The 277,515-nt window shown below is 43.8% G+C and overlaps 4 protein-coding genes across 18 annotated transcripts; 3 read left to right on the top strand and 1 right to left on the bottom strand.

Annotated features, from left to right (window-relative positions):
• Window positions 1-30,322: 30,322 nt before the first annotated feature.
• LOC128777060 (uncharacterized) lies at window positions 30,323-32,518 on the top strand (the record flags this gene model as incomplete). Its single annotated transcript, XM_053902377.1, is given in 2 exon segments — window positions 30,323-31,830; window positions 31,832-32,518. Coding segments are annotated over 2 exon segments (2,139 nt in total), but the record flags the coding sequence as incomplete, so codon positions are not given.
• Window positions 32,519-63,904: 31,386 nt separating this feature from the next.
• On the top strand, window positions 63,905-220,019 carry GNAL (G protein subunit alpha L). 5 transcript variants are annotated; one of them, XM_053902373.1, is made up of 13 exons: window positions 64,637-64,729; window positions 108,734-108,977; window positions 109,240-109,312; window positions 110,008-110,062; window positions 110,166-110,285; window positions 172,389-172,486; window positions 202,950-203,004; window positions 204,208-204,281; window positions 204,833-204,891; window positions 205,400-205,520; window positions 207,435-207,565; window positions 212,003-212,070; window positions 216,013-220,019. In XM_053902373.1, exons 2-13 carry the CDS (start codon window positions 108,836-108,838, stop codon window positions 216,157-216,159), a joined length of 1,143 nt encoding a protein of 380 aa, XP_053758348.1. In that variant the 5' UTR covers window positions 64,637-64,729; window positions 108,734-108,835; the 3' UTR covers window positions 216,160-220,019. The 5 variants fall into 5 exon arrangements, with proteins under 5 accessions (XP_019289401.2, XP_053758348.1, XP_019289403.1 ...); XM_019433858.2 differs by lacking the exon at window positions 64,637-64,729 and adding an exon at window positions 107,986-108,100; XM_019433857.2 differs by lacking the exon at window positions 64,637-64,729 and adding an exon at window positions 108,003-108,131.
• On the top strand, window positions 194,569-197,313 carry CHMP1B (charged multivesicular body protein 1B). The gene has a single exon (XM_019433868.2). The coding sequence runs from the start codon at window positions 194,691-194,693 to the stop codon at window positions 195,288-195,290; it is 600 nt and encodes a 199-aa protein (XP_019289413.1). The 5' UTR covers window positions 194,569-194,690; the 3' UTR covers window positions 195,291-197,313.
• On the bottom strand, window positions 218,516-273,919 carry MPPE1 (metallophosphoesterase 1). Of its 11 annotated transcripts, none has more exons than XM_019433862.2 (13): window positions 273,155-273,919; window positions 253,938-254,022; window positions 240,264-240,346; window positions 234,167-234,280; window positions 230,016-230,398; window positions 226,630-226,738; window positions 223,922-224,025; window positions 223,218-223,292; window positions 221,263-221,371; window positions 221,055-221,123; window positions 220,847-220,969; window positions 220,010-220,150; window positions 218,516-218,997 (listed from the first exon to the last, which is right to left on the bottom strand). In XM_019433862.2, the coding sequence occupies exons 5-13, from the start codon at window positions 230,282-230,284 to the stop codon at window positions 218,815-218,817; spliced, it is 1,182 nt and encodes a 393-aa protein (XP_019289407.1). In that variant the 5' UTR covers window positions 230,285-230,398; window positions 234,167-234,280; window positions 240,264-240,346; window positions 253,938-254,022; window positions 273,155-273,919; the 3' UTR covers window positions 218,516-218,814. The 11 variants fall into 11 exon arrangements, with proteins under 11 accessions (XP_019289407.1, XP_019289406.1, XP_053758350.1 ...); XM_019433861.2 differs by having other exon boundaries at window positions 273,166-273,919; XM_053902375.1 differs by lacking the exon at window positions 253,938-254,022.
• Between the last annotated feature and the right edge of the window lie 3,596 nt (window positions 273,920-277,515).

Raw genomic sequence — 277,515 nt, 5'->3', positions numbered from 1 at the left:
ACTACAACCTTGTGAGCAATTTCAAGCTAAGCCACTCCCAAATCCCTGACCCCTCCCCGCAAATCAGTGTCAGACAATAAATACACCCCTGAGCATTGTTTAAAGCCACTGAGCATTGGGGTAATTTTTCATGCAGCGACAGATAGTACGTCTCATAGGAATCATTTTACAAGAGAACAGCTTTACTGAAATGCAAGGGAGACGTAGAATAAAGTCGGGAATCAGTAACAGAGACGGGGCACGTGGGTTGCAGACTTGTTTTACACAAATAAGATCAAACTGCACTTTTCTATTCTGTAGCCTAGGGTGCACCTGAAGCTTCTGTGATTTTTCAGAGGAGAAGGACATGCTACGTCAGTTGTATGTTTTTGAAGAAAGCAATTTTTGAAGGAACGGCCACTGAAAATTATATTCTGGGTGGTTTGCAAACGGAAACACTTGCTCCAGTGAAAGAAGAAAAGAAGCGTGGAGTGGGATGCCCTACCAGAAAACAAAATGGAAATAGGACTTCCACTCATCACCTTAAACATACCATAATTAATAAAATGAATCCATTAATAGTTTCATTTTATCAATAATACAAACTTTGTAAAAATCTATCTATGTGACCATGGCACTGATAGCTTCATCTCCCTGTGCTTCTTTCCAGATTTTTACTCAAATGCATGTAATTTTCAGTGGTTAAAATCAAATACAATGTGTATTCTTTGCTCACTTAATATCCCATCCCATAGGGTTTTTTTGTGTTGATCCACAGACTATATTTATTGTTATCATGAATGTATATTTTCAAGTATTTTAAAGGCCCTTTTACAAGACACTTGTCTTGTAAAATGTATAAATTTCTCACGTCACACTGACGTGTGCAAAGAAAATGTGGGGTTTTTTTAATCTTCTGAAACTACTTGAATATTCTCAACACGCTACACCTCCGTGAGAACAGGGACAACTTTCAACCTGACAATTTATGTCGCCACGGTCCCTGCCCAATGATATGAGCTCTTGTGGGTGACTTTTGGGGGTGTGTAAGAGTGACCATGTTCTCCCACTCCCTTGCTCTTATCCAAGAGGGAGTCAGCACTTGGAGGGGTCCTGGTGCCCTCATGGCATCGGAGGCCTGCCCATGCCTTCACCTCGGACTCCACCTTGGACTGGAAGTGCTGGCTGGGGTGCACATTGGCGGGGGGGGGGTCACTTAGCAGGGTGGGCTGGTCTGACCCCTAGCATCCAGCTGGGAAAATGAGCCTTTCCTTCAGCGTGGGCATTCCTCTCAAAGGGCCTGTCCACTGGCTCATGCTGATACACCTCTGTTCAGCCCTTGCTGGCACTAGGGGCCCCTTGGGGTCCCCTGTCACAATTACAGTACAACCCCCACCCCATCCCTTCTCCAGGCAACTCACCCGGCCACCTTCATCTACAGGGCCCCTTCGCCACCCCCACTTTGGCAGCCGTCACGCCTCTGTGGATGTGGGTGCATGTCTGGGCCCCAGCCCCCTAGGCCACACAGGAGCTGACGGGGTGCAGGCATGCCGACTGGTGCTTTTCCTATTCATACACCGTTCCATCCACCCTAATAAATGTCCCCCGACCCTCCACCTACAGTTTGGAACTGAAAACAAGGCCAAGTTCCCTCCACTTTTGCTTTTTATAGCCAACCTACCCAAGACACCTTCCTCTCTGCTCTTGCTTCCCCCTCCTTCTGTCCCCGTCTCAACAGGAGAAGGTGTGGAGCAAACCAGAAAAGCATCTAGGACAGAACCCAAAGGAAAGACGAAGGTGGCAGGACCCCAAACACCAGAAATAAACAGCCAAAGAGAGAGGAGAGAAACCGGTAGCATCCAGTGTAACCATTAGTCAAACGAGGAGAGAGAGGCTTGCGGAGGGAGAGCGGAACCATCTAGCCTTGGGAAGACAAGAAATGCCAAGTATCCACTGGCCTTAGCAACATGGAGGTCAGTGCGGACCGTTTCAGGGAGTGGAATGGAGGGAGAAAACCACACTGAACAGGGGGTGAGTGGGGAAAAGGCCCTCAGGGAGACAGTGAATGTAGACACTGCTCTCAAGACATTTGGCTGTGAACGCGAGGAGACGGAAGATACAGAATGGGGATGTGTCCTCCAGGGAGAGGCTTATTATTTTTTTGGATGGGGCAGACATGAATAAGTTCAATACTAGTGGGAGGGGGCCAGCCATGAGAGGGAGGCTGGCAGTGTAGGGGCATTCTTTACCAATAGCTTCTGTCTTCCTCTGTGAAGCAGGAGGGAGGCAGATTCGTCTGTGAAGAGTATGGTAACAGGCGACAGGATCAAAGGACTGGGGCAGGGAAGCTTTGAAAGAGCTCTCTTGCTCAATGGAAGGGAACGCTGTGTAGGGATGCACACAGGAATTGGGAAGGAGTGCTGGATGCCCAGGTGACCTCAGCCAACGTTGAGTCTATAGGGTCAGTGACCAGGAAGGAAGCATGTGTGCCCGCGCACGTGTGTGTATGTGTTCAGTCACAGAGGTGGCCATCCATCCATCACGTCAGATCACGTCACCCAACCAGCCATGCCAGGCCATGCACGTGCTTTACTGCAGTAGATCCAGTAAATGTGCTACTTGGATTATAAATTCCTGGAAGGCAGGGATGGTGCTGCCTCCAATAGACACAAAGCTGGAAGGATCCTTAGAAATCATCTAGTCAAACGACTCTATTTTTCACAAGGAAAAACCCAGCTTAGAGAAGGAGCCAGGAATCCAAGGCTGACCTCCCCACTGCTAAGCCCAGCACCCTTTCCTCAGCACCAGCCACCCCCGTTTCCCTCAGGGCACACTGCCCCTGCTTTGGCTTCTAGGTAAGTGTGGCTTTTCAAAGGACACCTTCGCTGAGTGCCTGGGTCTGGTAAAATTGTAAAGCAGAAATACCATTTGATTTCTAAAGCAACACGGCCTCCCCCAGTCATGCTAAGCGACTTACTAAAATAAAACCTACAGCTTTGGAGAGGCGGCCCAAGGGACATTAACCTATGTCTTCGCATTCCCAAGAGGCTAAGTTTCTAGATTCATGAGAAGCCATTTCTTCTTCCATTAATGTGACACAGAGCGGGTTAAACCAACCCTCTCTGCGGTTCTGAGTGAAGCCAGCAGAGGGCGCTCTACACCGCTGTGTATTACCTTGCCAGCACCTGTTTTCCTCCAGGATGAAATCATTCCCGTGGCATGGGTCACGCTTTATACAGATGGATCGCACTTCTCGGCTCACCTCTTATTAATTCAACAGTAGAAAGGTGATGGAGAGGAAAAGAGGAGCTGGGTCTGGACAACGGGAAAATTATGAGGGTGCTGCTCTTTATCTACTAAAAGCTGATAGAAAAGAGAATTTGCTGATGTCACAGTAAAAGGGAAATTTTGTTAGCAAGTTCAGTGTCTGGTCTTTACAGCTGAGCAACTCTTCTGAAAATCCGAGGAGTTCCGTACATCCAGAAAGTACTCAGTGGGAAACCCTGGGAATACAAACACATAGGAGGCGTCATCCCACTCTTCAAGGAACTGAGGACGTCAAGGGGAAAGAAGACATGGGGTCCAGAGTGCTCCTGAGGGCAGTTCAAGGCGATTCTGCCTCATCTACTCTGCAGAGCTAGAGTGGAAGTTTCCCTGCCAGGAATCAGAGGTGAGACCAGCCCCGTTGTGAGGAGTCGGAAGTCAAGAGGGAGCCTGCAGCAGTGATCGTGTTTATGAATAACTATTATCCTTCTATCTACTCCCTAATCGTAACTCCGAGGCACAAAGTTTATATCCCTCATAAATGAATTCACTGGAAGTCCCACAGCACTAAACCACAGCTTCCAGATCAACACTACTCCCTCCCACAAGGGCTTCAGGCCCACTAGTGGGGCATCTCAACCAGACACAGCTCAAAACGAGGCCATTCACCAATAGAGTGGTTTGCGACAGATTTTATTCCAGACTTTTAAATCCCTTGAATCTCTGTTTTCCTCCAGGATGAAATCCCAGGAGGGGATTCCTTCCTAGGAGGGCCAGTGTCCCTTAAATAGCTTCTCATAGAAAGCTGTCTGTGAATGGCAAGACTTCATTCATTTTTGCAGCTGAGTGGTTTTCCAGTGTATATATACCACTTCTTTGAATTTAAGAAACAAAGTAAATGAACGCAAGGGGGTGGGGGAAGGGGAAAGAGGCACACCAAGAAACAGACTCTTAATTGTAAAGAACAAACTGATGGTTACCAGGTGGGGGGTGGGGGGGTGGGAATGCGTGAAATAGGTGATGGTGTTTAAGGATGGCACTTGTTGTGATGAGCCCAAGGAGATGTATGGAATGATGAATCACTATGTTGTAGACCTGAAACTGACATTACACTGTATGTTAACCAACTGGAATTTAAATAGAAATTTGGAGGAAAAATTGTCTGTGGTTTGTCCAGGTATAGAGCACATTTAGCAAACTCAAGCCTCCAGATGTGGCCCAGAGAATGTTACCATCTTTTCTACAACAAAGGAGCACAGACAAGAGATAGGGCCAGTTTCCCCCTCTGATATGCATGCATTTGGGGCCTTCCTGTGCCAATGAAATCGAGCTCTGCCTCCCACCCCTCCCCACCCCCATCCCAATGTACAACTACAAAAAACAAGAAAATGTACTTTGTTCTAAAGGGTATGGGGGCGCCTGGGTGGCTCAGTTAAGCATCTGCCTTCGGCTCAGGTCATGATCTCACCTTTCATGGGTTCAAGCCATGCTGTTCAAGCTGTGCTGACAGCTCAGAGCCTGGAGCCTGTTTCGGATTCTGTATCTTCCTTTCTCTCTGCCCCTCCTCCACTCACAATCTCTATTTCTTTCTGTCTCTGTATGAGTGTCTCTCTCTCTCAAAGATAAACATTTTTTTTTATTAAAAATAAATAAAAAATAAAGGGTATGGGCTTTGTCGCTTCAGCTATGAGGTCATGGGCATTCGCAGAAAGCGATTTCTTTTTTTTAAGCCAAATTTGAGATCTCTCACCAGGGGGCAGAGAAAAGTAGTTTGTGAAAACGTTTTGAACGGAAAAGCTAAGAAGGTGGGAACAGTGTCTCAGCTGCTCATTAGTATACTTGAGCCCAGGACGACCTTCGGTGATAAGGCAGGAACATTGTGCCTCAAATATCTGCACACGCTCTTGAGAAAGTGACCACCGTCTGTGCTGCTGGTTGAGGTGGCCAACTTCTCAGGGAACATTTAGGAGCTGGCTAACTCCTCTGGGTCATCTTTGTATCATGGAACCTAGTAAATACCTCCAAATGTCCCCCCACCCCTCCAGCATTTCTTGCCACCATGTAGTGGGTGAACTTATCTCAGACGTTTCATCGGAGGCCACCAGTCAGGAACTCCATCAGATCCTGCCCACCACCTTATCCGAACCAAAGTGCGGCCATTTCTTGTACACCCTCAGCCTCTCCTTGCGAGCTCTCTTCCCAGCAGCCTGCGGACATTCTCCTGTCTCTCCCGCCGTGCGCCTCCCCAGTGGCCCCTGCCGCCAGTGCGACATCCCCATCTCTCCTGTCTCAGCCTCCCTCTGATTCATGCCCACTCACCGTTTGCTTTTCCTCAGCCCCCACTACTTCTCCCGCCCTCCCCAGTCGGCCTGCCCTCCACTAAAGCTCTCCTTTAGGTCAGCAATGACTTTGCCTCTTGATAAACTTGCTGCCTGGAGGGTCTCGATCTTCTGGACCTCTCAGAAGCCTTGGGCACCGTTAACCATTTTGTTCCTTCTTGAAACACTCTTCCCCCGGCTTCCTGAGTGACCACTCTCTTTGTTTCCCTTCTGAATCTCCGGCCAGTGTTTCTGAGTTTCCTCTTGAGAGCTCTTCCTTCTCCTCCAAAGCTTTAAACATCGGAGTTCACCGAGATGCTGTCCTAGACTCCCTTCTCTCTAGGGGCTCTCCTTCGAAGGTTGAACCACTCCCGTGGCTTCACAGAGATTCATAATGTCCCGATCCCTAACTCCAGGCCAAATCTCTGCTCCATTTCCAGTCCTCCCCATGAGCTACCTAATTTGCCTCTCCACGGGAGGATTGCACATCGCCCCAGCCTCTGCAAATCCAGAACGCACACATGGCTGGGTCTCTTCCTTGCACACAAACAGCTCCTCCCTCTCCGCCCTGCTCACCTCCATGAAATGGCAACTCGGTGCCGAAGCCCTTCGCGCTAAAACCTGGAACTCATCCTTGACCCTTCCCTGTACCTCCCCACTTGCACCCAACAGGTCAGGTCGTTGAGCTCTGCCAGTCCTGTCTTCTAAATATCCCCAACCCGTCGACTTTTCTCCATTTCCGCCCCCTCTGTCCTACCCAAAGCACCTGTAACTTTCACTGTAGGACACTCCCAGAAACCTCCTAGGGGTTTTCCCCTGTGCACATGCTGCCACACGGCAGATGGTAGTGAGAACCCAGCTTCCGTTTCAATCACCGAAGACGTGATCCTTAGCATGGTGCCGGGAGCAACCTGGCCCCAGCCTCCACGTGCTCTCACGCCCATCTAACCCTCCCCTTGGATGCCGGGCCCCAGGCTCACGGCTGAACTTCCTGTCATCTTGGACACCAAATTCCTCGCAGCCAGGAGTCTTCTGCCATGGCACCTGCCCTGCCCAAGACACTCTTCTCTCCTGCCCTGCCCCTCCCCTCCTCCCTCCTTCATGCTTTCCTCCTCTGCCCAGCCCAGCCTGGCCAATTCCGCTCACACTTTAGTGTCTCGCCTTTAACATTACTCCCACAGGGACATTTTCCTGATTGCCACTAGCCCCAGAAGACATTATAACCTTCTATATATTTACAGCATTTCTCCACAGCACCAGACGGGTAATTAAAAAGTTACTTAATAATTGCGAAGTGGGTATGTGCTCTCTTAAACTACAGACTCCAGGAAAGCAGAAACCTGTGCCTGGCTTTGCTCACTCCTGTCTCCCCAGGACCCAGTGCAGCGCTGGTATTAGAAGACACTCAATAAATATTTGTGGAAATGAATGAATGAACCCTCAACTCACACTATCATGTGGATGAGAGTCACAGCAGAGCCTCTTAGGCACCTCTTCAGAGCCTCGAGACCTCATGAGTCCTGGAGCCTGCTCTTCATGGGCTCTGAGGAGGATGGGCATGCATCCCAGTTTGTCCAGAGCAATCCCAGTGTATGCCTGTTGTTCTGACATAATTATTGTGTCCCCTTTCACTCTCAAAGGGGTTCCTGGTCTGACCTTTAAAGCCACGATCAGCAGTACACCAACCATCTCGATGTAGGCACAACCTGACAGTGCTGCCCACATGCCTCTTGTCCCCAACCCTGGAGAGGTCACTGTTCTATACCACCACGCGTCCACACCAACACATGAGTGGCTGGCGCCCAGAGTGTAAGGGAGCTGTCCCCCCAGTAGGAGACCCAAACCAATGCGTGGATTCTCCCCCTTTCTCATTGCCAACGGAACATCCTAGGGCTTGGCCGGCGTAGCCCCTCAAAAGCATGGTCCTGTGGACTGGGACATCAGTCATGATCAAGAACAAGTTCCCGGCTATGGACTCCCTTGCCTCATTCCTCTTTATCCTCGGCCCCTCTTCCTTCTGCGTCCAGCTTTGATCTCTAGAGAACCCAGGCTATTTCCACAGTGCCCCAAAGGGAAGAATTAAATTCAAACAGCAGGGAGAGAGCCAAGTATGAGAAGATGCATTTGGGCTGAGTAAAAGACCTGCCTAACACCAAGCTTAAGCCTGTCTTTCTTCAGAGGTAATGAGTTCTCTGTCATCAGACGTGTTCTCAGACAGAACACCAGAAGGGAATTTCAGCACCAGGTAGGGCTGGGCAAACGTCTAGCTGCCTTCCTCCCCGAGAGCCCCGTGGTTCTACATCGAGTAAAAAATTATCTCCCACGTTTATGTGGTTCGAGACAGTGTGGATAAACAGCTCTTTGGTTTGCAAACCTTCTCCACAGAGCTGGATGTTTTCCACAAATATTCGTGCTTACCGCGGGCCCACGTAAAAGTATAATGGCCGAAAGATCCAGACTTTAAAATAATGAAAAACACACATAATTTCCCAAACACTCCCAACTGGCATAAACATGCACAATCCATCTAAAAAACAGGATCCTGACCACCCCATTGGCTGATAGGGTGGTAACAATTCAACTTTTTTTTTTTTTTTCAATGTAACAATCCTAAAGTCGCCAATTCATTTCATTTTTAAGTTCGTTTGTCTCAGGCCCCGGACCGTCAAACGATAAAGTTCAAGTCAACCTCACCTACGACTAGTGAGGCGTTTGGGATCGCTTTCAAACGTGAGGTTAATTTCCTTTCCCGGTGAAGGTTCGCCCTGAAGCACGGTGTGGATGCCAGGACAGTTGCCACGTGGCCTCAGCGCCTTGAACTTGGGGGAAGGGAAAGGAAACGAGTCCTGAGAGTGCGCTGGCGGCCACGAAGCCAACCCTCCCACCCTCCCCCACCCCCCTCCCCCACGCCCCCAGCCCCCCACCCCAGCCTCAGCCAGGGAGAAGTGGTTGGCTGCATCTGTCAGGAAAGGACCACTGCATTGGGGGGGGGCGCGGTGGCAGCGCTGTTGTTTACACAAACGGCACTCGTGGCCGGACTCTGACCGCAACCAGAGGGAGAGGCCCGCACGGTCCTGCCAAGGGGACCAAGAAGTTAGGCCAGGGCGTCAGGATCCGGGGCCAGCGGCGTGTGCTAGACAGGGAATGGGAGGGAGAAACCTACTTGAACAAGACGCCGTGACTTGACCTGGGGGCGGGGAGCACCCAGCACCCTGGATAGAAAGCTCACCAGGACTGTTTCAGAGCCCCCAGCTGTGACCTGAGAGCACGCTCACTAGCTGGGCCCCCGGGGAAGATTCGCCAGGAACGGAAGGAAGAGGAATGAGTAGGTGGGAACCAGCAGAGGCAGCTCCCCAGCTGTGGGAGCAGCTGAGGAAGGCGCGCTGGCACTTTTTCCAACCCCAGGCACTTTGGGCATGTGCCCGCATCTTATTTTCTATCCATGTTCACAAGGAATACGACTTAAAGCCATCCAGAAACACACACACACACACACCCTTAGGAAGCATACGATTCGTGCTTTTGAAGGGTATCGGCTGAAGCATTCGTTCAAACAATTTCGGGAATCAGCTTTTCCTTTCCCTCCACAGAGTCTGTGTTGAAATTGTGCACCACGATGTGGCCCGGAATTAAACTTTTACTTTTGTCTTTTCTTTTCTTTTTTTTTTTTTTTTTTTTTTTTTTTTCAGAATTAAACTTTCTTTGCAGAATTAAACTTTTGCCCATCGGTTGCCCTCCTCACCTCCATCACCAGGTTGCTTTTCAAGGTCAGTTCTCACGAATGAACGATGCGGCACGTTGAGAGCATTCACTTGAGCAACCAGCAGGGAACAGCTGGGCAGGACCCAGCCGGGCACCTCTGCTCGCCAGCTACGGGGTTCTTCTCTTGCCTACACCTCCGGACCCAACTTCTCAGTGACATATCTATGCCTCTCGCCTTTGCACCCGTTCTCTGTCCTGGAAAGAACGATGCTTCCCACAGCATAGGATTAAGCTACCAATATCAGTGAATATTCAAAGAACCAAGGGGAAGAGACCTGATGAGGGGATGTGCTGGCCTCAAAGGACGCAGGTCAGAATGTAGAGCTGGGAGGGGGCCCAGGTCCTCCCTCACCTAATTCCCATATTCAGAGGTATGAGAACTGAGGGCGTCAGTCAGGCTAGGAGGCTCACTCCCTTGCAGAATACATGAAAATACTTCCTCAAGAATGCACAGCTGGCTAGCGGTAGCAATGGAACTAGAAGCCAAGTCAAAGCTTGCCCCGTGTCACATGCTCCCAATCTGTATGTGTACGAGCAACTTCACAGCACCACCGGGAAACTTGTTACCCAGATGCCTTCTTCTCCACCAACCGGTGTCCACCAAACGAGAGCCAACCACATTCGATAACCTATGAACGAATGCATGCTCACCGGGCACTGCCTGTGTGCCAGGCACTTTGGAGAAGGAATCAAAGCAAGGGCAAGCTGTTCCAGTGCTCAAGAGCTTACAATCTAGTTGGAGAAGCAAGACATTTGTCCCATAGGGTTTACTGAGTGATTACGTGCCAGGCACTGATGCAGGCACCGCTGGAGAGAACTAAACCAGACCTCTCTCTGCTTGCCACCCCACAACGGGGGAGACGGGGCAAAGGCGGACAAATAAGACAGGTCAAGGCGGAGATGATGAAGGCTGATGCGGTGGAGAGCATCTGCACCACTCTCAAAAGACTGGGGTGCTGAACACCATCTCTCCTCTGAGGTGTGATGCGTGAGTTGATGGAGCTCATTACCACAAGGGGAATGGCCTGAGGGGAGAGCTTTCCCAGGGACAAGGACGCACAGGTTGGCATGGCCCACATATAGGCCAAAGGCCAAAGGAGAAGGTAACCCAGGAGAAGAAGAGTCTGAGTTGACCTCAAAGAATCAGGCACAAACCAGACCATGCAGAGCCCTTAAGTCCAGGCAGGGAATTTGGATTTTGTGTAGGGGAAAGGGCATCATCTGACCCTACAGTCACAAAGTCAACCGAATAGAAACCAGCATATGTACCGTGACAAATGCACCTGCCACGTTCAGGGGAGGGACTGCGTGGAGGTGACAGACTGGCTGGCGACGGGGCACTGATTCCAGCCACAGGGAGCAAAGCCAAAGGCGTCGGAAGTAAAGCGCACGCCTGTCTGACTTTTGCAACGTACAACACACATTTATTACCGGTTTGGCAGGGAAGGGCAGCTTTTTATGATCCCCTGTCAACTCTACATACAGGACTTACATATACAGGTCGAATAATTATTTTCACTTTTTGTTAGAGGTGGTAGCACCCAGAAGAGGTTGCATTTGGGAAGAAGAGGTAAGCGGCCTTCTAAAATGTGAGGAGAGCGTGTGCAAAGGCACACTCAGCAGAGGGGCCGTGTGCGGGGCGGGGGGCGGAGGTGGTAGTGAACCGGAGAAGCGGGTGCACTGCCCAAAGTCCACAGCCAGGTTCCCACTGAAATATCCACCTGGGCGTAAGGGGTGAGGTACGTGTGTTCGGATATCATCGTGGCCGTCGCAGAGGCGACTGGGCCACCTGAGGCAGGATGGAGTCAGGGCCTCGAGGAGGCAGAGCTGTGATTCAGGATGGAGTCAAGGAGGTCTGAGCTCAGGCAGCTCACAGGTAGTCAGTTCATCGCACCCTCAACCACCGGAATATCCCACTGCTCGCTTCGCGCTGGTCCCCCAAATAACTAGTACACTTTGCACAGCCACTTGGGACTCTTTTTAAAGCACCACCTGGCACTTATTGTCCCCTTTGCTGTTCACAACAACCCTGTGGGGTAGAGAGAGCCTGTCCTTACTCATGGTTTGCAGGCAGAGAAGGAGGCCAGAGCAGCAGCCCCCCCCCCGCCCCCCCGCCCCGGGAAGAGCCAGGCCCTGGGCCTGTTTGACAGCTAAAGCACATTTGGACTGTCCTCAACAAAGACGACGACTGGCAGAATCTCAGTGGGTGAGACTGACACTAAACTCTACTTTTAAACAAGGGGAGGAGAAAGCCTCTACAATACGCTGGTGTTGCCACAGGGTTTCAGACAACAGGACATGGGTAGCGTGGACACTGGACCACCTTTGACCCCCTTCCCCGGCTTCCTCGCCGACAACCACTCTGACTTCCTTATTCTTTCAAACCCCGAAAATCAAGAGCAAATGTGACAAGCATTAGCAGAAGGCGGCTTCGTACATCTGCAACGCCCTCTCTGAGACGACAACCTCACAAGACAGACCTGGAACCACATCCCGTCCCCTGCCATCCCTTCAAACCTACCACAGGTTGGAAACCTAAGCCTCCTAACGCTCGTCTGTGGAGACTCCCAGACAAGTCCCTACTTCGCGAGTGCTCATGCTGTCTGCCCCTGTGGTCCCCACACCCCCAGGGTCACCCCACCTTCCCCCCACACCCCGCCAACCCAAGTCATGAACCTTAATGTTTTCCCCAAGCTGCCCTGAAAGAACCAACTTACACAAAAGCCTTGGTGAGCCATATGGATTCCATAAACTATTCCTCTGTAAACATGGGAGTACGATCTTGATAGGAAACCCAAGGCCTTTGTTCTAAGCCCCTTCTCATTCCCTCAGCACCCAGTCTGGTAGGCTCCAAAGTCTTCCCTTTCCAGCCCTAATGCAGAGCCCCCCAGCCTTCCCATTCCCTCAGCCCAGGGCCACACGTGAAAACCCCACCATCCATGCAAGACGCACCGGGGTCCCCTCCACACAAGGCAGTCGTGGTCTTACGTTACAAATAAAGCTTCTAACTTTTATTATCCTATTTTTGCCTCTGTTTATATGCAGAAATACAGGGTTCGCTTTATTTCTTGCCCAAAAAACAAGTCGGCACGTGGAGGTCCATGGCTACAGAAGAACACACAAAGGCTAACAGTCAGATCATCACTTGGCAAGTCGTATTTAACTGTCACTTCTCCTAACTGGGAGGAATTAAGGCCTTCCAACTGCAAACCCAAGGGGTCTGCTGAAGGGAACAGGCCTTCGGGGTTCAGGAAATTTTTCTATTGTTTCTCCTGACCAAAGGGCAAGTTGAGATTTCGAGAAGTCAGACAGGAAAGAAAAGTGAGTGGGCTTGAAGGGCCTTTGGAGAAAACACTTGGAGAGAAGACCCAGAAGAGGCGTGACAGGGATTTAAGAAAGAGCAAGACAGAGAAAGGGGTGTTAAAAGTGAGGGAGTCCCTTCATTTCTCCTCAGAACCTAAGTAAGAGCCAGATTGTTCATCTGGCTCAGTAAATGTTTGTTCTGCAGAAGCAAGAACACGCCAGATCTGCCCTGAAGGTGGGCAGCGGGTGCAGAGTGGAGGCAAGGAGGGTGAGGCCTTGCGCTTCCCTAAGAGGAACTGTCCCTGAGCAAACAGGACCGGGCTACATGTGGGGTGGCGTTCGCCTGGGATGGGCACCGGTACCCATTAATTCACCCACACAAGCACTGAGCTAGGATTCAATAGCAGTCACTAAATGTCCATCCGGGGCTAAGCCAAATCTTGACCTATAAAATTATTTCAAGGTTCTTCCTGAACCGCGAAATTAAACCGTTACACCCTGAATAAGTGAGAAGTGAATTCCCAAGCCATATTATCAATCTCTTCTCTTCTAAAAAGTTTTAAATAAGCTTGGAGTGCTCCCACCACAGCACATACACCCCTCCCCGCTATGAAAACATCTCAAAATCTTCCTAAGAACACGAAAAAAGGAACTTCTTGCCTCCGTTCATCTGAGTTTCCATTTTCCCTTCGGGTTTTCTTTCTTTTATATCCTTCTCTGCCCCAGTCTCCACCAACCAGGTTTTCTCTCTGACAAATGTGAATAAAGGAAAACTGACCAAAAAGAGAGGCTAAGAGGACCCTCACGTCTCCAGTGGCAGGGAGCAAGGAGGTCGTGTGTGGCGCCCCCTGGCGGCTCCCTGGATCCTTTCTGAACCAAGAGCGCGGAGCCTTGCAAGGCCACAGTGAAAGGGCAACTTTACTCCTCCCCTCCAACTCAGCACTTTTGGTCTTTTTTTTTTTTCCCCCCACCCTCAGCCCATCTGTAAATGCTGGTAATTTTCTAAAGGACTTTAATAATATGAATACACTTGGAAAATCAACGAAGAAAAGTCAAGTTTATAAAGTTTAGGTTTCCTGCCCTGAAATACCTAATTATTGCTTCTTGCTTGGATTGTTCACCATGAAAGCTTAGCTTTCAACATCTCTAATGACTTATCCTTAGTTTACCCCTCCCTTCCTCCGTCAAAGACCCTAGCAGCAAGAGTCACAAGTTCAAATCACTGCGGGGCCAGGCAAGAGACGGAAAGGGGTCCAGCCATTACCCGTGGCAGCCATCACCCAGCAAAGAGGTCCATTTTTCGCCTGTGCACATACATGCCCCAGGCTTCCTGGTCTTCTGGATTTTTCAAGGGAAGCCAGAAACACAAATGTTTGTGTGGAATGCCCCAACATTTAAATGTCTTTAGCCAATTCACACTTTCTTAACATACTCTGTGAATCAACCAACTCATCTCTGTTGCTCGGGTGGACAGGTGGGGTGCCAGCTTACGAATTGCTACTGAGGCCCCTCACGTTGCCTGTGGTTTAGGTTGTTGGGCACCCACACACTTCCCCACCTCAAGGGGGATGATTTTCCTACGGTAGGAACTGTGGGAGTCCATTCCCACAGAATCATGCAATTGAAATAGGGATCTATTCTGTCTCTCTTTTGAGACATTGAAAGATTGTCCTGAAATTGACTACTGATCTTATTTTCATTCAGACTAATGTTTTCGTTAATGTCTTCCTTAGAAAGTTAAGAATCCCACCCCCTTTGTTCTTTAGAAGGATGGGGAGCAAGGTGGTAGCAAAGGGGTAGATAAGTTTTAGTTCTAAATTACAGCTCCCAAAATACAGGTGTTTTAGGACCACAAAATTCCTCTAATACCATTGTAAGATGAAGGACGAAAGGTTGTCCTTTTCAGTTCAGTTCAAGGAATATTGATTCTGCTCTTACTACCACGGGCGTTATGTGCCCCTGGACTGCCCCAATCTCAGGGAAGCTCACAGAGTCACAGATGACTTCTGACCCATCCAGCCACCACGCGACCTCATGTCATACTGGTGCCGTGGGATCCTTTAGAGCTCCTAACCAAGATGACCTGTTAATCTTTTGCTTCTAGAAAACACCTTATTTATTTATTTATTTATTTATTTATTTTTAACGTTTATTTATTTTTGAGACAGAGAGGGACAGAGCATGAATGGGGGAGGGTCAGAGAGAGAGGGAGACACAGAATCTGAAACAGGCTCCAGGCTCCGAGCTGTCAGCACAGAGCCCGACACGGGGCTCGAACCCACGGACTGAACTCACGGACCGCGAGAGCATGACCTGAGCCAAAGTTGGCCACCTACCCGATGAGCCACCCAGGCGCCCTGAAAACAACGTTTTTAAATAGTACCTCCAAATGGAGAAATTGACTGAGGTTTCTGGAATTCACATGTCTCTTATAGAAGTGGTGTCCTCATCTCAGCCAGACCCCAGCCATGAGTGACTCCTTGGCCTGTCACACATCTGCTTTAGATCTGGTGGGGTGCCTAGACCCAAGATGAGAAGCTTTTGAGAGCCCCCAGTCATCCCTGTGGGCTCCCTCCCCTGCATGTGCTACTCTGCGCCTTGCTCAGAATCATGATGTGCTAACTTATTTAGGCAGCAAAAATAGGGTGTTATATCTTGACTGAACAGAGATGTGGGCTTTATAAAGTGGACAAAACATTTAAACCACTTAAGATAAGTTCATTCACTCACACAAACACTTGGGGGCATACCATTTATATATTAGTTTAAATTCTTAAATATATGACCTTTATCCACGTAACTATTTGATTTTATGAAAGCATTCTCCCATGCATAATCTCATTTGATCCCCACAAAACCCTCTCAGGTAGAGGAGACTGATGGGCCCACCGCCATCTTACCAGTCGGGACAGAGAGGTGAAATGCCTAAGCAGCAGTTACCCAGATGTGAAAACAGAGGCCTAAATGTGACCCCCAGGCTTCTGACTCGAGAACTCAGGCTTTCCCCGCTTCACTGGGCAGTCTTTGGACACAAAATGGCACCAAGCTTGTTCTTAAACGTTTACGAGAAAATGCACTGACCCCGCTTGCAAAGAATGTCTGTCCCACGGTTTGTTGCTTCTCAACAAACACTTTGGGAGCTGAGAGAACAAAACACCTGAAGCAACACATGAGGGACACAGGATGTTAAGCCTGTCCTGGAACCTTGGGCACCTCTGCCTTCCTCCTCAAATATCAAAACAACTATAACCTACGGTGCAAGAGCATCTCCCATTCCTGGGGGGTTTGAGAAGAGGCATCAGATTCATTAATTCTATAACTAGGGATGTAACCACTTTGCCCAACCCCCATTTGGGGACCCGCCCCCTTCCCATTTAATAGTCCTTGTGCCTTTGGAGTGGCTGAGCCCCCTGCTCAGTGGATGCGTGCCCCCCCGGGCCCCACTCTACCCTACCCCCATGTTACGGTTATTATAAATGGCCTTAATCCTTCCTATTAATAGAATTGTTACTAGAAATGTTGTCTTGGTAAATTAGGGGAGCATGATTACAAAAATCATGCCTCAAGCTTGGCTGTGCAAAGAAAAAACGTCTTTCATCTCACCAAAGGAAGGAAGGAACGGAGGCAAGATCGGGAGTCAGTCCTTCGTGGAAAGGACAGATTTTATATGAGGACACTTTTGGTTGTGCACGAAAGGGGGATTGGTGGCCAAGCAAGCTTGGGAACCTGTGGGGCATCATATCTGCCAGTATGTTCTATCAGTAACAGACAAGTACTCTGGATGCACAAAGATTTCTCTCCGAACTATCACCAATAAAGGAGGCCCTAGGCTGAGAGATGAGCTTCTCTGCCCAATAGCATTCATGCAACCATTAGCTCTGCAGCACAGTGGCCCTTCACCCTCCGCTGAGCCTGCCACCAACAAAGAGTATCAAGTCGCCATCCCAAAGAGGGTAAGATCAGGTCAAAATGCATCTGCTACCTAGGATTTCAGGGATGCAAAATTAAATCACAGATCAGTAGAGCTGAGAGGGAGGTTGAGGACCGGCTATTCCAACTCCCTTACTCTACAGGAAACCTGGTCGAGAAGTGTCATGTCTGAGTGAATTGCGCCAGTCACGACTCTAATGCCATACACTTAATCGTGAAATTGGGGCGCGGCCTGTCACAGGGTAAAGAATTAAATTTAAAATACTATATTCCTCTTTTTCCCTGCTGCCTTCCTTTTGTAGATTGTTTTAATTAACTATGTGCCATTCTGCACATGGCTCACCTCCCCGAAATCTTTGGAGGCCTCATCGTCGCTACCTCCTGGTGGAACCTCAAGGCCTAAGGTCTGGTCATCAGCTATATAGGCCCAGAAACTCAATTTTAAGGTTAGCAAGGGCTAACTTCATGTCTTATCTGTGCATTATGGACTTCTGTACTTCTAAGTCCCTGAGGTTAAGCTTAAGGTCCCGGTATGTCTTACTGTCACCCCACGGTCTCAAGGGTCCTGGATCTCAGTCCAGATATTTTTCCACTACCACAGGGTCACCTTCAGAAGGAGCTTATATGATCCAGAAATAAACTCCCCAAAGTTAAAACTAGACAGAATCTAATATAACCCCCTCGTCTTCATGAGGCAGGAGAGTGCCAGAGAAATTAAGTTCTTGGTCCAAAGTCACACAGCTGGTTCACCACAGAACTCAGTCTGGGACAGGTCTCCTGACTCAGACCACAGTGCTTTCTCACGAATCCCATTCCCCCTCTCCACCAGACTGTGTTAGCTACACACTACTTGCCCATCGGCTTATAATGTTGGACTGTAAAGCAAATTTCTATAACCAAAATGCTACTTTTTCATTGTCCTTTTTGACAGAAATGGCAAAGCAACGCTGTTAGCCGATTTGACATGATCGAGATGAGCTGGTACATTGAAGGGACATTCAAAATAAATCAAAACTGTGGAATGTTACTTCCATATTAATTTCTTATTATTACAAAATATGAACATTTTATGGGATAAGGATATTTTCCCCACCACATTTTAAAAGATTAATTCATTCAACCGATACTTATTAGTGTACCAGGCACGACTCGAGGTTCCAAAGATACAAGAGCGATCAAAACAGTTTTGAAAATCATTTTTTTCATTCAACCGCATGCTCTTATAGTCCAGTAGGAATCACATTTTTTTTTGTTTTCCTAAATTCAAGGTTTTATTGAGGTTTGATTTGCTTGCAAGCACTGTGAAAAGTACAAAATTCATAGCCTTTGCCCTTTAAAACTTAAAAGTACTGGAGGGAAGATAGACAAAGCACACAGTCACAGAAATAGTTATCAATGAGTGATATGTGACTGGGCCACCAAAGTTAATGGTCTCAAAATGAATCCTTAAAATAATTCAGAGGAGAGGACATCAGAGAGCAAATTTTAGAAGCAACAGGCTTGTCAAGGGAAGACAGAGAGGAGTTCAATATGGGAAAGGGACCGCCAGAAGACATGATCTAGAAGAGCTAGCTCGTTCAGAGAGGGATGGGAAGATGTCACCCCTCTCCCCAGCCCAGCGGGCCAGAGTGGGAAGAAACGCCCGGACCCCTTGCAAGCCTGACTGAGACGCTGCAGATTTAGTCTGTAAAAATCAAGGCTGCCAACACTTGTAAGCACTCGGCTAACACGGGAGTGGAGCCTTCCTCCTGGCAGAATGCATAGGTTGTAACGTAAACAGGAGACCCAAGAGTCTGGGTGCCCCCTCATCAGACACATACCGTGCACGCTGCGTGCCGAGTGCTGGCTGAGAAATCCCGTGTGACGGCCACCGCCTCTAGGGACACAGACTGAGCAAATACACGGCACACCTGGTGAGGGGTGAGAGCAAATTAACAGGACACCGAGACAGAGCCTCTCAGGGAGACGCTGCCAGCTCGGTCACAAAGCCTCTAAGGGAGTGGTGGTTTTGCGGGGACCCAGACGAAGGGTGAGGAGCCCCAGACAGAGGTAAGGAAGGTTTCCGGGACAAGGCAGCAGACTTGGAGGTCTGAGGCAGGAGCAGCGGGGTGGCTCCATCAGTGGTGGACAGCCCCAGACCACCGGGGGGCCACGTCAGACCTGGCCTACAGGCCCCATGGGCCTAAGAGGACGTTAGGGAGATTTGATAGGAAATGCCAGGACTGCTTCTTGGGTTTTTTGGTTTGCTTTTTGATGTTTAATTTTTTTTTAAGTTTTGAAACCATTTTGTAGAGAGTAGATTGGAGTCAGGAAAAAAAACAAAACAAAACAAGAAAGAAAGGCAGTAGATATATCCCCATAGAGAAGTGCGTAGAGCCCAGGGATGGCTGGGAGAATCAGGGAACGGTGGGTTTGAATCACCCCCGTGGCTCTGGCTCCCTTTCGGCCAGCCTCATGGGGAATAGAGGCCAATGCTAGAGTCCAACACACCCAACAGGTGCTGTTGTCCAAGCCGAGAATCTCTCTAGAAACGGCTCGTCTGCCTCTTCACTCCACTGGCCAGCGGCGCTGGGGGTGCAGAGAGCCGGCCTGATGGTGAGAGGTGAGAGAAGAGGGGAAACTTGTCTTCTGAGGCCTTCACCCCACCCGAGCCCTGCCGGCTGCGTGGCCAGGAGGAACTGCCTCCCAAGCCTGTGACAGTGGCAGGAGCGCTCTGCTCCCGGTTCCCCGCCGCCCCCCCTCCCCCCAGCACCCGCCCCCAGCCCTGCTCTTTCTCAGGTCCTTGCAACACCAAACTGTGAGTCAAAGACTGTAAAGCGCAAAGAAGGAAGAGTCAACACTCTGCCCTCCGCCTCTGCCCAGCCCAGCTCCCCGCAGGCTGCTTCTGGCCTTGGAACCGCCTCTCCTAACTGCCTTGGGGTTCCAACGGCTGCCCCGCCCATCAACCGCTTGCAGGCAACTGCCACTGACTCCACCGCCTCCGGATCCTCGGGGCCCCACCCCGGACCAGCCCCGCCCTGGACTAGCTCACTTCCTGAGACACTATCAACCCTGCCCCGCGCTGGTGATTGTCTCCATCCGAGCCTGGAGCCTTTTTTTTTTTTTTTTTTTTTTTTTAATATATGAAATTTACTGTCAAATTGGTTTCCGTACAACACCCAGTGCTCATCCCAACAGGTGTCCTCCTCAGTACCCATCACCCACCCTCCCCTCCCTCCCACCCCCCATCAACCCTCAGTTTGTTCTCAGTTCTTAAGAGTCTCTTATGCTTTGGCTCTCGCCCTCTCTAACCTCTTTTTTTTTCCTTCCCCTCCCCCAAGGGTTTCTGTTAAGTTTCTCAGGATCCACGTAAGAGTGAAAACATATGGTATCTTTCTCTGTATGGCTTATTCACTTAGCATCACACTCTCCAGTTCCATCCACGTTGCTACAAAGGGCCATATTTCATTCTTTCTTATTGCCATGTAGTACTCCATTGTGTATATAAACCACAATTTCTTTATCCATTCATCAGTTGATGGACATTTAGGCTCTTTCCATAATTTGGCCATTGTTGAGAGTGCTGCTATAAACATTGGGGTACAAGTGCCCCTATGCATCAGTACTCCTGTATCCCTTGGGTAAATTCCTAGCAGTGCTACTGCTGGGTCATAGGGTAGGTCTATTTTTAATTTTTTGAGGAACCTCCACAATGTTTTCCAGAGTGGCTGCGCCAGTTTGCATTCCCACCAACAGTGCCAGAGGGTTCCTGTTTCTCCACATCCTCATCAGCATCTATAGTCTCCTGATTTGTTCATTTTGGCCACTCAGACCGGTGTGAGATGATATCTGAGTGTGGTTTTGATTTGTATTTCCCTGATGAGGAACGACGTTGAGCATCTTTTCATGTGCCTGTTGGCCATTCGGATGTCTTCCTTAGAGAAGTGTCTATTCATGTTTTCTGCCTATTTCTTCACTGGATTATTTGTTTTTCGGGTGTGGAGTTTGGTGAATTCTTTATAGATTTTGGATCCTAGCCCTTTGTCTGTTATGTCCTCTGCAAATATCTTTTCCCATTCCGTTGGTTGCCTTTGAGTTTTGTTGATTGTTTCCTTTGCTGTGCAAAAGCTTTTTATCTTCATGAGGTCCCAATAGTTCATTTTTGCTTTTAATTCCCTTGCCTTTGGGGATGTGTCAAGTAAGAAATTGCTACGGCTGAGGTCAGGTCTTTTCCTGTTTTCTCCTCTAGGGTTTTGATGGTTTCCTGTCTCACATTCAGGTCCTTTATCCATTTTGAGTTTATATTTGTGAATGGTGTGAGACAGTGGTCTAGTTTCAATCTTCTGCATGTGGCTGTCCAGTTCTCCCAGCACCATTTGTTAAAGAGACTGTCTTTTTTCCATTGGATGTTCTTTCCTGCTTTGTCAAAGATAAGTTGGCCATACTTTTGTGGGTCTAGTTCTGGGGTTTCTATTCTATTCCATTGGCCTATGTGTCTTTGTGCCAATACCATGCTGTCTTGATGATGACAGCTTTGTAGTAGAGGCTAAAGTCTGGGATTGTGATGCCTCCTGCTTTGGTCTTCTTCTTCAATATTACTTTGGCTATTCGGGGCCTTTTGTGGTTCCATATGAATTTTAGGATTGCTTGTTCTAGCTTCGAGAAGAATGCTGGTGCAATTTTGATTGGGATTGCATTGAATGTGTAGATTGCTTTGGGTAGTGTTGACATTTTAACAATATTTATTCTTCCAACCCATGAGCATGGAATGTTTTTCCATTTCTTTATATCTTCTTCAATTTCCTTCATAAGCTTTCTATCGTTGTCAGCATACAGATCTTTTACATCTTTGGTTAGGTTTATTCCTAGGTATTTTATGCTTCTTGGTGCAATTGTGAATGGGATCAGTTTCTTTATTTGTCTTTCTGTTGCTTCCTTATTGGCGTATAAGAATGCAACTGATTTCTGTACATTGATTTTGTATCCTGCGACTTCCCTGAATTCATGTATCAGTTCTAGCAGACTTTTGGTGGAGTCTGTCGGATTTTCCATGTATACTATCATGTCATCTGCAAAAAGGGAAAGCTTAACTTCATCTTTGCCAATTTGGATGCCTTTGATTTCCTTTTGTTGTCTGATTGCTGATGCAAGAACTTCCACCACGATGTTAAACAACAGCGATGAGAGTGGACATCCCTGTTGTGTTCCTGATCTCAGGGAGAAAGCTCTCAGTTTTTCCCCATTGAGGATGATGTTAGCTGTGGGCTTTTCATAAATGGCTTTTATGATGTTGAAGTATGTCCTTCTATCCCGACTTTCTCCACGGTTTTTATTAAGAAAGGATGCTGAATTTTGTCAAATGTTTTTTTCTGCATCGATTGACAGGATCATATGGTTCTTATCTTTTCTTTTATTAATGTGATGTATCATGTTGATTGATTTGCGAATGTTGAACCAGCCCTGCATCCCAGGAATGAATCCCACTTGATCACGGTGAATAATTCTTTTTATATGCTGTTGAATTCGATTTGCTAGTATCTTATTGAGAATTTTTGCATCCATATTCATCAGGGATATTGGCCTGGAGTTCTCTTTTTTTACTGGGTCTCTGTCTGGTTTAGGAATCAAAATAATGCTGGCTTCATAGAATGAGTCTGGAAGTTTTCCTTCCTTTTCTGTTTTTTGGAATAGCTTGAGAAGTATAGGTATTATCTCAGCTTTCAATGTCTGGTAGAACTCCCCGGGGAAGCCATCTGGTCCTGGACTCTTATTTGTTGGGAGATTTTTGATATCTGATTCAATTTCTTCACTGGTTATGGGTCTGTTCAAGCTTTCTATTTTCTCCTGATGGAGTTTTGGAAGTGTGTGGGTGTTGAGGAATTTGTCCATTTCTTCCAGGTTGTCCAGTTTGTTGGCATATAGTTTTTCATAGTATTCCCTGATAATTGCTTGTATTTCTGAGGGATTGGTTGTAATAATTCCATTTTCATTCATGATTTTATCTATTTGGGACATCTCCCCTTTCTTTTTGAGAAGCCTGGCTAGAGGGTTATCAATTTTGTTTACTTTTTCAAAAAACCAACTCTTGGTTTCATTGATCTCCTCTACAGTGTTTTTAGATTCTATATTGTTTATTTCTGCTCTCATCTTTATTATTTCTCTTCTTCTGCTGGGTTTGGGGTGTCTTTGCTGTTCTGCTTCTGTTTCCTTTAGGTGTGCTGTTAGATTTCGTATTTGGGATTTTTCTTGTTTCTTGAGATAGGCCTGGATTGCAATGTATTTTCCTCTCAGGACTGGCTTCGCTGCATCCCAAAGCATTTGGATTGTTGTATTTTCATTTTCGTTTGTTTCCATATATTTTTTAATTTCTTCTCTAATTGCCTGGTTGACCCATTCATTCTTTAGTAGGGTGTTCTTTAACCTCCATGCTTTTGGAGGTTGTCCCGACTTTTTCCTGTGGTTGATTTCAAGCTGCATAGCATTGTGGTCCGAATGTATGCATGGTATGATCTCAATTCTTGTATACTTATGAAGGGCTGTTTTGTGACCCAGTATGTGATCTATCTTGGAGAATGTTCCATGTGCACTCAAGAAGAAAGTATAGTCTGTTGCTTTGGGATGCAGAGTTCTAAATATATCTGTCAAGTCCATCTGGTCCAATGTATCATTCAGGGCCCTTGTTTCTTTATTGACCGTGTGTCTAGATGATCTATCCATTTCTGTAAGTGGGGTGTTAAAGTCCCCTGCAATTACCACATTCTTATCAATAAGGTTGCTTATGTTTGTGATTGTTTTATATATTTGGGGGCTCTCGTATTCGGTGCATAGACATTTATAATTGTTAGCTCTTCCTGATGGATAGACCCTGTAATTATTATATAATGCCCTTCTTCATCTCTTGTTACAGCCTTTCACTTAAAGTCTAGTTTGTCTGATAGAAGTATGGCTACTCCAGCTCTCTTTTGACTTCCAGTAGCATGCTGGATAGTTCTCCATCCCCTCACTTTCAATCTGAAGGTGTCCTCAGGTCTAAAATGAGTCCCTTGTAGACAGCAAATACATGGGTCTTGTTTTTTTATCCATTCTGATACCCTATGTCTTTTGGTTGGAGCATTTAGTCCATTTACATTCAGTGTTATTATAGAAAGATATGGGTTTAGAGTCATTGTGATGTCTGTAGGTTTCATGCTTGTAGTGATATCTCTGGTACTTTGTCTCACAAGATCCCCTTTAGGATCTCTTGTAGGGTTGGTTTAGTGGTGATGAATTCCTTCAGTTTTTGTTTGTTGGGGAAGACCTTTATCTCTCCTTCTATTCTAAATGACAGACTTGCTGGACAAAGGATTCTCGGCTGCATAGTTTTTTCATTTATCACATTGAAGATCTCCTGCCATTCCTTTCTGGCCTGCCAAGTTTCAGTAGAGAGATCCGTCACTAGTCTTATCGGTCTCCCTTTATATGTTAGAGCACGTTTGTCCCTAGCTGCTTTCAGAATTTTCTCTTTATCCTTGTATTTTGCCAGTTTCACTATGATATGTCGTGCAGAAGATTGATTCAAGTTCTGTCTGAAGGGAGTTCTCTGTGCCTCTTGGATTTCAGTGACTTTTTCCTTCCCCATATCAGGGAAGTTCTCAGCTATGATTTCTTCAAGTACACCTTCAGCACCTTTCCCTCTCTCTTCCTCCTCTGGAAAACCAATTATGCGTATATTATTTCTCTTTAGTGCATCACTTAGTTCTCTCTGTAATTTTCCCCTCATACTCCTGGATTTTTTTTTTATCTCTCTTTTTCTCAGCTTCCTCTTTTTCCATTGTTTTATCTTCTAGTTCACCTATTCTCTCCTCTGCCTCTTCAATCCGAGCTGTGGTCATCTCCATTTTATTTTGCAGTTCATTTACAGCATTTTTTAGTTCCTCCTGCTGTTCATTAGTCCCTTGATCTCTGTAGCAATAGGTTCTCTGCTGTCCTCTATACTGTTTTCAAGCCCAGTGATTAATTTTATGACTGTTATTCTAAATTCACTTTCTGTTACATTGTTTAAATCATTTTTTGATTAGTTTGTTAGCTGTTGTTATTTCCTGGACGTTTTTCTGAGGGGAATTCTTCCGTTTCGTCATTTTGGATAGTCCCTGGAGTGGTGCGGGACTGCGGGGCACTTCCCCTGTGCTGTCTTGAACATCCTGCGTTGGTGGGCGGGGCTGCAGTCAGACCTGATATCTGCTCCCAGCCCACTGCTGGGGCCACAGTCAGACTGGTGTGTGCCTTCTCTTCCCCTCTCCTAGGGGCGGGATTCACTGTGGGGTGGCGTGGCCGTCTGGGCTACTTGCACACTGCCAGGCTTGTGGTGCTGGGGATCTGGCGTATTAGCTGGGGTGGATTGGCAAGGTGCACGGGGGCGGGAGGGGCAGGCTCAGCTCGCTTTTCCTTTGGAGATCCGCTTCAGGAGGGGCCCTGCGGCACCGGGAGGGAGTCAGACCCGCCAGAGGGATGGATCCGCAGAAGCACAGCGTTGGGTGTTTGTGCGGTGCAAGCAAGTTCCCTGGCAGGAACTGGTTCCCTTTGGGATTTTGGCTGGGGGATGGGCGAGGGAGATGGCACTGGCGAGCGCCTTTGTTCCCCATCAAGCTGCGCTCTGTCGTCCACGGCTCAACAATTCTCCCTCACGTTGTCCTCCAGCCCTCCTGTTCTCCAAGCAGAGCTGTTAGCTTATAACCTTCCAGATGTCAAGTCCCGCTTGCTGTCGGAACACACTCCGTCTGGCCCCTCCGCTTTTGCCAGCCAGACTCAGGGGCTCTGCTTGGCCGCCGGGCCGCCCCTCCACCCCGGCTCCCTCCCGCCAGTCCGTGGAGCACGCCATGCCCCACCGCCCTTCCTACCCTCTCCCGTGAGCCTCTCGTCTGCACTTGGCTCTGGAGACTCCATTCTGCTAGTCTTCTGGCAGTTTTCTGGGTTATTTAGGCAGGTGTGGGCCAGACTCTAAGTGATCAGCAGGACGTGGTGAGCCCAGCGTCCTCCTACGCTGCCATCTTCCTCGTGAATCTCCAGCCTCGAGCCTTTTGAAGTCACGCTTAAATACTTTTGTCAAAGACTCAGGATCACACAAAAGCTATTTCTTGAAGAAGGAATCCAGTGCTGCAGGGTGTTGTTCTGGCTAGGCCGGCCACCCAGACGATTTGTCTGAAGTCTAGTCCTGGGCCTGCCATTCCCTCGGCCCCAATGCCAAGGTGGTGACATCTGGACTCAGTGTCCAGAAATCTATCATTTCAAATTTTGCACAGTCAGAAATGGGGCTTCTAGGTAGCTGTGCTCTGCCACGGTGCCACCAACTTTCCCCAGGCTGGGCTCACCTCCTGGCCATCTCTGTGTCACTGACCCTCCACCTTCACCCGGGTACTACATTCTCTTTCCCACACAGCCAGATTTCTTGAAAATTTTGCTCGGTTTATTCTCCCCTTTCCTTGCACCCCTCCTGACCTCTCTTGAATCCACTGCATCCTGGCCTTAACCACGTGGCCAACACCAGCTTCTGTCAAAGACACCAGTGAGCTGCTCATTGTCAAAAGTTATGGATACATTTTGTCCTCATCCTGGGACATCCCTTGGGCCACTTATTCTGTCAAGCACTCTGTTTTAAAACTCTTGTTTGACCTCCTTGTATTGCCTAACTCAAGAATACACAGTTGGGCTACAAAGATGAATTTAAGATTTAGGCCCCTTTAAGGAGTTCTGAGTCTGGTGGGAAACACAGACTGTTTTGTGGTAACACAGAAGGGGAGCAGCAGACCCAACTTAGAAAGGTCTGGGAGGCTTTTCTAAAGGATGAGGAGGAAGTTCTCAAATAGAGAAAATGGGAGAGACAAGAAGGAGGGATTTCCTTGCACAGAAGTGGTCTGTCTTCTAGACCCCAAAGCCAAAATCACAGCTGGGCCTCCAACAGGTCCTGGAAACAACCTCTGAGAAGCCTTCGGCCTTCTCCGGTCTTACCTGGGGTCCTTTCTGAACGTCTGTTATGTTCTTCTCTTTCTGCAGACTGGCTTCCTCTGACTACAGGTCCCTTGGCTGCCTTGAATCAGCACATTAGATATCAAAACAGAGAATGGCCATCTTTCTTGATACTAATTCTTGACTTTGTCATTGACTCATCCAAAGTTAAGGCTCCACGCAACCCGTTTAGGCGCGGAAAAGGGAAGGAATCACACGGTAGGGATGTGCTGGCCAGAGCCCCCCGCCCCGCACCAGTGGAGGGGGGACCATGGCCCACAAGCTAGGGTGACCAGAAACTAAGTCCACCTATGAGAGGTCAATGGTAGACCAGAGCTACCACCAAGTAGGTTTTGAATTGATCTTGTTGCTAATGCAGTAAACTGTCTCTTAAGGAATAGAATTAAGCTCCTTTGCCTGTCACCTGCTCTCACTCTTGAGTCTTCTTGGCCAGCAGTCACTCCTGGGAACCACTATGTTAAGAGTGAGCTGAATCTCTGTTCGGTTCCAGGGGCCTGGTTCTTCTTGATCTCCTCCTGGGAGTCTGACTTGATTCCTGGGACTGCAGAGTCACTCAGGCAGCAGTGCTGTGGTGCACGGGGACAGGGAACCTTCCCAATATCTTTGCAAACCTGCTTCCCTACAGCGGAGTTGCTGTAGGCTAAGGGTGCGGCTGCTATCAACAGCGATTCTAATTCAGACCAGAGCCATCCTGGCTTCCACAGAGAGCCTGGCCATGAGTTTTCCTTTACCATGCCCCACGCCGAATGGGTACTCTGCTCTTGACAGCTGCCAGAATTCTGCCAAAGCATGCCCTACCCTGCAGACCCGCCATGATGCAGACTGCCCAGTCTCGTCCCGGAGTCCCCTGGGCCAACTTTTGTGGCAGGATGCATTTCCTCTATATTCCTAGGGAGTGGGTTTCTGCCTTGCTCCTTCTCCCTTCTGGGCTCGTGTGGTCCCTTCCTAAAATCAAAACCCACCTGTGCCACTGCAACTCCCCCAGCACACACACACAGGTGCTTCGGGTAAACCTGTAATCTTCAAGCATGCTACATGTCCACATGTTGTAATTGGTATCAATCTCCATCCGACACGTTCAAGTGGGCACTTATGGGGCATGTGGAAGTGTGGGGGGTGGGGGTAAAGGAGGAAAAATGAGATAGGGACCTTGCACAGAGGTAGGGACCTTGCACAGACCAGTGACGTTAATGGGCCAAGAACCAAAGAGGATGAATAAATCAGTCTCATCTTCTGGGTGCTACCCTGAGGAGGTGCTCTTCTGCTCTGACTATATCCTCAGGACACAAGCCTGTCCCCAGCTTCTGCTTCTGTAAGCTTCTTCAGAAGATGGCCTTTGGGCTACTAGAATGGCTTCATTAGACATGCTGATTGCTGGAAGTACCTGGGAATTTGTGGCCCTCTGAGCAGCTCGTGGCCAGTGGCTAATCACTGAGGTGCAGGAAAGCCCCCCAGGCCTCAAGGCAGGAATAAGACGGTGATGTGACATAGGCTCCAGGGCTTCCCTTGGGATCAGGCCAAAGATGAGCCATCACCTAAAATCCCACCTGGCCCGGCTCCTTCCTACCTCACTTCCCCTGCTCTCTAACCAGCTTCTCCAGAGAGCACTGCCTTAACAAATCACTTGCATCCAAATCTCTGTCTCAGGGTCTGTCTGCCATTGGGTAACCCCACTAAAAACGATTGCCAAAATGAAAATTGCTATCACATGCATGCAAAAAATAACAGGTATTTTCTTATAACCCAATGAAATTTCTATTGGGAAATTCCTTCATTCGACCCAGATTGAAGGAATTCCTTGGTCAATTACTGGTTTGTTCCCAGTGGTGTACAAGTAAACCAGGATGTCCAGGAAAAAGAAAAAGCAAAGGTCTTGATCTCTAGCATTTACTATTTTCCATGATATAAATACTCCCATTATGACCAATCCCAGCCTCCCAATATGATGTCACTGAGTGCGAGCTGGAAAGAGCCCCACAAAGTGCTCTCACCTGCTCTCACGGAGGACCAGCCTCGTGCCACCTTTCCATCCCCACTTCCTACTCCTGGGGTTTTGTCCATGTTACTGGGAACAAATATCATGCTTTGATTCCAGGTGTGGTGGCTACCTGCCCCTGAGTGCCCTCAGAGACTTCTCACGTGTGGCCACTGAGTCCCTTGGGTCTGCTGACTCTGTCTGAAACTTACAGACAGAGCTGTCTGTGGCCCTGTTTTCAAACTGCAGCACCACCCCGTAACTCTCTCCCTCTGGGTTTTGCTGGCATCCCCGAGTTGCAGCCAGAAAGCAGGACACTTCTCCTAACTCCTCTGTCTCTCCTTCTCCATGCATGGAGAGTCTACTCTGGGGATGGAAAGTGAGGAGTAGGGGCAAGGGCACCCCACTTTCTTTCTGAATGCTCCTCAGTGCTTTCCTCCTTGTCTTCTTCCTTTGAGACACTGTGGTTAAAACAACTCTAGTTCATTCATTCACTGACCTAGACACAGGGGATACAGGAAATTAGAAAAACTGGCTTCTTCCTCCCACAGAGCCTACATTCAGTTCCCATTCCTTACTCCTGGCCATTCAGCGATGCTAGCTAGTGAAAGGGCGGGACTATGCCGGCCGACTCCATCTTGTTCTGTGTCCTTCACCTTGACCACACCTCCTCCCCTTGAGTAACCCCCCCCCCTCACCTGCCTAACAGGACTCGGACCCTTCCCCAGGACCCTTCCCCAGCCAATCGGCTGAGGCCATAGCCATTACCTCACCAACTGCCCCTAGGCCCCAATAAAACCTTTGTCCTTTTGAAACTCGCTCTCTCTCCCTGGTATCTCACCGCTGCGTCGGTGCAGGTAGGGGATTGACCTCGAGCTAGCTCGAATAAAGGCTCTTTGCTTTTGCATCGGACTCGGCTCCCTAGTGGTCTTTGGGGATCACGAATTCTGGGCATAACATTTGGGGGCTCGTCCGGGATCCCCAAGACCCCCGAGGGACCCCCGACCCGGAGAGCCTGACTGGCCATGGTTAGTGTCTGTCTGTTTGTTCTGTCTTTTCTGTGTGAGCTCATTTCTGGAATTCTGGTAGTGCCCGACGCAGTCTAAGTGGACGCACTGGAGGACCACGGGCCGGGAGTTTCGGAAGACGTTCCGATTCTCCCTTCTGGAGGGACGTGGAATCCCCTCAAAAGTCTGAGACGAGGCGGTCGTTCCCGCTGGTCGGCGTGAGGCCGTCGTCTTTGGAGGGACGTGGAATCCCCTCATCGGTTTTGGAGGGACGTGGAATCCCCTCAAATGTCTAAGCTAGCTCTCAGTTTTGCTTCCATGGAGTTGGAAGACTTTCTAGGGGCCCTCTGTTTGTCTGTTTTTGTGTTTCTCTGTTTTGTTCTGTGGAATTACTGGACGGACGTTATGGGACAGACTCAGACTACTCCTCTAAGTATTATGATTGATCACTTTAAGGATGTGAGGGGAAGAGCTAACAACCTCAGTGTGGAAGTCCAAAAGGGTCGGTTGCAGTTTTTTTGTTCTAGCGAGTGGCCAACTTTCAATGTCGGATGGCCACCAGAGGGGACCTTCGACCTCCCTACCATCCACCAAGTCAGGAGTATCATCTCTCAGCCTAAGACGGGCCATCTTGATCAGCTCCCTTACATTATCACTTGGCAGGACCTTGTAGAAGACCCACCCTCTTGGCTTAAGCCCTTCCTAACCCCGCTCCCTCTGGAGCCAAAACCCATTCTTGCTTTGCAGGAGACAGAGAAGAAGAAAAGTCTTACCCACCCTTCAGCACCCTTCTACCCTGCCCTACAGGGGAGGTACTGAAGAAGAATTAATTTTTCCTCCCCCGTATAACCCCTCTAGGATGCCGGAAGAACACCATCCTCCCCCTCCGGGGGATGCAGACGCTGTTCTGAGAGCGGGAGGCAGAAACGCTCCAGGGGGAAGCCCGCCCTTTACCAGACAAAGGGCTCAGAGGGAGCAATCCGCCTCCGCCGCCGACTCCACTATTCTGCCCCTGCGAGCCACCGGACCCCCAGACGCGGAGGGGAATCAGCCCCATCACTATTGGCCTTTCACCACTAGTGACCTCTACAATTGGAAAGCTCAGAATCCTAAGTTTTCCGAGAAACCGGCAGGGCTTATGGATTTATTAGACTCTGTTCTTTCTACCCATCAGCCCACGTGGGACGATTGCCAGCAGGTTTTGCAGGTCCTGTTCACGACTGAAGAAAGAGAAAGAATCCTCAATGGGGCCCGAAAACTAGTTCCGGGTGCAGACGGGAATCCCACCACCAACCAGACTCAGATAGATGCCTCCTTCCCCTTAACTTGGCCTCAGTGGGATTTCAACACGGCAGAAGGTAAGGAGAGGCTCCTGGTCTACCACCAGACTCTAATGGGGGGTCTCCGAATGGCTGCTAGAAAGCCAACCAATTTGGCCAAGGTAGGAAATGTACAACAGGGAAAAGATGAATCTCTGGCTGCCTTTTTAGAACGGATCATGGAGGCATTCCGTACCTATACCCCCATGGATCCAGAGGCTCTGGAAAGCAAGGCAGCTGTTATCATGGCCTTTGTAAACCAATCAGCCATAGACATTAGGAGAAAATTACAGAAAATAGATAGACTAGGAGAAAAAAGTCTGCAGGACTTACTGGTGGTAGCTGAAAAGGTATATAATAACCGGGAGCCTCCTGAGGACAAGCAGGCTCACGCTATGGCGGCTGCCAGCAGTAAGCAGACTCGAGACCTGGCCAGAATACTACTAGCTACCACTGTTGACTTCCCCGAGGAACGAGACCGCCGTCTCTGGCAGCTGGCAGACGACGCAAGAAAAGGTAAAAGAACCACCAAGGGGGGGAAGCAGAGGCTGCAGAAGGATCAGTGTGCATACTGCAAGGAGATAGGGCATTGGGCCCGAGATTGTCCAAAAAGGGCCGGCGGGAAGGGAAGCAAGACTGATCGAGTAAAAGTCCTAGAGCTAGATGAACTAAGTGATTAGGGGAGTCGGGGTTCGGACCCTCTCCCCGAACCCAGGGTAACTCTTAAAGTGGAGGGGACCCCTGTTGACTTCCTTGTTGACACTGGAGCACAACATTCGGTCCCCCACACCCCACAAGGAAAACTAGCCAGCAAGAAGTCCTGGGTACAAGGGGCAACTGGTATGAGCCAGTATTCATGGACTACCCGAAGAACAGTAGATTTGGGAACGGGCCGGGTATCCCACTCCTTTATGGTAATACCAGAATGCCCCTACCCGCTGTTAGGACGGGACTTACTGACCAAGATTGGAGCTCAGATAACTTTCAGACAAGGGGGGGCCTCAGGTCACCGATGGCAAGGGCCACCCCATCCAGGTCCTGACCATGAAACTGGAGGATGAATACCTCCTCCACCAGGAGGCGCTCCCGAGAGAGGATAATATAGACAGATGGCTACAAGAATTCCCCTCGGTTTGGGCAGAGACAAGGGGGATGGGACTAGCCGCTCATAGGACCCCAGTCCTGGTAGAGCTCAAGCCAGGAGAGAGTCCGGTAAGGATCAAACAATACCCCATGTCTCAGGAGGCCCGGAAGGGGATCCAGCCACACATCTGGAGACTACGAAGCCTAGGGGTACTAGTTCCTTGCCAGTCTGCCTGGAACACCCCCTTACTGCCGGTCAAAAAGCCTCACACAAATGACTACCGACCGGTACAAGACCTCCGGGAAGTAAATAAGAGGGTCGCGGACATACACCCAACTGTTCCCAACCCATATACTCTCTTGAGCTCCTTGGCACCCTCCAGGGTCTGGTATACTGTACTAGATTTAAAGGACGCCTTCTTCAGTCTGCCGCTGGCACCCCAGAGCCAACCCTTGTTCGCCTTTGAGTGGCATGATCCGGAGGAGGGCTACAGTGGGCAACTCACCTGGACACGGCTACCTCAGGGATTCAAAAATTCACCCACCATCTTCGACGAGGCACTACATGAGGACCTGGGTGAGTACAGAAGGGAGAACCCTGGCCTCACCCTTCTACAGTACATAGATGACATCCTGATTGCTGCCCACACGGCCAAAGACTGTGAGCGAGGGACCCAGAACCTGCTGGCTACCCTGGGGGCCTTAGGGTACCGGGCATCCTCAAAGAAGGCTCAGATATGCAGGGAGAGGGTAAGTTACCTGGGATATATCCTGGAGGGCAGACAGCGGCGGTTATCAGATGCCAGAAAAGAAACTGTCCCAAAGATCCCTACTCCCACCTCCCGAAGAGAAGTGAGGGAATTCCTAGGATCAGCCGGCTACTGCCGCCTCTGGGTTCCAGGTTTTGCTGAGATCACCAGGCCCCTATATGAAGCTACCAAAGAGGGGAAAACATTTAAATGGGCTGAAAAAGAAGAAACTGCATTTAATCAGTTAAAAAAGGCCCTCCTAAGTGCCCCAGCCCTGGGCCTACCAGACATTACGAAGCCCTTCCACCTCTTTGTAGACGAACATAAGGGAATAGCAAAAGGGGTTCTAACTCAAGCCTTAGGCCCCTGGAACCGTCCAGTGGCTTACCTAAGAAACTAGACCCAGTGGCTGCCGGCTGGCCGCCATGCCTAAGAATTATTGCAGCGACAGCACTCCTAGTCAAGGATGCAGACAAACTGACCCTAGGACAGGAGATCTGGATCACGACCCCACATGCCATTGAAGGGGTCCTGAAACAGCCTCCTGATAGATGGATGAGCAACACACGTGTGACTAATTACCAGAGCCTCCTACTCAACCCTCCACAAGTGCGGTTCCACCCCAGTGCAGCCCTCAATCCTGCAACCCTGCTGCCCGACCCTGACCTAGGTGCTCCACTACATGACTGTGCGGGAATCCTGGAACAAATACATGGATTCCAGACGGACCTGACCGACCGGCCCCTCCCCGATGCCGAGGCCACTTGGTTCACTGATGGCAGCAGCTTTGTGCAGGACGGACACAGGTATGCGGGTGCATCAGTGGTCACCAAAACGGACACCGTATGGGCGGAGGCTCTACCCTCCGGAACATCAGCCCAGCGAGCAGAGCTCATAGCCCTCACCAAGGCGCTGATGCTGGGAGCTAGAAAACGGCTTAACAACTAACGGATTTGGGAGACCCAGTTTTACTAGACCAGCCCAAATACTCCCAGGAGGAGTTACAGTGGATCAAGAAACTCCCCATGGCCCAGGAGATAAAGGGATGGTGGTATACACCTAACAAGGAGCTCATGCTGCCAGACCGGCTCAGAGTCTCAATATTAGAGCACATGCATCGGTCTACTCACATGGGGGCCCGAAAATTAAAAGACTTAATCCGACATGCCAGAATCAAGATTCACCAACAGGACACCAAAATAGAGCAAGTTGTATCTGCCTGCAAGACCTGCCAACTCACCAACGCGAGAGCCACATCAAATAAAAAAGGAACCAGGCTCAGAGGCACCAGACCGGGAGCCCAATGGGAAGTCGACTTCACTGAAGTCAAACCAGGAAAGTATGGTTTTAAATATCTTTTAGTATTTACAGACACCTTCTCTGGCTGGGTGGAGGCATACCCAACCAAGCATGAAACGGCTCAGACGGTGGCTAAGAAGCTACTAGAAGACATCTTTCCCAGGTATGGTTTTCCTGCCATGGTAGGATCAGACAATGGACCAGCTTTTATCTCGCAGGTAACACAGGCAGTAGCCAAGGCGGTGGGGGCAAACTGGAAATTACATTGTGCTTATAGGCCCCAGAGCTCAGGACAGGTAGAAAGAATGAATAGAACCCTAAAAGAGACCCTTACCAAATTAACCATGGAGACTGGCGGGGACTGGGTGACTCTCCTACCGTACGCCCTTTACCGGGTTAGAAACACTCCTTACACTCTGGGTTTTACTCCCTACAAGATCATGTTTGGCAGGCCACCCCCTGTTATTCCCAGCCTTCAAGCTGAACTTATCTCTGAGTTTAAAGATCAAGAACTTTTTCTTTCCTTGAGCGGGCTCCAGAGGGTACATGAGGACATTTGGCCACGCCTCTGTGCCATCTACGAGGCTGGCCCAATCCCAACACCTCATCAGTACAGGCCGGGAGACTGGGTCTACGTCAAGAGGCACCACCGAGAGACTCTCGAGCCGCGCTGGAAGGGACCCTACATCGTGGTGTTGACAACCCCCACCTCTCCCAAGGTAGACGGCATCGCGACCTGGGTCCATCACACCCACGCTCAGCCAGCGGACCCCTCCTCGATCCAGAAGGACGTTGTCACGCGATGGGCCATCAGTCGGGACCAACACAACCCGCTCAAGCTCAAGCTACAGCGCATTCGACCTACCTAATATTGGTAACTCTGTTAACTCTGCTTGTCATTGCTCATGCTGCCGGGAGTCCCCACGCCCCCCAAAACATCGCTTGGCAGATCATAGACACCAGCTCGGGGACAATACTTAATCAGACGTCCCAGAGCCACCCCAGGGACACTTGGTTCCCAGAACTTTGCGTAAACCTCCAAACTCTGTTCCCCTTGTCACCATAAATGCAGCCGGTCCCATGATTGGGTCCCTAAGCTACATGACAAGGGGGGAATGAAAGGGCGGGCTTATGCCGGCCGACTCCATCTTGTTCTGTGTCCTTCACCTTGACCACACCTCCTCCCCTTGAGTAACCCCCCCCCCCTCACCTGCCTAACAGGACTCGGACCCTTCCCCAGGACCCTTCCCCAGCCAATCGGCTGAGGCCATAGCCATTACCTCACCAACTGCCCCTAGGCCCCAATAAAACCTTTGTCCTTTTGAAACTCGCTCTCTCTCCCTGGTATCTCACCGCTGCGTCGGTGCAGGTAGGGGATTGAGCTCGAGCTAGCTCGAATAAAGGCTCTTTGCTTTTGCATCAGACTCGGCTCCCTAGTGGTCTTTGGGGATCACGAATTCTGGGCATAACAGCTAGTAGCTGCCTGGGAACGCTATCTAGGCAGAGGAAAGGGCAGTTGCAAAGGCCCTGAGGCAGACATGAACTTAGTGTTTGAGGACCAGAAAGCCAGACACAGTGGAACTGCGCATGTTATAGGAAAGTAGTAGAAGACGCAGAGAGGTAGGCAGAAACCAGATCATGCAGGGCACATAAGTCGGGGCAAGGAGGTGGGAGCTTTACTCTCAATGCAAAGGGAAACCACTGAAGGCTTAATAGAGTGACATCACTGGATTTATGTCTTTAAAAGATTGCTGCCACCACATTGTAGTGGAAGCCAGGAAATCATTTTGATTAGGCTCCTGCAGAAAACCAACTGAAAGAAGGCAGTTGTTTGACCCAGGGTGCAGGCGGTGGAGACAGAAGTACTTGAGGTACACGTGAAGGTAGAAGTGACAGGGCTTGATCACAGACCGGTGTGGAGTATGAGGTAGAGGGACAGAGGAGGCCTCCTTAGTCTCTGTCTTGAGCAATGGTTGGTCTGTGGTCTCCTTATCTGACTTGGGGAGGACAGAAAAAGGAATCCGTTAAGGGGGCAGGAGTTTCATTTTGCACAAGTTAAAATAAGTTGACTAGTAGACATGCAAACACAGTTGCTGAGTAGTTAATTAAGTGTTAGAACCTGGAAGTCGGGAAGAAGGGTGAGCTAGCGCTAGAAATCTGGGGTCACGAATGTGGAGGAAGGATTCAAACCGTGGGCTGGATTTTAACCATGATCTGGGAAGAGAGAAAGGGCTGAGCCTGAGGACTCACACCGTTTAGAGATTAGGTAAAAGAAGTAGGGATGGCAAAGGAGAGTGAGACAGAGCAGCTAGAGAAGAAAATTGGGAGAGAGTAGACACAAAAGATGAGAGAAGACAGACTCTAAGAACTGTATCGAATGTAGCTGAACTCGATGTTGACACGGGAAATGCCTGATGACTGTGTTGCATACACACGACTCCTGAAACAGAATGCTACGGGCACCAGTGACAGTCACAACAAAGTTTATTGCAATGAGAGGCAAGGCCGACCGATCAGGACCAACACTCTTGATAAGAGTGCGGCCCAGAACAGCCGGAGTACAGAGTTTTTATGGCCGATCACATCGTTTTATCATCACCTGGGAACAGAACAAACAGTTCCCAGATGAGTTAGAAACAGTTGCCGGATGAGGTGATTATTTTAAGTTGCAACCAGTGGATCTCCTTGACCTTGCCTCTGATGCTCTTTTCTTTGAGCTTTTGTTTCCTTCATTGGCGAAGCCTGATTTACCAGAGTATGAAGCGTGATTTACAAGAGTAAAGCAAGGCTGTTACCTTTTGACCTTCAGTGTCAGAACAAAGCCATTATTTTTTAAGCTACCAGTTAGCCCTACACTACAATTTAACCCTAACAACTGTAGCAGCAAGCGGGTCCCTGCTGACATTGGTCAGAGCTGTTTTCAGTGGACAGTGGGCACAGGTGCCAGAAAGCATGTGGTCAGAGAAGGAATTGGACCTGAATTCCTACTGAGGATGATTGAGTAGAAAGCAAGACATGCGGTGCAGGAAAGAGAGGCGATAATTATGGGAAAGATGCTAGAGGGCGTGAGAAGGGAGCCGACACAGAAGGACCTTGATAGAAGCAGACACCCCTCCCGAGGAAGAGAGGAAGCACAGGTATCGATGAAAATGGGTTTACACCTTTGTCCGGGAGAAGATGAGGCTTCTGTTCATTGTTCTCTAGTTTCTTGGTGAAAGGAAGCAAGATCTCAGAATTCATCGTTCTCACACAAAGAAGGACCTATGAAGGACCATCTTTAACAGTAGAAAAGTCCTTCTCCCTTCCCTGTTTCCTCATCACCACTGGCACCTCACTCAAGACCTCCCCAGGGTAGTCGGCAGTAAATGTTCACTAACACACTGCACCTGTGCTAATCCACAGACTATATAGCTGTAGGTGGGCCTAAGGTCACTGTTTCATAAATCTGAATATCATTTACGCATAGGTTATTGTACTATTTCTGGGTGAACCAAACTGGCCCTATAGCCATGACTGTGAGGACAAAAGCTATCCTTGACTGAGTTCTTCACTTCACAAGTTAAAAGGAGCAAGCTGGGTCTGACTGATATTATTGCCAGATGAGAAAGTCTTTTTTAAAAATGGAGTCACAGGAAGGCATTCGTCAAAGCATTACATGTGTGTGTGTTGTGGTCCAAGGTGCACAGAGAATTTGATACGTGCTCATTTTTATCTATATTTTGAAACTGACCAAGTGTGCTTAACATCTGCTGCCTCCCTAAACTCCACTAGGCTGAAATAAAAAAAGAACAAGACAGTGGGAGCAAAGAAAACAAAACTTTGGAAGCCAGATCAGAGGGATCAGCTCAAAGAAAACTGTACCATAAAACAGCAGTGGGAAATCAAGGAAAGCACCTGGTTGACGTCATTAGACACCCAAATACTCAGGAATATAACAGACATGAACATAAATCTAGAAATGAGGGTAATCTTAGTGCTAAAAAGTTTTTAAAAAGCAGTAAAACCCTTGGAAGGCCTGGGTGACTCAGTTGGTTAAGTGTCCCCACTTTGGCCCAGGTCATGATCTCACAGCTTGTGGGTCCAAGCCCCGCATCAGGCTTTGTGCTGATAGCTCAGAGACTGGAGCCTGCTTCGGATTCTGTGTCTCCCTCTCTCTTCTGCCCCTCCCCTGCTTGCGCTTGCTCTCTCTCTCTCTCTCTCTCTCCCTCTCTCTCTCAAAAATAAACATTAAAAAAATTAAAAACAAAAAATCAGTGAGACCCCAAATCCTCTCCCCTACTCTACACAGTTAAACAACTGCCCCTCACCCCTCCTGGCAGAGGCCTCGAACCTTGTTCTTTGCAGAGGGTAAATCAGGACATCTGACCTGGGCACAGCTGAAAGATGGATTATGGAACTGAAAATAGGAAATTAACTGAAAGTTTACACACTGAATGATAAGATTTCCCACTCAACCATCACAATGCCAGGAGCCAAGCTCAAGCTTAGACCCTCTGGGAAAAACATGGGAGAAACTTCTGGAGAATCTAATCATTCAGGAGAAAAGGCCTGAAGATACTTAATTGGAAACTCCCCCCACCAACCCCCATAAAACGTTCCAGCCACATCACCCTACAGGGAAGACAGCACAGTTGTATAGTAATGCCCATGTGCACAGAGATTCCAATACACTTTTAAGTTCAAAGGATGACCACATAATTTGGAGGAAAATGTACAGAATGAAAGACACTAAGGCAAATATATGAAGAGAAACATGGAAAAAAAAATTCAAGACTAAGAAAACTTTGAGCGCATCTGGGTGGCTCAGTTAGTTAAGCATCTGACTCTTGATTTCAGCTCAGGTCATGACCTCATGGTTCATGACATCGAGCCTCACGACCAGCTGCACATCGACAGCATGGAGTCTGCTTGGGATTCTCTCTCTCCTCTCTCTGCCTCTCTCTCTCCCTCTCAAAAAATAAATAAATAAACTTCAAAAAAAAAAGCATGTGGAGAAATTGGGACTTCCATATATTACTGGTAAGAGTATAAAATGGAGGCAGCCACGGAAAAAAACCAGTTTGGCAGTCCCTCAAAAAATTAAACATAGAGTCACCACATGACCAGCAATTCCCGGGAGAAATGAAAATGTGTGTCCACACAAAATGTGTACAGAAATATTCATAACACTGTTATTCACAATAGCCAAAAAGTGAAAATAATCCAAGTGTCCATCAACTGATGGATAAATAAAATATGGTGCACAATAGGTGGAATGAAGTAATGATACATGGATGAACCTTGAAAACAGTATGCTAAATAAAAGAAACCCACACAAAAGGCCACATATTATATGATTCTATTCATATGAAATGTCCAGAATAGGAAAATCCATCGAGCTAGGAAGGAGATGAGGAGTGGTTGCCAGAAGCTGGGAGGAGAGAGGAGCAGGGAGTGACCTCTAATAAATACACATTTCTTTGGGGGATGATGAAAATGTTCTGGAATTAGGAAGAGGGGATGGTTTTACAATTTTGTGAATATACTAGAAAAAAACACTGAATTATACAATTTAAAAGGCTAAATTTTAGGACATGTGAGTTATATCTCTACGTATCTGTGTATTTTTTTAAAGCAATGAATAGGGAGTTAAAACTCCCACAAAAAGTAAAGCAAAAAGACAAATAGATGGAAAATAAAAGAGGAATGGGGTGCCTGGATGGTTTAGTCATAAGCGTTGGACTCTTGATTTTGGATCAGGTCATGATCTATCTCACAATTTGTGAGATGGAGCCCAGTGTTGGGCTCTGAGCTGACAGTGCAGAGACTGGTTGGTATTCTCTCTCTCGCATTCTCTTTGTTCCTCCCCTGCACTCTCTCTCTCTCTCTCTCTCTCTCTCTCTCTCTTAAAAATAAACATTCAAATTTAAAAAAATAAACTGCATGCCTTAAACATTCTAAGAAAAAATATTTCAAATACGGAATTCTATATCCAGCCAAACTAGCAATTAAGCATGGTGAAGAAGCCATTTTTAGATACACAACTGCTCAGCAAGTTTACATCCAACGTACCTTTCTAAAAACGCTATTACCAGATGTTTTCTACAAAATAGAGGAAGTAAAGCAAGAAAGAGAAATTCATAGCATCCAGAGAATAGGGAATCCTACATAAAAGACACATGATATCACACAATTTAGCAATCGTGCTCCTTGGTATTTTTACCCAAAGGACATGAAAACATGTCCACACAAAGACCTGCACACAGATGTTTATAGCAGCTTTATTTATAATGGCCAAAATTTGGAAGCGAGTAGGTGAATGGATAAATAAACTTGTGTATCCAGACAATAGGATATTATCCCGTGCTAAAAAGAAATGAGCTATCAAGTCATGAAAAAACATGAAGGAAACTTAAATGCGTATTTCTAAGCAAAGAAGCCAATCTGAAAAGACAACACACTGTATGATTCCATCTATATGAAATTTTGGTAAAGGCAAAACCACAGTCAGTAAAAGGATAGTACTTGCCAGCAACTGAGGGAAAGAAGAAATGAATAGGCAAAGCACAGAGAACTTTTAGGACATAGAAAGTATTCTGTATGGCACTTAGTGGTGGATACATGGTTGTTATATATCTGTTAAAGTCCACATAAAGTACAGCACCAAAAGTGAACCACCATGTAAACTATAACATATAGCTGATAATAATGTGTCAAAGTAGCTTCACCAGTTGTAACAAATGCATCACTCTAGTTAAGATGTCAGTAATGGGAGAGGCTACCCATGCATGGGAACAGGGGATCTATAGGAAATCTCTGTAATTTCTGCTCAGTTTTGTTTTGAATCCACAACTGCTCTAAAAAATAGTCTTTTTATAAAGTTAATTCATTTCAACCAGTAACACTGCTTCTAACGATATTTCCTAAGGAAAAAAATCAGAATGATTAAGAAAAATAATATCCATCGGGCCACCTGGATGGCTCAGTTGGTTGACTGTCTGACTCTTGATTTCAGCTCAGGTCATGATCCCGGGGTTGTGGGATTGAGCCCTGCATCCACACTGAGCATGGAGCCTGCTTATTAAGATTCTCTCTCTCCCTTTGTCCCTCTCCCCTACTCACAAGTGTGCTCTCTCTCTCTCTCTAAAATAAAATTTTTTTAAAGAAAAAAGAAAATGAATGTATGTCTAAATGATGAAATGCTATGTAATAATCTTTGTTTTTAAACATTATGTAATAAAATAGGGGTGGGGAGGGGAGGGAGGCCAAAAGAAGTGAAATAATACCTGGGCTGAGGAATTTTCTAGCAAAGGGAAAGCCCCAGCAGTACCCAGGCTGAGAGAGAGAGAGAGCAACCAGTCCAGATAGAAACAAACAGTGGAATTGATAACACTAATATGTTTGAATGTGTTTGGAGGTGATTCCTACAATGGAGGGGAGAGGAGAGCAGAAGGTAGAGTGGAATTAGTGATGAAGATGTAGAAAACCAGAGTAGACAGAGGATTATGCACTCTAGAGGAAATATAACACCATACAGAAATGGAAAAGTGATACTAGTATAGTCAAGTGGCTCAACTATAAAGAGAATTTACCTAGTCATAATGATGTAAATGCTAAATACTGACCTAAATTTTAATAAAATGCTATGGGATTTTTGAGAGGGAATGAAGAATGGTGAAAATATATTTGCACCCCCATGTTTGTTGCAGAATTATTTACAATAGCCAAGACATGGAAGCAGTCTAAGTGTCCATGAATGGATGAATGGATAAAGAAAATATATATACAGTGAGATATTATTCCACCATAAGAAAAGGAAATCCTACCATTTGCAACAGTATGGGTGGACCTTGAGGGCAAAATGCCAAATGAAATAGGTCAGATAAAGACAAATACTGTATGATATTACTTATATGTGGAATCTAAAAAACAACAACAAAACAAAACAAAACAAACAGGAAATGCAACTCATAGATACAGGGAACAGATTGGTGGTTGCCAGAGGTGGGTATTGGTAGGGGTGGGGGGCGAAATGGGTGAAGGGAGGCAAAGGTACAACAGGCCTGGGGATGTAACATACAGCATGGTGACTGTAGTTAGTAATACTGTATTGCATATTTGAAAGTTGCTAAGAGAGCAAATCTCAAAAGTTCTCATTACGAGGAAAATAATTGTAACTGTGTATGGTGACAGATTTTAACCAGACTTACTGTGGTGATCCTTTTGGAATATACATACAAATTGCAAATCATTATCTTGTACACATAATGAATGTTATGTGTCAATTACACATCAAGTCTTTTTTAGAAGAGTCAATGTGAGGGGTGGAGGGAGCAGGCAGGGGGTGTTAACAAGAGCTGAAGTCCCAACTTCCCTTCTGGGAAGCCCACAGACTGTGCCTGAAATTGAACAATCGAGGAGTAGCAGTGGAAATTACATATGTAAATTACAGGAATAAGATAAATACTAAAAAAAAAAAAGCTAAGAAAGTTGAAATTGGCTGCCTCCTGAGAACCAGAAATGGGTGGGAAGATTGGCAAAGGAAAGCCGTTTTTCATAAATTAGAGAACAATTTCCCTCTAAAGTATGTGTATATGATTTTGATAAAAATAAAACTAAACAAAAAGGAGTTTCTGGGAGATGATGTGTCACACACAGATGGCACTGTAGTGGATAAGCACAAATGCTTCCTGAGTGCTCACTATGTGCCAGGCGTTGCTCTAGAGGCGGGAAGCAATCACACACTCACACACACTCTTCCAGAACACATATACATACACGTATTATCCAGTATGTTCACACCGTGGATGATGAGCCAGTGGTTAATCCTGTCTGTTGCATTGTTCAATGATTATCTTCATCAGACCCAGCATATTCATGGCTGAATGTTTACAGTCAGTGGTTACATTTGAAGACGGGTAATCAGTGAATACCTCATTTTATGAATGCAGTGCTTAAGTAGTATCTTCATGCACAATTCAACCAGATAATCTCGGAACAGGCAAATGAAATTGCAGGACAACATCTCATTTGAGATTGTATTGTTCTAATGTTTTACCAATCATTAAAGGACAGTATGGTAATTATGTTCTCCCTTTATTTCCTGATTTCTTTCTTCTTGGAGCTCTAGAGTTTGGTCATTAGTTTCAGTTTTCTAATTGTTGTTTTCTCAGCTGTGTCTAAATATGAAGAATATCAAGAATATAGGTCCATTTCCATGAATGTCCTTTGATGTGAGTGACTTCACTTCTTTATGCTTCACTTTATCCATCCATTACCCAACTGCAGAAGACTGTTGAACCATTTGGGATACTATTTTAAAACAAACAGCTATTTTGTGTAGGAAATACTATTGGCTTTATTATTAGAAATTAAGTTGGCTACATGTGGGTGTTTTAAAGGGGCATCAAAACTGCTTGTAAGATACAAGCTATTCCACTTAGCAAGATACACTTGAGCTCCATTCATGTCACTACAAATGGCAATATTTCATTCTTTTTGATGGCTGAGTAATATTCCATTGTGTATATATGTGTGTGTGTATATATAAATGCATCTTCTTTATCCATTCATCAGTTGATGGAAATTTGGGCTCTTTCCATACTTTGGCTATTGTTGATAATGCTGCTACAAATATTGGGGTGCTCATATGTGGAATTTAAGAAAACAGATGAGAACAGAGGAATTTGGGAATATGGTGGCGTAGGAGGACGCTGGGCTCACTGCGTCCTGCTGATCACTTAGATTCCACCCACATTGGCCTAAATACCTAGAAAACCGCCAGAAAACTAGCAGAACAGATTCTCCAGAGCCAAGCATAGAAAAGAGACCCACGGAAGAGGGTGGGAAGGATGGAGAGGCGGTGCATGCTACAAGGACTGGCGGGAGGGAGCCGGGGCGGTGGAGGGTCAGCCCGCCCGGCAAGACAGAGCCCCCAAGTCTGACTTGCAAAAGTGGAGGGGCCGGACAGAGTGAATTCTGACAGCCAGCAGGACTTAACATCTGGAATGTTATAAGTCAACAGCTCTGCTGAGAGAGAGGGAGGGCGACAGGACAACAGGAGGGAGAGTTGTTGAGCCCAGGAGGACAGAGATCAGCTCGGAGAGGAACAAAGGGGCTAGGAAGCACCATCTCCCTCGTCCATCCCCTAGCCAAAATGCCAAAGGGAACCAGTTTCCGGCATCGAACTTGGATTGCACAGCACAAACACCCAATACTGTGCTTCTATGGATCGTCCCTCCAACGGGTCTGCCTCCCTCCGGGTGCCACAGGGCCCCTCCCGAAGCTGACCACTGAAGGCAAAGCAAGCTGAGTCTGCCCCTCCCGCCCCTGTGCACCTTGTGGATCCACCCCGGCTCATACGCCAGATCCCATAAAGCCGCACCACAAGCCTGGCAGTATGCAAGTAGCCCAGACAGGGGCCACACCACTCCACAGTGAGTCCAGCCCCTGGGATGGGGGAAGATAAGGTACACACCAGTCTAACTGTGGCCCCAGCGGTGGGCTGGGGGCAGACATCAGGTCTGACTGTGGCCCCGCCCAACAATGCAAGTGACTCCAGACAGCACAGGGGAAGTGCCCTGCAGTTCCACACCACTCCAGGGACTATCCAAAATGATGAAACATAAGAATTCTCCTCAAAAGAAATGCCACCAAGTAGTGACAGTTAATGAATTGATCAAAAACGATTTAAGCAATACAACGGAACAAGAATTTAGAATAATAGTCATAAAATTAATCGCTGGGCTTGAAAAAAGCATAGAGGACAGCAGAGAATCTATTGCTACAGAGATCAGGGGACTAAGAAACAGTCAGAAGGAGCTAAAAAAATGTTATAAATGAGCTGCAAAATAAAATGGAGGCGACCACAGCTCGGATTGAATAGGCAGAGGAGAGAATAGGTGAATTAGAAGATAAAATTATGGAAAAAGAGGAAGCTGAGAAAAAAAGAGATAAAAAAATCCAGGAGTATGAGGGGAAAATTAGAGAACTAAGTGATGTGATAAAAGGATTCCAGAGGAGGAAGAGAGAGGGAAAGGTGCTGAAGGTGTACTTGAAGAAATCATAGCTGAGAACTTCCCTGATCTGGGGAAGGAAAAAGGCATTGAAATCCAAGAGGCACAGAGAACTCCCTTCAGACGGAACTTGAATCGATCTTCTGCATGACATATAGTGAAACTGGCAAAATACAAGGATAAAGAGAAAATTCTGAAAGCAGCTAGGGATAAACGTGCTCTAACATATAAAGGGAGACCGATAAGACTAGTGATGGATCTATCGTTTGAAACTTGGCAGGCCAGAAAGGAACGGCAGGAAATCCTCAATGTGATGAACAGAAAAAAATATGCAGCCGAGAATCCTTTATCCAACAAATCTGTCATTTGGATAAGGAGAGATAAAGGTCTTCCCAAACAAACAAAAACTGAAGGATTTGGTCACTACTAAACCAGCCCTACAAGAGATCCTGAGGGGGATCCTGAGAGACAAAGTACCAGAGATATTACTTCAAGCATGAAACCTACAGACATCACAATGACTCTAAACCCGTATCTTTCTATAATAACACTGAATGTAAATGGACTAAATGCTCCAACCAAAAGACATAGGGTATCAGAATGGATAAAAATACAAGACCCATCTATTTTCTGTCTACAAGACTCATTTTAGACCTGAGGACACCTTCAGATTGAAAGTGAGGGGATGGAGAACTATCCAGCATGCTACTGGAAGTCAAAAGAGAGCTGGAGTAGCCATACTTCCATCAGACAAACTAGACTTTAAGTGAAAGGCTGTAACAAGAGATGAAGAAGGGCATTATATAATAATTACAGGGTCTATCCATCAGGAAGAGCTAACAATTATAAATGTCTATGCACCGAATACTAGAGCCCCCAAATATATAAAACAATCACAAACATAAGCAACCTTATTGATAAGAATGTGGTAATTGCAGGAGACTTTAATACTGCACTTACAACAATGGATAGATCATCTAGACACACGGTCAATAAAGAAACAAGGGCCCTGAATGATACATTGGACCAGATGGACTTGACAGATATATTTAGAACTCTGCATCCCAAAGCAACAGACTATACTTTCTTCTTGAGTGCACATGGAACATTCTCCAAGATAGATCACATACTGGGTCACAAAACAGCCCTTCATAAGTATACAAGAATTGAGATCATACCATGCATACACTTGGACCACAATGCTATGCAGCTTGAAATCAACCACAGGAAAAAGTCGGGACAACCTCCAAAAGCATGGAGGTTAAAGAACACCCTACTAAAGAATGAATGGGTCAACCAGGCAATTAGAGAAGAAATTAAAAAATATATGGAAACAAACGAAAATGAAAATACAACAATCCAAACGCTTTGGGATGCAGCAAAGGCAGTCCTGAGAGGAAAATACATTGCAATCCAGGCCTATCTCAAGAAACAAGAAAAATCCCAAATACGAAATCTAACAGCACACCTAAAGGAAACAGAAGCAGAACAGCAAAGACACCTCAAACCCAGCAGAAGATGAGAAATAGTAAAGATGAGAGCAGAAATAAACAATATAGAATCTAAAAACACTGCAGAGCAGATCAATGAAACCAAGAGTTAGTTTTTTGAAAAAGTAAACAAAATTGATAAACCTCTAGCCAGGCTTCTCAAAAAGCAGGGGGGATGTCCCAAATAGATAAAATCATGAATGAAAATGGAATTATTACAACCAATCCCTCAGAAATACAAGCAATTATCAGGGAATACTATGAAAAACTATATGCCAACAAACTGGACAACCTGGAAGAAATGGACAAATTCCTCAACACCCACACACTTCCAAAACTCCATCAGGAGAAAATAGAAAGCTTGAACAGACCCATAACCAGTGAAGAAATTGAATCAGGTATCAAAAATCTCCCAACAAATAAGAGTCCAGGACAAGATGGCTTCCCAGGGGAGTTCTACCAGACATTGAAAGCTGAGATAATACCTATCCTTCTCAAGCTATTCCAAAAAACAGAAAAGGAAGGAAAACTTCCAGACTCATTCTATGAAGCCAGTATTACTTTGATTCCTAAACCAGACAGAGACCCAGTAAAAAAAGAGAACTCCAGGCCAATATCCCTGATGAATATGGATGCAACAATTCTCAATAAGATACTAGCAAATCGAATTCAACAGCATATAAAAAGAATTATTCACCATGATCAAGTGGGATTCATTCCTGGGATGCAGGGCTGGTTCAACATTTGCAAACCAATCAACGTGATACATCACATTAATAAAAGAAAAGATAAGAACCATATGATCCTGTCAATCGATGCAGAAAAAGCATTTGACAAAGCATCCTTTTTTAATAAAAACCCTCGAGAAAGTCGGGATAGAAGGAACATACTTCAACATCATAAAAGCCATTTATGAAAAGCCCACAGCTAACATCATCCTCAATGAGGGAACACTGAGAGCTTTCTCCCTGAGATCAGGAACACGACAGGGATGTCCACTCTCACCACTGTTGTTTAACATGTTGGAAGTTCTAGCATCAGCAATTAGAAAACAAAACGAAATCAAAGGCATCCAAATTGGCAAAGATGAAGTTAAGCTTTCCCTTTTTGCAGATGACATGATATTATACATGGAAAATCTGATCGACTCCACCAAAAGTCTGCTAGAACTGATACATGAATTCAGCAAAGTCGCAGAATACAAAATCAATGTACAGAAATCAGTTGCATTCTTATACGCTAATAAGGAAGCAACAGAAAGACAAATAAAGAAACTGATCCCATTCACAATTGCACCAAGAAGCATAAAATACCTAGGAAAACAGACACAGAGACCACATAGACACATAGACCAATGGAATAGAATAGAAACCCCAGAACTAGACCCACAAAAGTATGGCCAACTCATCTTTGACAAAGCAGGAAAGAATATCCAATGGAAAAAAGACAGTCTCTTTAACAAATGGTGCTGGGAGAACTGGACAGCATCATGCAGAAGGATGAAACTAGACCACTTTCTCACACCATTCACAAAAATAAACTCAAAATGGATAAAGGACCTGAATGTGAGACAGGAAACCATCAAAATCCTAGAGGAGAAAACAGAAAAAAACTTCTCTGACCTCAGCCACGGCAATTTCTTACTTGACACATTCCCAAAGGCAAGGGAATTAAAAGCAAAAATGAAATGGGCAGAAAACATGAATAGACACTTCTCTAAAGAAGACATCCGAATGTCCAACAGGCACATGAAAAGATGCTCAACGTCACTCCTCATCAGGGAAATACAAATCAAAACCACACTCAGATACCACCTCATTCCAGTCAGAGTGGCCAAAATGAACAAATCAGGAGACTATAGATGCTGGAGAGGATGTGGAGAAACAGGTACCCTCTTGCACTGTTGGTGGGAATGCAAACTGGTGCAGCCGCTCTGGAAAACAGTGTGGAGGTTCCTCAAATAATTGAAAATAGATCTACCCTATGACCCAGCAGTAGCACTGCTAGGAAATTACCCAAGGGATACAGGAGTGCTGATGCATAGGGGCACTTGTACCCCAATGTTTATAGCAGCACTCTCCACAATAGCCAAATTATGGTAAAAGCCTAAATGTCCATCAACTGATGAATGGATAAAGAAATTGTGGTTCATATACACAATGGAGTACTACATGGCAATGAGAAAGAATGAAATATGGCCTTTTGTAGCAACGTGGATGGAACTGGAGAGTGTTATGCTATGTGAAATAAGTCAGGCAGAGAAAGACAGATACCATATGTTTTCACTCTTACATGGATCCTGAGAAACTTAACAGAAGTCCATGGGGGAGGGGAAGAAAAAAAAAAGAGGTTAGACTGGGAGAGAGCCAAAGCATAAGAGACTCTTAAAAACTGAGAACAAACTGAGGGTTGATGGGGGGTGGGAGGGAGGGGAGGGTGGGTGATGGGTTTTGAGGAGGGCACCTTTTGGGATGAGCACTGGGTGTTGTATGGAAACCAATTTGACAATAAATTTCATATTTAAAAAAATAAAATAAAACAGAAGAACAAAAAAAAGAAAGAAAGAAAACAGATGAATGTAGGGGAATGGAAAAAAGAGGAAGACAAACCATAAGAGACTCTTAATGTTAAAGAACAAACTGATGGCTGCTGGAGGGGAGGTGGTCAGAGGATGAGCAAAATGGTTGATGGGTATTAAGCAGGGCACTTGTTGTGATGAGCACTGGGTGTTGTATGTAAGTAATGAATCACTAAATTCTACTCCTGAAACCAATATTACACTATATGTTAACTAACTAGAATTTAAACAAAAATTTGAAACAAATAAAAAAACCAGCTATTGAACATGTGGATTTATGTGAGCTTAGGGTAGAAGCTCTCCTGATTTCTGTTCTACCTTCATCAGGTTGGGGACAGTCCTCATGACATCAGTTTGACTGTGGCTATGAGCAGCAGACTAATCTCTGTTCAGGGACCAGCAATCAGAACCCCATGTCATTTCAACTCCCCACCAGAGACCCACTCCCAACAGCCCAGGAAGACCCCACCCACTTCCCTGGGCCTCCCAGAGTGACCAGCAAAGAGATGCCCAAATGGCATAGCCGGCCAAATATCCTCTAAATCAGTATCTCCCAGTGGTTTTGTTCCCCCAGTCAGTGAAAAAATATTTCAATTCAAACCTTTGACATGTGCATGCTATCAGTCATACTAATATATCATGATCATTATAAAACACACACACAAAACTGATATTTAAAAAATTGAGATATAAAATACAAATTTGGGGGGCCACCTGGGTGGCTCAGTTGAGCGTCTGACTTCGGCTCAGGTCATGATCTCACGGTTTGTGGGTTCCAGCCCCGCGTCGGGCTTTGCGGTGAACTCTTTGCTCAGAGCCTGGAACCTGCTTCAGATTCAGTGTCTCCTTCTCTCTCTGCCCCTCCCCCACTCGCGCTCTGTCTCACTCAGTCTCTCAAAAATAAAGAAATGTAAAAAAAATTTTTTAATACAAATTTTTAGAGATGTCTTTTTTTTTATGTTTATTTATTTTTGACAGAGAGAGAGGATGAGAGGTGAAGGGGCAGAGAGAAGGAGACACAGAATCGGAAACAGTCTCCAGGCTCTGAGCTGTCAGCACAGAGCCTGACGCGGGGCTCAAACCCACAGACCATGAGATCATGACCTGAGCCCAAGTCAGAAGCTTAACAATCTGAGCCACCCAGGCGCCCCTAGAGATGTCTTTTTATTTTCTCCTGGAATTCCAGCAAACCACTGTGCACACTCCATGGGTATATTAATCCACTACAGGCATACCTGTCTTACTGCACTTCACTTTATTGTGCTTCGCAGATACTGTGTTTTTTACAAATTGAAGGTCTGTGGCAACCTTGTGTCCAGTAAGTCTGTAGCACCATTTTTCTGACAGCATTTGCTGGCTTCATGCCTCTATGTCATATCTTGGTAATTCTCTCAATATTTCAAACTTTTTCATTATTATCGTATTTGTTATGGTGATCTGCGACCAGTGGTGGCCACTTGGTGAAAGGTCAGATGATGGTTAGCATTTTTTAAAGTTTTTAAACTTTATTTATTTTGAGAGAAAAGACAGTGAGAATGGGGGAGGGGCAGAGAGAGAGGGAAAAAGAGTGAATCCCAAGCAGGCTCCCCGCTATCAGCACAGAGCCTGATGTGAGGCATGAACTCACCAACCATGAGATCATGACCTGAGCTAAAACCAAGAGTCGGATGCTCAACCAACTGAGCCACTCCGGCGCCCCAATGGTTAGCATTTTTCAGAAGTAAAGTATTTTTAAATTAAGGTATGTACATAATTCTTTTTTACATAATGCCTGTGCACACTGAATAGACTACATTAGAGTGTAAACATAATCTTAGATGCACTGGGAAACCAAAACATTTATTTAACTCAAATTTTTGCCATATTTGCTCTGTGGTGGTCTGGAAATGAACCTGCAATGTCCCTGAACTCTAATTCTCTCAGTAACCTAGAATCTGGTTAGGAGAAGCAAATACAGTAAAACCTTGCTTTGCGAGCATGATTCGTTCCGGAAACATGCTTATAATCCAAAGCACTTGTGTATCAAAGCAAATTTCTCCGTAAGAAATAGTGGAAACTCAGACGATTTGTTCCACAACCCAAAAATATTCAGATAAAAATGATCACAATACTGTAACAATAGTATAAAATAATAAAGAAAATACAAAATATAAAGAAAAATAAATTAATCTGCAGTTACCTTTGAAAACCTTCGTGGCTGGTACAGGAGACCAGAGAGAGGAGGGTTGTTGTGTAGGACTATTTTCACCATCACTAATGGATGTTGACTACAATACAGTATTAATAAACTCTTGTCATACACTGTATTTAATGTAAGTGGCAAAAAGGCAGCTGAGGAAAGGGTCTATAACTGCAGGCAGCCTGACCTAGAATGAAGCAAAGCATTCCTAAGCTTACTCTTGCATAGAAAAGCAAAGGACTGTCCATAGGTGCATCGAAGTGACAGAAAATACACTCGTACCAGTTGTGGGCACCTTCCAACGTTCTGAAAAATCACTGATTTCTGCCAAACACCCTTGCGTGAGACTGAGCATCTGAGCATGGGAGATGATCACCCACAATCCCAAAGAGAGAGAGAGAGAGAGAGAGAGAGAGAGAGAAGTGTGAGGGAGACAGAGAAAGAGTGATCATGTGACGTTCAGCGGTACATAGTACTTGCATTGCAAGACATCACTCCTTTATCAAGTTAAAATTTATTAGAAATGTTTGCTTGTCTTGCAGAACACTCATAGAACAAGTTACTCGCAATCCAAGGTTTTACTGTGCATACCTCCTGGGTCTTAGGTTCACCTCAGGGCCCTTTTCTGCATCAATAAAGATACAAAATAACCAAATGCCCAGACCAACTTTGGATTGAACTAGATGTTAACTACCTACATGAATTACAAGAAAGATATCAATAGAATGATGAAGCTATACATGCTCACTGAGGGGGGGTGGGGGGAGAGAGATAGAAAAGAGCACAAATAACAAAAAATTACCTGTAATTCAACTATTAAGAGAACATTGCTTACACTTTAGAATGTAATTTTTCAGTGACTTTCTATGCACTGAGTTGTTTCTTTTCACAAGGTGTTGCTGTAGAAGTTCCTTTTTTTCATTTATAATATTTGTGTGTCTTAAAATTTGTCAACATTTTTCATTGTCATAATGTTGCATAATATATTTAATCTGTATCTGTTCATGATTTTTAAACATTCTATTATGGAAATTTCAAACATACACAAAGTAAAGAGAATAGTATAATGAACCCAAATGTATTCATCACCCAACTTCAATAGTTATAAACATTCTGCTATTCCTATATTATCTGTATCTCTACCCACTTCCCAACACTCCACTAGACTTTAGGGGTTTTGTGGAGGGGTGGGAGGTGGGTTGTGTGTTTGTTGTTGTTGTTTTGGAGAGACAACACATGAGCACTTGAGGGTGGAAGGAGGTGTGGAGAGGGGGAGGTTTGGAGTGGGGCAGAGAAGGGAATCTTAAGCACGTTCCATGCCCAGCACAGAGCCTGGAGCCCAACACGGGGCTCAAACCCCCCACCCTGCGATCATGACCTGAGCCAAAATCAAAGAGTTGGACGCTCAACCAATGAGACACTCAGGAGCCTGATTTTTTTTAAGTAAAATTTACATACAATGCACTCTCACATCTTAGTTGTACAATTTTGAAAGATGTATAACCCCACATCCCTATCGTATTGAACCTTCTCATCCCCCTGAAAATTCATTCAACGCTGTCCAACAGAGGCAACCATTGTTATAATTTTTTTCAACTTGAATTAGCTCTTTTCTAGAACTTAAACTAAGCAGAGTATGTGGTCTTTCGTGTTGGCTTTTTTCACTCAGCAAAATGTCAGTGAGGTTCATCCACGTTATAAAATTCATTAGTAGTTTCTTCTTTTTTTTTTTAATGTTTATTTCTTTTGATAGAGATAGAGAGTGAGAGAGAGAGAGAGAGCACAAGTGGGCAAGGGGAAGAGAGGAGAGAGAGAGAGAGGGAGAGAAGCCCAAGCAGACTCTGAGCTGTCATCACAGAGCCCAACATGGGGCTTGATCTTACAAACTGAGAGATCATGACCTGAGCTGAGATCAAGAGTCAGTAACTTAACCAACTGAGCCATCCAGACACCCCTAGTAGTTTGTTTCTTTCTAGTCAAGAGTCATACTCCATTTTATGAATATCCCACAAATTTTTTAGTAACCATCCTGACGATGGGTATTTGTGTCAAGTCTTTCTGTGGACACAATCTTAAATCTCTTTTGGACGAATACCTAGGAGTGGAATTACTGGCTTAAAAGATAAGTAAATCATCAAGTTTATAAAATAAAACTTCAAAACTTTTTCTAAAGTGATTGGACCATTGTAGTTTCCCACTAGAAAAACATTAGTGTTCTGGTTTCTCCACATCTTCACCAACACTTGGTGTTGAGTATCTTTTTAATTTTAGCCATTTCAGTTGATATGGGCTAAATTATCATTTTGTAGTCTACTAAAGATGTTGATCACTTTTTCATTTGGTTATTGGCCAAACACTCTCCTTCATAGAGTGTCTAAGTATTCCACACATTTCTTAGGAATCTTATGTTTGTTAGTTTGTGGGAGCTCATTGTCAATGTAACTATTGCAAATACTTCATTTACTCACTTAATAGCATCTTTTGGTGAGCAGTTTTTAATTTTCTGAAGTCCAATTTTTCTTTTATGGTTTATTTTTCTTTGTCCCACACAAGAAATCTGTCTACCTGCATGTCACAAAGATATCCATTTATGTTTTCTTTTTAAAAAGCTGTAGGTTTTATACGTAAGTTTACATTTAATCCCCATTTCTTTTGTGTATGTGATGTGAAGTAGGGAACAGGGCCCATTTTGTTCTAATGTGGACGTCCACTTGTTCTGTCACTATGTGTTGAAAAAACTTGTTCCCATTAAATTACTTTGGCACCTTTGCTGAAACCCAACAGACCATGTGAATGTGGGTGTATTTCTGCTCTCAGCATTCTATTTCACTGATATATTTGCCTGTCCTTGTGTGCTACACTATCTTGATTACTGTCTTCTTACAGTGAGTTTTGAAGAAAGGTAGTGAAAGTCCTCCAGCTTTGGTCTTCTTTACCAAGATTCTTACGGACAATCTTGGTCATTTGCATCTCCATATCAATTTTATAATCAGCTTATCAACACCTATAAAAATGGCTTCTTGATTATAACTGATATAGCATTGAACCTATAGACCAGTTTGGGGAAAATAACAATACTGAGTCTTTCATGTTGTGCCTCTCCATTTATTTAGGTCTTTAATTCCTCTCAGCAACGTTTTTATAGCTCTCCGTGTAGAAGTTTTTTACATCTTTTATCAAATTTATTCCTATTTTGTAGTTTGGGGTTCAACTATAGATGGAATTTTAAAATTTCATGTTCCAATTGTTGTTGTTGTTGTTGTTGTTGCTGTTGTTGTTGTTAGTATATAGTAATATAATTTATTTTTGTATACTGATCTCATATCCATAGACCTGGATAAACTCACATTTTAGTTCTAGAATGCTTTTAAGATTATTCCTTAGTAATTTCTATGTAAACAATTATGTCACTTGGAAATCCAGAGAATATGTTCAATCAACGTTTCATCATGGGGATAAATCCCACTCGATGGTGACATATTATTTTTCTACATTGCTGGGTAAGATTTTGAAAGCTTTTTTGCATTTATACTGATGAGCAATATTGGCCTAAAATCTCCTGGTCTTATATAAAATCTCCTACATCTGTCAAGTTTTTGTATCAAAGTTGTGTTAGCTTCAAACAAGTCACAGAGTTTTAAATGTTTTTCTTCCTCTTATTGTGAGAGAGTTTATTTAATATTGGTATTATTATCTTCCTTAAATGTTTTGTAGAATTCGCCAGTGATCAGTACTCGGGAGTTTTCTTTGTGGGGACATGTTCAGTAACAACTTCCATTTATTTGCTAGATACACCACTATTCACATTTTGTTTCTTCTTGTATTGATTTTGTTAAACTGCATTTTTCAAAGAATTTGTCTATTCCACCTAAATTGCCAAATGTGTTGATATAAATTTGTCCATAATATTCCTATTTATCATTTTGACATATCTAGTTCCTATACCATTTTTCCTCCTTTTTTACCTGGTATTGATAATTTGTATTTTCTCTACCCTTTGCTAGGAATTTATTACCCTTATTGAACTTGTCTAAGAACTATGGCTCACTCAAAAGTTGGTTGTTTGATTTCAAATATTAGGGGATTTTTAGATACCTTATTGCCCTTCTGACATAATTCCATTGTGGTCAGAAAGCACGCTCTAGAAGACTTTTAGTGTTTTATAATTTGGTGATAGGGTTTTTGGTCTAGTTCTGGTCTATCTTGGTGATCATTTCACTTGAACCCGGGAGAAGCATTTTGCAATTGTTGGATATAGTGTTCTATAAATATCAGTTAGATAAATGTGGCTTGGGATGTCATTAGGACCTTTCAGTTTTTTCTGTTAATGAGACAAGCATGTTCACCTAAGATTGTGGATTTTTTACTTCTCTATGTTTTGTCAGCTATAACTTCATGTATTTTGAAGCTCCATATATATATTTATATTTATGTCTTCCTGATGTACTGGTCCTTTCATCATGATGAAGTAGTGCTCTTTATTTTCAGTGAACCTCCTTGTCTTGAATGCTATGTTGTCTGGTATTAATGTAGCCATTCCAGGTTCCTCATGACTCATATTTCCCTATGTAGTGAGTTAAGCAGTGTCTCTCCAAAATTCGTGTCCCCCTAAAGCCCTAGAACATGGCCTTAATTGGAAATAAAATCCTTGCAGATTATCATTAAGGGAAGGATAGAGATCAAATCATATTAGATTAGGGTTGGCCCTAAACCCAATGAGACCATGTTTATAAGAGACAGAAAAGGACACTCAGAGACACAGGGCAGAAGGCAAGTGAACACAGAGGCAGAGACTGCACAGTTGCTGCCACAGTCAGTAGGCACCAGGAGACACGAGAAGCTGGAGGAGGCCAGGAAGGACTTTCCCCTAGAGCTGCAGAGAGAACGTGGCCCTGCCAACACCTTAATTTTGACTTCTGACCTTCAGGACTGTGAAAGAACGAACATCTGTTGTCCTAAACTTCTCAGCTTGTGGTAATTTGTTCCTGCAGCACTAGGAACCTCACACACCATCTATACATTTTCCCTTCTTTTACTTGTGTCTGTGTTTACAGTGTGTTCCTTATAAACAGCAGAAAGTTGGATCTTCTTTATTCACTCTGACATTCTCTGTCTTTTATCTTTTTTTTTTTTTTTTTTTTTAATTTTTTTTCAACGTTTTTTATTTATTTTTGGGACAGAGAGAGACAGAGCATGAATGGGGGAGGGGCAGAGAGAGAGGGAGACACAGAATCGGAAACAGGCTCCAGGCTCCGAGCCATCAGCCCAGAGCCTGACGCGGGGCTCGAACTCACGGGCCGCGAGATCGTGACCTGGCTGAAGTCGGACGCTCAACCGACTGCGCCACCCAGGCGCCCCTCTCTGTCTTTTAATTAAAAGGTTTAGTCCACTTACATTTACTACAATAGTTGGATTTACATTAGCCATTTTGCTATTTGTTTTCTATTTGGTTCATTTGTTTGTTCCCTTTGTTTCTTCTTTCTTTGGGCTTAATTGAATACTTCTTGGTATTTCAATTTGTTCCCCAATTAGCTTTCTAGGTATCCTAATTTTCACTATTTTTTACTGGTTTCTCTAGTGCCACATTGTGCAAAATGGTAGCCACTAGCCACATGTTACCATTTACATTTATTTTGATAAATTATTGAAGTATAATTGACGTACAGTGTTCTATTTGTTTCAGGTGTACAACACAGTGATTCGACAATTCTATACATTATTCACCACGGCAAGTGTAGTCACCATCTGTCACCATACAATGTTATTACAATATTATTGACTATATATTCCCCATGATGTACCTTTCATCCCCATGACTTATTCATTTCATAACCGGAAGTTTGTACCTCTCAATCCTCTTCACCTAGTTTGCCCATCTCCTCACCCCCTTCCCCTCTGGCAAACACGAGTTCTCTGTATTCAAGAGTCTGTTTTTTTAAGTAATGAAAATTAAAATTGAGTTCTCCAGTGACAATACCCACATTTCAAGTGTGCAGGAAGTAAATATGACTAGTGGCTACCTTAGAGAGCAATGCAGATATAGAACATTCTTATCAGTGCAGAAAATTCTATTAGTAGCTTATCATAATCTACTTATGGTTAATATTATACTACTTTCCATAAAACATTAGAACTTTGTGAGAGTCTAGTCCCTTGCCCACCCCACTCTTTGTAACATTTCCATAGATTTCACCTGAGTGCATTATAAATCTACAATACACTATTAATAGTTTTCCTTAAATAGGCGTGTTTATAAAAGAAATCTTAAAAAGAAAAATACAGATAGTCTTCATATTTACCATTTATGCTGATCTTTATATTTCCTCTGGATCTGAGTTATCATCTAGTGTCACATCCCTTTAGCCTGAAGACTCCCATTTGGCATTTTTCCACAGCACAGGTCAGCTGATGTTTAGCCTCTCTTATTTTCTTTAATCTTATTTTTTTCACTTTTATTCTTGAAGTATAGCTTCAAAAGATATAAAACAGTCAGTTGGTAATATTTCTCTGTATTTCAGCACTTCAGCCATGCTGTTCTGCTGCCTTTCAGCATCCACCGTTTCTGATGAAAAGCCAGCATTTTTCATACGCTGCTTTTTATACATAATGTCTCTGTTTTCTTTGGCTACTTTTATTCTCTCATCTCTCTTCATATCTGAAGGTTCACTGAGGTTTCTTGGATTTGCAAATTAATGTTGTCTCATCGAATATCAGAAGTTTGGGGCCATTACTTCTTCAGATATTGTTTCTATCCCAATTTCTATCTATTTCTAGGACTTTAATTGCTCTTAGTTTAGACCACATAGTATTGATCAACAGTCCTCAGAGGATCTGCTAGTTTTTCTTCAGTTGTCTTTTCCTCTCTGTTCTTCAGATTGGATCATCTCTATGGATAGATTTTTAATTTCATCAATGTGTTCTTGTATCTTCAACCGGCTGGTAAGTCCATCCAGTGATTTTATTTCAGTTGTTGTACTTCTGAGTTTTATTATTTCCATTTGCTTCCCTTCTACAGTTTCGGTTTCTCTGTTTCAATTCTCCATGGGTTGCTTCATGATGTATACATCTTCTTTTAACTCTCTGAACATGTTTTTAATTGCTACTTTAAAACCCTTGTCTGCTGATTGTTACATCTGGTTCATCTAGGCATCAATTTATATTATTGCTTTTTTTCTTAACTATGGGTCACATTTTTCTGTCTGGGTGCTTGTCTAATGCTCTTCATTGGATGCCAGGAATTATAAATGGTATCTTGTAGAGACTTTGTTTTCTGTTGTATCTCTCTACTGAGTGATTTTTGTTTTGTTTTGTTTTGTTTTGTTTTGTTTTGTTCTATAACCCAGTAATTGTGTTGGACTCAAACTCTATCTGTCCTGAAGAAAGAAGACCATGAAATCTTTGCTCTGTCCCTTTGTATATTTTAGGTGTTTTTGTCAGGCCCCCAGGGTCTCCTCCTGCATTATTGTTTAATAGTCAGCCAAAGATTTGAGTGGATTTTATATACAGATTTGTGGGGCTCATATTTCTAAAGTTCCCTCCCTTCTAGGATTTCATTAACTTTCTGGCTGTTTCCCAAATTCTATTCTCCAATATCTCAAGCCCATAAGTAGGCCCAGCTCCACAGGCAAAGTCACACAGGACTTCAGGCCTGGTTTAATATTCTGTTATTGTCTTCAAATTAAATTTGCAACAAGGGGCATAGGATTTTCATTTTGCCCTGGGCCCGATAATTGTGGCTTTCTGCTGCCCACTGATTACAGATTGGGAAATGTCCTCAAGCAAAAAGCCTTAAAATCGCAAATCTTATCCATCATATTTATCTTTCAAGGGTAGATTCATTCTGGTTACTCTCTAGTACATTCAAATGGGAGATATTTTTAATTGATTAGTCCAACTGAGTTGGTTCCTCTGCCATTCTATTGCAACCATGGTTTTGAACAAGGGGCAATTTTGCCTAAGTACATACTTGGCATAACTGGAGACATTTTATTGTTGTTGTCACCATTGAGGAAGAATCCTACTGGCATCTACTGGGTAGAGGCCAAGGATGTTGCTAAACATCCTACAATACACAGGACAGCTCCCCGCCACAACAAATTATGTAGCCACCAAAGTCAACAGTGCCAAGGTTGAGAAATCTTGTATTATAGGAAATTAGTCCTCTTTCATTTTTAATGGATACATTATTACCGCATTCTTGAGGATGTATCATTGTTTAATCAATCCTCTATAACTATACATCATACTATTCAAATATAGCTCCAACTGGGGTGAGAAATGCCACTTTCATCAACTGAACATAATTTCCATACAAAGACCTTAGACATAATGTTTCACTACATCTAATTTTGTTTGCTCTTAGGAAGTCCGGAGGAAAATGGATTCAGACTGAAATAGTCATATTGGCATCAGTTAAGATTAAACATAAAATTACACCCTAAATTAACATGCTATAATTTTACATTTACTTTAGAGTCCCCTCATAATTTCTATTTTCAGATTCACAATCATTCTTTGACATTAGAAATTGCTTACTGATATGACTCAATTATTCATGAATTAAAAATCAGCCTTGCATTAGAAAACATTAAATTTAATTAACAGTGATATATAAGTATTAAATATTCTAATTGATTTTATGCGGAGAACATGTAATCAATTTTGTATAATTGATATGTAATTAAAAGTGTTGAAAGAAATTGAAATGTGGGCACAATGGGCACAACAGTTTTTCCTAAGATTCTTTTAATAAGAGTTCAAGAATTATTTTCAGTTTATAATATTGGGTACCAATAGAAAACATTGTCTTCTAGCTCTTCTTTTAAATAAATTCTTAAATGTGAGTGAATTCTCATTTAGATACAAATTAATTTATGTAATTTAAAAATCTAGGGGCACCTGGGTGGCTCAGTCAGTTGAGCATCTGACTTCAGCTCAGGTCATGATCTCCTTGTCAGTGAGTTCAAGCCCGGCATTCGGCTCTGTGCTGACAGCTCGGACCCTGGAGCCTGTTTCGGATTCTGTGTCTGCCTTCTTCTTTGCCCCTCCCCTGCTCACGCTCTGTCCCTCTCTGTGTCTCAAAAATGAATAAACGTTAAAAAAATTAAAATATATTTTCTATTTTCACCTGCCTTAAATATATAAAATGTTATCCGTCTCTTGTGATACTGGTTGACAAGGTTTAGCTAATAAGTCACAACAGGAAAGGAATTGGTATATATTCCTCAGGTCTCAGTTCAAATATCCCTTCCTCTGAAAGGCCTTCCCTGTATCATACACAAACTTTTTTTCCCTACCAATTTTTTTTTTTTGAAGTATAATTAACATACAGTGTAGGGTCACCTGGGTGGCTCAGTCAGTTAAGTATCCAACTCTTTTTTATATATGTATTAAGTATAATTTATTGTCAAATTTGTTTCCATACAACACCCAGTGCTCATTCCAACAGCTGCCCTCCTCAATGCCCATCACCCATTTTCTCCTCTCCTCAGCCCCCATCAACCCTCAGTTTGTCCTCAGTATTTAAGAGTCTCTTATGGTTTGCCTCCCTCCCTCTCTGTAACTTTTTTTTTCCCTTCCCCTTCCCCATGGCCTTCTGTTAAATTCCTCAGGATCCGCATATGAGTGAAAACATATAGTATCTGTCTTTCTCTGCCTGACTTATTTCACTTAGCATAATACCCTCCAGTTCCATCCACGTAAGCATCCAACTCTTGATCTCAGCTCAGGTCTTGATCTCAGGGCCGTGAGTTCAAGTCTCATGTTGGGTTCTGCATTGGCCGTGGAGCCTACTTTAAAAGTAAAACACTGTCATATTAGTTTCAGGCGTACAATATAATGCTTTAACAATTGTATACATTATCTGTGCTCATCATGGTAAGTTTATTCTTCAATCCCCCTCACCTATTTCACCCATCCCCACCATCAACCTACCTCCTCTCTACTATTCCCCAGTGTGTTCTCTGTATTTAAGAGTCTGGTTTTTTGCTTGTCTCTTTTCTTCTTTGTTCATTTGTTTTCTTAAGTTCCACATATGAGTGAAATCATATGGTATTAGTCTTTCTCTGATTTATTTCACTAGGTCTATCCATGTTGTGAATGGCAAGATCTCCTTATTTTTTATGGCTGAGTAATATTCCAGTGTGTGTGTGTGTGTGTGTGTAGTAGTAGTAGTATTTTTCTTGAAGTTTATTTTTAATTTGAATGTTTATTTTTGAGAATGAGAGCAGAAGAAGGGGAGGGGCAGAGAGAGAAGGAGACAGAGGATCTGAAGTAGGCTCTGTGCTGACAGCAGAGAGCTTGGTGTGGGGCTCAAACCCACAAACCATGAGATCATGACCTGAGCCAAAGTCAGACGCTTAACCAGCTGAGCTACCCAGGCACCCTAAAGTTTCTTTTGAGAGACTGAGAGAGAATGAGTGGGGGAGGGGCAGAGTTAGAGGGGAAGAAAGAATCCCAAACAGACTCCACACTATCAGCACAGAGTCCCATGGCCTGGGGGAGGTGGGGGGGGGGGGGGGCTCGAACTCACAAACCCTGAGATCATGACCTGAGCCAAAATCAACAGTCAGACACTTAACTGACTGATCCACCCAGGAGCCCCATAATCTGAGTTTTTATAAGAGGACCAAAGGAAAAGAGTGGAAAAAAATGTATTTGGCCTTTTGATTCCTAATGCTGAGGAAAAGTGAAGGGGCGCTTTTTTTTTTTAAGTATTTTGTTTGTTTATTTGAGAGAAAGAGAACATCCCAAGCAGACTCTGTGCTGTCAGCACAGAGCCCAATGTGGGGCTCAATCTCATGAACCATGAGATCATGACCTGAGCTGAAATCGAGAGTTGGATGCTTAACTGACTGAGCCACCCTGGTGCCCCATAATTTGAATTTTTAAAAGAGGACCAAAGGAAAAGAAGAGTGGGGGAAAAAAAAAAAAAAGCTGCATTTGGCCTTTTGATTCCTAATGTTGAGAAAAAATAAAAGTTTTTTTTTTTCAAAGTATTTTGGTTTTGTTTATTTTGAAAGAGAGAGAGAACATCCCAAGCAGATTCTAAATGTCAGCACAGAGCCCAACACGGGGCTCAATCCCATGATCCACGAGATCGCAACGTGAGCTAAAATCAAGATACATATATGATATATAGTATGAAAATATATATGTATACATACATAATGGAATACCATATATTATACTGTATTACTATATAATATATATGTATATATCTATTACAACTTCTTTATTCATCTATTGATGGACACTTGGGTTGCTTCCATATCTTGGCCATGGTAAACAATGCTGCTGTAAACATAAGGGTGCATGTATCACTTTGAATCAGGGTTTTCCTTTTCTTGGCCTCCCTTCCCAATTTAAACTGGGCCTTATAACTTCTTAGAGAACCCTGTTCTTTCCCTTGACAGCATTTGCATAATTTGAAATGTATAATAAATGTATTAAGTTGTGTGTGGATGTGATTGAACATATTTCTACCTCACTAGTGTATAAACACAAGGACCCATGTCTTTTGCCTCACCAGATACGAACCAGAATGCCTAGCATATTGTCAATGCTTGCTAAATACTAAATAAGTGGATGGATAACAGGGAGGATGGGTCAGTGAAGGAGTAGTGAGAATGACAGAGATAAATTTTTTTTTTTTGTTTTCTCAAGTTAGATTTTCTATAGCCTCTTTCTTCTACTCAAAGATCTAAAATGCAGCCAATTTTGGGGAAATTGGGGGGTTGTTAGATCCAAAACATTACATGGTATATACATTTGTTATTAATGGGGCCTTGAAATAAATGGGAATCTAGATCTCCCAATTTCCTGCTTTAAAAACTTAATCAAATGTAATATTTACACCGAGTGCCAATTGGTACAGCATACACTTGTTACATGCTGTGTCGCATTTAGCAGACCAATCTGCTGTATTAACGGGATTTATATTAGATATATTTAACCATCAGTTGTAATATTTCATGTCATTTTGCTAGAAATTAAGGACCACATATTATAGCAGAGTTCTTAAAAGCTAACAGAAATCTTCATCCGTTGCAAACGATCTATAAGATGATGGATATTAAAGGGGAAACAATGGAAACTGGGGATTTCTGGGAGGTTGTAGCCATAGGAGGCCTGGAGAAAGGGCACTCCGTCTGGATGTGCCTCTGCTCCTCTCTGCCCTATACTGTGGATCAACAAATAGTATACAGAGTGCAATTTCATAACTCATCTTAGCAAATAAAAATAGCATATGACAATTACATGTTCTCCTTTTCAGTGTTTTCTTAAGTGTAGTTGTTAAAAATGATGTCACGGACCTCCTGATTTGGAGATTTTGTCGACACCAAAGCCATAATAGAATTACGGTAAGGACCAAAAGTGTGTAGACATGTCTGCATGCGTGTAAAATGTAAGTGAGCAGAAAAAGGCGAGGCAAGGTGCGGCAATCTCTGCAGGGAATACATCCGGCAGTTCAAGATCTGAAAGCTAGCATCTCCATCCCTTTCTCCGGCTTCCCGTTCTCTTTTACCACTATCCCAGATTTTAAGTGCTGCAATGGCAGCTCTGGGTGGTGACGGCACCACCACCGCCACTGCGGCACTGTCCGCAGCTGCACGCCGGACTCGGGCAACCGTATTTACGGTATCGAAGTCCCGAGCGCGAGGCGGTGCCTGCCGTCTCGTGGGCCGGGCCAAGGCGGCGATATTTACCGTAATCAGAGTGGACCAGGCGGTAGGATTTACGGTGGAACCAGCACGGCTGCAGTACTTACGGTAACGAGGGTCGGCCCTGGCGGCGGTATTTACGGTAACGGGGGGCCGGCCCCGGTGGCGGCTTTTACGGTAACGGGGGACGGCCCGGAAGGCGGTATTTACGGTAACGGGGGCTGGGCTCGTGGAGGCCCGTCGGCGCGGCGGGCTCGCCGCGTTATCAGGTGATCTCCAGCCCGGGCGGCTGCCACCCCCTGCACCCGGCGGAAAATGCAAAATGGCCCTCCGGGACAGTGAGGGGCCGTGGCCCTCGGCCCGTGCCCGCCGCACCCCCAGCCCGCAGCCTGCGGGCGGTAGCGCCGCGCCGGGTGCGGGTGCAGCCCCCTCCCGCCCCTCCGCGGGGGCCCCGGCCTGAGCCCCGAGCGCCCCGCGCCCTCGCGCCCACATGGGTCTGTGCTACAGTCTGCGGCCGCTGCTCTTTGGGGACCCGGAGGACGTCCCCCACGCCGCCTCGGAAGCGCCTGCGGAGGACGCGCGGCCCGGCCCGGTGCCGGCCCCGACCCCGGCCTCGGCCCCGACCCGGCTAGGGGGAGGCGCGGCCCAGACCCCGCTCCCTCGGGGCGCCGGCGAGAGCCCGGCGTGCACGCGGCCCAAAGCCGCCCCGAAGAAGGAGCGGCGACGGCGGCCGGAGCAGCTACGCGCGGAGGAGCGCGAGGCGGAGCGGGAGGCGAGGAAGGTCAGCAGGAACATCGACCGCATGCTCCGCGAGCAGAAGCGCGACCTGCAGCAGACGCACCGGCTCCTGCTGCTGGGTAGGTGTCGTCGGCGCGCGCCCCGCCCCGGCCGGGCGCGGGGCCCGGGTCCTTCCGCACCCGGTGGGCTACGGTAGCAGACGTGCGCGGGGCGGGTGGTCGGGCTGAAATCGTCGCTAGGTCGACTTTTACACCGACAGTATTTACATCCGTGATTTGGCCGAGAACACACTGCCGGCCTTAGCTGCCTTCCACACCTTGTGATTTGGGCCATTTGCCCATTTATTACTAATTAATGAGCTTCTCTGGGAATTTTCCCCCCTCAATTGATTTACTTCCCCGGCCCGTGATCCACAGGGATGGCTAACGCGAGCATCTCATTTCCTGCAACGGTGTAGTCACGCTGCACTTTGTTTTAGGAACACAAATGGCAGGAGACTGGAAGGCCTTTTAGCGTGACCGCAAACCTTTATTCCAATCTCAGAATTAGGGCAGAGTTGTCGGTGGGTGTGGCTTGTAGAAGTAACTTCAACAGCTGAAGATGTGGCACTTCTATTTCATTGAGTAATTGCAGCCCTAGTGCTCTCGGAACGTTTGCTTCTCTTTCAGAACCAGCAGCAGAATAGCGTGGCAGGCTCCCCGAGAGCTGTGCGTGGTGCTAACTGCCTGCAAGAAAGCGGGCACCAAGTCACCAGCGTTTTAAAGGAACAAACTACTACACGGTTTGCTAGGATTTTCTCAAAGCTTTAGCTGTAGCAAGCATAGCTTCTCCAAGTTAACACCCGGAAAGCATTTTCTATGTACTCTACTGGAGAATAAAAATAAATAAATCCTTTAAAATTTTTAAAAAATCATGAATTCCTGATGCGGCTTGACGCCTTTTAAATGTTAAGGCAAGGGGCGCTTGGGTGGCTCAGTTGGTTAAACCTTGAATCTTGGTTTCAGCTCAAGTCATGATCTCACCCTTTGTGAGTTCAACCCCGCGTTAGAGCAGAGCTTGCTTGGGATTCTCTCTCCCTCCCTCCTTCTCTCTCTCTCTCTCTCTCTCTCTCTCTCTCTCTCTTTCCTCTGCCCCTCCCCTGCTCGTGTTCTCTCTACCTCTCTCTCTCAAAATAAATAAATAAAAATTTTAAAATAATGTATGTTTATTTAGTTTCTGAGAGAGAGAGAGACAGAGTACAAGCAAGGGAGGGGCAAAGAGAGAGGGAGACAGAATCTGAAGCAGGCTCCAGGCTCTGAGCAGTCAGCACAGAGCCCCATGGGGGGCTTGAACTCACGAACTGCTAGATCATGACCTGAGCTGAAGTCAGGTGCTTAACCAACTGAGCCACCCAGGCACCCCTAAATAAATAAACTGCTTTAAAAAATAAGTTGTAAGGCAAAAAATGTAATTAATATGTGGGCTTTTGACCCAAATTTTATGAGATAATAAAGAAAAAAAACTGTTTACTTCTGTGCTCTGTTATGCATAGGAAAAGAACCCATTCCATGACTTAAGATACCTGGTTATAAATGAAGGTGGCCTTTTTAACATTTAGAGAACCAATTAAGTCTTCAATTTGAAAGAGCTCACTTACTGCAAGAATGACTAGTTAAAACAAGTTAAAACAACACAGCCCTAGCTGCTGTATCCTGGTGAGATATCTGAATTCTAAAATAAAATGAAATGGGGGGGGGGGGGGGGCGTGGTTGGTGAGAGAGAAACAGAGAAGAAAAAACTAAACAAGCAAGCAGGTTACCTGAACAGGGAAAAGGACCACATCAGAAGCAGAGTTCTCATCAACAGTGCTAACTTCTACAATATGACAGAGCAGCGTTTCCAGAGTTCCGAAAATATGGAATTGTAATCTTAGAATTTCATATCTCATTAAACTGTTGTTTGTGTATGAGGGTAAAATAGATTTTCAGAAATGCAAGTGCTTAAAGCATGCTCCCACCCACTTATTTGTCTGGAAGGAAATTGATTTGAAATTGCTCAAGCCAAAATTTGTAAATGCATCAGATTAAGATAACTCAAAAAGGAGAGGATTGTGGTCGCAAGAAATAAGAGAAGAATAAAATAAGGTCTAGGGTTGTGGCAATGTAATGTTTTAATGTGAATGTGCAGTTGAACAAATTTTTTAAAAAATAAAAGGATAGGTGAAGCAGAGCTTGTCTGATATATATAAAAATGAATAAGCTTATGATTCTTTGAAGAGAAACTGGGAGATCTATCTAATGAAGGGGTTGATGTGCGCCAAAGAACTAACTTCTAGTAACACATATTGAATGCCTATCCTCTTTAAAGATATTGTCTCATAGCCTAATGTAACTTGTATATCAACCTCATATTGAAAATGGTGTTGAACCAAACTACTCACCCTTTGGGGGAAAAATACATTGTATCTGTCACCCAAAGATGTCAACATTAAAACATATACTGTTGCATCAGGTTGACATGGTTTATCAGATTTTGTATAGATTTGAGTTAAACTGAGAAAGGTTCTTGGTTTTGTTAGGATTTAGAATGGATTTAGCTGGAAAACTTTGAATCAAAAGCATGTCCTCAAATGTTTGTTTTGCTGCTATTGTGTTGAGTAGCCATTTATCTTGCTTGCAGACCCCATTTACTTATTCCGGAATGTGCATCAGAGAACTCACAGGCTCAGGAAGGACACATGCACTTCAGGGCCCTTCCTTACTCCATGCTCCCTGGTCCAAGGCTGTCCCATCTTCCATGTTGATATCTCCTCCAGGAGACATGCCCACAGTCCTCCATGGGAATAAATGTTTAACTCACTCATGTCCATATTGAATTCTATTTGCATCTCTTGTTTGGCACTTTGTTACAGTCCACAGGACTTCATGGGTGCTTTGATGCATGCTGATGCCCCCCTGGGTCCGTGCCAATGACCTGGGCTTTGTTTCTTGCACAGGACTTAGCACCCCACATTGTGCTAAGAGCACTAGAGTCTGGGAGCCAATGTGACCCGTGAGGGCTTAACAATAAGAGGGATGTAATTCCATTGTAACCTTTAGATGGAGCATTCTTTCAGGCATGGGGTGGCTGGATTTTAAGAGGGTGCAGCGACGGTGTGGAGATAAGATGGAGGTTCCAGTTAGCAGGCCACAGATCCAGAAGGGATCCTGGGGTCAGAGCTAGAGCAGTGGAGCAGGAAAGGGGAGGGAATGGTCTCGGAGAAGTGGGCATATGTCAGGTGTGTAGGGTGGACCATGGGGAGGAGTTCTCAGAGAACTCTGTTCTCCAGAGCATGAGCTGTATGTGAGTAGGCTTGAACTGCCATAACAAGTACCAAACAACAGCCATTTATTTTCTCACGGTTCTGGAGGCTGGAAGTCCAAGTCTGAGCAGATTTTGTTTCCTTTAGACCTCTCTTCCTGGCTCGCAGATGGCCACCTTCTTGCTGTGTCCTCACATGGCCTTTCTTCTGTACACCTGTACACAGGGGAGATGGAAAAATCAGATTAGAGACCCACACTATGACCTCATTTAACCTTAAGAACCTCCTTAAATGCCCTGTCTCCAAATATAGGCTCTTTGGGGGTTAGGGCTTCAACTTATGAATGAGAGGTAGGGGGAGGGGCACAATTCAGAAGGAGGTTTCAGAGACAGGCCACGCTCTGACTACAAGGGACAGTCGTGTCCTAGCTTCATCCCACTGTTGCCTTGTGAGAACTCAGGCCCACTGTTGCCAGGTCTTCTGAATTTCCGAAACAAGATGAAAATGCCCATTTTCATCTGACGCCTACTTATTTTTAAGCATTGGCTCAAATTAATAAAACACAACCTATGTGCCTGATGCAGTCCACAGGCCACCAGTTCTTATCTCTGATCTCTATCCCAAGCAACACAGATGTTTCTAGTCTCCAGTGGTAGCGGCCCTGGGTCTACACCGATGAAAACACAGTCGACAAAACTGAAGGTAGGATCAGAATATTTATCCAAACACCTTGAGCAAGGAAAGCTACATTCACCATTGTCCGAGCGGATTTTTCCACCACTGAGCTCATGGGGTTATCATATAGTAGATGCCACTGTCTTTTCTTCCACAGCTTTTGTTGACTCTGATGTGAACCTTGTTCACCACATACCTGTTGGGGCAGAGCCGTCATGTACGACCCAGCTACTCATTTGATACTATTCCTTTTCCAGATTGTTACTCAATTTTCCAATTCTCAGTGGTGGGTAGGATTTACGTTTTTTGCTGTATTCAACTGTTTCCTGTTCTGTTTTTGTATGATTGGTACTTCTGTGCCAGGAATACACCTTTCACCAGGGAAGCGATCCCTTTGGGGCATTTGCTGATTTCCCTCTGCACCCAGCTGTTAGTACAAACCAGAATGACCTCAGTCCAAGTGTTCAGTTGCTCCAAGAGGAGGCGCTTGGTATAGTCACAGAAACGTGGAATATTCTCCACTGTAGGGTTTTGATCACTTGTTTTTTTGTTTGTTTGTTTTCAAATAAATGGCTGGGATTTTTTTTTTCTTTTTTGTAATAATTTTTGTTCATGTTTATTTATTTTTGAGACAGAGACAGAGTGTGAGCAGGGGAGGGGCAGAGAGAGAGGGAGACACAGAATCTGAAGCAGGCTCCAGGCTCTGAGCTGTCAGCGCAGAGCCCGACACGGGGCTCGAACCCACGGACTGTGAGATCATGACCTGAGCTGAAGTCGGATGCTTAACCGACTGAGCCACCCAGGCGCCCCTGGGTTATTCCCCCCCCCCCCTTAATTCATGGTAATGCATACAGTGGCCAAGATAGCCATTGAGTTGTGCAGTAGACTTGAGGTTCGTGGCTGTCTGCAGCACATCCTCGTCAACTCGCTGCCTTCCTTTTGCCCCAGCTTCCCGTAGGAGCGTGACTCTGAAAGTCAGTAGAAGTCCCAGATAACCTGACTACACCTTCACTTTCCTAAAGTCACAGAAGCGTCACACTTCCTTACAGCCTTGGAAGGGGATGTCATGCCCTTATGGTATTTTAGTCACAACTTCTGTATCATTCTACTGTTTAATTCATTAACTACAGTTTTACAGGCTTGACACTGGCATTGTTTACATGAAGCCAGATTTCATTCCCAGAATTCAAGCTGTTCTTTGACCTGTCAAAACACCGGAAGGTCAGAGCACTCAGCCAAAGCTGCTTTCTTTGACTTGGGTCGTAGTCAGCTCTGGCTGCAATAACACCACAGACAAGGTGGCTTACACCACAGAAATTAATTTTCTCACAGTTTGCAGAGGCTGGAAATTCCAGGTTCAACATCCAGCAGAATTTGGTGTCTGTGGAAGTCTCCCTTCGTGGCTTGCAGATGGCTGCCTTCTTGAATGTTCTGTCATGGCAAGAGAGGGCACTGGTCTCCCTTCCTCTTATGAGGACACCAACCCTATTGGATTAGGGTGCCACCCTTATGACCGCCTTTAACTTTACTCCTAAAAACCCTGTCTCCAGACAGTCACGCTCAGAAACACAGCTTCAACATATGACTTTTGAGGGGACACCGCTCAGTCCATAACGACTTGCAAACCCATTCATGTTTATACAGATGATTAGTACTGGCTCTGAAACTGGACTCAAGCTAGATGTCAACTACTGTGATTGTGTCACTGGAATATGTAAGTCTTTTTATGAATACTCTCAAAACTTGGGGATATACTTATGATCCACTAAAAGATGCATGGTGTTTAAGAACATGGCATTGGAGTCAGACAGAAATTTTGTTTGAAATCCCAACGTACCCATTTACCAGCTATGCGACCGTAGGTGAGGGCTGCAGTTTCCGTATCAGTAATAATCCTGATGCCACATGCTTACTGACAGGATTAATTGAAATTAGTTGAAAAAAAAAAAGTATGTAAACTTACTTGGCATAGAGCTTAGCACCTGGTGAAGACTCCATAAATTGGCACAATCTCTGAATTCTATATTTAGCAGAACCACTCCTCCCTGTGATACCCATACTCTAAATTGTAAACTAAATAGTAACATGAGATCACACGGTCTAAAAACACTAATCCCATTCCAGATTCACACAACCTCTGGAGCCCAGGATTCCAACCCAGCAGTCTGGCTTCACTGCACCACACTGGTAAACAGCCAGCTGGAGAAGGTTGCAATGGTCCAGTCAAGAGAGGTGAAGAAGTGAATGCAGGCCGGTGTAGTAACAACAAAGAGGAAGGGCCAGAGGCGATCGAGATATAGGCAAAGTAGAATCCACCAAATCTGGGGACCGAGGAGGTGGTGGAAAGGAGGGGCGGCGGGCGGGGGGGTGGGGCGAGTCTTGGTGAAATCTTAGATTTCTCTCTCGGGCAATATGGCAATGGCACCCCCCACAATAGGGGACTTAGGAGGAAGAGAGAGGCGGAGTGAAAGAACAATGAGTTGCGCTTGGAATGTGTTGAAGGTGAGTCACCCATGAGAAGCCGGTGGGCATTGTCTGGGAAGCAACAGGCCCTGGGGGAGGGGATGCCACCCCAGGAGAATGTTCAGAGTAGGAGAAGAAGGGCCCAGGACAGGGCCCCAGATCAGAAGAGTGTTGCAGAAGGAAAGGTATAAAGAATAACAAAGACATCTGGGAGAAGCCAAGGAGTTTCAGCTGGGAGTTCAAAGATAATTAGGACCAAAAAGGAATCCCCAGCGTTTTCCACTTTATGCAAAGTGGTACAGGAGGCTGGAGACAAGAACGCAGGAACAGTGCAGCTGTCAGAGAGCCCATTCTGGGGAGGACAATACAGCAGTGACCCCAACTTTCAACGTGGGCCTTAAGGAAAGGGTTTGGAAGGATCCAAATGAAATTGCAGGATGTGTACAGGTGATTGCCTCCTGCAGGTGAAGAGAAAGACGTGGGGAAAGGAATGATCAGGTGTTTGTGCTCACAAGCGTTCCTGAGAGAGCCCTGGCTCGCCTAGCACTCCCATGAGTCTGCTGTCTCGCATTCAGGTGTGTGGGCCCTGCCCACCCCCACCCCCCCCACCCACCCCACCCACCCCCCCGCCTCTACCCCAGGTAACTGTTCTCTTGACATTGTCAGACACATTTGCAATCTAGAGTGAAATTCTTCAGTGGCAAGCAGGTTGTTCAGTTCAGTTGAAACCAAAAGATCGAGCAAATTCTCTAGCTAATTCGGTCTATGAAAAGTTTCCAAGTATAAGCATTTTCAAAGGTAAGACCTAACTACGAGGGCCTCAAATCAGCTCATGACTTTCAAAGATAAGCAGGAGCTTGTCAAAACCCCACGACATCAACAAAGCAATTGGAGTAAACAAAGAACCCTGAATGATTGTTCCTTACCCCACAGCACCCAGAATAATTGACTTCATGTCTACATTTATTAATATTCAGTTATTTTTTTGGTTGGTTTCAAGCCAAAACAAACTCTTTAAACTGAAAAAAAGAGAAGAGAATCAGACTGTCAGCTGAAGCAGTGGTTCTAATTCTATTTAGGGACAGTGAAAACTGCCTAGTGTTTTAAAATTTCCTTACTAGGGATGAATAGACAGAGCACAGAGGAATTTTAAAGCAGCTAAACTACTCTGTATGATGCTGTAATGATGGATACAGGTCATTATCCATTTGTCCAATGGATACAACACCAAGGATAAGCCCTAATATAAACTATGGACTTCAGCGGATAAAGACGCATCAGTGTTGGGTCATCAGCTGTAACAAACAAACCACCCTGTTGATCTAGGAATGTCAGTGATAGGGGAAGGCTGCGGGGAAGGCGGGCAGGGGGATATGGGAAGTCTCCATACTCTCCAATTTTGCTGTGAATCTAAAACTACTCTAAAATTAGATCTTTTTTTAAAATTCCCTTAATAGAAAAGGAGAAAAATTCTTATCCCTGAATTAGGATCCCAAGAGGAAGAGCCCAGGACCACAAGCATCAGGCCCTCCTCTTAAAAAGCCCAAAAAGTTGACCAAAGCAGGAGAGATCGTGTCTCATTACCAAAAGCTATGGCTTATGAATAAAAAAGCACCACTTGAATACATTTCCTCCTGCAGTACAAGGGGGTAAATTATTGGCAACCAAGAAGGCTTTTAGAATGCAATCCAGCCCCTCCGCAGTGTGGGGAGTAGCATGCCACGCCCTAGACCTCCAGGCGGCCTCGCATCTGCTCTGTAGGGCTGCCCGATCTCTGTGTCCTAGTCAAGAGCAGTCACAGCATCATTATGCTGCTGCTGTCAAAAGGGGTCATACCCAGTGTCACTGAAGACAGGATGTTGGGGGCGCCTCCCATCAAGCCTTCACTTGCTGTTGTGAGGGCAGTGAAGATGCAAAGCTGTCCCAGGGTAAGTGTGGGCTGCGTGCCCAGCACAGCTGCAGCCGGATGGTGGGTAAGGACATGTGAAAGCAGCCCACTGGGTCACCTTCTCTTTAATCCTAACAGAAGAGACAGACCTAGGGGAGGCCCGCATCCCTATACCTTGTATTAGGGCTCACTCGGTGTATTTTTCTGCAGCAGAAAAGTGAGTTTTCTCTCCCAGGAAGTCAGATACGCCCTAAAAGTCGTCCAGGACGAACTCAGCCAGAGGACATTCGGCGTGAGAGGAAAACAAGGAGTAATTGTATCGATACCCTGAGCCACGAGGGAAAAGGGTGCTTTATCCATTGAATCACTTCTACTGCTCACTTACCACACACATTTCTTTGAGAGCCTACTGTGTGGCAGTTGCTCCTCTGGGTAATATCACGGAGATTCCAAGGGGCAGAGGATACAGTCTCCACCCAGAAGATACTCACAGTGTGGTCAAAGAAAAAGGGCATGAGCCTACAAAAGAAATAGCAATGTAAGCGTGCGCGTGCTATGTGCTGAATGGCAACAGCATGGGTGAATAACACCAGTAGTAGGGGTCACACAGAAATCTAACAGTGTGATAGGCTTCCCCCTTCCTTAGGATGCATTCTTAGCAGGGGAGCACAAGGAAGGCAGGAACTTAATTGCTTGGAGGAATTTTGGCGTTTGCACATAAATGTGTATAATGCTGTTACAGATCCTGAAAGCAGACCACCAGCAGAAGCATCCTGAAACCCGCTGGGAGTTTACACTTGGCAGCCCAGTTTCCGGTTTCCCTATTCATCGTAGAGCCACAGAAAGAACCCAGAGGTGCTCAGGAGGTAGCGGAGACCTGGGGTGCTTACCAAATAGGACGGATGGTTTGAGAACATGAAGAAAGTTTGAAAGGCAGTATAAATGCAGTGTGAAGTGAGAGGGAGATGGCTCCTTTTACCCCCAACCATCAAAGTGCTTCATAAATCAATACTAGAAGCTGCATCTTGAATTACACCATCGTGGGAGACTGACTGTAAAGAGGCATGAAGAAAACAAAAGTTTATCTTTTTTTTTTTTTTTTTTTTTTTTATGAAGAAACATATTCATTGTGAAGTTCAGGGCTGTTATTTGACCCTCAAAAACGATCCACATTTAAGCAGTGGACACTGTTTATTTACTACTGTCATAAGGACACCCTTCTTTTTTAATGTTTTTAATGCTTATTTATTTTTGAGAGAGAGCACGAGCGGGGGAGGGCCAGAGAGAGAGAGGGAGACACAGAATCTGAAACAGGCTCCAAGCTCTGAGCTGTCAGCACAGAGCCCGATACGGGGCTCGAACTGATGAACCAGGAGATCGTGACCTGAGCCAAAGTTGAGAGCTTAACTGACTGAGCCACCCAGATGCCCCAAGGACAACAGTTTTTAAGTTTTGATGAAAGTGGTTTTAAAACGTGCGCAGGTGAGGGGAATAGCTTACCCAGGATCCAGGCACTGGCAATTCTTCCCCCCGCCCCTGCACAGTGGTGGGTAAGGAGTTTTTGATGGTATAATTCTAATTAACTGTTGTTTTATAGTTTGAAAGAAAATAACTGTAAAAATAAATGCCAAGCCATAATGTGAAACCTTTAACTTCATTGCAGAGAAGCAGTTGTGTTTTGCAGGAGCTTTTAGAAACATCTAGAGAGTATAATTTGGCATCTCCATGCATGCTCCAGCTGGGAGGCCAAGACCTAAATTTCCGATTCTTCTTTCCCCACAAGTAGCTTCTCAGTAAGAGGCATCAGGTCGAGTCAGAATCATGAGGCACACATGCACTGAGACCCAGAGTGTATTTCTTTCTCAGGGGAAAGACAATCAGAGGTAGGCCAGCTACCAAGATCTATGTAGACACAAAAGTCGCCATTCTGAATGAGCAGAGCAAGACTCAGAAAGTGGATTAGGGCCCACAGCATGAAGCAGGACAGAATAAGAAGGTGGGTGCTAATCCCTGGGAGTGCTTGGGCCTCACCCTACCTGAGCCCCCAAGGGTTGGTCGGCCTTAGAGACCACGTAGACAAACCATAAGGCCACAGCTCCCTGAGAAGGAAACTTAGAACAAGGCCAAAGCCAGCATATCCCAGAGGAGTGTAGGTTCCAAATCAATCAGCTCTTTGACCTTATTTGTTTGAGTCACTTGTGTGCTCAGAAGGAGGTCAGTGCTATATGATGGGCCACTCCTTCATTATTTCGATCACAGTCAATGGTACCTGCGACCTGCCAGGTCTGCCAAGGGCTGGCATACGAGGTCATCCTCAGAAACTCATGGCTTTGTGCAGGAGACAAGGATATAAAGCACCCGAATGACACAGCATAACCCAGTACCCATGATGCACTGAGGACAGAGGCACGAGGCCGTACAAAGGAGCTTCTGGGCAGAGGTCACCCAAGTCCAACCTCCAAAGAGCTTTCTCACTGAAAAATGAAAATACCCTTGTTGAATATTTCCGTTTATAAAGTTAAGGGATTTGCTTTCTATTTTGAGGGGTTTGTTGGAATAGAGTATATTAAGGTTCCACTTAGAACAAACAAAAAGTAAAAAAATCACACGTTTTCCAGAGGTGCATTAAAACTCTGGGTCCACTGCAAAGTTCAAAGTCCAGTTCAGATACATTGTAATTGACATATGTAACATTCTTGGGACATGAGGGAGTAACCCTCTCTTTTTGGTTATTACAGGTTTTCGTTGTACTAAGAAACCCAGTGTGCTAAAGAAAACCAATCAGATGCCATGAGAGGAAGACAGCCATTTAATACATTTCTTTCCTTCCTGGGCCAGTAATGGACAATTACATAATTCTTTATCTCTGAAATTATTTTAACTGGTACTTCATTGTAGAATTATTTTTTAATGGAACAGCATGCTGAACATCAGCTATTTATATATGCTGCATAGAAATAAAAAGCAGCCAGAGAGGAAGTTGGTCTGATATACTTTGCTGTGCCTAATGGAGAATGTTTCTTTAATATTCAGATCCACTTTCCTCTTCTGGTCTAATGGTATTTTCTTAGAAGAAACCGCTCCCATTTGGGCTTGGACACAATAATGAGCTCATAACAGGGTGCAGGGGGACGGGGTCAATGGTCTCGCACGGGCGCAGACGCAGGAGTTGTGTGGCCCTGTGGATGGAGGGAGAGGAGGGATCTGGTGTCAGTGAGTCACCAAAGTGGACACAGGGAGGCGTGCTTCCCCCGATACTGCCCCATCCCAAGGAAGGCCTTTTATTTCTGCCTCAGCTCTCCCTTGACGTAAATTCCTATAGGTTATCCTATGTGTAAATAGTCCCTGATTTAAATCAAGCATAGCTGAATGTTCACTTAGGAATATAGATGATGGGTTTCAAAATCCTGTTATTCAAACCAAAATGGAAAAAAAAAAAAAAAAGCAAGCCATTCTTCAAAAGAACCTGAACACCATGGATCACTGTGGGTCACACGGTGGGTCACAGCCTGGATCACACAGTGTATTGGGAGTTACTCTTTTTTTTTTTTTTTTGACTATTGTAGGTTTTCGCTGTGCAAAGAAATTCAGTGTTTTGAGGAGAAGCAGTTAGACACCACAGGGGAAGACAGCTTGGAGTTCTGCCAAAACTCTTGGCATAGCCCCTCAGTAGGGGCCCAGGAAGTACTAAAGGCCCAGGCTCTCAGGGCAGAGGGTGGGAGCAGTGAGGACAGGGCTAGGGACAACCAATGACCAATGAGCTGTGAGGACATGTTCCCCCACATGAATATGCACCTGCTCCTGTTAATACACAGGTGCAGAGGGACAGCTCCAGCTGCCTGATCCGCTCACTAGCTCCCTCCCCGGCCCCCAGAACCCACCAAGTGGCCCGCGCTAGGGTCTTTGGGCTCCACTCCTCCATTTTTGCCTCTCTTCCCCTTTCTTGATTATCAGTATTTGCTTTCATTTTCTCCGTACAGCACCTTGCTCTTAAGTGGGGCATTTTAGTCATTCCTGTCGCGTTATTAAATGAAGATTAAGTCCATTACCAAGGATAACATTTTATTACTAGAGAATTGTAATTCAATTGGAGGCCAAGGGATGGTACGAGATCATTTGTAATTTTTTCCGTAGAGTTTCCAGTCCAATTGGAAATGCCTGGTCTCCCTCCCTGGTCCACATTTACCCCTTGGCCCTCCCCAGCCAGCGTGGGCTCTGTTACTCAGTTTCCCCTCCAAAAGGAGTGGAGGACTCAGCCGCACCCGGTCAGGGCTCCAAAGGAGCACAGCTACAGGGTCAACAGACTTTTGCACGGCTGGTATTAACTAGCCGCCTTTTAGAGACTCCATTCCCTGTGTCTTCACTGAATAGTCTGTTTCCTGCATCTCCCCCTGCAACCCACCCCCCAGGCAGGGGTGACAGAAGCGGGGAGGGAAGGACCCCCATCCCAGGTTGCTGGGAGCATCCTCTCTGAAGTTCCTAGCCATGGACACCGTGGAACCCAGACTGAACACCGCTTCTTGCGAGACGCTGCTATACTGCAGTCCTTCACGCTAACCAACAACAATTTTATCACCGCAAACCATCCACAAGCACTGTGTACCCAGAACTCAGCTGCTTCTGTGAACCCACTGTGGAACTTCATGGTGACCACCCAAATGAGCACGAGCAGAGGCTGTTCGTTCAGAGCCTGTGACAGCGGGAGAGTCAGCCACCGTCGCTGCACCTGGCAGGCTCAGAGACAGAGGCAGAGGAGCCAGAAAGCTTTTCAGTGGAAAAAAGGAAAGGCCTCAGGTGGAATTCCCAGCAGAGGCTGCTGGTGAGGGGAGGCTGCAGGTGGGCTAACTAGAAAAAGGGCACCCCATCTGATTGGTTAGGAGTACCTATTTGCCATTCTCCAGGTGGTCCTAAGTTGGAGGTTGGGGACAAAAATTAAGGAAGCTGTCAGTTATTAATCAAGTCCTGGCCACTTGGGACCAATTGTTACAGGGTTATTGTCTGCCTTCTGGAACAAGTTGCTTGAGATAAGGGTTTCACTTCCTGGGCTGGTTAGTGCAGAGAGTGGGTTGGCCTCCTGGGCTGGGTGCTGTGGGTCGGAGTTGGATCTTTACATATGGCAGAACCATTGTCTATATTTTCTGTCTTCTGCATGCACATATCCATAAAGAAAGCAGCTGTGTGAACTAACAGAGAGCCCCTGCCGTGTAGGCCCTGGGAGGTTACTCAGCACCTCTGAGCTTCCTTTCCTTCAGTATAACATGAAGATGAGAGTACTTTCCAGAAGGATCATTGTGAAAATTCAAGACACAGAGTACGCCGAAGGCACTTTCCTGCCCCCTGTTCCTGTCGTCCCTTAATTCATACCATGGCTTAAGGGCAAGGTCTTACGTGTTCCCTTCCCCAGGAATGTCTGCACCTTACAGGGGACAAAGCCCAAGTTTTATCTAAATAAAGGAACAGCCCAGAATCAGGATTTTCTAAGGCCACCCCCAGTGCCAGCAACTAAACAGAATTGCAAAAATAAGTGACACTAGGATTTTAGCTCTTCCCACCCTTTCTATAACCACTTCTCTTTCCGGGGACCTGCCCACTAGGCACCTCTGCTGTGCCTCATCATTGCCGCCACCTAAATGACATCTGATGAGCACAGGGATTGCTGAATGAGCACTGGGTTGCAATTTTAAATAACTTGTTCAGGAAGCTTTCACTGAGAAGATGGATATTTGCACCAAGCCCTGAAGGAGATAAAAGATAGGACCAGGTAACTTTATGGAGAAGAGCATCTCAGGATATGGGGAGGCGAGTACAAAGGCCCTGAGGTTTGCATGAGCCTAGCGTGGTCAAGGAAGAAGCCCAGCTTGTGGCCAACCACGTAGGAACATACAAGACACTAAAAAGATCTTGGATTTTACTCTGGCTATTGTAATAAATCAAATAGCCAGTGGAAGCCTGGAACGGGGTGGTAGCAATGGAGTGATGAGAAGTGGTCAGTTTCTAGACAGATTTTGAAAGCAGATTAACAGTTGCTGATGAATTGGACATGAGTGAGAGAGAAGTCGAGGACTCGAGGATTATGGTTATAGTTGGGGTGGGTCAGGGGGAGGCCAGGATTATCGTTATAGCTGGTGGGGGGGGGGTGGGGAGGGAAAGCAGAGCTACGACTTATTGTCTCTGTGTGTGCTTTAAATTCTCAAAACAGAACATTATAACCAAATATGTGAGGCTGTTATATCTGAATTGTATGATTATGGGATAAAAGTATTCTAACAATTTAAAATAAGACACCCGGGCCACTATTAAGAAGAAACAGCCTCGGGGCGCCTGGGTGGCTCAGTTGGTTAAGCATCTAACTCTTGGTTTCAGCTCAGGTCATGATCTCACAGGTGCAAAGCCCTTGTTTCCAGCACATAAAAAGGAATCCTACAGACTGACATAAAAAGATGCCCAATTAAAACAGGCAAAAGATCTGAAGCAGACATTTCACGAAAAATGATGCATGAAGAATCAGTAAGCTGCCAACATCATTGGTCATCAAGGAAATGCAAATTAAAATCATGGAGATAGCAGTCCACACCCCCAAGAATGGCTTAAAATCCAGCAATACCAGATGTTTATCAGCATGCAGAATAGGGGTCAGCAAACTCTCTCTAAGGGGCAGATGGTAAATATGTTTTGCAACCCATAGGATCTCTGTGGCAGCTACACAGTGCTGCGTTGTACCAAGAAAGGAGCCACAGACCACACAGAAACACATGAGTGTTGTTGTGTGCCAATAAAACTTTATTTATAAATACTTAAATTTGAATTTCATAGAATTGTAAAGTGTTGTGAAGTATTATTATTCCGATTTTTTTTTCCTCAGCCATTTAAACTTTTCTTAGCTCATGGATTATACACAAACAGATGGCAAACGGAAGTTTGCTGAGCCCTTATCTAGAGCCTAAAGTCTCACTCTTTGTTGGTGGTACAAGTAAAGTTGTACAATTACTTCAAAGAATTATTGGATTTCTGTTGTTGTTGTTGTTGTTGTTGGGGTTTTTTTGCGAAGTTAAACGTATACCTATCCTAAGACTCAGTGATACCACTCCTAGGAATTTACCCAAGAAAAATGAAAACATGTGTTTGCACAAAGATTTGTATGTGGGGTGCCTGGGTGGCTCAGTTGGTGAAGTGTGGACTCTTGATCTCAGCTCAGGTCGTGATCCCAGCCTCGTGGCATCGAGCCCCACATCAGGCTCTGCACTGAGCATGGAGCCTGCTTGAGATTCTCTCTCTCTCTCCCTCTGCTCTCTCTCCTGCTTGTGCTCTCTCTCTTTCTCTCTAAAAATAAATAAAATGAAAAACAGTCTTTAAAAACATAAAAATTAAAAATTAAAAAAAGATCTATACAGAATGTTTATATCAACTTTATTCAAGATAGCCAAAAACAGGAAACAACCCAAATTTTATCAACAGGAGAATGAATAAACAAATTATGTATCTTCATGCAATGAAATATTCAACAATAAAAATTACTAATGGAAAACAAACAACATTAATGAATTTTTAAAATATGTACAGAGGGTGGGAATGCAGGCTGGTGCAGCCACTCTGGAAAACAGTATGGAGGGTCCTCCAAAAACTAAAAATAGGACTACCCTATGACCCAGCAATTGCAGTGCTAGGCATTTATCCACGGGATACAGGTGTGCTGTTTCAAAGGAGCACATGCACTCCCATGTTTATAGCAGCACTAGCAACAATAGCCAAAGTATGGAAAGAGCCCAATGTCCATCGATGGATGAATGGATAAAGAAGATGTGGGATATATATACAACGGAGTATTACTTGGCAATCAAAAAGAATGAAATCTGCCATTTGCAACTATGTGGATGGAACTGGAGGGTATTATGCTAAGTGAAATTAGTCAGAGAAAGACACAAATCATATGACTTCACTCATATGAGGACTTTAAGAGACAGAACAGATGAACATAAGGGAAGGGAAACAAAAATAATATAAAACCAGGGAGGGGGACAAAACATAAGAGACTCATAAATATGGAGAACAAACAGAGGGTTGCTGGAGGGGTTGTGGGGGGGGGATGGGCTAAATGGGTAAGGGGCACTAAGGAATCTACTTCTGAAATCATTGTTGCACTATATGCTAACTAATTTAGATGTAAATTAAAAATTAATTAATTAATTAAATTAAAAAAATTTTTAAATATATGTACAGAGGGGCACCTGGGTGGCTCAATCTGTTGAGCATGCCCCACTCTTGACTTCAGCTCAGGTCATGATCTCATGGTTGGTGAATTTGAGCCACCATCAAGGTGAGCTGACATCAAGGAGCCTGTTTGGGATACTTTCTCTCCCCTCTCTCTTTCTGCCTCTACCCTGCTCACACTCTCTCTCTCTCAAAATAAATTAATAAACTTAAAAAAAATTTTTAAATATGTACACAGCCCCACACTAGGTTCTGTGCTTGGGATTCTCTCTTCCTCTCTCTCTACCCTCCCCCAAAATAAATAAACTTAAAACAAATTAATAGGGTGCCTGGGTGGCTCAATCGGTTGAGCGTCCAACTTCGGTTCGGGTCATGATCTCGTGGTTTGTGGGTTCATGTCCCACATTGGGCTCTCTGCTGTTAGCGTGGAGCCCACTTCAGATCCTCTGTCTCCCTCTCTCTCTGCCCCTCCCCTGCTTCTTCACACTCTTTCTCTCTCTCTCTCTCTCAAAGATAATAAATAAACATTTAAAACAAAATAAAATAAAATAGGGGCGCCTGGGTGGCTCAGTCGGTTAAGCATCCAATGTCAGTTCAGGTCATGATCTCATAGTTCATGAGTTCAAGCCCCATGTTGGGCTCTGTGGTGACAGCTCAGAGCCTGGAGATTGCTTTGGATTCTGTCTCCCTCTCTCTCTCTGCCCAACCTCCCCCCCCCCCACTCCTGCTCTGTCTCTCAAAAGTGAATAAATGTTAAAAATAAATAAAAATAAAATATTATGCACATATATAAAAAGGTGTGCTGAAATAAAAGAGTGTCTACTTAGGATTCTATTTATATTTAATTCAACAACAAGTAAAACTAATCTATGATGATAGAAATCACAATAGTAGTTTTGGGGGGCAGATTTCTGGAAACAGTCATGAGGCACCTTTCTGGGGTCATGGAAATATTCTATATGCTGATCAAAGTGGTAATTCTACAGGTGTAAATATGTGTCAAAAGTTATCACACTATACACTTAAGATCTGTGTATTTCACTGTAGGTAAATTTTGCTTTTTTTAAATGAAGTCCTTAAAAGTGGTGCCTGCATGTACTTGGTAAAAAGGTAGTAAATGTTTGCTATTTTAAAAAGGATTTTTTAAAGGATACATTAAAATTCAACAAAGACGGGGGCGCCTGGGTGGCGCAGTCGGTTAAGCGTCCGACTTCAGCCAGGTCACGATCTCACGGTCCGTGAGTTCGAGCCCCGCGTCAGGCTCTGGGCTGATGGCTCAGAGCCTGGAGCCTGTTTCCGATTCTATGTCTCCCTCTCTCTCTGTCCCTCCCCCGTTCATGCTCTGTCTCTCTCTGTCCCAAAAATAAATAAACGTTGAAAAAAAAAATTAAAAAAAAAAAAATTCAACAAAGACGATTCTAACTGTATAATGAGATCATAAATTACGGCTTGCTGCATCATACCTGAATTTAATATGTTTAATGCAGAAAAAAGATCTCCACCTCTGGCTGGAATGAGTTCTAATGATCCCAAAGATTAAACACCAGACTCTGAAGTGGGACTTTGGTATGTGGGAGGGGGCGAGAGTGGTGTAGCTAATCTCTCTGTCGTGTACTCAGGATTGAAAGAGGAGTTTTGTGTTCAAACTAACTGCCTATTTGGGCACTTTCGGAGCTCCTACATGATGCCAGCCATCGTGGCACCATAAACTACTTTGTCATCGGACCCCCTACTGCTTTACTCCTTTTATGCTCTGTTCCCCTCTGTCTTCGCTCTACATCAGGACTCCTAATTGAAGTTACAAACCTGAAACTCAAAGGCAGAAAGCCTGATAAGAAGCCATTCATTGGGCCAACTGTGTGAAGAAATTGCACATTGCTTGTTTTAATCCAGACCCTTTCTATCGTAAGTGACAGAATTCCAACTCAAACATGTAAGTTACAGGGAGAGGAGTAGCGTGGAACCAGGAAGTCCACGTGTCCTGACGGCATTGTCATCCACACTCCGTCACTTCCAGGGCTCCATTCTGCCTGTTCCGGCCACTATTTCAGATATGCTACCAGTGATTCCAACATCACAGTCTTTTTTTTTTTTTTTTTTTTAACGTTTATTTATTTTTGAGAGAGAGAAAGAGTCAGAGCGTGAACAAGGTAGGGACAGGGAGAGAGGGAGACAGCACAGAGGCTGACACGGGGCTCAAACCCACGAACTATGAGATCATGACCTGAGCCGAAGTCGGGCACTTAACCACTCAGCCACCAGGGCTCCCTCCAACATCACAGTCTTAAGAGCCCAGTGGAAAGAGGTGGAACAATTCTGAACTGGACAATTCAACTGAGAGTTTAGAATTGTTTCTAACTGGCATTTGTTCTCCCAAACCGCAGGATTGCTTTTTTTGAAAAGCCTGAAGTATAGTTAACATACAACATATTACACTACTTGCAGCTGTACAGCAGAGTGAGTCGACATTTATATGCATTAGGAAGGGTGCCTGGGTGGCTCAGTCAGTTAAACATGCAACTTAGGCTAAGGTCATTATCTCACAGTTGGTGGGTTCAAGCCCCACATTGGGCTCTGCTTGACAGCTCAGATCCTGGAGCCTGCTTCGGATTCTGTGCCTCATTCTCTCTCTGTCCCTTCCCCACTTGTGCTCTGTCTCTGTCTTTCAACAATAAATAAATGTAAAAAAAAAATTTATATGCATTATGAAATGATCACTACACTAAGTCTAGTTACCATCTGTCACCATACAAGTTACTTTTTAAGATAAATTCATTTAGTATTTTCTAAAATTATTTCTGACCTTAATTTCACCACAAATCTTTGGTAAGAGACCTTGATTTCTTCATATTTTTATTTCCTTATAGCGATGGAATGAACAGAAACAGATATTTGCTACATCACTGTAAGGAAAGAAAAATGTTCCTGGATTCTGTCTTAGACAGTGAGTTTTATGATACCAATCAATATTGCAAGCTGAAAACACGCATTTTGAAGGCAAATTGTTTCCTTGGGAGCCTACTGAGGAAAAGCTGCTTCCTCTCGTGGGAGAAATCACAAATCATCACTTACAGTTCCGAGAGTTTAAACACATTGGTGCGGGTGGACCATTTAGTAGATAATCATTGAGAGATGTCAGAACCTTTGGGGAGGGGGCGCGGGGAGACCTCTAGTATCATAGTTTTGATTTGTTATTTGGTCTTTGTACAATTTAATATTTGGCAGCAAAGAAGATATGTAAGCCGTTTTTCTAAAATCCTGGGAATGACATTCAGAATGTGATGTATTGCATCATCTAACACAGAGAAATGGAACATTTTTTTTTCCTGAGAGGTTAGAAAAAAACAAGGTTTCCCGCCTAAAGCGGGCTTGTTTTAAGGCTCTTAATGACCCAACTATGCTGTTTTCCACCCCCCACCCCTGTTTTGTTTTGCTTTGTTTTGTTTTGTGAAATACCACCAGTAACTTAATTTCAGGTGTACTTTATAGATGACTTTCTCTCCACCCCTCTGTCCCTTTTTTTTAAACCTCTTTACACTTGGTATTCCCGCCACTGGAAAATGCGTCCCCTTTTTTCTTTTTTTTTTAATTTTCCTGCATGAACTCCATCTTATTCTTCACATATGAGCTCAATTATCACTTCCTCTTCAGAGGCTTTACTTGCTTGCCCATTTTATTCTTTCCGGGGATTAACTGTCTCTTTTCTTCATAGAACTTACTGCATTTCTCAAGTATTTTCATTCACGTGTTTGCTTAGTGTTTGACACCAATAAACTCCTAGGACAAGGGACTTCAGCCTTCATGTCTCCTACTCAGTCTCTTGTGTCCTTCATGGTCCCTGCAGGATGTTTTCAATAAATAAATGAACGTCAGATTAAGATCAGAATGGTAATAAGTAAGGAGGGTCCTCGGCACCACGTGTAAATGCTTTCCTCTTGTGCCCCAGCAGGTGGGTGCTATGGGGCATGATGCTATAGACCACGAGTGCACGTTTAGATGACAAACCTGTTTTCTTGGAGGTTATTTGTTTTAGTATTTTTTATTGAGGCATAATTTACCTATAGCATATTAGTTTCAGGCGTACAACATAATGATTCAATATCTGGATAGATTGCAAAATGATCACCATAATAAATTAACATTTGTCACCACACAGAGTTACAAAAAGAAATTTTTTCTTCTTTTTTTTTTTTATTTTTAAAATAATATCCAAGTTAGTTAGCATTTTGTGCAACAGTGATTTCAGGAGCAGATTCCTTAATGCCCCTTACCCATTTAGCCCATCCCCCCCTCCCACAACCCCTCCAGCAACCCTCTGTTTGTTCTCTATATTTGTCTCTTATGTTTTGTCCCCCTCCCTCTTTTTATATTACTTTTGCTTCCTTGCCCTTATGTTCATCTGTTTTGTCTCTTAAAGTCCTCATATGAGTGAAGTCATATGATTTGTGTCTTTCTCTGACTAATTTCACTTAGCATAATACCCTCCAGTTCCATCCACATAGTTGCAAATGGCAAGATTGCATTCTTTTTGATTGCCGAGTAATACTCCATATAGATATATATAGATATATATAGATATATAGATATATAGATATATAGATATATAGATATATAGATATATAGATATAGGTATATATATATGTACCACATCTTCTTTATCCATTCATCCATCGATGGACATTTGGGCTCTTTCCATACTTTGGCTATTGTCAATAGCGCTGCTATAAACATTGGGGTGCCTGTATCCCTTCTAAACAGCACACCTGTATCCCTTGGATAAATACCTAGTAGTAAATTGCTGGGTCGTAGGGCAGTTCTATTTTTAGTTTTTTGAGGAACCTCCATACTGTTTTCCAGAGTGGCTGCACCAGCTTGCATTCCCACCAACAATGCAAAAGAGATCCTCTTTCTCCGCATCCTCGCCAACATCTGTTGTTGCCTGAATTATTAATGTTAGCCATTCTGACAGGTGTGAGGTGGTTTCTCATTGGGATTTTGATTTGTATTTCCATGTTGAGCATTTTTTCATGTGTCGGTTGCCCATCTGGATGTCTTCTTTGGAAAAGTATCTCTTCATGTCTTTTGCCCATTTCCTCTCTGGATTATTTGTTTTTTGGGTGTTGAGTTTGATAAGTTCTTTCTAGATTTTGGATACTAACCCTTTATCTGATATGTCATTTGCAAATATCTTCTCCCATTCTGTCGGTTGCCTTTTAGTTTTGCTGATTGTTTCCTTCGCTGTGCAGAAGCTTTTAATTTTGGTGACGTCCCACCAGTTGATTTTTGCTTTTGTTTCCCTAGCCTCCGGAGATGTGTTGAGTAAAAAGTTGCTGCGGCTGAGGTCAGAGAGGTTTTTGCCTGCTTTCTCCTTGAGGGTTTTGATAGCTTCCTGTCTTACATTTAGGTTTCTTATCCATTTTGAGTTTATTTTTGTGTATGGTGTAAGAAAGTGGTCCAGGTTCATTCTTCTGCATGTCGCTGTCCAGTTTTCCCAGCACCACTTGCTGAAGAGACTGTCTTTATTCCATTGGATATTCTTCCTGCTTTGTCAAAGATTAGCTGGCCATACATTTCTGAGTACATTTCTGGGTTCTCTGTTCTGTTCCACTGATCTATGTGTCTGTTTTTGTGCCAGTTCCATACTGTCTTGATGATTACAGCTTTGCAATACAGCTTGAAGTCCGGGATTGTGATGCCTCCAGCTTCGGTTTTCTTTTTCAGGATTGCTTTGGCTGTTTGGGGTCTTTTCTGGTTCCATTCAAATTTTAGGATTGTTCTAGCTCTGTGAAGAATGCTGGTGTTGTTTTGATAGGGACTGCAGAAATTTTTTTCTTGTGATGAGGACTTTTAAGATCTACTGTCTTAGCAACTTTCAAATATACAATGCAGTATTATTACCTATAGTCACCATGCTGTATATTACATCCCAGGACTTACTTATTTTATAACTGGAAGTTTGCACCTTTTGGCTTCCCTCCCCCATTTCTTATGAACCACACCCCCTTTAATCTGCAGTGTGAACCCACCAGACTAGACCTCCCTGCTTGCTGCCTCCTCAGCTTCCTTTGCCCCTGGAATCCCTTCCCCAAATGGCTAGATATCATCCCCATATTTCAGAAGCCATCTCAAGTGTTCCCTCCTCTTTGAAACATGTCCTCATCCTCTCTGTTGGAAGTCTTTGTTCATTTTATAGGTACTTCCCTTACAATGTCTTTTACTTTATGTTGTAGATATTCATGAGCTTAGCTTAAATCTATTATCAGATTATGTATTCTATGAGAGTCATGGTTCATTTCTGGGTTCATTTCGGGTTCATTTCTGTGGCCTCCATACAACCTGGAAGAATCTGGCACAAAATAAATCAGAAACAACCACTGACAAAACAGAAATGAGAACATGAAAATCCCATTATGCATTTTCATTCCAATCCAGAAAGATTGTTGTGTGTTCCTTTTTTTTTTCATAATTGAAATATAATTCCTGTACCATGAAATTTATTGTTCTTTACATGGTACAAGTCGGTGGGTTTTAGTGCATCCACGAGGTTGTGGCATCATCACCATTGTCTAGTTACAAAACATGGTCATCCCCCCAGAAAAGAAACCCCATCCTTCATTTTCCACCCCCTCCCAGCCCCTAACAACCACTAATCTGTTTTCTGTCTTTATGGAATGGTCTGTTCTGGGCATGTCATATAAATAATTCTACGATACATGGTCTTTGATGTTGAGCTTCTTTTGCTTAGCATGATGTTTTCATCCATGTGTAATGTGTACCGTTACTTCATTTCCTTGTGTGGTGTAATAAGAGTCCACTGCATGGATTTGCCACACTATTTGTCGATTCATTCCATTGAGGGGAAGTTGGGTTATTTCCACTCTTTGGCCATCATGAAGAATGCGGCCATGAACATTCATGCACAAGTGATTGCCTGCAAGGTTGTGTTCATTTCTCGTGGGTATATGTCGAGGAGTGGAATTGCTGAGTCATATGCTAACTCTTTAACTTTTTGACGAACAGTAAAGGAGTTTTCCAGAGCGGCGAGTCATTTTATGTTTCCACCAGCAATACGTACGGGTTCCAGTTTCTCTGCATCCTCACCAACACTTGTTATTGTCTGTCCTTGTGAGTACAGCTATCCTAGTGGGTGTGAAATTGTTTTCACTGTGCTTCTGGTTTTTATTTTGAGCATCTTTTCATGTGCTGGCTGGCCGTTTGTGTATCTTCTTTAGAGAAGTGTCCAAATTCAAATCCTTTGTTCATTTTTAATTGGGTTATTTGTCTTCCTGTCGTTGGGTTGTAGGAGTTCCTTAAATATTCTGGACACTAGAGCCTTCTGTTCCTAACCACATGCAACTCTGAGCCTTGTGTGCTAGCCCATGGGATATCTACTCAATAGTGAATAATGTCAACTTTCACCCCTAGTTTTTATAATTTTAATTGTGTTGCAGGTTAGCAATATCAAGAGTCTTAATTTCAAGTTTCTAAATATGGACCTTTACCGACATTTACAAATTTAGGGGGAATATATGGGATTTTCAAAACAAATTAAGATGTGAATAGACCTTGAATCGGTTTTATCAATGTCATTGTTAAATCAGGAGGCCCTAATAACTGGTCACGAACACGATAATTTAACAGCTAACAGCAATAGGGTAAGCAGAAGTACTGGGACCTTCAAGGAGAGAGAAAACAGCAATATTAGGAAAAGAGAAGGGGAAGAAGGAGTGGATAAAGGAAGTGCTGTGTGTTTTTGAAACCGGTGTTTTCTGAGCTTTGATTAATTGATATCTGAGAAATAGCAAGCAGGGGGAAAAAGAGAAATTAAACTGTGCGCTGTCCTGCTGAGAAGGAAAAAGAGGCGGTGCCTGGCGGTGGTTCGCTGGCGCTTGAAAGTGAGAGATGCTTAAGTTATGTGCTCACAATTGGGTTATTCCTGACCCAGCCGCCAGATGGTGCTGTCGAACAGGAAAGCTGGACTCGTGGCCGAGGGCCCAGAATGGCGGGTAGAGGGTAGAGAGGAGGGGCTTCTTGCAATCTGTCAGCAGGGCTCCAGGGACCTTCAGAGTCCAATACTGGTTACTTGGGGCGGCTGCCACCCAAGTTCTTGTTGTTAGTGGAAAACTGTCATGTATTAAGCTCCTAGATATGAAATGGTGAGTACTGGACGATTTCCTCCATTACCTTGTTTGAAAGGGAAGTTCAAGTGGTCCGTCTGATGCATGCTATACCAGGTGGCCCCCACAGAGTGCCCATGGATGAGGCCTGGGTGGCGCTTACCTGGACACACAGCAGCATTCTGGAGTTGGAGTTAAGCCAGCAGCAGGTACCATCCCGTCATCTGTATGTTCTTTATTCTCTTCTGGGAATATTTTTTTCTGTGCTAAAGAAATCCAAGCCCAAGACTTACGTGCTCATGTGATTCTGCACATTTCTGGTCAGGTCATGCACCTGTCCACTCTGCAAAACTGCTCGCATGGTCTCTGTCCCAGAGAAAGCACAGCGCCTCCTAACTGCCACCTGATTCCAGTTTTGTCCTACCTGTAATCAGTTCTCCACATATCAGAATCATTTTGAGACTAAACTTTCCCTGTCACTGCCCTCCTTCTGACAGCTCTGTGACTTCCGCCATTCTCAGGATAAAGAACAGAATCTTCACCAGAACCCACAGCTAGTCAGTGTGTGAGTCCCTGACTCCTTGGGACAACACCTGCCACGTCATCAGCACACCATAATTACTTGGGGAGATCAGTGATAAACTCTGCACAAACCGAATCCAAATATCGCAAGTAAGAAGGTAAGGAGCTGACAGAAGTAGTGGTGAAGAAGTGGTTCTTATTTCTCCCTGACTGATGAACTGAGGTGTTTCTGGGCCATGTCGTAAGGAGATTTGCACGGGTGCTGACTTGTAGATCATCAAGACTGCAAGACTTTCCAAGACTTTCATGCTCCAGTCTCACCAGGAAAGATTAAAGCATCAGAGGGGTCTCATGTCCTCAGACAGATGCAGCTGTCTGTCCAGAGGCTCAGTGGTTTCTTGATGGAGTTGGGGGCTTAAGCAAGAGCAGCAACCTTTTCTTTGTGCAAAAGGATCGAAAGTCTGGATCAGGTTGAAACCGTCATCGCTGGAGCTCCGCGGGCCAAAAGCATGGTGAGGTGGTCATTAGACTCACCTGTCTACTTTTGCATATGTTTGAAAATTTCCACAATAAAACTTTTCTTATTTTTATTTTTTTAATGTTTATTTATTTATTTTGAGAGAGAGAGGGAGAGAGAGAGAGGGAGAATCCCAAGAAGGCTCCACACCCAGTGCTAGCTTGACGCGGGACTCAATCTCACGGCTTGTGAGATCATGACCTGAGCTAGAGCAGACAGGAGAGTCTAATGAGACCTGAGCTGAAACCAAGAGTCAGACACTTAACCAACTGAGACACCCAGGTGCCCCCTCCACAATATAACCTTTTTTTTTTTTTTTTTTAATGTCTCTTGCATGCAAGCATTTCAGTGTCATATGAAAGAAACCACACTGGAGAATGTAGAATTTTGATCACTTATTTTAGTTTCCCTAAGATCCTATAAAATTAATGAAAGGTAACTTACTTTAAAAACATTTTATTTGGTTAAGCAGAAATGCAAAGTACTATTTCAGAACTATATTCAATGAAGGTTGAAATATTTCTTATTCTCTATTTGGTGGGGGGAAGGAATTCTATGCCAGGAAAATTCATATGCAGTAATAAACTTTTTTCCTTTATGGATTATAAACTTTAAAATGATGACAATAGTGTTCATGGAAAATCTGTGTCCATAAATATATTGCTTCAGATTTTTAATATCGTAGGATCATACTTTAGGATGTAGTAAACAGAAACGATTGTGAGACATGAATAAAATTGAAATGGCTGAGTTTCAGGAGTTTTCTGTCCACATCGGTGCTGACAAGAACAACACAGAAAAAAACTAGACATGGCTGGGTAAGAATCCTTATGGGCATCGTGGAGACTGTGGGGATGTCATGGGCTAGCCTGGGATCCTAACCACCTCATGGCATTGGCTTTGGGTTCCAAGAGGAACACCGCTTGTCCCTAAGTGGAGGTTGCCCTGTAGTCTTTCTCTCCTTCAGTCAGTAAACATCGTCGATCTGACAAGTCCTGTGGGAAACAGCCTTTGGAGGGGCTTATTCTAGTAGAGACACTAGGCATTCGCAGAACCACAGCGACGAGGGAGGGAGTTAAAAACCCAGTGGGATTTCCATGAGATGTGTCACTGCAGGACCAGGGTCGCCTTCGGACAGGAGACACTGGCAGGAGTCTAGGGTTGCAAAAGGATTTGCATAGATGTGCAGGGATGCTGTTGAAAACCTTTCCAGACAGAGGGAGAGGCCGAACTAATACAGGGAGGGGAAAACACTGGGCCAGTGTGAGGGTTGATGGACACTGAAGGTATTAGCAAGTGGTGCTCGGAAAGGAGCTGGATTAACCGAAGAGGTGACTACAAGGGACTGATGATTTCAGTAATTTCACTTGTCCATTGGTCTCTTTTGCTTAAAAGAATACAAATTAATTGTAAAAAGTTCAGAGAATGCGGAAGGACAGAACCAAAAGTGAAAACCTTCCCTTCCCCTGTCCCAATTTTTCCGGGCGCCCCTCGGGCCCTCTGCATTGTCGCAGACAAGAATCTGGGGCATACATAACTTTAGACAAGCGGGGAAGTGCACCCTACGTTGTCCTGCAGCCCACTGGGGACCTGACCTAACATGTCAGGGCGCCTCTACAACTACTTGGTTTTCTTTCCACCAGCAGGGTAGTTTTCATCAAAGATCCTTGTGTGTGGTTTTCTTTCTTTTTAATGTGGAGGCGTTGGTTTGATTTTTAAGTAATTTGAAAATTAAGTCATGGTAAAAGGCAATCTCATGAATGAGGATTTTAAAAAGCGCCATGCCCCCTTTACAATACCTTTGTACAGCATCCGTCCTAAAAGATTTGCACCGGGATTCTGCACAAGGCCCTGGGGGACGGGCACATGTCTGAGAGTAGATTTTGCCATGTTGTTTGGAAGCTGCTGGAAATCACAGCCTCCTTCGGCACATGAGAAGCATCCTTTCTCATTTTCCCACATCAGCACCAGGGTGGACATTTCTCAGATTAGGAAGAAGACAGACCTAACAACAGAATGCTGCGTGATGGTGGGCTGGCTCCTGGAAGGGGGACGGACAGGATGGCTATAAAGGACATCAATCTTTCTACTGGCAGACTTTGAGTATAGACTTTAGATTAGTTACTAGGACCATGGAAGTGTTTGTAGTTCTATGAGAGAATCTCGTTCTTAGAAAATACACACTGACAAAGACATAATGTCTGCAATTTACTGTCAGATAGTTCCAGAAAAAGTGTGTGCATATGAAGTATGAAAACACAGATTGTACAATAAAGCAAATCCAGCAACATGCTAACAATGGAGGATCCGGGTGAAGGGTCTGCAGCAAAATGTTATGCTATTCTTACAACTTTCTGTAAGTTCAAAATTAAAAATTGAAAAACATACTAATCTTTGACAAAGCAGGAAAGAATATCCAATGGAAAAAGGACAGTCTCTTTAACAAATGGTGCTGGGAGAACTGGACAGCAACATGCAGAAGAATGAAACTAGACCACTTTCTTACACCATTCACAAAAATAAACTCAAAATGGATGAAGGACCTGAATGTGAGACAAGAAACCATCAAAACCCTAGAGGAGAAAGCAGGAAAAAAACCTCTCTGACCTCAGCCACGGCAATTTCTTACTTGACACATCCCCAAAGGCAAGGGAGTTAAAAGCAAAAATGAACTATTGGGACATCATGAAGATAAAAAGCTTCTGTGCAGCAAAGGAAACAATCAACAAAACTAAAAGGCAACTGACAAAATAGGAAACGATATTTGCAAATGACATATTGGACAAAGGGCTGGTATCCAAAATCTATAAAGAACTCACCAAACTCCACACCCAAAAAACAAATAATCCAGTGAAGAAATGGACAGAAAACATGAATAGACACCTCTCTAAAGAATACATCCAGATGGCCAACAGGCACATGAGAAAATGCTCAACGTCACTCCTCATCAGGGAAATACAAATCAAAACCACACTCAGATATCACCTCACGCCAGTCAGAGTGGCCAAAATGAACAAATCAGGAGACTATAGATGCTGGAGAGGATGTGGAGAAACGGGAACCCTCTTGCACTGTTGGTGGGAATGCAAACTGGTGCAGCCGCTCTGGAAAACAGCATGGAGATTCCTCAAAAAATTAAAAATAGACCTACCCTATGACCCAGCAATAGCACTGCTAGGAATTTACCCAAGGGATACAGGAGTGCTGATGCATAGGGGCACTTGTACCCCAATGTTTATAGCAGCACTTTCAACAATAGCCAAATTATGGAAAGAGCCTAAATGTCCATCAACTGATGAACGGATAAGGAAATTGTGGTTTATATACACAATGGAATACTACGTGGCAATGAGAAAGAATGAAATATGGCCTATTTTAGCAAAAGGATGGAACTGAAGCGTATTATGCTAAGTGAAATAAGTCATACAGAGAAAGACAGACACCATATGTTTTCACTCTTATGTAGATCCTGAGAAACTTAACAGAAGACCATGGGGGAGGGGAAGGAAGAAAAAAAAAGTTAGAGAGGGAGGGAGCCAAACTGTAAGAGACTTTTAAAAACCGAGAATAAACTGAAGGTTGATGGGGGGTGGGGGTGTGATGGGTATTGAGGAGGGCACCTGTTGGGATGAGCACTGGGTGTTGTATGGAAACCAATTTGACAATAAATTTCATATTTTAAAAAAATTTGAAAAACATGTAGCTAAATATTGACGTGGTGACTATGAAATCAGTTTATTGTACATATCTTAAAGATCTTTGTAGAAGAAAAATAGCTTGCTTCTTTGTAATAATGACCCACAAATGCTTTTACACTGGGTATATTGTCTTCTAGCCAGTTCTAAGGATCTTGAGCACTTTTTCATTTCCCTCTCCCCAAGCCCCCACGTTCTTGCAAGTTTCTCCGAATGTTTCTCCCTTCCGCTCTTCCTTGTAATGTGCGCTGTCTTCACCACCCTGGCTGGGCCTCCAGTTCTCTGTTGATTGAGCCACCCCCTTGTCCCTTCATTCATCTTTTCCAGCTTCGGAACGATTCTTCCTTCTGAAAGCAAAGGCCATGTCAGATCACAGCCTGCTAAGAACCTGACAGTATGCCTGGGCTCCACTCAAACACAGTTGTACCGATTTTCCACTGGACAGGGACACCTAACCAAAATAGCCATGGAGACTGAAACCCAGATGGCTCTGCTTCCCAAACCACAGGCCTGGCACACAGACTCATCAGCTCAGAGGAAGGGCTGTGTTTGGGTCAGGATCCTGGCAGAAAACAAATATCCCATTCAAACCAAGTTATTTCAGGGAGCTTGATGAAAACATTATTTATAAAAGTGTGCACAGGGTTAGGAAAACCCAAAAGGGATGGTGTCGTATCCCAGAGATGGCCAACAGCAGGGAGCCATTGCCAGCCCAGGTCTAAGGGGCAGGAGGCCACATCAGTTATTGGAGCCAAGGAAAGGGCCTCTGGCCAGGAGCTGCGGCTTTCAGGGGAGGAGAAAGCCACAGCTGGACAACAGCCTGGCAGGGAGAGGACTAGGGCACACACTGTGACCCTACCCCCCACCCCCGCCTTTCCATCCCCTCTGCACCCATGGGAGCCGGGAACCCGGAGCCCACATGAGGCGGTGTGCAGAAACCAGGAAAATACCCAGCATAGGATCCTTTCTGATTCACATAAGGTAGTGGACTTGGGGGCTAACAGGCCTGCTGGTATCTCAGCACTTAAGGGATAAAGGGCTGACTTACATTCCTTATTTGAATTTTCAAAACTTCCCACAGACCCAGCTAGCCAACATTATCTCTTCCAGCTACCAGGCTGCAAACTTTGAGATCGGCACTCCCCAACCTGAACACAGCCTGTACCCCCACAAACTTTGCTAGTGATAGTCTTTCTATGTCCTCCAGGGCCCTTCTCCTGACAGGCTTTGGGCCGTGTCTGAGCACATCCCAGACCAAGATGCCCCTGGCTCTTGGCCTTTGTGGCTTCACTGACTGTAACATGTATTGTCACATCTGCTCCTGGCGGGGAGCAGGGCGGGGGTGGGGAGTGTCAAGGGCGCGAGCACTGCATTCCAGTCTTCCAGAGGAGCAGGAGGGTGTCTGGAAGGTCTGACCTCCCATGGGCAGAGCCCAGGTGGACAATGCCTCCAGCCTCCCTCCTCCTAGCCTCTAAGCGCTTTCCCCTTGGACCAGGGACCCAGTAGGGAATTCGAGACCACTCCTTCCAGGCCGCATGGGAAAATTGTATGGTGTGAACCTCACATGAAAGAGCTGTGGACCCGTTTGATGGCCGCAGGACAGCAAGTGATTTTTGAGGTCTCAACAACTGCACCTCTAAAGGAGCACTAATGACCACAGCGGCTGAGGATGGTCACATGTGCTTAGCTGTCCCACATTAACACCATGTTCTTACCATACTCCATGCACTAGATGTACTACTAAACGACATATTGTGGGTGTGTAGGTTGTTGACTGAACAAGGCCATGCAGCCTGGAGAGGGCTCTAGACAAACCTAAATGCCCTAGGGGCATTTGATTTTTTAATGCATTTTTGAGCCTTTTGTGGAGCACAGAATCCCTGTGGTACTGTTTTCATGATTTCACTTTTTATTTAGAAGTAATTTCAAACTCAGAAAAGTTTCCAGTATAAGAAGAGTACAGAGAACTCTCGGATACCTGTCACCCAGATCCAGCGCCTGCTAACATTGGCCACACATGCCTCATCACTTGCATTCTTTGTACGAATCTTTGGTATAGATCAAGATTCATGATTCTTTTTTTCCTTAATCATTTCAGACTGAGTTGTCAGCATCGTGGCCCTTTACCCTTGAAAGACTTGAGCGTTCACTTCCTAAGAACAGGGGTATTTTCTTACATAACCACGGTGCAGTTAGCAACTTTGGGGAATTTAACATTGACACCATCAATATATTTTATTTGCAGCCCGTATTCTAGTTGTTATCAGTTGAGCCGACTATGTCCCGTATAGCCTTTCCCCTCCAGCACAGGATCCAGTCTAGTTTCCATCTCTCTTTAGTTACCCTTGACTTGGAACATTGCCACAGTGTTGCATTGCCTTTTATGACATTGCCATTTTTGAAGAATACATACCCACCCCCCACCTTCCTTTTGGTAAAATTTAGGTTTGGGGGCTCCTGGGTGGTTCAGTCGGTTGGACGTCCGACTTCGGCTCAGGTCAGGATCTCGCAGTTTGTGGGTTCAAGCCCCACGACGGGCTCTGTGCTGACAGCTCAGAGCTTAGAGCCTGCTTCGGATTCTGTGTCTCCCTCTCTCTCTGCCCCTCCCCAGCTTTCACTCTGTCTCTCTCTCTCTCTCTCTCTCTCGCAAAAATAAATTAAAAACATTAAAAAAAAATTAGGTTTGCCTGATGTCTCCTCCTGACTTAAGCTCAGGTTATGCCTCCCTGGCCAGAATACTTACCTAGATGACATGTGTCCTTCTCAGGATCTGCATCCGGAAGTGGATAATGTCCAGCCCCTCCTCCTGTGATGGTGTTCAGTTTAATTACCCAAATAGTTGTCTGTTTTCTCCACTGAGTAGCTTTTTTTTTTTTTATTTTGCAACTGATAAGCAGTCTGTGGGGAGATCATGCAGAAATTCTGTTCCTCAAGAAAATGTTACCTGGCGAACACCTGGCTGACTCAGTCGGTGGAGCGTGTGACTCCTGATCTCAGGCTTGTGAGTTTGAGCCCTATGTTGGGTGTACAGATTACTTTAAGTAATCAATAGTCAGCTATGCTGACAGCTCAGAGCCTGGAGCCTGCTTCAGATTCTGTGTCTCCCTCTCTCTCTGCTCCTCCCCTGCTCATACTCTTCTCTCTTTCTCAAAAATAAATAAACATTAACATATTTTTTATTTTTTTAAATTTTTTTTAACATTTATTTGTTTTTGAGAGGGGAAAGGGGCACAGAGAGAGGGGAATAGAGTATCTGAAGCAAGCTCCAGGCTCTGAGCTGTCAGCACAGAGCCCGATGCAGGGCTCGAATTCATGAACAGCAAGATCATGACCTGAGCCGAAGTTGGACGCTCGACCGACTGAGCCACCCAGGCACCCCTCAATCTAGGGGAACATTAAAAAAAACTTTTTTAATGATGGAGTGCATGGGTGGCTCAGTCAGTTAAGCGCCCAACTTCAGCTCAGGTCATGATCTTGTGGTTCATGGGTTCAAGCCCCGTATGGGGCTCTGTGCTGACAGCTCAGAGCCTGGAGCTGCTTCAGATTTTCTCTCCCTCTCTCTCTCTCTGCCCCTCCCCCATTCACGCTCTGTCTCTCTTTCCCTCTCTCTCAAAAATAAATAAACATTTAAAAAAAATTTTTTTAATGTTCCCCTTGATTGAGCCTCTGTCACTGGATCTTGCCTGACCCAGAGTTCACTGTGCTGGTTACAAGTTACAAGTTACAAGCTGACTCTCCCATTCCAGGACTCCGTTCACATTCTCTGGCTGCTAACCAGCAAGAGCCCTCCTTTCTGCCCCATGTATTTATTTATCTATGTGTTATCGGCAAGGACACATAATATTCCTGTATTCTTCAGTGCTTTAGAACTCATTTGTGTGAGTAAATATGTGGGTGCTCATGTCATCCAGATTTGACCAGATGAGAGCCCCTTCGATCTGGCTCTTGTGTTCTGATGACATGACCCCGATGGTTTTTAAGCACTTTCTTACCTTCGGGCATAACAATGTTCCAGGTATAGCTTGTAGCTTCCCTGGCCCCCATGCTGGTACCAGCCATTTCTCTGGAGAGCCCAAGTTCCTTGTGGTCGTAAGACTAAAGACCCAGATCTGGACAGGAGATGCACTCACTGCTGCTGGAGTGTCTTAACTTCTTGGCCTTTTCAGCAGACAACACTAAAAAATATATGCACATACAGTGGACCCTCGAACCACACAGATTTGAACTTCACAAATCCACCAATATGCAGATTTTTTTTGATACGGTACAGTACTGTAAATATATTTCCCTTCCTTATGATTTTCCTAATAACATTTTTTCTCTAGCTTACTTATTATAAGAATACAGTAGATAATATATTTATCATACAAAATATGTGTTTAATTATTTGTTTATGTTCTCAGTAAGGTTTCTGGTCAACAGTAGGCTATGAGCAGCTGAGTTTTTGAGAAGTCAAGTTATACATGGACTTTGAACTATGCAGGGGATCGGCACCCCAACCTTGCATTGTTCAAGGTCAATGATCTGTACATATATATATATATATATATATATATATACATATATACACAGGCATACAACTGAACACACATATGTGCCCATAACTATGAACATATACTTACATATTTGAAAATCATGATTTCCCAGTGGTCATTACAATCTCAACTCATTCTCACAGGCTTTTCTTTGCCTTCCCTCATTCTATATTTTTTTAAGTTTATTTATTTATTTTGAGAGATAGAGAGAGGGAGGCCATGAGCAGGATGGAGGGTCAGAGAGAGAGAGACTCCCAAGCAGGCTCCACGTGGTCAGCAGAGTCTGACATGGGGCTCGATCTCATGAACCAAGAGATCGTGACCTGTGCTGAGATCAAGAGACGGACGCTTAACCGGCTGAGCGACCCAGGCGCCCCTCCTCATTCTGTATTTGTGCATTATTCTTCCCCTCTGAAAATCCTGGCTGTCTATAACCACATCAACACATTTCTGCACTTGCTCAATCCTACAATACATCTAAGATAGTTTGGGGCTTGTCTTCAGTCAGAGACTCTCCTTTGGAATGTCAGTCTTTCATTTATTTACAGTTTAAATCCACTGAGTGGTTCCTACTTAATGACAAATGTAAACAAACCATGTAATGGCAAATATAAATAAATACCAGACTCTATCTTCCTTGTTCTTTGCCAACAGCTCTGCAAGCTTTAGGAAGAGACATTGCAACTTTTCTGAGAAAGCCACAGGTTCCCACCTGTGGTAAAATGAGTTTATGTTCCATTTAATTTCATATACAATTTGACATTCTATTATAAGGAATACTGTTGCTTTAAACTCTGCAACTAAGCCAAATTCTAAAAGAATCCAGTTGCTAAGGCAACTGGGCAAAGAGTTAATTAGTTCATCAGTCATTATATGCAGATTAATCTGCCTAACTGAGTTAGAAAGGAGGTGGACTTGTTTGATTTTTTTTCTTTTTGGAAATAGTGGAAGAAGAATGGTGTGATTTTTTTTTTTTTTTTTTTTTTCAGTCTGTAAGGGCCACAGAGTTCCTTCTGGACAAGGCACAGGCTTTGCGATCAGACAGGTGCCCCACCCCTTTCAGGCCCTGGTGGGACCTTCAGACCAACAGCCCTTTCTGCAAAATGGGGATAATAATGTGCATCTTGGAGGCCGCTGTGAGGATCAGATGCGATGCTAGAAATAAAGCACCTTTCAGTGTCTTTTCAAAATTAAGATGAAGAGTGAGTAACAAAGGTTAGCATGCATTTCCCTGGGAAAGTAAATGATATTCTTTCTTCACTTTTATAATTGACCACACCACACCCCCCCCCCCATGTATCCTTGCTGTAATCTCTATAGAATGCGGAGAACTTGATTGCATTTACTTGATTGCATGTCTGCCCCTCTCTACTAGACTAGTAAACTGCTTGAGATGGGGGGCCGTGTCTAATTAATCCTTATAATCTCAAAGCTATGCGTATATAGACATTTAAAAACATAATGGTGAAAGAATGAATGTCAATGTACCACTGAAGCATCCCTACAGCTTCCATCTGTCCTTCCAGCTCTACATTGCCACCTGCTGGTAAGAATCTATAATTGCAGTAAATGTTTCCAAAGAAATTGAAGTCCCTTAACCAGAATCAGAAAAGTCAAAACAAACATCCTGAAGCCACAAAGGAGAAAGATTTTTCTATTCCACATCGGCATGATAAATATTCTACGTGCAAGTTTTTCTTGTTTTTATTGTGTCAAAATACACATAACATAAAATTTACCCTCTTAACCATTTTTAAGTGTATGATTCCGTGGCATTAACTGCATTCATCCCATTGTTGGGCAGCCACTGCTTCCATCCATCCGCAGAATGTTTTCCTCTTCCCAAACAGAAATGTTCATTGCCCTTTAAGCAATAATTCCCCATTCCCTGCCCTCAGCCCCTGGCAACCACCATTATACTTTCTGTCTCCATGAATTGGACCAACTCTAGGTCCCTGAAGTAAGTGGGATCACACAGTAAATGTCCTTTAGTGACTGTTTTTATTTTTTCACTTGGCATAATGTCTTCAAGGTTCACCCATGTTGCAGCACCCTTCAGAGTGTCCTTCCTTCCTTTTTTTTTTTTTTATTTGAGAAAGATCGCGCACACGAACAGGGGAGAGGGGCAGAGGGAGAGAGAGAAAATCTTAAGCAGGCTCTACACTCAGCACAGAGCCCAATGCAAGGCTCAATACCATGACCCTGGGATCATGACCTGAGCCAAAATCAAGAGTCAGACATTCAAAAGACCGAGCCACCCAGGGGTCCCCAGAATGTCCTTCCTCTTTGAAGCAGAATACTATTTTATCCTATGTGTAGACCACGTTTTGTCTATCCATCCACCACTTGTGCTTTTTTTTTTTTTTTTCTGATTCCAACATGTTGCTTTTATGTCCCCAGCCAGCGGCTAGTACTTTGCTCAGCTGAGTGTAGGTAGACCCTCACCCAATCTTTGTTGACTGTACTATATGCCATTGCTCGTGTGTCTGCCTAGTAGAAAAAATCAGGAGCTCATCGAGGACAACGTGTTGCTTCATGTAGAGGAATTAAGTGGATATGTACTTGTTAAATTAATGTTGAATCATAATAATGACTACATTTATTAAGAGCTTGCTCCTTGCCAGCCACTATGATAAGATGAACCAATTCATAACATTCTTGCCGTAACTCTATGAGGTGAGTGCCATTGTCCTCACCCATTTATGGAGAAAGAAACAGAACCACACAGCAGAAAATGGATTTGAGACCAGCCATTCTTGCTCAGCAACCCATGCTCTTAACCTCTGAGCTATACAAGCCAAGGGAGAGCTTTTATCTTAGGAAAATTGCCATGCCAAGAGTATGTATTTTCCTGGGGCTCATTGGGTTCACCCCACCTCAGAGACACGGTGCACCGTGCGTCCCTCTGCGTCCTGTGCAATACCTATTCCCTCCCCTTTGCTTTTACTTAAGCAGCTCTTCCTCACCTGTAGTGTGCTCCTACTCCCTACCCTGTCCAACCTGGGGCCCCTCCTCCTTGGTGAAGCTTTTGCCAATTCCATGAACCCTCCCACCCCTTTCAGCCCTGGGCTCATGCATGTTGTCACACATTGATCTCTGAATGATGGCAGTGTGCTAGTTTGATTTCCCCAGCTGCTCAAGAAGGTGAGAAAATGGCTTCAGTGGTACATCTCCACAGATGATGGCCTGTAGGAAGAGATAAACATGTGTTCAATGACATGAATCTATATTGCGTAGATACAAAATTGGATTCTCTTAATGACCTTGCCTTATAGCATATTGTTACTGGATTTGCTTAAATTAGGAGGACAATTGTGAGGCAGGCAGGCATCGCTGAAGTCCAACCCTATGAATAGGCGTGCAAAAACCAGGATTCATGTCACCAAGCCTCCTGAAGCTCTGGCATCCCATAAGGGCACCTCACTGACACCAAGAGAACGTTTGTAAGCATTTAAAACGTGCATCACATTGTCTCTTTTTGCTCCCAATCAGGGGAAGAATGTGATGCACTTTACAAAAAACTAAACTGGACGAGAGCTCTTAATCACCGGGCGCATTCTTCTAACCCCAGAGATTGCATGAGATTGAATCTTTAAAAAAAGTGTTGGTGGATATAGTTAGCTGAGGACTAGAAAACTCATGGTATCTAGAACTAAATGCTAAAACTATTTTTGTCATAAAATGTTCCTTAGATTTAAGCATTATTCAAGAAACTGACTCCTAACTATAGAGAACAAACTGATGGTTACTAGAAGGAGGTGGGGGGCGGGGGGGAGATGGGTGAAACAGGTGACTGGGATTAAGGAGTGCACTTGTTGGGTTGAGCACACGGTGTGGTATGGAAGTGTTGCATCACTATGTTGTACACCTGAAACTAGTATAACTCTGTATGTGACCTAAGTGGAATTAAAATAAAAACTCTAAAAAAAATGAAAAAGAAAACATGTAAAATTGATTCACATATGGTAGATTTGTTTGTTTGCAAGCTCTACATCTTACATCTGATGGTTGTTAATTAGTAAAGAAAGAAAGATCTTTAAAACTGTAGACTATCTTTGCAATTTTACATCACTATCAAAATCTATCAATTAAGCAACCTGTGTCTGAAAATCTGCTGTAGTCCCATACTTTGTTAGGCCATCTAAGGTTGAAGATCAGGATAAAATAGCTAGGGATGCTAATCTTTACTGGTGGAAGGCTAATTTTCACTCCGTCCTTCTTGAGCCCCTTATTTGATTTCTGTTTGGGAAATGTGTACTAAATGCAACTTTGATGCATGTGGTTTCTCTTGGGATCAATATACGCTGAGGGTCCACAAGCTGTCCTTCTGATGTCTCTGCCCCATAACCTGACCCTGCTTGGTAGCTTTCACAGATGTTTTGAACTGCAACACTGTAATAGTTTCACGCTGTTTGCAGATTTCCCATTCTGCTTTATGGAGTCTTTGTTGTTGTTTTCTTTAAGGTATTCAGTAGTCTCACTTCTATTTTTATACTGTAATTAAACTCCCGCCTGTCACACTGAGTTGTGTATTCCAATGAGGATATTTCAGTCCTAGGTTTTTGGACACAGGGCAGGGTGAAAGTCAGTTAAGATACCTTTCCTACAGATTCGTTGCTGCTTTAGCTTTTAAAGCTGTCAGCTAAACAGACTGCATCACTACCCTTTATGCATGGCCCTTCCAAATGCTACTTAATATTACTTTGGCTGGAGGAGCAAGGGCGAAAAAAGACAAATTATTTCAATGAATTCTCAAGTATTTGATTGCAGAGTATTATGTACAGAAAGGGTAAACTGAATGTGTCCCTGCTTTTCCATAAAAATGTACAACTTTTTAACCACAGTATTTTTAAGTGTATGGTAATTAGGTCATGCAGTGAGCTCTGTTCTAAGGGAAAATAATCTACACGGGTTATTTGCACCAATGCACTAAGAAAGAAAAGAGATAAAACAACCGCAAGCTGTCTACAGTGGCACGGCTGTGTGCACACCATCCGCTCAGCCGGTGGCCATGCTGGCACCACCCCCTTCCCCCACCCCACCCCCGGCCCTGGGCTTAGCAAAACTGGCTGCAGCTTTTAGTTTCTTGGAACACTGCCCTTGCATGGAATTAGTAACTACGCACCTTTCCTAAACTGTTTTGTTCCTTTTCTTCTAAAACTTTTGATACATCTGTTCTAAAATTCTTACTGCAGTTTTAACCTTCAGGAAGTTGGAAAGCATAAAATGCCACCCCAAGACCAGTTACTACATTTTTCAAATAATCATCTAGGCTTGTCATAAACTGAAACCGTTTCCTTGAATGTTCCAGCCGGTTGTTCATTACACTTCTACCGGCACCTCCTTAAGGGAGAAGCAAATGGTGTCGGTCCTGCTGCCACGATCTTGAGTTCAGCTAACCAGAGAACAGGTGCAGTTTCTTTTTTGTTTTCATCACGTGCCAGCTTAAATCAGAGGGTCGGAGGCAAAACCAAATTTTAAAGTCACTATTCAAAATTCACAAAACTAAGTGTAAAAGAAATTTAAATAATTAAACTTCCAAATGCACTCAGACTTGAGATACCCTGTCTTAAATATCAACAAGAGTGAGGAAAACACCACTTTGTTTGACCTTTGTCCTTCTGCCTCAAACTCGGTGCCTTCTCAGTTCTCCTTGGTGAGCCCAGGGCCTTTCCCAGCCTCGGAGGCAGGCGCAGGCGCTTCCCTGCCCCGCTGCCACCCCCTCCTCTCAGGGCAAGCAGCTGCAGGGCAGCCCTTAGCCTCTGCAGGTGGGCGTGCGTGCTTCTTGGTGAGGGCGATGCTGCTGCATAGCCGTTGCCTGGCAACAGATGCTCGCGCTGCCTGTGCTCCAGGTTACCCTGGGTGCTCCCCAAAAGCTCCTCTCCTGCTGCCGCAACAGAGCCAGCTGGGATTTGGGATTCTGATCCCATGGTTTAAAACACAAATGAGGATTCGCTTCCCAGACCAGACTAGAAAAAGGCCAGATGATTGGATTTAAAAAAAAACAAAAAAAAGTGTCTTGAACTCCTACCGGATAACAGACTAGGTAAAACTGGCTTTGTTGCATCACTGTATACGGACGTTGACTTTCTATTTTCGAATGTTTAGCAGTGGACTGTGGGCACACTGTACCTCGTACAGTGCAGATATCGCAGCCAGGACACAAAGGTTTATATCTCAGATACACCTCTTCCTTGCCCTTCTAAGCTTCTGGAAGTAATCTTGGCAATAGTTCCTTACTGCAAATGTTACACAAATTACTCCATGGGAAGGATTAGCACAGTGCCAGAAATCAGTGGACAACTAGTAGAAGCTATTTTACACGGATTATTATTATTTTTTATTACTATTATTATTATTATATTGATATATTAACTTCTTGGGTGTATTATGGCATATTTTTCATCATACCTGTTCACGTAAGTCTTTCTGAATTCCAAATATAAGAATTTATTGTTAACCCTGTTTAATGATAAACTCAGGCATATTAAAATGTTTAAGAGCTTATTTGAGCAAAACTTGATTCAAATCAGGCAACACCCCATCTACTTGATGGAAAGTAGCTCCGAGGAGCAGTACAAAATAAAGACTTCCATATCCAGCCGGGAGCGGAAACAAGGCAATTACACTAGGTTAAAAAGTGGGTTGGTTATTGCAAGGTTCCTTGCCGTTAGGGGATGACAGGAGTGTATGAGGCAGATTATCTAACTAGTGCTGATCTGGCGGTTTCAGATTGACAGGTTTAAGATTTCATTTCTGGGAAAGCCAAAACTAATTGATTCTCAGTTTGGTGATGCGGGGCTTAGCATAAGCGACTCCATTTTGGACCTGTTGTCTTGTCTTGTAACAGCCCTAATTCTTACATCTGAACAAGTGGAAACTTTTTGCTGTGTTTTTAGGGTCACCGAATTATCAGGCTGCCTTCAAAGTGTGGTTTGGGGGTTCTAACTTAATTCTCCCTTTATAAGTTTCCATGGGATTTGTTTTGAAACTTTTTCTTCCAAGTAACAGTTTCTAAAAATCTTGGCATTACAAAAGTTGGCAAATCCTTATAAACATCCCACTACACTAAGCAATTTTTACTTACCTTTTCTTGCCTCCCGACTTCCCCAGTAGCCACAGTACATGCCAGCTTGCTGTTGCCATGTGTGAACAGTTGTGTTAACTCGAGGTGTGAGGCCTGGCAACAGTGATAAATAGTCCCCTTACACAACACGAGAACTTTCAACCTAGCTCAGAGTATAGTATGGCACTGGAGGTTTGCTTTTGTCGAAAAGAATAATTTCGACATGATACTAACCTGGACAAGTACTCTCTGAACTTAAAACCTGATCACAAAATTCCTTTCATGAGACCCCAGACTTTGAGCAGAGTTATCTCTGGCTTTCATGAATTCATTCATCCATTCCATGAAGGTTCCTGGGGCAGGCAGCTCCTGTAGGCCGGGCCCTGGACTGGATGCAGGTGCTGCATGTGTAAAGGACAGACTCAGACCTGGCCCTTGTAGAGTCACCCATCTAGTGAACTGTGGGGAAAGCTGCAAATAAACCATTACAATGCAAGGAGCTGGTGAGACGATGCAGCACAGGGAAGGGGGCCTAACCTGAATGTGGAGGGAGTGGTGAGGCTGGAAGGATAATTAGGAGGTGGCCGAGTGAAGAAGGTATTCCAGGTATTCCAGAAAGAACCAGCATGTGGACCCAGGGATAAGCTAGGATGTTCAGGAAGTACAAGTAGTTGGAAGGAGAGGCAGGGCAGTGCTGGGAAGGGGAGAGACTTGAGAGAGCTGTGGCCACAGAGTTTACATCAACCCAGCCTTGAAGGATCATGGTCAAGCCCTCATAGGCGACGGGAACATGGCAGATCTGTATTGTCACTGCAGCAACATGGTACCAGCACTGGAGTGAGTGAGCAGGAGCCATTGCTGAAGTCCAGTTTAGATTCGTGATCTAAGACCATGGCAATGGAAGATAGGGTGGAAAAGACAGGACAGATATTTAGGAAACAGACTCTTTGGGACACAATAACTACTCGGGTTTGCAAGAAGGAAAAGGAGTCAGGAACGGCTCCCATGTTCTGGTTTGGAAAATCAGGGGCCCTTATCACAGAGAGAGAGAACAGAGAGGAACAAGTGGGGGGGTGTGGGGGTAGGCTTAGGGGAGGAGCTCAGCCCTTGGCAGGTAGAAGTGAGGATCCCTGTGAGGCATAGAAATGGAGGTGTGCTTGGGGACAGCGTTGGACAAGCGGGTGAGCCGGGATGGAGATGTGATGTGGGCATAGAGCCGTGTGCACAGACTGTTGAGGATACAGTCAGCCCTTCCAGGAATGTGTGCAAGGGGAGAAAGAGTGCTGGGGTCTCAGGCACCTCCACCAGGCAGAGGGTGAACAGGACATCAAAACCACAGGACAAGACAGTCTCAAGGAGGGTCAGTGCCAGCTCCCTGGAGAGGTCAAAGAAAGTAAAGACCTAAGTTCATGAATGAAGTTCAGTGCCTGGGAGGCCATTGAAGACCCTAATGAGAATATTTTCAATATTCTGAAATATACTGAATATCTTCAGTAGGGAGGTGGGCCAAAGCCAGGCTGCCAGGAGCTGAGAGGTGTGAACAGGAAGTAAAGAAAGTCAGGCCAGAGTCAGATGCCCTTCCTAACTCTAGGCTGCCATGTGCAGGAGGGAAAATGGTGATACTAACAAGGAGCCTGAGATGTAAGGAGGTGCTGTTGGTTTTGAATAAGGCAGAGGTGAATACGTTTGTCCACTTGAGGTAACAAGCCAGCAGAAAAGGGGAGGCTGAGGAGAGAGGGGAGAGCCAGAGGAGAAGAGACAAGCGGACAAGTGAAGCCGGCTGTGCCCCTGGGTGCAGGCTGCAGAGGGGAGGGGGCAGCAGAGCAAGGAAAACACCCCACACCCACCCACCCCCGCCGTCGTGTTTGCTCTCTGTAAAGAAGATCAGGCCTTGGTGAGAAAGGGAGAAATGTAGGCTGGGAGGGAAGAAACTGGGGCACAGAAGACAGGTGAACAAGGCCATGTAAAAGAATCTGTGTGTCGGCCTCACCAAGCCCTAACAGCGCTGCACAAGGAAGTGATCTCGGACCTGGACTTCTGCTAGGTCGCCTCTTTTGCCATCTTTCCCTCAAATCCAAAAAGTCGACTGCAAGACTGCGGACGGACCGTCTCTGGGAATTCGCACTCAGCACAGCGAATGAGAGCACAGTCCGGTCTCCTGCCTTCATCAGTTCCACCGCTAAGATGCCAAGTTCAAGGCCATTGAGTCTCCTAGGGAAGTAGTAGAGCTGTTCAGAGAACTGCGAAGGAGAAACGGGGGCTGGAGATAAAGACAAGAGGCTAAGGGAGGCGGCAGCGTGGGTGCGCTGGAATAGTCTAGAAAATGAACGAACAAAGGCGGTGTGACTGGTGAGCCTCTTACAGATCCTCCTCCCTGATAGAATATGCATGATCCTGCGCGAGTCCTCGCCCGCCTTGGAGCAAGGAGGCGTCCGAGACATCGGCGGGGAGCGCACGCCCAGACCCATTTTCCCGGGCTCCGAGTGCGAGAGGGCCACGCGGGCGCGGTGCGGACCCCGCGCGGGTGAGCGTCCCGCGGGGCCGGGCTCCTAGAGGTCAGCTCCCGACCCCTCCAGCTCCGTTAGCGCTAGCGCCCCTGCCAGATCCTCGCCAGCAGGCCCAGCTCCCCTTCCCGGCCGGGCGGAGGCGCGGGGGTCGCTCGGAACCGGGAGGGGGCGCGCGTCCGACGGCGGAGGCAGCGCGGAGCGCGAGCCGGCCGCCTGGTGTCCACGATCGCCCTTCGGGGACCCGGCGACGAGTTCCGTCCCTCCGCGCCGCGGTCGGCCAGCAGCCCGCGGGGCCCGGGCATCTTCACGGTCCCGTTGGGCGCTTCCCCGCCGCGCAGGCGGGAGCGGGGCTGAGCGGGGCTCAGCTCGGCGGGCGGCGCGGGCGCGGAGACGCGGGGCGAGCGGAGGGCGCAGCGCCATCCCGGCTGGCTCCGGCAGAGCTCGGCGCTCTCGGCCCCCGTCTCCTTTCATGCCATGCTGTTTGTCCAGCAGAAAATACTAAGCCTTTACCTTTAAAAAGTATTTATTTGGCTCCGCGAGTCGTCCTCGCATCCTTTTGAGTTAGGAGTTTGCGGTGGGCAGAGGGAGGGGAGACGGAACGCTTGTTCTGATCGAAAAACACCGAGAGACCAGAGCATCTCTTTCAGCAGCGAGGAGGAGAAGCCGTCGCAGGATCTACACACATCTACAACTCTCTATTGCTTTTTGTGCACATTCCTAACTCTGCCCGACGTCCATCCAAGGGGGCAGGCATGGGGTGTTTGGGCAACAGCAAGACCGCAGAAGACCAGGGCGTCGATGAAAAAGAACGACGCGAGGCCAACAAGAAGATCGAGAAGCAGCTGCAGAAGGAGCGTCTGGCTTACAAAGCGACTCACCGCCTGCTGCTACTGGGTAAGGGCGGTGGGCGCTTGGCGGCCCCGGCCCGAGCGGAGCGCACAGCCCAGAGCGCAGCGAGCCAGCGCGGGGGCCGGGCGGGCAGGGCCGGGAGGGGGCCGCGCGCACCGCCGGCGACCGGGGAACCGCTCCTCCAGCCACGAGCTGGCGCGTGCTGGAAAATACCCACGCTGGGTAGGGTAATTGCTGTCTGGGTTGGCGGCAGCGATGGCAACGGTGTTGGGCTACAGATCACAGCAATCTTTTTGTTTGTTTGCAGGCGCTGGTGAGTCGGGGAAAAGCACTATCGTCAAACAAATGAGGATCCTGCATGTCAATGGATTTAATCCTGAGTAAGGAACGATCAGTTTTGCTTTTGCCTTTGCCTCCAAACTGCATGCGAACTTTTTCACTTCTCTCTAGCTTCCCCCAAAGTGCTTTCTTTAAACAGTTAATTTGATCATCGAGCAGACTTTTGAGAGGGAGGAAAAGAGAAGCCTGTTGTTGAATTTGTAATATTTAGCCGAATCCTTTTGGTGGTGTCTAGATCAAAAAATAAAATAACTTGCTTAACAAAATATGACTTATTAGATGTTCTTGAGGTGTTGGTCTGTGATATTAGTTTTGCTCTGAGTACACTTAACCAATATGTCACTAAATATTTTTGTCTATATCCTTTGCTTCTATTTCAATTCCTAACTATCACATATGGTAATTCAAATAAAATGTATTTACAAGTGTAGCTGTATAGCTTTTATATGCAGTATTCATAACCACTTTGCTAGGCTATGTGTAGCCTGCGTAGTTGTATACAACTATATATGGTCTGTAACGCATGCATTCAAGTTTGCTTAGAGTACAGATTAGAAAAAAAGCATGTTTTCCTTTACCAGTTAAAAACTTTGCACCTTTTGTCTTGGGGGTTGACATTGACCCCCAGGAAAACCAGTCTAGCCCCATGCTGCAGCTGGAAGTTTAAAACCCCACATCAACTGATTCAAGTGAGTGCTAAAAGTGAACTAAATTAATAACAATTCTCTTCATGTAGGGAAAAGAAACAGAAAATCCTGGACATCCGGAAAAATGTTAAAGACGCTATTGTGGTAAGGGCTTTTTAAAAAATGTTTGTGTGGTATATTTTAGTTGTCATACACGGAGCCTCAATGTTCTATTTATCCATATGCTTTTTTCTTCATTCCATTTTAGACAATTGTTTCTGCTATGAGTACTATCATACCTCCAGTTCCACTGGCCAACCCAGAAAACCAGTTTCGATCAGACTATATCAAGAGTATAGCTCCTATCACTGACTTTGAATATTCCCAGGTAAGTAAATCCTTCTTGAAATATTTTAAATGGTTCAAGAGAGACCCATTTTCAATGAGATTGCTTGAGAATCAATGCTAATATTATTTTATTCTTGACATTCTTTAAAATCTAGCTCTCTGCCTAGAGAAAGGCTTTCCTTCATGACAAAATATTAACCTTTGTTAAAAATATTAAAGACGATGGGGTTGTAAGAAACGCTTTTATGAATGTATTCGTGAGGTCGGTAATCAGGAAAGTGGCATACCTTTAGGAAAATATTGGTAGTACTTTTTCCTATATGTATTTCTAAATTGATAACTCAGCAGTTTCCCAGATAACCAAAGAATAAAATTTACGTAAGCAGAAAGAAATATTTCTGGTAAGTGATTGCTTCCATGGGAATAGTAGAACAGAATTCAGGTCACTCTTACGATGCGCATCCTGTAGCTCAAATGAGAAGAGAATGCATGCTGTAAATAACACGGATCCCTTCTGAGTGTTTATTCTATGATGGAAAAATGTAGTTTGCTTCACATCTGCAGTATTTACGGGCACTTTCCTAACCAGTGGGATGGCAGTACGGCTCATGTGAAAGGGTGAAATAAATTGCAATTTTCTTTTCTTTGGTGTATATGCATATTTTCAAAATATTGTTATGTGGTAATTGGATTAAGCATGTGTCAAAGGAAAATATATTTGTTAGATTTCTCAGAAACTCATCTTTCTTATAGCTGTGCCAAAAGAACATATTTGTGCCTGCACCTCTGTGTGTGCGCGTGCGTGAGTGTGTGTGTATGTGTGTACGTTCCCAACAGTAACAGAATTTCAAAGTTTTCATCACCCGGTGTAGGGTTCTTGAGACATTTTTCTTTCTCAGAGTCCTCTCTTCAAAGGGAAGGTGATGCAAAAAGCAGTGTGTACAACAAACAGTGTGTAAAATGCTCTGACTGAAGTCTGGGCCAGTGTGCACCTTCTAGCCCCTACCCTGTCTCTTCAACGGGAGCATCCTGTCCTATAGGCTTTGCAGCAAGATGGCAGATAAGGATTACCCTTTTTTAAAGCTTTTGTTTGCATCCTTTCATTTGATTTTTGCTTCTGATAAGCATTCCAGTGTAACCAGTCAGAGCTCTAGAATTTCTAAAAGGGAGGGTTAGAAGGGGCAAACTGGCTAGAAAAGGGGGCTAGGGTGTCTGGCACAGCAGGAACACTTTTTTACTGAACTGTGTCTTTTTTATTTTTTTAATTATTTTTAACGTTTATTTATTTTTGAGAGAGAGACAGAGAGAGACAGAGCATGAGTGGAGAAGGGGCAGAGAGAGAGAAGGAGACACAGAATCCGAAGCAGGCTCCAGGCTCTGAGCTGTCAGCACAGAGCACGATGCGGGGCTTGAACTTATGAACCATGAGATCGTGACCTGAGCCGAAGTGGGACATTTAACCGACTGAGCCACCCAGGTGCTCCCTGAGCTGTGTCTTTAACTGGATGGCTTAGAGGGGGTAAAGGAGATGATGAGGGAGGAGCATAGGGGGTAGGACCAAAGCAGTGATTCAGCCAGCTAGAGCTATAGGGTGTCCGCTAGTACTCTGTGACACTGTATGTATCAAAGAGGTCCCCCAAAACTACAAGGTCCTAGCTCAAATCACAGATGGCGTTCCCATGCAACTTCAGATTTACACATTCATAGACATATACTTGAATTCTCAAGTCTGTCTGGGCATGTTTGCTTGAAAGTAAGTAATCATAAAATATCTCCTATATCATTCTGACTTAGGAAAAAAAGTGATTCTTATCATGTAATGAGGAATTAGAATTAAGGTGTGTTAGTCACATGTTTTTCTTCTTCACATGATAGGCTCACACCTGATAAGGGATTTCATATTCAATGCCAAGTTCAGAAACAGTAACTCCTGAGGGGATTACTAAGGAATCCAAAGCACCTAACCTGTGAAAGTGTTTTTGAGCTCTATCGTGAATATTTTTAATAAAAAGAGAAAACTGAAGGACCCATTTCCTTTGAAAACATGTATTTTCACATAGGTGTGTTAAGGCTACTTAAAAATAAGTATCAGAAACCATAATTCATTACAAATAAAATAAAAGAGAATTAGGACCCAACAGTTCTGGGTTGACTGGGATGAATGCAATTATGCTCTTTCAGAGATAATCCTTTTTTTCTCTTTCAGTAGGTTTTAAACCTGACATTTTTTTGTCTTATGTGCCTATGGCGTGTCAAATGTGATTATGTTTCTAATAGTCTACATTTATATAAAGAAGGAAATTAATACCTAAACATATAACGTTCCTTCTGAAGATTCCATTTTTATTTTAATGTCCACACATTTTTCAGTAACATGTATTCTATCATGCTCTGAAATAGTCATCACTTATATTACTAACTTGAATAGTTCTTGGATTCACATTTTGATGATCCTCACCGAGAAAGATATTAAGATATTGGAGAAAATGAACTTTTATTTAAAGAAACTATATATTATTGTAAAAGCCATAAAAGTAGAGCTAAATCAAGTATCTTAATAGTAAATACAGCACAAATTCATTAAATCTAGGACTTTTTGAGATTGGATCCTTGAGAAAGTCTTTCGGTGTCACAAGTGAGGTCTTAGGCTCATTTTCTTGTAGATAGAAAAGGATTTTATCATAAAAAGTTAATTTCAGAGTTCTTTAATTTAAGAGGGAAAAATCAGAATGTACATTTAAAATTATATGAGATTGCCCATTATCGTGAAAAGTTTAGCCTTATCTTGAGGTGTCTTAAGGATTTTCTCTAAGAATATTACACTTAAGTTTACCTTTTGGCTTTTTGCTGTTCATATTGCCTTCCATTTGGATGGCAGCTGAATTACTTGAAACCTAAGTTTTAATAGAGAATGCCAAGGTGGACAGGGGATAGCATCTCTCCAGCTAACAGTTGTTCTGGAGAGGTGGGGGGGTAAGGGAGAATGTTCAGGGCCAGACCTCCCAGATCTGTACTGATCTGAAGGGCCTTTGGAGAGGAGTTACATGCTCTGGTTGTGATTTATCAGGACCACTCTGGCTGTAGGTGGAGAATGGATAGTAGGAAGCCAAGACTGCAGAGGGGCAACTTCAGGAAGCTATTGAAGCAATTCAGATGGGAGATAAAGGAGCAGCCTGGTGTGGGATGGTATTCACTGATAGGTGCCTAGTTCGTTCTTTTCTCATGCATACATCCAAAACTTGTCTTTCTGTGGACTGGGGTCCGTCCAGGAACCCCTGCACTAGTTAGGACCATGCCTTTGCCTCCAGCTCATCTACGCATGAGGTGATTGAAAACTGTCTCAGCTGATGACTGTGACACATTCCCCCTTCACCTCCCAAAAAACTCTTAGCACAATACCAAACCTAAATCAATTAATTAAATTGAATTAGTAATTTGCGTGGTTCCTTTCTTCTTAAAATGTGGGGATTTTATTAGTTCTTTTAAAATTGTGGCTTGCTAGGTTTTTTTTTTCTAAGGGGAAGCTGATAAATAAGGCTCAAGGAGAAATGTGAAAGCAGTCTGATGTGTTGATCGGTACTCTGTCATTACTAGCTGCTATTTCCTAAGTGACCGTCTTATCAGAATTATAGGTCAGCATAAGCCCGGAGAGCAGGAACTATTCTGTCCTCCCCTCCCAGGTAAAAGTACACCAGGAATTTGGTTGAAGAATAGGCTGGCTCCCTGCAGAGCAGAGGGGTAGGGCCCGGGGAGCTGCCCACCTTGGGTCTTAGATCCACCACTCTCAAAAGACGTGACCCCTGGCAAGTGACCTGCCCCTCAGTGAGAACAGATGTGGGAGCCAGGCTTCCTGGAGCGGCTGTTAGGAGGGTGCACGGAAGGGCTGAGAAGCATCTGGTGCTGAGGCACCCTTAGCTACTCTTGACTGTGCGCTTGTCCTGTGTCCTGTGGGGAATGCGTGCAGAATTCTAGAACTCACATCACCCAGGTTAGTGGGCTAGTGTTTTTCTAACCAACTGAACTCTTTCATCCCACCACCCAAAAAGTCTTTAAAGCCCACAATATGTGTCAGGTAGGAGTAAATTTTCCATCTGGAGCCCCAGCTGCAGTACCCCCCTAGGTCCCCAGCATTTGCCCTCGAACCTCATCAGGGCCCTCTGAGCCCCCCAGCACTGTCAGGAAATGACAGGCCAGTTGTGTTAGCTCCCAGGGAACAGGCTTCTCCCCTGGCTGTCCTCCTGTCCTCTCCCCCAACAACTCACACCACACAGCCTGGGTACACGGAAAACAACTCCTGAGTGCCTGTTAGAATATAACATAATCCTTTGTCCACTCCACTAGGGAGCTGTGGGTGTCACAAGTCCGGGGACTGGCCACCTGGGCCATCACACTGCGTTACGGAAAGGAAGGTTCCCCTCCATACAACGAAACAGTGAACCCTCGCTTTCGCTCAAGATGACATTTCGATCCACGTCCCAGGCACCCACCCTGTTCTTTGCCTTTCAAAGGAGTGAGGTTTACTTTGTGTTGTAAAAGAGAAGGGTAACATGAGGAAGTGTAAGAAGTGGGAACTACCAGTATGTGTTCCACAGTAAACCAGAAACTCTTAGAAATCTGTATATATGGCATCCAAGAGAAAAATCCTCTTGGATAATTTCAGATGCGATTAATAAACAGGGATTACTGCACGGGGGCGCCTTGGGCGCACCCTTCCCAGATCTCAGCCGCCCCTGGTGTGGGGAGCAGCGGGGTGGGGAGCTGACTGCCCTGAACGGGAGCCCAAGAGGAGAATGGCCTCGCGGGGCTCAGGCTGCGTCTGTGCTTTCAAGGGCCAAGGCAGGGCCTAGAAAGAGCATCCTCCTGGGCTAGGAAGTGGACAAGGTGCTCCAGAGACTCCTGTCCAGGATCTCGGAGTCTGTGGACTGGACAGTGTCCTGATCTTGAGGGAAAATACTGGGGCCAGACCACCTGGGCTCCAATTCTGACGTCCCCGTCACTGCAGGACCTTGAGCAAATCACTTTGTTGCCATCTGCCTTTTCTCATCTGTGAAACAGAGGTGATCACAATACCTACTGCGTGAGGTCGTTATGAGGACTGAAGCAGTGATCCGGCATTGATTTGGTGCCAGCCCTCCTCACCGCAGTCCTGCCCTGGTGGCCTCCGACGAACGCTCAGCTGCCTGCACACTGTCAAGTCCTCTCTGGGTGCAGGGGGGGAGACGACTGAACCTTCTCACTATTCCCCCACCAGCCAGCTGTACCCTGCAGCCCTGTTTTGAGCCAGCACCTATAAACCGTGTCCTCTGTCCACGCCAAGTGCTGATGTCCCCAACACCTCACAACATACCTGGGAGGAGGTGTCTCTAATTATCCCCAAAGAGCTGTCAAGCCATCCACTGGCCCTGACTGCTCAGAACCCTGGCCTGAGTGTCTCCTCACAGCACAGACACCCCGGGGGCAGGGGGAGCTCCTCCAGGCACTCTCCCACCTGACCTCTGTCACCCACAGCCCCCCGTGTCTCAGCCGTGTTCCTCCTACTCCATCTTACCTCCAGTCAGATTTTCTTGAAGTGACTTCCGGCTTCCTCCTTTACCACCATCTCTGCCCCTCTTGGTCCTCCCCTTCCGTTCTGTGCCTTGCCTAGCGACAGGTTCTCTGAGGCCACCTGTAACTGCCCTAGATTTGCCAGATGTCTGTCACATTTTTCACCTTCCTCCCTGGGGCTACAGTGTCTGCTTGGTTTTGCCACACGTTCCAGCAAGCTTCTGGCTAATTCTTGTAACCCAGTACTCACCCCAACACACCCTTTCTAATAATAGAGAGATGAGCTGTATCCTGAAGCACCCCCTCCCTCCGCGAGGGAAGTTAATACTGAAATACATCACATTTCAAGAATAGGTTCCTCCTCAGGAAAGTTTTCAGCATTAGACTTTTGCTAAATAAAATATTTTAAATGTCCCAGGATGTGTTTCTCTAGTTTTAAGAAAAAATCCTAGAAAGATTATTTCTTTAAGTAAAGAATAACCATTCTTTCTCTCATTTGCACCCCTGGATTTTTTTTTCCTTTTCTGAAGTTTGCTGGAAGTGGTGAGTGCCTATGTCTCAGAGCAAGGCCGCCATATTGATTTTACAGGGCGTTGTCAAAGTCATATTTTAAAAACCATGGTGTGTGTTGAAAACGGACTGTTGGTGAGGCCTTAGAGACCATCTAGTCTGAGAGCTCCAGTTGAGGAAACGGCAGGAAACGAGGGAAAGAACTTGCCAGGGAAGCAGGGAGTTTCATGATTTCCCACTGCGCGTGGAGTACCCTGGCTGTTGGCAAAGATGGAACATGGCTTCCCTTTCTCTCCAGAGAGAGGCCTTTGTAACAGAGTGGTCTGAAGAGCAGTCTTCAGTGGGATAGCATTGATGACCCCCAAGGCTTTTTCTGCCAAAACTGAGTGTGAAGGTGCTGCTGAGGGGGAAAGGTGGATGTGCAAGAGGTTACCTTAGCTCCTCTTGCTTCTTCAGTGTTTAGGCAACACACTTAAGTGTCTGTGGATACCAGGATGAATAAGGAGCGCTACTTTTCCTCTAGACGCTTTTATCCTCTAGAGGGAATACAGACTTATGAACAAAGTGGATGTTGTGGTACAGCGCTACACTAGAGATGTTTATGGGGAGCTATTGGGAGTGTGTGGGGGGCCCCACCTGACCAGCTTCATGCTGAGCTGAGGCCAGGGGATTTGGGCCTCCTCCTCAAGGTTCTGGAAAACCATTCACTGATTCTAGTCAGGGAGTGACAAAATGTAAGTTGTCTTTGGCAAGACTACTCCCGAATCCATTAAGAGGCCACTCCTGCATGTCTGCCTTTGCAAGGCTCTCTGAGGCTCTGTCTGCCATTGGGCAGAAGGCACTCCCCCATCAGAAACCTGCTTCCAAGCCTCACTTTGCTTGTGTCAAAACGCTAAGGACAAATGGAACCCCCATACTTCATTTTGCACAGCTGGTATAAAATGAAAGGAATTGCTATTATTTTAATAAAGTATTTTGGTTAGATCCATCGACAAGACTAGCGCTTCCATGAGGATGCTTTTTTAAAATTCCATTTTTGGTGCGCCTGGGTGGTTCAGTCGGTTGAGCGTCCGGCTTCGGCTCAGGTCATGATCTCACAGTTTGTGGGTTCGAGCCCCACATCGGGCTCTGTGCTGACCGCTTGGAGCCTGGAGCCTGCTTCGAATTCTGTGTCTCCCTCTCTCTCTGCTCCTCCCCCGCTCATGCTCTGCCTCTCTCTCTCTCTCTCCTTCAAAAATAAGTAAAAACATTAAAAATAAATAAATAAAAATAAAATAAAATTCCATTTTTTTTTCTTTGAGACAGTATCATAAGGGGCATTCCTAACAAGTAACTTTTTATTTTGCAACACTTTTAATCTTACCCCCAAAATGCAAAAGTAGTACAAAGAACTTCCAGGCACTCATCACACAGATTCACCAATAGCTAGTTGGCCATATTTGCTTCCCCCTTCTGTCTACACTAACACACATTTTTTCATGAACCATTTGAGAGTTGGTTGCAGGCACCGTGTTCCTTTACCTCTAAATACTCCAGTGTGTATTGTGATGAACAAGGACAGGCACTTTGATAAGCACAGTATGGTTATCAAAATTAGGAGATTTAACATTGATTTGGTCTTGTTTTGTAACCTACAAATGTTATTCAGTTTTCACCACTTGTCCAGATAATAATATATAGTGAATAATATAGTGAAATTACAGTCGTCGTCTTCGTCGTTGTCACCATCATCATCGTCATCATCATCGTGAGAACTCTGGTCAATAGTCCAATCCAGGATCAAGCACTACATTTCATTTCCATTTTTCCTTTATTCTGCATCAGTTCCTCAGCCTTCCTTTCTGTCCTGACCTTGACCAGACATTAATTTTGAGGAGTGCCCTCACTGTGGCTCATCTGATGTGTCGTGACCAGATGCGATTAACGCTTTGGCAGCAAAAGCCCACAAGTGACCTCGTATCCTTCCTAGTGCATCACGGATGTTAACGCTGAAGCTCTTAGTGAAGGTGGGGTCCGCTGCCCTTTTCCTCTTTGTAATTCTTACGTCTGTTCTAGGAATGTTCTTTTTGAGGCCATATAACTACCCTGTTCTTATCAAAACATTCACACTCTGATTTTAGCAGACTAATAAATTTTATCCACAGTAAATATTTAAGGGGGCAAGCTGTTACCAATTTTTTTTATTCTCTCTACATCCTACAGTGAAAACCAAATAGAACATAGATCGTGATGCTGCTCTTCACATAATTAAAAGGCTATTATTCTGTGCTCTTGATAATAAAAGCATGTGGAGTAACCTCTCGTCTACAACACACCAAGAAATCCAGGCTTGAGCCCACAAGGCAACTCTTCCCTAGAGTGTTTTTCCTTACAGGGGACACATTTTCAAGGGTCACAAGGTAAAGCAACACATTTTTTTAACTCCTTGAGTAAGATGTCATTGAAACCTCCAATCCTTTGAAAGTGTGAGATTTTTGCTGTCAAGTCTCATCTCAAATTTTGATACGTTGGGAATTTGTCACTTGGCTTACCAAAGCAGAAGTTCACTTCGAAGGACACTTGCTCTTTCCAGGAGCCTATGACATTTAAAAATACCTTAGCATTAGAGCATATTGTCCTTATCATTGCTAGTTTTATGTAACTGGGAGAGAAAACATCTTGAACTTTACGGCTGTCTCTCAGGAAATGGTGGAAGGAGCAGACAAGTAGGCTATACTTATGTCACATTAAGACTTGAACGAGTTGACACGTGTGGTTTGTGAGAAAGGTACACTGAGGTTTTAAGAGGCAGAGCAATGACTTTACTCCTGAAAAGATTCCTTCCAGACACTGATTTTTTAATTTTTTTAGCTTTGCTTGAGAACCTCATCCATAATGTGTGGGGTTTTTTCCTCACTTCTTAAAATACTCCTGTACATTTTCTGTTCTGCCTTTCTTAACAGCATTGGATTAAATTAAATCCACTGTATGCATAACATTTTCACTACACAAAGCAGTTGCATTTTTTAAAGTTGTATTTGTATTTTTTTGAATAGGAAGTGTTTGTGTATGGCACAAAGTCCAAAAGATGTAAGAGGGTGAAAAGTCTCTCTCTTACTCCAGCCCCCAGATACCCAGTCTCGCACCCAGAGACAGCCGGTGTAGCATAAAATTGACTTAGGGCCCTCAGAAAGCAGTCCTTTTAACGTCTTTTTATCTCAGAGTGGTAGTCACTTATAAAACACAATTGCAGTTAATCTTTTAAGTGTGGGGAAAATATCTAGCCTGAATTGCCAAGTGAATGTTTTTGAAATAAAGTTTGACATTAACGAATTAGCATTAAATTGTAAGGAAATGGTTTTGGTGCTTAGACGAAATGCCAGAGTACTTCGTTACGAAAATATAGGAAAATTTTATTAGGCATCCATGTTTTATTTATTCTTTTTTTTTTTTTTTTTGCTTTTAGAGTAATAGTTTTCTTTTTTTTCTTTTCTTAATTTTTTTCAAACAATTTATTGTCAAGTTAGCTCAGCTACAGCGTAGTCTTGGCTTCAGGAGTAGATTCCCGTGATTCATCACTCACATACAACACCCAGTGCTCATCCCAACAAGTGCCCTCCTCAGTACCCGTCACCCACCATCCCCACCCCCATCAACCCTCAGTTTGTTCTCTGTATTTAAGAGTCTCTTATGGTTTCCCTCCCTGTCTGTTTATAACTTATTTTTCCTTCCCTTCCTCTATGGTCTTCTGTTAAGTTTCTGTCTTTCTCTGACTGATTTACTTCACTTAGCATAGTTCACTCTCCCAACAACGTGGATGGAACTGGAGGGTGAACATCCATGTTTTAAAGCGTAGAAGCCACAGCCTTCATCCCTCCGAGGGGTACTTTACAGTATACAGTTAACCCAAGTGGAACACCTGGAGGGCATTTGACCTTTGGGTTCTGGGTGGCTAATAACGTGTCAGAGCGTTTGGTAGCTCTCTGGGGCTATTTCTCTGACCATTTCCTGTAGGGCCATGTGCCCTGTCTCACAGGAGTCTCCCGTTCACTCTGTACCCATCCTGTAGTATTCCTTCTTGGCTTTAGGACATTCTGTCCCTTCCACACTTCCCAGTCCTTGAAATTTCTGCATTAGGAAAGACCCCTGGTTTCCTCCCATGTGCCATGCTTACCTCCATCCGCACATCACATGTGGTCCCTCCTTCCCACCAGTTCTTGCTTTACCACCTGCAAAACCTGCCTGCTGTTTCTTAATTCCTCTTCCTGAACGACCACGATTCCCGAAACACAGTTTGGGTGCTATTCGTCTTTATTTAAATACTGATTTGCCAGAGGTTCCTTTTGAGTACCTAGGAAGTTCTCAACTAATGCTGAGTGATATAAGTAACTAAAGAAAGGAGTATTTGCCCCCTTTGAGTTCCTCCGATTAGCAAGGCTTAAACTCACTTAGAAAGTGGATTGTGTGTCATGATTTCAAATCTTTACCCGTCCTTCTTATTTAAAGCTCACACGTCATAGTCGTGCTGTGTTTTGCCAATAAACATGTATTTAGTGGGGGTAGGAACCATCGCCTCCTTGCTTGCCATGGCATTTGCCACAGAGTTCTGCTCCAAGATGTGTACTGTGGTCACCAAGGTAATTGCCGCACACTCAGCACTGTACTTAGGACTGTGAGTTATGCAAAGTTACACAAAGATTGTAGCCGCAGGAAACCTACGACTTAGTGAAGAAACAAGACGTACGTACAGCAAGCTATGGTATGTGCTATAGAATTAATGAGCCACACAGTGTTGTATAATTTAATGCTACCTCCTGCGGGATAGACTAGAAATTCTGTAGCCACTCAGAGAAGATTCCTAAGGACAGTAGGGCTCAGACCACAGGCTTTGTGATCACACCAGTGTGGTGGAGCTACTTCCTGGGAGAGTAGTGTTTTCATTAGCAGAGCAGCAAGAGCTACGGACCGAGTTGGGAAAAACCAGCCTAGCTGAAGTCAAGGTGGGTGTTGAAAGGAGATGGAGAGTTAGGGAGACAGGACAGAGGCTGCCAACCCAGCTGGAACACTTACTATTCATTTTATTAAAAAATCGAGCACACTGTGGATTTGGAACAAGGCTTCTGGGAGACGGAACAGAAGAACGCAGACAGGAAGAGACATTGTCAGTCCACGGAATCACACGTGCACTCACTTGGTCAGGAAGCACACGCCCATCACAAAATCAGGATCCATCTGCCAGTGTAGCTCCTTCGTTGTCCTGATGGACTGTGGGAGCCATGAGCTTGGCTGGAGCCTAAGGTGAGCCCAGGGTCTACCGACTTGGCTTCATGGTGTTTAAAAAAAAGGAAAGAATGTCATCTTTTAGCTTAAGTAGTGAAATCACAGTTGTGGCAGTCAATTTGTTACACATGCACATAATTACTTAGTGTTTAAAGAAGTATTAGTAGTCAAAACTATGTTCAGGCTAATTGTGTTTTTTTTCATTCTATAAAGCATGTAAAATGTAGGAAGAGAAAAGATAAACAGCCACTCATTTCCATTTGAACTTGCTTATCCCACATTGAAGTGAAATGAACCTTACCAAAATCTTGTTTATCCTACGTGTTTATCCACATACACATCTAACTCACACACACACACACACACACACACACACACACACACGCAGGCTGAATCATGCACAAAGTATTACGTAAGTTGTGAACATTGTTTTAAACATATTACACTTATGGGGCGCCTGGGTGGCTCAGTCAGTTAAGAATCTGGCTCTTGATTTCGACTCAGGTTATTATCCCAGGGTCATGGGATCGAGCCCCATGTCAGGCTCCATGCTGAACATGGAGCCTGCTTAAGATTCTCCCTCTCTCTCTCTCTCTCTCTCTCTCTCTCCCTCCCTCTGTTCTTCTCCCCCACTAATGCACACACCCTCTCTCTATATATAAAATAAAATAAAATAAAATATTACACTTAGTGCAATGATAATTCTTCAAAAATATCTGAAAAGAATGAAAACTTTTCACGGCAAAAACTCCTTCTACAGTTCTCTCTGAAAAAGGAAAACAGACATTTTCTCCTTATTTTTTCCCCCTTTTATTATCATCCATCAGATAGGAGAGTGATGTTTGGTTTCAAAAATGAGTTTTACCATCCATGATTCTTGATTGGGTTCTAGAACCATTTACACAATCTCAGTCAAATGAGTATTTGTAAAAAACAAAAATTGCTACTTGAGTTTTCATTTTAATCAAAACTAATGTTAGCAGTTTTATGGAATTATTACCAGGTTTCATTTGTTTTTATCCGTAGCAGCATATTCATTACCCTAAAGAATACCTTTAGCGAGAATACGACTGATTTGAGAAATTATTGGGAGAACCCTAACCCCTCTTTCTCAAGCTTCCTCTCCTTACCCAGTCTCCTCTAAATTTTTACATTATTTAAATGTTCGATTGCTTTGCATTTTAAATGATGACATATCATAACCAAGTACTCGTTTTTAAATTTCTTTAGGTTATTTAAAATAATTCTTAAAACGTTGTATTTTTATTTGTTTTGGTGAAACTATGTAATCACTTACCCAAGAAACTCAAAGGACATCAACTGGCATCTTTGTCTGCTTGAAGGAATTAAGCTGATAAAGATGATCATTGTTAAAAGTTATCTTTAATAAGTAGTACATCATATCATGTGAATTTCTCTCCTTTACTAGAAGATAATTATCTTTCAAATTACCCATTATCAGTTTTCTCTGAATAAGCGTTCAATACAGTTTTTCAAGAATGGTTACCTGGTATGTCAGGAACTGGGGTAAACACTGGAAATGCCAAGGTACATTTTTGTGTGTCCAGAAGGAGTTTAAATAAACAACTAGGACACGTTGAGGTATGTTGTCTATGCAGAGGAGGGTCGGATTGGCCTGTTAGGGAGCAGTTGGTGGCCCTGTCCCAGGGAAGGTGAGACCTGGACCAGACCGCAGAATGAACGAGTTTGGCAGGTAGACCAGGGATGGAGGGGAGTGGTGCCAGAGCACCTTGTACAAATCATGAAACATCCGCGGAGTCCTGCTCACAACAGGAATGGAGAAAGAGAGTCTAGACCTGCAGAAATATCCTGGTGAGATGTTCTTATAGTCATGGCTGTCTTGGAGCTGAGTTCTAGGTAATTCAACTGGAGACTTTTATACTTACTCCAGTGTAAGATTTTATAGTGTAAGGGTTATGGTAGAAATAAATAAAAACAACTGCACAGATAATAGAAAAGAATTACAAGAACTTTAGAAAATGTATGAGCTTCATTGAAAAGATTGCTTTAAATGGTCCAAGCTGATTTCACTGAGGATAAAGTTGAAACTACTTTGTATTTAAGCCAAACTATTTTTCATGAGACCAAGAAATTTGGGAGATTAACTCTTTCCAGGGTGTCTGTTTCCAGTACTTGCTCTGTACTCGGCACTACTCTTGTCCCAATAGATCATGGGTCATATGCAGTTGACTTCTTCACTTCATTTTGACCACACCTCCTTTTCTCTACTCCTTTTTTTTTTTTTTTACTATTTCTTTTTGAGAGAGAGAGACAGAAACAGAGCATGAGTGGGGGAGGTGTAGAGAGAGAGGGAGACACAGAAGGTGAAGCAAGCTCCAGGCTCTGAGCTGTCAGCACAGAGCCTGATGCAGGACTCAAACCCGTGAACCATGAGATCATGACCTGAGCTAAAGTCGGACGCTTAACCGACTGAACCACCCAGGCGCCCCATCCTTCTCTCCACTCTTATTTTGACTTCTTGATTCTTAGCATTTCAGCTGGAAGCGGACTTAAGTGTGTCTAGTCTAGCCTTAAGCGTGAACTTACTTTTATAGATGAGCAAGATGTGACAGCAGAACCTTAAGAGACTTGTCTAGGGTCTTCCAAATGTGTTGACCCAGAGGTCAAGCCAGGACTAGACACAGAGTCTCCTAATTCCTCATTTGCTTTTCATCTTATTGGCTTCATTATGTATGGTCCAGATCTACATTTATATAGAAGACTTGTATTACCTATTAGATTGAATAATAAGAAATTGCCAGTGGGACGACATCAAACTAAGAGGTTTTTACACAGAAAAGGAAACCATCGACAGAACAAAATATTTCGACGAAATGAAAAGGCAACTAACTGAATGGAAGAAGAGATTTGCAACTGATATCACTGATAAGGGGTTAATATCCAAAATATATAAAGAATTCACACAACTCAACACACAAAAAATTTTAATTAAAAAATAGAGGATGGGGTGCCTGGGTGGCTCAGTGGGTTGAGTGTCCAACTTTGGCTCAGGTCATGATCTCACAGTTTGTGGGTGCAAGCCCCATGTCGGGCTCTGTTCGGACAGCTCGGAGCCTGGAGCCTGCTTAAGATTCTGTGTCTCCCTCACTCTCTGCCCCTCCCCTACTTGTTCTCTCTCTCTCTCTCTCTCAAAAATAAATTAAAAAAAAAAAACTTAAAAAAAAATAGAGGATTTGAATAGACATGTCTCCAGAGACATCCAGATGGCCAAAAGACACATGTAAACATGCACAACAGCACTCATCATCAGGGGAATGGAAATCAAAACCACAAGGACATATCACCTCATACTTGTCTGAATGGCTATTACCAAAAAGACAAGAAATACCAGATGTTGTTGAGGATGTGGAGAAAAGGGAGCCCTCATATACTGTTCGTGGTAATGCAGACTGGTACAGCCACTATGGAAGGGGTATGGAGGGTCTTCAAAAAGTTAAAAATAGAACTACCCTATGATCTAGCAGTTCCACTTCTGAGTGTTTATCTGAAGAAAACAAAAACACTAATTTAAAAAGATACATGCACCACTGTGTTTATTGCAGCATTATATACAATAGCCAAGATACGGGAGCAACTTAAGTGTCCGTGAATAGATGAAAGGATAAACTATGGAATATTACTCAGCCATGAAAAGATGAGATCTTGCTCTTTGTGACAACATGGATGGATCTAGAGGGCAGCATTATGCTAATTGAAGTAAGTCAGAGAAAGACAAATATCATATAACTTCACTCACATGTGGAATCTAAAAAACAAAGCAAATAAACAAAACAAAACAGAAACAGACTTATAGATACAAAGAACAAAATAGGAGAAGGGGGTTAAAATGTCCAGTTGTAAAATAAATAGGACAGATTATAGGAAGAGGGATTGCCAGTATGCGGCCATTTTTGACGTACAATATGCAGTTTCCTGTGGTTTAACCTTACGGATTGGGTGTCGCCGACCAGCCTTCAGTCCCTTATATGCCCAGGGCCCCGATGAGGGGCACCATCAGTGGCCAGGTTGCAGCAGGGCAAGGTTCTTTCCTAAGCCTTCCAAGGAGCCTGTGGGCCAAGAGGTGGCAAATCCTCCCGTCCCCCCTCCCCGTCGGTGTCCCTGTTTCCCCCGCCCTGATGCATTTGGTCAGCGCTGCCTCAGTGCTTATTTGGTCCACGTTACACATCCTTGGTGGCTAAGGATGTGACATGTTTGCTTGTTTACAGTCGTAACAGCGAGAACTTCAAGCAGTCAGTTTAAAGGATTTTGTGTGAAGTCACCCTGAAAGAGTCTCAGTACATGTTGGGGGTGGGAGATAAACAGGATGGTGTGCTCTGTGTAATCAGTCTCTGAACTCGTTCCCTTACTCAGCTTGGTATCCTTTCTTCAGGCTCTTTTTTTTTTTTTTCTTGAAAAGAAAGGAAGCAAAATTGCACCAGAAATCTAATTATAATAGCTCTACATATATAGTTCCATTAAAACAGGGGTGCCTGGGTAGCTCAGTCAGTTAAGCCTCCGACTTGGGCTCAGGTCATGCTCTCATGGCTCATAAGTTCGAGCCCCATGTCGGACTCTGTGTTGACGGTTCAGAGCCTGGAGCCTGCTTCAGATTCTGTGGCTCCCTTTCTCTCTGCCCCTCCCCCACTGCATGCGCGCGCGCGCGCGCTCTCTCTCTCTCTCTCTCAAAAAATAAACAAAAACTACAATTGTATGTGAGTCATTTTGGTGACTAGAGGAAACTCCTTAAATGTTATGGAGACTCTTGTCTTATCTCTGTCGTCTACTATATAACCTCGGGTGATTTAAATGACATTTCTGTGCTCAGTTTTCTCATCTTAAAATGGGGATAATAATAATAATAATGCCTACCTTGTGATGGAAATGAAATACACTAATGCATCTCAGTGCTTGCCACTGTGGCTGGCATCCTGCAAGCTTCCAACAGATGTTAGCTGTTATCTAATAGCCTTTCTGGTGGCATTTATTTGACGTTGCCAAGTGCTGAAGCTTTGGAAACTTCGCTTAGGGATTTTGCTGTCAGATACCTGTGCACCAGAAACACGCAGAGTACTGTTGTTCTCGGGGGGAGGTGGGGAGACGCTGCCCCCACTCTCTCCAGAGAGACAGTGCAGTGCTTGGGATCCTTGCTGAATTCCTGAGACCAGCAGGGCCCTCAGGAGCAGGGCGGTGGGAGCTGTCACCGACATGGGACAGCGCCCATGCACCCCCCGCCCCCCCGCCCCCGTCAGATGCGTGCACTGCACCCAGGCTGCACGGCACTTCTGGGAGCCGCCCCAGAGCCAGCGTGGCTCCCAATGAAGGGTCAGGCTGTGCTGTGTGCAGAGGACTGTCTCTCTTCTGTACCTTTCCAAGGCTTGGAGTTGTACGGGAAGAGCTAAAAATACTATATGCTGCAGAAAATGTTTTCATCTGGAGTAAATTATATAGTTTAGATGAAAATATAAGAAAAATCAAATTGGAATCTTAAAATGCATGATACCCAACCAAAAAAATTTTCTGCCCCTCACTTTTCACTTTATTATATATATATATATATATATATACACACATATATACGCGTATATATATACATATATACATATATACGCATATATATGTGTGTATATATGTATATATATATATAAATATATATATATTTTAGTGATGTTGGTAACTTGAGTTGGTAGCAATGAAAATAACGAGTAACGCTCATGCAACTCTGCACGCCAAGTGCTGCCCTAGGTTGTGTGTCCACAGCAGCACTCTGGGGTGGCCGCTGCTCTCCCCACTTCACACATGAGGACACACAAGCACAGAAAAGCAGGTGACGTGCCCAGGGGGCCATGGAGCTGGTGGGCACGTGGTTCAGGTCAGGAACCCAGGGGGGTCTGACTCCAGAGCCTGTCGTGTCACCTTCCTGGGCTCAGGGACCGCTGGTCCACGTCACACGCTGAATCAGCCTGATTTCAGCCGCAGGGTGTGACTTGAGCAGGGTGTCCCTCATTTTGATCTTTGTTTTCAGAGTTGAGGTCGATGAAACTTGGTGACGCATTTGTACGTCTCAGAGAAGACGTAAGCAGTATATGAGCGGGGTCCTATATCTGACTACATGATAGTCTGTCTGGGGGTGGGCAGGGTCCCCCCAGCCGGGGCCATCGTTCACTTCCTCATCTGAGAGGTGACAGCTCTTCCCACAGCACAGGCCTGGCTGCATTCTCTCGGGAGAGCCCAGTGCGTAGGCAGAGACCTCCTCCTGCATCTGCCCTTGACTGGGGCTTCTTTCCGGTTCTTGATCACTGAAGACGAACCTTCTGCCTTAAAGGAACTGCCTGTATCATTTCCCCACTCTGAGGGAGGGGAATAGCCAACTGCTGACACTCACGGTGATGGTGACGGCGGAGAGGGTGGCCAGGCTGGGTTTGCTCCAAGTCCCCATGGCTTAACCATCCTCACATGAAAACATCTTCAAGCCATTGGTTTGGGTATCGCTGAATACTTAGCTTTGCAGCACACACCATTCTGAGGTTGTACGTGGATTATCTCATTACACACACACACACACACACACACACACACACACCTATGAGGTAGCCACCATTACAAACCCCGTGAAGTGGATGAGGGGGTTCAGTGGAATAACTGGCCCCACATCACATAGCTCATGCTTGGAGGGCTGCTACTTGCCTCTAAAGCCTGCACTCTAAGCCTTAACGTCCAAGAGTCTGTCTACGACCGAAACCCTAAGCCTGTATCAGATTGGAAATTAAGAAGGGGCACCTGGGTGGCTCTGTGGGTTGAGTGTCCGACTTCAGCTTAAATCATGATCTCATGGTTCATGAGTTCAAGCCCCACATTGGGCTCACTGCTGTCAGCTTCGGATCCTCTGTCTCCCGCTCCCTCTGCCCCCCTGCCCAAAATAAATAAACCTTAAAAAAAAAAAAAAAAGTACTACAGGGGCGTGGGGGTGGCTCAGTCAGTTGAGTGTCCAACTTCAGTTCAGGTCATGATCTCGTGGTTTGTGGGTTCCAGCCCCGTGTGGGTTTCTATGCTGACAGCTCAGAGCCTGGAGCCTGCTTCGGATTCTGTGTCTCCCTCTCTCTCTACCCCTCCCCTGCTCATGCTCCATCTCTGTCTCTCTCTCTCTCTCTCAAAAATAAATAAACGTTAAAAAAAAAAAGTACTATGAGCAACTGGGAAAAAAAGACAGAAATGAGTAGAACATATGCATAAGAACTCAAAAAACAAATCCTCTGAGACATCCTATGTAGGAACAGATTCCCTTGGGTGTCACTTGTCTGTGTCAGATACAATAATTGATTGATACTCATAATCTATATCCTGAGTCTTTAAGAAGCAAGAAGTGAAACACCAGACTTTCAAGAAGGCAAGGATATATGGACCGCTTCAGAAAGATTTCTATCCAAAAGTCATTGATATGGGGAAAATATGTTTTGCTGAAAAAGTTAAACCCATGAGTATCTAGAAATCTTTGATTTGGATCGATAGGCTGTTTGGAATCTTGTTAACTGTTGGTTTTACCTAAGGTTTAACTGTCATAGTTAACGCCCAGAGAGGAGAGTCTGGATGGAAGTGACGTATAACCTATCCATCCGTTGTCATGGTCTAGTGATGTCTAAAAATCAACAGCTTTGGCTTCTAGAATTGCTCTTTGTTTATTAGAATCTTGTTTTTCAATACAGTTCTGTAGGATTCACATTTTTGCTGCTGTTTCATTAGCTACTTTTCTCGTTCTTAAATTCAGGTACCCATGTTGCTCTTTTGATTTCTCTAGCCACTCTTGTTTTGATTATACAAAATGTTATTTAGATAACAACCTTATTCTAATTAGCTCATTAGGAAAAAAAATTCCATACTCTTGAGAAAAGAAGTTTTTTTTATGTAAAGAGTATGTTAATGAAAAGAGGGTTCACATTTTTTAAAATTCTTTTAGTGTTTATTTATTTTTGAAACAGAGAGAGCGTGAGCGGGGGACGGGCAGATAGAGAGGGAAACACAGAATCCCAAGCAGGCTCCAGGCTCTGAGCTGGCAGCTCAGAGCCCAATGTGGGGCCCGAACTTGTGAACTGTGAGATCATGACCTGAGCTGAAGTCAGACGCTTAACCTACTGAGCCACGTAGACGCCTGGGGTTCAAATCTTATGAGAGCAACACTTTCTGGTGTGTTTAATAATAAGAGAGAACTCCTATGATAAGATTTTAAAACTTAGAAATACTACAATATTCTTTTCATCCTTTGGCTTTGTTGAAAACATTAAAGTAATTTTGTTGAGAATTTACTTTTCATCACTAAGACTTGTTACTGGATCATGGGCTGTAGGTTCCTTCACGGTTTGTCAAATTTCTTCACCTGTTATTCTGATAGTCACTTGTGCCTGCCAGGAGGGCACCCCAAACATGAAACCTCAAAAACAAGTAAATCATAAAAGCATAAAGGATGTATCAAAATAAAAAGTCATTTAGCTGGGGCGCCTGGGTGACTCAGTTAAGCGTCCGACTCGATTTTAGCTCAGGTCCTGACTGTCATCACAGTCATGAGATAGATCCCCAGGTCAGGCTGTATGCTGACAGCCCAGAGGCTGCTTGGGATGTTCTCTCTCTCTCTTTCTGTCTCTCAAAATAAATAAACAAAAAAATACTTTCAAAAAAATCCCTTTTACTTTTCCTCATCATTAGGAATCAGAAGGCCAAATGCATTTTTATTTACTCTTCTTTTCCCTTAATCCTCTTATAAAAACTCAGTTTATGATGTGCTTGTGTAAGTTCAGAGAATTCTGAAGAGTCAGAGATGAGAAGCAAGAATCCTGGGGAGGGGGGTAGGATTTCCCCAAGTTCATGGCATGACTAACAGTGACAGCCCTTTCTTCTGGGATCAATATTCTTCCTAGTCGTATGTCAGATGACACGGAATTGGTGAGAATTTCTCACTTTAAAGTACAATGAACCATACAGCTTAAAATCACACTCAATTCCCCATTATTCCAGCTGACCTACTTCAGGAGCTCGGTTCATCTGGCACCTTCTGTGTCTGTGAAGGCCTGGGCAACAGGTATTCAGACTGCTACTGTTTCATTTCATACTACTGTGTATTCAGAATACAGCAAATGATTTGTCACAAGACCTCTAAGAGAGGCATATAAACGAAGAGATCTATGAATCTAAGCAACGTGTTCATTTGAACGGTGCATTTGGAATGGGAAGGGCATGCTCACGAAAAGCGTCTTCAAATCCGAGTAAGAATGACGAGACGATAGAACAATGTGTTGCTCTGCCTGTAATATAATTAGCGTCTGGAAATTTCCCCCCCGCCCCCCGCATCCCTCTCTTCAGTCTCTTCTTTGCAAGTTGCTGAATCAAAACCCAGTAGGTAAGCTGGACGGGCCCGTTTCCCTGTTGTGAAGGTTGCCAAGGATTTCAGCCTTCCCAGAAGAACAGGTGCTTCTGTGCTCACTGAGGGCTTCAGACACACATGCTCACTTAATGCTCACCACAACCCAGCAGGGGGGACTCTTGGTGTCCCGTCTTCTATAGACCAGGAGACTGCAGTGCAGGAAGGAGGGCCACACCACTAGTCAGTGGTGGGTTCAGGTCCAGAGCCTGTCTGCATATCTTCACACTGCTGCCTCTGGCCCCAGAATCAACACCTCCCTACCAGCTCGTCTGGTACCTGAGATTCCCATTTACTGGCTTGCTTCCCACAGATGCCGGTGTTGCCTCCAAACACGTTATTCAGGAAAGGACTGTCACCGCCACCCATGACGTAGATAACGGGGACTAGTGACTGTTGAGGCAGGGAAAAGAGCAGCTGTTTAGTTACCTGCCTTCGGAATGGAAAAGGTTTTCTTTTGACCCATCCTTGGGACAGATGAACATAGTTCAGTATCAAAGAAGAGTTGAATTCTCTGGAATGTCTGAACCCTGACCCATCTGTGGTTCTATAGACAAGGTTACTTTTGTGTCCACATTAAGTTCCGTTTATTTTCCCAGTAATTTTAATTTAGTTTCAGTTATTTCTTCAAAAATGCTGCTAACTGTAGACCGAGTGAGCATCCCCTAGATCGTTATGCCAATATTCAGAGCCTGGAGTCACATCTGCAGAGGCAGGGTGATGTGACAGAGAAGCTCTGTAGGAGGGGGCTTGGCTTCTCCTCCCCTCAGTGAGTACAAGCAAAACATCACTCAATATCTGGGGGTATTGTCGCATCATCTGTAAAAATGGATGCCAAGCAAGGTGATCCCTGAAAGGCCGGTTCAGCTCTAAGAACCAGTAGAATTATGACAACGATACTATTTAAGCAATGCAATAGGAACACTGGTGAAAATTCATAGAGAAAGTAAAAATCCCTTTTCTCAAGAACCTATTTTTATCAGTTGCCATCATGAATCGGGAGACACACTGACTGTTGACTATGGAAAGAACTAGAAACAGTGTGTAGATGTCGCAGAGGGACCTGTTCTTCCTAGCCCAGTAACCGTGGCATTGGTTGGTGGCACAGAGACAAACACACTTTGGGTTGGAGAATGACGTCTCATGCTGTTGCCAAATGTAGGGCAAAAGATTACAAGCAATCGTTATGATGGAAGCAACTTTCTTGTTTACCAAATCTGTACCTTTAGTAGTTTGCCATTAGTAGTTTGCCATCCTCAGTTTATATTATTAGGTCTCTTCAAGTTTCAAGTATGTGGTATCCTTATTATGACCCATCACTGCCCTTGACAGATAGAGAGTGAGATTTCTTGGTGGACACTGGCTGGAATAAGTCCTCTGATGAAGTGCCACTCTTACACAGAGCGACCTGCTGACAGGAGCTTGTGTGGCAGGGGCTCCACCTCCTGTAACAGCATAAGAGGGGGAAATGACCTGGAATCACAGAGCATTCTTTCAGTTCATTGTGACCTACCTCCAGCTATTCTGTAGCTAATAGTCACTCAGGTTTTTTATAGGAGCAAAAATGCAGGTAGATGAAAAGGGAAGTGTGGGAATGACCGGATCATTCACTCATTCAAGTAGAATTTCCAGAGGTCAAGTCTAGGATGGCCTGGAAACTGGATATCACAGTCCCTGCCCTGAAGGACAGTGCATCGGCCAAACTTTTGCTGAAAGTCAGCCATTTTCACTTGAATACGCCTGCAGTTTTATTCATTTCCCTGCATCCTACTGGAAAAATTTAATTGTGCAGTCAGGAACAGAGATCAAGGGGCAAAGTGTCAACCAGGCGTTCTTTTTCCACTCACTTGAAGGATTCTTCGGCTTACTGCATCTCAACGGCTTTCACGTTGAGAAAGGCCTTCAATAAATATGTCGTTGTGGGAATACATACACCATTAGAACATTGATCGTTGGCTCACTTCGTGCCTTTTTACAGTGTTTGGTTGTGTAGTTTTTTTCTTTCTTAGAGTCTCAGGTGGTTTGTGTTACCTTTTTGGTTGTACTATAAAAAGATCTCTGTGATCAGTTTCTATTCTCAATTTTTCTAACTTCTTTTCATGTGCTGTTACATAAAATTATTCAGTAGGGACTCGAAACCAGTCCCTGAGGTTGAGGGAATTTTCTGTCATCACATTCCTGCTCTCTTATCCAGAAGTTTAGCCTTGTGTACTGTTTTTACATATGTGAATCCTGATACATAGGCCTTCTTTTAGAGCGCATATCTAAAATTTCTTATTATGCCCCTTCTACCTAGGAAAGGATAAGTTTTGTCAAGTTAAAGATGTGCTAACTCTGGATCTTTAAATATTTCAAGGTCTTCAAAAAAATAAATTCTTGTGGTTATGTTGCAGGAAACTCCTTAGCTCCTTTTTTTAAGTTTATTTATTTATTTTGAGAGAGAAAGTGCATGTAAGTGGGGAAGGGATGGGGCGGGGGGGGAGAGGGAGAATCCCAATTAAGCTCCGCACTGTCAGCACCGAGCGCTAGGCGGGGCTCAAACCCACAAATCGTGAGATCATGATTTGAGCCAAAGCCAAGAGTTGGACACTTAACCAACTGAGCCACCCAGGCACCTCAAGGAAGCTTTAGCTCCATAAAATAAAAATATTCTAGCTATATGGAAGATGAATGTCTTGTCTAAACAGTTTTTCAAAATTATTCCAACCAACCCCAGTGAAGTGTGGTACAGTGAACCCAAGATTAAAAAGACTGGAGTCAGTTCTTGGCCAGACACAGTCTCTCAGCCAACTTGCCTTTGAATTTTCCAATCTGTACGATGGGGATAGTCATACCTACTTCATGGAGTTGTGCTGGGAAATGAATTAGATCTCATGCATGAAAAAGCTTGGTAAGTTAAACATACACACGCAAACACACACACACACACACACACACACACTAGTTGTAAATTATTATTATATAGATGTTATTACTGTTGGCTAAGTTCAAATGCCAGCACCAGAAAGGGACTTGAATTACAATAAAAATTAGCAGGAAACACAAAGACGTATACAATCCTGACAACTCCATGCCAAACCCGGAAGACCTAACTAAGCCTCACCAAGGTGTGAATGACTGATAACAGACTACTAACGTGTTACCTCTACCAGGTATCTTTGCATTTTAACCAACTCAGAGCCCGTGGTACTGGAGCGATAGTCTACAAGTTAAATTTTAAATATCAACCGATAGGGGCGCCTGGGTGGCTCAGTCGGTTAAGCATCCTACTTTGGCTCAGGTCATGATCTCACGGTCCATTAGTTCGAGCCCCGCGTCGGGGTCTGTGCTGACAGCTCAGAGCCTGGAGCCTGCTTTGGATTCTGTGTCTCCCTCTCTCTCTGCCCCTCCCCTGCTCATGCTCTGTCTCTATCTCAAAAATAAATAAAACATTAAAAAGAATTTTTTTTAATAAAAAAAAAATAAATATCAACCAGTAAATGACAGAAACTTATGAGTGATCTTTACGGCTGTTTCAAATTAAGACTTTGGGTTGGGAGTGTGGTTTGGCTGTGACTCCTGTCACCCCACTGATCCCCAGGGTTGATTTGACTGATCACACTGGCTAAGGGGTGTCCCTTTCCTTCCTCACTGCTCCATGCACGTCCCTACTTATCACAGAGGACAACCTTCTCCCACAGAGGAGGACCATTCGTTGGTCAAGGATGTACAAGCATCCGTGTTCCTCTGCTAGAACCTCCAAATAAGTTCTCAAAGTAAGACTTCCAGTGTAGGGAAAAGGTCTTTTATTTTGCCTTACTGACATTTACTCTTATATGCATCTTTTCAACATGCCATACCTGTGGTCCTTACAAATAAAACATTCTCTGTCTTATACATTAAAAAATGGACTTAGAAGGGCACCTGGGTGGCTCTGTCAGTTAAGCATCTGACTCTTGATCTCGGCTCATGGTCATGATCTCATGGTTCATGGGTTCGAGCCCCACATCGGGCTCTGTGCTAACAGTGTGAAGCCTGCTTGGGATTCTTTCTCTCCCTCTCTCTCTCCCCCACCCCCAGTCTTTCTGTCTCTCAAAATAAATAAACTTAAAAAATAAAAAATAAATTTAAAAAATTGGACTTAGAGGGGTGCCTGAGTGACTCAGTCAGTTAAGTGTCCAATTTTAGCTCAGGTCATGACCTCACAGCTTGTGAGTTCAAGCCTGGCATCAGGCTCTGTGCTGACAGCTCAGAGCCTGGAGCCTGCTTCGGATTCTGTGTCTCCCTCTGTCTCTGCCCCTTCCCTGCTCACTCTCTCAGAAATAAACACATTAAAAAAATTATTTCAAAAATGTAGAATTCTGAGGTTGCCATGTATCTTATAATCGATATGCACATTTAATGTGATAGCATTCTTCTCCCATACTCCCCCATACCCTCAAAAGTCTATTATTAAAACAGTAGAACCTCAAGAATGGAGAAAATACAGCATTTTGTGAAAAATTAAACATCAGATTGCTTTGAAAAAAGAGAAGAGCAGTCGTAAACATTTCCTTGGCTAATTGCATAATTCTTTAAAAAAACATTTTACATAATGTACAAATTACAGAGTTCTTTGAAGATAAATTTTGTCTTTTGTGAGGATGGTAAAGTACTTTGTGATTTATATATAATTTATATTTTATATATATAAAGTGATTTGTATGTGTTATATTTGTAATTAAAGGGACTGAAAAGCTTTATTTGGTAAGTAACATGGATAGGAAATTATGAATTGGACACAGTAGAATCGTCAAACTCCTGGGTCTTTGTTTATTTTGCCATTTTTATTTATTTATTTATTTATTTTTTATTTATTTTTGGGACAGAGAGAGACAGAGCATGAACGGGGGAGGGGCAGAGAGAGAGGGAGACACAGAATCGGAAACAGGCTCCAGGCTCCGAGCCATCAGCCCGGAGCCTGACGCGGGGCTCGAACCCACGGACCGCGAGATCGTGACCTGGCTGAAGTCGGACGCTTAACCGACTGCGCCACCCAGGCGCCCCTATTTTGCCATTTTTAAGGAAAATCTAAGAAATACTGCTGCCAGAAGGGCAAGGATTACAGTGGATTTCAAAGTTAAATTTGTTTTAATAAATAAATGTTAGCATTAGAAATGTGTAACAGGAAACATGTTTCAACATGTTATTCTTCAGAATAAATAGTGGTACTGTTAATCAGAACAAAAGACTGGAAATAACCAAATGCCCAGTAATAGGACGATGGATACATAATATGAGGAATAGCCATACAATGAAGTATGCAGCAGCTGAAATGAATGAATTACACCCATACCATAGCAGATGGATGGATCTCCGTATCTTAATGTTGAATGAAAAACTACAGTGTTGAAAGGTGATATATAATACAATACCCTTCTGTAAAGTTCAAAAATAAGCAAAATTAAATATCATATTGTTTCAGTATGCATATATTTGTGCTGAACTTTTTTAAAAGAGGAGAGAATGGTCATCACACTATTCAGGGTAGTGGAGAGGAGGCAGAGAAAGGGCATTTGGATGAGCACCTGGGTGAATGTCCATTATTGATCGTGCCTAGTGTGGGGGAAGAGAGGGCGTTCATGGTGTTCACTGTATTATTTAACAAATAGATAATAAGATAAAAGAAGACCAGGTGAGAACTAATGATGACCTTGTGTCATTAGCCAGTGCTATTCACCTGCAGTCCGCATTAAAAAGAAATTCGAGTTTTCTTCATTCATTGACATACATTCTTCTTTGTGTCATACCCCATCTTAAAGGAAGATTTTACATAGATGATATGGAAGGGGCTAGGTGAGCATAGTGCACAAGAAAAAGAGTCATAAATCTCGGGAATTTTATTTGAGATCTGGATTTATTGTCACAGATGGCAGTGCTTTCAGATTCGCTGGCACAGTTACTGAGGGTATTACCTTCATGAAAACAGACTCCAATTATGCAGAAGATGTGGTACAAAAATCGATGCTTGTAAAAGTAATTAACTATCATTGTGTAAATTTCGTATCGCTTTCTATCAGTCATGCTTGCACTTAATCAGACTCCAGTTCCAGAGATGGATGCCTCTTCTATTTCTTTTTTATTATCAATATAATCCAAATTCTTTTAAAGGTAATTTAAACTTTCAACATTCAACACAAAGGGGGGTGGAGAGAAGGCTGCTCCCTGGAGCCAGGCTGCCTAAGTTTGGAGTCCAGCTCTGCCCTTCCCAGGGGAGCACCTCAGTATGCCTCAGTCTTTTCCTTTCAAAAATGGGTCCTACCTCACAGAGTTGTAGTGAGGATTAAATGAGTTAATATACATGAAATATTGGGCTCAGTGTTTACACATTGTAAGTACTCCATATTCGCCATGCAGAAAAAAAAAATTTTAAATCAGACTTTTCATGTTATATGTTTGCAAAGCCAAGATATTCTGCTGAGCTCACAGTGACTGCATCCTTACATGGAACTGTGGCCAGCACGTTTTTAATGAATGCATTCTCTAGACCCGCACTGAACAAATACAGAAAATGGAAATACCATGTGAATGACACGTGACAACCACATATGTAATTTTACATTTTCTAGTAGCCGTACTGTTCCAATGTCAAAAGGAACAAGTGAAATTTAATAATATATTTTACTTCACACAGTACATCCAAAAGACTGCTTCAGTGTGTAATTTTTAGAAATTATGCAGATATTTTAGAATCTTTTTGTGTAATCAGTCTTCAAAATCCAGTGTGTATGTTAATGTACAGCACACCTCAGTTTGAGCAAGCCACAGGTGAGGTGCTCAAAAGCCACCTGTCAGTGGTGGCTATAGGCAGGGTTGATCCAGAGGATGTGGGCAAGGAGACTAATGATTTCTTCTTAACTAGCCTCAGCATTAACGTTACTGACACACACGGGGTCAGGTGGGAAGACCATTTGCGGCTGTTCGTGTGCTTCTCCAAACCCCACTGCACCTTTAGAAGGTGGAGGCTTTCGTGAAGGGAGACCCATCTTGGGTGGTGTTCACTAAGGAGTGGGCACAGCCTGGCCCTGGTAGCCATGCGTCCTCCTTTGCCCTCCAAGTGCTGACAAGAACATCTTACTCTTTTTTTTTTTATTTTATTAATATTTTACTTATATTGAGTGAGGGGGGTAGGGCAGACAGAGAGGGAGACACAGAATCTGAAGCAGGCTCCATCCAGGCTCTGAGCTGTCAGCACAGAGTCCAATGTGGCACTCGAACCCACGAACCGTGAGATCATGACCTGAGCCGAAGTCAGACACTCAACCCACTGAGCCACCCAGGCACCCCTAAACCTCTTACTCTTGTAGAACCTTCTCTGTGACACTTTTCTGTCTTTAGGTCCATGGGTGAGGTGTCCAGCCAAATGGACGTGACCCCTTAATCCAGCTGACTGCTTCTAAATCTCCTATGCCAATACCATGGCCTGACATTGGGACTAAATCCAACCACCTGGCCCTTTTCCACATTGATGGGCGGTGTTGCTGACAGCCTTGTTCTCTGTGTACAGGTGTAACCGTGCCACCTTAGTTACTGAAAGCTGTAGTAAGCCTAATACTGTGCTCTCTCAATGTATTCTTGATGCCTTTGCTTACAAAGAGCCACAGGATTATGTATGGCTAGAGATTGTGGAGTTTTGTTCTTTCCATTTTTCTTTTGTGCATGCACTTATTAGGGGATTTGGTAATTCACTGGTAACATACAGATTAGCATGTTACTTCTGAGACAAGAAATTGGATTCCGGTCTGTGCGTTTAAAATGACTGCGTTATGAATCTGAATGGGATGCACGAGGGAGAAAAATAAATCTTTTTCAGCCTCAGTGGAATGGGGAGAGAAAATAAGTCAGTACCTGATTTCTGAGCCTTAAAGGAACTCATTGTGCGTGTTCTGTTTAATTCTGAGGCAGCTGTGCGGGCCTGGGTGTCCTGTACGTGAGGGAGTCAGAAAAGTGGGAGGAAATAATATGATTCACGGTGTACAGAGAAGTCAGGTTTAGAAAAAGGGAATAAACAAGAGGCATTACTCAGTCACTACTATTTAAAACTGAGAACCAGAAGACAATTAGCACAATAGTGTTTGAGGAGAGAAAGTTCTAGATATTGTAGCATTTTTAGTTCCTCCAAAGTCTGGAATTACTGTGATTCATACTCTTTGTCAAGCCCCACGCTCAGGTCCCGTCTCTTCTCAGCCATTTGAAATTTCTTCCCCTGCTTCAATCCAGAGAAGTCTGCTAGACGGGGTTTTGTGAGATTTGCCCCAGTGGAATTTGGAAATTAAGTCCAGAAAGCTGAAAGGTGAAAAGGTCCGTAGAAGCCGACGCAAAGCTTATGCAGGTGCACCCGGCTTCTGCCCATTCACGTGGTTCCAGCCCCTAGTGATCCTCTAGAGGCGGGGGGTGGGGGGGATTGGGGGGGGGGGGTTGTCCATACAGCAGATGGAAGTAGGAATGCTCCATAGTAAGTAGGAATGCCTCGACCCTCCCAACAAGTACAACAAATGGAAAATATAAAGGTCTAACAGTTAGAAGAAACAGGATGCGGGGCCACTCTGGAATTGTCAGCGCCAGTGCCCAGGAGCACTCCTCCCCGCAGCCCGGGCGCCGTGCGGGCCAGCAAGGACCGACCCGGTGCGGCCATGACCCTTCAAGAACTGTCGTCCAGGGAGCGCCCCATCCAGCCTTTCTAAGGGTTTTGTCTTTTCCCTCCCTAGCCTATAATCGATTCTCTTAGGTAAGAGAAGTCAGTGCCAGGGAATTTAAAAGCGAACTGCATTGTTTTAGTTTTGTGTTTTTGCCACACGTCTTTCCTAAATTGGGTCCAAGCTGGTGTACGTGAGGCCCTAAGGGGTCATTCTGACCAGAGCCCTCGTTTCGTTCCCTGCCTCCAGCGAAATGCCAGAGATTGCCTCGGCTCCGAATGGGTTACAGCGCCAGCTCAGCTCTGTGTCAAGCTGTTATTGAAGGTCTTTAAAGATTTCCACCCACCTTCCTCCCACTCTCCTGGCAAATGAAAGACATTTGAATTCCTCTCCCAAGGGAGGAAATTATGAAAGTGAAAGAAAAATGGCTGTTCCCTGTTCTCAAAAGGAGAGAGAAGAAAAGTGGGTTCTGCCCCTCCTTTATTATTCCTCACCCGTGAAGGATGTGATCAGAAGCAGGGTGAAGAATTCTGGCTCTCAGAAATCAGGAGAAGGGGAAGTTTATCTCATCCTTTTGTGTGCTTATTCCAGCTTGCAATTCAGAGTCTGAAAATGCAGGACATGCTCTAATACAGAGTACGTGCTCGCCCTGAAGGGGGTGTCCATTCTGGAGGGCTTATGGCCCCAGAGGGCAGTTTACTCCAAGACCCCAAATTACTGAAATACAGAGAAAAATGTGTAAAGGGAACAGAAACTCGGTTGATTTTTCCTATCCCACTGAGCACTAGAACTTCCGCTGAAAAGAAATCTATTTTGGGGGTCAGCTCTGAATGTGAAATAGTGTTTGGTAAGGATTCTTGCCATGTGACTAAGGAAGTGTAGTGGATAGATTTTCACAAGTCCATTTAAATCTTTTTGGACTTTTCAGAACATCATTTCTGAATTTCTCTGTTCATTCAACTCACTAACTCACTTTTGTGCATACCAGGCTAACGAAACTATACAACGTATGTTCATTTCACTCCGCCAGTGTTCAAGAAGTTGGGTTAGGGGCTTTGAGGGGTATGGAAAAGATTTTTTATATAAGCTCTGCTCTCATTGAGGAGGGCACTTGTTGGGATGAGCACTGGGTGTTGTATGGAAACCAGTTTGACAAATTATATTTTTTAAAACACTGAATAAATAAATAAATAAATAAATAAGCCCTGTTCTAGAGCTTATGGTCTAATAAGGAAGATAAGACTGATATTCATGGGAAGCTAAAGACCAAGAGATCATGGCATTTAACAAAGTCCTCGTTTAGAATTGTCTCTACTTCCTATGACCAAATAGAAAGGAAAGTAAGAATCTGACGATGGCAAAAGTCTGTTCTGGACAAACTTCAAAACAGCGCATTTACAGGTCTGTGATGTATAGATATTAGAAGTCTCTGCTAATAACACATCACTTGTTTGGCAACCATTCTTGTGCCCGGAGGCAACGATCTGATGTTCAGAAAGATGGTCTGAAGCTGTTCTCAACATTTACAGCATCATCTAATTTTATCATTAGTGACTTTTTGCAACATTGACATAAGACATAAAATCTAGAACACTCCAGACTTTGGCATCATCTGACAGCCATCCCTTAGCTCATAAACTTTCATCCTGATTGGATGATTTCCTGTATTTGAGATCTGTCGGCCTTGGTGAATTTTACTTACCTCATGAGGTTTTCATGTCTATCTAGGGAATATCCACTTAATAGCATCCTGGGCAACCTGCACCAGACTGGCCTGATAATAAAGGCACAGAGTGCGTTTTAGCTCCTGGTCTTATTGACATTGCCAATTTCCCACTTTCTTCTGCAACTTTTTCTTTTCCTTCTGTCCCCATCAAATTAATCCTTGATCACACCTGGAGCCACTCCCATATTCAGGCCTTTGAGATCTTGGAGAGTCCTGAGAACTTCTCAGCCACGCAGTCAGTGCATTCTTCCCAAAGCAGGCCGCACTCCAAAGTCATCTGGGGAGCTTTTAAACCAGGATTCCCAAGCTGCCCTCTGAGATTTTGATTGAGGAATTCTTGGGGGAAGGTTCGAGGAACCTATTTTAAAAGCTCAGCGATGTTCAGTGGATGTGCAGGAACTGTCTAGTCACGTGATGAGTAGTCACTGGTGCGGGTTGCCCTGCTTTCTCTGCAGGGACCATTCACGGTCACAGTAAGAACCGCACTTGCCCACAGCTCTTTTTGTGTTTACAATTCAGAACAAATCTTGACTCACTAAAAGTCATCAACAGCATTTTTGCTAAAGCAGAATGTATATGGTAAAGTAAATGCTCAGGATTGGTTACAAAGAAGGCTTGAAGCCACAGTGGCTCCACCAGCCCTGTGTCAGTTGGGGCACCTGCCCCACCTCTCGCTGGCCTCCAGTGTGGGGACAGGACCTGGGCCTTTTTCCGCCTGTTCTTTCACTCCCCACCCAGCCAGGCCTGCCAGACACAGGGGACGGCTGGCGCGGGGTTTGGTGGGAAGCTCCCAGCTGCAGGCACAGGACTGGGCTAATGCTACGGAGTGCCAAGAAGTCAGCCAAGGCTAGCCCCAGGCAGAACGATGGAGCCCGTGGAAAATGGCCAAACATGGCCCAGAATAGTCCTGTTCTTTCACTGTGTATTTAAGCCTGAGGAAGCTGTGAGTGATTAAAGAATCTTAAAATGGTGGTCGAAATTCTGGCACCAGGAAGGGTCTTTAGGTTTAGAGACTCTGAGTAATAGATTCCCACCATGTTGGCATTGCTTCCAGGTGTTTGTTGACCCCTGTTCAGCGTTTTCTCACAGCCTCATGGCTGGCTTTGGGGACTCGTGTACAGGTAGCACCAGGTGATGGCACCTGCGAAGCATATGGTGAGGAGACTCTGTATAGACAGATTCCCCACAGATCGGATAACACAACCATGCTCTTCTGGATTACAAACATAAACAAACATATCCTTTTTTAAGTGCATTTTTTAGTAAAGTACTCTGTGTATCTCCTTCATCCCACTTACATTTCATCTCCATTTTTATCTTGGCATTAACTAACATACTTTGGAAGCAAGCTTATGCTGACACAGAGTTTCACATGCTATTTATACAAATAATGCTCATCTAACTTTGAGTTGTAAATGGAAAGTTTAGACCCAGGAGCTATAAAAGGCCCAGTTCTTAAACTCCAGTGTGACCCCTCAACAAGTACACAGAGATCAAGATCATACCGTGCATATTTTCAGACCATAATGCTGTGGAACTCAAAATCACGCACAAGAAAAAAATTGGAAAGATAACAAATACTTGAAGACTAAAGAACATCCTACTAAAGAATGAATGGGCTCACCAAGAAGTTAAAGAAGAAATTAAAAGTACATGGAAGCCAATGAAAATGATAGCACCATAGCCCAAAATCTCTGGGACACAACAAAGGAGGTCATAAGAGGGAAGTATATAGCAATCCGGGCCTTCCGAAAGAAGGAAGAAAAGTCACAGATACACAACCCGACCTTACACCTTAAAAAGCTGGAAAAAGAACAGCAAGTAAAACCCCAAACCAGCAGAAGACAAGAAATAATAAAGATTAGAGCAGAAATTAATGCTATTGAAACCAAAAAAACCCAGTAGAACAGATAAATGAAACCAGAAGTTGGTTCTCTGAAAGAATTAACAAAATTGATAAACCACTAGCCAGTTTGATCAAAAAGAAAAAGGAAAGGACCCAAATAAATTAAATTAAGAATGAAAGAGGAGAGATCACAACCAACACAGCAGAAATACAAACAATAATAAGAGAATATTATGAGCAATTATATACCAATAAAATTGGCAATCTGGAAGAAATGGACAAATTCCTAAAAACATGTAAACTATCAAAACTGAAACAGGAAGAAATAGAAAATATGGACAGACCCATAACCAGTAAAGAAATCGAATTAGTAACCAAAAATCTCCCAAAAAACCATAGTCCAGGGCCAGATGGCTTTCCAGGGGAATTCTGCCAAACATTTAAGGAAGAGATAACACCTACTCTCTTGAAGCTCTTCCAAAAAATAGAAATGGAAGGAAAACTTCCAAACTCTTTCTATGAAGCCAGCATTACCTTGATTCCAAAACCAAAAAGGAGAACTATAGACCAATTTCCCTGATGAACATGGATGCAAAAATCCTCAACAAGATATTAGCGAACTGGATCCAACAATACATTAAAAAAATTATTCACCATGACCAAGTGGGATTTACACCTGGGATGCAGGGCTGGTTCAGTATCCACAAAACAATGTAATTCATCACATCAATAGAAGAAAGAACAAGAACCACATGATCCTCTCAATAGGTGCAGAGAAAGCATTTGACAAAATACAGAATCCTTTCTTGATAAAAACCCTCAAGAAAGTAGAGATAGAAGGATCATACCTCTAGATCATGAAAGCCATATAAGAAAGACCCAACGCTAATATCATCCTCAATGGGAAAAAACTGAGAGCTTTCCCCCTAAGGTCAGGAAAAAGACAGGGGTGTCCATTCTCACCACTGTTATTCAACATATTATTGAAGTCTAAGTCTCAGCAATCAGACAACACAAAGAAATAAAAGGCATCCAAATCGGCCAGGAGGAGGTCAAACTTTCACTCTTCGCAAATGACATGATACTCTATGTGGAAAACCCAAAAGATTCCACCAAAAAACTGCTAGAACTGATCCATGAATTCAGCAAAGTGGCAGAATATAAAATCAATGCACAGAAATTGGTTGCATTCCTATATACCAATAATGAAGCAACAGAGAGAGAAATGAAGGAATCAATACCATTTACAGTTGCCAGAAACCATAAAATACCTAGGAACAAATCTAACCAAAGGGTGAAAAATCTATACACCGAAAACTATAGACAGCTTATGAAAGAGATTGAAGACACAAAAAAATAGAAAAACATTCCATGCTCCTGGATAGGAAGAACAAATATTGTTAAAATGTCAATCTTACCCAATCCTACATACTCAATGCAATCCCTGTCAAAATGTCACCAGCATTCTTCACAGAGCTAGAACAAATAATCCTCTAAAATTTGTATGGAACCAGAAAAGACCCTGAATAGCCAAAGCAATCCTGAAAAGAAAACCAAAGCTGGAGGCAATACAATCCTGGACATCAAGCTATACTACAAAGCTATAATCATCAGGACCATATGATACTGGCACAGGAACAGATACTGAGATCAATGGAACAGAATAGAGAACCCAGAAATGAACCCACAAATATATGCCCAACTATTCTTTGACAAAGCAGGGAAGAATATCCAATGGAATAAAGACAGTCTCTTCAGCAAGTGGTGCTGGGAAAACTGGACAGCCACATGCAGAAAAATGAACCTGGACCACTTTCTTACACCATACACAAAAATAAACTCAAAATGGATGAAAGACCTCAATGTAAGACAGGAAGCCATCAAAATCTTTGAGTAGAAAGCAGGCAAAAATCTCTTTGACCTTGGCCGCAGCAACTTCTTACTCAACACGTCTCTGGAGGCAAGGGAAACAAAAGCAAAAATGAACTATTGGGACCTCTCAAAATTGAAAACTTCTGCTCAGTGAAGGAAACAATCAGCGAAACTAAAAGGCAACCGACAGAATGGGAGGAGATATTTGCAAATGATGTATCAGATAAAGGGTTAGGATCCAAAATCTATAAAGAACTTATCAAACTCAACACCCAAAAAACAAATGATCCAGTGAAGAAATGGGCAAAAGACATGAATAGACACTTCTCCAAAGAAGACATCCAGATGGCCAACCAACACATGAAAAAATGCTCCACGTCACTCATCATCAGGAAAATACAAATCAAAACCACAATGAGATACCACCTCACACCTGTCAGAATGGCTCACATTAACAACTCAGGCAACCACAGATGTTGGCAAGGATGTGGAGAAAGAGGATCTCTTTTGCACTGCTCGTGGGAATGCAAACTGGTGCAGCCACTCAGGAAAACAGTATGGAGGTTCCTCAGAAAATTAAAAATAGAACTACCCTATGGCCCAGTAATTGCACTATTAGGTATTTATCCACGGGATATAGGTGTGCTGTTTCGAAGGGGCACATGCACCCCAATGTTTATAGCAGCGCCATCGACAATAGCCAAAGTATGGAAAGAGCCCAAATGTTCATCGATGGATGAATGGATAAAGAAGATGTGGTATATATATATATACAGTGGAGTATTACTCGGCGATCAAAAAGAATGAAATCTTGCCATTTGCAACTATGTGGATGGAACTAGAGGGTATTACGCTAAGCGAAATTAGTGAGTCAGAGAAAGACAAAAATCATATGACTTTACTTGTATGAGGACTTTAAGAGACAAAACAGAGAACATAAGGGAAGGGAAGCAAAAATAATATAAAAAGAGGGAGGGGGACAAAACATAAGAGACTCTTAAATGTGGAGAACAAACAGAGGGTTACTGGAGGGGTGTGGGGGGGGGGGTGGGCTAAATGGGTAAGGGGCATTAAGGAATCTACTCCTGAAATCATTTTTGCACTATATGCTGACTAACTTGGATGTAAATTAAAAAAACAAATTAAGAATTTAAAAATAGTAATAATAATAATAAAATAAAAATAAAATGCCTTTGTTACAAGATGTAGCTTGTGACCCAGTGACCCTACTGTGTTTCACAGTGACAGTCTCAAAGGAAATATTTTTTTTTTTTTTGAACTGAAAAGATGTGAACACTTTATTATTTTTTTTTTTAATATATGAAATTTACTGTCAAATTGGTTTCCATACAACACCCAGTGCTCATCCCAAAAGGTTCCCTCCTCAATACCCATCACCCACCCTGCCCTCCCTCCCACCCTGCCCTCCCTCCCACCCCCCATCAACCCTCAGTTTGTTCTCAGTTTTTAACAGTCTCTTATGCTTTGGCTCTCTCCCACTCTAACCTCTTTTTTTTTTTTTTTTTCCCTTCCCCTCCCCCATGGGTTTCTGTTATGTTTCTCAGGATCCACATAAGAGTGAAACCATATGGTATCTGTCTTTCTCTGTATGGCTTATTTCACTTAGCATCACACTCTCCAGTTCCATCCATGTTGCTACAAAGGGCCATATTTCATTTTTTCTCATTGCCACGTAGTATTCCATTGTGTATATAAACCACAATTTCTTTATCCATTCATCAGTTGATGGACATTTAGGCTCTTTCCATAATTTGGCTATTGTTGAGAGTGCCGCTATAAACATTGGGGTACAGGTGCCCCTATGCATCAGTACTCCTGTATCCCTTGGATAAATTCCTAGCAGTGCTATTGCTGGGTCATAGGGTAGGTCTATTTTTAATTTTCTGAGGAACCTCCACACTGCTTTCCAGAGCGGCTGCACCAATTTGCATTCCCACCAACAGTGCAAGAGGGTTCCTGTTTCTCCACATCCTCTCCAGCATCTATGGTCTCCTGATTTCTTCATTTTGGCCACTCTGACTGGCGTGAGGTGGTATCTGAGTGTGGTTTTGATTTGTATTTCCCTGATAAGGAGCGACGTTGAACATCTTTTCATGTGCCTGTTGGCCATCCGGATGTCTTCTTTAGAGAAGTGTCTATTCATGTTTTCTGCCCATTTCTTCACTGGGTTATTTGTTTTTCGGGTGTGGAGTTTGATGAGCTCTTTATAGATTTTGGATACTAGCCCTTTGTCCGATGTGTCATTTGCAAATATCTTTTCCCATTTCAAAGGAAATATTTTGTTTGAAGTATATCATGAATCTGATTACTCGTAATATATAGCAGTAGTTGAAGAAGGAAAGTCTCACTTGGAATATATAAAAAAATCAAAACAGTATGTCGTACACCTGAAACTAATATAATGTCATATGCCAATTATATGTTAAATTAATAAGGAAGAAGAAAAGGCTCAGGTCATTGGTATTGAAAATGAGAAGAAAATTCTAGAAAGCCAAGCTCAAGGCTTCAGTTTTCTAAACCTCTCCAGTGGCCAACAAATGGTGCTTTTACTTTATTTTGTTTTAGAGAGAGAGAGAGCAGGGGACAGAGGCAGAGGGAGAGAGAGAGAGAGGGAGAGAGATTCCCAAGCAGGCTCCACTCTGGGCGTGGGGCTTCATCCCACCTTGGACCATGACCTGAGCCAAAATCAAGAGCCAGATGCTCAACCAGCTGAGCCACCAGGCGCCCCTGGTGCTTTTATGTTAAAGTAACGAGATGCCAGATGTACTCAAAGTAAAACATGTAAGTGGAAGAATGGTTTTTGATAGTTTAAATGTAAGTCACTCGAACCATTCCTGTGATGAGGAACTGAGCGCTGGGTCTTGGGTAGGTGGGTGGGGGTGCGATTTGTCCCCCTGGGACCTCACAGCACCGTAACTGGAACGGGAGAATTCTCCAGGGCATTTGTTAGTGCATCATGACTCCCCAGCTTCCAACAGTCTGACATCACTGTGCCCCTTGGGGGGTGTTGTTTGGAGAGAGACCTCATTGTTAGTGCAAATGTGCCAAGAGTTTGTAACATTTATTTTAACTCTGCAATTCTTAACGTTACAGTGGCGCTGAGGGGACATGCTGGGGGTGGAAAAGAGTCTGTTAACACGTTCAATTTTTATGTCTGAGGCTCCTTTGGCATTTAACATAAAGTCAAATTCTGTGGTTTGCAGCCTATTGATTTTTCTATCTAAACTATTTCAATGCTTAGTACAAGAGATAAAACGATGACTCAGAATGTATAGAGTAAGATATCCTGATTTGGGAACGATGACGATCTCCAACGGAGCTGTCCCTTCGGTGACTATGAAGAAAAGCTCTGTGTCGTGAAGCTTGTGTGGATTCGTTAGCCGTTGCCGGCATCCTAATGAAGGTTTCCAAGAAAGTGATGCTGACACTCTGTAAGAGATCTCTCGGCCACAGTTATTTTTAAATTCCCCGTCCATTTGTATCTTCGTTGCCAGCTACAGGAGTGGGAACAGCTAGGTGTTTTTTGTGCAGCCAAAACTCCCTTGTTGGGCAACAGAGACACGCAGGCACGAGAGGTGATCAGAGAAGCCATAGGGGACTGTGTTTGCCTTCTAAACAGAAGGTTGATTACCAAGAGATCATGCTTGTTTGTTTGGAATAAATGAGGTGGTGTCTCCTGGGAGTTTTTCTTGGTAAAACATTTCAAAAGCTTTTAAAAATGAAAACAAAACAAAACAAAACCCTATGGTCCACTCCACTGCTATCTAAATAAGATACTGTGTCCATATAGTAACCACCAAAAAAAAAAAAAAAAAAAAATCAACCTACTGTGCATGTGATACATTTAGGTAAAACACTGTTACTGGGGAAAAGGAGGTTGGCTTCTGGGTGCAGACCTAGACTCCTGAGCCCCACCAGCAACACGTAGGTATAGAGCTTTCTGATCCATTGGGTTTAATGATCAGGACACAGAAGACGATGCTACAAAGGCCTCTGGGGTCAAGTAGCTTTCCTGTGTCCATCTCTGCAGTAATCCAGGTGTGCAGGGACCTCTCTCCAGCCTCCACAGCAGCACCACCAGCCTCCCCCTCGAGGTGCGCTGGTATCAACGTCCCACCCAACACGTTAGGCCTGTCTGTTCAAAGGCTCCTGACAATTTCCACCTTCATTGTTCGCATCCTGCGGATTCTCTGAAGTTTAAGCCTGCCTTCTTTGGAGACCTTTCTGATCTGATCTCTCCCTTTCCCGAGTCCCTGCAGTTTTCACTTCCTAGGGCTTCCCCAGGCACTGTAAATTTAGTCATTATATTTTTTTCAGTACTTCACTGCCTTTTATTATTTTCTCATTACTTGGTATATCTGAGCACTGTCTCCCTACTAAGGAGTTAACTTCTTGAGACCTGGGGTGGGGGCTAATACTTGGGATCCGTCTCCCCAGCACCTCGCCTTGTGCTAGGCACATAATCTGCAAAACTTCAGATTATTTCCCACTCACTGTGGTCTCACTAACCCCTAACACGGTACCTAGTACAGAGTTGGAATTCAGTAAATGTTTGTTGAGTGACTGACTGATTGTTGGCACGTAGGGAATACTTGAGCGGTGAAGACAAGTTTTGAGGGAGAAGGTAATCCTTATTTCAAAATGTCTTTGGCAAACTACCGTCTCAGTGACATACTGATAAAGATTCTGTGCGAGAGTCTTCATATTCTCTTTGTGGGAAAGAGGGCACTACAAAATTCCTTGATAAAGTTAGGTATGTTTATGTAGTATGAACTTGTTAACAGCATTGAAATATGTCGCTTTCCAACAAATATTCACGTGGGTTTGAGGAATAGTCTAGATTAAACTACCTTTCTTTAAATTATTTATTTTGAAAGAGAGAGAGCGAGCATGGGGGAGGAGCAGGAGAGAGGGAGAGAGAGAATCCCAAGCAGGCTCTGTGCTGTCAGTGCAGAGCCCAACTCAGGGCTCCATCCCACGAACTATAAGATCATGACCTGAGCCAAAATCAAGAGTCGGATGCTTAACCGACTGAGCCACCCAGGTGCCCCTGCATTGAACTACCATCAAACAATGTATGTAGCCTCACACCATACACAAAAGATAACTCAAAATGAATCAGTGCCCTAAACATAGAGCTAAAACTATAAAGAGACTTAGAAGATTAAATCTTCGTGACCTTGCAGTTGGCAGTGATTTCTTAGCTGTGACACCAAAGGCCGAAGCAACAAAAGAAAACACAAATAAATTGGACGTCATCAAAACTTAAAACGTTTGTGCATCCAAGGGCATTATCAACAAAGTGAAAAAAGAACCCACAGAAAGGGGAGAAATAGTTGCAAATCGATATATCTGATAAAGGTCTAGTATTCAGAACATCTTACAACTGAATAACAAAAAAGATGAGCAAAAAACTTGAATAGACATTTTTCCAAAGAAAATACACAAATGACCAATAAGCATATGACAAGATGCTCAACGCCACTGGCTGTTAGAGAAATGCACATAAGAGCCACAATGAGATACCACTTCACACCTACTAGATGTGCTGTCATTAGAAATAAAAATTACTGGGGCGCCTGGGTGGCTCAGTCGGTTGAGCGTCCGTCTTCGGCTCAGGTCATGGTCTCGCAGTTTGTGGGTTTGAGACCCGCTCCGGGCTCTGTGCTGACAGCTCAGAGCCTGGAGCTTGCTTCGGATTCTGTGTCTCCTTCTCTCTCTCTTCCTCCCCTGCTCACGCTCTGTCTCTGTCTCTGTCTCTCTCTCTCTCTCTCTCTCAAAAATAAAATAAACATTAGAAAATTTTTTTTAATAAAATAAATAAAAATTACCGATAATAACAAGTATTGGTGAGGATGCGGAGAAATTGGAACACTCATATACTGCTGACGGGAAAGAAAGACACTGCAGCCACTCTGGAAAACAGTTTGGCGGTTCTCAGAAGGTTAAAAGAACTACCATGTGACCCAGCAGTTCCAAAATAATTGAGAGCAGGGAATCGAGCAGATATCCATAAACTAACGTTGATAGCAGCGTTATTCACGATAGCCGGAAGGTGGAAGAAACTAATGTCCATCAGCAGATGAACAGATAAACCCAACGTGGTCTGTACGTACGATGGAATATTACTCGGCCACAAAAGAGTGACACGCTGACTCATGCTGCAACGTGGACGAGCTCTGAAAATATTACGTTGAGTGAAAGAAGCCAGGCATGAAGGCCATGTGTCGTAGGGTTCCAGTTCTGTGAAATCTCCAGGACAGGCAAATCCATAGAGACGGAAAGCAGACCAGTGGTTGCCTGGTACTGGGGAGCGGGGAGGAAGAATGGAGATTGATTGCTTCATGGGCACAGGTTTTCTTTTGAACTGATGAAAGTTCTAGAACCTACTTAAACAGAGATGGTGGGTACACAGCCTTGTGAATATACTAAAATACCACTGAATTGCACGCTTTTAAATGGTTGATTTTATGTTACGCAAATTTCAATTCAGTTTTCTTAAAAAATCTTAAGAGGTACATAAGAGGCACCTAATGTCTGTGCCCATCATCGGGAAAAATTTGCTTTCTTGAATTTCTGTTGAGTGAAAAATAGGCTAAAACAACTTAAAATACTGCCGTTTTTCCAAGGACTGTCATGCTAAACTACAGATTTATGGATAGTGACAAAAGGGCAGATACGGTGAAAGACTTTATACCTAAAATAATATAAATTCCATCACGGGAAAAGTTTAACTGAGATCCGTTACAGGCAGCTATTTCCTTGAAACTTGATCATGGTGTATCTTACGGCTCTGTCTGCACATCTGGGTCATCTGGCTGTGTCGGGAGCTGGTAACAGCAGGACCCTGCCTCTGCCGGCCAGGCTTCTGGTCTCCCACACACTTCGGTTGCTTGGCTGAGAAAAGCAGCCCTCTGTTGAAGGTCTGGGTTTCACCTGGGTTCTTTGGATCTCCTCAGACTCCAGTAAGGAGGAGAACAGCCTTCTCGAAGGAGAAGGGATACCCCCCCAGGGTAGGGGTAAAACAGTTCCCATTTCATCAGCTCCAGATGACTGAGGACCAGGAACCGAGGGGCCAGCAACGAGGTTGATCAAAACTGCAGTCTGCTTTTAAAGACACCAGAACATTTCCCTGCAAGGACACTGTTACTGCATTAGAGGAAAACAATCATTCCATTCTGTCCCATTACGTCTGTGCAGACCTGCTGTGTATTCAGAAATGAACATAATTAAGCAGAAAGCCAGCGAGAGGTAACCCCAGCACCCACAATGTGCTGACTAACGTGGTGAGAGTGCATATGTTGTAGGATTTCTTAGTTTTAATACAGGAAAGTACCGTGAAAGAAAATAACATCCTTCCACAGCCCCAGTCCCCAGAGATAAACACTACGAACCCTCGGTGACATCTTTCCAGTATCTTATGGACAAGCATGCCCATTTTTTATTAAATTGGGATCTTAGTTTGCTACTGATTTAAAACCTGCTTTTTAAACTTATTAGAAACATTTCTCATTTAATGAATATACTTTTACAAACCTGATTTTTAATGGCTGCCCTCTACTATATATAGTATTCATCATACGAGCGTCCCATTACTCATTTGGCAGACTCCCTATTGTAGACATTTAATTTTTTGCTATTACGTAGTATATGAAATTTATTATATATGTAAAATACTGCATGTAACTTTTTACAACTCTTGATTTAACTTAGGATAAATTCCTTTTTTAATTTATTTTTATTTTTTTAATATAATTTATTGTCAAATTGGTTTCCATACAACACCCAGTGCTCATCCCAGCAGGTGCCCTCCTCAATGCCCATCACCCACTTTCCCCTCTCCCCCACCCCCCATCAACCCTCGGTTTGTTCTCTGTAGTTAAGAGTCTCTTATGGTTTGCCTCCCTCCCTGTCTGTTTGTAACTTTTTTTCTCCTTCCCCTCCCCCATGGTCTTCTCTTAAGTTTCTCAAGAGCCACATATGAGTGAAAACATATGGTACCTGTCTTTCTCTGACTTCTTTCACTTAGCATAATATCCTCCAGTTCCATCCATGTTGCTGCAAAGGGCATGATTTCATTCTTTCTCATTGCCAAGTAGTATTCCATTGTATATGTAAACCACGTCTTCTTTATCCATTCATCTGCTGATGGACATTTAGGCTCTTTCCATTATTTGGCTATTGTTGAAAGTGCTGCTGTAAACATTGGTGTACATGTTCCCCTATGCATCACCTACCAGTGCTATTGTTGGGTCATAGGGCAGTTCTATTTTTAATTTTTTGAGGAACCTTCACACTGTTTTGGATAAATTCCTAACAGAACTGCTTAAAGGTACAACATCCCTAAGGCTTTTGATTTATATTGTCATATTTACTACTTTGGGGGACTAACCTAATTGTAACAGAAAAAAAAATGTTTTGTTTATGGTATCCAAAGTTCCGTCCCTTGAATTACTTGATTATTTAGTATTCCTTTTTGAGAGCCCTTTGGGGACAGTGTTATCAGAGAAGTAAGCTTTTGGTTGAATTTAGGGGTTTGTTGTTGTTGTTGTTTTGAGGGGGAGGAGGGGCATAGAGAGGGGTGCAGAGGATCCAAAGAGGGCTCTGCACTGACCGCAGAGAGCCCAACGTGGGCTCAAACTCATGAACCATGAGGGCATAACCTGAGCCAAAGTCGGATGCTTAACCAGGTGCCGGGTGCCCCGCTTCCAGTTGAGTTTAGAAATGAATCTGTCAGAATCTGCTATGTATTTTTTGCAAGCAGGGCCACCCACACAGAGAAACACAAAACAGAAAGGTCCCAGTGGTTTCGGACCAACCATGAGTGACATCATGAAGTGGAATTGGAGCGAGGAGTTAGTGAACGAATCGCACAGTGCTGGTGTATTGTAACCTAAATGAGTAAGTTAGATTTTCTAGCACATACTTCCCCATAACAGATAGACAATGAGCAGGTACAGTTTTGGCAACAGACATGTAAAGCACGCTGGTGATACTCCTGCCCTCAGGTTAGTGTTATGTGCCTTGAGACCTACTGCAGGACCTTTGGGGTTGATGACCGGGGGCTTCGTGCCCATCTCATTCCACAGGGAAGTTCAGCTTCATGGCGACAAAACACAGAATTGGATGGATTGGATCCATAATTGGGTGGACCTTCCCCTACGTAGCTAATTCTCTTTATTCTTTGTGCCTTTAAAGTAGTTAGTATTTAAGGGGCGCCTGGGTGGCTCAGTAGGTTAAGCATCCAACTCTTGATTTCAGCTCAGGTCATGATCTCACAGTTTGTGGGTTCGAAACCCATGCCAGGCTCTACACTAACAGCATGAAGCCTGCTTGGGATTTTCTCTCTCCCTCTTTCTCTCTGCCCCTCCCCTACTTTCTCTCTCTTTCTCTCTCTCTCAAAAGTAAATAAATATACTTTAAAGTAGTTAGCGTTTAAGTCTTCCCATCTTCTGTGATCTTTACAATAAAAGGCAAGTACCGATCCAGTTCGTCAAAGATGTATGAATTGTGTTTGTATTTACAACATGCATACATAAAATGGTTTGCTGATATTTGTCACATTCAGAATTCTATCCTTTGAATATAACTTTGATATATTTGTTGTTAAATGCCTTTGTGGATTTTAAAGACATTCTCTCTTAATTAGCAGTGTTTATATCATTCAGAATCGAATGTGGATGTCAGATCATTAGCTAAAAGCACTTAAGTAGCTTAACATATTTTAAATGAATATACCCTTTCCAACAACATCTTTAGAAAATACACCTCAAACTAATGAGCCCTATGCTCCCAAGCCTATTTCCCCAGGCACAGAGGCCATCAGTCCCTCTGAGACTGTGCTTTTGGGAGAGGTACCTCTCTGGCCCAGGAGCAGTCTGAGTGTTTTGCTGTGAGGACCATTGTCTCCTTAGGAGGTGTTAGAGCAATCATTTTTCAATGTCTTGTGGCATCTTTTGGTTGCCCTGCCTTAAACACAAATGTTCTATTATTTCTACGGTGAGGATGTCTCCGTGGTTTTATACAGTAACACAGTGACATAACAGGGTCACTATCCAGCCCATGCAGCTTTCTGCTTGTTATCAAATGACCTACCCTTAGTTAGTACTACTTTTGCTTATGGCTTTTTTTAATCACTGGTTTTAAAACGTTAGTAGCTATGTCTGAAAATGACACAATTTACAAAACATCCCACTGTCTCCTTGCTGCCAGGTGTGTGCGAACCCCTGTCTCTCTGTGCCCCTGAGTCTTTCTCTTTGATTCTCATCCTCTCTCCTGTCTTCCCCTCCATCTGAAGCTATCTTTCTGTCCCTGTTCTGTGTCTGTTTTCCTCTGTCCCCTTCCTTTCCTTTTCTCCCATCTCTCTCTACTCTTCACAGACCATGAAACCAAAGTGCTGTTATTATGATCATGGTCACTTGTTTTATTTTGTAAGTTGAATCTAATATCCCATGTTCTGATTTTTCCCCTGTGGACCAACAGCCTTAAAATTGATGACTATATATATATATATATGTATATATATATGCTTATTTCTATATATTTATTTCAAATGTAAACATACACAAAATGGACAGATGATAGATAGATGGATGGGTGGGTGGATGGATGGATGGATGGTGGATGGATGGGTGGATAAAATGAAAAACAGCAAGTGTCCTACCAACCCCGGCAGTGAGGCCCAGAATTTAAGAATCACGTGAGGGTTGTGTGACCAGTTGTACGGAAGAGTAAATTGAGGGTATAACTTTACGCTTCGGTTGTTTGTTATCCATGAACATTGCTGGTCATAATTAGGAATTTGACGAGTATGGAATAAACGGTTCTTGCTGGAGATTCTGGGGAGATGAGTAAGTGGCAGGGGGCCATTTACTACCATGTAGAAACAGCATTTGGTGAGAAGAGAGTTATAAATCCTGGCGGAAGCCAACAGAAGGAAAGGGGCAACCGCGTCAGGAGAATGTCCCTCAAGACACAGGCCCGGGTAGAACTTGACCATGCCAGATGACACGGCCATGGGTTACAACCCTCAGGGCAAACAACCACCCTGAGGATCAGGGGGTCAGAGCTCGGCCCGGAAAGGGCTGGGCAGCCTCGAACTTGCAGGGCGCATCGTGGTGAAGCTCCCGTGTGGAAGGCTGAGCTCTGTCTGTCCTAGAAAGGAAACGCCTTCACCTGTCGTGCTCAACATGCTGTCAGTTACATGAGTTCTTTATAACTTCCTGAGGACAATAATGTTCTTGGGATCGAGAAAAGTTACTTTTTAAATTATTCATAGGAGAGAACCGGAAGAAACGTGCCTTTAAACGTCAAATGATGAAACCCACCTGTAGACACAAACCAGGTTTCCATCAATTCAAATTTACTGACAAATAACGTGTATGAATGCTTAGCTTTCTTTTTTCCCTAAGCTTTTTTTAAGTTTGCTTATTTTGAGAGAGAGAGAAAGTGGGGCAGGGAGCAGAGAGAGAGAGAGAAAGAAAATCCCAAGCAGACTCTGCACTGGCAGCACAGAGCCCAACGCGGGGCTCAGCCTCACCAACCATGAGATCATGACCTGAGCTGAAACCAGGAGTCGGACACTCAACTGACTGAGCCACCCCGGCGCCCCAGATTTTCAGCTGTCAATTAGCATAAACTTTTGCTATGGAGGTGAACATTGACAGAGCGAGAGGAGGGGACTTCCCATAACAGTTTATTCGTCCACTTGCTTGTGAAACAACCACGTCTCGAGCCCTAGTGTCAGGACTATCCCAAGTGCTTGACATACATCAGGGAAGAAAACATGAAGATCCCTGCCCTTGTGGGGCTTAATAGTCTAGCAGGGAATGCAAGGAATAAGTAGGACATGATAACTGCATTTGTTAAAGAGTATTAGGAGGTGCTAAGGACTGCAGAGACAAGAATGGTTGGGCAGGCTTAGGCAAGGGCTAAGGTCCTGCCCCAGGATGGGAGACCCCAGGGGTGCAGGGAAGAGCAGGAGGCCAGCGTGGCTGGACAGTGAGCAGGAGGAGGCTGATGGCATGATACTAGAGAGATATATGGAGGGAGGGGTGCCGAAGAAACAGGGTCTTACGGTTACTCTGGGGACTGTGAGTGAGTAGTGCCCCGTAGGAGTGACCTGAGCTGACCTTCACTATGAAAGCGTCATCCTGACTGCAGTTTCAAAAGACGCCGTAGGTGGAAGCAGGGAGACCGGTTGGGGGAGTCTCGCCATAACCTAAGTGGCAGGTATTAGTGGTTAGAACCATGCACATGGTGAGATATTCAACCCCAGATACAGTTTGAAAGCAGAGTCACGGTGACAGATCCCAGTGTGGTCGGTGAGGGGAAGAGGAGCATCAAAATGACATCACGCTTGGTTCCAATCAACTGGAAAGACAAAGTTGCCATCCACCCAGACATGAAGGCTGTAGAGGGGGCAGGTTTGGCCAGGGGGTGGGGGGTGGGAGTCAGGAGTTCAACACCGACCGTGTGGAGTTTAAGACGTCCACTAGACACCCAAGGAAAGACATTAGAACTGTTCTTCTCCAACTTTAAGTACCAGGTTCTTCCAAGGACAGTGCTCTGTGGTCAGGGAATAAGGAGACACTGTCATATAAGTGAGCCCAGGCTGTCCTTAGAACAGGCACAGCAATAATCAGTGCAATGCTTAACCATCATATATAGTGTTTATTTTTTCAAAGCTTTTCCAAATATAACTCAGTTACCTGTTTCCCCGAAAGTTGAGGGACATTTTTCTTGTGGTAGGAAGAAAAGTGGATTTAGGATAAAGATTATATGAAAAATGGGGCGCCTGGGTGGCTCAGTCGGTTCAGCGTCCGGCTTCAGCTCGGGTCATGATCTCACAATTCATGAGTTCGAGCCCTGCATTGGGCTCTGTGCTGACAGCTCAGAGCCTGGAGCCTGTTTCAGATTCTGTGTCTCCCTCTCTCTCTGCTCCTTCCCTGCTCGTGCTCTGTCTCTGTCTCTCTCTCTCTCTCTCTCTCTCTCTGTCTCTCTCTCAAAAATAAATAAACATTAAAAAAAATTTTTTTAAAGATTATATGAAAAATATTTCTTCTTCCTGTAATCTGACAGCTGCCTTAATTTATTCCCTCTTACTGTTCCATTTGCCATGAAAATATCATTTTCTTGATATTTGGAGTCAAGGTAGGAAAAAAATTAATAAAGATCCTCCTTGTTATGGACTTCCCCCTAAAACCCTGTTGCTGGCTGCTCATTAGATGGTTTGGCTCTAAGAGATTCACGAGAGCAAGAACCAGAGCCGTTCTGTTTGTTGTATTCCTTATGTCTTGCATAGCCCCTGGAGGTTGCTTTCAATTCTTACTGGAATAACTGCACTGATTCTGAAGGAAGCCATGTGTCTACCGTCTTGTTGTAAGTGGTTTTTCACTTTGACCTCGGTAATTGGCTAAATTCCATCTTGGCTAGCGGCCCTGCTCCCACAACTACATCTTGGTTTTCATTTTACAGTACATTTTTTAATCTTCTCCTGGCTCTCCTCTTCCTCCAGATCTCCAATCTGAGGTCCCACCCTTGCCATCCTTTCTTGCTTTATCGCTCCTTCTCTCCTCTGGCAAGCTCACTCCAGGCTTGCTGTATACAGTGGTGTATTCCCTGTCGCCCCTGAGTTCACATCCCTAGAGCAGAGCTCTGGGGTTCTCTTGATCCAAACCTCCAAAGACTTCCCATCCATCCATAGATTCCAAAAATGGCCGTCAAATGTGTACGTGCCAGGCATGATTCTAGGTGCTGTGGACACAGCAGCAGATAGAGGAGCTTACTTTCACGGAGCTGACATTCTGGTGGCGCAAACGAGAATATTGGGCCTGGCCCAGGAACAGCCAGGCCTGTGTGTCCGGAGAAGACACAAGAAGACGCGAGAAGGCAAGAGGTCCAGGAATGGGGGAGGGGAGTCAGATAATGTGGGGACTTCGGCTTTAACTCTGGGGTGGGAAGCATTGGATTGGATTGGTTTGGCTTTCTTAATAAACTCTTTTATGTGGTAAATATACAAAACGTAATATTTGCCATTTTAACCATTTTTAAGTTGTATGATTTCTGTTGCATTAAGTATGTTCATGTTATTCTGCAGCCATTACCACCATCCGTACCAGAACCTTTTCATCCTCCCAAATTGAAACTCTGTTCCCATTAAGCACAAACTCCTCGTTCCCTGTACCCCACCCCCTGGCAACCGTCATTCCACTTTCTTCTCTACGCATTCCACTACTGTAGGTGCGCCATATAGGTGGAATCGTGGGGTGTGTGTCCTTTCGTGTTTGGCCTATTTCACTGAGGCTAATATCCTCAAGGTTCACCCATGTTGTAGCATATTGCAGAATTTCCTTCCTTCTTAAGACTGAATGATTTCATTGTATGTGTATACCACATTTTGTCCATCTGTGCACCCATCTGTGGAGACTGGGTTGTTAGCATGGGATCGTTTTGAACCCACTTGTAATGTGATCAGACTTACATTCTCAAAAACTCCATGGCTCCGGAGTTGAAGAGACTGGTAAGAAAGGGTGGAAACAAGTCAGGTGGGAATCAGTGGCAATACCTTCCTGTCCCGGGTGACGCCTGCCTTCAGGAATGCAGTGGCACAGGCCCAAGATGTGATCAGAATCTGGGTGTATTCTGAAGGTACAGCCGACAGGATTTCCTTGAGGATCACACGTCGGGTGTGAGAGAAAGGGGTCAAGGATGACTCCGGGGGTTGGGCCTGCGCAACTAAATTGTGGCATTGCCAGCGACTGGGGAAGACTTAAAGTGGGGCAAGTTTTAGGGGGATAATTAGGCATCCCGTTCTGGACTTCCTGAGTTGCGGTCGCCTGTTAGAATTCAGGTGATGTCAAGCAGGCAATGGATGCACAAGTGCAGAGTTCAGAGGAGAGTTCACCTGGAGACATCAGTGTGAAAATTACAAGCATGTTCACGGTACATAAGTCTCAGGATGGAGGAACTCACCGAGGAAGTGAGTTTAGCCAGAGAAGACAACCCAGGAGTATCCGTGAGTCCATCCAATGGTAGGAGGCTGGGAAGAGAGAAGGACGGAGCAAAGAACACCAAGCAAGACTGCCCATAGGGTCAGAGGAAAGTCAGGAGAGAGGGAGATGTCTTGGAAGCCAGGAGTACAGAGACTGTGGTCAGCTGTGTTGGATGCTGCTTATGATAGGCCACGTAAGAGGGGACTGAGAATTGACCACTGAACCCAGCAGCTGGGAGCTCACGAGCTTAATCCTCACCTGCACAAGAAATCCCCCTTTCTTGCCTGCCAGGCCCTTTTCATTCCTTTTTTTTAAAACTTTGTCTTTTGTTCTTGCCCCTCACAACGCTTACCCATTCTGAGCCCTCGATAACATTGGCCGAATCACACCTGTGGATGAATAACATCTATTGTTTGAGTCCACAGTGGAGGGTGTGGAGGGAATAATCACTCCCTCCGCCCCACACAACTCTCCTTCCAAACACTCACTTGGTCACTGTAAGCTCCAAAGGAATAGAACTGGCTCTGCCCTTCCCTGGTGCCTCCTGTTTCCCCGGGGCACGGCCCCAAGTGAGCTCAGGAGATGACTGCCAGCCACTGCAGCAGAACACAGATGTGGGGCCCAGGCGGGAGGAGCCGGGGCCTCAAGTCATCTTCGAGTCTTTTTATTTTGCAATTGTCAGGAGCTCAAGAAGGCCAGGTCTGTCTGCGTTCAAAGTTAAATCTGTTTGATGTTCATTATTTATTTTTTGAGAGCGAGAGACAGACAGAGTGTGAGTGGGGGAGGGGGCAGAGACAGAGGGAGACACAGAATCCGAAGCAGGCTCCAGGCTCCAGGCTCCGAGCTGTCGGCACAGAGCCCGACGCGGGGCTGGAACTCACGAACTCACGAACTCACGAACTCACGAACCGAGAGATCATGACCTGAGCCTGAGTCGGACACCTAACCAGCTGAACCACCCGGGCACCCCTGTCTGTGTTCACATTAAACCTGAAGTACATTCAGAAGCTAGATGAGATTGACCATCTTGTAATATCTACCACACTGTCAGCCTCCGTTAGGACACATAACTGATTGGTCATCAAATGCTGAGATGAATTAAACACGTGCAATTAGAAATTCCAATTAGTAATTCTTGTAAATGGTTCCAGATGTTTCCCTGGGGAAAGAAAGGAGGCCCACTGCTAGGTGTGTGCCCAAGAGAATTAAAAACACGCATCCACACAAACACTCGCACACAGGTGTTCGTGGCAGCATTGTTCACGGTAGCCAAAAAGTGCAAACAACTCAAATGTCCACCAGATGATGAATAGATGAACAAGATGTGATCCATCACACAATGCGATATTGTTTGGCAATAAAAGGGAATGAAGCACTGATCCGTACTGTAATATGAATGAACCTGGAAACATGCTGGGGGAAAGAAGCCGAACACAAAAGACCTTGTGTTCTACGAGTCCACGTATATGAAATGTCCAGAATAGGCAGCTCTGAGGAGAGAGAAAGTAGATCAGTGATTGCCACAGGCTGGGGGGGAGGAACGTGGGGGGTGACTGCTGACAATATAAGACTTCGGGGGGTGGGGAGAGGTCACGTTCCAAAAGCAATTGTCGAGATGGCTGCACAACTCTACGAGTATACTGAAAACCATTGAATTGTACACTTCAAATGGGTGAATCGTGTGGTGTGTGAATTATATCCCAGTAAAACTGGTGCATAAGAAATAAAAAGAAAGAGGAAAAACACGACATTTAAAATCAGAGTCCCCGAAATGGAAGAAATCCGAAAGACGATCTTGCACAAACATGCACGGTGTTTGGGGTTTGGGGACAGTTTTCCTTCCCTTTTATGTTGGTTGTCTGTTGTCAGATTGGCAGCTGCTGCAGAATCGCCAAGGAGCTCCGTGGTTACCTTTGAAATACCTTCTTTTATATCTACATCGAAATTTGAATCACCAGTGCCTCCAATGTAGTGCGAGGTCCCGAAGTTTCTGGTGGCTGTTTGTCACCTCCCAGAGAGCGCTCTCACTGGTCCACCCAGCAGAGCTGCGGGGCCCCACGTTTCCCATGACAAAACCCCGCATGATTGTGTTCTTGCCCACTCAGGACACCGTCAGCTAACTTTAGGGTCCGGGTACACACGTAGCTGCCCCCATGGCAGCTCCTGGCTGCACCCTGTTTCTGTTGCAGGGGAGAGCTGTTGGTCCTTGAGGTCACTGGCAGGCACCCTACCCCTGTGCAAAGGACTCGGAAGCTCAGTTTGCAGCACAAGACCATGAAGGCACATTTCCCAAGTTGTAACACACCTTCTTATGTAAATATCCTGCACCCTTTTCTTTCCTTCCTTCTAGTAATCTTACACAGTATTCAGCCAGCTTCATTCCCTCCCCAGCTGTTAAATGGGTAAATCTGGACAAGCCACATTGGCTGGGGGGGGGGGGGGGGGTGCCTTTCTGGAAGGGTCTGCAAGTCTAGGGTAAATCCAGGATCAGAAGCACTGGGTGGGAAGTTAAGCACTGCTCTTGGTTCTTTGCACAGCCGCACCATCACCTGCCTTGTGCTGGTGACCCGGCTCATCCCTCTCCTTACGTTCTGAAATCCCGAGCCCTCTCTTTCTCACACCAGCGCCTGGTGTAATGCCTTATACCAGCAAGTGTGTGGTAGATGTTTCTAGAACTCCATTCTGGAGCCTACCCGTGACTTCTGTTTCCTCACCGTGTGTTTCCCTCTTGGCCTGTTGGAATCTGACGGCTCTTGCCCCATTCTTACAGAAACACTGCGCTGTGTTCTGTGCTGTCCTGTGTCAAAGGACTCTCCCGGACCCTCACCATTCACCGGCACCTCACGCTGTTGGTCATCACTCTCTTGGCTGTCTTGAGTCAGGATTGGCCCCCCCATGTCACCCCATCCCACGTCTCGTTTTGTATTTCCAGCCACCTTACTTCGTCTCCTTCCTCCCCTCACCCCTCACACGTACACTTCCTGTTCCCCAGATACTGACCTGTCCCAGCCAACCTCTGCCCAGAAGAACTGTTGTATCCTGTGGAGCAGAAAAGGAAACTGAGTCTCAGTCGCTGGGATTTGATCCCAGGCACTCCAGTACAAAAATCCATGCTCAAACCATGAGTATTTTCTGATTCCTTATTAGATACCGTTAGTATGTTTTACACTAAAACTTTCTCAAAGAAATGTGTATCTAATTCTATAATTGTTGCCAGCAAAAATATAGCAAACGCACTTTTAAAGACATTTACTTTAAATCTCACTTTCTTCCCAAAGAGGAGGGGTCCTCCTTTCATGTTGCCTCTCAGCACAAAAAACAAAGAAGTCAGAGTGACTAAGAAGACCAAGAATAATACCTTAAAGCGTTATGTAATTATGTTCCAACGAGAACTTGTGTCAGAAAACTTGATAGAGAATTGTCTGGAAGCAGTGACTAAAGTCGTGATTCTTTGAGTCTTTTATCCCTAATGAAAATACCTAATTATTTTATTTCTGTTCCCACACAAATAAGTTTCTCTGATGAGTCTCTTAGACATTTTCCAAGTGCACAATTTTCTCAGAGAATTAGGATTTTACAGAGAGACTCTTAGGTATAAGAGTGGGAGTGTTGTGAAGGGGAAATCAAAAGCTCAAAAATTAAGTTTGTGGAGAAAGAAATACTTGAGGAATATTATGTTCTCATCACTATGAGGTCGATTTATTTGATTCTCTGCTATGGTTCGTGGATCTGATTAACTAAAACTTTATACTTACCGCAGTTGTTTTGTGAGATTATAATTTGGAAATAAAAGTAAAATCCCTAGACAAATCTTAGTGTATCTTTTTTAAAAACTTTTTTAATGTTTATTTATTTTAGAAAGAGACAGAGTGTGAGCAGGGGGCGGGGAGCAGAGAGAGAAGGAAGCACAGAATTTGAAGCAGGCTCAAGGCTTTGAGCTGTCAGCACAGAGCCCAACGTGGGGCTTGAACTCACAAACCACGAGATCATGACCTGAGCCAAAGTCAGACGCTTAACCAACTGAGCCACCCAAGCGCCCCTTAGCGTATCTTTAAAAAAAAAAAAAAAAAAAAAAAGTGTTTAAGAGCAGCAAAAGCCATGAAACATGGCCACAGCAGGGAGTGAAGTCCCCTAGGCTCAGCACTCTGTACTTGGAACCACAGAGAATTCTGATTCTGCTCCAGGGTATGATTCTGCCTAATGGGTCACACTTTAGGAAGAGAGAGGAGAGACCAGAGCCATGTGGCTGTTTCTATACACAGCTGCACTTTAAAGCACCTAGAACTTACAGGTGAGATTAACAAGGTTGCAGGCTATAAGATCATATACAGAAACCAATTGTATTTCTACATACTAGCAATGAAAAAGAAATCCAAAAATGAAATTTTAAAAACCTGTACATTTAAAATAACATCCAAGTGGGGCACCTGGGTGGCTCAATCAGTTGAGTGTCCAACTTTGTCTCAGGTCATGATCTCGCAGTTCGTGAGTTCAAGCCCCGTGTCAGGCTCTGTGCTGAGCTCAGACCCTGGAGCCTGCTTCGGATTCTGTGTCTCCCTCTCTCTGCCCCTCCCATGCTCATGCTCTGTCTCTCTCTATCTCTCAAAAATGAATAAATGTTAACAAAAATTTTTTAAATAACATCCAAGAAATCTATAGAGGAAAAAATTTAACAAATGATATGAAAGTTCTATACCCAGTAAATTACAAAAGAATTTAAATAAGACATAAATAAACACATCATATTCATGGATTAGAACACTTCTCCCTTAAGTGAACTATATATTCAATGCAATCTCAATCAAAATACCAGCAGGATTTTTATAGAAATCGACAAGCTAATTCTAAAATGTATGTGGCAATTCAAAAGACCTAGAACAGCCAAAATGATGTTGAAAAAGAAAAGCGAAGCTGGAGGAGTTCACACTACTAATTTTAAGACTTACTACATGTTGCAGCAATCGAGACAGTGTATTGTTGGCGAAAGAAGGGACTTACAGTTCAGTGTGATACAGAATTGAGAGTCCAGGAATAGACCCACATGTATATAGTCTATCTCAACAAAGGTACCAAAGTAAGTCAGTGGGGAAGGTTCTTTGCAATAAATATGCTGGGGAAGCTGGATACCCATACGGAAAAAAAATGAAACTTGACCCTTTCCTCACACCATACTCAAAAATTAACTCAAATGAATCATAGACCTAAACGTAAGAACTATGACTCTAAAACTTACAGAAGAAAACTTGGGGGAAATATATATATATTTTTTTATATACAAATTTTTATATATATAATATATATTATATATTTTAATATATTATATAATATAATTATATTATAATTATAATATATTATAATTATATATATATATATAATTATATTATAATTATAATAATATATTATATATATATATATATATTTTTTTACTCTGGGTTAGGAAAAGATTTCTTAGAACACACAAAAAAAGCATAAATGCTAAAAGGATAAAATTGATTCACTGGGCATCAGAAAATTTAAAACTTTGCTCATCAAAAGACACTTTAGAAAATTAAAATGCAAGTTCCACTTTAGGAGGAAATATTTGCAACACCTAGAGCTGACAAAAGACTTAAATCCAGATAATTTTTTAAATCCCTTATTCTTATAAAAGAAATAAAACTCCATACTAAGAAGGCATACAACCCAGTTTTTTTTTTAAGTGGGCAAAATATTTGAACAGACACTCAAAAAGAAGATACGCAAGTTGCTAGCAATCACATGAAAAGATGCTCAAACTCATTGGTCGTCAGGGAAATGCAAACTGAAGCCACAATTAGATACCATTACACACTCACCAGAGTAATTCGAATTAAAAAGACTGACAGAAGCAAGCATGGGAGACCATGTGGCGAAACCAGAACCCCTAGACACTGACCTCTTGACAATGTAAAATGGAATAGCCACTTTGGAAAACAATGCAGCAGGTTGAGAGGGGGGGGATGCTGTTGGGGGTTTTTTTGGTTTTGTTTTGTTTTGTTTTGTTTTGTTTTGTTTTGTTTTGTTTTGTTTTGTTTTTGAAAGACAGCACACATGCAACTGGGGGAAGAGCAGAGGGAGAGAGAGAATCTTAAGCAGGCTCTGTGGCCCAGTGCAGAGCCCCACGCGGATCTCACGACTGTAAGATCATGACCTGAGCCGAAATCAAGAGTCGGACACTTAACCGACTGAGCCACCCGGTGTCCCAGTGCATCAGTTTCTTAAAGTTAAACACCTACCGGGGCACCTGGGTGGCTCAGTCGGTTGGACATCTGACTTCGGTGCAGTTCGTGAGTTTGAACCCTGCGTTGGGCTCTGTGCTGACAGCTCAGAGCCTGGAACCTGCTTCAGATTCTGTGCCTCTCTCTCTCTCTGCCCCTCCCCCACTCACAGTCTGTCTTTCTCTCTCTCTCAAAAATAAATAAACATTGGGGCGCCTGGGTGGCTCAGTCGGTTAAGCGGCCGACTTCAGCTCAGGTCACGATCTCGCGGTCCGTGAGTTCGAGCCCCACGTCAGGCCCTGGGCTGATGGCTCAGAGCCTGGAGCCTGCTTCCGATTCTGTGTCTCCCTCTCTCTCTGCCCCTCCCCCATTCATGCTGTGTCTCTCTCTGTCTCAAAAATAAACGTTAAAAATAAATAAACGTTAACAAAAAATTTTTAAGTTAAACACCTACCATATAATCCAGGAATTCCACTCTGGCTATCAACCCAGTCTGGTACACAGATATTCCTAATGGCACTATTCATAACAGTCAAGAACTGGAAATAACCCAAATGACCATCAACTGGTGAATGAATAAACAAAACAAGGTATATTCATACAATGGCCTAGAATTCAGCAATTTTTAAGAAGGAACAGACTGCTAAAATATACATAACAAAATGGGTGAATCTCGAAAATAATCATGCTGAGTCAAAGAAGCCAGACACAAAAAGACAAGGTGATTGCATCTATATGAAATTTCTAGAAAAGGTAAAGCTGTGGAGACAGAAGTAGATGAAAGGTGTCTGAGACCCGGGGTTGGGGCGGAGCTTGGCACCAGAGAGGGGTGAGGAGATGATGGAGGCGTTCTAAAACTTGATTGCGTTGGTGGTTGCACGACTTTGTAAGTAAATGGGTGAATTTTGTAGTATGTATAGTATACCTCAAAAGCTGTTAAAAATGATTCTAAGAATAGTTAAAGTAGGCTGTCCTAAAGGAGAAAAAAATAGACGAGTGTGGGGTACGTTGTACATTTGCGTTTGCCCTCACTGGGAACAGCCATCCAGCAAAGGAGAAGGAAGCCAGCTGGCCTCAGAGCAGGTTTTGGAATCCAGGGTCGACCACTTCCTAGCCAAGAGAGCTTGAGCAAGTATCAAGTGTCCATAAGCAACTCATTCTGTCCTCAGTAAATGGGAATGGAATCACCTACACGGCAGGGGTGTCTCTGATGAGAGCTTGTATATAAGGCCCTTAGAATACTGCCTAGAACACACAAGGCACTCAGTAAATACTAGGTATGACCTCTTTTTTTTTAATCTTTATTTATTCTTGAGAGAGAAGAGGGGGCAGAGAGAGAGGGAGAGAGCATCCCAAGGAGGCTCCGTGCTGACAGCAGAGAGCCCAACTCAGGGCTCAAACTCATGAACCATGAGATCGTGACTTGAGCAGAAGTCAGAGGCTTAACCGACGGAGCCACCCAGGTGCCCCAGCATGACCCCTTTTCATATGTGGTAACCTGCTGAGATTGCTGCCTGGTGGTGGTCATAGGACATGGATGAGGGGACTGCTAGTGATTTAATGTTTGGCTTTTCTTTTAACATAGTTTCTAAAAGCTGTTTCTCAATAGAATTTTAGACATACTGTATTGAATTAGATTTGAGGACGGACAGAGATTACGAATAACAGAACGATAGTGTCGGCAGGCATGATATCCACCAGATATATCTGAAAAAAAAAAATGACAAAAACCTATTCAGTCTTTCTGTTAGCCAAGGGATAAAATTGAGTGTGTGTATTTTAAATGAATCAGACCTCAACTTGAGCTTTAGAAAATCCCATGTAAATAAAGGACTTCTGACCTTCCCACTGCCTATTCCTAAGGTCCGTTCGATTGTGGTGGTGGACATTATCCACTGTGTTCCCATATAAAGATCCAGCAAACATTTGTTTGTGCTTCAGCTTGTTCCAGAAAGGATTTAGTGCTGCTTACAAAGTTGTAATACAAGGTAATGAAATATGTGAAAACACAGGAGAAGGAAGTTAGGATCAGGAGAGTAAGTTATGCGGAACCGAAAGTGGAGTTAGAATCCAAAGTGTAAGGCTTGGAGACCTTGTATATAAGGCTCTTAGAATACTGCCTAGAACATACAAGGCACTCAGTAAATACTATGTATGACCTCTTTTTTTTAATCTTTATTTATTCTTGAGAGAGAGGAGGGGGCAGAGAGAGGGGGAGAGAGCATCCCAAGGAGTCTCCATGCTGACAGCAGAGAACCCAACTCAGGGCTCGAACTCAAGAACCATGAGATCATGACTTGACACGCATGAAGACTGACCCCAGTACAGAACCTCAGCGCTTTCGTGCGGTCAACTCAGTGACATAAATGAAAACAGCCCAAGAGCCAGAGGGTCCCTGTGATTAAAAATTAATAATAAAAGATAAAAAGCGGCTTTGAGAGATGCAGAAAAAGTATTCCCGATACTAATATTGGAGAGAGATTTTCCGTAGTCGTCTTAGAAGGGATATTAGGTAATGAGCATGAAGAACATCTTAACACTCAACCCAGGGAGGGGTTCCATCCACACCACATGTGAAAGCTCTCCTTCAAGACCTGTGTGTGTATGATTTTTACTTTCTTTTTTTTTTATTTTTTTTTAATGTTTATTCATTTTTGAAAGAGAGAGACAGAGCACAAGCAGGGATGGGGCGGAGAGAGAGCGGGACACAGAATCTGAAGCAGGCTCCCGGCTCTGAGCTGTCAGCACAGAGCCCGACGCGGGGCTTGAACTCACAAACCGCGAGATCATGACCTGAGCCGCCGAAGTTGGATGCTCAACCGACTAAGCCAACCAGGCGCCCCTGGTTTTTAGTTTCTATAACACAACTCAAACCCCTTTGGATTTTTTTATTTTTATTTTTTAAATGTGAAGAGCATTGACACACAATGTGACATTAGTTTCAGCTGTACAACTCAGTGACTTGATAACTTTATAGGTTATGCTATGTCAAATCCCTTTAAATAAGAATAACATAAATGTGTATTTCAGTTGCTAAATATATGAAGATCACAAGGCAATTTTTGTTCAGTAATACAGAAGAAAATTAAGAAATGTCCGTAATTTTCTTTTTTTAAGTTTATTTATTTATTTTTGAAGAGAGAAAGAGAGAAAATCCCAAGCAGGCTCCATGCTGTCAGCATAGACCCCCCACCCCCACCCCCGTGGGGGCTTGATCTCATGACAGTGAGATCATGACCTGAGCCAAAACCAAGAGTCGAACACTCAGCCAACTGAGCCACCCAGGTGCCCCAAGAATTTTCTTTTTATACTCTCAACTTCTACATATTCTCAGTTGTCAAAAGCAAATTACATTTCTCTGTGAATCATCCTTCTTTTTTCAGACACATACACACACATGCACAGTACTGAAATTATTTTTATTTAATACTATTCATCTTAGTTGCTAATGGAGGCATACCAAAATTATTCCTCATATTTATTTCCCAGTTGGTTTAGCAAACACGTGAAAATTCTAGCTTGGCTCTGGACAACTGTTTAAATATAGCTGAAGAAGCTGAATTGGCTGACTGAGTAATGATGTTACAGAATCATTTCTTTATTTGTTGTGATATTTTTCATGGAGATAATGGTACTGTGGCTATGACTTTTAAGAGCCTTTATCTGTTAGAAACAATGTTGAAATAAAATGATTCGATGTAAGAGATGTGCTGCAAAATAGGAAATGTGGGGGAAAAGCCATGAGTTATTAAAAGAGAGAGAGAGAGAATTGGCCATGTGTTGATAAACGTGGAGGCTGAGGAATGAGAGGCCTGGGGAATTCTTCTCTCTCCTTTTGTAAGTTTGAAATTTTCCCTAATAAAAGGCAGAAGCAACAGCAGTAGCAGCTCTGGAATTTTCCATGAGGTTTTTAGAACCCCTTAAAAGTAAACATGGAGTGGGGTGCCTGGGCGGCTCAGTTAGTTAAGTGTCTGCCTTCAGCTCTGGTCACGGTCTTGTGGTTGGTGAGTTCAAGCCCCGAGTCGGGCTCTGTGCTGACAGCTCGGAGCCTGCTGTGTCTCCCTCTCTGTCTGCCCCTCCCCCTGCTCTCACTCTGTCTCTCAAAAATGGACAAACGTTAAAAAAAATAAAAGTAAACATGGAGAATCCAGGCTCTCTGTCGATCTCTAGCTCTGTTCTAGTCCGACATCTTTGGTCACCAATTAGGAAGCTGAAACAGAGAGACTGTTGTTTCTGTGTTCATCTGGTGTTGTCCAGATCATCTGCTTTAAAACCACAGTGCCCGCAATTCCTGTTCTACTACTGCTATGAACACGGACCTCAGAAATCCTGTATCTTGGATCTTGATTCAAGCACTGCTTTGTAATTCTGTCTCAGAGGCTTCAGCTCAGACTGCTGACAGAAAAAAATGATTCTGACACTTGACAAAGACAGTCAGGAACTTTATTCAAGAGACTGTTGCACTTGGGGTTTGCAGGAGGGGGAGAGAGATGGGGCTTAACTCCGAATATCACCATGACACGGGAGTTATCACTGTCTTCCAAGACCAGACCATCTTGACAATATCAAGTAGAGTAGTTTTCATTTGGGTGTGTGTGTGTGTGTGTGTGTGTGTGTGTGTGTCTTCATATGGCTCTTAGAAGGAAGAAAAAAATTTTAAGGATACTGATAAAAACTCCGTCAATGGAGTGACAAGAGCAGTGGTGGGAGACACCAGAAGGAACCACAAATCGAGGGAGATAAAAATTGAGAGGTTCAGCATCTCTCCTTCATATGAAGTTCCCCTTCATTGTCAGCTGTGGATAGTTTGGATTTGTTAATGACAACAGGCAGCCAGACAGATGACACGTGTAAAGATGTGGCAAACCTTTAAAGATTGTTCCTGATTCTAGGCAGTCAGAACCTCATGAAGCTTAAGCTCAGGGCCCCTCAGTCCTACTGCCCCTTCTAGGGTTTTGTACTGAATTGCGTACTCATGATTTTCTTCTTTTTTCAAAGAGGCCCCCACAATACTTGGATCCGCCCTTGTATGGAATTGTGAATCTCCAACAAAAGAACCAGCCCTTTATTTTTTTTTCTCCAAAAAATCAATGCTGATTCTTAGAGAACATGGCAGCCACAGTGAACATAAGGCATCAGAAGCCCCAGACCCATTCGTGCAGATCAGAGATGGAATTGGGTGCTGCCTAGGGCTGCCAGGAAGGGCTGATGACTGATGTGGGAAGGGATATAAATATGCTAATGAACGGGTTTGTGAAATTTTACATAACTTCTTTTATATTTAGCAGCTGATGTGTTGTCATTTGGTTCCATAGCACTGCTAATTTAATTTGGGTAATTTTGGAAATAAGAATTCATAAAGCCACCTCTTACTTCGAGAGAAGGAAAGTTCTTGGCCTCCTTTTCAGGGAGGGTGCTCCTTGCCGTAATGGATGAAATTGAGCTTTGCGCTCACATGGGCTTGAGGAAACCAAAATCACAGTTCAACATTTAACTCACAGTTTTAAAAAATGCCAAAAAGCGGTGAATTAACATCCCCGAAGAGTGAAATTTTAAAGGTTTCCTTCTGGTGTACCTAATGCTTCTGGGCCGAATTTGACCCATCTGTTCAGTCATGCCCATTCCTAATCATGGCTCAGCAGCTAAACAAACTTATCATTGTAATAGGCATGATTTTTCATTGCTGAAGTGGCATTACCACTAGACAGGTGACTGAGTACTAAAAACCTTAAAATTATTCTTAAAATGGCTGTCGTATGTATAGTTGGTGAATGCCAGAAAATTACTTTTGACTTGTAATTTTCATTTGGGGGAACTTCCTGGAACAACAAGAATGTTTGACCTGTTGATGTGAGCGATGATCACAGAGGTGCATGTTTTTGTCACGCTGATCGCAAGCCCTGTGTGGTGTATATGGCGTGTAACATCGACTCCTTCAAAGAAAACGGTTCATGCGGTACCTGCAAAAATTTTTTTGGCAGTTTCTTTTTACTTTTACCTTTTGAAAAGATGATAACACATGTGCTTCCTTCTTTGTAACTTTTTCCGATTTTAGGAATTCTTTGATCACGTGAAGAAGCTTTGGGACGATGAAGGCGTGAAGGCGTGCTTTGAGAGGTCCAACGAATACCAGCTGATAGACTGCGCACAATAGTAAGTCAGCTTCTGATCAAGGCCTGGCCTGTCTGAAGCTCCCCTTGCACCCACAGTTCGCTGCCCTCCCAGGGTCGATGATGTCTCTTCAGTGCAAGGAACAAAGCATTAACATCTTACTACAGAAATCAGCTTTTAAAGTGACACACATTTGGTGGATGGAAAACTAAAAATCCAATAGGAATCGGAAGCAGGTGTATTCATTTTACCCTGATCAGTGTTTTTAGTTCTGTTCATTTTTTTTGCTTTCTATAAAATTACAGGTATTTCCATAAATTAGACTGCACTTATTCACTGTTATATATTCATTTTGGAGCAGGGCCCCCAAATTAAATTTTAAAATAATATCAGGGCACCTAGGTGGCACAGTCCATTGAGCATGTGACTTTGGCTCAGGTCATGATGTCATGGTTCGTGAGTTCGAGCCCCACATCAGGCTCTCTGCTGTCAGTGCAGAGCCCGCTTCGGATCCTCTGCCCCCCTCTCTCTCTGCTCCTCCCCTGCTCACATTCTCTCTCTCAAAAATAAATAAAACATTTTTTAAAAATGTTAATAAATAAATAAAATAATATCGACATCTGCAGTTGTGCCCAAGCTCTCACTTAAAGTACTAAGTGATCATCTTATACAGTTAGAAGTAGACTAGAACCTTGAAAGTAGGTGGTAATTAATATAGTAAGTAAAGACTTGATGAAAAAAATGTAAGAAGAAAAACAAGAAATAAGGAAAGGGGGGTCGCCTGGGTGGCTCAGTCGGGTAAGCGTCCGACTTCGGCTCAGGTCATGATCTCACAGTTTGCGAGTTCAAGCCCCGCATCGGACTCTGTGCTGAAAGCTTGGAGCCTGGAGCCTGCTTTGGCTTCTGTGTCTCCCTCTCTCTGCTCCTCCCCCACTCATGCTTGCGCGCGTGCTCTCTCTCTCTCTCTCTCTCTCAGAAATAAAGAAACTTAAAAAAAAAAAAAAAAGAAGGAAGGAAAATACTGGTGCCTAGGCTGGCTCACTGTTTTTCCCTGAAATGCTCATTTTCCTGTTTCATTTTGCTATTTTAGCCTCATTCTATATCTGTTAGTCAATAACGGGCCTGAGAAGAATGTTAATCAAGAAGCTCTAGATATGTTTGCTATTTTGATAAAAACTGTATTTAAAGTTGTTTTATATAACTCTTGGGGCGGCAAGAAATGAGTGCTTTTACATTTTAAGTCTGTAAACTCTAAAACTTCATACATGTGGAAGAGATTTCATGAGCATACAATCTGGGAATTCACATATTTGTTACCCACTGATGGAGCTACGCCGTGAATACTGATTTCAAGGAGAGGGTAGTTGTGTGGCCGCCCATAGGAGTTCAGGCAGCAGCATCTTGTGACGGACACTGAGAGAAGCCAATAAAAAGGCCCCAAGGAGAGGTGCTGGGTGTGTCCCAGGCAGGGACGGGAAGCCAGTCTGAAGGCAGATGGGTAATGGAAGAGTAGCCGTAAACAGATGAGAGAGGTCAGTGGAGCCAAGTGCCAAGGTCATGCCAAGGAACTTGGATTTTCCTCCAAATGCAGTGAGTGAAAGCCGACTCAATAAGTGACGTTGTCAGGGTCACTCTGACTGCTGTGTGGAGAATTAAAAGAAGGAAACAAGGACCTGAGTGGGATGCCTCGGGTCGTCGAGGCGAGCCCTGGGGCACAAACGGGCAGATCTAGATGGTGGGTCAAAATGCAGGAGGCGGAGGAAAGTGGGGATCAAGGATGACAACAGGATAGGTCATGGTGCCATTTATTGAGATGAAGGAACCTGGGACGTATTATGGGAGGACAGGGGACAGTATCGAGCGCCGGTTTGAAGAAATTAAGTTAGCGATCCCAAAGGCAATACCCGAGGGGAAAGATGAAGCAGGAGCCTGGAGCTCACAATTGAGACTGGCAGGGTGTATAGAGAAGAGGGTCCTGGACATGGAAATTCAATCCTCAGAGGTTGATTTCAGGAAGAGGAAGAGCCTAAAACCACATCTGAGAAGTAGATGGAGAGGGAGTCCTTTAGAGGATGGAAGAGGATCTTGGGGTTGAGATGGGGGAGGATTGATGGCGTTACAATTTACTTAACTTCCTTCTTACGATGACCAAGAACTGGCTCACCCCCCGACCCCAGCCCACAAGCAGGTGGTCCTCAAGCATTTGGTGAGCAGCAGGTACATCTAGGGAGCGGTCTCGGCATGGCACACACCTGTTGCATACACCCTGAGGTGAGCATTAATGACCCTCCACTGTATATACTAAAGAAACCCTTCACTGATTGAAATTTTTCGTGAACTAGAAAAGTATTTAAAATTCCTCTTCTTCAAGTCCTGCCTTAAATCAACACTCCCTTTTCAAATTGGTGTGCCCCTTAGTTTACACTGGTGAATACATCACTGTGGTTTTTCTCATGTCGTGTGGTACATTTAGACTGGTTTAGATTTGGGTGTGGAGTGGGGCAAGCTTCCCAGGGGAGCTCGGACTCACCCTGGGAGGGTTTCAGGAGGCACTCCACTTCCCAAAGGGCCTTTATCTTTCCTTCCAGCTCTTACTCGCTCTTTCTCGAACATATCATCTCAGAGTCATGTAAAGGCCATGGCAGTGTTAGACAGATGGAAAGACTATCTGAAGTCAATGCTAGCAATGGGAATTTCAAGCACAGCTCAAAATAATTTTAAAATTCACATACGTTGGCATTTGAAGTTGATGTGAATATGTGCTTTGTCATCGTTTTCCCGTATTTCTTGAGCAGGGACATCATGAGCAAACACCACAGTGCTACTCAGTGTCAAGTTAGGAATTTCTCTTTCTTAAAAAAAAGAGAAACTGGGGCGCCCGGGTGGCTCAGTTGGTGAAGCGTCCAACTTCAGCTTAGGTCATGATCTTGCGGTCCGTGAGCTCGAGCCCTGCATGGGGCTCTGTGCTGACAGCTCAGAGCCTGGAGCCTGCTTCAGATTCTGTGTCTCCCTCTCTCTCTCTCTCTCTCTCTCTGCCCATCCCCCCTCTTGCGCTCTGCCTCTCTCTCTCTCTCTTTCTCAAAAATAAACATTAAAAAAAATTTTTTTTTAAAGAGAAACAGACAACTTAGTCTCCTACCACTCCAGGAATAAAAATCATGACTTGATTTAAGGTAGAATATGCAAATATAAATTTTTTAAAAGGAAGAAGTAGAGCCTTGACAAGAGGCAGGATTCAGATCTCAGCTCTGCCACGACCATTGTGTGAGACTCTGGGCAAACTTATGGGAACAGACATGGGTCCCATTCTCATTCAGTTCCCATAGGATTAAATAGGTATATACCAAAGTCCTCTAAATGGTGCTTGGCACATGGGTGAGCCCCACATAAGCTCCTGATGTTATGTCACTAGCATGGAAGCTGAAGTCCAGAGAGGTAAACTAAGGCACTTAAGATCACAGTTTCCCAGAAACAGGTGGCACACAGCCACGACCTTCAGACCCGTCCTTTCAGATTACCGAGAGCCATGGCACAAAGTGCTCGTGCGTGAGGTCAAGACTCCAGGCTCGTCAGGAATGAGGCACCAGTGCTTCATTATGCTTTCTTGACTCGGGGCCTGGCAGAATCACAGGAAGCGATTCCCCCTCTAGACCTCACTAATCCTAACTTCTCCAACATTGCTTCCTTTATCTGTTTTAATGCATGTGGGAATCCAGACGGATCAATACCCTTTGTCTCTTAATAGCTGTTGCTTTTCGTCTAAACTCAGGTTTTGAGGTGGGGGTGAGGGATTTAAAATACAAGGAATGTTTCAATAACATTGGTTAGACCCAACATACGGCTACCAAATTTCATGCTGCCAAATTGGATTTTAAGGAACAGAAGCTGGGGCGCCTGGGTGGCTCAGTCGGTTGAGCGTCCAACTTCAGCCCAGGTCATGATCTCACAGTCATGATCTCACAGTCTGTGAGTTCGAGCCCCGCATCGGGCTCTGTGCTGATGGCTCAGAACCTGGAGCCTGCTTCCAATTCTGTGTCTCTCTCTCTCTCTGCCCCTTCCCTGCTCATGCTCTGTCTCTCTCTGTCTCAAAAATAAATAAAAACATTAAGAAAAAAAATTTTTTTTAAAAAAAAGGAACAGAAGCTGCCTTTATCAGCCATGCCCATCCCTCCAATAAAAAAAAAAGACATTTCAGCATCAAAACAATGAAGGGACATGATCTCAGAGGAAATCCCTGGGACGATGATCCTCAGGTCATCTTGTCCAACCCACCCGACTTTTAATTCCTCAAGGAATGTGTCTTATTCGTCCTTAAATGCCCAGCCCTTAGGTGAATATTGTTTCATGAAGTCGCTGCTCAGTAGGGGCTATTTGAAATAAATGAGTTAGCAAAACAGGAGCCTGGTGTTCACTATGGTACTGATAGGAAAAGCTGGCCTGTCCCTTTAAACATACGCACCCTACCCCGGATTCAGGCTCCGTGGCCTCCTTCTTCCCCCTTGCAGATCCCCAGTGTTCTGACGCATTTTCTTTTTCCCTCTCGTTAAAATTGCTCAGAGAAAATATAGAACTTATATCTTGGTGGAAATTGAAGTCACTGTGCTACCTGGCTCAGCAGAATTGTATTTTGAACATTCATGCTTGTTATGAAGGGAATAATTCTCAGCCCGGTTAAAGTAACCTCTTCCGTGGCAAAAACCCTGGGAATATTTTGGGGGAAGAGGTGCTTCTCAGTGCTGCTGAAATTCTGTAAAGGCCGAGCTGCCGGTGAGGAATCTGGGAAGAGTCTGGCGGTTCCTTAAAAGCTTAAACACAGAGGTAGCCGGCAGTTCCACTCCTGGGTATTTACTCAGAATTAAAAACATACGTCCTCACAAAAACTCACACACGGATGTTCATGGCAGCATTACTCACAATAGCTAAAAAGTGCAAACAACCCAAATGTCCCTCAAGTGATGCACAAAACCTGATGCATCACACAACGAAATATCATGTGGAATAAAGAGGAATGAAACGTTGATTCATGAGACAGCATAAATGAACCTTGAAGACATTCTATTAAGTGAAAGAAGTCAGACACAAAAGGGCACATATGATATGATTCGGTTTACATGAAACATCCAGAACAGGCAAATCCACAGAAACAGAAAGTAGGTTAGTGATTGCCAGGGGCCTGGGGAAGGGGAAATTGAGAGGGACTGCTACTGGGTATAGAATTTATTTTGGGGACAATGGGAATATCCTGGAATAGTATTGATAGTTGCACAACCTTGTGACTGTGCTAAAAACCACTGAATTGTATAATCAAAATGGTGAATTTTATGTTATATGAAATATATGTTATGTGGGTTATATTGAATCTAAAAAAAAGAAAGATTGTGGAGGTGGGAGGGATTCAGGGCAGGAAACGCAAAGGGAACTCTCGTCAAGATTGGCCAGGGAACAGTCTCCTCGATGAGCCAGGGGTCCTCTTGTCAACATCAGATGAAAGTCTACACATGTGCTTACAAGGCCTGCTTTTTAGAAGGCCTCTGTCAATCACAAATGCATGCCACACTCCAGTTCTGCAAACACATATGAGCAAATGGGAGCCCCCAAATTATAAAGTGCCTATGGTATAAAAACAAAAAAAAGCTATGATCTATATTATGCTATTTGGCATGCAAAGAGTAGAAACTTGCTCAGGCTTCTTCAAAAAGAGGGGAATTTGTTCTGAGTTTCTCTTGGAAACCACTGTTGAGTCAAAGATGCTGTGGGGACCAGCTCTTCTGTTCCTGCTGTGTGGACATTTCAGCTTGGCTTTGCTCCTAATGGCAGGTCCACTCTGCAACTGCAGGCCAGGTCCCAGAGGAAGCAGAGAGATCAGCTTTGCTAAAAGGGAGACAGCCTGCGTCTGGCCATGATCCCAGCCTGCTCACATGGTGGCCCCACCTGCTGTCCCTGGGCGGTCAGTGGCCACACCCACATCCCTGAGCAGAGGCTGCGGTAAGGCAGGGCAACCAGGCTGCACTGTCTAACACCAGGACAGACCGATTTGGCTAGAGGATTGTGGGAACAGTTATCATAACTGAGCATTAAGTATTGTACTTGGGGTAAAAATGAATGTCTTTGAAGCACCAAGCAAGCCGTACAAATAAGTAGAGATTATATTTTATACAGAATTGCCCAGTTCCCACTGTGAAAATTAAAAGACAATCTCTCCTGCATTATCCCCCAAAATGCATTTCCTCTAAGTCCTAATAATAAGTGATTATGTAGCCATGGAAACAGCTATTTTGGGAGAAAGCAAATCAGAGAAAATTGGATCTTTAGAACAGGTTTATAAAATCAGACTTTGCTTAATGTAGCTTGAAACTCTGTTGCTCAGTGCAGGTCCCAGTGCTTTGTACTGATTGTTTACATGATAAGCACCTCTGGGAGTGCATCCATTTGAATAATGGGTTTTAGAATACTCTCAGAGAGAATATTCCAGAAAAAAAGGAAAGAATTGCAAGAAAGGTACAGTGATTTTCTGCTATGCCCCTGTCTGCCTTTGGCCATCTCTCAAGAGTCTTGGGGACCACATTGACCGCATTGACTACATTTACTCTCTAGGACTGATTTTGTTCTCATGGCTCCCAAGTCCCCAGATTTAAGCTTTCAGGACAATCAGGAAATTATTAGCAAACATGAAGTCTCAGCTGCAAAGCTGTTTTTTTGAGGTCATCTTCAAGTCAACGAAGCTGTAATTTAAAATGTCCATGTTACTACACCCTGTCGAATCCATTGAATATATAATCAACCAACTGGGTGCACCTACACATTGTCCTTAACACTCACGTTGATCTTTATTTCTAGCCAAATGTATTGTCAGATTCATTTTCTTGATCTGCAGAATTGGACGCGTTCCTTTTATGGGCAGTACAGTCCATTTCTTGTGGGTATGAAGCATGGCATCAGTGGCAGGACAAAGTAGATGGACCAAATACCCCAGAGTCAGTCGGTCAGCCCCTGGTTGTTTCCATTTTCTTCCGTGCCCGTTTGGAAACCCTGCCCTGAGAAGGAATTTTTAAGAGGGCTTGCTTAACACCAGGGCTTCTGTGTGAGTAGGAAGCCTGCACTTCTTCTCCTGTGTCTCCTTCTCACACTCACCTGATACACATGCACAACACCGCTCACAGCAGATGTGTGGGGTGTTTTCCCACACCAAGTGATTCCCCACGACACCAGCTGGGTGTCCTACAATTTAACTCAGTGCAGATGCTGTCTACCCCGAGACCGTGTCAGATCCCACAGGTTGCGGGCTCAGTCCCACGAGGCTGCCCCCGACTTCAGACGCCAGTCCCAAGCGATAGGTCTCCAGGTTATCTATAGCTTCTGCTCTACTACTGACGACTCACAGAACTCAAGGTCACTTACTTCCATTTACTGGTTAATTAAAGGAAGTGATAAAGGATATACATGGACAGCCACACGAGGAGATGCACAGGGCGAGGTCTGTGAGGGTCTCGAGCACAGGAGCTTCTGTCGCCATAGAATTGGGACGTGTCACCCTCCCGGTACATGCATGTGTTCACCAACCTCTCCAGACCTTGTACTTTGGGATTTTTATGGAGGCTTCACCATGTAGGCATGAACTGTCCTTAACTCCAGCCCCTCTTCCCTTCCTGGAGGATGGGGTAGGCAGGAGCTGAAGCCAAGCTTCTAGTCATGGCTTGGTCCTTCTGGTGACCAGCCCCATCAGGGAGCCCACCCAGAGTCGCCTCATTGAAACAAAAGACACTCCTATCACACAGGAAGGTACAAGGGATTTAGGAGCGCAGTGTTAAGAACGGGGGCCCATGACCAAATATTAGAATGGAAAATGCTCCCAGTGCTCTTATCACTTAGGAATTTACAAGAGTTTCAAAAGCTCTGTGCCAGGTATCAGGATCAGAGATCCTGACTATCTCATATGTGTAAACAAATGTTTCAAATCTTTCAGGAAAACTACTCCCTTGAGTGGAGGATCCTAGTGGGTTCCCCTGCATCATCTCATTGAATCTTCAGGCTTCTTATAAAGAGAGGATGCTGAGATGGGGCTCCAAGTCCTGTCCCTTCCGGCACGTCATAGTAGTTTCTGGTGTTTCCCATTCAGTAGATATTGTTAGATTCATTTTGAAGCTGTGAAGATCAAGCCTTTGAGCTATATATGGTAAAAAAAAAAAAAAAAAAGTGTTATAATAATGTTTTTGCTGCCTTAGCTGTATGTCCCCAATTATTTCTAGAAATAGGACTTTTGTCAGTGTCCTGTGAGGGGTGCCAGTAGTGAAGAGGGGGTCAGCAGCAATGAGGAACCTCACAACACCCTTAACCTCTCCCGTGCTCCTTTGCGGTGGCTCAGTGAGTGCCAAGAAACACTCCCGGGGCCCACTTTAAAGACTAAGGCCAGGGGTGCCTGGGTGGCTCAGTCGGTTAAGCGTCGGACTTCAGCTCAGGTCACGATCTCGAGGTCCGTGAATTCGAGCCCTGCGTCGGGCTCTGGGCTGACGACTCTGGGCTGAGCCTGCTTCCGATTCTGTGTCTCCCTCTCTCTCTGCCCCTCCCCCGTTCATGCTCTGTTTCTCTCTGTCTCAAAAATAAATAAACGTTAAAAAAAAAATTTTTTTTTTAAATAAAGACTAAGGCCAGCTTCCAAAGCTGTAACAGCAGGACCAAAGGCAACTTGCATCAAATACCAACTCCAAGTGGCATTTTATTAGAATAACTGTATCAAACCAAAGTGGTATTTTATTAGAGTGAAAGTTATTTTAGATGTTCGCATTGATAACATTTACTTATCATAAGATCTATGTGGCCATTTTGATAAAAACGAAATTGAAACTCAGTGCACATAGATGACCGTTGAATCTTTCATGAGGGCTCAGCATCCAGTTTCTTCCTGCTGGGGGCAGGGTGTTTGGAAACGCTCTGGTTTATGCAGATGAGTAATAACAAATAGTAGCAAAAATAAGGGTTTTTTTTTTTTTTTTTGCTCTGTAATCACAAGAAACATTTTAAGTTAAATTATGCAGCATGTGAAAAGGAGAAGAGCAAGAAATTCTCTTCCAAATTGAATTCCTAATAGCCCACTCACACTTCTAAAAAGTGTCTGATAGACACTTAAGTTCTTAGATCTTTAAATTTTTAAATGCACAGATACAGTCTTTAAGACAGAAATCTATTCTGTGCCACATTTTCACCTGTGACAGTTGCCGTGTGATGAGAGCCTGGGCTCCCCTGTGGGCTGGACCTCTCTGCAGCAGAGGTCCCTCGTCTGTGCCTCACGGGGACCTACCTTCATGGTTATACTGCTGGACAGGTGCTGTGCCGTCTACACAACGGCCAGTGCACTGCCACAGCCCCTCTCCCAGCACAGCAGCACATCTGCAAGAAGTTGAAAATGTGTGCAGAATAGCTTGGTGAGGGATGGGGTCACACAGGTGTTCACATGTATCAAAACTCAGCAAATGTGCACTCAAGATTTGTGTTTCTTTCAACCTAAGTTTTACATCAACAGAAAAAAATTGTGAACAAATGCTGATCTGTAGACAAAAATCTGCATGCTGAAGTATTTAGGAGGAAGCGAACTGATGTCTGCAATTTCTTTGAAATGTATCAAAAATAAGAGATAGGTGATTTTTTAAGTATGGTAAAATGGTAATCGCAAAATCTAGATGGTGGGTACTCAAGCATCCACTATGAAATTACTTCAGGTTGTATGTTTGAAACGTTTCATAGTGAAATGTAGGGGGAGGAAAATACATGTGTAAAAATGTGATCAGAAAACATAGAAAAAAATAAATTACATAGCAACACAGATTAACACATCAGTGATACTGCATAAGTATAACATGCCACATACGACATTTGCCTGTAAGAGGTTTTTATTGCAATTCTCTTAAGTATTTGATGAATTCTTTGAAATATTTCCAAGGAACCCAAGGACCTCAGATTGAAAACCACCAAATACAAGAATTAACAAAGTGTACAGCTTCAGAAAGACTTAGAGGTATGTCTTGTATTTCTAACCTTCAAAAGGTAGCTACAAAATAGCTCATAGTTATAGAAATTTACCATGTGGAGCACTATTCTGTGCACATTTCATAAGTTAACAAATTAATCCTCGTACTGATCCAAAGAGGAGGAAACAAAATCACCTAAGTTTACACAGGACTCTATCATGCCAGATTATTACTTGATTTATCCAGTATTTCAAATCTTAAACCTAAAGATGTAATGGGGTGCCTGGGTGGTTCAGTTGATTAAGCGTCTGACTTCGGCTCAGGTCATGATCTCGGCGTCTGTGAGTTCAAGCCCCTCGTTGGGGGCTCTGTGCTGACAGCTTGGAGCCTGGAGCCTGCTCCAGATTCTGTGTCTCCTTCTCTCTCTGCCCGTCCACGACTCACACTATGTCTCTCAAAAGTAAATAAACATTAAAAAAAAAAAAACCCAAACCTAAAGATCTGAGAGATTATTTCTTAAAAGTTCAAGTTCACACGTGTGTGCCAGACGTGGCCAGATGCTAAATTGTAAAAGTGATGAGGCCTGGCTCTAAGCTTATAAATAAGTGGATTTTCACAAGGGCACCCATTTTCTCAGATTCTGAAGCCACTCCATTTACCTTCCATTTCCATCCAATTCCTATCATGAGTATGGTTTGCAAATGAAAGCTGGGATAGTTTTTTTATAGAGGTCCTGGGGGTTTAAGAAAGGGAAAGACAACTCACAGCCGAAGGGGGGACATATTTGTAAATCATGTATCTTATAAGGGACTTGGATCCAGAACATAGAAATAACTCCTACAGTTCAATAATAACTATAGAAATAACTTTAACATTAATACTTTTATCAATTTTAGAAAGAGCAAAGGAGCAGAATAGACATTTCCCCAATAAGATATGTAAATGGCCAATAAACTCATGAGAAGATGCTCGGTAGCATTAGCCATTGAGAAATGCAAAGTAAAACCACCTCACAGCCACTGGGATGGCTATAATAGAAAAGCCAAATAAAAAACAAACGTTGGCAAGCATGTGGAGAAATTGGAACGCTCACATATTGCTGGTAGGAATATAAAATGGTAGGACTGCTTCCAAAAGCAGTCTGGCAGTTCCACAAAAAGTGAATCAGAGTTACCATATGACCCATCAGTTCCCCTCCCAGATATATATTCAAGAGAACTGAAAACACATCCATACTAAAACTTCAAGACAAATACTCATAACAGCATTATTCGTAAGAGCCAGAAAGTGGAAACAACCCAAATACCCATCAACTGATGAATGGGTAAACATTATGAATGGGTCTATCCATATAATGGATGATTAGCTAGCTATAAAAAGGAATGAAGCACTGATCCAAGCTGCAACCTCGGAGAACCTTGAAAACATGATGCTAAGTGAAAGAAGGCAGACACAAAAGGCCACATGCTGTATGATTCCATTTATAGGAAATGCCCAGAATAGACATCTAGAGACAGAAAGTAGATTAGGGTTGCATAGCGTTGAGGGAGGGTGAGGGGACCGATGAAGAGTGACTGCCTAATGGGTACAAGGTTTCCCTTTGGAGTGATGAAAATGTCCTAAAAATAATCATGGAGATGGTTACACAACTCTGAATATGTGAAACACACTGAATTGTGCATTTCAAATGCACTTTATATTCAGATCCTCTGTTGCAACTAGCTTGTTAGATCTTAACTTGGACTCCTGAGTAAAATTCATTTGGAGACTGCTGATAATTTGAATTTCCTAATTTCAGGGCCTTTCTATTTAATTCCAAGGCAAGGGGGAGAGACTCCATCAAAAGTAGTGAACAATTGCTCTATAGAACTTCATATTCCTTTCCCTATACAGTGAATTCCGGCATATCTGTGTGTTTGAATTGAGTGTGGTCACAGTAATTACGCTGTGGATAGTTTTCAGTATAAGACTCCTAACATTTCACATTTTGCATATTCTTACTTTTAAAATCAGTTTAAAAGAGGAAAGAGAGGAAAAAATGAAAAAGCAAAAATACGGATTCAGAATATGATTCTCATGCTGAAAATATGTCTTAATTTCTCTAAAAAATAATCATCATGGAAATTGGCAGGTAATTTTACAAACAGTTACTTCTGTGGCATTTTGAGTTATTCCTCTCCATGCAGGGCCTGATACAGTAACGTCTCATTAAATGTTTGTTGAATGAATAATAAACCTAACCACGTTTTTATTTTTTATTTTTTTTAATATATGAAATTTATTGTCAAATTAGTTTCCATACAACACCCAGTGCTCATCCCAAAAGATGCCCTCTTCAATACCCATCACCTACCCTCCCCTCCCTCCCACCCCCCATCAAACCTCAGTTTGTTCTCAGTTTTTAAGAGTCTCTTATGCTTTGGCTCTCTCTCCCACTCTAACCTCTTTATAACCACGTTTTTAAAGTCTTCCTTGTGGATGGTTCGTGTGCCAGTTCGACTGCTCACATGGAATTATTGCATACGTGCCACTGTGCCTGGAGCCATGCCTGCCTCATAGCAGGTGTTCAGAAAATAGTTAAACGAATGGACTTTTATAACTTTCCTTTCTCTGTGTTCTGTACCATTCATAGCCTGCCATTCTCAGGTATACAGAATTGATTTTCCTGTAAAGCTCGGGTAAAGGCACGCTATCTGTTCATGACAGCATTATTCAACATAGCCAGAAAGTGGAAACAACACAAATGTCTGTCATGTGAATGGAGAAACAAAATGTGGTCTGTACATACGATGAACTATTACTCAGCCCTTAAAAGCATGAAATATTCATAGCTACTACCTCGTGGCCTCCTTTAGGGCAGACGTGTTCACTGTCTCAGAGAAAACTGTATATATCATGGCAGAACGTCGTAGAACTACTTCCCTCCGCCCAGTAAACAACAAGAATGTGTTCACAGTATCAAGAAATTTAGTTAAAGCCTTTAAATCGGATTTAGCCAGTAAGGAAGCTGCCCTTTGACAATTTCACATTAAAGAAAGCCCTCAAAACAGGAAGAAAGGAAAAAGCCTTCTTTGAGATAGTGCATGGTGTCAGTGGTTAGAATTACATATCTTCTTTTACACTGGACCACATCGATCACATAATAATTAGAATGCATGATATCAATGAAAAGCTACCTTTCAAGTCCAAGTTTATTCTATTATTATATTAGATTGAGGAAATCTAAGCACGAAGAGAATTTCCATTTGCTCACTAGCAGTTTTATTCATATAACAACAATTAAGTGGACAGTATGCCGTTGTTTCTTAATCTATTTTATATTATTATGAATCTGGAATTAATATTTTGCATTAATGTGAATGTTCTGCATCATTTCTGGGAAGAAGAAATGAAAGAGTCTTCGTACCAAGCTACCTGAGGCAGGTGGTAACTGCTAAGAAAGAAATTGCTATACTTTGCCAAGATCCATGCAGGGACTAAATATAACTTCTTCTAAAATCTACGAGACTTAATAGGTCATTTGTGAAAAAAATTTTATTATCCTGCATTGAACATGTTAAAAACGTCTCAGATCTCTTTTCAGGTAAGAAACTCAGCATCAGGTAAATGTAGATTGGAAGGGCCAATCCCATTTCTTCCTCTGACAAATGGTGTGGTCTGAACAAATCAGCATATACTTGGTCTCTGAAAATAGAGAGCCCAGGCGGTACCCCTTCTCAGAAGGCTTGCCTCGTCCAGAAGTCCCTACTCCTCCTTTCTCCACCCTTGTTCAACCACACGCTTCCAGTTAGATTCTAAAGGTCAGCTTTCTTGCAAGGACCTGGGGCAGATAGTGGGACCTGCCAGGATGGTACCTTCACAGACACACCATTGTGAGCAGCTGCAGAAAGGAAACCCTAGGATGCTTCCAGTGAGCAGGAACCATGTTGAATGCAATTTGTGTTGGTGTCCTTATTCTATTTCCTGTAAATGACTTGGAGGAATTCACAAAGTTTCACCCTGTAGCATAAGTTGCAATTCAGTTAGCTTTGAAAATTCTCCTTTAACCCCTAAACTACTCATAAAAATACATTTTCCTTTTCCTGCAGTTTGCTAAGATTTACTATTAGGTCTTATTTTCCAGATGTTAATCTTGGCTGGGACTTATTATATTTAGGACATGGTTAATCATGTCCTGAGGCAGTCTGGTAGTTCCTGGAAAAGAAACCACTACATGTTGAACTTATCTTAGTGGAAAAGCTCAGCCAGCACCTTGATGCCCCAGTTGTGCAGAACCTTCCACGAGAAGAAACACCGGGGGAAATAAATACCTCTGCTTTATGGAACATTAATACATGCATCGCGTTTGCTGATTACTTGTCTCCCATCCCTGAGCCATGAACTCACTAAATATTTTTGGGCACGAGCTGGAAGATTCTAGCCCAGCCCCATTGAAGATTATAGAACAAGAATGCATATCCATTATATTTTAGTTGAGGTATCTGGCACTTGATGGCTTAGTTCAAAACCATTTTAAAGTTAACACTTACAAGATATGTATCTATCTTTGGCTTGCTTTAATTAAGCCACCAGTGTTCACTGTCTCGGAGAAAAATGAATCCTGTAATAGTACGTTGTAGTAGTATAGAAGCAACAAGAAATATTCTGCCTCGCCGTAGGGATTTATACAATGTAAACAGAGGGTTAAAAAATAAATTATTTCTAGTAGGACTCCCTGAATTAAGTTATATTTGGTTTCTTTTCTTTATTTTGTTTTTGTTTTTGTTTTAGAGAAAGAGGAGCAGGGAAGCAGCAGAGAGAGAGAATCTCCTGCAGGTTTCACATTCAGCACAGAATCCGACTCAGGGCTCAGTCTCACAACCCTGAGACCATGACCTGAGTGGAAATCAAGAATTGGATGCTTAACCAACTGAGCCACCCAAGCGCCCCTGTATTTGGTTTCTAATATGGTTTTGCTTAACTAAAGATACCAGCTTAAACTGACAGTCTTTATGTTCTGGCTTAAAAGCTGAATTGCAGCTTTTCCTTGACCAAAAGGAATTCCCAGGCTCAGCCTTGCAGGGGCACTAATGGCCAATGACTCCTTCCTTTTTGTATATTGTAGGGGTTAAACCAGAATTGAAAAGACTTCAAATGGTTCTCAGAATATGCGATTCCTTAGAACTAGTACTGTCTATTCTGTGGACATGAATATTTTAAGTCACTTAAGTTTCATTTAACTGTGAGATGATGTGACTTAAAAGCTGTGTCACATGGCAGATCAGATCCAGCACTGATGAGGGATACGGGTGCGTCAACAGCACGTACTGGTTCCCGGAAGCAGCAGTAAAGACCCACCCCCACCAGCTCCCCCTACTCAGTCCAAAATAGCCCTGGGGAAGCTCTCAGCTTCTGATGATCTGTTTACATTATACACACAAGGTGCACCAACAGGAAGACAAGAGAAGGTTTTAGTGTGCAACAAAATTCGCTGTCTTGTGTGCACATTAACGATTTTTTAACTCGCAGGTTGTAAGCTTAATGCTCAAGTTTTTTTTAAAGTGATGTGAGAACAGCCACTTCCTGCAGAGTGGCCGCGCACGCAGCCTGGGCAGGCCAGTGTGGCCCCCCTGCCCATTTGCCCTAGATCTTTAGCTGTGAAATTGCTTTCCATCCCACATTGTGTCTGCAGGACGACCTACCAGTGTCCCATTAGACAGCCAGGCAGTACTAGATATTACCGTGTGTTTCTATGCAGGGAAATAAGTTTTTCTTAAAAAGAAAAAAAAAAGCATAATAAAGATTTCTGGTGAAAGAGGGAACGGTGATTGGAAAGAGGAATATATTGCTTGTTTCACAGACAGAAAATATTTCAGGTCTTTGTTTTCCTTCCGTAGTTTAGTTTCTACTCATATTCTTGTCTCCCTCTGAGGCAGGAACCCCATCGAAGGAGTAGGTTTTCTTTCTACAGAACATTCTGTAAACGGAGGAGTAACACAGAAATAGACACAGACTGCCTTCTCTGTTTTCGCTGAATCTACTCCACATGTCCCCTGTGAGATCTGCAAACGTCCATCACAAATTGCTGGGAAAAGGACAATTTAGATAATACACGTTTTTCTCTTAGTAAGTTGTACAGTGAATCTGTGCAGACTGTTTCAGGATTTTTTTTTTAATGAAATTAAGCAGCCTATACCATTTTGGTCTGATTCTTTCTCTCAAATTAAGGTTTTAAGATTTATTCATATGTTGAGTATGGTGATAGCTATTTATTTTCATTACTATATAGTATTCGATTATAAAAATACACCACAATTTATTTTTCTGTTCTGTTCATGGACGATTGGGTTGTTTCCAGGTTTGGACTATGACGAATAATGATGCTGTGAACATTTTGTTCTGTAACCTGGTATACAGGTACAAGAGTTTCTCTAGGGTGGATAATCAGATAAGGAATTGGTGCTTATAGGGGATGCATATTTTAACTTTATTAGGTAATGCAGTTTTTCCCAAGGAGATTATATCCACTGACATTCCCAGCAGGAGTGTTATGAGAGTCTTCGTTGCTTTATATCTTTGCCAGAACACGCTATTTCGAGACTTTGCCTGAATTATTCTGAGGGATTTTTTTTTTTTTTAATTTAGTGGTTTGGAACAGTCCTTCCTGGTGCCAAGACCTGATGCAGACCTTATTACCCACTGTTACGATCATAATTTCTCCCTTTCCAGTTTTATAAATGAAGAAATGAGGCCCAGCAAGGAGAGCTGATAGCGCTGCCCAGGACAGAAAAAAAGAGCCCCAGGCCCCTTGCTCAGTCAGGACCACACTGCATGCCTCTCCCTCTGCTTTCCCATTGCTTCCTTTGCTGAGAAGATCCAAAATCATCTTAAAATAAGACTGAACTAAAAAGAGTGTAGAGTTATGCTTTAACAAAACCCAAGCAGAAAAATTAATATTTAGAGATTACTTAAAAAAAAAAAAAGTATTGCCATTGATTTTTTTCTAAATCTAGATCTTTCTTTATTGCAAAGAGGACTGGGAAGGAATCTGGAGCCTCCCACCCAGTTCTCTGAACATCTAGGACAAGGTGATCATCGCCCCACTCGACACCAAAAGAAATCCTGGACTATCCTTAGAAAGCCAGGAGTATCTAGATTTAATTTCCAGCCTGTCATCACACGGGTAAGTTATTCAGTATAGAGAGGAAACACGAGCACCCCCATGTCAGTACAGTTGGTAGATCCCAAATTAGACCATCAGGACATAGGGAATTCGGGTACTCCTAAGAGTGTTAACTCCCTGCACCACCATCGGGACTAAAAATCTAGGCGTTACCAGCCTGTATGCACAGCAATGCAGAAGTCCACTCAAATGCAACTTTCCTGTTTCTAACTCTTCCTTGTACTCATTTTAAAACATTGACATCACGTTAACATAGTTTGAGGTACCATGACTTTGCAATTTCCCAAGGTGTGAGGAGTCTCGGAGTTTTTAATTATAGCCGTGTTCCAAAATTAAAAGGTGATAGAAACAATTATATATATAATATATACAGTAATACAGTGTATGTAATGTAGCCCTTAAAATGGTTACCAAGAAGATATATATCCAATGCCATGTTCTTTGTATGCATTCATACATTCAACAGGAATGTATTAAGCATCTGTGTGTCCCAGAGGTTGACTGGTACCAGGTCAAGAAACAAAATGTCACCATGGGAAAATCGGAAAGGGCACACTGCTGCTGAGATAATCACAGATACATACATAGGTACAATTGTGGGAAGTGAAGAGGAACTCTAAAAGAGAATTCAAGGCATAACGTTTCAACCCCCCTGGAAAACTACCTGTGAGAAGTAGGATTTTAACACACACAATAAAATTATTTTCCATATATATTTAGTTCCTTCTTTTATTTTGGAATGTCTTTAGATTTAGCAAATGATTCTTTTCCAATGAACTCAAGCCGTAGGACCCGCTAAAATATCTCAAGTTTAGCCATTGGTATTGGTTCAAAGGAAGAAAGAAACAGAATAGGCCGTATGAACCAAATTAAAACATTTTTCTTCCCCATTTTATGGTAAAAATAATTAACTGGCTTGACTCACAGTTTTCTAGAGATATCTGTACTCTAATCAAAATTTTCTTAGAGTCCCTAAGAAGAAAGTTTCTACTTTGGATCGGGGTGTTATAAGGTACTGTAGAAGCTTTGACTAGTCCCACGATCGTACACTGTTTACAGAGGGTCCAGGACTTCCGATGTTGCGACTCAGGACTTTTCAACTTTACAATGATGTGAAAACAATACACGTTCGGTAGAAACCATACTTGGAATTTGGACCTTCTCCCAGGTTAGCGATGTGCAGTAAAGTGCCTCGCAGTGACACAGCTCCCAGACAGCCACATGATCACAAGGATAATACCCTTGCAGCCATTCTGCAGCCATTGTGTATGTCTCTTTCAGTAGAGCATTCGGTCAATTACATGAGATACTCAACACTTGATTATAAAATAGGTTTTGTGTTAGATGTTTTGGCCCAAATACAGGCTAATGGATGTATTCTGAGCACGTTTAAGGCAGGCTCGACTAAGGTATGATGTTCAATACGTTAGGTGTATTGGGGCACCTGGGTGGCTCGGTCGGTTGAGTGTTCGACTTCGGCTCAGGCCATGATCTCACAGTTCATGGGTTCAAGCCCCATGTCGGGCTTTGTGCTGACAATGCAGAGTCTGCTTCAGATTCTCTCTCTCTCTCTCTCTCTCTCTGCCCCTTCCCCACTCATGCTTGCTCTCTCTCTCTCTCTCTCTCAAATAAATAAATACTCAAAAAATTTAAATAGGGTAGATGTATTAAATGCATTTTCAACTTAGGGTATTTTCAACTTATGATGGGTTTATTGGGATATAGCACATCGTAAATCAAGGAAGGTCTGTATTCTTTCTTTACACCATGAATTGAGTCCAGAAGATTCCCATGTGCAGTCAGAATTGCCATAGGACAAAGGTTCCTTGATAATCTTACATAAACTCAAAATAATCTCCCCTTTCCTAGATACACAAAAAGAAAGCATGCTAGTCTGAAACAGACCCTGAAGGCTTACACCCTCAATGGAATGGAAAGAATGGAAAACTTAGCAATAGAATGTAGATAGATGTAGAGAAGGGAGTCATCAGGATGATTCCTAAGAATCTGGCTCGAGCAAGTAACTGGGTGAACAGAGGTGCCATTTCATAGGTAGGATGAGCAGGTTTTCGGGAGAAGGACTGAGAGTTCAGTCAATTGGAGGAGTTGCCAAACAGTCTGGCACCCCAAATTCTCCAGTGTCAGGAGACAGTTGGGGAGACAGTTGGGGAGAACTCAGGAGTTCTGAGTTGAGCTCAGAAGGAAACTTGCTCTCGAAATGCACGAGTGAGTGTTAGCTATAGATCATACTGAACACAATGGGGATGGCTGGGGTATTGATAGAGGAGAGAAGAGGATGAGGCCTAAGGACTGCTGCTACCCAGCTCAGGGGGAGGAGGGGCACTGGCCAAAGGTGAAGTTGGCCCCTCCTTGTTCCTGCTGTCTGAAAATATGGCTTCTGGAACCATACCCCATGCTCTAGACTGACCGGCCCAGAGAGGAGACTTGCCATCAGTCAGTGACAGTAGCTTCAGGGGGCGTTAATTGCTTTTAGCAACCTTAACTTAGGTCACATCAACCTTAGAGTCCATGCAACTCCTCAGTCTTCTCAAAAGAACAGCTAAGTCACCTTATTCTTTTAAGCCAAAGATGATCAGTCTATTATTCTTATTAACTGCTTGGAGTCCTCCTTATTATACTGGTCTCATTATATCCATGGAATCTTCTTACTTTTTTTTTTTAAGTTTATTTATTTATTTTGAGTGGGAGGAGGGGCAGAGAGCAAGGAAGAGAGAGAATCCCAAACAGGCTCCACAACGTCAGCACAGACCCTGACGTTGGGGTCTAACTCAATAACTGTGAGATCCTGACCTGAGCCGAAACCAAGAGTCGGTCACTTAACGGGCTAGCCACCCAGGCGCTCCCACGGAATCTTATTCCTAACACGTAGCAGATGTGTGGTCACAGGCCAGTTGCCTAGCTCTCTGTACTTCAGTTTCCTAACCGGTACATCGGAGACGTTAGTAGCATCTACCCCAGAGGGTTTGTGAAGGTGACATGTGAAGTGCTTGGAACAATGCTTGGCACATCAGTACTTAATAAATGTTTGTTGTCCTCATCCTCCTCATCTATCAGAGTTTCTCGTGATTATGCTCCAAACCCTCTCACCTGATTAGAATTTGTCATTGGGCAAACTAAAGAATATGTCAAGGAACCATTTGGCTAACTGAAAGGAAACCAAAAGAAAGGGAGGGTGAGTGGGGGTGGGGGTGAGCAGAGAAGGAGACGTAGGTCCTCTACCCCCACTTCAAACAGATTTCCTTTTATTTGTTTTTTTCTATTGTTTCTAGAAGTGTCCCATGTGAAGAAAGAGTTCTGCTTTGGGGAAAAAAAGTAATCTTGGCTAAGCTGCTAACTAGGATAATGTTCTAGCTCCTCTCAACCACAATTCAATTTAGCAAAGTCTTACTGGACTCAGTGCCTATTTTGTGAAGAGAGCTTGCTGGGTTCCTTAGGGGGAAAGGAATAAAACTGTTCTCTACCTCCATGTGGTTCATAATATAGTAGTGCCCTGAACCCACAGACCCAGTTCCAGGAGTTATGCCCTGTGTGCTAAGGCAGAGGTCCAGAGTACAGAGGCAGCACAGAGGAGAGGGATCCTGGAAGGCTTCATGGAGGAGGGGGCTTTTAAGAAATGTCAGGATCTCAATAGGCAGAGGTATGTGGGGTGGAAGCTCAGGCAACAGGGACAATGTACACAGAGGGAGGAGCGTGCCTCATTCTCCACACTGATCAAGTGACACAAATGATCATAGACTTCCATGCTTCAGTCGGGTTTGACTGGCACAGAGGGGAAGGAAAGAAAAAGAAGGTGGGGACCCAGTATGCCTCACAGAGAAGTTCAGCCTTTTTGCCCAGATTTTGGAGCACATGAGTGATCTAATCAGAGCTGTGGTTTAAGAAGATGCATGTGACACGCGCACCCCCTTACTTTGTGGTGCAAGACGGTTTGCAAGTTACCACAGGAAACCGAACGGGATGGTATGACTCTGGATTAAAATTCTCTCTGAACAGAACTAGCTCTCGCTCTTCATTTTCAACCTAGCTCATTAGGGCAGGTTGGGCCTTCTTGTATTTTGTTATTGCTGTATCTGAGGAATCTTTCTAAAACAAAAAAAAAGCTATAGCACACATTGCCGCCATTGCAAAGCCTGAGTTTTTTAAGGGTATAATACCAAGTGACAGTTTTGATGTATGCCAGTGGGTGTCGGTCCCAATACTTCACCATCCTCTGCTTGCATAATTTAAAATGACAATGTAGCCTGTCAAATTTAAATGTGAGTGAAGTTCCTTGGATATTTATAAAACATCAAATAGATAGAATTGTGTCAGCAAAAGATGGATGACAGTTGCTGGCAAAGCACCTATAAGCTGAACTTAAAGCTACCGTATGAATATGGTGGTCCACGGTTCTGAAGGTATTTTCACCCATTGCAGTAAAAGGATATCACAATATTCCCTTCCAAACTGTAGTCAGAAATTGAGAAGCAAGTCGGTGATGCAGGTTTGTTTTGTTTTGTTAATGAATTAATGAACCACGGTTCAGGTTCCCCTGAGGAAGTGGAAGTTACCCGGGCAAATAAAGCGCTGGTCTGCAGACCTGGCTGACGGTTTTTAGCCCCCTGCCCAGACACACCTGAAGCCCTGCCAAGTTGGACCTCGGAGATTTTTTTTACGGGGAGTTCTAGACACAGCCTGCCTGCGTCGGTAGATTAATTCCCAAGTGTGCATGGACACTCATTTTTGTCAATTTACTAATGCTTGAATGTCTGTAAAACGGAGCGTAGAAAACAAGCGCCCTGGTCGGCACCGGCAGCGTCCCCCCGTATGCGTCCGTCCGCGTCTGCGTGGTGCGGCCCGAGCCCCGCCTCAGAGGGCGTCCCCCGGCCCCTTGGGTCCCTCAGGCCCGCCCCTGCCCCACCCCCGCCCCACCCCCAAGCGCCTTCCGTCCCGCAGGCCCCGCCCCGGCGCCGGGCTCTGACGTCACCGTCTGCGCCGCGCGCCGTAGAAACAGGAAGTGGGACCAAAACAAAGGAGCGGCGGCCGGGAGCGGACCTGCCTTTTTCTCCCTCTTCCGCGCTCATATTGGCCCTGGCCACAGACCCCTAGGAACCGTCCGACTATGTCCAACATGGAGAAACACCTGTTCAACCTAAAGTTCGCCGCCAAAGAACTCAGCAGGAGTGCCAAAAAATGCGACAAGGAGGAAAAGGCCGAAAAGGCCAAGATTAAAAAGGCCATTCAGAAGGGCAACATGGAAGTGGCGAGGATACACGCCGAAAATGCCATTCGCCAGAAGAACCAAGCGGTGAATTTCTTGAGAATGAGTGCGCGGGTCGATGCGGTGGCTGCCAGAGTCCAGACGGCGGTGACGATGGGCAAGGTGACCAAGTCGATGGCCGGTGTGGTTAAGTCGATGGATGCGACGTTGAAGACTATGAATCTGGAGAAGATCTCTGCTTTGATGGACAAATTTGAGCACCAGTTTGAGACGCTGGACGTCCAGACGCAGCAAATGGAAGACACGATGAGCAGCACGACTACGCTGACCACTCCCCAGAACCAAGTGGATATGCTGCTCCAGGAAATGGCAGACGAGGCCGGCCTAGACCTCAACATGGAGCTGCCGCAGGGGCAGACCGGCTCTGTGGGCACGAGCGTGGCCTCCGCCGAGCAGGATGAACTGTCCCAGAGACTGGCCCGCCTGCGGGATCAGGTGTGACGACAGAACCCACTCTGAGGTTTCCTGGCCGTAGCCACCTTCTGAAATGCTCTGTAATTAATGAGATACTATACACTAGAAACTCTGAACATGCCAGAATGCTGAAATGCTCTCTACTTAAGATGCTTCTACCTTTGGGTTTACAGTGCTCTCCAGATACACTAAGAAATTCCAGGCTCCCTCCATCTTAACTGGATTTTAAAGTTCCGTATAGCTTGTGATGATGTGTATTTTTATAGCTGCCTTTTAACAGAACTAGTTAATTTGGTGTGTATGAATCTTTCTCAAAAATTTGGTCCAAACTCTTGTTCGGTGTATTCAGTTTTCTGCCTGAATTTTCAAAATTGGGGATTTTTTTTTTTTTTTGAATTTAGTGTAATTGGTAATATCTAGAATTGACAGGTGGTGCATAAAAATTAAGAGGAGAAGGATTACTTAGATTGATTACAGGGCTATCAACACCTCATTCAACTTAATGGACCGTGCTATTTCTGTGGGGTTTGGGGAGTCTTTTGTTTTGTTTTGTTTTGTTTTTTTGCCATCGCCTCCAGACTTCTGTTGATCTGTTCACATAATTTATACTGAAATTATGGTGGGACATTGTGCATAATATTTTCTTACTGTTTATGTTCTATAAATTTTTCATGTGGTAGTTACGTTTTTACAACTGGAAAAAGGCCACATAATTTCATTTATTATAAGGAAAAATTGTTTGCTCATTTATATTTTTATTTACTAAAGACTTTGTCAAAAGACAAGGTTTAACGTGACAGTTTCAAATGAACGTCTTGAACACACTTCTAGTTATTTTCCTATCTCAACACTTTAATTAGCCTTGTTATAAAGTATGTTAATTAGCATGGCAGTCATATTACTCTAACATTGCCAAAGAACTGTTGATTGGTTTAAGAGAACTCCGGGGTGGTGTGTTTGTAGGTTTTCTTTTGATTTTAATAACCAAAAATAGACATCAAATTAGAACTGCATTTTAGGTTCTAATTACTTGCATTTATTATTTTCTTTTAGAGGAACAACTTGTTGAAAAGCCTTAGAAGTAAGTTGGAATGTTTTATTTAGCCATGCAAATAACTTAAGTATATGTGCAGCCAGCTGGAAGTCTGGGAAAGAGGAAAAATGGAGAATTTAACAGTAGACTTGACCCTCTTAAGGCTAGAGCCCATCTGTGTTGCCTTTCATCTTTCTAGAACAGCAGTGTGTGTTTTCTGGCTGCAAAGTAAAGCATGTAACCACCACTTTCTCATAGCCTCTGAACATGGAGAACAGCAACTTGCTTTTATTTTGGCAAGTGTATTAATCTAAGGTAAATACTTGCGGATATTTGAAATTTCCCCTTTCCTTCACTGGTAGATTTCTCCATAAGAGAATTCCAGTGTTCCAAAAAAATAGTTATAGGGACTCTTTCAAGCCCCTTGAAAGATTCATGGCCAAATAATGACCATTACATTTTCCAGTATGAATGGGTGTATTAAAGAAAAAAAAAAAAAATGAACAGGTAAATGCAGATGAGGACTGACCCTCATTTTTAAGTGTCTTTACATTTGGATGTTCCGAAGTCTTCCGTAAGGGATACCTGTCGGTTGATTATCTGTCCCTGCCTCTTCTTTCTAGAACTCTTCCCTTTTGGGGTCTCTTCTTATCCACATGGTTGCACAGAGGCAGCTATGTGAGCATAGCATGAGTCATAACCGCCTCTTTAGACTGGGAAAAATAATTACAACTTAAAATATAGCTTAGTGTTGAATCCTTTGGTAAATTAAAGACCCTTTTATAGTGCAAATACTCCCAACAAAATTAATATATTTTGTGAGATTAAACAATGCTTGTATATGCTTGAACTTTCTTAAAATATGTTCATTTCAAACTATATGAATGTACATTTTTATGAACCATAAATATTTTCAAAAGCATACCAGGCCCATGAATTATTTCCTCACTTTTGCAGCTGATGAAATGCTGAAATGTAAGCCACAGAAGTTTGTCAAATAAATCATTTTAAACTGCATGTTATTGCATGTGAGTGTACATCCTATTTAAAAAAACTATATAAGAAAAAAGAATTCAGAGGTAGATTTGGTTCAGAAAGCATGGTATTCTTCCACACTCTCCCTTACCACCTTAATTTCTGTTTTGTTAGCATGGAATTTTCATGTATATTTCTAGAAACTCTAGCTATTACTTCTTTACTGTAATAGTTTCTTCATGGCAGCAAGAATTGTTCCTTGTATTGAAACTTCCTGGACTAATGATAGATCTATTTTATAAAAGGCTTCCGCTCAGACATCCCACAGAAATAGTTAATCTTCCATGCAGGTACTAGTACAATTTTTACTCAAATCTCCTTTTTATTTTCTGCCTTCAAATGTACAGTTTCTAACATGGATTTAGAATATACTTTTAGTTTATTTTATGAACGATTTAGCTTCCTTCATTTCAGATGATACATGTGCAATTTAGAACTCTTACTAAAGCTGTTTCTTCCAGAAACGTTAATGAATATGTGCCTTTCAGGTGGAGGCATGCTATGAGTCTTGTACACTGGGTGCCTATCCTGCTGTCCTTGATTTGGAAAAGAGCCACCTAAAATAAGCACCCATCTGATAACCTTACTAACAGAATGTAGTCTCGGGTCAGCCAAACAGACCTCACGTCATAAAGCAGAAGGGAGGAACCTTGTGTCTTAGATGCCTCCTCTGTAATACACACAACATCTTCTAGGAGCCATTTCTGTAGCCAAAAATCCAAAGCTCAACACCTTCTGTAATACTGGCAAAAAGCTCCAAGCCAGTGGACATTTCAATGAACTGAGGAACAGGCACACTTGTCATCATAGCAAATCATAGCAGAATGCCTGCCTGGTTTACCTAGGTTTGTTTTTCTACAACTAGATGGTAAGGCAGTGTCTGTCTTGGTCACAATTACTGGGCCTGGTGTGGTACCCAGCTGAGCTGGCTCCTGGTAGTGTCCCTGGTGTGAACGCATGCTCCCTTGGGGTTCTCAGCTGTGATCCTGCCTAGAGTTCTCTAATGACAACGTACACAATGGGTAAAGAGGGTGCAGGGAGCACTCAGCCAGAGCCCTGTTATGTCTCCTCAGAAGCACCGTGTATCCTTTTCTTTCAGCACGTTTCTTCAAATTGAAATGTTTGTTCCTACTTTTTGAGGTTTATATATCCTCCCTCCCTCTTGAATAGTAGCAGGACAAACAATTCAGCAGTGTTTATTCAGAGTGACTGAATACAGTAAAAGATTTAGACTAAAGTATATCAGATGTCGACTAGATAGATCTGGGGCTTCTTTCTAGGGAAAAGACACGCTTCTGCCTTAAACAGTACTCCATACATTTAGGTAGGTAAAGCATACACACAGAGAGAAAAATGGAGACGAGTGTATACGAATGTTAAAAAGTCATCAAAATGAACACTAAGCTTAGTGCACTTGACACACATGTGTTTTATACTTCAACTTTTAAAAAGGAAGTTAAGTGGGGCGCCTGGGTGGCTCAGTCGATCGAGCATCCAACTTCGGCTCCGGTCATGATCTCGCAGTTCCTAAGTTCGAGCTCCGCATCGGTCTCTGTGCTGACAGCTACAGATTTTGTTTATCTGTCTCTCTCTGCCCCTCCCCTGCTCAATCTGTCTCTTTCCCTCTTTCTCAAAAAATGAATAAACATTTTAAAAAAAGGGAATAAGTTACAGTATAAAGCAGTAGCCCATACTAATCAAACCATACACATTGAGTACACAGAGAATGGGATCACGGTGTCCGTTGTGGTTAGAGTTGGCTTTTTGCAAGAGGTAGGGTTGAATCTGGGGCTTCAAAGAAAATAAAGTGGGAATTACACAAAGGTCTGAGAGGCCCAGAACCACACGGGGATTTGAAAGGAGTGGAGGGTTCGTTTGGCATCAAAAAGAGGGAAGAGATTGGACAGATTGCGAAGGGCTTGGAGGCTGGAATGAAAATGTGGACTTTACCCCGAGGAAAGGAGCAGGAGTGTGAGTCATCAGATACTGTATTGTCCTGCTGACACGAGATGAAGCCTAGAGCAGGATGGCAGTAAAAACAGAGGAAAAGATGCATGCACAGGGGTCACTGAGGCACCGGGGATGCTGTGGGTCAAAACCACCTAGGGATGTGGCTCAGCTGGAAATTCCGATTCCTAAGGTTGGCACGTGCTGCCGGTCTGAGGACCGCCTTCTGGGCAGCATGGGTCTTCACCTGCTGCACGGCAGAACTGCCTGGTGCTTTGTCACTGCGGAGGTCATATTTTTCTCCTCCAATGGTATCTGTATGTCTTGCACATTAGCATCATGAAGTAAACTTCAGTAACGCTGAGAAAAGTTTCTCACTGACCTTTGCCAGAATTCCAGATTGCCACTTGTTCACAAACAAAACAGTTTGTAATACATTTTAATTAAATATAGTTGGTGCTTTTTCTCAGATCTCAGTGTTTAAAGGTGTTTAAACAACAGTTTTCATCTTTTCATACTCCCTTGTCCTGCTTCATGATCAACGCCATGGTCATAAGAACTCTGTGACTTTTGAGTTATAGTGGGGTGGCGGACAGCACCTGAGAAATAGACCATGAGCTGCTGTTTTGTGCCAGTATCCAGCAGAAGGGGGGATCAAAATGGAAAGCATGAAAATGTTTCTCCAAGCACGAATATCCTGAGCTGTAGCTGGAAATAATGGGGGAAAAAATCAAAATAAATTGCTTTCTAACTACTTTTTTACAGCATGCATATCACTATGGTGACTTTTTATAATTCTAGTTTGGTATTGTCTTGCAACTGAATCCAGTGTGAGTGACTGGTCTCCAAGGTTGAGTCTTAACTCTGGTTAATTTTTCCACATAAGAGGCAGTGGCATATTTAAGAAGATAGTTTTAGTAACCCTTTAAAACGTAGTCATGCGAAATTCTGTGTATGATTTAGAAGACCCTTTTAAAACTCAGCTTTCTATAGATATTATCTTAGGAGCTCTGATTTGAAGTACTTCTAACGGCATGCTGGAAAAATACAGTGATTGAATCAAAGATTAAGGCAAAAGGCTGGCAGAAATCCACAGTATAGATTCTTCTGTCATTCCTTTATGCCTTAGAGGGTCTTTCAGAGAACCGGGGGGATGCATTTACCTTCAGGGGAGAATTTTCACATTTTATTTTCATTGCACAGATTTGAAATGCATGAACTCACAATACCGTTCGGCGTCAGTAACAATTGAGAAGATACTCTTGGAAATGTTCGGATGCCTCTCAGGTCTCACTTAGATCATTAAGTACCAGAGCCGGGTGGAACTTTGAATATCTGCCCTGGAAATTAAGGATGGGAAAGAACTCGACATCTTTTGCCTTTGTCATTGGCACCTCAGAACCCCTTATTTTTAATAGCGTTCGGTATGGTACTCCCACCTCTTCCTTTGGAAGACAGTCTTTAATCACATCTATCAAGAACTTTTGATGTATTTTTTTAACCACATTTCATTGTTTCTACTTATACTAGTTATTACCATCTGAATTAATTCACCCACCTACCTCCACCCTCTTGCATCCTGTTTGAAATTGGTTGCTTCCTAAACTCTAACTATACCCAAAGGCTCCATATTGAGGTTAATTTTCTAGCCCCTTTCACCCGAGATGATTGGTTTTTGTATCACATGTTCAGTATTATGTGTCTCCTGCTGGGAGGATAGACCATCTCTGAATCGAATTACTGTACAGTGTGGGGGCAGCACCCATCTCCCAACCAGACCCGCCTCGTCGGCTGGGCTACAGACCAGAGCCCCCTTTCCAGGAGCAGAAACCTGTCTCACTCTGACTCCATCAGAGTCTTTCTGCCCCTTTTCCACTAGATGGTCAGGAACTGGGTGTGTACTTCTGAGATGCTCTCCACCATACCAAATTCAAGGGCAGCAAGGACTGAGCCAAACTGCACTATGGCTCTCAAACCAGACCTCAAGCAAGCTAGGCCCCTCCCTGGGGCTCCCGTGTTTCCCCAGCTCCCAGGCAGGCCCTCCTGCCCCACCTGCAGAATTGTTTGTGCCCTGTCCGAACTCCTCCTGCTCAGGGACCAGCTCTCCCCACCGGCCAGTTCACCCATCTTCTGGAAGGCACACAGCAACACCTACCAAGGCTCACAGTGCCCGCTCCAGAGAGGCCACAGGCAGATCCGGGTCCCTTTGGCTTCTCAGCAGCCCTGCCACCTAGCCACAGTTCTGCAGATGACTGACGACCGCTGCCGTGACAGGCAGTGCAGTCATGAAGGGCCCCGGAAATGTCACCCCAGCACCAGGCCACATCTCAGGCCACTAGGGGCTATCTGTAGCTCTCTAGGAGGGAGGAGATAACAATAGCCAAGGGAATTGAGTAGCCTTAATGTGCCTTCAGCCTCCCTCTTGCCAGGCTGGAAGCATCTTACGGGCCTGCCATGCAGGCAGGTGGGGGGAGCATGTGGAGATGGGGAGGTGACAGCATCCTACACTGTGCAAAATGCCCGCAAGCATCAGAGCATTAGAGGAAGGCCCAGTAATGGAACCCAAACCATCCCGGCTTGGACAGACAAGGAAGTCGGCCATGTCCCCCCTAGTCTGGGGCACATTCACTCTCCCCAGGGCTGGAGCCTCACCCACAGCCAGGAGACCAGGGGCCACTCAGTCCCCTCCCTCACTTGTATGTCCTCCCTCCCTTTGAAGCCTCCGCTGCCCCCTCTCTGTCCAGAAGCAGTCCTTACTCGCCAGGTAACCAGTCCCCAGGTCTTCCTGTGTCTTAAAAATCTCCACAGTGTCCATTATGGGCTGGGCCTCTCAGCCACCTGCTCACTTACGTCTTCTAGCTGCGGGAGGAGGAGGGGGGTAGCCATTCGTTCCCCGAACAAAAATTTAGGGTCCAGGCCTGCGCTAGGTGCCGGGGATACCTGGGCCAGCGAGACAAAGACCTGCCCTGGGGGTCTCGCGTTTTGGAGGAAGAGATAGATAATAAACATAAATAAATGCGACTCGTGTCAGGCCGTGGTAAGTGCCACGTAGAAGAATAAAGCAAGGTTGGCGAGGAGATGGATAGGGCGGCCTCTCTGTGGGGAGAGAGAGCAAGTGCCCACGTCTCCTTCCACGTACACATACAGTGCGATTTCCTTCCTCTCCTTTCCTTTCATTTACTTCTCCCTCCCTCTGTGAGTCCCTCCAGGTGAACACACCAGGTTAAACCTGCTGATGTGTGCGCGCTCGCACATTACTTGGATCTTATTAGGAACCCGTGACGCTAAAGGAACGACTCTGACCTCCCGAGTTGTGTTTACGTTGCAACATGGGCTTCTGCTACTAGCGTGGCTTTGAAGGAGGCCCTGTGCCCCTCCCCAATTGCTGAGTGGCCCCTCCCCCCCAACTCTAGGGCGGTGGGCAAAAGGGAAGAGGGAAGGTAAAAAAAAAGAGGTAAAAAAGAAAAGAAAAGTCAACCTTGGCCCCTCCATCGGGAATGTTCTGCTGTCTGGGAGGACACATATTCAGGGAAGGAAGGGGGAACTTACCCCAGCTTCTCTGCCTGCCCCTGCCCTCCTGTGCTTGTGTGAGGATCCCATCCCCTTGGCCCGCAGTCCCGGAGAGAAGCCATCAGAGAACACTACTGAGCCCATGCTGGCTTTCTTTTCAGCTTCCTGGAAAGAATCGACAGTGTCAGTCTGGTGGACTACACACCCACAGACCAGGTATGTGAAGCGGGAGCCCGCAACCACCTGTTTGAACTTTCTGGGACTAGAGGAAGTGCCAGTTATCACTCACTGATTACTTTAACGTGGATTAAGGAGGAGGGATTCCACAAGATAGCTACTTCTGGCAAATCATTTCCACTGTCCCTGCACGTACACACAGCGTACCCACCAGAACCTGTGCTGTGCCTCCTGACTTAGCTCTCTAAAACCTACTAGATTTCTAAACTGCAATATCAAAGTAATTTCCCCTGTGGAATAGGAATGTGCCACTCCCATGCCTCTGGGAGCTGTGAACGGAAAACTGAACCTGTGCTTCACCAGCTTGGTAAACTCTGCCCATTCTGCTTTGGGCCCTGGCCTGGCTCACATATCACAGGCACGCTCTCCGGGTGTGACCCAGAGCGTCGTCTTTGGGTTGAGCTGGATAAAAGCATCCCACTGCACATTCGTAAGTGGAAGAGAGGGACCCTCTGTGCCCCCTCGAAACCTTTGGCACTCAGGCATCTGCAGAGACTTGGAGAAAACCCTGAATTGCTCAGCTTAGGAGGCTCCCAGCAGCCTCTAGAGCTAGTGAACGCCAAAGAAGTTAGGGGGCTCCGTTCAAATAGCCTCTCCAACACCCCCCCCCGCCAGTGTCCTATGTCCCCTGGAGGGCCTTGGCAGTGGGCTCCTCCTGGCATCTCTCTCCTCTCTGCCTCTCCTGAAGGCCTGAGCTCCTCTCTCACCCCAAAATCCATCTCTCTGTGAGGCTGACCCCAAGAGCTCAAAACTATCCAAACCTTTGTTTTCGAGCCTTTGGTTTCTCCCACCCAGAAGGTCTGCACCCGGAGCAGGTGGCTTTGCAGGTAGGTGCAGCAAGCAGAGAGCCGCGGGGTCTCCTGTCAGGTGCAGGACAGGCATGGACATACATGCAGAAGTGATAAATTAAAAAACAACAACAACAACAACAACAACAAAAAACCTACTAAAGGAAATTAAAGCACAGCTACTAAGTCTCTAAGACAAAACTAATACATTAATTGTGACTTTCTGCTGGGAGGGAGGTGGTGAGACAGAGCATTTGTCTGACTTTTTAGTTATTATTGTTTCTCTTACAATTGGAAGAGATGGTCATCTGAAAAACTCCGTTATTATGGTTGCATTCAGGGCTTTTCCTTCTGAAGAACAGTGCTGCCACTTGGTTTGTCTTCTTGTTCTCAGGACCTTCTCAGATGCCGAGTTCTGACATCGGGGATTTTTGAGACCCGATTCCAAGTGGACAAAGTAAACTTTCAGTAAGTTGTTGAGAGCAGACCAGCTGCAGAGACAAGGGCAGGACGCCCCCTGCCCTGGCTCTCTGCTGGCGTCCTGATGGGGTCGGGGAGCCCAGCCTTCCTCCCATGGGCCCTGGGACATCAAACATCCCAAATGTGCCTCGCTGTCCTTTTGGATAAGTCCGTACAGACTCTGTGGCCCTAAAGGGCCTGCAGTAAGTTTAGGGCAGGGAGGAACATGGGAACCAGAGCCACCTGAGAAGGTGAGAAAGATCCAGTGGCCTTTGGGTAGGTACAGAGGACCCGCTCAGGCAGGGGGATGCCCGGCACAGGCTGCCCTGAGAAGAGGGGCCCAAGCTGGCCTGGTGACCACAGAGTGAGGGCTGTGACCCCAAGGAACAGCTTGGTGGGGACTTCCGGGTCAGGCAGAAACTTAGAGCCAGTGGAGCAGTCTGCGGGGGCCACCCATGGGGCGGTGCTTCAGGCCGGGAGCCTCAGCCAAGGAAAGAAGCACAGAGGTGTCACGCCCCCCCCCCCCAACCCCGTCATCGTGTCCTGTTGTTCTTCCACAGCATGTTTGATGTCGGCGGCCAGAGGGACGAGAGAAGAAAATGGATCCAGTGCTTTAACGGTGATTTCTGTGCTTTGAATCAGATTAGACCACCCATCAAATGCCTTAAATGTGAATCTCATAAAGAATTTAAGCATCCCAGGGCACCTGGGTGGCTCAGTAGGTTAAGAGTCCGACTTCGGCTCAGGGGAGGATCTCACAGTCCGTGAGTTCGAGCCCCGTGTCGGTCTCTGTGCTGACAGCTCAGAGCCTGGAGCCAGCTTCAGATTCTGTGTCTCCCTCTCTCTCTGCCCCTAACCCACTCGCACTCTCTCTCTCTCTCTGTCTCTCTCTCAAAAATAAACATTAATTTTTTTTAATTTAAAAAAGGAATTTAAGCATCCTAAATTTACATTTGTCATTTGCTCATACGGGTGCATTACTGAAACAACCACACACACAGTGCTTCTTTAAGTCGTTCTTATAATCACGGGATGAAAATGAGTAGCAGCTGGACGTGTACTTGATCATAACCACACAGTGGCTCTCTAACTAGGGGGCTTCCCTTTTCCTCTCTTCTTCCACAAAGATGTCACGGCTATCATTTATGTTGCGGCCTGCAGCAGCTACAACATGGTGATTCGGGAAGATAACAACACCAACAGGCTCAGAGAGTCCCTGGATCTTTTCGAAAGCATCTGGAACAACAGGTTATAAAAATAAGAAATTCAGTTGCACCTCTGGATCGCAAATTTTCTTTCATTAAAAATACCTCTCAGCTCGCTTTCATTTTTATTCTCCAGATATATTCATTCTTTTCTTACTGGTAAACCCAAAACTGTTAGCAGGATCTCTTTTGGTCCATCTCATGTATAGACCCACTTAAAATGGGCAGTAGTCCTCAATGAAGCTCTCGTAGTGCTCTGTTAAGAAAATTTAAGGAGCGTCTTTGTGACCCAGCCAGTTCAGTGACTGACTCTTGAGTTCGGCTCGGGTCATGATCTCAGGGTTGTGAGATCGAGCCCCACGTTGGGCTCCATGCTGAGCATGGAGCCTGCTTAAGATTCTCTCTCTCCTTCTCTCTCTGCCCCTCTCTCCCTCTCTAAAATAAAAAAAAAGAAAGAAAGAAAGTTTAAATATCTGTTTTTAAAGCTCAAGATTATATCGAGGGTTAAAAAATGTTTTGCTTGGTTTTTAAAATTTAGAAAGTACCATCCACAAATAACTAGATGATCTCTAGAAGATCCCTTACAGGTCAAAGGCACAGCATAATCATGTTTGAAATTGCTACTAGTGCAAAGGGGTGATTATTTTAGAAAGGAACCCAGCAAACACACACACACGATACATACCTATATAAAAATCGAAGTGTCTTCTGAACTATTTAAGAAGAAATATCACCAAGGAGGACAGGAAACGTAAGCTGACCTTGCAAAACATTCGGATTATTAGGAAAGTATTTATCAAGTGTTTAACACTTGTTCTCAGTAATATAGTATCGAGACAGTTAATGAGAAAGAAAAAAAGTCAGGAAATACTGGGTACATGAAGGAATACTTTGGAGTCATTAAAAAATTTTATATAAGAGTATATATAAATTTTACATTTATACATATTATATATTTATATGTAATTTATATATATATAAATTTAAATATATATATGTAAGCACACACACACACACACAACCACATGAGAAAATGACCACAATACTGTTCAATGAAAAAGCAGATTAAAAAACACCATGATCTTATTTTATAAATATGTCTGAGAATAGGAAAAAACCTGGAAGTAAAAACATAACAGTTCTAATAGTTGCCTTTGTGTGTAATTACATTTGATTTTTTTCTATGTATTTTCTGTAATTACAAATTCATTTTTACCAGGATTATATATTTTATAACAAGGAACAGTAAAACTATTTCCACTTGGAGGAAGAATGGATTCTGTTTCTAATTCATAGTAAGATTCCTGTGCACTAGTCATCAGCTTGATTCCTTTGAAATAACAGAATTTACAAAGGCTTTGCTGATGTGCATACTGAGCTCATCTTAAGCCAGTTCTCATGTCTGTTTAGGAAAAAAATGAGAGAGAACCTTTCCTTCACTGTAACGGAGCCCCTCCCCTTAACTTGTCCAATGCAGTGGTCATGACCGATATCTGGTTAACAACCTGCTCCACCTCTGGAGAAATTCGGCCTGTTCTGACTCAAGCCAGCTACAAATTACATTCTGTGTGATTAGCTAATGACTCATGTATTTTATTGTTATTATCGCTCTAACTTCTAGTTTATCTGACCCTTTCTTAGTAAAACTCCGGGTGTATTTATTCCATAAATAAACCTTGGCTTTGGTACCAGTAAATTTATATTCTCAGTAAAGATTAATTAGAAAATACTGAACTGCTAAATTAACTCTATTTATTTATTATGAGGTTTACTTACTATAAGAATGTCTTGCATCCAGATGGAGTGGGGGTCCACAAGATTGGTACATCAAATCATTCTAGATCCTGTACATTTCAGGAAGATGGAAATGCTGTTCTTTTCACTGAGTACCTCCTCTGTTAGAGGTACTTTCACGTACTAGCGGATGTGAAGTTTGTATGTTTATTTCTCTTTTCAGGTGGTTGCGGACCATTTCTATCATCTTGTTCTTGAACAAACAGGATATGCTGGCAGAAAAAGTCTTGGCGGGGAAATCAAAAATTGAAGATTATTTCCCAGAGTATGCAAATTATACTGTTCCTGAAGATGGTAAGATTTCAAAACCAGTTCTGATTCAGGAAAAAATTTGGTTATTTTTTCATTAGCCCTGTAACTGTAGTTCCAACAGATGTGATGAAAATTTAGGAAATTCAATTAATTTGCATCAGCCCTCCGGACTGCTGCCCCCACCTTCAAATGCTAGAGTGTTAGAATGTCCTATTTAGGATTCCATTTGTCGGGGTTTGACTTTCCATTCAAACTGTGCAGGAGAAGACAGGGCACTTTTGGGTGTGTGTCTATTAAGTACTCTCTCTTGGTGTCTTGGGTGGGTCTGTCCTGAACTTGGCACTGTGTCAGCCCTTTACATTGACCTTGACTCTCACTGTAACCCTACGCGGAAGTTTGTTATTTGCATGTTTTCCTGTGGAAAGTGAGCTGCTAGAGGTAGTCAGTTGTTCAAGGTCACTCAGAGCTTGCCAGGACGAGGCAGCCTCTGAACCTTCATGCCCAAGCCCACCCTTCCAGCCACCACGGCCCAGCAATGACTTTGGCTACCAGTAGGATGGCCTGGCGACCGGGTGCGGGGTTCAGGTGCAGGGGGCTCTCAGTGCTAAAGCCCTGGCCCGGGGTACACCCCGTTTCCAACTGCGGCTCCTCGGTTCTCGGCCCACCTTGTAGGAGGGGTTCATTGGCAGTGAAATGCTACCACTTCCTAAAATTTGAACCCCCAGCAAGATAAAGCAGAATGAAAGGGACTGTCCTAGAAACTTAGATAAGAAGTGAAGAAAATTCTTCATCCTTGTGCTAACGTTGGCCAGTCTGGTGTTGAGCCCCTGGTGTAAGAGAAGTCAGCAGAGCTCAGCTTGCATTGCCCTCTCATCTCTGGACTACGGCCCTCAGCAAGCCAGGCTCCCATCCCCACACTCTGGACAGTCAACACTGAAGCGTCCACTGTCATGTGCTCTCCCTCCTCTCTGTCTTGGTCCGGGCCCTCCTTCCCCTCTTCTCAGTTCCGGATCTGGTCAAGGTAGCATCCTGCCCAGGCTTCCTTATTCTGCTCACTCAACTTTCCAGAACGGTCTTTGGATTGCTGCCAAAATCTTTTTTTTTTTTTTTTTTTTTTTTTTAACATTTTGCAATTGTTTTATTTAAATGATGACATATTTTTCCCCTTCATATTGATCTACCTTTCTTTTTTTTTTTTTTTTTTAATATATGAAATTTACTGTCAAATTGGTTTCCATACAACACCCAGTGCTCATCCCAAAAGGTGCCCTCCTCAATACCCATCACCCACCCTGCCCTCCCTCCCCCCCCCATCAACCCTCAGTTTGTTCTCAGTTTTTAACAGTCTCTAATGCTTTGGCTCTCTCCCACTCTAACCTCTTTTTTTTTTTTTTTTTCCTTCCCCTCCCCCATGGGTTTCTGTTATGTTTCTCAGGATCCACATAAGAGTGAAACCATATGGTATCTGTCTTTCTCTGTATGGCTTATTTCACTTAGCATCACACTCTCCAGTTCCATCCATGTTGCTACAAAGGGCCATATTTCATTTTTTCTCATTGCCACGTAGTATTCCATTGTGTATATAAACCACAATTTCTTTATCCATTCATCAGTTGATGGACATTTAGGCTCTTTCCATAATTTGGCTATTGTTGAGAGTGCCGCTATAAACATTGGGGTACAGGTGCCCCTATGCATCAGTACTCCTGTATCCCTTGGATAAATTCCTAGCAGTGCTATTGCTGGGTCATAGGGTAGGTCTATTTTTAATTTTCTGAGGAACCTCCACACTGCTTTCCAGAGCGGCTGCACCAATTTGCATTCCCACCAACAGTGCAAGAGGGTTCCTGTTTCTCCACATCCTCTCCAGCATCTATAGTCTCCTGATTTCTTCATTCTGGCCACTCTGACTGGCGTGAGGTGGTATCTGAGTGTGGTTTTGATTTGTATTTCCCTGATAAGGAGCGACGTTGAACATCTTTTCATGTGCCTGTTGGCCATCCGGATGTCTTCTTTAGAGAAGTGTCTATTCATGTTTTCTGCCCATTTCTTCACTGGGTTATTTGTTTTTCGGGTGTGGAGTTTGATGAGCTCTTTATAGATTTTGGATACTAGCCCTTTGTCCGATGTGTCATTTGCAAATATCTTTTCCCATTCCGTTGGTTGCCTTTTAGTTTTGTTGGTTGTTTCCTTTGCTGTGCAGAAGCTTTTTATCTTCATAAGGTCCCAGTAATTCACTTTTGCTTTTAATTCCCTTGCCTTTGGGGATGTGCCGAGTAAGAGATTGCTACGGCTGAGGTCAGAGAGGTCTTTTCCTGCTTTCTCCTCTAAGGTTTTGATGGTTTCCTGTCTCACATTCAGGTCCTTTATCCATTTTGAGTTTATTTTTGTGAATGGTGTGAGAAAGTGGTCTAGTTTCAACCTTCTGCATGTTGCTGTCCAGTTCTCCCAGCACCGTTTGTTAAAGAGACTGTCTTTTTTCCATTGGATGTTCTTTCCTGCTTTGTCAAAGATGAGTTGGCCATACGTTTGTGGGTCTAGTTCTGGGGTTTCTATTCTATTCCATTGGTCTATGTGTCTGTTTTTATGCCAATACCATGCTGTCTTGATGATGACAGCTTTGTAGTAGAGGCTAAAGTCTGGGATTGTGATGCCTCCTGCTTTGGTCTTCTTCTTCAAAATTACTTTGGCTATTCGGGGCCTTTTGTGGTTCCATATGAATTTTAGGATTGCTTGTTCTAGCTTCGAGAAGAAGGCTGGTGCAATTTTGATTGGGATTGCATTGAATGTGTAGATAGCTTTGGGTAGTATTGACATTTTGACAATATTTATTCTTCCAATCCATGAGCAGGGAATGTCTTTCCATTTCTTTATATCTTCTTCAATTACCTGCATAAGCTTTCTATAGTTTTCAGCATACAGATCTTTTACATCTTTGGTTAGATTTATTCCTAGGTATTTTATGCTTCTTGGTGCAATTGTGAATGGGATCAGTTTCTTCATTTGTCTTTCTGTTGCTTCATTGTTAGTGTATAAGAATGCAACTGATCTCTGCACATTGATTTTGTATCCTGCAACTTTGCTGAATTCATGTATCAGTTCTAGCAGACTTTTGGTGGAGTCTATCGGATTTTCCATGTATAATATCATGTCATCTGCAAAAAGCGAAAGCTTGACTTCATCTTTGCCAATTTTGATGCCTTTGATTTCCTTTTGTTGTCTGATTGCTGATGCTAGAACTTCCAGCACTATATTAAACAGCAGCGGTGACAGTGGGCATCCCTGTCGTGTTCCTGATCTCAGGGAAAAAGCTCTCAGTTTTTCCCCGTTGAGGATGATGTTAGCTGTGGGCTTTTCATAAATGGCCTTTATGATCTTTAAGTATGTTCCTTCTATCCCGACTTTCTCAAGGGTTTTTATTAAGAAAGGGTGCTGGATTTTGCCAAAATCTTTCTGAAACACAACCACAACTCTACTTGCGATCCCTACCAACACAGACTTAATCTCACCACAAGCTGAGGCCACACGTGACCCGGCCAGAAAATATTACAAACTAGGTTCCCCACCACAACCCTCCGTGGATCCTGTGCTCCTTTCCCACACACATTTAGGGGATCCTGTGCTCCAAACCCTCAACCCTCTGTGGATCCTGTGCTCCTCCCCACACACACATCCAGTGGATCCTGTGCTCCTCCCCACCCCCAACCCTCTGTGGATCCTGTGCTCCTTTCCCACACACATTTAGGGGATCCTGTGCTCCAAACCCTCAACCCTCTGTGGATCCTGTGCTCCTCCCACACACACCCTCAGTGGATCTTGTGCTCCTCTCTCTGCCTGCTCCTCCCTCCCTTCTGCACCTGCCCAGGCACCTGCCCTGGGTCAAGCATGGCAGGTCTCCAGATCAGGGCAGACTCAGCACCTGTAGAATTCCCCATCACCTGCTCCGCGTGAATAATCATATAATCATAGTAGTTGCAATAGAGAAGGAAAAGAGCGATGAGACCATGCAGGGAAGCCGAGATTTTAGGAACTTGGAATCTGCATGGGAGAAGAATCAGGTTACTACAGTCAATTTCACAGAAAGGCTCCGTGATAGGAACAGTGAAGGAGAGGGTCTCCCGGGAACAAGGCTAAGAGAATGCAGACCGGATGAGCACAACCACTGCTAAAACCACAGCCCCTGGAACCTTCTCTCTCAAGGGAGATCTGAAGGGGATGGCAGCTGTGGGATTGGTCAGTGTTCAGTGGCATGCTTTCATTTTCTCTGAGTGGGAGTCATCCCCCATCATCAGAAACAAAACCAAAACTTTCATCAGCTGCTAAATGAGAGAAATAAAGTTACATTTCAGCTTTCTGCTTTGCTCTGAGTGTCTTTTAGTGCTGTGAGTGCACCGCAGCCCTACTTTGTAATTCCTCTTCCATTTTCCATAGAGTTGTATTCTCATCACCTAAACAAAATTCCACTTGTAATTTTTACAGCAACACCAGATGCAGGAGAAGATCCCAAAGTTACAAGAGCCAAGTTCTTTATCCGAGACCTGTTTTTGGTAAGCAGTTTTATTCTTTGCTTTCCTACCTCCTTAGAGTTGTATTGTTCTTTGCAATTTGCATATCACTTACCCTTTCATGATCTGATTTAATCTCCACCCAAATTATGAGAGGCGAAGGAATTATTACTTCATCTCACCACTGACCATACTGGGGTTCAGAGAGGTGGGGCTTTTCACCTCAGATCACACAGCGCCCAAGCGAAAACAAGGAGCACAGCACAAGGCCCCAGAGAATGGCACTGAGACCCCCACCAGACTGTGTTCACTTGTGTTTTCCTAAAAGGAAAGAAGCCTTTAGCAGAGTCTGAAATACCAGCACCCACACTGGGTGCCCCTCCCCCTTTCATTCACTCACCAATAAGAGGCTAATTCAGACATTCAGAAAAATTCAGATCTCTCTTTTTTTTTTTTAACTTTTTATTTTGAGATGATTTCAAATTTACATAAAAAGTGAAAGAATTGTATATACGTGGACTGTGTGCTTCTGGAGAGGTGACAATCGGCCCAGTGTGCAGCAGGGACGGTCCCACAGTCTGCCTGACATTTCCACGGGGATCAGGTGCCTTCCTGACTCCTCAGGGGAACCTCGTTATCCTATTCCCACCACCGGCCCCCCCATCGGTTGCCTCCTGAAATCTTATACTGAGTGAGAAAGTAACAAGGATAAGAAGTCAAGTCCCCAGGGTGAGTTCTGAAGAACAGTATTCCCCAGCAGGTTAACAGGTAGCACAGGGAAAGGGCTCTGCAAGGAGTAAATCTGGGAAATAAATCAAGTGAGACAGGTTTCTCCGTTGTCAGACTTTCTAGAACCTTTGCTATGCCCGTGTGCCTTGTGAATCTCTTGGATAAGGTAAATCGGTTTGTAGTTTATCACAGGCTTCCTTTTGGAGGAACATCTTGCAAGACCATAAAATATAAAAACACACAAAAAGCTGTCCTAATGAGGACTAAAAGTTAACTAAGTGTGCCTATGAGGCATTTAAAGATTAGAAACAGAGCTCCCCCCTCCCAAATGAATGGCCGTGCCACCACCATTTGATGTTGGGAAGAAACCTTTGATTCTCTAACAATGGGCGAAATCTGGCTTGTATGCAGTTTGCAAGTCAGGGAAATAAACGCCTAGGGGTTATTGATTTAGGTTTTTTTTATGGTGGAATTTGCCTGGGCCAGTAAGTCGTGGGAGGAGTTTTCAGTTTGAAGCCCTAACCCCAGACCTAGAAGGCAACGGGGCAGGTTACAGAAATGGTTAACAGTATCGAATCTGGACGGGAGCAAATTCGGGCGAAACAATAACTTTGGTGATAGAAGGCTCTGAGACGGGGTGGGGAATAGAGGCCGTACATGGAGAGGGAGAGGTCTGTGGGGGGACCTGGCCTTGAGGAGGTAAAGGTGGGCTTGGGGAGAGAATGGCAAGGGCATAATGAGATAGACCCCTCTGTAAGAAAGAGCCACATGCTGTCTGAGCATTCTCAACTGTCATCGCATGAGGAGGGCAAGGACCACCAGGGTCACTTCCTCCCACGACGGGGAGGCCCAACTCATCCCCAGAGCAGGAGGAACTCAGAACGAAAGGGGCCAGGAGCCAGGAGGAGGGAAGGCCAGGTGGTCAGCCCCCCGTGTTCCCCTAGTCACCGTCAAGTGGTCCTGTCCCTCACACTGGAAACCACCTGCAAGCCCATGCCCAGACCTGGGCCAGAGAGTCCTCTGGGGCAAGTGTCACCAGACCTTTTAAAGCAGGTGGTAAGCGTGAGTGGCACCCTGTGTCTTGATGCCTTAGGCATCTGTTAGAAGCCTGTATGCTTTAATCGGGCTTCTCTTTCTGGTATTGTTGTATGAGCTCCCCTCTGATTTCTTTTACCTTGAACATCATCTCCTGACAGGGGACGTCAGAGATGGGCAAAGCCAGGGGACCCAATCAAGCACAGTCTGGAATTGCCCAGTTTTCCTTGACAAGCTTATTGCTGTCATTTAAAGTGAAAATCAGTGTGTTTAGAGATAAGCAGACGGCCACTACCTTTGTAATGACTCTGCCTGACATTCTTGTTGCCCCAGGCGGGGACAGACTGGTCAGATCATTACAGAAGAAAGCCTGTTACTTATTCGCCCACTCCGTGTGACACGGCTCTTGCTCCCCATGTTCTAGGGCTATAAAGATACCTACCCTACACGTTTCAGTGTCCTTAAGTTTTTTAAAAATTATAATTGCTCAAGAGAATCCTATTGCTAAAAATAAGTCTGTGCTCCCAGGAGGAGGTTCATAACCTGATGAACATCTTTAACCCAGCCCAGCAGGGGTCTCATCTTGATTCCCAAGATGCTTTGCAAGAAAGGGGATGGGAGGGGGGACGAGGAGGACGTCCGGGGATCCCTGTGGGCACCTATGAAGAAAGCTCCATGTGACCTCTACATTCGCTGGCTGGAGAGGCCATAACAAAGCACCACCGACTGGGGGCTTAACACATTATTTTCTTACCGTTCTGGAGGCTAGAAGTTGAGATCAAGATGTCGACAGGGTTGGTTTCTCCTGAGGCCTCTCTCCTCGGCTTATGGATGTTCACCTTCTCGTGTCTTCTCATTGTGTCGCCACATGGCCTTTCCTGTGTGTGTGTGTCCCAATCTCCCCTCTTCCTATGAGGACCTTACTGGGTTTGGGCTCACCCATATGACCACATTTTAACTTATCTTTTTTCTTTTGTACTGCTTATTTATTTTTGAGAAGGAGGGAGAGAGAGAGGGAGCGAGAGAGGGGCAGAAAGAGGGAGACACAGAATCCGAAGCAGGCTCCGGTCAGCACAGAGCCCGATGTGGGGCTTGAACTCACAGACCACGATATCATGACCTGAGCCGAAGTCGGACACTTAACCGACTGAGCCACCCAGGTGCCCCGTAATTACCTCTTTAAAAAGAGATCCTATCTCCAAATACAGTCACACTCAGAGGTACTGGGGGTTAGAGCTTCACACAGGAATTGGTGGGGGAGAACACCATTCAGCCCATGGCAGCCTCTCTCCACACTGCCCCACCTGACTTCCCAATGCACATGCGCATATCCCTCCAAGATGTCCTTCTGAATCCTCATCAGTCATGTTTTTTCTCCTGTGGGAGAAAGCCCATGAAGCCTCCCACTGCTAACCAGGGGACCCCCCCCAACCCTGCCCCAGGAAATGCTCAAGTTGTTACGTGGAGGAGGGCTCAGTAGGACGGATGAGCCATCCACGTGGAACCACTAGTGATATGTGGATATTTAAATTTAAATTAATTAAAATTAAATAAAACTAAAACTCCAGTCTCTGTTGCGTCAGTTAGTGATAGTGGCTCCCGTAAGAAGAGGGGAAATACAGAACATTTCCATTAGTGCAAAAAGTTCCATTGGACAGTGCTGGTGTGGGACTGACATTTATTTCCGGAAAATTCTACCCTGACTTCTTTGAGAGGCTGTCTTTTATTTATTTTTTTTTTAAATATTTTTTTATGTTTATTTATTTTTGAGAGACAGAGAGAGACAGAGCATGAGTGGGGGAGGGGTAGAGAAAGAGAGGGAGACACAGAATCCGAAGCAGGCTCCAGGCCGTGAGCTGTCAGCACAGAGCCTGACGCGGGGCTCGAACTCACAAACTGTGAGATCATGACCTGAGCTGAAGTCGGATGCCTAACCGACTGAGAGCCACCCAGGCACCCCTGAGAGGCTGTCTTTTAAATATATGTCCTCTCTCAACTGAACACTAAGCTTCTGTGGCCAGAGGTAAGTGTGACGTTCTTTGAGTTTCCAGCAGGGTATTCAGTATTAAAACAGTCACAATCCCAGCTCCTCTTGTCTTTGATCAAAGTATTGCCCAAATTCTTCTCCAAGAATTAATGGAGTAGCAGCAGTGTTCCCATGTACCCCTGGGCGTGGTGGTCAGGGTCCCACAGCATAGATGGCTTTTTTTTTTTTTCCAGAGGATCAGCACAGCGACAGGGGACGGCAAACATTACTGCTACCCACACTTCACCTGTGCCGTGGACACCGAGAACATTCGCAGAGTGTTCAATGACTGCCGTGACATCATCCAGAGGATGCACCTCAAACAGTACGAACTCTTGTGAGGCAGCCCTGGGGCAGGTGGGTGCGCCTTCTGGCACCTTCTCTCCACCTGCCTCTCCTCCCTTGGCCACCCCACCAGGTGGAACATTTATTCCAGGATTGTCTGTCAGCCCCAAGCCATGGTAGAAAGTAGGGAGTTCCCGGTTTCATCCAGCTGCCGCCCTGTCCTGTTCTGACCTGTGTGACCACCAAGCCTCTGGCTACCTCTGTTCCCCTCAGGTTTGGTTTGTAGCTTTCGTTTTCACTGAACACAACCTTCCACAGCCTCCCCACCCCCACCAATTTGTGTCGCTGCAAACCAGCACTCTCACTTGGGTGGTGCTGCAGTGAAACCCCTCTGGGTGAGGGCCCCTTTCAGTCATCCATTCAGTGATTTCTTGATTCGGCAGGAACTTGATAAAGGGGGGAGAAATGGCACTTTTTTCTGGCTTATCAGGCATGATTGCAGTGGCAGGGGTATGAGGCAGTGAGCCACATGCGTGGGCAAGTGGCCACCTCTCCCGAGCTGCACTGGCCCAGGAGCGAGGCTAGACCCCAAGTCACAGGGTGGAGAGAAACCCGTTTCAATCATATCTGAGTCGCTGCCAACCTCAGGCATTAAGTTAGACCTACTCTGAGCAGACAACCTACTACATTCACCACTGCAAAGTGTGTCCTGTCTACACATGATTCTCTAGAGTGTGATATGCTTGGACAAGAGTCTCCCTTCATATATTCTTGTTGTTTTACTGCTGGTTTATTATAACTGTACAGACCACAAAATGTAATATTATTTTCTATAATTACTCAAAAATCCTTGTAGATCTTTGTGCCTCGATCAGGCTGTATCTGTAAAAGAAACGTGTTTTTATCGTGCTGAACCGCTAAATGTCAACATTACCTGCTGCTTGCTCTAAAAAAGAGAATGGTGTGTGTAGAATTTAGGATATTCTTCAGGTTAGTGCTTTTAAAAATATCTTTGATTAAATATATATATGCATATATATATAAATTATCCACATTAATCATTCACCTCTTACAAATAATTTTGTACCAACATCACAAGCTTTTCAAGAACCAAGGATTTTTTTTCTCCAGACAATATGTCTTTTGATTATTTTCCTATTTAAAGACTTTTTACAAGTTCCCTGAGTGGAAATAGGTCAACCATTCCCTTTAGTCAAAGTTTTCGAACCACTTGGGCCACAGCTTCCAGTGTAAACAAAGAGCAAGAAGATGACAGAGGTGTCCGTGTTCGTGTCCAGCCCAAGAGAGTCAAAGGATGGCATCTCCATTTGCCTGCTCTCAAGAAGAAATATTACACAACCTTTATTTGGAAGACAAAGTCAAAATATATGGCTGTTTCTCACACTCGAAAGATTTGTAAATGCAGCGTCAGAAGTTATCGTACAGCGCAGTATCTAGAAAGCAAGAATCACGATAGCGGTGATGCTTCATATTCTACCCACAGCCACAACTTTGAGGGTCGTTGCCTTAGGTGCGAGATAATCTGCAAAGATGTCCAAAGGTGGATTTCAACAATACAAACCCAGAGGTGACAGCCTCGCTGACATGACTTCATTTCCTTTTAGTCTTTAGTATTGTCAAGTTTACTCTATAAGTAGGCATTTTGTAATCCTTTATAAATGCATCCAGACTAAAAAAAAGAAAAAAGAAAAAAATGCATCCAGACTGAAATACTACTTTTCCATGAATGAAAGGATAACTTTGTAGATAGTCAGTGTAAGAAGCACACCGTTTATGTCAGCATCCCTAAATTCCTGGACCTCTCTTCCCTGTTTCATAAAACCCTGATCTGAAATGAGACACATAAAGACACATAAAGTAGAAATTACTGTGTTTCCATTGCACTTTCCACATAAAATGTGAACCGAAGAGCCACACACACCCCCATATGCACAAAAAGCAAAAGCTGCATACTGTTATATATGTTATCACTCAGCAGTAACTCAACTTCCTCTTCAAACACAGAGTTGGACTCTTGGAAAAGAACACGTTTTACCTGGTTTCAAATTATCAAGACATATTTATTTTTAAGTACCAAAAGCCCCTTCCCAGCTCTTTGTCAGGTTTCTTTTGATCACGGACAGACATTAAATTCAGATTTAACAGCTTGGCCTGCTGGAGAGAAAATTACACTTCGCTAAAAATCTGATTCCATAATGAGCACAGAAGCACAAAAGTCTGTGAAAACAATATATTCCTGCTTGTGGCGTCTGTACTTTTATTTTAAGTGCATAGCTTTATAATATATAGGAGTCTGAGGCCCACTTCGTAGGGGGACAGAAGCAAGCCCAGTGTTTGTGCGCACATAATCCCAGGTGCCGGCTCCATCTTGGGGAAGGACAGACAGCATAGTGCATGCAAGTGAGACTTTAATAGCTTTTACATATTGTACAGACACGATCTTTGGTTATACATATATTTGATAAAATGAGAAAACAGACTTGTTGTAGAGTACACGTTCCATTGTTATAGCATGAGAACAGTACAGTCAACTATTTATCCTTGCAGGAGTTCGCATCCGTGATTTACAGTTCCTGTGATGGGTGTAAAGACCGCCACCCCCTTTGTCCCCTTCTCACATGAGCACTACCCAGAGTTCAGTTTTCCTGCCTTTGTTATTTGTGACGAAATGCAAAAGCGTCTCCTGCGCTTTACGTTGTCTTAAGTTTTCTGAGCAAGTTCCAACCAAAGAGAAGAGGCGAGGCTAGGAGCTTAAAGTGAGCTAACATGAGGACCACAAGGAACCCAATTGCTACACAGTATGTGGCCAGAACGGTGTTCTCGTAGGGGAGGTAGCACTTGGCAAGGGCGTACTCTGTGGGGGTCAACATGCCCTGGAAAGGAAATGAGAATAGTGATGCTGCAGTGAGAGCCCTGCCGCAGCACCAACACACCAGTCTTAGACAAAACAGGAGACGCAGCCTTCTTGGTCCCCTCAGGTGAGGCCAGGAAGTGGCTCTCCTCCCCTGAGACTGCGGGGCACAGCTTCCAAGAGCCAGCCACCCACCCCAAGCACTGATCGGAGACACAACGCGGAGGCTCCCAATGTGCCGAGTGGAGCTGACCTCTCCGTTGAAACCAGTCCCCGGCACAATGGGTTCCTCTAAAGTGCAGTGGGCATACGTGCCAGAGATAACAAGAGGCATGGAGATCTATGTAAGTGGCCATTGAGAAACGGGGAGTGACTACAAGGCCATTTCTCATGGCGCTCGATGCTAAAGTAAGCAACCTGTTACCCAGAAATGCATGTGCCGGGGGCACCTCAATGGGTTTTTCTGTAGACATGTTTGCTGTGCGGAATGACACTGGGGAATGGTTTCGTTTACTCTGAATCTGAAAACATGAGGGTTTCCCCACCTTTTCATGAAGTAAAAGTACCTGACATAAAAGCATTATGACCTGGGTAAAATAAACACCAGGTGGCCACTAATTGAAACATCTTGAGCCAACTTACAAGAGCCGTAGCCTTTTTCTGCCAGACCAAATGGGCACGTTTGGAACCTAAGACAAGATGATGGAGTATAGCTAATGAAGACATGATCCTGTTTCCTTAGAAAATTAAAAACGCAGAGCCTCAGACCTGAGAACAGTGCTGTCCCTGGAGAGGAAACACTCTGTAAGATGCCCCCCGCCCCCCACACAGGAGCAATGCCATGTTTATTTGTCCCCAGGGAGGTGTTTAGACAGGGGTCAGTGTATCAAACTAAGTGCACGTGTGGAGCAGGGGAAGTTTGTATTTACAGCTTTTGTATGTGTTTACGGATCGCAGCAATTAAATAGTTGATTACTGTGTTGATGTCAATACTTATATGAAAGCTTTCAGATGAAAATAAACGTCCACATTACCATGATGAAACTGGGGTTGTTTCTGTTCCTCCAACTGAAAGATGGCACGCTGATCTCCATGGTCCCCGCCCCGTGGAGCACCTCGCAGGCGCTGTGCGTGTGGCCGCTCAGGACCAGCCGCGGCCGGAGCCACCAGAGCAGCTACCGCACCCGGGGGACAGCATAGGTGGTTAGTGCTCTGACAGAGCCCCATCGGGGCCCATATTTACATAAATATAAAATCCCTACTTGGTAGAATGCTTCATTTTTTTCTTAAAATCCTATCAAAAGTTAAGTTCGAGCTTTTAGGGAAAATCTATCCTTCTCATTGCAGATTTTATATTTTTATAAATATTTTTGTAAATGTATTTTATAAATATATTTGTATCTTATCACATAGTACAGCATATCATACATTACACAAATATGTATTTATATGATATAAATATTTACATTGTTTTATTTATAAAATAACAAAAATATTTTCATATACTTATATATCATAATTATAATTTAAGTATTATACAATACATATTTGTGTAATATATAAATACATATTTGTATTATATAAATACATCTAAGTCAGCACATCCTAAGCCCCCAAAGTTAACTCTAAGTTCCATTCACATTTCCAAATACCTTTAAATTGGTGGAAAAAACTTCGAATAAAGTTTCTTAAAGCTGAGGATGTTCATTAACTTGATACTAGGCAGTAGAAGTACTGGGGTTGGGGTGCGGGAGGGACAAAAGGGTGATAGGAAAAGCTGATGTTGCCAAAGCCCTGCCCTCCGCCCTCAGGTGGCTAACTGTGACAGCCATCTGTCTGTCTGTTGGGGGGCATCGGGGTCCACAGCAAACCTTTTGTGAGGCCTCCCGGGAAAGTGCATCGTATCTCTCCTTAAAGGGGATGTCCCGCTCTTCCAGAGGTGCGGCGTCGTCCCCGGAGCAATTAGCATCGCTTCTCCGGTAAAGGGGGAAATGCTGCCAGGATTTAGAGATGGTCAGATGTGACCAGGAGGCCCTGGTTGGTCCACCAGATATGCAGAGCCACCTTCTCCCGGCTCACCTGCAGAAGGACCGGGGCTGACGCCGGCAGCGGCTGCTCATCTATGCATCTGCTGGAGTGATGTTCCTGCTGGGGAGGAATCAGTTAACCCGGCAACCCCAGCAGGAAGGGAAGAGGGAACTGAGAGGTGGACAAAACACAAAGTGCAGCAACCACACCACAGAAGATGCCAGAACAGAAGCACCTGTGCATTCAGATGCTCTCCTACCTCTCGGGAGCAATTCAGTTTGTGAGAAATGTCGATAATTTCAGCTTCTGCTTCAGAGCAAAGGTTGCAGCCATCCCCTTCCAGGGCAACACTGTTGACCATCACAAAACTGAGACAGAGGGAGGAGGCAGAGAGTCAGGGCCACTGGGCTTCCCGTGTACTGTCTTCTCACAATGCTGTTCCCATGAAGCAAAAGGAAAGCACCCATAGTGTGAAGAAACATGCTCCAGAACAGCTTTAAATCTCCACTCGACTAATCTACGTTTTTAGGTACGAGTTGAGTTAAGAAAACAAAACAGCAGTATACTGGGAGTGGAGTCTAAGACATCATAAGAAGATTTTTAACCTTGAACTTTCAGAAATCCCAGATTACAGAAGCTCTGAGGTCAGACTACCACTGAGCCTCGCATCTGACCACGTGAAAAGGCAGGGACATAAGAGCACACCCATTCCACTGACTTGTGGTAGGGACGGAATGAAATACTACCACCAAGCCTGCCACTAGGAAGTACTCGGTAAAGGTTAGATACTGTTATTATTACATAAAGCAAACCACAGGCAACATTTGCTAACATCTGTGCACGCAGAAAACAAGGCAGGGTGGGAGGGGGTTTGCAGGTCACAGCTAACTGGTATGGATAATCCCAAATTAGGATGACGATAAAGTCAGTTTTGGTTGCCCTTTACAACCACTTTACCTTAATTATATTTTTATAGACTCCCATTAAATACGCTTTCATCTCCTACACACGTATCAACCGGGTGCAAAGAAGGCACCTGTCAGTAAAGATTGCTTGAAATTTAAAGAATTTTAGTGAGAAGGAGCTAACTAAACGATCTGAAATATGGTCAGTGCACTTCAAGTTTCCTAAACTCTACTCCCTAGGGAAAAAGAACTACAACTATGTCAAGTCTTCATATAACTCAGGAAAGGACGCTACTAGAAACTTAGTCCTATGGGCAAAGGGAGGGAAAGAGCGAGCATTTGTAGAGAACCCCCGACCTGGTCTCTGGGAGTGTCACAGATCATCTCTTGAGACGGGCCCAGTGAGCTATCACGGCCAAAGTCACAAGTGCTGGAAACCCATGGGGGCCATGACCTAAAGAGGAAGAGCCTTCCTCTCCCACCTTTTTTCTCTCCACTAGGTCTGCAACTAGAACACCATATATGGACTCATCCACTGTGCTGCAAACATACACACGGACTCGACAGGGTCCAGACACAGCACGAAAATGGCCATGCAGAAGGAGAGCAGGTGCTCATTTGTGGTCAGACAAAAGGGCTGGGACACTTTGGTCCACAGATCAAGGCTGATGGGCGTGGGGATGGGGCACACAGCTACACAGTACAGTGGACACACCTGCACCCAATCCTGGGATAACATGATGTCAATAGTATCCTTTATAAAGGGAAACAAGTACATTTTGAACAAATGAAATATACTCCTCTACAAAGTGGCCTGATGGAATCTCTATCACCCAGAGACACGGCACACAGGAAGACGATGCCCTCGGTGGCTAGGCAAAGTCAGAGACTGGCTGGTCCACCAGGCTGGTGACTCTGACAGTGACCGTCAGGCAGGATGAGGCCTGTGGTGCCTTCATCAGAAACCGTAAACCACGCCACACAGAGCCCGGTGTGGCAGGCGAAGACAGTTCCCTTAAAAAATTAAGTTTCCAAGGACTGAAGGGCTTCTTAAGAATTCACAAATAGGGGTGCCTGGGTGGCTCAGTTGGTTAAGTGTCAGACTTTGGCTCAGGTCATGATCTCACAGTTCATGAGTTCAAGCTCCACATCAGGCTCTGTGCTGACAGCTCGGAGCCTGGGAGCCTGCTTCAGATACGGTGTCTCCCTCTCTCTCTCCGCCCCTCCCCTACTCATGCTCTGTATCTGTCTGTCTCTCAAAAATAAATGAGTGTTAAAATTTTTTTTTTAATTCACAAATAATACTCACTTAATTCCTTTCCAAGAAAACAGCCTTTCAGGGTTGAAAACTTTCTCAAATCGTTTTATTTTGTATGTGCTCATCCTACGTTCAATTGTAAAAAGAAACATTTTTCAGAGCAAGCCATCTTAGCACCTCTTCAGACTCAGCATAAACACAAGAAATAACTCAGGATTTGAGTGCCGGACTAGCTTTTTGAGGTGAGAGCTCCAGCTGGCCCAGGCTATCAGGTGCAAATCTCAGCTCCACCACTGACTGGGGCAAGTGACTTAGTCCCCAGAGCCTCAGTTTCCTCACCAGCACAATGGTTAAAATAGCAGGACCATCAGAAAGATTAAATGAGTTACTATAAGGAAGTAAAGCGCTTAAAACAGGCTGGCACATCATAAGCACTATATAAATGCCATTTACAAAAGTGTAAATGGTCTTGTTTTCTGAGTCCCAAAGAAAACAATTGGTCATTAAATGTAAGTTTCAAGTCAGAATCCCCCAAGGGCACATACAAATCATTTATTCAACAGAGATTTGTTAAGGGTGTACAAGTGCCAAGACAAAAATCTTTGCCCTTGTGGAGTTTATGCTCCTGGGCTTACATCATTCAAGGGCAACAAATGTCCCCCACACAGCATAAGTAAGGCTTTCACCAGAATGGTAGGTTTAAAGTTACAGTTAACAAGAGCCCTCAGGATGCAATGCTTCACTGAACTACTTACTGATAGTGGAAGCCAATGTCATGGTTGCCAGCAACCACCTTCAGCAGCACATGACGTGGGTGTCTGAATATTTTCTGAAACCGCTCCACATCATCTGCCCAGGCCTGTGGGAAAAACAGGTCACTGCTGAGAGCTACAGAAACCTCTCTTCCCTGTGGCTAAAAATATATGCTCCTTATTCTGATAAGTTAATTACCCTGTCCAAATCAGATGCTCATAGAGCTAATGTAGAACTTAGAATTTCCAATTCTATGTCATACTTCTTTTTCTAAGACTTAATATTTTATTTAATCTGATACCAACTTTAATTAAGTGATACTCCCCCAGGGGCACCTGGGTGGCTCAGTCGGTTAAGCGTCTGACTTCGGCTCAGGTCATGATCTCACGGTTCGTGAGTTCAAGCCCCACGTCAGGCTCTGTGCTGACAGCTCAGAGCTTCAGATTCTGTCTCCCTCTCACTCTCTGCCTCTCCCCCACTCACATTCTGTCTCTCTTTCTCTCTCTCTCAAAAATAAATAAACATTGAAAAAAATTTAAATGATATTCCCCCGTATTAAAACATTAGATGGCAATCCTCAAAATATTTGATTCATACATCCATTGTTTTAAGATCCCCTGAAAAGATCCCCCAAAGCCCAACCATGGACTCCAGGCTGATGATCACTCCAGATCTGGACACATTGTAAGAAGAGGCTCTTAGGAAATGCCAAGCAAATTCGTGTGTCTCAACCAAAACAAGGATGAGTACATCCCTCATCTTAGCATTTCCCCATGGTTACAACTGTGGGAATGAGAACGGATGGGATGTGGGGGAAAGACAAAATCCAACAAATATTTCAAGATTCTGCTGACATTTGCTTTAACTATTAAAGCTTGAGAATTAGGTTTGTATCATTCTGACTTTTATTAAGCCTAAAAACATCACTTGGACAAACACTAGGAAGACAATACTTAGTTGAATAGTAATTAACTTTATCCTAAAAGTTTTAAATAAGGTCCACGCTAGAGAAATATGCTGGATAGAGAGTCCTTCAATACATTTACAAAGACTTCACTTTAACATATAACATTTAAAGGTAGAATAACATAGGGGCACCTGGGTGGCTCAGTCGTTGAGCATCTGACTTGATTTGGGCTCAGGTCATGATCCCAGGGTCATGGGATTGAGCCCCACATTGGGCTCTGAGCTAATAGCACAGAGCCTGCTTGGGATTCTCTTTCTTCACCTCACTCTCTGCCCCTTCCCCTTCCCCACTCACTCTCTCAAAGTAAACATTTTTTAAAGAACACTAAAAAATAAAAATAAAGTTAGAATAACATAAAGTTAGAAAAACATAAAAACATAAAATGCTGCCCTTAATTTTCAAAATTAAGCAAAAGCAACATGTACATCAACCTCATTTTATAACTAGTTATTTGTCGCATATCCAACATGCAAAAGCAACATGTATATCCAACCTCATTTTATAACTAGTTATTTGTTGCATATAGTATTTCCATTACCTTATATCTAATTACAGACTAGATTCTAACGAACAAGGCAACCTTATAAATAGTGGGTTTCTATCAGATCTGGACCAAGACCTTCTTTGTATGCCTTTTGGGTTATCCTGGGAAATGCCAATGGATTTTTTAAAAATATCCCACCCTCCAAAATCCCTTCTAAAAACCATTTGTGACTAAACATTTTCAACTAAGCAGCAAAACAGCTTTTTTCTTTTTTTCCATTAATTCCAGGAATATAATAAGCCAAATATTTTGACAGCTAGGGTGAGAACAGCCTTTCTCTTTGGTGATGGAAAGGCTTATGCCACCTCACTACCCAGATGGAGACCCCTACAGGCACAGTAGCCTCACACCAGGCCCCCAAGGCCCCTTCTGCACCTCTCCCTCAGAAGAAAGAAAAAGGAGAGTAGCAAGTAACTTTTATAGCACAGTTCTCATAATTTCGTGGTTAAATAAAAGAGCATTAAGTCAAATTATATTTCCATATGCATTCTGTAATTCTGCTGAAAAGCAACTTTGCACCCACCTTGCCTCTTTTTCCCTTTCTGAGAGGATCATGGGAATACACATTCCAACAAAGTAAGGTCTGACTAAACTACCTATTTCCTACATAAACAAATACCATTGATATTTGAACAAGAAGAGTTTGAACTGTGTGGGTCGACCCATATGTGGATATAGACAGGACCATACTATATATATATAATATATATATATTATATATACTGTATATATATACTATATATAGAGATATAAAGACAGGACCATACTATAAATGTATTTTCTCTTCCTTAAGATTTTCTTCATAACATTTTCTTCTCTTAGCTTACTTTATTGAGAGAATACAGTATAGAATACATGTAACATAAAAAAATATGTGCTAATTATGTTAACAGTAAGGCTTCCGGTCAATAGTGGGACATTAGTAGCTAAGTTTGAGGAGAAGCAAAACTTATCCACAGATATTTGACTACACAAGGTCAGCACCCCTAACCTGGCATTGTTCAAGGATCAACTGTCTAAGATTAGTTTAACTCAAGGTACAGATCCTAATGACCTTCAAGATAGACGATACATTTTTAATATTGGTAGTAAGCAAAACTTCCAACTCTCACTGATACTGCTTCATGGATTTTCTGGGCTGCCTGTGCTGCACCCTGAAAGCAGGATGGGATGAGGATGCCCGGATCATAGGGTCCTACCTGGGGGGAGCTCCACTTCCCTTCATCAAAGATGTCCCCTAGGATGAAGACGACTTCTGGCTGCAACAACCACAGAGCTGTCTGGAAGGCTCTCTCCATTTGCCACTCCCTTGAGGCCAACAGGAAAAAGCACAGCATCAGTCTGTTTCTTAGGAGAGCCCAGATCTGTCTTATGGGCCATTTAAAAAGTGAGCTGAGGGTCGCCTGCGTGGCTCAGCTGGTTAAACGTCTGACTTCTGATTTTGGCTCAGGTCATGACCTCACAGTTCGTGGGTTCAAGCCTTGCATTGGGCTCTGCGCTGACAGCGTGGTGCCTCCTTGGGATTCTCTCTCCTCTCTCTGCTCCTCCCGCACTTGCTCACACTTGCGCATGCATGCTGTCTCTCTCAAATAAATATTTAAGAATAAAAATTAAAAAAGGAAACTGAATGGTCCCATTCTCCTTCATGGCCCCACCCCTGCTTCCCATCCATGCTTGGAAGGGTCAGAGTCCATATCTGATTAAATGTGGGGAACAACAGCCCCCAGGGAGTCGGACTGCCCCGCCCACACATCTTAAAGGCTGACTTCCCCCTATGTGACACCCACAGATCGGGCCCCACACACACTGTACCCCAGAAGCCATCCCTCATGACAGCCCGGGAGGTCAGGGAGGGCTCAACGCAGCTTCCAAAGATGCCTCGCATAGACTGATTTTGCACCACACCAAGGAGATGATAGCATCTGGCTTAAGTTTCACTTTCTTCTTGAAGGGACCTCAACTTCCTACGTGCCTTCAGAATTGGGAGGAGATAATGAGAGAATCAGACTAGCTAATACCAAAACTGTAAATCCTAGAGACTTCCGACATCCAAGAAATCATCCCATTGGTAAGACAAGTAAATGAAAAGAGCTGGGGATCTAGAACCTGACAGGCACTCCAGCTGCACCCATTAACCACTTGTGTGGCCTTGAGGATGCTGCCTACTCTCTCTGATTTCTATTCTTCATTAGTAAACAGTAATAATAAAATAATAATAAATAATAATAATAATAATAAATAATAATAAATAATAAATAATAATAAATAATAAATAATAATAAAATAATAATAATAAAACAGTAATAATAAAACCTATGTCTCTCATAAGACAGTTATGGGATTAAATGAGATAGCATCTGTTTTTTGTTTTGGGGTTTGGTGTTTTTTTTAGTGTTTTATTATTTATTTTAGAGAAAGAGAGAGTGCGAGCAGGGGAGAGGCAGAGAGAGAGGGGGAGACAGAATCCGAAGCAGGCTCCAGGTTCTGAGTTGTCAGCACAGGACCCGACACAGGACTCAAACTCACGAACTGTGAGATCATGACCTGAGCTGAAGTCAGATGCTTAACTGACTGAACCACCCAGGCGCCCCTACATGAGATAGCATTTGTAAAGTGCCCAGCACAGCACCAACACACAATAGGTGTTCAAACATGTTAGTGCTTTCTCGACCCACCCTCCCCTCTCCCTGACCAACTATGACCTGTGTCCTATTCCTCAGGATTCCAATTCTTCCTCCTTTTTAAGGCATCCTCCTGGCTGTTTTTCCTCTACCCAAGGGGACTGTGACATCCCGGGGCACATAAATAGGGGAAGGTAATTTGGGGTCAGAGAAGACTGGCCAGGCCCCATGTAAACTGCTGCGTGGTGCACCCCTTCACTCAAGATACCTCCCAAAATTCATTTCTCAGTTTTTCTTGATTGAATGTTAGTCACCCTGGAGAAGAAAGCACCTAGAAACAGCAGCAGCAGGAGGGCAGGGAAGAAAGCTCAACTGGTAAAACCCAAATGAAGCCCAAGGAAATCTCACCCTGGCCCTTCTCTATCTCATGCCTCCTTTGGTTTAAAACTCTGAGTAAAGAAGGAAGGCCCCATCCATCTTTCCTTCTTTTGTCTCGCCTTTGTCACTCACCTCTAAGGACATTACACATCTCACCCCCTCCCCACCCCCAACGTAAGGTTCCTCCATATCCGAAGTGCTCATGGATATTCCTGATAGTAAAGGTTAAAGACCTGCACAAATGCAATCATGATGAGGAAAAGGGGGCAGGGTAGTGCGTCACCAAGAACAAGAAAAGAGCTCTGATGCCCTGGGGTAGAAAGCCCCATCAGTCGCCTTTTGGTGGGCATTCTTCACAATGGCCAAAAGTGGAAGCATCCATCAACAGGTGAATGGAGAAACAAAATGTGGTCTACATATACAACGGATATTATACAGCCTTAAAAGGGAAGGAAATTCTGACACATGCACAACATGGATGAACCCTGAAGACATCATGCTAAGTGAAATAAGCCAGACACAAAAGGACAAATACTATATGACTCCATTTATATGAGGAACCTAGGGTGGAGACATCCATAGAGAGAGAAGGTAGAATGGTGGCTGCAGGGGCTGGGGTGGAGGGGGAAGGAGGGGTCAGTATTTCATGAGGACCAAGTTTCAGCCTGGGAAGATGAAAAAGTTCCAGAGACGGCTGGCAGTGATGGTTGCACAACAATATGAATGTACTTGATGTCACTGAAATGTATGTACACTTAAAATTGTTTACGATGATAACTTTTATGTTATGTGTACTGTATCACAGTTAAATTTTTTAAAAAGTCTTCTGATGGGAAAGCAGATGGATTATGCTAGGCAGGTCTAAGTGGGATAGACAGTACCTGATCCTCTCCCCAGGGTGAAAGCCACATATCTGCTCAAGTAGGCTCAAAACTACACACCATTGGGGCGCCTGGGTGGCTCAGTCAGTTAAGTGTCTGACTTCAGCTCAGGTCATGATCTCACAATTCATAAGTCTGAGCCCTACATCAGGCTCTGTGCTGATAGCTTGGAGCTGGGAGTCTGCTTCAGATTCTGTCTCTCCCTCTCTCTCTGTCCCTCCACTGCTCATGCTCTCTTTCTCAAGAATAAACATTAAAAAAATAAAAAATAACTAAAAAAAATAAAATCATAAACTACACACCATTGCCTGCAAGAGAGGACCACCAACCCAGCTCTGTTTCTCCCCCTGCCCAGGAGAAAAGGGAAACCTACCTTGACCGGCCATACCCATGTGCTGGACCTTACTGTGGGCATTTTCCTCATACAGCCCATAAGGTCTCTGTTACTAACAAGGAGGCAGAGACAGGCTTGGAGGAGCCCTAGTAACCTGTCCAAAGTCACAAGACTCAAACCCAGACCTGCTTTCCAAATTCTGGGTCCTTCTAAATAACAGATGCTCAGCAAATGGTATGTTTAAGGAAAAGTCCAATGTCCCATGTGTCCTTCTTTGAGAAGAAAATAACTAATGAGTACCCTGACCTATGGAGAGAGACTCTCTACCAGAAAGATTCAGAATCAGAAAGATTTCTGACTGTAGCTCCTACCTTCGTAATTTGTCTAGCCAATGGCCTCGTATTTCCCCAAGCAAGTGAGTATCAGCCAAAAACATGGCTTTCAGAGTCTCTTGTCCACTGTTGTGGGCTGGAGTTTTCACCTCAGGCCAATCGCATCGAAAGATCACTAAGTAATAGATTAAAAATTCGCAGAATAGAAGCGCAGCAAAGACAACGGCTATGAGTTTCGACAGCAAGAAACTCCTCCTCCTTAACAGACAAAGATGCTGCCTTCCAAACCCCAGCCTGATCAGGGCCATCTCTCCTGCCCAGGAATTGCCAGCAATCAGGAGTGAAATCCATCAAGAATTCACCAGGGGGGACTGTGGAATCCTGCATGAGGTGCGGCAGGTGTCCAGGGCTTAGCCATGTACCTACAGGGAAAAGAGAAATGATTGGATTACGTTCCGTAATAATGCCACACACACTATCTCGTTCTTTTAAGAACTAATGAGTTCCAGAATCCTACCTATATTGCCAAATACATGAAGTGTCCAATACTTGTACAAGAATACTATGTCAGATTATGCTAGAAGAATGATCTTCCCGCTAGAAAAAGTTTTACTACCACTTTGGAAATCATTAAATAACAATCTGTCCAGACAATGTTAAGGTAGGACACATAATAGGGAAAGTCAACAAATATTAAGTAAGAGTAACTTGAACCCCAAAAGGATTCACTGCCCTTCCTGGACCTTACAAATCAACAGGCCAGAAGCCCCCTGCATTGCGTTGCCTCTGGTATGAATTCATCACTTTTCCACACTGCTTTTCCACAAAAGAAGTGAATATTCACAGACAATGTGCTTCAGGGATCCGAGCAATCCATTCCACTCTAGGCTCGGAGGCCGGAGCCTCACAGAGCACACATCTGTCAATGATGCATTCGGATTATATGTTTCACAAACATGGGTTTTCACTTGCAAATTGGCCTTAAAATTCTGGATGGCCTTCTGTCAGAAGACATTTATGTGCCATGGTTTCTCTATGGGAAACTTTAAAATGTTTATGGATTTTTGGAATCATAAATGAACTTTGCATCCTATTTAAAAAAAAAAAAAAGCATTTACTTTTGACACATATGAAGAGAAAGGCTGGTACATGGACGACCTGAAATGGGCTTTAAAAAGTGGCATGTTGGTGGGGAGGGTGGGGTCAGGGAGCGGTGCACCTTGGTGGCTCACTCAGTTAAGCGTCTAACTCTTGATTTCAGCTCAGGTCTTTGTGTCACAGTTGTGAGTTGAACCTTGCAATGGGAGGGGAGTGAAGTCCACTTAAAAAAAAGAAAAAGTGGAATGCTACTAAAGTTCTTCATCTTATGCTCAAGATGAGGATCTTAGGGGCGCCTAGGTGGCTCAGTCAGTTAAGCATCCAACTTTGGCTCAGGTTATGATCGCACAGTTCATGGGTTCAAGCCCCGTGTCAGGCTCTGTGCTGACAGCTCGGAGCCTGGAGCCTGCTTCGGATCCTGTGCCTCCCTCTCTCTTTGCCCCTCCCTTGCTTGTGTGTGTGCGCATGTGCGCTCTATCTCTCTCTCTCTCTCTCTCAAAAATAAATAAATAAACATTAAAAAAAAAGAAAAAAAAAAAGGATGAGGATCTTAAAGGGTAGTGACCTGGTGGCTGCAGAGAACTCAGATATGGGAAAAACTCCAGAAGTCTCAGAGTGGGTGGGGGCTATGAGAGACATTGACCACAGATGCTCACTGAGCTAATATATACAGAAAAGCCCTTTCTGGGGAAATGATGTTCTAAGATGAATGCAGGAACCTTCATATGGTTGACAGACAAGCGGTCACGAACAGTCTCATTCCTGGAGGGTCTACAACGATGTCTGCAAAATTCCGTTTCCAGAGCTGTTCATGTTTGCATGTAAGCCCGAGTCCCTATAAAAGGCCCTCGCTTACTGCACAGCAGAGTTCTATATACCGATTGAGATACAGGACTTTTTTTTAATCTTACCTACAGGGTAACATTAAAGAAAACTAAGTGGGGGTAAACATAAAAATTACCTAAAGAGAAATAAGTGGGGGTAAACATGTATTTTGAGCCATTACCAAAGGTTCAAAACATAACCCCAGAATTGAAAGTGCCTTCGGAAACTGAAAGATGATGGATACACTTCACGCTTCTCCAAATGGAGCTGTGACAATGGTCTGCTGGACTACGAAGCCCTCACTCCCATCTATGGCTTTTCAGAAAAGAAGAAATGAGAGGATAGGAGGGGAATGAATGGCTCTGTGCCCAAGGCTTCACTTTCTTCCACCTGCTCTCGAGTGGCATTCTTACTGGGAAGTATTTGATTAAAGAGGGAACAGGACTCGAATGCCAGATTTTAAATGCATCCTTTCAGACAGAGAGGTCAAAAGCAGCTGTGCATGTAACCTGGGCTCAAATGCTCTTCCTGGAACTCTACTCAGAACATCCATAGTATCTTTGTCAAGCCGGTCTGACCACCGTGACCATGTGCCATACCTTGTCCTTGTACTTAGAACCTCCTCGCCCCCTCTGTTTTCTCTAAGGTTGAACCCCTGTGCCACATAACTAAAATCACCGTACTTTATCTTCTAACTGGGGACTCCTCTGAGAGTGAAAGGTGGCACTAACAATAATAAAAAAACAGGGCAGTTCTGGGCAACTCGGGGGGTGCAGCCACCCCATAAGGCTCCAGCCCATAAGGCTGGTGCTTAATCTGATGCAGGTGAGGAGAAAGCAAGGACTCCTGCTGTCATCCACTTATCAGCAAACTCCAGAAGGAGGTACAATTGCTGCCAGTAACAACTAAGGGTATGGATTTTGTTTGGGTGATGCTCATAAGAGAGAGACAAAGACTCTAAGGAACAATGAATGTATTTCTTAATACCATCCAATTTCCTTTGTTTTGATTCAATCAAATATGTCTGAAGCAACCATTTGGTCTTAATGTCTCATTTTCTTTCAAAAGGTGGAAGGATCTCCTGAAATCCTAAAAACAGCGGCTGAAACTTCCTAAAACTTTAATGTCTCCTCACGCCGCAGAGGACAAGTTGAGAGGAAGGAATGCCAGCCTTCTGGAGTTAGCCTCAGAATTCTCTTAACATGCAAAGCTTTGCTCTTTACAGGCTCCAAGTTCCCGAGGTAAAAACCAGAATGACAACTTTCTAATTGCTTCTCTACACCCACCTCCTTTCATCAGAGAAGCTGGTTTCGGTGGTGATAGCTAAGATCCAGGAACACAGCAAAGGAAGATGGGTGGCCTGGAGCACCGCAGGCCCACCCTGCCCTCCGAGTGCAGCAGAGAGTGGGGGCCAGGAGCCGAGGGGACACAAAGCTGCAGTCTGTCAGCTTCCCTGGACCAAGGGAGCAGAACAGGACCCACAGAGACAAGCCACAGGTTTGCACTCACAGGTGGCGCTGGCTCTCCCCGACCCGGTTCCCAGGTTCCCATTGGATCCTGCTGAGGCTCAGCCTGGCCCCTGCCTCCAGGCTGACTGCAGCAAAGGCAGGGAACAATTCCTCAGCTTAAAGAAGGCCACGTGGCAACAAAAGGTTGGGGGAGCCCCTGCCCTTCCCTCAAGTGTCTGTGTTCTTTTTTCCACAAAGAAATAAAAGATACTCCACACAGAGCCATTCAGCCAGAAGACTCAGAATGAAGGAAGGGAGGGAGGGAAGGAGGAAGGGAGGAAAGGAAGGAGAGAGGGAGGGAAGGAGAGAGGGAGGGTAGGAGGGAAAAAAAAGGAAAGGCAAAGAGGGAGAGCAAGCTGGCTGGTACTGTTCCATACTTTCTTGAGAAAACCCTAACATCATGTCAATCAGCTCTCCAGTATAGTGTGATCACTTTTAAGAAATAGAACTCCTCACCAGAGTGAAAACCATTATTTGACAACCTCTGACACCAAATCCTTAAATCAAAAATTCCTTTTGCTCAAATCTTGGGAAACTACTTCTCCTTCTCTATCCAAACTCATCGTGTTACTCATCAAAGTAGTATCTCCAATGTGGTCTTCAATGTTATGGTCAAAGCATATCCCCTTTTACCTCCTGAAATGAATACAGTAATTTTTAGGGCTGATGGGGTGGGGAAGGGATCCAATCTCTCCCTAGAACTGACACAGCAAGGCCCCCATGCCAGGTGCACATTACGTAATGAGATGCCACTCCTACCTTATGGCTGCTTCCAGATGGGTATAAAGTGACCTCCTCCTTGGGTTCAAGCCAACTTGCACTTAAGCCAACCCCAGGGACAGCGCTGCGTCCTCGTTTTCTGATGCAGCTGACCTGTGAAAAAAAGCATGCTGACCACCAGTCATTGGGAGCAAAGGACACTCCACCCCTGGAGCAGACATGGGACAACTGAGCCTACCTTTCTTGGTAGGAAACAGGAAAACCGAAGAGCTCTATAGGGAATCAGCAGCCACTTATTCCTCTTCCAGTATTTTCTCCTACGTTATGAATACCCACCAGCAGAGAGAGTAGCTACGATGAATTGGACAAAACTCCACCTACTGCTCAGCTCTGCTACATGTGACCTTGGGCAAGCCACTTACCCTTTCTGAGCCTCATCATGGGGGTCACAGCACTTGCCTCCACTGATGTCATGGAGATTGACAGAAATAATGTTCACAAATTTTTTTTTAAATGAAGCAGGTATATCAGGATTAGACTAGACAGTAAACCTTACAATCTGATGAATTTCAACAGGCTCAAGGCAAGGGAACTCAATTCAAATGGCCATAATCAGATTAGGGAGAATGAAGCCCAGTGGAGAATAAAGGCCAGAAATTAGAATCTAGAAGCTGTGGCCCTCTTCGGCTGTCTTCCCCACTCATTTACTGAGTTGGACTTTCTAATGCTTGACATCCAAAATCCCCATACCCTTCCCTTACTAGAAGTAAACTTGAAATTTTATCTCAACCATAATATGTAGGCCAATGATTTAAAATCTCCACAGCCACACAGCCTGAATAACTAAATGCTACTATGTCTTCCACATCCAGGCTTTTACAGGCTAACGGAGAGAAACTGTGTTCTAAGACAAAATGGAAGGAGGGTCTGGTCCTTTATCAGAACACTGTGGAGTGCTCCACCCAGGCCCAGATATGGCCAGATCTTCCTGCCTCCTCAGTGAATACATGGGGGGAAAAGATTTTTATCCATCTTATATCACTAGATGTAAAACTAAGCTATGAGGGGTTTCAATAAAGATGATATTCTCTGCGTGTTAAGTGCTTGTGGTTAAGTGATGAAGAATTCTGTCCATATGAGACGCTTTCCTTTGCATGTAGCAGATTTGGGTTCAAAACGCAAAATTACTGAAATGTTCGTGTTTTCACCCCCCAAGGTCAATTTGTCAGTTTTATTAAACTCGGTGAATGATATCCCAGTGGTGTGGGGGGCCGGGCCCCGGTGCCAGGCTGAGACCAGGTCGAGCAATGTTCCCTGTTGACTCAAGCCAACCCGGTGGTTCCCCCTCCCATTCATGTGGGAGGCCGGGCCCCGGCGCCAGGCTGAGACCAGGTCGAGCAATGTTCCCTGTTGACTCAAGCCAACCCGGTGGTTCCCCCTCCCATTCCCCCACTCTCAAGGGCATACGAAAGCCTTGTCAAGGCTGAGAAAGTTAATTCCTGAAGCCTGTGGTCTGCAGGTGTTGGCAGTAATGCTACCTCCCTTTTTCTACCCCGAGTCAGATAGAAACAAACATGGGAATTGTGTTTTGCTAGCAATCTTATCAACAAGGTCTTGTTGTGACCCGTCTAGAAAATGCACAAGAAACAGAACTAAATGTTTTGGTTGGCAGCGATTATGTGAAACCTGTTTATTCTTAGAATGGCCTGACCCATAAGAGTCTGGATATAAAAGATTGTGTACAGCAACAATAAAGCTGTCACTTGGGCCATCAGCCCAGGGGACCCTCCTGTTCCCAAACTTTCTCTTCTCTCTTTTTTCTTGCATTCCCCTACCCTCAGGACCCTGACCTCGGTGTTTGTCGCGCCGATCGCGACACAGCGGGAAAACTATACAGGCCTCCCAACAATGTTCAGTCTGGCTGGGATCAAAAGGCAGATGCACTCCCCTCAGGACCCCTCCCGACTTGTCTCTAAGAGAGCTACACTTGATATTAAAGGTCCCAGAGGGCCCTGGTAAAAACTAAAGTGCGGAATCTGGAGATTTTGATTTCTACCACCGACACACTCCGTATTCCTGACATCACACACGATGGCATCGGTAACATCTCCCAACCCAGAATTTTTCAAAAAGCCAAAAGAAACCCATCTCTGGTTCATGAAATCAGTTTGGCGGTTTGTGACCAGAGTTTTAAAAAATTAGATAGAAGAAAACAGAATAGAAAAAATTAGCCTGCACTGTACAGAGTCAAGGCAAGGCACCATAAAGTTTATTTCACCAAACTTTTGCTTCCACTTTTCAGTACACGGATCTGTGTGTCCTGATCATGATATAAAATACATTTCTCATTGCACTAGTCACCGTCTTCATATCCCGCCTCTGCCAGTGCCCAGGATAGTGCCTGCAAACAGTAAGTGCTCGATACACATCCACAGAGTTAACGACCCCCATTTAAAGCTTACTGTCTCAAACATTCTAGAATTACAAACATATATTATCACTCTTCTGGTCTTTAAATGCTTCACAGTCTCCAGTCATAGGAACAAGAGGAACAGCTAAAGAAGATGTACCTGTTCCCTCTGGTCAAAGGGCCAAGCAGGAATTTAAAGATGGGCAAAACAGGTGGCCAGAACATATTTCCTCACCAGCCCCTGTGTGGAACTCTTCCAAAGAAAAGTTTGGGTGGCCCTCTGATGGAAGGGAAGTAATCTTCCCTGAGCCTTTTTGGAGAAAAGAGCTTTCTTTCTAAAAGGGAAGTACATGACTTTCATGTACTTGCTTGGTAGCTCCTGGGTTCTCTCCTAAGCCCCGGGGATGGCATGATCCAGCAGCTGGGGAAGTCTATATCCCAGTTGTATTATTTCCTAGTATGTGATCTCATGCAAGTTGCTCAAAAACAAGCAAACAACAGCAAAAAAAAAAAAAAAAAAAAAAAAACCACAGAAAAGGATGAGGGGGAGAAACAAGATCGTTATTATGAAAAAAAATAATAATAATAATAAGCATTGATGAGAATGTGGAGAAATTGCAATGCATGTGTACTGTTGGTAGGAATGTAAAATGGTGCAGCTACTATAAAAAACAGTGTGGTGGTTCCTCAAAAAATTAAAAATGGAACTGCTACATGATCCAACAATTTCACTTCCAGGTAAACATTCAAAAGAACTGAAAGCAGAGACTCACATATTTGTACACCCATGTACACAGCAGCATCATTCACAACAGTCAAAAGGTGGAAACAACCCAAATGTCTGTCAATTGATCAATGGACAAACAAAATGTGGCACGTGTATATATATAATGGAATATTCCTCAGTCCTTTAAAAGGAAAGAAATCCTGACACATGCTACAATATGAATGAATCTTGAGGACATGATACTAAGGGAAATGAGCCAGTCACAAAGAGACAAATACTATGTGATTCCATTTATAAGAGGTAACTAGAGTCATCAAATTCATACAAACAGAAAGTAGAATGGGGGTTACCAAGGGGCTGGGAAAAGGGAAAACGGGGAGTTGTTGTTTCATGGGTGTAGATCCAGTTTTGCAAGATGGAAAAGCACTAAAGATTGGACAACAATGTCAACCCTACTGAACTATACACTTAAAAATGGAGTACAGAGAGATTCAGAAGCATCAGAAGACAAGCCTCAGACTGGAAGAAAATATTTACAAAACACACTTCTAATAAAGGACTATTATCAAACATATACAAAGAACTCCTAAAATTCAATAAGAAAACAAACAGCCCAGGGGTGCCTGGGTGGCTCAGTCTGTTAGGCGGCCAACTTTGGCTCGGGTCATAATCTCGCGGTCCGTGAGTTCGAGCCCCGCGTCGGGCTCTGTGCTGACAGCTCAGAGCCTGGAGCCTGTTTCAGATTCTGTGTCTCCCTCTCTCTGACCCTCCCCCATTCATGCTCTGTCTCTCTCTGTCTCAAAAATAAATAAACGTTTAAAAAAAGAAAAAAGAAAAGAAAAGAAAAGAGAAAAGAAAAGAAAAGAAAAGAAAAGAAAAGAAAAGAAAAGAAAAGAAACAGCCCAGTTAGAAAGTGGGCAAAAGTAAGACAATAGATCTTACACATTCTCATCACACACCACAAACAAAAATAACCATGTGATTGGATGGATGTTTTAGTTGATGGTTGTGTAGACTGTGATAACCACTTCACTATAGGGACGTATCTCAAATCATCACATCATACATTTTAAATATGTACAATTTTACTTGTCAATTATATCTCAATATAGCTGGGGGGAAAATGAAAAATTAATAATTGAAAATAAATTTAAAACGGGCCGAAGACCTTCAAGGACAGCTCACCAAAGAAGTATAATGGCAAATAAGTATATGAAAAGCTCCACATCATAGGTCATTAAAGAAATGCAAATTAAAACAAGAACAAGATACACACCTATTAGACACACACACAAATTAGAGTCACCAAAATCCACAACACTGGCCACACCAAATGCTGGCGAGGATGTGGAGTAACAGACCATCTCCTTCATTATTAGTGGGAATACACAAGGGCACAGCTACTTTGGAAGACTGTTCGGCAGTTTCTTACAAAACTAAACATACTCTCACCCTGTGATCCAGCAATTGTGCTGCTTGTTATTTTACCCAAATGAGTTGAAAACTTACATCCACACAAAAACCTGCACACAAACATTTACAGCAGCTGTTTTCCTAACTGCCAAAACTCTGAAGCAACCAAGATGCCCTTCAATAGGTGAATGGATAAATAAACTGTGGTACATTCACACAATGGAATATTATTCAGTGCGAAAAAGAAATGAGCTATCATGCCATGAAAAGGCATGCAGGAACCTTCAATGCATATTACTAACCAAAAGAAGTCAATCTGAAAAGGCTACATACTATATGATTCTTTCTATATGACATTCTGGAAAAGACAAAACTATGGATACCATAAAAGATCAGTGATTGCCAGGGAGCTTAGGGGAAGGAAGGGAGGGATGAACAGGCGGGGAACAGGGGATATTTAGGGCAGTAAAAATACTCTTGGATATTTTTATACGTGGATATTTAATATGTGGATATAATATCACTATACATTGTTAAAACCCTTAGATGTACATCACCAAGAGCAGACTTAATGTGAACTAGACTTTGGGTGATTTTGATATGTCAGTGTAGATTCATCAATTGTAACAGATGTATGACTCTAGTGGAGAATGATGATAATGGGGGAGGTTGTGCTATGTGGGGGCAGGGGTATATGGGAACTCTCTACTTTCTGCTCAGTTTTGTTGTGAACCTAAAACTGCTCTTTAAAAAAAAAAAGTCTATGAAAAGTTGGCAAGATAGTAAATTTTATGTATATTTTACCACAATTAATTTTTTTTTAATTTAAGGTAATGATATTCTGATACATGATACAGCACGGAGAACCCTGAAGACATTATACTAAGTGAAATAAGCCAGACACAGAATGACAAACACTATATGCTTCCACTTACATAAGGGACTAGAGTAGGCAGTTCATAGAGACAAAGTAAAATGGTGGTGGCCAGGGGTCAGGGTGGGTGAGGGGGGAAATGAGCAGTCAATATTTACAGGGTTCAATTTGGGAAAAAGAAAAAGTTCTGGAAATGGATAGTGGTGATGGTTGAAGAATAATGTGAATGTACTAAACATCACCGAACTGTACACTTTACAACGGTTAAAATGGTTAAGTTTTATGTTATGCAGGTTTTGCCACAATTTTCTTTAAAAAGGAAGCAGCACACAAACACAAAACACACACACAAGACCCTACAGCTAACAATGTCCTATAGCAAAGGCTTCCTTTTGGATCTAAATCCACTACTTTTATATTTAAATTTTTTTTAATGTTTATCTGTTTTTGAGAGAGACAGAGTGCAAGCAGGGGCCGGGCAGAGAGAGAGAGGGAAACCGAATCTGAAGCAGGCTCCAAATCTGAATCTGTGCTGGCAGCTCAGAGCCGGATGCAGTGCTCAAACCCACAAACCACGAGATCATGACCTGAGCTGAATGGGACGCTTAACCGACTGAACCACCCAGGCACCCCATAAAGCCACTACTTTTATATTTAAAAAGAAGTCTTGGGAGTCTGTGTTCAAGGGAATATCACTAAGTCACCTTCTCACCTTTTAAAGGATACAACTGGTGGATGAGACTGGTATGAAGGCTCTAAGTTGGTTTGTGTTCCCCCAAATCAGAGCACCTTTACCTGAAATAAAACAAAATGTGTGTGTTACTGAAGAATCTTTCATTTGTTTAGCTATTTAATTAAAGTGGAAGATGCATCAATTCCCAGAGGGCAGTGACTGCTGCCCTGTGGCACAAGGAGAAGGAAGCTGATTGGTCGTTACAACACAAAAATAACCTGAAAACCACACACTAAACAGAAATGACTGACATGTTATTGTTCTAGAATAGCTCTTTTAAATTATAGCATAAAATATTAAGATTGCTCTATATTATTACAACATTGTTCTATATTGTTCATATTGCAACATTGTTCTACATTGCCCAACACATAAGAACAGTAGCTGCAATCCATAACTGGGAACAAAATATTTTATCCGTTGACTGACTTTTAACTTCAAAGCTATCATTAAATATCTAAATTCCCTCCACCCAAAAACAACATTAAAACATGTTTAACATGCACTGACCTGTAGTTTTTTTCTCTTACTTGCCCATTATCTTAAGCATATTACCACAGTGTCATCAATGGCTATTTGCATGTTAAATGTTCCATCTTAAATGGTATTTTTTAATAAGACGTATTTTTTTTGTCAGTCTACATAGGTAAACTAGAGAGAGGCCTCTACGATGTAATACAGGGGCCTTAAGTAATCGTGATTCGCCAGCAAAGAATGACTAATTCCCAGAATACCGTTTTTTCAATAGGCTAACTTGCAATGCTAAAAAGGCAAGGAGGTTCCAGTTTGCAGTTAACAAGAAATAGCAATTAACCTAGAAGCCTAAATATTATATAACACGGTCATAAGAATTCCTGGAAAATCTTGCTTGCTGTGGGCGGAGAGCAACAAGGGAGGCGGATCAGAAAGCAAAGGCTTCCGGGCAAGCCGGACCCCCATCACTTCACCTGTCCTGGAGCCGGCCGACCATCCCCGCCAGCTTCCAGTTTCCGCGCGGATGGCCCGGCGGGTTCCCGGTCGGCCCTGGAACCCCGCCCCACCGGCCTCGGGCGGGCGGGGAAACGCACAGTCGCCATGGAGAGGCCCGCCCTAGCCCCGCCCCTGGCACGCCCCCAGCCGCACTCCCGCCCGGGGCCGGCGTTCTGGAACGCTGGCTCCCGGCACTCTTCGGGCGGTGCGGACAGACCAGCTGGTAGCGCCTCGGCCCTGCGGCTCACGGCGTTCCTAAACAGTCGGTGCAAAGAAGCAAAACCCAACACTTGGTCGCATCTTCCGCAACGACTCGGTCCTTTGCGCCATCCTTAATGTCTTCTAGACTTTTCTCTCCCCCTGAGTCCTTAGTGCTGCAGCTTCCCTGGAACCCCCAGAACAACCTCCGGGAAGGCGAGGGGCGCGCGGCGGCCACGAAGTCTTTGGCGCACCGAGCGCCCGTGAGGGGAGGAGGGGTGCGCCGGCCGTTGCGGGTCAGGGCGGCCCTGCGGCGGCCCCGGTGCCTCGCTCGTGGGTCGGGGCGGCCCCGGTCTCGCTTCCGGTCTGCACGGCTGCGGCTCGAGGCGGACTCCGCGCCCCGGGCGCCGGGGAGCTGCCTGCGGCGGGAAGCCGAGCCGCCGGACCTCCGCGCGGCGTCGATGGGTGGCGCTGTGATTGCTCGCTCCCTCCTCCTGCCCCGCTGGACCGCGCTCCGGAGACCCACGCTGGGTCTCCCTCACCGTCGTCTTCTCCAGGGCCCGGCAAAGTGCCTTCAGGGAGTGTGTGATGAATAAATGAGGCCTTCAGAGCGACTGTTGGGGACTTAGTTTTCATTTCTTTTCAAACTAATGTTAATAACAGTGTAGCATGGCATGGTCTACTTTTCAAAGGGCCTTCACATCCATTACTTCAAATAATCCTCAGAATAAGCTTGTAAATTAAGAGCAAGAACCATTACCCCACGTTACAAGAAGTAAAACTGAAGCTCGAAGCAATAACACACAGGGTCTCCCAACCAACGAATTCTAGTATATTTTTGCTAACTGAGTATACTTAATGTGCAGAGATATAATAGAAATCGTATAGAAAGCAACCAGCTAGGGGCGCCTGGGTGGCTCAGTCAGTTACGTGTCCGACTTCAGCTCAGGTCATGATCTCGCGGTCCGTGAGTTTGAGCCCCATGTCGGGCTCTGTGCTGACAGCTCAGAGCCTGGAGCCTGTTTCAGCTTCTGTGTCTCCCTCTCTCTCTGACCCTCCCCCGTTCGTGCTGTGTCTCTCTCTGTCTCAAAAATAAATAAACGTTAAAAATTAAAAAAAAAAAAAAAAAGAAAGAAAGCAACCAGCTAAATGCCTGCTATCTGGTAAGTAAGCAGTAAATGGAAACATTATTATTGATTAAGAATATTGTAATATTTTCTTTAAAAAAATTTGTTAACATTTATTTATTTTTGAGAGAGAGAGAGACAGAGTATGAGCAGAGGAGGGGCAGAGAGAGAGAGAGAGGGAGACACAGAACTCGAAGCAGGCTCCAGGCTCTGAGCTGTCAGCGCAGAGCCGGATGCGGGGCTGGAACCCACGAATTGCGAGATCATGACCTGAGCCGAAGTTGGACACTTAACGACTGAGCCACCCAGTTGCCCCTGAATATTGTAATATTTTCAAATACCTCCTGGTTAACAATTTTACCATCACAACTTGCCACCATATGCACACCGACATGATGCAACAGAAGTATGCATCATCTCTAAAGTATTCTCACTAACTAGAAAAAAAAAAAAGTAAATATATCCAGTAAAGCCTATAACTAACTCCAAGCTTAAAGAAATATAGGACCAAACGAACAGGTTAAATGACACCACCAGGAAGCAATTCCCTGGATCCGGAATGTGGAATTTTTACAGCCCAAATGGCCTACCTTCTTTATTCAACAAATAAACAGCATCAGGGGAAAAAAAAAAAAAAAAAGGAGAGAGGAGGGGAGGGAAATTTGTTATAAAGCAGGCTTGAGAGACACATTGAGCCAAAGGCAAGTATGTGGGTCTTGTTTGGGTCAGAATTAGGACAAACTAGCTTTCAAAAAAAAGAATTAAAGATTGGGAAACTTGTACGTGGAATGGATGTGCAAAGAATTGTTGGTGATTTTGCTGTGATAATGCTATTGTGGTTAATTTTTTTTTTAAGGTTAGAGAAACTAAAGTACAGCCAAATTATAAGATTTCTGGAATTTGCTTTAATATTGCAGGAAATTAAAAAACAAACGGAAGTAGGAGAAGAAACAACATTGGCAAAATGTTGGTAATGTTGAAGCAAGAAGAGGGGTGCATGGCATAGTGGGTAGAAGAACAATGGCCCCCCAGAGACTTTCACATCCCAATCTCCGGACCTGTGACTATGTTACCTTGCATGGGAAAAGGGACTTTGCAAGTGTGATTAAGGTTAAGGACTCTGAGGTGAGAAGTTCGCCTGGGTTATCCAGTCTAATCAGTGGGTCCTTCCCTATGGAAGGACAGCTGTGTCAGTTAGGGGAGGTAACACAGGAGTATGTCAGTCCTATAACAAAACACAAAATACTGAGTGGCTTATCAACAACACAAATGTATTTCTCAAACTTGTGGATGCTGGAAATATAAGACTGAGGTACCAGTATGGTTGCTGAAAATTGGGAGCCACCTTCCTGGTTCATCACTGGCACCTTCTCACTGTGCCCTCACATGGTAGAAGGGGTGAGGGAGCCCCAGGAAGTCTCTTCTATAAGAACACTGATCCCATTCATGAAGCCTCCACCCTCAGGACCAGACACCTCCCCAAAGCCTCACCTCTAAACACCATCACCACGGTCATTAGGATTTCAACATGTGAATTTTGGAGGGACACAAACATTCAGTGCATAGCAGACGGTCAGAGAGATGCAGCCTAACAAGGACTCCACCTGCTGTTAGTGATGTTGAAGATGGAGGAAGGAAGGGGCCACAAGCCAAGGAATGTGGGCACGTAGCCCCCTAGAAGCTGTAAAAGGCAAGGAAATGGATTCGTTCATAGAACCACCTTGATTAGCCCAGTGAGACTTCATTTGGACCACTGACCTACAGAACAATAACAAGTTTGTGTAGCCTTAAGTCACTAAATTCATAGTGATTTGTTACAGCAGCAATAGAAAACCAATATAAGCATTCATTATATTTCTCTCCACTCTTGCGTATGGTTAAAATTTTTTGTAATGTTTGCTAAGTCCAAAAAACATAGACCTAACTATGAAATACATTTTAAAAGTACTTCATGGGGTGCACGGGTGGCTCAGTCAGTTAAGCATCTGACTCTTGATTTTGCCTCAAGTCATGATCTTGGAAGCATCTGAGGAAGCATCTGAGGGGAGTGTTGGGGCCTGAGGAGAGGGTGGCTGGAGTGGAGGCTGCAGAGGCAGGCCCGGGACATACGGGTAGGACAGATGTGCCAAGGTGTCTGGTGTTATTTGGCAGCCGGGTGTTTTTCTTCAGTGCCATGATTTGGGACCCCCATGGACAAGGTGGCGAATGGTATGAGGTAGGCAGGAGTGTAGAGCGAGCAGAAGGGCTCGGGGACTTACCTTAGGGAAGCAGGATTAGGGAAAGTACACAGGGAATAATTGTCATGGGGTACCTCTGGGTCTGGTCTATGGATGAGGATGGGCCCCATGGGGTACGTGTGTGGGGTGCAGCCTTGGGACAGCTGGGTTCAGGTGGCAGCCAGGTGGGTCTCACCCCTGTAGCTAAAGCTTCCACAAGGAGGGACTCTATGGTCACTTCCAACCAGAGGCCACGGTTTTGTGACTGTCCTGTGTTCTCTGGGTTAAGAGAGCTCTTCTGGGCAAGAAGCAGGAAAGATGGCAGGGGGTAAGGGACAAGGTCATCCTCAACGAGAATGATCAGCTCACAGTTGTGAGACTGAGCCCCATGTCGGGCGCCATGCATTGACAGTACAGAGTCTGCTTGGGATTCTCTCTCCCTCTCTCTCTGCCCCTCCTCTGCTCATCCTCTCTCTCTGTCTCCTTCTCAAAATAAATAAATAAACTTAAAAAAATAAAAGTACTTCATTTATACCTGAAGCATAACAGAATCCGACTTAACAAAATTATTATGATGCATTTTAATTTGAAAAAGAATTATATGATATGTCCTTTTAAAAAGTATCATTAAAAGTATAATTAATATGTGAAGGGATGGAAAAGCATTTATCATACAAATGGAAGTGACAAGAAAGCCAGGGTAGCAATACTTATTATCAGACAAAATAGACTTTAAAACAAAGACTGTAACAAGAGACAAAGAAGGACACTATATAATCATAAAGAGAACAGTTCAACAAGAAGATGTAATAATTATAAGTATTTATGCTCTCAACGTGGAAGCAACCAAATACATAAAGCAGCTAGTAACAAACATAAAGGAAGTAATTGATAGTAATACAATAATAGTACCGGAATTTAATACCCCACTTACATCAATGGATAGATTATCCAAACACAAAATCAACAAGGAAACAGTGGCATTGAATGACACAATGGACCAGATGGATCTAACAGATATATTCAGAACATCCCAACCTAAAACAGCAGATAACACATTCTTTTCAAGAACACATGATACATTCTCCAGAATAGATCACATGTTAAGTCACAAAACAAGTCTTAACAAGTTCAAAAAGATTGAAGTCATACCATGAATCTTTTCCAGGCACAATGCTATGAAACTAGAAATCGACCACAAGAAAAAATGTGGAAAGACCACAAATATATGGAGGCTAAATAACATGCTATTAAACAATGAATGAGTCAACCAAGAAATAAAAGAAATCAAACAATATATGGAGACAAATGAAAATGAAAACACGATGGTCCAAAATCTTTGGGCTGCAGCAAAAGCTTTTTAAGAGAGAAGATTATAGCAATGCAGACCTACCTCAAGAAGCAAGAAAAATCTCAAACAACCTAACCTTGTATCTAGCAGGGCTAGAAAAAGAAGAAAAACAAAAACAAAACCAGTAGAAGGAAGGAAATAATAGATTAGAACAGAAAGTTAGCAGAAACTAAAAAACAATAGGACAGATTGTTCCACATAGAACAATAGAACAGATGAAACCAGGAGCTGCTTCTTTGAAAAGATCAACAAATTGATAACCTTTAACCAGACTCAGAAAGAAAGAAAGAAAGAAAGAAAGAAAGAAAGAAAGAAAGAAAGAAAGAAAGAAAGAAAAGAAGACTCAAATAAAATCAGGAATGAAAGAGGAGAAATAACAACTGACATCACAGAAATACAAAGGATTATAAAAGAACATTATGATAAATTATATGCCAACAACTTGGACAACCTAGAAGAAATAGGTAAATTCCTAGAAGCATATACACTCCCAAAAGTAAATCAGGAAGAAAGTGAAAATGTGAATAGATCAATTACCAGCAAAGAAATTGAATCAGTAATCAAAAAATTCCCAACAAACCAAAGTCCAGGACCAGACAGCCTCAGGGACATAGTTGAGCAATCATTCTGGCACTTTAACCATAATTGCCCTATAGAAAAATATTTACCTGCATCCTGTGCATGAACACCTTGGAGAAAAGTGAAACACATGAAGCAGAAACTCCAGAGTATCCAGCTATTTGCATTCTTGCCTTCGTTCACCCATGCAATGCAACAGACATGCATTGAGCCTTTCTGTTCCCAGGGGCTAAATTTTCACAGATTATTCTAGGGATTGTGCTGTGAGATAGCGATGAAGCTGAGGGGAGAGACAGTATGAATCCTGACATTCAGCAGAAGGACTTTTGTGTATTTGCTTTCTATAGCTGGGTAACAAGTTACCACAAACTGAGCAGTCTACAACATTCTGCTTCGAGTCTTCCTCCAGTTCATGGTTGCTGGGAGAATTCAGCTCCATGTGATTATAGGACTAAGCTCTCAGCTCCCAGGACCTCTCGCTGTGCCTGCCCCATGGCACTTCCCACAGCATGGCAGTTGCTTCAAGGCCAACCAGAGAGCATCTGCTGCTGTTGGTTCAAATCTATCTGACTTCTTCTGTTTCTTCTCTAGACCTAAAGGAGTCCCATGATAAATCAGGCCCACCTAAAATAATCTCTCTTTTGATTGACTTAATGTCAACTTGTTAGGGACCTTAAATACCTTTACACTTCACTGTTACCATATATCACACCCTACTCACAGGAGTGGTAGTCTGCCACATTCGTAGGTCCCACCTTCACTCAAAGGGAAGATTCAACAGGATGTATACACTGGGAGTCATGTTGGGGGACAATGTAGTGTTCTATCTGCCCTACATGATATTCTACCCTCATTTCAAGAGAAGAGCCAAAGTCCAGAGAGTCCCAGGATATCTGACAGAGCAGACTCCTGACTCGGCTATACACAGTACTGAACTCTATAGACAATCACCAGAAAAATTTAAAAAAAGGCACCAAAACCAAGCTGTGAAGGGCTGGGGGAGGAGGAGGGAGGGAGAGGGGGAGATACAAGTATGCAAACAGCAAAAAAGCAGATCGAACACAAAAGCAGAATGAGAGCTCACTAACAATTTTATAAATGAGAGAATTGTTTTCATGTAAATTACTATTCTCAGTTTATCTGGTTTATCAATCTTGATTTGACACATTGAGTTCTTGCTCAAGATGGCAAAAGAGCTTAAAGGAGCCATTTCCTACCTCGGTTATCCATTTGCAACTTAGATTTGGTTCTTTGACCATTGCGATTTTTTTCTTAAGGTAAACATCCTTTGGGGGATGGAAACATTTTCCCTTCCTGTACTGTAGGTTCTTTAACTGGTCGAATCAAACTGATAAGAACAGATTAACAGGTAAAAACAAACAAATTTCAGGGCGCCTGGCTGGCTCAGTCAGTAGAACATGTGACTCTTGATCCAGAGTCATGGGTTCAGGCCCCACACTAGACATGGAGCCTACTTACACACACACACACACACACACACACACACACTTTTTACTATTAAATAACAAAAATTCAACTGAGGAAATTTTAAAGATCTAATTGGCTTTATTCATGAATTCATGAATCACCAACAGCCCATCTAGCAAGGAGAGGAGAGCTCCAAAGGGCTACAGAAAGGGAAAGTTTTTAAAGGCAGGACAAATAAGTCATAAACAGGAAAAAAAATTATTTCAAGTGAGGTCACCTTCATTTGGGGACAAAAGGGTCTTATTAAGTGGGGTACTTCATCTTTCTTTGGGGGCAGAGAGGGCCTATGTGCCACATTACCTTATTGATGCTGACCACAAAATTCCTGACTGCTCAGTTAAGACTACATTTCTGGTGAAGGTTGCAGCCACAATTAGATTAGGTATTAAGCCCTGGTTTGGTGACATGGCCTAGCACAAGTGACTCCATTTTGGGCTTGTGGTTTCTTTTTAACAGTATTTACAAGAGCCCCATAAAAATATAAGATCCAGGGGCACCTGGGTGGCTCAATCAGTTAAGCATCTGACTCTTGATCTCAGCTCGGGTCTTGATTTCAGAGTCGTCAGTCAGTTCAAGCTCCATGTTGGGCTCCGTGCTGGGCATGAAGCCTACTCAAAAAAACAAACAAACAAACAAAAAACATACATATATATATGTATATACATACATGGCTCAGTCGGTTAAGCGGCCATGTGTCGGTTAAGCGGCCATGTGTCGGTTAAGCGGCCGACTTCGGCTCAGGTCATGATCTCATGGTCCGTGAGTTCAAGCCCCACGTCGGGCTCTGTGCTGACAGTTCAGAGCCTGGAGCCTGCTTCAAATTTTCTCTCTTCCTGTCTCTCTGCCCCTCCCCTGCTCATTCTCTGCCTCTTTGTTTCCCTCTCAAAAATAAATAAACATTAAAAAAAAAAAAAAAAAAGAGGAAACCTGAAACAGCATTGAGTTTCCCCTATGGAAGGAACATCATCAAAAAATAGGAAGGTCATCCATCCAATAACAGTAAATGCAAGAAGCCCACGAATAGACCTGAAGGGTTAGAACAATCCTTCCTTCTCCACAGGGATAAAGATAAGACCCTCCATGGGGTGGAAACTCCTAGGATGCAATAAGAATTTTGCAGGACAAGGACAAGAGAAATGTGGAAAAGAGAAAGGACAGAGAAAAGAAGGAAAAGAGAAATTTCAGTAGGCAAGCTTGCATATTTTAACATACTCATGAAAAACAGAAGGCATTGTTAAGTGAACTGGCAAAAGCGCTCCTTTTGGATACCGAGGAGAAGTAAATTCACGTAAGAATGTGCATTAGAAAAGAATCATGGTTGGGGAGCCTGGGTGGCTTAGTCCATTAAGTGACGGACTCTTGATTTAGGCTCAGGTCATGATCTCACCGTTTGTGAGTTCGAGCCCTGCATCGGGCTCTGTGCTGACAGTGCGGAGCCTGCTTGGGATTCTCTCTCTCCCCTCTCTCTCTGCTCCTACCCCACTTGTCCTCTCTCTCTCAAAATAGATAAACTTAAAAAAAAATTTTTTAAAGAATCATGGTTGAAAACTATCAAAGTTATCATCAGAAGAAAATTGGGCAAGAAGTAGAGTAACATCCCTACAGACAACAAAAGCCACAAAGACATGCCCACGAAACACACCCGAGCCAGAGCCTCTGATTTCAAAACAAGCTAACGGCATCACGAGAATGAAGGAAGACTAAATCAGGACTAGGGAAACTCAGAAAGGAAGTAACAACTCAGGAAAGAATTGGAAATAAGAGAAGAAAAATGAAGAAATAGAAACTAAAAGGACCATGAAAGGAAATCAACAATGATCTTAGAATCAAAAAGAAATGGAGGAAAGGTAAAATGAGCTTCAAAGAATATGACAGATATGGAGGACAGGCAAGAATATCTTACAGATAACAGGAGTCCCTAAAGATGAAAAGTAATAGCAGAGAACAATTCTAAAACCTGTAATTCAAGAAGGTTTTTCTGAAATAAAAAATGCACATATTCGAAGCATATTGAAAGCACTCCCTATGTACCTGAGAATATTAATTCAGAATGTTCAGCATTAAGACACATTCCAGTAAGATGATGAGATTTTTAAACAAAAATGCTAAGAAAATATATTTGGGCATCTAGGCAAAAAGTGATTTATGAGGGAAAAATATTGATATTGTAGGAACTAGGGCAGGCCACCCCAAGATGGGCTACTTTGGCACGAAGATTATTGTGAGTCGAAAAAGCAATCAAAACCCAGCAGATACATAAAAAAAAGCTCTTTACTTCCCCCACAAGTGCCTAAAAAGAATTCGAGGACCTGTTCTGGGAAGGGAGCTATCACCACAGATCACCACATTATACTACCAGGTGTGGTTGACAAGAAGGAGCCTAGCAAGACCGGTTGACCAAAGTCCTCTATGTCCCATGTGTCCGAGTGGCTCAGCAAACATTTATTTACCAAGCATTTACTCTTTTTCATTATTCCTGAGGATTGTATGTCTTCCCGTGAAGTCCCGGACCCCTACCCCCTTGAGGGACACATGCATGCCTCATTCTGAGTGTCTTTGGAATCTCCGTGTTTCTGTGGATTCCCCGTTAAGTACACTGTTACATTTGATTCTCCCCTGTGGATCTGTCCCATGTCAATTTGATTCTTAGTCCAGCTAGAAAGACCTTGAAGGGGACAGGAGTTCTTGCTCCCTGACAAAATTATCGTCCGACTTTGACAGGAGAAAACAGAGTATACCTACTCTGATTTCATGAGGAAAGAAAATGTGACCAAGGATTTTTATATGCAGCAAAATGGAATTTCAAGTGTTAGAGTCATAGACAACTGTTATCAACATGCAAGAATTCAGAGAATTGAGTTCCCATGATTTCTTCCAGAAAACAAGCTTTGGACAATTGAAGGGACGAGGAGAGACATTGATGTAAAAGCATTGATGGTGAACATCGGAGATACAGTTCCTTTTGAACTCAGACCAAGTTCTGGTTAAAAGAGAAAGTATGGTATGTAATAGCTATGCACCCTGACAAAATAGATGTAGAACAACTTTTTTTTTTTTAATAGAAGAATGGAGAGCACAATGCAAAAACAAATTGCTGTTTTCAGTAAGCGTATTGCTAACAATGGTATTTATGGTGTTACTCTAACAGTTTTGCATGTATAACAGGGGATAAGGCAACTTAATAATTGTGGGATATTCTAATCTATTAGGCCCTGTGCCCCTTACACCAGAACTCTTGGCATGGAAGAAACGAGATACAGACAGGGGTATGCTGAAGCCATGTGCGCTGTTCCCAAATCCACAAGCAGTGACATCACACTGGTAACATCACTTGGAATCAGCCATGCTGGGGGTGTGTACCCCACTGTCAGGGAGGAAGAATATCCTGCCCCCTTCAAGGTCTCTCTAGCTGGACTAAGAATCAAATTGACATGAGACAGGTTAACAGAAGAAAGTCAAACTTAATGCCGTATGTTCCGGGAATCCACACAGACATGGAAATTCCAAATGAGGTATATATGTCATCCTGAACTAAGAAGAAAGCGGTAAGGGTCTGGGACTTCAGAGGGAAGGCATGCAATTCACATATCTTTGCCTCACCATACACGTGGGTCACTCAGATAAAGTTTATCTCTGGTAAGAATTCTTATTCTTGGAAAGAGCCCCAATTGAGATTCTTCTACATAGTTAAGGGAGGAGCAAAAGTTTCTCTTGAGCCCACAGGGTCTCCATCACCTTCAGCCCAAGATAGTCCACAGGCGAAAGGGATACATTTGGGGAAACCTGCCCCAACCTCTTCGCTATGGAAACTTGTGAAGGAGACCAGAACATGCCACTTTGGCATAATGATTATTTTTACCTTGAAGGCACTGAGAAACAACAAACACGGCAAGAGTCTACACCACCACACCCCATCTGACTAAAAGCAGGGCATACCTTTCACTTCCATTCATAACGGAAATTTCCATTTTTAAAGACGTCCCCTTCTCCTGTACTGGAAAACAAGTCACCTGAGACTGCCTAACAAACCTTACTAATATATACTTCTCCTAGTCACCTTCCCACAATTTACCAAATCCCCAGTTTGCTTTGTCTAGCATCTACCCCACAATTATCATCCTTTTTTAAAATGACATACAAGCCCCAGGCCTAACTGCTTCTCCAAGTTTTTACTTCTTTTCTGAGAAGGCGCTGTGTGCCTGCAAAATAAACTTTTCCTGTTACTCTGTCTCATAGCTTTAAATCACAGGCCCCACTCACCGAACCTCAGAGAATAGAGGAAAAGATGGTTGTTTTTTGGTTTTTCGGTTTTTGGTTTTTTTCTTTTTTTTGTTTTTTTTTTGTTTGTTTGTTTGTTTTTTACTCCACTAGAGTTTTGACTATCACAAAGGACAGGTGGGACACCTCAATCATTTTAGAGGTTGTAGCTGAGAACTCAGGATGTCTGACAAAGCTGGCAAAAAGTAAAAATTCATACCAAGTCAGCCTCACAGATTTCTGATCAAATGAGGACAGCAAGAGCCTCTCTTTATCTATATTTGGATTTGCAGGAGGAAACACTTGGAAGAACCAGTTCTTTGGGTATTACTCTTGGGTGACTCTTGGTTTTGAGAACTCTTTGGTTATTGATCCTTGCTCTCCCAAGGACAGCCATTGCTTTCCTTATTGTCCATTTCGTGTCAGGCTGTCAGACCTGCATCTGCAAACAGCCAACCTTCAGGTTGGGGAACCCCAAGAACTTGTAGTTGACCATACAGAGATGTGGGCTGCACTCCACTGTTGCTGATATCCTACTGACTATTGCCAGAGATCAGGAAGCTCACTTAAGTCTTTCTTTCTTTCTTTTTTAATTTTTTAAAATGTTTATTTATTTTTGAGAGAGACAGAGCGTGAGCAGGGGAGGGGCAGAGAGAGAGGGAGACACAGAAACCGAAGCAGTCTCCAGGCTCTGAGCTGTCAGCACGAGCCCGACGTGGGGCTCAAACCCATGAACCCCACGTGAGATCATGACCTGAGCCGAAGTCGGAAACGTAACCAACTGAGCCACCCAAGCGCCCCAAGTCTTTCTTTCTTCTGGCTGCCTTTGGGAGTAGCTCTAGATCATGGTAGCTGTGTCTTTTGCACCCACTTTGGAAATCCTCTTGGGTCCCTGGTTAGGCTATAAAGAGGCATAATTATTGACTTTGGTTTTGAGTCATATTTGTAATAGGTATACCTTTGGAAAGAAACAAAGTGGGAGGGTCAATACTGCCAGGAAAATTCAACGTTTGTCTTCACCAACCCTGATAATAATATATTTGAAAGGATTTTTTAAGAGTCTGTGGTCAGAAGTTGCCCAATTGGAGGCCAGCATTCAGGGCCCAAGAGGAGCTGTTTTTAAGGCCTCCTCACCTATGAATAACTGGGCTAAAATGGAACTATGTACTCAGAGGAAAAGAAAACAAACTCTAGCCTTTGTGGAATGACTTAAAAACATCCCAAAGGCACATAGCTATAAATCTGGAATTTGGGAATCCTCAGATTTTCATCTTAGTCAGAAATCTTTCTGAAATAAACAAATTCAAAACAATGTAGTTGGATGAGAGTCACCCCCTTGATATTATCATTGAGGTGACCGAATTCTTTGAGGAATTAAAAACAACTGACCCCATCTTACTAATCGAATCTTTACAAAGACAGAAAGTGACACCCTAGAAGTAATTCAAAGCCCAGACATCCTTCTTACCAATTCCCACATCTCCCTTGTTCATCTGAAGACTCTTGCAGATACTGTGAAAGGTCAGGACATTGGAAATAGAACTGTTCTGCACCTAAGAAAAAAACAAAAGGGGGGAACTTTCTAAGTATCAGTTGCCCCAAACCTCTGATGATAGGAACTGTTGTTTCAAGAAGCCAAGAAACCTCTCTTAAATGGAAACTTCCAAGGAGGTAACTGTTGGTCCCTCAACTGAAGGGCTCCTTACTCTAACTTCCCAAAAATGAACTAGATATTTTATCCACTCAGATGAGCTTTTAAAATCCTCAATCTGTTGGTGTTTCCAAAAGAGCTCTTGCCCAAAATTCAGTCCACAGCCACTATCATTACATATCAGGGCAAATGAAAGTCTTCCCCCCAAATATTGGTAGGCTTCATTGAGCAGGTAGCCTAAACCTGTTCCACCTGCCAGAAACACAGTTTGGATCCAGCCATTTTATATAAACCTGTGGGGTTTGAATGCTATGTTGGCCTGACTCATGGCTAAAATTTTAGGATGCAAGCTTTAAGATTCTTGTGTCTGTCTGCATGTTTGTGTCTATGTATGTACGATGCGTGTATGTGGCATTTTCTCCCTCCAGAGGGTATTGCCAGAATTAATCTAAAATCCCATATAAGAGATCTATTTTAATTGGCTTAGAAAAACACAAGCACTTACACCAATTAGATATTGCTAAAACTTTCAGAAAAATTGGAACTAATCCAAGTACCTTTTAAGTTCACGTGAACTGGAATCATCTTTGGAAAATGGGGCTAATTTAATATTACTGGTTTAATAAAAACAGGCATGTCTTCAGAGTCGTCAGCATTTAGGATAATGGAGGCATGTGTTTATATTCTACTTGGGTTTACTACTCAAATAAGCTTAAGTTATTTCTACTAGATATTTAAGATTGTTGAATTCATTAAACAAGGAGCCCATCACACTGAAGTGACTCTAATGCTCTTGGCAGCTCACCTAAGCAAACTAAAACCAAGGTCTATAAATAGCTCAAGGTTGTGAATTTGAAACCTAAGGACAACCAAGCACCAACAGCCAACTAGACTTTATGCTGTAAACAATCAGTGATTTTCTGACTTGGTTTCCACACCTTCTCTGAGTCTTTCCCCAGGCTCCTGTCCATAGAGTGCCTTCTAACCCCTTCCAGTTTGATGCTGCCCCATCTGAATAGACTTTTGCTCAAATAAACTCTTTTCTTTTTTTTGTTGAGGTGGAGTCATCACACAACATTACAATAGGTTCAGGTGTACAACGTAGTGATTCAACAACTCTATATACATTATGCTATACTCACTGCGAGTGGAGCTGCCATCTTTCGCCAGACAATATATTATACTACCATTGGCTATATTCCCTGTGCTGTACCTTTCATTCCCATTACTTATTCATTCCATACCTGGAAGCCAGTCCCTCCCACACCCCTTCAACCATGCTACCCCTGCTCCACCCCCTTCCCTCTGGCAACCATCAGTTTGTTCTCTGTATTTACGGATCTGTTTCTGGGTTTTTTGTTTGTTTGTTTTCTAGATTCTACATATAAGTGAAATCATACGGTATCTGTCTTTCTCTGTCTGACTTCTTTCACTTAGCGTAATACCCCCTGGGTCTATCCATGTCGTTGCAAATGGCAAGATCTCATTCTTTTTTTTCACAGCTGAATAATATCCCATCGTAAATATATGCCACATCTACTTTATCCATTCATCTATTGATGGACACAGGTTGCTTCCATATCAAATAAACTCTCAAAATTTTTAATATGCCTCACTTCATCTTTTAACAAGACCATAAAATTACAATTTATCCTAAGAATAAAAAATAGAGCAAATTAATTGTCTGATGTATGTCAAACACAGCAATAAAAAAAAAGGAAGTCATATGTTTAAATTTTTGGTTCTTTACTTCTGTGACTTTTTTTTTAATATATGAAATTTATTGACAAATTGGTTTCCATACAACACCGAGTGCTCATCCCAAAAGATGCCCTCTTCAATACCCATCACCTACCCTCCCCTCCCTCCCACCCCCCATCAACCTTCAGTTTGTTCTCAGTTTTTAAGAGTGTCCTTATGCTTTGGCTCTCTCCCAGTCTAACCTCATTTTTTTTTTTTTTTTTTTTTTTTACTTCTGTGACTTTTGATACTTGCCAAACAAGCATATGTTACACAATTTGTCAACAACACCAAAATTACTTAAGATGATGGCTAGCTTACTAATGTCTCATACGATTTTCATGAGCAGTCCAAAAATAATCATTAGGAACATATGAATTAAATAGATGTAAGTGGTATAAAAGTTTATAAATGAATCCTTCAACAATACTTCCGTTTTATAATATGTCTGCTTGAAAATAACTTCCAAAATCTTTCTGGTAACTTAAAACCTTAGAGTTATACTAGGTTAAGTTAAATGATAGATATTTGTTGAGTATTTAGATCATTTCTAAATAAGATAAAATGTGAAAATATTATTTTTTTCCTAATTCATTTTATTTATTTATTTATTTATCTATTTATTTAGTATGCTTACATTCTGGTTTTTTTTAATTTTTTTAATTTACATCCAAATTAGTTAGCATATAGAGTGACAATGATTTCAGGGGTAGATTCCTTGATGCCCCTTACCCATTTAGTCCATCCCCCCTCCCACACCCCCTCCTGTAACCCTCTGTTTGTTCTCCATATTTATGAGTCTCTTATGTTTTGTTCCCCTCCCTGTTTTTACATTATTTTTGCTTCCCTTCCCTTATGTTCATCTGTTCTGGGTCTGTTCTGGGTCTTAAAGTCCTCATATGAATGAAGTCATATGATATTTGTCTTTCTCTGACTACTTTCTCTTAGCATGATACCCTCTATTCCATCCATGTAGTTGCAAATGGCAAGATTTCATTCTTTTTGATTGCCGTAATAGTATATATATATACCACATCTTCTTTATCCATTCATCCATCGATGGACATTTGGGCTCTTTCCATACTTTGGCTATTGTTGATAGCACTGCTATACACATTGGGGTGCATGTATCCCTTTGAAACAGCACACCTGTATCCCTTGGATAAATACCTAGTAGTGCAATTGCTGGGTTGTAGGGTAGTTCTAATTTTAGGTTTTTGAGGAACCTCCATACTGTTTTCCAGAGTGGCTGCACCAGTTTGCATTCCCACCAGCAGTTCAAAAGAGATCCTCTTTCTCCGCATCCTGGCCAACATCTGTTATTGCCTGAGTTGTTAATGCTACCCATTCTGACAGGTATGAGGTGGTATATCATTGTGGTTTTGATTTGTATTTGCCTGATGATGAGTGATGTGGAGCATTTTTTCATGTGTCGGTTGGCCATCTGGATGTCTTCTTTGGAGAAGTGTCTGTTCATGCCTTTTGCCCATTTCTTCACTGGATCATTTGTTTTTTGGGTGTTGAGTTTGATAAGTTCTTCATAGATTTTGGATCCTAACCCTTTATCTGATATGTCGTTTGCAAATATCTTCTCCCATTCTGTTGGTTGCCTTTTAGTTTTGCTGATTATTTCCTTTGGTGTACAGAAGCTTTTAATTTTGATGAGGTCCCAGTAGTTCATTTTTGCTTTTGTCTCCCTTGTCTCCAGAGACGTGTTGAGTTAGAAGTTGCTGAGGCCAAGGTCAAAGAGGTTTTTGCCTGCTTTTTCCTCGAGGATTTTGATAGCTTCCTGTCTTACATTTAAGTCTTTTATCCATTTTGAGTTCATTTTTGTGTATGTTGTAAGAAAGTGGTCCAGGTTCATTTTTCCACATGTGGCTGTCCAGTTTTCCCAGAACCACTTGCTGAAGACACTGTCTTTATTTCATTGGATGTTCTTTCCTGCTTTGTCAACAGGGGTTACAAAGTAAACAAAAAGGTCTATCCAAGATTACTAGGGTGATATCTAAAAGACTTAAAGGCAACTTGAAAAGGCTCAGGTCAAAGATCAGGATATCTGAACCTCAACAAAGATAACAATTACAATGAGTTAAAACCCATGAGATACCTTGAAATCCATGAGTTCATATTAATATTGTTTTAAAAAATTAATTTGGGGGGCACCTAGGTGGCTCAGTCAGTTAAGCATGTGAGTCTTGATTTAGGCTCAGGCCATGATCTCCAGGTTTGTGAATTTGAGCCTCACATTGGGCTCCATGCTGACAGAGGAGTCTGCTTAGGATTCTCTCTGTCTCTCTGTCTCTCTGTCTCTCTCTCTCTGCCCCTCCCCCATTCAAGCTCTTTCAAAGTAAATAAACATTTTTTGAAAATAGATAATAAAATAAGAAACTAATTTTTGAACTGCACCATGAAAATATAATCAACACAGCAAACAAATAAAGAGAAAGAATTAAAATGTACCCTGGTTTTCTTATATGAACTGTACACTGGGTTAGTAAAGAGTTGATCTCGAAATGTTTTATGGAAGTACTCCAAGTGAATAGATGAAAAAGACAGGATATAATTAGATTATGTCTACTTTGTAACTCCTGTTGAATTAATATCACTGAGAAGTGACAAGTTCTAGCATTACACATCAGGCATTAGGTCTCTTCTGCCTGAGGAAAGAACACACCATCTTCTGTTCTTGCCAAGGGGAAGAAGCCGATCAAGCTTCCGATCAAGGTGACAACGTGCATGGCATACTGAGGAAAAAGGAACATGTTAAACTGGGTGTGAGTGTGCTACCAGCAAAATCCAGGCTGTGGGAAATTCTACAGGACAAACTCTACAGGCCTTCAACAAATAGATTGTAAGGAAAGGAGAGGATGGCAAATGGAGCTTGAAAGAAAAATTTTTTAATCTTGATTCACTTTTGAGAGAGAGAGACAGAGACAGAGCATGAGCGAGGAGGGGCAGAGAGATAGGGGGACACAGAATCTGAAGCAGGCTACAGGCTCTGAGCTGTCAGCACAGAGACCAACGTGGGGCTTGAACCCACGAACCGTGAAATCATGACCTGAGCCAAATTCAGACACTCAACCGACTGAGCCACCCAAGTGCCCCACAAATGGAGCTTTTAAATTAAAAGAAACTATGACGAAAACCAGGGGTCATATATAAGTGTTGAATCACGAAACTGTAAACCTGAAACTAATATTGCACTGTGTTAACTCACTGGAATTTAAATAAACACCAAAAAAAACCCAAAAAACAAACAAAAAAAAACCCACCTGGGTGGCTTAGTCAGTTAAGCATCCAACTCTTGGTTTCAGCCCAGGGGATGATCTCATAGTGGTAAGATCTGTGCTGACAGCAAAGAGCCTGCTTGGGATTCTCTCTATCTCTCTATCTCTCTATCTCTCTATCTCTCTCTCAAAAATAAATAAATAAAAACAAAATAACTTAAAAATAAATTAAAAGAAGCTCAAAAGACCTATAAAAAATGGACAAGACCAAACTACATTGTCTATGTGGGTAGTAAAACGACAAAGACACATAGGAAAGTGATTATTATGAAAGTCAAGATAATGGTTATTTTGGGGGGCAGAGTGATGTGACTGAGAACAGCAACTGGGTAGGGGGTTCTGGGGTGTCTGGAAAAGTTGTACTTCTTGACCTGAGTGGTGGTTTCAAGAGTGTTTGCTTTATAATAATTCATAGCCCACACATTTGGTCTGTGTGGTTTCCTGTGCCTGGGTTTTATTTTATAATAACTTTTAATTCTAAAATACAGAAAGGAAAACTGTGAAATTGGAGTTAATGTGTTTCATTAACACTATAAAATGTATCCAATTTATTCATTGGAAACTTGAGTTTTCATAAAAACGTTATTGCTCATAAAAACATTTTTTCTCGCTTTGATCAAATCCCTGAGTGTGCCCAAAGATTGTCAAGAAATTGGTCAAGTATAGACTGAATATTATTCAAGATTAAGTAATTTCAAGAGCAAAAGTGCTCTTTTTGAAATCCTTCCAAATGTATTACAGCAACATTACAAATACATATATAGTTTTTAATATGGGTGTGGAAGCATTTTAATGTTTAATATAATGCAATGGGATTTTTAATTTGAAACAAGCCTGGAGCTTACAAAGTTCTTGAAATGGCCTGGAATGGGTGCCATCCGATGACTTGGAACTGGATATAACCGGATATGTCGCCATGACTCTACGCAACCTTATGTTTAGTGCAGTAGTTAGGCATTTCAACTGTGGGACTAACCTCCTGGACCTAAGGCCCAACTCTACTGCTCATTAACTGTGTGGTCTTGGACAAGTTCCTTAATCCCTTGTTCTGGATCTGTAAAGTGGGAATGATACCACTATCTACTTCATAATATTGTTGTGAGGATTAAACCCTTTACTAGATATAAAATGTTAGATGGGGCACCTGGGTGGCTCAGTCGGTTAAGCATCCAACTCTTGATTTTGGCCCAGGCCATGATCTCACAGTTCATGAGATGGAGCCCCACATTGGGCTCGCTTTCACTCTCTCTCTCTCTCTCACTCTCTCTCAAAGAAAGAAAGAAAGAAAGAAAGAAAGAAAGAAAGAAAGAAAGAAAGAAAGAAAAGTTTTTAAAAAGCTTTAAATCTTGGGTTTTACCAATTTGACAATAAATTTCATATATTGGAAACAAAAAATAAAAAAAATAAAAATAAAAATAAATCTTGGGTTTTATACGAAAGAGACCTCAGATTGCATTATGACACATAAACTAGCCTTTGATACTGTGTTAATCATCGCCAATCCCTGTGGCAATCCAGAGTAATTGAAACAATTTAATTAGTTTATAGATCATGTCATGGTTCAGTTACTTTTCATATGTAGACCCAGCCAGTTTCAGAAGAAAAGAGAATGCATTTTCAACTATGGTAAATGAATCAGAAGAAAAATATATTACTAATTCCAGTAAGTAATTACCTTTTTATTTTTTAATATTAGCTTCTTATACTGTTTGCTGTTCCTGTCATTTTTCTCTGCCTGTTCCCCCTTTAGTGATGATCTCTTTCTAGGGATATTCTTGTCCCCAATGTCACCACTAGGAAAAAGAACAGGCTGTAGGAGTATCTTAAATCCTTTATTCACTGCTGTATCCCCAGAAATTAGCACAATGCCTTAAACAGAATTTAATTGGGCCATCTTAAAATAATTCATCTTGAATTAATTATTAAGATGAACTTGGATATTTCACTCAGAAAAAAAAAAAAAAAAAGCAACTTATCCTGATACAGATTTGAAAATGTCCTTTCTGTACCCAAGCGACTCCAGCTTGGTGGCCCAGGTACTCCAACTCCTGGTGGCTGCCCTCTTCCTAAAAGTCCATGCATCAACTCTGCAAGCACTGCTCAACAGTCATCTTACTGTTTTCTACATGTGAGTCTTGCCTTCCCAAGAAAAATGCATTCTCCTTAAGGATACAAACCATTTCTCATCAACCTCACTCTGGATTACTGGAAAGAGATGATTAAACACCTAAAGCCTAATGGTTAGAGGAGACTTTCTAAAGATTGAATTTTCATTTATATACATATCTTCATGTAGAAATCAATAAAGGACTTTCAAAAACAAGTGTATGTAATAGAAATATTATTTCAAGAGGAGAAGAAAATGTAAGATTTCTGACTTTAAAAAGAGCATGTTAGGGGCGCCTGGGTGGCTCAGTCGGTTGAGCGTCTGACTTTGGCTCAGGTCATGATCTCTCTGTCCATGAGTTCAAGCCCCATGTTGGGCTCTGTGCTGACAGCTCAGAGCCTGGAGCCTGTTTCAGATTCTGGGTCTCCCTCTCTCTCTGCCCCTCCCCCACTCTGGCTCTGTCTCTCTTTCTCTGTGTCAAAAATAAATAAACATTAAAAAAAAGAGATAACAAAAGCAAAAATGAACTACTGGGACCTCATCAAAATTAAAAGCTTCTGCACAGCGAAGGAAACAATCAGCAAAACTAAAAGGCAACCGACAGAATGGGAGAAGATATTTGCAAACGACATATCAGATAAAGGGTTAGGATCCAAAATCTATAAAGAACTTATCAAACTCAACACCCAAAAAACAAATGATCCAGTGAAGAAATGGGCAAAAGGCATGAACAGACACTTCTCCAAAGAAGACATCCAGATGGCCAACATGAAAAAATGCTCCAAATCACTCATCATCAGGCAAATACAAATCAAAACCATAATGATATACCACCTCATACCTGTCAGAATGGGTAGCATTAACAACTCAGGCAATAACAGATGTTGGCCAGGATGCGGAGAAAGAGGATCTCTTTTGCACTGCTCGTGGGAATGCAAACTGGTGCAGCCACTCTGGAAAACAGTATGGAGGTTCCTCAAAAAATTGAAAATAGAACTACCCTACGACCCAGCAATTGCACTATTATGTATTTATCCAAGGGATAGAGGTGTGCTGTTTCAAAGGGGCACATGCACCCCAATGTTTATAGCAGCACTATCAACAATAGCCAAAGTATGCAAAGGAGCCCAAATGTCCATCGATGGATGAATGGATAAAGAAGATGTGGGATACACACACACACACACACACACACACACACACACACACACACACACACACACACAATGGAGTATTACACGGAAATCAAAAAGAATGGATTCTTGCCATTTGCAACTACATGGATGGAACTGGAGGGTATTATGCTAAGTGAAACTAGTGAGTCAGAGAAAGACAAATATCATATGACTTCATTCATATTAGGACTTTAAAAGACAAAACAGATGAACATAAGGAAAGGGAAACAAAAATGATATAAAAACAGGGAAGGGGACAAAACATAAGAGACTCATAAATATGGAGAACAAACTGAGGGTTATGGGAGGGGTTGTGGGAGGGGGAATGGGTATGGGGTATGGGGCACTAAGAAATCTACTCCTGGGGGCGCCTGGGTGGCTCAGTTGGTTAAACGTCTGATTTCGGCTCGGGTCATGATCTCATGGTCCGTGAGTTCAAGCCCCGCGTCAGGCTCTGTGCTGACAGCTCAGAGCCTGGAGCCTGCTTCAGATTCTGTGTCTCCCTCTCTCTCTGACCTTCACCCGTTCATGCTCTGTCTCTCTCTGTCTCAAAAATAGATAAAACATTTAAAAAAAATAAAAAAAAAAAAAGAAATCTACTCCTGAAATCATTGTTGCACTATATGCTAACTAATTTGGATGTAAATTTAAAAAAAAATTAAAATAAAAGGAAAAATTAAAAAGTAAATAAATAAAATTTATAAATAAATAAATAAGCGTGTTCATTTTTTTAAATGTATATAGGTGGGTATAAATCACAATGACACTTATATTTCCTTGGACATATTTAAAAGACAGATGTAACAGTTTCATTTAAATGTGTTGACAATTGCATCAGATTAGCAACTATTTAAACTTATAAAGAAATTATTCGAAGACTATTTAATGTGGGTGAGGGGGTACAGTTTTTCAAAATCCCTTTAAGGTTATATGATTAAAAAACTGAAAATTGGCTTTATGGCCAGTGGCTCAGTTGGTTGAGCATCCCACTTTAGCTCAGGTTATGATCTTGTGGTTCATGGGGTCACGCCCCAGGTCAGGCTCTCTGCTGTCAGTGCAGAGCCTACTTTAGATCCTCTGTCCCCCTCTCTCTCTCCTCCTCCCCTGCGCGCTCTCTCTCTCTCTCTCTCTCGCTCTCACACACACACAAAAACAAATAAACATTTTAAATAATAATAATACTAAAAATAAAAAGCTGACAATTATTGAGCTAAATGAGAGGAAATATTCTCCCCACCCAAAATGAGAAGGTTGAGCCCTTGATCTTTTAATATAGACACGTTCTAGTTTTATTCACACAAATACATCCTACATAAACCAAAAAGTTATTAGGGAACAGTGACATGTTTGTGAGCACTTCATTCTTAGCCTTAGTTAAGCCAGGCATGGGGAGATATTTGTATACAACAAATAAAAATCACTATATGCCAAACAAACCACAAAACACACCACATAACTTCATCACAAAAAAAAAAAATTATCTTCTCTGCTTTTCCCCCCAGAATCAATCGCAGTTATTAAGTAGTTTTTATGTATCAACAATGTGTTAGTCTGGGGCACCTGGCTGGCTCAATCAGTAGAGCATCAGACTCTTGATCTTGGGGTGGTAGGTTTGAGCCCCACATTGGGGGTAGAGACTGCTTTAAAAAAATAATGTGTTAGCTTGTATGAGTGAATGCAATAATTTCTCTTTCTTTGAGGCATTCACTGAATTAGTGAATACTGAGCCGTTGTTCTTAAAGGAAATGTTAGGTTAGGTTCCTGCACACCACTGGTCACAACATTTTCATTAGCAAATCAAGGCAGAACCTTGTGTGATGTGTGTTTCTGTTTAAAGACACCTTCTTTAATACATGTTGCTGATTTATTATCCTTTAGGACACAGCCTACAGCACCCTCAGCATCTCCTAAATGAAGCTTATCTAACACAGGCACTTTCTCTATAAGGAATATCACACCTTCTTGCTAAGCTTAGGAACACTGGACCACATTTCAGCATTACACTTGGGGCCTGTTGTAAACAAGACAGCCAACAAAAAGCACAAAGATGCAAAACACAGGCCACTAAATAGACTCCGAAAGGATTCTTATTCACAGCGTGAGAGCTGAAACAAGGCCACAGAGAGGGCCTTGTGTGACCTCAACTGGAAATACATATATTGGGAAATTTACCTTTTTTGTCACTTGCATGTATCTGTGAATGATCTTGGGGGTTACAGATAAATTTTAGGAAGTAGGCAAATTCAGAAATACAGGATCCAAGGATAATGAACATCAATTGTAAATACATGCTCAAGAAATGTTAACTCTGGAAAGAAAGACAAAAAGAAATTTAAGTGTTAAGGTAGGTAGACTTTGGATAAGATAGAGGAAGTAGGGTATTGTCTAATGTAACATAAGACCAAGATTGAAATGGTATCTGTATTAGTTTCCTATTACTGCTGCAACAAATTATCAACAAATACAGTGGCTTGAAAAGCAGACTTATTATCTTACACTTCTGTAGGTTATAAGTCCTACATGAGTCTCATTGGGCTAAAATCAAGATGTTGGCAAGACTGAGTTTTCTGGAGGCTCTAGGGGAGAATCCATTTCCTTGCCTTTTATAGCATTGAGAGGCCATCCATATTCTTTGGCTCATGGTCACTTCTTCCATCTTCAAAGCCATCAATGATGGATCTAATCCTTTTCCCATGACACTATTCTGACTTCCTCTTCCACCTCCCTCTTCTACTTTTAGGGATTTTATGTGATTTTACTGGGCTCACATGGATAATCCAGGATAATTTCCCCTTTTCAAGGTCAACTGATCAAAAACTGAGGATCTTTTTTCCTCCTAACACCAAACATGTAGCATCTTTCCAAACGCTACTGCTCCAATTTTCTAACACCAACTAAGTGTCTTACAACTCAGTTCAATTCTGACACTAACTATCCATAGTTAGCATCAGACTCCACAGGTTTAAAGATTGGTCCCACAAGACTGCCCTCATTTCAGATACCAGTTGCAAGTATCGGGTGCCCAGGTTAGCCTCACTTCTCTTCGACTTGGCTACAAAGTCAGAGGTTCCCCCAGGGTGCCTGGGTGGCTCAGTCAGTTAAGCATCCAACTTCAGCTCAGGTCATGATCTCATGGTTCATGGGTTCAAGCCCCACTTCTGGTTCTGAGATGACAGTTCAGAGCCTGAAGCCTGCTTCAGATTCTGTGTCTCTCTGCCCCTTCCCCACTTGTGTGCTCTCTCTCTGTCAAAAATGAATAAACACTAAAAACAATTTTAAATCAGGGGTTCCCACAATACAACCCTACATATACAATGACTCCAAGAACTCAGGAAACTGCTATCCTTGCTACTAAATTTTAAAGGATACAAAGACAGCCAAATAAAGAGGCACATAAGGCAAGAACCAGAAGTACCCCGAGTGCAGGAGCCTCTATCCCTGTGGAGATGAGATGTGCCACCCTCCCAGCACATGGATGTGTTTGCCAACTTGGAATCTCCTTAGATTTTTATGAAGTTTTACTATGTAAGCATGATTGTGGCCTTTGGCAACAATCTCAATCTCTAGTCCTCCCCTCCTCCCCAAAGGTTGGGGAGATGAGGCTGAAAATTCCAAGATTCTAACTCTTGACTAGATTCAACTAGATTCAACTCTTGACTTTTCTGGCAACTGGCTCTTACCCTGATGCTATCTGGGGTAGCAAGAGTCACCTCCTTGGAACACCTCCTCACTTAGGAATTCTAAGAGTTGTAGGAGCACTGTTTCAGGAAGTGGGGACAGAGACCAAATATCTTTCTTATCTTACCACAGCAACTTTAATTGCATCTACAACTGTAATTCCCTTTTGCCATGTAAGGTCACATATACACAGAGTCTAGGGATAAGAATGTGAACATCTTTGGCGGAGGAAGGGGCGTCATTCCACTAACCACAGCATCTATTGCAGTTTGCAAGCACTAAACGATAGTGCTTTAGGAACCTTGATGTGCCAACATTATGGTGCTTGGATGGAGGGTCAGCCAAAAGGCTGAAGCCAAAGCACTACATTAGGGTGATGGAGAGAAAATAGAGAGGGAAGAGTCTGCAGGGCATTGTCAAAGCAGAAATAATAATTATGTAACAAATATGGAGCTCGTGACAGTTCTGTTGGATCATACCCTACAATTAGTACGTGGGTTTTCTGATGAACTAGTAAATGCGTTATGAGCATGTTGGTGATCTGCATTAGTTTTAAACAAACACCTAAAAGTCTAATTCTAGGGATCCAAATTTTCCCTGCTGACAAACTACCTTCTTGTTACCATGGAGAAATTTGGAAGCACCTCATTTATATTCCTTACCTCCTTCCTCCCTCCCTCACCTCACCTCACACTACGTCCAACACTAGCTGATGTGGATATGGGATGTGGGGAGGGAGCACAGAGAGAGAGACACCCTGCCCACAGGCTTCATTCTATCCCATGATATCAGTGGCCAACCTACCAGTGACTTGTGGATGAGACTTTATCCTGTGGGCCCATAATCAGCAGCCTTTTTCTCCGTGCCTTCCCAGAACACTTTTACAGGTTTCTAAGCCATCACCTCCTCTTCACCATAATCAACATCCCTTACAACACTTCCAATGTAAAAAATCGCACAATGATAAGTTGGTTTCACAGTTGGTCAGTAATTGCCAAAATCCCTCCAGATGGCAAATGTGCCTAGGCATCTCCATTTTAGATATACACTCATTTTTTTCTAAAAATGAAGATTGTAGCAGTTTAAGAAGTATGGTTCAGGGGGCGGGGGGGGGGGGGAGATTGACCATGTGACTTTGATGTGATTTAGACAAATGAGAATATTTCTTGAAATCTAAGACATCATCAGCTGTGACATGCACCACGATTTTAGGCTCTGGGGATCTGGGGCAAGGGTCTCTCATGAGGTTGCCGTTAAGCCACCAGCTGGGGCTGCCATCATCGGGGGCTAGAGAATCCATTTCCAAGCTCACTCACATATTTGATGGCAGCGTCCAGTTCCCCCTGGCTATTGGCCAAATACCCCAGTTCCTTGCCAGTAGCCAAACTGTCAGCAACCTGAATGTCTCCCCCCAAATGAGGCGAGCCCAAGATGGTGAAAGCCATAGCCTTTTATAGCCCGATCACAGAAGTAACACACTGACTTCTGCCATGTTCTATTGGTCACACAGACTAACTCTGGTACAATATGGGTGAGGACTCTACAAGGGCATGAATATCAGGAGGCTGACTACCACAGTAACATATTACCGAAAGGAATGTGAAACTAATTTGCTTCATTAAGTGACATTTATTGAGCACTTACTATACACCTTGCCCCATACTAAACACTAATAACTCGTTTAAGACAATTAAGTGAGACCCATAATCCCGTGAGATGAACCCTGTTATTATCACTTTTTTTTTTTTGACAGTCATGGAAACTAAAACGTAGAAAGGTTAAGTAACCTATCCAAGGTCACTAGCCAGTCAGAGTGAGGGCTGAGACTTCTGATTTTTCACTAAAATGCTACCCAGCCTTCACTTCAATGTATATTATTGAATATGTCAACAAAGAAATTCCACTAGATAATTTGAAAACCTCCAAGATTCTTTATGGTTTGACTATTGCCCTCACCAGTCCATAAGAAAGTACTTGATTGTGTTGTGACACTTTTAAAACTTTAGCTTATTTCATTTGCTTTGGTAATTATTTATAATTGTTTAAATCAACCGTGATGGACTTCAGCTCTGGTGCCATCTATACCTTCACGTAAGAAAGGATCAAAACTGCCTGCTTTGGCTCACACGATAGTAGGTATCATTTCAAAAGCTAGGACAGAATAAAGTGCAGACCTTCAAAGAAATCTGACCAATTTTCTCTGAAGACGTAATAGTCAACACAGTTTTAAAATTATTTTCATAACTTTAGAAAAGAAATATAAGACAAAGGAGACTACTTTTTATGCTCATGTAGATATGTTCAAATATTAATTATCTCAAACACCTGTCAAGAGTAGACACAATCACTCTCCCCCTATATTCAATAACAGTAAAAAGAAAAAGTAATGTAACTTTTAGACTGCTCTGAGAGCACAAAGTACAGTAAGTCTTACTTGTGACCCTAAGACTCATCACCTCCTATGATGCATTCTAACCCATTCTGATAAAGAAACAGACCCAGAGATTATGAAATTAGTTCACTGGGTTTCCAATTCAGATTAGATAAAGTAATTTTCTTAAATTCCTGCAAGTAAAACCTACTAGAGTCATCAGTATGGAAACTGCCATCACATCAGGAAGAAAAAAAGGATTTAAGGTACTCACCGTTGGATCAGCTAGATTGAGTTTGGAATAGCAACCAGTTGTAACTAAGCAAAGAAAGCAGTGGGTCTGGTATTCATGGAGAGTCAGTTCATTGTTAAACTCTTCCTTGAGGAGCACAGAGCTAATGAAGGCTATCCTTGGGTGGTTGGGTGGGGTCTGGCTAAGGCTCAAGAGTAGGAGCAGGGAAGACCAAGCTGAGAAGACCAGTGGTCCAGACCATCATAGAGTAGGGGTGCTCCCAGTACAAGGGTGGGGGACAGAGAGGAGTACAGGTGTGGGGGAAAGGGCGGGGTGAGGGGGCAGGAATCCAGCAGACAGTAGAGAGTTCGGGGACTCAACACTGCTGCAGGCTAGATAGTGCTCAAAGAAACAACTGATACTGACAAGTGTGAGGGCCAAGTTGGAACCTCGAGGCCCAGGTCTCTGACTGCACTCTTTCTGGCTCTTTAGGGAGCAGAGGCCCCAACAGACTGGCTAGTGACGGGGTACTCTGAGCCCAGCACCCAAGAACCACATGAACACTGAGTATTCGGCTCCTTGTGTTTCCTCAGCTCACAGCACAGAATTCTGCAGGAGTCTGAAACTTGGGAAGTTAGCCAACAAAAGAATATACCTAGAGCTATTTCGCTCACAGTTTTTGTTCTGGATGCATATCAGATTCTCAAAAAATTGTTTTGTTCATTAGAGAAAGAGAGAAAGAGAGGAAGGGAGATGAAAAGGGAAAGAATATGGAGAAGGAGGAGGAAGAGGGGGAATGAATGAGAGTGGGTCAAAGGAAGGAAAGAGGGAAAGAAATAGAAGAAACACAAAGATGAAAAAAGAAAGGAAGGAAGGAAGAGAGGGAGGGAAGAACATCAGTTTGGTGGGACGATGCGCATGCGCGCGCGCACACACACACACACACACACACACACACACACACACACACACACACCACTGTGATCACCCTAAAGAAATTAGCTATTTCTCAGCTCTGCCTATTATCTGAGCCACTCCTTAGGACATCCTTTGGGGTAGGAGCAGATGTTGGCTGGGATAACGCTATAGATTTTGGTTTAAATTTATTTTGTCTCTAGGGTAATTTATTTTGTCTCTTTGCTTTTCTCTGAAACATAAAGACAAAGGGTCTCAGGGCAAATAATCGTCAGTCAGAAATACTAAAAGTGGTCAGGTTGTGAACTAATTAGACTCATGCCTAGGATACAAGGACTATTAATGTCCCCAGCAGGTGGCGCAAGCTGCCCTCTACTGTGATGAGACTTCCCAGATCCCTACAGTGTTAAAATAAGTTTCCTCTTCACATTATGTTTCAAACAGCAGATCCTAACCAGGTGAGGGGTTGGGTTAGGAAAGAGATCGTTCAGCAGGATTCCAAGAGACACTAAGTAGGGAAGACAAAATCTGGAGGCTTTTAATTTTATTTCTCAGGTTAAACTGTTTAAAAACACTCATTGACCTCACAAATAATATTGTTCCATTCATATCATTTTGGGCTCTGAAAACTTAAGAATTCTTTCAAGACAGAGTTTTAGATTAAGTGCCAAAGGACAACAAAGTACCAAGAATTAGGATATCTGAAAATATTTGTATTAATTGGTGAAGAGTTTATAATGGAGAAGGCTTTCCCATAACAAATTGAAGATAAATCAATTCTGAAGGAAACCTCGAGAAAGGGGATGTTGATTAGAGATTGTTGAGATCAGCCAACATAGAAATTCTGCTGCTTCGCTAGTTTCTTACAAATAAATACAGTGTTCCTGCTCACACTTTCAGCTCGGGGCTATGCATTTTTTTTGTGAGCAAGCAAACAGTAGAACTGAAAACATTTGCATCCTTGGGGATGAGGTAACCCTTTTTTGGGAAGGTAGGGAACATAATATGTTATCCTTGGAGTCATCTCCAAAATCTGGGACAGAAAACAGAAACTTATTAATTAAGTCTTCTTAAATGTCTGCCCTCATATGTTTCCAAAGAAACAAGAGTTTGGAATGTTCAGGTCAGTGACTAATTTCCAGTGAATAAGCTGTCCTGCCAGCACCTACTGCCTTCCTTCCCTCACATCCATTGATGTTTTAACTCTGCGTCTGCTTCCCTGTTGGTCTGCCACTAGAGCTTTTACTTGTTAAGGATATTTTAAAATATAAAAGTCGCATGTGCGAACAGCAAGAAATTTGAAAACGCTGAAAGGCATAAAGGAGAAATTTACCATGACTGAGTAGATATTGGCAACACCTACTTCTCACAAAGAGCTTGTGCCCAGAATAGACAGAGAACTCTGACAAATCAATTTTTAAAAAACGATAAAGAAAAATAAATAAATAAATAAATAAAAATAAAAATAAAATAAAAAACGATAAAGAGAAAAAATTAGCAATAGGTTTGAACAGACACTTCACCAAAGAGCATACTCAAATGGGCAATCTCAATTCTGTTAATAACCAGCTGTCAATGAAAACCATGGTGTGCATGAGGGTTTTAAAGTCCACAAATTCTTTGCTACTTCTCCCTTCAAGACATGGGGACTAGTTCCTTCGAGGGCAGTCTAGGAGTAAACACTGGTTTCCAACAGAGAGAATAAAGCAGATTGAAGTGTGTGGCTTCCCCCTCGCCCCCTCTCTTGGATCACTCAGACAGGACCACGGGCTGCCATGTTAGGTGGCTGCCCAAGGAGCTTTAGGGAGGCCAACACCAAGAGCAACTGGGGCCTCTAGCCAAACTCTGAGTAAAAGACCCTGAGCAGAACTGCCCTGCTAAGTCTCTCCCAAAGAAATGGTGATCCACAAAATCTGTTGAGATAATGAATTTCTTAAGCCACCAAATTTGGGGGGAATTTGTTATGCAGATGACATACACTAGGATACCACTGCACATATACCAGAAGAGATAAATTTAAAAAAAAAATTTTAAGTTTATTTATTTTGAGAAAGAGACAATATGAGGAGGGGAGGGGTAGAGAGAGAGAGGGAGAGAGATAGAGAATCCCAAGCAGACTCTGCACTGTCAGCACAGAGACTTACGTGGGGCTCGAACACAAAACGGTGAGATCGAACACAAACCTGAGCTGAAAGCTTAACCAATTGAACCACTCAGGCGCCCCAGAATAGCTAACATTTTTAAGTTTGAGGTACGGAGAACTCATTACAATGTGCAACATGGCAACTCTCATTGCACTGCCGCTGATGGGTGTGTAACCCGTGCAACCATTCTAGAAAACCGTGTACATGATCTACTGAAGTTGAACATATGCATGCCCTATCATGCGTTTCCACTGCTGGGACACACAGACAGAAATGCACGCACATTAGGCATTGAAAATCACGTACAACAATATTCACAACAGCATCATGTCATAGCTCAAACTGAAAATATGACAACAGTATTTGGATAAATAAAAGGCGGTGTGTCCACGGAGTGATAAGCAGCAGCGACAATCCATGAACTATCGCTGCATGTAATAAGCCAGCTGAGTCTAACTCCCATGATGCATGAAAGAAGCCAGGCACAAATTAACCCAGAATAGGTTCTATAGTCAGCAACCAGTAAGGAGAGAGAAACCACACCAGCTAACCCAATAGACAGGAAGTATCATAAAGAACATAAAGAACAGTTAACTAGGTATAAAGATATTAACTAGATGACTAAAAGTCAAAAACAGGTATCAGGGAGGTAGCTACCACCTCCTAGGACTGGGCACAAGAAGAAAAAAGCTGAAATACCTGAAATCCAGAAGCTTGGAGGCAGCCCCCTCCCCAACCGTCTGGTGCTGGGACCGGTGTCTTGGGGTGCGCTCAGAGGGGTTCTCTAACTGCTGCGATGCGAAAATTACAAACTAGACTCGATTACTGCTGCCGGAAAGCGCTGCTGGCACGGGGGGGGGGGGGGGGGGGGGGGGGCTGGTTGCTAGGGTGACGTTGGCAGGAAAGGGAGCCAACAGGAAGCCAGCAGGAAGAAGCAAGTCCCTCCCCTCTCCTGCGAGCTGCAGGTTCCCTGCAGCTGGTTTCCAGGGGAGTCTGGCGGATCAAGGGACAGGGGACAGAGGGATGGCGCTGAGGCAGCCTCGCCCGCAGCGCGAGGCCGACGGGAGCGTGGGTCTGGAACCGAGAGGCGGCAGCCTGAGAGCTGGCACAGAGAGCATACATGAACGTTCAAAAGGAAACAAAATGGACACGTGGTGTTAATGTTGGGACAACGGTTACCTCGGGGTGGGGGTAGGGATTTCTCGAGCACTGAGCCCTCCCACAAGGGGAGCTTCCGAGGTGCTAGGGACTTCGAGTGCGCTCACCTGGGCGATGGGCATAGCCCTGTGTGGGCAAAGCCTTCCCTTAACAGCCTGCTTTCCGGTTATAAAAGGCAACAAAAGGTTCCAGGAGGTTCAACTCAGTGTAACCCAGTGACTACTTACTGAAATCTCACCTAAACTTGAAGATGGGCCTCTTCTTGGAATGTTTCCCAGATCCTTTTATTCGCATGGGTCTCTTCCTCCTCTGAAGTCTTAGAAAAGCCGTCGACAGATTTCACAATGTAACGCAAATTGGTGTCATGGATTACATCCAAGGAGCTAGTTTCATCTTCCCAAAGAGGTGATAAACCTGAGGCCAGAAACTCAATTACCCCCCGGGTGGCATAGCTCCGGACTGAACTCAGGTGTCCATAAATCAGTTATCTGTTATCTAATAATCAGCTTCAAACCTAACCGAAATGCTGATGAGTTAAGCAGCCTCGTTTGACACGAGCTAACTAGAATATATGAAAGACGCCACTGTTTTGAGTTTCTTTATCAAGAAAGGGAAGGCCCAAAGATGACCCGGTAAGTGTACCGTCTTCAAGGGAAAAACAAAATCCTTTTATGGAAAATTCGGTTTTCCCTATTATGTTGAGAGTGAAAATGCTTCCGGCACAGGAACCAGAGCGTCTGGGCCGCCGCAGGCGGTGGGTGCCACGCGCGACCTTTGCCCCACTTCAGGCGGCGGCGTTGAGGCTTCTCCCCGCGGGCGGCCTCGGCCCCTTCTCCTCCTCGCTCAATCCTCGCTCAAGCTTGCACGAGAGCAGGCACTCGTCCCTTGCCATAAAGAGCCGCTCTTCACACGTCAGCCAGGCTATTTTTAAAGGCTCTCCTGGAGATCCCCAAAGTAAAAGCATCGCGGGGCGGGGCCGCCGCCCCGCCGGGTCCTCCGGGTCTCCACGCTGCAGCCCCGCCAGCGAGAGGACCGTCCCCAGACACCCGGGAGAGCACCGCCCCCGGACCCCGGAGGGAGGACAGTCCCCGGACACCCAGAAGGGTTACCCCCAGACCCCGGGGATCCGCCCCCAGAAGCCCCCGAAGGGGCTGTCCCCACCCTGTCCTGCTCTCTTCCTCCTTGGCGTGGCCGCCGCCGCCTTCCTTCCACGCTCTCCCGGGGAAAGGCCGCCCTCTAGGCCTCCTTGCTTTCCCCTTTCCCAGGACTGACGATGGCCCTCTGCCCACCCTTGGGCCGCCCGGAAGCTTCCTCTTTAATGGCCAGGGGCCCATACGACTCGAGTCTCAGATTTCCCACCCCTCCCCCGCGTCTGTGCCCCGCCTTCCCCCAACCTGTCACCCAAGGCGGGGGGCCAAGGCGGGCGTGGGGGCGGACCTTGGCGTGGCTGCTGCTTGAATCGCGGCCCTGGACCCTTTTTGGCTGTTGTCTCTGGGCAGCCTAGGCCAGGCGAGTCTGGGACAGGTTCAGGGGTCTTATTTAGCTCCTATAAAGGGAGGACTTCACCCTCCCATCCCCCACCCAGCAAAGAGCCTACAGATGTCAGAAAGTCTGACTTAAAACTCATTAGGGGCGCCAGGCTGGCTCATTGCGCAGGTCATATGACTCTTCATCTTGGGCTTGTGAGTTCCAGCCCCACCTTGGGTGTACAGATTACTTTAAAATAATCTTGGGGCGCCTGGGGCGCTCAGTTGGTTAAGCTTCCGACTTTGGCTCGGGTCATGATCTCTGGGTTCCCAAGTTCAGGCCAGGGCGGTGGGCTCCGTGCTCACAGCTCAGAGCCTGGAGCCTGCTTCAGAGTCTGCTGCCCCTCCCCCGCTTGCACTCTGTCTCTCAAAAATAAATGCTAAAAAAGAAATTTAAATAAAATCTTAAAAAACAAAACCCTCATTGGTTAAAGAGCAGACTCTTAACTATACAGGACAAACTGATGGTTGCCAGAAAGGGGGGTGGGGATGGTGAAATAGTAAAGGGGATTAAGAGCATATTTCTGATGGGCACTGAGCAATGTATACAATTGTTGAATCACACCTGTACACCTGGAACTAACACTGTCTGTTAACTATCCTGGAATTAAAAATTCTTTCTAAACTAAATAAAACCCACTGGGTGAGAAACTATTAACAATGTTTTTTTCTCTAGAAAGGAGAACTGGGTGACTGGAAAATGGGGTAGGAGGGAGACTTCTTTCATACATACTCTTTTGACCTTTTGGATTTCATGTCACATGCAAAATTGTTCATATTATTAAAATAAAACCTTGCTTTTTATTTGTTTTTTTTTTTAATGTTTTAAACATTTTATTTATTTTGAGACAGAGAGAGACAGAGCATGAGCAGCGGAGGGGCAGAGAGAGAGAGAGATACAGAATCAGAAGCAGGATCCAGGCTCTGAGCTGTCAGCACAGAGCCCGACGCCGGGACTCACAAACCACGAGATCATGACCCGAGCCGAAGTCAGACGCTTAACCTACTGAGCCATCCAGGCACCCCTTTATTTTTTTGTGTGTGTTTATTTATTTATTTTGAGAGAGAGAGAGAGACAGAACCCAAGCAGGGGAGGAGCAGACAGAAAGGGAGAGAGAGAGAGAATCCTAAGCAGACTCCGCACTGTCAGCACAGAGCCAAATGCAGGGCTCAAACCCATGAACCATGAGATCATGACCTGAACCAGAATCGAGTCAGAGGCTTTACTGACTGAGCCACCCAGGTGCCCAAAATAAAATCTTGCTTTTTAATTGGGATTGTTTGCATAGGTATGTTCAGTTGCTGAAAATTCAGTGAGTTCTATGTTTAGGGTATATGTACTTTTCTGAATGTATGTGTACCTCGTAAAAAGTTTTTAAAAATCAAATAAAATCTGTAGGCAAAGAACAGAGTGCAGGCCACCATTGTCCTTGAGAATGTCCTTGAGCACAGGCCTATGTGCCCTTGAGAAGCCATCTAGATGTGCTTGGACACAGACCAGCTCCAGGCGTCCTCTGCCCCTCCTCTTGTTGCCTTCCTTCTCTTAATCTTGGAGTCCTCCTGTGTGCACATTCTTAGTACATTCCTACTTTCTAATCTCTCTATGAAGCCAGCAAAGCCTGGAATGTTAACATTTATATTTCAATGGAAAATCATTCATAGCAATTCAGTGACTCAATAAGTAATCTGTCCCAGATTCCTGCCTTTTCGTTGGAAGGCATTGTTCTCTGTTAAAAGCGTTCCATGCTATAGCACTTCAGTTAGAGGGATTATATATCGGGAGTAAGGGGACCTCTTTCTGCTCCTACAGTCTCCTGGGGAATTAGAACATGCTTAAATCAGGTTTTGGAAGCAGACATGCTTTAGCTAACAGTGTATTTGCTGGCACTAGAATGTAATCCCAACAAGGATGGGGATCCTGGAGCCTAGAACAGGGCATGGCACGTAGTGGGAACTCACATGCTTGTTGAATTAATGTTTGTAAGTGAACTGAGCCAAAAGTGATTAAAAAGGCCTGTCCCCTCTCTTTTCTCTTTTTCTGCCACCCACAAGCACAGACACCGCAGTACCAAAACTGCAGTCAGTGGTTTGGTATGTAAAGTAATATTAACAGTCCGTTTGTAAGTATTAATGCCTGATAGTCACAAGGCATCTTATTGATTTTGGTGTTATGAGAGATATGAAAGCATCTTTACATTTCAGTCTTCTATGTCTAACCCCATAAACTCTGGCTCCTAATAGAGTGTGGTGATTGTCAGACAAATCCAGAACAATGGCCAATGAGACACATAAGGACTTTAAAAGAGCGGGCGACCCAAGTGAGGGTTCCAGGATCTAAATAGGTGCACATTTGTGTGACAGAAAGGTTAGGTGATGTGATTTAATCATGTTGTTGGGGACACTAACGTATAGTATGATGCACTGAAGTTGGCGAGAGGAGACGGGTATGTCAGATGAGAGAAGCTGGTGGCTCAGAAAAGGGAGGGAAACACTGAAAATTTTATTTTATTTTACATCAGATTGCTTTAAATAAAGAGTGCTTCCTGGGTGCCTAGGTGGCTCAGCTGAGTATCCTACTCTTGGTTTCAGCTCAGGTCGTGATCTTACGGTTCAAGAGTTCAAGTCCTGTAAAGAGTCCTGAGTCTGGCTCTGTGCTGACATCATGGAGTCTGCTTGAAATTCTCTCTCTCTCTCTCTCTCTCTCTCTCTCTCTCTCTCTCTCTCTCTGTGCCCCTCCCCCACTCAAGCTTCTTCTCTCTCTTTCTCTCAAAATGAATAAATTTTTAAAAAGTTTTTTTTAAGGAGTACTCAGGGGCGCCTGGGTGGCTTGGTTGGGCATTCGACTTTGGCTCAGGTCATGGTCTCGTCGTCCACAGGTTCGAGCCCCGCGTCAGGCTCTGTGCCAACAGCTTAGAGCCTGGAGGCTGCTTTGGATTTGGTGTCTCCCTCTCTCTCTCTGCCCCTTCCCCACTTGTGCTCTCTCTCTCTCTCTCAAAAATAAAATTAAAAAACATAAAAAAATTTTAAAGGAGTACTCAGTAAATAAAGATGGAGGTAAAATT

The sequence above is a fragment of the Panthera pardus genome, unplaced genomic scaffold, assembly GCF_024362965.1.
Source record: "Panthera pardus isolate Hobbes unplaced genomic scaffold, ASM2436296v1 HiC_scaffold_15, whole genome shotgun sequence".
Lineage (NCBI taxonomy): Eukaryota > Metazoa > Chordata > Mammalia > Carnivora > Felidae > Panthera > Panthera pardus.
This window is presented reverse-complemented; position numbering and strand designations above follow the sequence as displayed.

What these genes read in the sequence shown, in the direction of transcription:
- GNAL (XM_019433856.2), top strand. Translation starts at nt 64,363, where the DNA reads ATGGGTCTGTGCTACAGTCTGCGGCCGCTGCTCTTTGGGGACCCGGAG. An exon ending in CTGACTTTGAATATTCCCAG is followed by an intron (nt 110,286 to 172,388) that starts GTAAGTAAATCC and finishes TTCCGATTTTAG; the next exon opens with GAATTCTTTGATCACGTGAA. An exon ending in CTGATAGACTGCGCACAATA is followed by an intron (nt 172,487 to 202,949) that starts GTAAGTCAGCTT and finishes CTTTCTTTTCAG; the next exon opens with CTTCCTGGAAAGAATCGACA.
- CHMP1B (XM_019433868.2), top strand. Translation starts at nt 194,691, where the DNA reads ATGTCCAACATGGAGAAACACCTGTTCAACCTAAAGTTCGCCGCCAAA.
- MPPE1 (XM_019433862.2), bottom strand. Translation starts at nt 230,284, where the DNA reads ATGGCCCTGATCAGGCTGGGGTTTGGAAGGCAGCATCTTTGTCTGTTA. An exon ending in TGGCTAGACAAATTACGAAG is followed by an intron (nt 226,739 to 230,015) that starts GTAGGAGCTACA and finishes GTTGGCCTCAAG; the next exon opens with GGAGTGGCAAATGGAGAGAG. An exon ending in AACTGAATTGCTCCCGAGAG is followed by an intron (nt 221,124 to 221,262) that starts GTAGGAGAGCAT and finishes ATTCCTCCCCAG; the next exon opens with CAGGAACATCACTCCAGCAG.